Source organism: Lethenteron reissneri, chromosome 24 (assembly GCF_015708825.2).
Source record: "Lethenteron reissneri isolate LAM-NWPU_2019-01 chromosome 24, ASM1570882v1, whole genome shotgun sequence".
Taxonomy (NCBI): Eukaryota; Metazoa; Chordata; class Hyperoartia; order Petromyzontiformes; family Petromyzontidae; genus Lethenteron; species Lethenteron reissneri.
Window position 1 is genome coordinate 10,597,892 of NC_083802.1, and position 288,358 is coordinate 10,886,249.

General features: G+C 43.8%; 6 protein-coding genes across 9 annotated transcripts; 3 read left to right on the forward strand and 3 right to left on the reverse strand.

The window, feature by feature from the left end:
• The first annotated feature begins 606 nt into the window (after nt 1-606).
• Nucleotides 607-5,915, forward strand: RBM8A (RNA binding motif protein 8A). The gene is made up of 6 exons (XM_061558237.1): nt 607-786; nt 2,698-2,757; nt 2,972-3,049; nt 3,850-3,986; nt 4,354-4,490; nt 5,484-5,915. The coding sequence occupies exons 1-6, from the start codon at nt 720-722 to the stop codon at nt 5,530-5,532; spliced, it is 528 nt and encodes a 175-aa protein (XP_061414221.1). The 5' UTR covers nt 607-719; the 3' UTR covers nt 5,533-5,915.
• Nucleotides 5,916-8,498: 2,583 nt separating this feature from the next.
• Nucleotides 8,499-30,907, reverse strand: WDR93 (WD repeat domain 93). 2 transcript variants are annotated; one of them, XM_061558239.1, is made up of 17 exons: nt 30,611-30,907; nt 28,822-28,938; nt 27,614-27,818; nt 27,062-27,126; nt 26,499-26,577; nt 25,864-25,961; nt 23,690-23,762; nt 22,769-22,925; nt 21,501-21,571; nt 21,009-21,086; nt 20,521-20,652; nt 19,412-19,619; nt 18,862-18,922; nt 14,090-14,246; nt 11,346-11,523; nt 10,422-10,518; nt 8,499-8,877 (listed from the first exon to the last, which is right to left on the reverse strand). In XM_061558239.1, the coding sequence occupies exons 1-16, from the start codon at nt 30,890-30,892 to the stop codon at nt 10,434-10,436; spliced, it is 2,046 nt and encodes a 681-aa protein (XP_061414223.1). In that variant the 5' UTR covers nt 30,893-30,907; the 3' UTR covers nt 8,499-8,877; nt 10,422-10,433. The 2 variants fall into 2 exon arrangements, with proteins under 2 accessions (XP_061414223.1, XP_061414222.1); XM_061558238.1 differs by having other exon boundaries at nt 23,690-23,765.
• A 5,101-nt stretch (nt 30,908-36,008) lies between these two features.
• Nucleotides 36,009-46,321, reverse strand: LOC133346579 (uncharacterized). Of its 2 annotated transcripts, none has more exons than XM_061558240.1 (13): nt 45,510-45,612; nt 43,011-43,921; nt 42,758-42,817; nt 42,587-42,639; nt 42,218-42,362; nt 41,321-41,525; nt 40,923-41,136; nt 40,574-40,802; nt 39,550-39,664; nt 39,327-39,450; nt 38,077-38,188; nt 37,658-37,770; nt 36,009-37,413 (listed from the first exon to the last, which is right to left on the reverse strand). In XM_061558240.1, the coding sequence occupies exons 1-13, from the start codon at nt 45,559-45,561 to the stop codon at nt 37,338-37,340; spliced, it is 2,409 nt and encodes an 802-aa protein (XP_061414224.1). In that variant the 5' UTR covers nt 45,562-45,612; the 3' UTR covers nt 36,009-37,337. The 2 variants fall into 2 exon arrangements, with proteins under 2 accessions (XP_061414224.1, XP_061414225.1); XM_061558241.1 differs by lacking the exon at nt 45,510-45,612 and adding an exon at nt 46,122-46,321 and having other exon boundaries at nt 36,011-37,413.
• Nucleotides 46,322-58,776: 12,455 nt separating this feature from the next.
• LOC133346580 (tight junction protein ZO-1-like) lies at nt 58,777-124,919 on the forward strand. Its single transcript, XM_061558242.1, is given in 31 exon segments — nt 58,777-59,149; nt 78,774-78,830; nt 79,542-79,666; nt 81,575-81,677; nt 82,139-82,658; nt 83,905-84,008; nt 84,523-84,691; nt 86,524-86,686; nt 92,239-92,396; nt 94,286-94,379; nt 95,440-95,590; nt 96,464-96,572; nt 97,088-97,307; nt 99,147-99,328; nt 100,363-100,458; nt 100,913-100,995; nt 101,467-101,677; nt 102,482-102,582; nt 103,614-103,907; nt 105,886-105,972; nt 106,828-107,064; nt 108,312-109,019; nt 109,021-109,569; nt 111,448-111,518; nt 112,503-112,700; nt 116,578-116,762; nt 117,469-117,652; nt 120,417-120,638; nt 122,306-122,511; nt 122,838-122,921; nt 123,414-124,919. Coding segments are annotated over 31 exon segments (5,784 nt in total). The 5' UTR covers nt 58,777-59,119; the 3' UTR covers nt 123,497-124,919.
• A 12,393-nt stretch (nt 124,920-137,312) lies between these two features.
• Nucleotides 137,313-215,333, forward strand: LOC133346581 (protein ENTREP2-like). Its single transcript, XM_061558243.1, is given in 12 exon segments — nt 137,313-138,373; nt 176,384-176,440; nt 189,820-189,930; nt 192,977-193,105; nt 193,407-193,514; nt 194,345-194,505; nt 196,117-196,246; nt 199,529-199,652; nt 200,268-200,774; nt 200,776-201,495; nt 207,365-207,726; nt 211,085-215,333. Coding segments are annotated over 12 exon segments (2,943 nt in total). The 5' UTR covers nt 137,313-138,028; the 3' UTR covers nt 211,274-215,333.
• A 22,288-nt stretch (nt 215,334-237,621) lies between these two features.
• Nucleotides 237,622-261,410, reverse strand: APBA1 (amyloid beta precursor protein binding family A member 1). Of its 2 annotated transcripts, XM_061558245.1 has the most exons (14): nt 261,259-261,410; nt 255,166-257,048; nt 254,716-254,957; nt 248,404-248,502; nt 247,349-247,385; nt 246,282-246,427; nt 245,693-245,725; nt 244,717-244,803; nt 244,406-244,591; nt 244,090-244,269; nt 243,746-243,958; nt 240,695-240,814; nt 240,380-240,520; nt 237,622-239,758 (listed from the first exon to the last, which is right to left on the reverse strand). In XM_061558245.1, the coding sequence occupies exons 2-14, from the start codon at nt 256,952-256,954 to the stop codon at nt 239,687-239,689; spliced, it is 3,345 nt and encodes a 1,114-aa protein (XP_061414229.1). In that variant the 5' UTR covers nt 256,955-257,048; nt 261,259-261,410; the 3' UTR covers nt 237,622-239,686. The 2 variants fall into 2 exon arrangements, with proteins under 2 accessions (XP_061414229.1, XP_061414230.1); XM_061558246.1 differs by lacking the exon at nt 245,693-245,725.
• Between the last annotated feature and the right edge of the window lie 26,948 nt (nt 261,411-288,358).

The window sequence follows — 288,358 nt, forward strand, 5'->3', positions numbered from 1 at the left end:
GGAGTGGAGAGTTTGTGGAGGAGATTAATGAGATGAGATACGAGGTAGTAGGCATGGCCAGTTCCTAGGAAGGATTTCAAAGATGGTGTGATCCTATAATTGATCGGAAATTGAAGTGGGAGCTAGTTATTGTGAGCATCGCTCCTCTGCCCTCCGTTGTTGTTGCTGGAGGGCGACTGCCTCCAACTGCCCAGTAGCAGCAGCGTCCTTCACGAGCCTCCTCCACAGAGGCCGATCTTGACAACACTGCTACCAGTCATTGGCAAGTCCACTCAGCTCCACATCCCCCTGTATACCGCATCAGTCCATCCCTTCTCAAACCCCGTGTCGTGCCCGTGTATCCCCCTCTATCCGGCATGCCCAGCACGCCCGGTGGCTCTAGGTATGCCGGCAAGCGGCTGAACACGTGGCGGCTGGACATGTGGCCGGCTTGACCCACACACCGGGGGTCACGTGGCTCGCCCCCCCCCCCCACCGGCCCCTCCCTCCACCCAACACCGCTCTCTCACGATTGGTCTACTCCCTACCCACGTGGCTACCGCCGCACACGCGCCCGAGTGGTGGCCGTCGCCCCACGTGAGCGGATTTCCCGCAAGCCGATTGGTTGAGGCGGGTACCCACGTGGTGTCGGCGCCATCTCCACCCCCATCCACTCTTCCTCGGGCTTCCTCGCGGCAAAAAAGAAAAAAACCTCCGCGGGCTCCGTCTCTTTCGCAGCCATGGCCGACGTGCTCGACCTTCACGAGGCGGTGGGCGCAGACTTCGAGATGGACGACGAAGGCGACGGTGCGTGCCGGGTCGTGCGGTGGCGTGCGGCGGTGGGGTAACGGCGAGTGAGGGAGCGAGGCCTTGCCTGGATTGGGCCTAGGCCTCCCCCTTCACCCCCCCGGCGCTTGGAAGCCGTGGCGCAGCGTGGGGGAGAATGAACTCAACTTAAAGGGGTACAGCTAAAGGATAAAGCCTGCGGGTTCGACAAACTAGACTTGTTTTTGTTCTAATGTTCACGCGGTCAACTCGCACGCACTGACCATATTGGTGAAGTATGACCGTACAGTGAACTCACACCCCCTCACAGATTGGTGAAGTATGGTCGTACAGTGAACTCGCACGCCCTCACAGATTGGTGAAGTAAGGTCGTACAGTGAACTCGCACCCCCTCACAGATTGGTGAAGTATGGTCGTACAGTGAACTCGCACCCCCTCACAGATTGGTGAAGTAAGGTCGTCCAGTGAACTCGCACCCCCTCACAGATTGGTGAAGTATGGTCGTACAGTGAACTCACACCCCCTCACAGATTGGTGAAGTATGGTCATGCAGTGAACTCGCACCTCCTGACCATATTGGTGAAGTAAGGGGCCATCCATTTAGTACGTAACCCAAATGCGTACGCTTGTGTATGGGGGGTCTACTGACAGTGTACGTACGCATAGGAAACGGGGCGGGGGGGTGATGCCTCGATAACAACACTAACAAAAACATTGTGTTCCTGGGTAGTAAGTCTTATTTTCCAATAGCTTCTGCCTCAAAAGTACAGGAAGTGGCTATTCCCCACAAACTTTGCTTTTGTGACCTATACACAAAAGAAAAGTTAATACTCCACTCCATTGATAACACTAATAAGTGTATTCTTATTTTGTTCCTGTGTAGTGGTATTTCATAATTGCGTATGCCTTAAAAGTACAGAAAATTGCAATTATTCCCCACAAACTTTGCCTTTGTGACCAGGACAGTGATATTTTGAAATGTACCTATTTTCAATGAGAAAACGCGGTGTGCATTTGTGTCATTCCTTCACTTAAAGTCCTGGTCACAAAAGCAAAGTTTGTGGGGAATGATAGCCATTTTCTATACTTTTGACGCATAAGCAATTAGAAAATAACATTTACTACCCAGTAACAAAAATCGTGTTACTTAATTTAATTTGTCTACATTGGCCTTCAAATGAGCCACAATTCAGTTTCTTCAGCTGTCAGACAACAAGTACTACCGGGAGAAGTGGGACTGGGAGAGTTCACTTGGATGCCACCATATCCCTGACTGCGAGCTATCACGCAGCTCAGCAAAATAAGTGGCCAAGATGCGCAGCTTAATTATTTAATGCAGCCAGCGGTGGACTATCTGTTTGCTTAAACACGTTAATATTATTAATCCTTTATCGTTTCTGCGTGGATTAAATATTGGCCATTCTATAGGATTCAGGGGGGGGTGCGTTAAGCGTACGCACGCAGGTGGGGGGAGGGGTCAAGTTTTGACATTTTTGCGTACGTACTAAATGGATGGCCCCTAAGAACATGCAGTTAACTCGCACGCACTGACCAGATTGGTAAAGTATGGTCATTCGGTGAACCCACACGCCCTGACAATATTGCTGAAGTTTGACCATGCAGTCAACTCGAATGCACTGACCAGATTGGTGAAATATGGTCGTGCAGTCAACTCACACGCACGGACCAGATCAGTGAAGTATGGGCATGCAGTCAACTTACATGCATTGACCAGATTGGTTAAGTATAGTAATTCAGTGAACTCATCAACTCACCAGAATGGTGAAATATGGGCAAAAACGACAGTGAATAAGGTACAGGTGAGGATCCAAGCATTAGCAAATGCATTTCATGTGGAATGTCTAATCATGGATGGCATTGATGTGTGGTGTAACCTAAACAATAATCATTGCTTGTTGTGTTTTTATTTAGAGAGTATTCACAAGCTGAAGGAAAAGGCGAAGAAACGAAAAGGTCGAGGATTTGTTGGAGGTATGTTGTTGATGCCTGCATTCTTTGAAGAGTCGATTGTTTCTGAAACAACATAAAATACGTACATAAGCTGCTTTCATTAAGGGCTACATATCTTGGCCTTTGTGAATACAATTCCAGTAATTATTTCAGTACATATATGCCAAATGTTTATTTCAGGTAGGATGACCAGTATGTTTGTGATGTGTTTCGGACTTGGTTTTGTGTCATGAAGATGAAGGAGGCAGGAGCAGAAAGAAGGAGGACTATGAGTCTGTGGAGCAAGATGGTGATGAGCCTGGACCACAGAGATGTACGTAACCAATTAAAAAAAAGCCAATGTGTTCTCTGCATTTTCCTAAACATTTGGGGACATGATTCACATTTTTTACAGATCTCTGGTGCATCTGAAAACAATTCATAGACTGTTTTGAAAGAAAGTTTGCTTTGGCCTTTTCATAATTCTGATTTAGAAACTATGTATTAGGTTTAGTGAAGTTTCCTCAAACAAAATATTGCCTCTGGCTGAGTGAATTACACATCACTCTTTTTAAGCCACAGTTTATGCTAGAATCCCTGCACTTACCAGTTATTGGCTGGCGAATTTCCAAAATATCATTTGTAGCAAATGTGAATTTGTCCCTCTGCCCAGGAATTTCACTTTTGGTGGAGTAATCCTATTGATTATCAAAAAATCACCAGTCTTAACTATAGACCAGTGAATTTAAATTTGCAAGGATCCCCCTGCATGACTGATGTTTCATAAAAAAGCTCTTTCATGATGAATGTCTGACCAAGATATTAATTGATTTTATAGTTGAGTTACACAGCTTTACGTATTTACACTTTTTTGTCGCTTATATCCGCCAAAATTGAGCCCAAGTTTAGCCCTAAATGGCTGTGATTGCTACCACTGTTATCCCAGTTGTCAAAGTAACCAATTACAAATGTTTAGTAAAAAAATAAAGTTGCATTTTTTTCTGTGTAATTCCCAAATCACTTCAGGTGCTAAGTGGTAATGTATCTTTACCTTTGAGATAACATTATGACTTAAATAAATGCAATACAAATGTGTGTGGTGTTGAAGTGCATTTTTCGTTGACTGCTCTCCAGCGGTAGAAGGCTGGATCCTTTTCGTGACGGGCGTACACGAGGAGGCCCAAGAAGACGACATGCATGACAAGTTTGGAGAGTTTGGCGAGATCAAGAATGTGCATCTAAACCTGGACCGTCGCACAGGTTTCCTCAAGGTGCCTCCAAGACTAACATCCTTGTTTGCTGTAACCTGCGCACCTCTGTTGGACATTTTTGCCACAAGGGAGGCTTGGGGGAAAAAATACGAGCAGAGGAAGAAATTACATATACATTGTAAAAGGAAAACATTTTTAATTCTTGTCATCAAAAGTAAAATTGACAATTAATTATTTTATGTACATCTTTGTTGTTAACTTGTTTGTTAGCAAGTGAAGTCAAGACAATTTAACAACAATCCATGTTTCAACTTAACGCAGAGATTTTTCTCTCTTGCATGCAATGAATCTCTTAAGTCACACATGTAGACGTAATAGTAAAACAAGTGCAACACGTTTAAAGGTGCTGTTAACATATTTTCTGCAGGGATATGCATTGGTGGAATACGAGACATTCAAGGAGGCTCAGGCTGCCATGGAGGGTCTCAATGGGGCAGACATCCTGGGCCAGAAAATTGCCGTTGACTGGGCTTTTGTCCGAGGCCCTCCCAAGCACAAGAGAAGGTACAGTTTAGTTTAATGTTTGTATACAACTTGTGCAATGAGTATTTTAATTTGATAGTGGATGGCTGCTTCCTTCTTGGAAAGGCACAGCCATGAAGAAGCATTTATTTAAATTTGTACTCGTCATGTCCATCAAGCCACTTGTTTTTTTGTTTTAAGCAGTGAACAGAGCAAGTTTTGTAGCACAGTGGAACATGGCTTATTCTTTGGTTCTTTCGGTAAAGTCACGTATAAAGATAAAATAATAAATTAAATAATAGCATACGACGTTTCGATTGCAACACAAGCAATCATCATCAGGTATAATGAAATAGCGACAAAATCTAACCAGAAAACCACAGACAGACATATAAGCAGACAGATATCACCAAGATACACAGAGAGAGCAACACAGGTACAGAGAGGGGTGATCGTCTCTGTGGGGTGGCCTTAAATAGACAGAGGGGGCGGAGGCAGAGAGAGGGAGGGGTTAGAGAAACACGAAAGCTCCAAAATTAAGATGGAACATGGCTGTTGACTTAGATGAGGGACACACATTTAATAATTGTTCAATCGTGTCAGCTATGATGTTAAAGCCAAGAAAGATGATTTATTCAATGCTGCCAGTAGCATGTACCATTGTATGTGTACGTGGGATTAAGTGAGATCCACTGTGACGATTTAAATAGTTGTTTTTTTATTCATAAAATATTTCACGTAAACGTATCAATACTGATAGACATACAACTACCATCTAAATACATGGAAATGCACATAATAGTTTGTCATTTGAAGTGATAGCATGTATAAATAACCCTACGTGATCACACTCACAAATTAAGATGAGCATGTGTTTTTTTGGTTATGGATTTTTATCTAGAGCTCAACCAGAGTTTTACACAGGTTATGTTGGTGGGTATTCAAGTGTCTCTTAAGATTCAGTTGAGTTGAAACGGTTGAGCCTTCGCTTTGGAGGTGTGTAACCCGATTGCATTTCGTGACGTTATTGTGTAGGGTTGGTGGCCGTCGGCGCAGCAGAAGCCCGGACAGGAGACGACGGTGATCTCTCACCCTGCCTGCTGTGACCTGCAGTGCCGACACCATGCGTTTTTGAACCCTTCTAAACGCAGTTTCATATTGACGACAACGTGTACTCTTTTCAGCTTTGGTTAAATAGTTGTCATAGCAGAATGCACACTGAGTGAAATGTGTGCAATTTGCAACAACTATTTTTACCGTACATTATTTTCCAACGATTTGGAATTTAGATTGTTTGAATTCTGGTGTAAGTTGTATGATGATGAAACTAGGTTTGTCTCGGAACGTTTGTGACAAGATGGCTTTATTGGTTATTTTATTCACAATTATTCTTTGAAAAACTTGTTTAATGGTTTGTTGTGAAATGTCTGTCAAGTGTTTTACTGAAATAAAACATTTTGTGTAGTACGTGTCGATTGCTGGATGCTGTTAATGTCAACATGTGTTTTATTTAAATTTTACAATTTGGTTTTGAGGGTTGAATATAATGTAACAAAAGGGTCAATTTAGTCTTCAATCTTGAATATTAAAAAGAAACATTGAGTGAAAAGTTTGACTGGTGAGTATAAATTTGACTCATCTGTTAACGCGACAAACCTTACTAATTGGCTGTCGGGTGGTGGCGGGTTTAGCGGCATTTATATCTATGGGTTAAAACCCAAAACAACCTGTATTATGGATATTGGTCGCAAAATCCTACGTGTTAAAATGACTCCTATCATCTGTCCTAATGTTTAAGGAATTCAGAGTTAAAATGACAAGGCAGCCATTCAGAATGAGTTGCTTTTCGCTGGCTAGTTAAGTGCCTTTAACAGTTACACTGAATCTTGACAATTTTAAACATGGTCTGGTGTAATTTAGGAAACTTGCAGCAACCCTCTTGAGTTTGCTTTATGACAGTTATGAGTGCTATCTGAACTGGTCCAGGGCCTGCCTTCGCCAACCTGCGCTGACCAGCATGGTGACGTATGGTTAACTGCCATGTGGACACCAGTGTGGTGAAGTATGATCAAACAAGCTCCATGATTATTTTCGTCCAGCTGTGGATTGGCAAATAATTATAATTTTCTACGTATCATGTAATACCTTAAATTACGCGGTATTTTAACGTTCAACTGCTGGATGAAGGGCTCCCCACACAGTTGGTCATGGGTGTTCTTTGGCCGTACTTCATGCTGGCCGGTGGGTTTGTGAAAACTGTTGGGGACGACAAGTGAAAATTAAAAATGTGGTCCACGAGGAGTCTGTTTCGATACCAAAGTTGTGGGGTTGAGGTCGCAGAGATGGTTTTAGGGAAGTCGTGACCCATTTATAGATGCCCCATAAAAATGTAACCTGCAGAATACAATTTGCCTATAGCCCACTAATCAAAATACAATGAACAAATGCTAACTCTCCTGACATACTTGGTTCTTCATCGCCTGTTTGAGTGTAGAAATCTAGAGGGTGTCCTAACTGGATAACCGTATATTTGTAAATATATTCTCGGACTTGAAATTGTGTTTTCCCTATTGTAGAAATTGAAACTAGAAAAAAAACAATCTCCATAAGCTGCATATTGTGCAAAACGTACTGAGTGACACATTCATGGGTATATTTAGGTGATTAAATTACACGTCACCTGTAAATGTTTGTTTTTAATAATGAATTAAAACAAATGAAGAATGTTGACTGGCTGCAAAAGAATGGAGGCAACACTCAAAGGTGCTGCTACGGGAATAGGAAGACCAGGATCCGACTGGATATCAAACATAAAAAAAATGGAATGAATGGAAGTGTTCTGAGTGACAAAAACAAACCACTGCAAGCGGATGTTGAATAAAATTGTCATTCCCCCGAAAGCGAATAAAATAAAATAAACAACTTTATTTAAAAATTGCATATTAAGAGGAAGTCAATTAATCAGTGTTGTACACTAACATTGTCAGTGTAAGAACGCATTTGGACCCACTGGTAAAAGGACATGTCGGTTTTAAAGTTGTGAAAATTTCTAAGTAAATTTGAGTACTTTATTCAAATACATAATGCAACGAAAGCAATGAGAATGTTTATTTGTTACACAAACAAAATGCTTATGAATGAATTCAGAGTATTTGCTTGAGTAAATTTCACTTTTAAAAAATGCACTTCCTAAGGTTATGTTAAACAGAACAGCAATTTTAGTGTAGATGCATAAAGCCAAACGTTAATCTGGTTGGGTGGAGCAGTGCTCGAGGTGCAATTGGAAAGTTCAAATCCGGGTTGGGTGTCCACAGTGGTTGTCCTATGGGCAGATCAGCCCTGTTAAAGGAATTGTAGAAGCGGCTTGCAGTGTAGTCATGGCCTCAGCAACTTAAATCCATGTGAAATTTCGATTTAAAGCTTTCGTGACTGCAGGGATTCATCGTCTTGGTTCTTTCGGTAAAGTCACGTAGAAGGAAAATAAAAATAAAACAATAAAATAATTCTCACGACGTTTCGGCCACAGCGTAAGCAGCCGTCTTCAGGTGGAGACGGCTGCTTGCGTTGTGGCCGAAACGTGAAAATTATTTTATTATGTTTTATTTTTATTATTTTCCTTCTACGTGACTTTACCGAAAGAACCAAGAAAAGTTAAATCCATGTGATTACCGAGGGGTGAATTTTTGTTCGGTGGCTTTGTCAGACGGGATGCCAGAGGCGTGCAGTGAAACAACGTGGGCGACTGGAAGCGTTGCAGCTGGCCGCACTTGTCACTCCTGGCTGTGCCAGATCGGGACTGATGCAGAGAGAGGCAGGGACGGTCGAGAGTGACCAAGTGGCGAGAGGAGGCTTCTACCAACCTTTTACAAATACCGCAATTGTCTTGAGGCGTGATAAGCAAAGCTTGTACCCAGTACTGTAGCAGTGTTTTACATTTTTCTCAGTGGCTGTGTCCATACATTTAATAGGTCCCTCCTCGTGCTTGGTAAATTTCATGACCACCCCCACCACATTTGTTGCAAAGTAAGCTGCTTAGCAAGCCAACATATACACAGTAATAACATTTATTGAATACAATTATGCCGTTGCAGCAGATTGTTAATAATGGCAACATTCCTGATGAAATCTCTAGATACATAATGTGCAACTGCACAATGCATTGCTATGTGTTTTTTTCCTTCATGCATCATTAATTCGTACATTTTCTGCAGATTAATACAGCGAGTAAATGCTATAAAAATAGATATTGAATTTGTACAACTTAAATCTTTACTGAAATAAGAAAACATTTATACCTCATAGCAATCAGTCAACCAAGTGTTTGCATCTACGGTACCTTCATATGTACAGTGAGGGTACATAATGCTCATAAATGATTAATAATTTGATAATATTCTGCGATTGCCAAAGTAAAATGTAGTGACATTGCCTGCAAAAGACAAGGGCATTTCAAATGTCATGAAGAATTGTACATGATTTCGGAGAAACAAGTCAAGTATTACATGTACAATAAGCAGACTTGTGTATGGTCTATATATCATGTTAGGTTGTTTGTAAAACTTTACTCTTAACCCTGCTTAAATCAAGTTTAATACATCTATGGTAGGCAGCACATGTAAGAATAGTGTCAACGGTAATTTCATGTTGACTTAAAGCTTTTGTAACTGCAGGAATTCATATTCTTTGGGTTTTTCGGTAAAGTCACGTAGATAGGTACACATAAATAAATATAGTATTTCGACTTTATTTTATATTTATTATTTTTGTATTGATTTATACCGATCTACGTGACTTTACTGAAAGACCCAAAGAATACGGTAATTTCATGCTTTGCTGGAAGACGGTTTTTATGCGAAGTGACCCAATGTTCCCAGACTAGACGGAAACAATCCAACCACTGCCCATCACTGTTGGCCAAAGTCACAGCATGACAGCAGCCACACCATGTTTCATCATACGAATTAGCCGTGATCAAACCACTGCTGGATGAAGGCCCACCTTAGCCGTCGACACATCTCCTGACCTTGCGACGTAATAACTATGATCTGCCTCGCACCTGCACACAAGCTTATTTCAGTACTCCATCCCAAATGTGGGCATCCTCTTAGACATGTTCCATTCTGTCTGGGCCCTTTTGCCAGTGTCATCGTATGAAAAATAAGAATGGGTTTGTTTGCATGTTCACCACAAGTACGTGTGGTTAAGGCAGACGATTCCTTGCAAAAGGTATTTATTTGGTGTTTGTAACAGATTACCACCTCCTGATTTATTGCCAGAGAGGGTAAAACCTCGTCTTATGTTCCACTCTTTCGCTACCACTTTCTTGACCATTGGCCATCATTCATTTTAGCAATGTACCTGCCCAAGCCCACTTTTCCTAACTTTCAATATATAATTTTTTAAATATGTTTATTTTTAGTTTTATTATTTTTATTTGTTGTTTTCTATCTACGTGACTTGACCGAAAGAACCAAGAATATGAATTCCTGCAGTCACGAAAGTTTTAAGTCAAAAATTTTCTAACTGTTCGAAAGATGTCATTCACTTACAATGTGTTGCAACAATTGTCATGGAATATAGTTTGTACCGCACGACTCTCTGGTCTCTAGTCAAGCACTGAATAATTGCCCTGTGACGTATTCTTACTCGCTCCTGTTTCACACAGTGCAAGAGTTGAAATCGAGCAGAGAGTGGCTATTGCCCGGCCACTAAGCACTTAGCACAACACAACGCTCTCAGCCAGGGATCAGAAACCAGAATAACAAGATACATTCTTAGAATTTTGTAAAAAAATTTACTCAGTATTTCAAGAGCCTCAATGCACGTTGATAACGTTACGAAAGAGTCCTTAAAGAGCCGCATGCGGTACCAGAGCCACAGGTTACCGACTCCTGCTCTAAGCCCATGTGGTTGAGAGCCTAAAAGGTTTGAGAACACCACAAAATACTTTGCCTCCGATGGAAAGCTACTTACCCTGTCGGGTCTTCACGACGGTGTCTCTTTAACTAGAGCGTGTAAGGTGCTCCAACGTTCTTCCATTTCTCCATCGTTCTCTGCAAACGATTGTATGCTAAAAATGACAACAATTAAAGTCTCAGTTTGAGGAAAAAACACAAAATGACTATAATTTGTGTAATAACCCAAATGTGAAGTGGGTAACAAAACCAAATCCTAACAGTTTTTTTCTTAATGAAGAGCCAATTCCACAGCCAGAAATAAAGTACGTACAGGCCATTAACAAATAACGTAAATGCAAAGATGTGTCTCAAACAGCAAAACATAACTGGGATTCCAGTCCGGTTTTGCATGTCAGGTTGACGTTACCGTTAACCATCACACAGCCACGACTTGGCAGAGCTGACATTGTGACATTTGTAATTGAGGCAAGAGATGGGAAAACAAGGCAGCTATTAAACCGGCTTCGTCATTAGGACTCATCAGGACGCGGCTGTGCCAAAATTGTTCCCATTGTGTCCGGGGAAATAGAGCAGCAGCAGGGTGACGTCATCATTTAACTCATCGGGTGCAACGATTTGAGGCTGAGGAGGGAGGTTATTGTAACCGGGAGCAAGAGCAGAGCCTCACCATTCTGGCGAATTGCCCGATGATGCTGGATGCAATTACCAGCGAAACGTCGTACTCAAAAATTGTAAATGTTGTGGTTTCACGCTTCAACACACCGTTGGGCTAAAGCAGTGAACTATTTGTCTTTTGTCAACGAGACACTTTTTTGCTGATTGGCCGTGTCGGGTGGTGGAGGGTTACGACACATTTATAAATAACGCAATCTAACCCAAAAACGTTGATTATGAATAATATTGGTCGCGAAAGCCTACGTGTTAAACTATACTGTGGTATGTAAGTGTTTGATAAAGTTTATGGATTGGCAGCATCAACCTTTCCAAGAGCAGTTTCTCGCATCTCTTGTCCCACAGGATGTGCTGAATGCAAGAGCCACAACTCCAGCTTGATTGGCGGTAGCTGTCCAGATCCGCAATGGAGCGAAGTGGAAAGACGAAGAGAAAGCCACTGGATTCACTGCTGGGCAAAGTTACTTCTTCGCTCTGGGTCACACCTACAACACCACAATTTGAAAAACATGTTATCACAGTGTCCAATTCCCATATTTAATGAGCATAGTTTAATGAGCATTAAACTTGGCCTTGGTACATTTTATTCACTGTGTTCTCACCCATTGACCCAATTTATGTCTATTACACATTTTGTTCAGAAAATAGTCACGACTGACACTTTAAAAAGCAGACACGCCGTTTATTAATATATTTTTAGACCGCAACAAATTCCTGATGAATACATTCTGTGGCAGAAGCCAGTTTTAAACAACTCCATTAATTCAGGAAAACAAAACAGATAATGCGAGTCCCAGATTTAATGTGGAATATAGCGAGGAGCTATGGCATACCTGATATTAGAGAAGATAATGAAAAACCTATAAAAAATAAGTCACTGTGCAGTTAAAACTGAGTTTACATAATTTTTATGATTATTACACTTGTTGACCTAGGCAAGCCTCACTGAGTCTCAGGACTCTTTATCAGCAATGCCCTGCTAAGTTTTACAAGCAGCCCGGAGCGATGTTGCTATGTGTAATCCCAACTGAGTGCTGTATAGTATTTTGCGGATAATCTTCAGCATTGGGATGTTGTTTGGCCAATACCAGTGACATTGTTTTTATTTGTATCGCGATTAGAGAAAAGCAGAAACCATTGCATAACCCGGAGAGAACATACAACTCCACACAGAAAGGCCCCCTTGTCGGGAATCTAACCCAGCGTCCAACTTACTCTGAAGCACAAGTCTAACCACTGCAGACCCATAGACTATGGCATTTTATTTAAATTTGCACAGGCATTCAGCAGTGCTGCATCTTGTCACCACTACTCTTTGCTCTCACTATTGCCTGGGTGATGAGCGGAGCAGCATCAGTATCAGCAATCCGCAGCCAATCCACACCAAATCAATAAGTAACTGGTTTGACAAGGGTCAACAGAGATTGTGTGATTTTGGATATGTTTTGTGACATCACAGTCCTAGAGTCAAGGTTTGGTTTGATAGAAACAACAATAAGAGTTGAACTCGAGGCAGAAAAGGCTGGATCACTATAAATGCAGACAAGAAAATGTCATGAAAATTGGAAAGTCTCTGTGGAAGGAAAAGAGATACTCATGATTTCTGCTATCTGTGAAGACACATCTCCACCAATGGAATGACAGAATTTTACATGTTTTTTTTAAAGGCAAATGCCACATTTGGGAAACTTACCAACATATACAAAGGGTTCATACTGACAAGTTAGATTATAATGAGCAATAGTGCTATCTACACTACTTTTTGTAAATGGGCATTGTCTGTGGCACACGCAAAAGAGTTGGAAGCTGCCTAACATAGATGGACGAGGTAAATACTCCATGCATATCCTGGAAGAACATGATAGCAATCGAGGACGTCCGTCAACCCACCAATGATCTATTAATCACATCGGTCATTGAACAACACCACCTAATCTGGATGGGCCACGTATACCGCATGGCATTGGTGAGAATAAGTCATCAGGGCTTCATGTGGGTCACAACAAATGGTAAACAAAGACGAGGACTGTTGATGAGCTGGAACCAAGCAGTGCAGGAGGATATCGCATCTACAGGGGTTACGTGAGAAGAACCCCGAGTGATGGTGTACAACCGTGACATGTGGAGGCATTGGGTTTCCCGGTGAGTCAGCCATATAGGACAGACTAAGAAAGTACTGTATAGTTCTTTAATTGTATTATTATTATTTCAACAAGCCAATTGCATAGTGGAAATAATCGATTATTTTGAATTGTGAGTGGTCATGATTTGCATACTGCACTATGAACCCCGAGTTCAATTACTGGCCACGACAAACATCGATGGCAAGTGATAATTCAACCAGTCCTATGGCGCTTCCCCCCCCCCCCTTAACCCGTACTGACCAGCATGATGAAGTATGGTCAAACAATTTCCATTGCCATGGGGAGGCCTTCACCTTCATCCAGCATTAAATTATAAAATGTATATATTTTTTTACTTAACGGAGAAATGAGATACAATAGCTTTTTTTCAAGAAAAATCGGTGTAATAATACCAATAAGTCACGGTCATTTGTTTTAATGTTATTGTTATTTCAATTTGGATATTGTCCAAAGAAAATGGTATCTAAAATCCTATTCTTGACCCAATAATATCGTAGTGATGGCAGAGAGAGTCAGGATTTTAAATGCCGGATATGGGAACATATTTCCTGCTTGCCATGTTTTATAACTCCTTTTAATAATAGGCCTTTACCCAGGACTATCTCAAGTGATGCTTGAGGATTTTATGGATTGTCCCGCACAGGATGTTTGGCTAATTCTTCTTGAGAATGATTGCACGTGGGAGAAATCCGGAACGCCTAAAGATAACACTACAAAATATGCAGATAGGTAAAAAACCTAAAAGCCATCTCAATACTGCAGATGGGTATCTCGCAATGATAGCAGCATGAACTACCAACTGCATCCACAAAGCACCACATAGCATGTTCCACCACAATACGTAAGTGATGTCTGAATTCACTGGAGCAGATTATTTTGGAATCAAACGACTCAAAAAGCCGGTTACCTTTAATGAATATCGATTGGTCATTGGTTCCAAAAGTGTATATTGGATCCCAAGGTGATGCCACCACATGTGGCATAGGCAAGGCGACAAGGGCGAGGGCCTTTCCTTCCAGTCTGTCGTGAAGGGTGATTCTGCCACCTCGAGTAAAATAAATCATCTGAAAAAGGAACATTCATTAATACATCACTCAGAGCCCACACACATTTTGCAAATAAGTTATTAAAAGCAATAATTGGAAGGAAGGATGGTATCAACCAGTTTAAGTCATAATGGACTATGATGTTCCCATCCTACCACCTTCCGATGCAAGAAGTGCTTTACGCCCATTTCAAACTTGCACTTTCACATTCACTAAGCACACCGACCCCTTGGTTGCGGCGTTGCGATCTGCCATTAACATGTTCATCTCTCTTTAACATGCAAATATTCACCTGGCAGCCCTTTGATTGGTGGAAAAACAACCACTGTCGGGTTGGCTGTCCTCCACTTACATTATCATTGGCTGCTGACATTTGGGCTACGCCCATTTCAAACCCTGATAAACAGTTTGCCTTAGAAGCGAACCACCCTTTTCCTGAAGACGACCGCTTGTGTTGCGATCGAAACGTCGTAGTTTTTTGTTATTTCTGTTATTTTCTTTGAACCTATCTACGTGACTTTACCGAAAGACCCAAGAATATGACTTCCTGCAGACACGAAAGCTTTAAGTCAAGATTTACGTTCTTAAAAATTCAAAGAAATTGGGGTTGACTACTTTTGCATGTTAATATATTTTTTTAAATTGCCAATTGTATTCGAATTGTGCTGTCGGTATTATATGATATTAAAAGTCCATTTGGATATCTCGCAGAGAAGTTTACCCCTTCATGTTAGAAAATGGCCCAAGGAATTAGACGCCACAGAACTACTTCTGATATCACTTCAAGTGATCTCAAAATTACAATAGTCCACTACTCTCCCTCCCACCATGCCACTGACAGTAATGTCCGTTGCATTAATGTTAAATGAATATTTTTTAATCCTCAGAGCTGGGATTTAGTCATATTGCAGAACCAATTTTTACGCGATGGTGTTGTGTGCAGTGATTGGTGCCCAAGCGAGAACAACAACTCTTTACACTTGAGAACCCTAGTTTAATGACGAGGGTCTGCCTGGATTCGAACCCAGGATCTCAGTGCTGCCCAGCACAGAAATCTGACCTCTTGAGGCACCGGGTCAATCTTAAGTGAAATTTGAGTCGTGCAAAGCACAATCAGGAGAAAACATCGTGGCTGTGTTAATGACCAGACCATAAGCCTTTTCCTATTTTGATTATGCCAACGCCTGAAAGTACATTGACCCATTTAAAATGCACTCTAAATAATAATCTGGTGTTATGTTCACCACTTCAGTGTTATTTACTGAAACTTAAGTATTGCTTACTTTCGATATATGAAACCTGTGGACTTATGCCTTTTGTTTAAATTGCTGCCCATGGATGCACACGGTCGTCTAAGAAGCTGTATCAAATAAATAAATGTCATTGTTTATGTAACCACCACAAGGTGGAGGTCAGCATGTTCCTGACATTGAAAAAAAAATACATTGCGTGCAAACACTGTCGGTCGAGAAGCATTGCAAAAAATGCATTGCAGAATATCTTTCACGAGTAGAGCTGGGGAAATTCTCAACATTTCAGCCAGCCAGCATTGCCCAGAATCACCAATGAAACGCATGGCCGATGCATTAGCATGTGAAATTGGCCCGATACTTCCCCAGTTTTTGCACGGTGATCAAGCAAGATGTGAGGACCTCTGGGGGCCTAGCTGGCCACGTGGAGATCATCTAGAGTGTGGTTTTCAACCTGCACCAGTGATTGACTGAGATACATAAACTTCTAATGGTAGAATTCTTGTTAAACCCCCATTAGAATAAAAAGGATTTCACATGGAAATTACCCATGTAACAATCATGATTCCCGCAGGAACATTACAGGGTAGTAGAGCCTTAGGTATCCATGTTCCATGGCCATTTCCGTTATGTTAAAGAAAACAACCATAAATTTGTTCTGTTTGGCCCTGCCCTTCACAATATTTATCAGATTTAAACTGCAGCCTTGAATGCACTGTATATCAGATGAACAACAGACTTTACGTACTGTTAAAGCTAGAGGTGGTCGGGTGGCTCAATGGTCAAAGCGCTGAGCTGGCATCAGCGAGATCCTGGATTTGACTTCAAGTTTTTGTATTTGATTAAACCGGGTTCTCAAGTGAAGTAAAACAAAACTGAAGTCTGTTACCTGGGTGAAAAGTGGGCAATGTCTTTGCCCAATCCTAAACCAGCTAGCTCAAAACTTAATCAAGGAATTTTTTTATGAAATAACATTAAAATATTGTTGCGGATATTGTATGACGGACCTCACTCTTATATGCAGAGTGAGTGGGAAGTATTCTCTACTGTGTGTAGATCAGAGGTCACTTGTGATATCTGCTTCCGTGGTCTATCAACACAAATTATTGCACTGCTCTATGAGAGGCCTGACATGATACTTTGTTTAGTGGCATGACACTGATAGCACAATCGGAATAAAATAGAAAAAATAAAAAAAGTAATAGAAAAAAACAAAGCCTAACTGCACTATGCAATTCCAGTGCAGTTGATGAGGGTGCTGGATTACATCACATCAATCGCAAGTTATCGTACAAAGTAAATTGCAAATAAATGCTGCAGCAAAGGATGGCAGAAGTTGAGAAAACAGAATGATGCAGACACATCTTCATATACACATATATGTATACTCACACACCAACCCACATTCACACACAAAATCAATCCTGCACATGTGGATATACATTCACACACTCTGACACACATAAACTCACTTGACGTACACACATTGGCACATGCATGCACACACATACATGTACACACATAGAGTCATAGAAACATTCGTACACGCATGTATGCACTCTTACTCACAATCACACTTACAAAGACAAAAAATTCCTTTATAGCCTTAACAGACCATTGGAGCAAGTGCTGTTAGTGAGCACCTATGAGGGCCGGCACCACACACGAGGGGGTGGATGGCCAGCACCATGCCCGGCCGCCTTTGTCTCCCTAGTGGTGATGTTTACACACCGCAACAGGTACTCATTTAAGGTTGAGTCGACCTAGAAGAGGCCCAAGACAGGTTCATATAATCATCACTGGTGTTGGCCGTGAGTGGGAATCAAACTCGGACAGCCTGGTTTGTAGCACAGTGCGCTAACCACTAGACTTCCGCTCCTCACACTTACGCAAACCTACATGCATACATAGTCATGTTTTATGCTTATTTTTCTCCAATCCAATTTCCGGATATCATCTCCCAATATCGTTGGAAGCACTTTTTTTTACGAAAGCATGTCACCTACCTGAGATGTTTTCAGAAAATTGGATTGGAGACAACAAAGGCATGGCTATAAATGAAAAAAAAACATTTACATTCGCTGACGACATAGTAATTTATAACTTAGAATGGGAATGCACAACATGAAATACTAGAACTTAATAAAGAGGGCTGCAAAGTTTTGCTCACGACAAATATGAGCAAAAAAACTATCATGCACAAATTCAATCTGAGATAGCTGTCAGAAGGACATCATTCGAAAACACAGCAGAATGTTTACCTAGGTCGGTTATAGAAGGGCAGACTGAGATTTTAAAAAAGTATCAAAATAAAGAGGCAGATAAGCGCAGGTTGGAACACGTTTGTAAAGCTGAACTAATAAAGAAAACAAACTATGACTAAGGAAGAAATCTTTCAATCAACGCATATTACCTGATTTAAGATATGGATTGGAAACGTGAATGCTCACAAAAAACTGATAATATATGCATTTTCTTTGAAACTGATTGGTCCACACCAGAGACAGCTTTCTTTGAAGCCTCGTCTTAAAACGGTGTTAGACCAGAGGACGCCTTTTGAGACTAGGTGAGTTTCCAAAGAAAGCTGTCTCTGGTGTGGACCAATCAGTTTCAAAGACAATCCATATAATATCATAGTACGTTTTTGTTTGCATTCTGACCACAAGTATTGTGGTTAATACAGACATGATTCCTTGCAAAAAGGTTTCAGTTTGGTGTTTTAACATCTTAACAACTGTTGTGTTCCCAGAAAAAAGAAGAAAACCTATTCTCAAGAACACATAGATTTAAGAACACATGCACGTTTCAGGCATTATATGGACTTTTCAGCAAAGTAAGTGGGCTTGAGCAGAATGTGTCACTGAAAGAGATGATGGCTTGTGGGTGAAAATAACTACTGAATGTCAGCCAAAGGAGGAAACATGCCCAAGATTTAATCCACAGAGGAGATGGAGTGATGAGCAGTTCATGTACAAGTGCCGGGTGAATTGTTCCAATGGCTTGGGGATGCCTTCATCTAGCAGTGGATTGATCATGGCTGATGATGATGATGACGTGGTAATGCAACTCGTTAAAACTTACCGATTGGATGGATGTTGGATTGCACCTAATTTAAAAAAAATCAGAACCCAGCTCAATCGGGTGTGAAATCATGCCACGGTATGACAATCGATCGCATGGTGCGATAGTAATGCAAGTGTATCAATTTCGGTACAAGAAATTGCTTGCGAAAGGATTTAATCCCTTGGATTGCATTGAAACTGCATGGTATATCTGGGCATTGACAGTGTGTGTGCTTGGCAGGATACACAATCCATAGTTTATTATTCCCTAACTTATTCCAAGAAAATGCCTTAAAATGTCTGTACAGCAACTCATCTTACCAGCTGTGGGAACATTGGTAGAGGAAGTACAGCAGTGATTACATCTTCCTGTATTTCACACCTGAAAAATGTATAACAAGGAAATACACCATCATCACAACAACAAAACATTACCTTTATTTCAAACTATAACAAAATAGGTCATGTGTGCACAGTTATACATGCAGTTCAATATTTTGTACTATGACATGCATAAAGACCTCGTCATAAAATATTTGGTAAGATACCACTTCACATGCTTATATCTTTGCAAGACAGATTGTGACCTGCGTCCAATATTGTTCCTGCTACACACATAACAGTAACAACAAAGAGCAAGGCTGAGTACCAAGGTAATAGATTTCAGTATACTATATTATTGTGACCTTAACAAAATAGCACTATAACAACTTGGCAGTGCGCAGATGTGACATTCTGTCAATGTCAGAGGCTGTACAATTGAAATACCATCCTTGCTGAAAATCTTAAAACTACATATATTTAAACCATGTGACCCAGCAAGTGATCCGCAAAAACAACACTCATGTAACTCAAGACAGGTCACAGTTACCTTTGACAGATCGTGGCGATGTCGCAAGTGCCTTCAGAATTTACTTCCACCATATGCACTGAGCCGTCCTTACAGAAGGCCATTAGAGAGGCAATTGGACTCGCTGCATAGTCTTGTGTGGGTGGATCATGTTGGTCTTTTGGAGCGACAAAATGTAACTCAGCTATCCGAACAGGCTCAGGGAGGCTCATCACAGTCAAAGGTAAACCTAGAGTAAGTGGAAGATTTTGTACAAATTTAGGCAACATCAGCAACTGGCATGTAGCTATACATAATATATGGTGGCCATCAAGTAATGTTGTGAAAATAAATGGCCACACAATATTGGACAACATTTTTTCACCCACAATTGTGCATCACCTTTTTCTCTCCACGTGTCCCCATCCCATCCCTCTCGCTATTTTTGTAATGGCCACAAATATATGAATAATATATATTCTAGTAATCTTACCCCTTATATATATCTCATTCCATGCAGTTTCTTGAGATGCTTTGGATTATGATAGATTTCCCACTTCAGTTGTTTTTAGAGAATATAAGAATTATATTTAAACACGTTGGTCACAAATCCCATGCCAGTAGTGTAAGGGCACTTTCTGCCTTGAAATTCAGGCCTATATATTCTAGCTTCATGTCTGGCATGGCAGTGTCCTGCCCAATGGAATTGCCTATCTGCAAGGCATCTAATGATTAAATCATTTATTAAAATCCATCCTTAGGCTGAATGACATGCATCAAATCATGCATGTGTTTAAAACTGATGATATATGGAAATTGTATTTAAACAAAAAATATCCTTAAGGCTATTGGAACGAGACAATCGCAGCACAAACAAGACAGCCAGAAGGCAAGAGGTAGACAATACAAACGAGACAACAAGATGAGACAAATAATTAAATCGACCTAAAATCGCAACAATTTATTTCATTGTGGCAGCAGTGAGATGGGAATGGTAAATGCTCTCCGTCAACATATTTCTAGATTTGAAGCTCCGTCAACATGTTCATTGTACCAGTTTTCTCTGAAAGCTTACCATTAAATAATAAAACATTGAACTGCCACAAAATGCTCTTGAAGATTACCCCCAAAAGGCGAAGGAAAGTACTCACCAAGATATCTGTCCCAGATTGTGATGGTGCCATCTCTCAACCCCAGAGCAAGCAGCATTGTGCATTCACTAATGGTCGAGCAGCAGATGAGCTCTGCATTTGGCCACACTGCATCGGCCTTGGGTTCAGTCTCTGGCAAGCAGGCGCAAGGCAACAAACAAACATGCGTGCAATTCAGTGCTCAAGACGCCCATCAGCAGGGCAATAAAGTGCACAATAAAAGGTAGCAAAAGTAGGTTAACCATTGTAAATTTAGATTTTCTCCATCAATTCCAGGTATTTTCTTCGACTTTAAACATTTCTTAACTGGCAAAATATCCCAGACAGGATTGCCCTGGACTACTGTAAAGTGACACGAGCAACTAATGTACAGCTCTGTTAAAACAAAGTAATTGGTAGGTTTTCTGACCAGTAGGCTATCGAACAGAGAGCTAGTTTGTTTTAGATAAGTGTGACGTATTGAGTAAAAATGACAAGGCTGGGCTTACCCTTTCCTGTTTTTTGAATGGTGTAGTGCAAAAGCAAATGGCTACCACTCCACCACATGCAAACACCATTGGGCAAGCCTAAAAAAGAAAATCAAATACATCAACACATGCTTTACTGACACCAATGTTAGTTACATATACATTGTCTTGCATAATAGAAAAACTAAATGCCAGCACGACTATCACTGTTGTTAACTAATATATATGCGATGCTTTGTCAATCCACTGCTGGATAAATGTCTCCCCACACCATTGGTCGTGGATGTCGTTTGACCATACTTCAGCACCCCCGGTCATTGCGGCATGGCTGCACTTGGGACCAGTTCAGATATCACTCGGCACTCACGTTCGCCATGGCTGGGAGGCAAGCTCAGGCTGTTGGGTTCATAGCGCAGTGCGCCAACCACTGTGCCACAATGCCACCCCCACACAGTCACTAATAAGTTGATGCAGATAAAAGCGATGTTTTTAATGCTGCACAGCGAGCCAAACCTGCCGCCGTCTTGTACTCCAGGCCTGCCGGAAGCACGAGAGATGGCAGCACAAAGTGCACTGTAGCTCGACTGCAATAGGAGAGATCATCCCATCGCAGGGAAATAATTACGATATGGTAAAATGTAGCATGCGTAATGTGCGCTGACTTTCATTCTACGATTAACTCTTCATTTCCCATGTAAGAACACAATTTTATGTTATTGGTGATACCACTTGGATATCGGCATAAGGGTTGAGGTACAAAGAGAGTAAGTGCATATACAACTCCTATTATTTTTCCGACGTGAGAGTACATTTTCAACCATAGTTCTGCAGGAATAGGAACAATTTCCTTAATAATTAGGTTCGTGACAATTTCCTAATTTGGGATGAATGATACCAGCAAACAATTACTTTCACTTTCATAAGACAGTCAAAGCAGATAACATTCCCAAGAGGATGACCAACGTAATTCTGCTTTATAGGAACATGAATTGAATTGAGTAGCAACTATAAACCGATGTTTAAGGTGTAAATCCATTCAGGACAAGCGCACATCACTCATGCCTTTGGAATAGGTGACTGGGCCTCCCTTGGCCACTTCAGATACGATTTAAGGTAGCCCCCAATTGCTTGTGGGGCAGTCGGCTTCCTGATGGCTGAATAAAGCAATAAACTGTAACTGCCATGATAAACGACTGCGCTAAAATGTTTACCATTAATCGCATTGTTATGAACGTTATCACCATTGAGGTTACATGACATTAATCTGCAATTTGGTGACGATGTTCCCTAAAAAACACCGTTGAGGTAGGCAAGGGGAAGCCACCTTAATTATTTTCCCCCGTCAAGGCTCAAGAACTCTCGTAACGTGTGCAGTGTTACCAGAACAAGAGAGGGGGAGGGATGGGATCAATAAATCTTGAGCCATGGACATGCCCTTGGGCAGAGAACTAAAGACGATATGCAACATTAACGTTGCTCAATGTGGGCTTTTTTAAATCACAGAGTGGCCAGCAACAAACTACACTATTGAAGGTGGAACAGATAAAAATAGGTTTCTTGAATTGGCCAAGGCTGAGCAATGAAAGCGAGTCGGGCAGTGTGCGAAAAGAGGCATCGTTTTGACCTGCAATACGGTGGATGAACGCTGTGTGGATGACACAAAACAGTCGGTCTGGTAGAACAAGTCCTTATCATGGGTGGAGGAATAAATGAATATCGTTCATGGGAAAAGTAACGATGGTAGTAGCGATAGAAGAGTGATAATGGTTCCAGCAGAACACCTGAGCTCTGGCTCCGCTGCATCTCGGTGTCTCTGCTGAAAGAGCAGGCGCTGCATCTCCAGCTGTGCGCTGCTCAGCAGGTGGTTCTGTCCTGTCCCAAGGGTGCTCCATTCCTCTGGGAGCTGCGAGGATTCCTGGCCGGGACGTCTCTCGCGGCCTGAATCAACAATCGGCATGAGGATGTGAAGGGAAAAGTGTAGCCCTGCATGACCGCAGGGATTCATCTTCTTGGTTCTTTCGGTAAATGTCACGTAGAATGGAAATAATAAAATAATAAAAATAAAACATTATAAAATAATTCTCACGACGTTTCGGCCACAACGCAAGCAGCCGTCCTCGGGGAGACAGACGCTGTCTCCCCGACAGACCTGGTCTTCACCTGAGGACGGCTGCTTGCGTTGTCTCCCCGACAGACCTGGTCTTCACCTGAGGACGGCTGCTTGCGTTGTCTCCCCGACAGAACTGGTCTTCACCTGAGGACGGCTGCTTGCGTTGTGCCCGAAACGTCGTGAGAATTATATTATATTATGTTTTATTATTATTATTTTATTATAACCAAGAAGATGTAGCCCTGCAATTGCTTGCTTACACCACTGCTGACGGAAGCGTCTCCAATAAAGGAAACGAATGAGCCCATCCTAAGGGTATTTTCCCTACTCTTCCGTGCTGGAATAGATCTTGGAAGAGGCGACAGCCAGGAATAACACAAAGGGCAACTAATTGGAAGGTAGCGATGATCACTACTCTATCAGTCTCGAGGTCTGGATTACAGGACCATTCCGTGATGCAAAAATTGCTTTAATTCATTGTTGTGGATTAAAATTCAATTAAATGAACATTGGATAAAAAAAGTGTACGTATTCTTCTAAAATATTTTGAAATGTAATGTCTATTATTGGATATTGATAATATAATTCATACCTGAGGGTCGTTTTGGTGATTTAAGCCGCAGAGTTAGTATTGGAGAAGAAAGTTTAACATCAATATTGCTGAACTGCTGAAATGACAGGCATCATAACAGATCATAGGAAACAATAGGTCGTCATGGTTTTATAAGTGGATTTAGTATAATTGCTCAAACCCTTTAAGCTAAAGAACATTCCGTTCTGAAAAACAAGAGGGAAAAAAACAGGTAGAGGAAATTCAGTAATTGACAAAGAATTATCACAATGACCTCCATTGAAGTCGAGAACACATTCTCATCACAAGCATGTTTTGTATTATGCAAAATATGTAATACCGGTTGTATCCTTTAGTTTACCAGAAGAAGAAATAAACCCATTGTGGCACATTAAAACATTGCCTATTTGCAAGCGAGACCTGGGTTAGAGCATCACTTATATTATGATGGGCATGGATCTAAAACAGGTTAATTCATTTTGCTTCCCTTGGCTTGACCTTTGAAGAAGATGGCAATTGAGGGAAATTTATTCGCAAAACAACATCAAGTGCTTGTTCAACTATGAATTCAATTATCACAATTTCAAACAACATAAACATTACGAGTACCACAAAACTGCATCTACTAAAGCCACTGGTTTGGCCCATAGCAACATATTGATGTGAAGGTTGGATGAAGAAAACTGAGCAACAACAGATGTAGCAGCATTTGAGATGTGGTATTACAAATGTATGCTATGGTATCGTTGACAAGAGACCAAATAATTGACTAAGTCTATGAAGACAAAATTATGATTGTATGGACACCTCATGCGCAAACTTATAGGTTATCCACAAAAAGGCCATAATATGAGAACATATACCCGTTCAGAGATTCGAAGGAAGACCAAAAAGACAATGAAAAGGGTGGCGTAAGCAAATGGACGGGGATGCAGACCAACAACGCAGTGAAACAGGTGGAAAGGAGGATGCCACGAGACGAGGGCCATGAATATAAATATCAAACCAAAATCGCGCGTAACATTTCTGAAACAAATCTATTCAGTTTCTTAAAAAATGTACTTTTGCTTACAAATTCAAGCTGATTAGAAACGTATCAGTAGGCCAGAGTGTGGCAATGTCACAGTTGAATTTTTTGTTTATGAAACACAACAAAACTGCCAACAAAGGAGCCATGCAGCATGGCTTGGAATGATTTTCTACCCTCAGAATTGTTGATAAGTTACTTTAGTTTTGGCTGCTGGAGCCTTTGGCATTTTCACTGAACCTTAAAATCCTAAACAAGATCTGGCCTGACTTGGGGCAATTTAGAGCTACCTCCGCTTTATTTCATCTACCAGTTGTGAGGGTATTTATTTTATTTATTCGACAAATTACTGTAGTGGTAATATTATTCATGTGCTCCTGTCGTTGGCATGTGGACAAACTGGATTTCCACGTGACACATCTCACACAAATTGCTTCCCAAGCACAGCGCAACACTAATACTCTCACCCCACAATTATATATTATTTCCGTTTTTTAATGACAAAACAGTTTTGTAAAAGCGACTATTAATAATTATAAAATGTTCATGTTCCTGCATTCATATATATTTTCAGAAAATATGTGGACGAAAGAAATATGGATACATAAATGCAATACGACAAAATCTCTAAGCACTTTCATGAAGAGATACAAATTGATTGTCCCTATATAACTATGACTATCCAAGATTATTTTACAAATAATATCATAGAGCTCTTACCTGATTAAAAAAAAAATTAGATTGGTTTTACACTGCATGCTTTTAAGTGTACAATATTTACTCCCATAGTTTGCCGAGCTACAATGATCGTATATGAGATATTGTTTTACATACAGTGACTGTGTTCGAGTACATTAGTTGCAAACTAGCATCTGAGGGTGACCACATGACTGAGAATGTTAAAATGGTAGAACTGGAAGCCAGAGAAATACTGCATAATTTAGGCCACTTGCGTAACCCACAGCCATGAAATCTGAACAATTTCATGCATGTAAAGTATCTGCAACCTCTTGGGTATCAGTGAATAATGGGAAGTGCTGAGAACCTATTGGTCCCCAGAGGCAAAAGCAGTTGTCCAACGTAGAAGTGATTAAGAGGAGTGCTACTGTTATTTAGCTTTTCTAAAAGTCAGGATTGTAATCTGCCATCAAGGGATTTACAACATTACCTCAACCTCTTGCTGCTGTTGGCTTTGAGCTTGCTCCAGATCTTTTAGCCACGCTTCCTTTGGCATCTTTTGAATCTCAAACCATGATTCTCCATTTCCTGCAGAGAATCACACGCATGCTTGATGATCATGGTGAAATGAATTCCATGGCATCTACTGGTTATGATTTGAGACTAACCTTAGTTTACATTAATCGTACTGTTACTATTACCATTCGATCATAAACAGGTAATATTATTTTGGAACCCTGCTCAAGCCCTTTTCTCCAATAGTTTTGTATACAATGGCACATTCATGTTATTTTTATTTAGCTGTACTGCCATCTAGTGGATTTGTGTTTGCTGCGTGACATGTTAGTCATCGACTTACGAACACGCGACTTACAAACGCCCGTACTTACGAACCAGCTTCCATGAAATATAAAAATAACATTGACTTAAAAAGCGAACTCGCACTTGATGTAATGAGTTTAACAATGCTTCCTATTTTATTCAACTGTCAGAAATTGCATACCACTGATCGTATGGGTATTTAAATGCAGTGCATTATTGTGTTCCGACTTAAGAACGGGTCTCAAGAACTAATTCGGTTCGTAAGTCGAGGACTGCCCTCATACAAATAACATTTCTCCCTACCTTGCAACATTATACCACCATAATCACCACCGGATGACAATATGAAGGAAGAGCATACAGTTCTTTTCGAAATATCCTCCTGACAAAAAGAACAAATTCCACATTTGTATTACCAACACCATGTATTCGAAAATGACAAAGGTTTGTTTTATGATTCTGCTTGTTTACTCAAGGAAGCCCCCACTCTTTTTCAGCAGAATTCTGACAGGTTTTTTTTTGATGGCTAAGTATAATCCCAATTGAGTAATATGCGGGTGAATTTTAAACTTTGGCAAACTTGGATCATGACACTGGCCCACAATGGCCTACTGCTGTGAATGACGTGATGGGATCTTTAACGTTCACTGTGAACCTGACAGCACTTGCTTTTATGATTAATATACCCGCGTTAGTAATAACAGGGTTGTCCGCTGGAATCAAACCATGAACCTCCACAACAAAGTAGCAAATGCGCTGCCGCTGTTATTTCACGCCGCAATGTTATTAAACGTACAAAGAAAATGGTTACGTCCCATTTATTTATCTGAGAAAATGCGGTTACGTAAAGATCCGTGCAAACTTACAACTTCGTTAATGGTCTTCACAAGGTGAAAAGTCTCTGAATAAAATACAAACAGACGACCAAGTCCTGCAACAACAGAAACATAACACTCAGGAGGAGGGCTTTTGTTTCTCAACATACGAATAGATTTTGGAAAGATGCTTTAGGGTACTTTTTATCAATCATAATGGTTTAACGATTTAAAATAGTATGGTGTATTAAATAACAATGTTACAACATAACACTACACTGGTAACCTAAAATAACACTGAAATGAAATTAAACTTAAAAATGTACTATTACAAATGGAAATATAAATGTTGCATGTTGTGAAAATGTCAACATTTAATTTTGTAAACTCATTAAGAATGTTATACATGTGCACAATAAGCATATAGCAAAATCCGTTCACGATATAGAAATTTCTTCTTGGTTCTTTTGGTAAAGGCACGTGACTTTACCGAAAGAAACAAGAATATGAATCCCTGCAGTCACGAAAGCTGTAAATAAAAAAAGATATAGAAATTGTCATATAGACATTGACGAAACAAGTGAACATGAAAACGTTGCATACCCATGTCGTCTATCGTGGCGATGGCACTCATTTCCTCTCCGGCTGGTGCTGTGTTAATCTGCGTGATCATTGTCCCTCTCTGTTCCCAGGCGGAGAGCACAGCATTTTCATCCACAGCAGCAAGAGCCGTGAGACCTCCATCCAGACCCACAAAGATGTAACGGCCATCCGCGCTGCTCGCCAAGCAGTGAGCCTCCTCACGCATCTGACCACACAAATAAAAACACGTGTAAATATTATCCGTATATTTTCACAATTGTGCTACATATTGCCTCACCTGATGTGTTTTTGGGTTGTACCGCGTGATGTATGGCACGATGGAGAAAAACGTCATGTACCGTGCCAGACAACACGTGGTACAACCGTAAAATACATAATCGAGCAATACATATATATTCGTTTGCTACGTTGCGAGACAATCAGAGATGGTGACGGCTGACGGAGGCCTTTGTCCAGCAGTGGATAGATCATGGTGGTTGATGATATATTTACTCGTTTGGGAGTGCATTTAATATGATATGCAAACTTTTACGACAATGCAGTACTCGTAGTCTTCCTGACAAATATATCCAGCTCAATAGCAAGAGCTTAAGCGTGCCTGATTAGTGAACGGAGTATATTTTGATCTCTAGATTGAATTAGAATGTATTGTCGAAATGAAGATTAAGTGAATGCATGAATATAGCAAGTAAAAAAAAATGTATGATGTGACTGAAACCATGGAGACAAAATGACCTCAGTGGCAATGACAAATGAGATGGAACACGCCTAAGTGTCTAACCCAAGGGGATGTGAGCAATGGAACGTGAGCATGGGGAATTGGAGCGAGCGGAGTTGCAGCTGCACAAAATTGTGAACAGACAAGTCAGCATGAAGAGGGTTTTATTCACTCATCAATTTAAAAAAATGTCTCACGTAATCAGAAATTAACATTTTGTAATCACCCCTGAGAGATTAATATAGCTATGTGAATTGCCCAACAGGTGAACCTAATAATATTATGTTGACAATTATATAAACAGACCCTCTAAAACTGTGTAAAAAAAACTAAATATGGAGCTGAATAAAAGCAAAACAATCCAAAAAGACATTCACGCAGAAACGCAGTACTCGACATAAATGTGTGTTTCATTGAAACCGAGCTGTGTCGAGGCGACCATTTCACGAGTGGTACATTTGAAACCCATCCCCACGTCTTCGTGATTCACCTCCACTCTGCGAGGCCGGTCATAGACGGGCGGCTTGTATCTCGTCCGCTCCTCTTGGCGGCTCTGCTCACGACCCTCTACAGAGGCCCAGGTGCGCTCCAGAACCAGCTCCAACACCTGCTCACAGAACATGCCAAAGCTGCAGACTGCCAAACTCACCAAGCTCACCTGTGGTCCATATCCCTCTGCATAGAGTCCAGTGGTGGCCAACTGGCGTCTCATGCGACTGTATTTGTGTCGAAAACTGTCCATATATAACACACACTTATGTATGCACTTGACTCTTTGCAGAACTCATGGGTATTGGGCTGTTACAGGTTGGCCACCCCTGACATAAACACTCCCGCATGGGAAGTTACTTAAAGTGTCACTTTTATGGGATTGCTTTTGGGTGTGTGTCTCCCATCAAAGGAATGTGGAATTTCCGCTACGAGCTACTGAACGGCACATGAACGACGACAAAAAATGAGCACGATGTTGATCTCTTGGGTGTGAGACTTATGGGGATTTGGATTTAGGGGCTATGGTTGAGAGCCGTAACTTATTGTTAGGTTCAAGCTCGGTGTTATGGTGAAGGATGAAGCTAATGATATTTGAAATACTGTAAAGAGTAAGGATTAAGATTACATAACGTAAACGTTTAATGTTAAGGTTTAAAAGGTTTTGAACTCCAGTATTCAACTTGGATTACATATTCGGTTAGATATAGTTAAGATATAAGGTTACGGAATGTGGGTTATGGTTAAGGTTACTAAAGATTGAGTAGAGCTTAGGGTTATAGCTTGAGGCTAGTGTGAAAAATTCGATAAGCATTGTGCAATTTTGAGAAATGATGAGTTTTCAAAATTCATGCAGAATCCATAGGGCCTTTGCATGCAAATGGATGGAATGCTGAGCTTGTTGAAAAGCAGTGAATTACTTTAACATTTCAGTAAACTTTGAATCTGACGTGCTTTTTTACTCGATTAAATCTGAGTTGCAATGTTTAAACATAAGATGTGTTCAAAATGCATTCACGCATTGAATGTACATGTTTGTGCATTTCCAGTTCGTAAACATTAAACATTGTGCGATTGCATTATATCTACGTAGACTACTTTAAGCGTTAAGCTTCATGTTATCTTCTTAATAAATCTTGTATACCTAGTTTTCCAGTCAGAATTTTAGTTTTAATGCTGAAACTGTTCAAAAGCAATCTTGTTAATTCTTAGAACTGGAGCCCATCTGTGATGCTGACACCACAAGCATGAGGGCATGGAACCAGACCGCCAATCTTCACTGCAAGTCAGGGCAATAAAGGGCTGTGAGGTACAGCAATGCCCCGTTTTGCGTCGGGGATGCGTTCCTGAAAGGTGGGACGAAGAATATTAAAACGGCGTTAGTCAACGCAATTTACGGGGTAGGCGACCGGTACGAGAAAAGACGGACGGTGCTGTGAGCGACGCAAGTGGGTGGGGTGTGGGTGGGTGGGGGTGTGGATGGGGGGGTGTGGGTGGGGGTGATGGGTGGTGTAGGTGGGTGTGGGGGGTGGTGGTGTGGGGTGGGTTGGTGTAGGTGGGGGTCCGGGGTGGTGTGAATGGGGGTGTAGGGTGGGGGTGTAGGGTGGGGTGGGGTGTGGGGTGTAGGGTGGGTGGGGGTGTAGGGTGGGTGGGTGTGGGGTGGGTGGGGTGGGTGGGTGTGGGTGCGGGGGTGGGGTGTGAGGTGGGTGGGGGTGTGGGGGTGGGTGGGGTTGTGGGTGGGTGTAGGTGGGTGTAGGTGGGTGGGGTTGTGCCCGTGCAGTGCCCCCCACCTGCCCGACCAGCCGCCATGGCTGCGGTGGCCGCGCGAACGCTCGCTCGGGGTCGAGCTCGAAGCGCGCCTCCTCCTCCTCCTCGTGGCCATCCAGAGAGGGCAGCGGCACCTCGAGCTGCCCTTTGCGAATGTAGACGGGCATAGCAACGGGGGGAGGCAGCGGGCCACAGCAAGTCCCGTTCGGGGCTGTGCGCGCTCGCTCGCTGCACACCGAACTGCGGTCAGCTGTGCGGTGGACGCGGTTGCCGTGGTAACGAACACACGCGGCACGCCGGCCCATGCCCGTATATGGGGTCAGGTCACTCCACCCATTCAGTTTTTTGAGTTTCATTTATTAGGTAAACTAGCTTTACTACCCGGCTTCACCCGGGACTTGGGGATTCACCACGCCCGGCCGCCTTTGTCTCCCCAGTGGCGACGTTCACACACTACACCAGTAACTCGTTTGAGGCTGAGTCGACCTAGGGGAGGCCCTAGACCGGTTCATATAATCGTGACCGATGGTGGCCATGAGCGGGAATCGAACTCGGGTCGCCGGGTTCGTAGCGCAGCGCGCTACCCGCTACACTACAATGCGTTACGCTTCCACGTGCGCGGGTCACGTGACAGATGTGACGTTACAGTTCACTTGCCGTGCAAAAAATATCTGCATTATTGAGCTCCCCCCCCCAAAAAAAACTAAAGTGTATTTTTATAAAAAATAAAATTCACGGTGAACAGTCTGGAAAGTACCCACATGGCAAATTTCCAGTTTGTTGCATGTCGGGAAGTACGCTAAACATGGTGAACAGACACACATATCCACAACTTTGCCTTGTATGTATATGGAGATGTAACCCTGTGTGCCATGTGGCTCTTGACTCGGTGCAACCGCAAAAAAACAAAAACATGAACAAGAAACATATTAAAGTGACTACACGCAACAGAAAAATCCCGGAAAAAACAGCAAAGTCTTTCAGAAAAAACACCGTATTTCAGAAAAAAAACCCGTATTTCAGAAAAAAAAAAATCGTATTTCAGAAAAAAACACCGTATTTTGACGCTGTGTGCAAAATCTCAGTGGGATGCAAGTCAAACAATAACAACCATAAGACAATGTAGATTAAAGTTATCAGGCTAACTCTGTACTACAACAAACAAACATAGCTAAACCAAAACGTTTTCAAAATTACCAAAATAAAGCTATAATAACAATGTAACAGTGATCATAGGAACTGTGATTCAAATTTAACAATAAACGATATACATAACATGTACGACCAAACTTTGCAGCCATAGTTGGCTGCATAAGTCACTCCATTGATCAAATGTGACAACCCACACGTGTATTACCATAGCCTGCAAGGACGATGGTTTTTAACCGCATGGAGATTGAGTTTTCAGATCCATAAGGCATTACAGCCAATATAACCTCGTGCCACGGCAGATCTCTCGCATACTTAAGCAGTTTTTTCTTGCTGTGGTTGTCCCACCTGATCACGATTGCTTGTGTTGCGATCGAAACGCCGTGATCTGTTATTTTTCTACCTACGTGACTTTACCGAAAGAACCAAAGAGTATGGATTCCTGCAGTCACGAAAGCTTCAAATCAAGAATGTTATTTTTGTCTAATGTGTTTGTGTTTCTCCCTTGTGATGGGGCTTTGTATGATGAACGCTGAGATTTATAAGGGCACGGGGTGACCAATAAGGTCAAATGGGAAAACCCACTTTTGTTATACTATTTTATTTAACTTGCCCTGTTGTCTGTTTATATCCTTTCAAATCTCTGAAGCTTGATATCTTCCGATCTACGAAGCCCAACGGGTTGAAATGCTGTACACACAGACACGTCGTCGTCAAATTCAAGATTTTATTTAAAGAACCGGTCCAGGTCTCACCGATCCTGGGCCTTTTCGTGTTTTTTACTTGAAATGTTATTGCACGATTTCAAATATATTACAATTATCCAGACAATAATGAACTATTGTTATTACAATAATGAACTATTGTTCTTGTCTGGATTGAGATCTTAGAATGAATATGTACATATACAAATAATACTCTTATATAAGCGCACAACTTTATCTATCTGTGATGAACGCTGCACTTTCAGTCGTTTTCATGCAGGGGGCGCTGCAAACCTACGCACGCCCTGCATGAACGACGGAGGCGCAGGGACAGACGTTCGATTACATTGGAATCGATCTGCAGACGGCGGTCTTCTCGCACGGCCAGCTCGATGTCGCCTTATCTCGATCCCGCAATCCCAAACAGGTGAAATTCCGCATGGAACCGAACCCCCCAGCAAGGCCATCTACTTAACGACGAGAGAAATTTCACACGACAATGTCATTTGCAATGAAGTCTTCCAGATGTAAAATGATATAAGCTTTTAATGAAGAAATACAATTATCTAATTTAAAACATAATACAATTCAAAGATGTTTCATTTTACAACTTCAAAACAGAGCATCGGGTGCTTGTGTAATGCGAGCAAGGACAGGGTGGGCGCTGCCTCCGCACCACTCATGCGGGCCGGAGTATTAGGGGAGGTGGAGCCTGGTCGTCGGGGTGAGTGGGGGCGGAGTCAGGGTCACGTGAGGAGGAGGAGAGAGGGTCACGTGAGAAGGAGGATATAGGGTGAGAACCGGAAGGGGATCAGGGGTCGAGAGAGAGTGAAGATAGAAGCCACGCGGGGTGCTGGCGGAGGAGTGGCACGAATTGCCACGCGGTCAGAGTCACGGCACCGTCGACCAGCGGTGTACGTGGAGCAGCAGAGTGGCTGCAGAGTGTGCGGGGCACACGGAGCAGCGGAGTGGCTGCAGAGTGTGCGGAGTTACACGGAGCAGTGGGGTGGCTGCAGAGTGTGCGGTGCACACGAGCAGCGGTGTGGCTGCAGAGAGAGAGCGGAGGACTCGAACGGCGTGCGGAAGGCACGCGACAGAAGAGGTGCGGGTCCGACCGGGGACTTTGCGGGGTGCGAGACAAGAACCCAATAAAGGAGAGACGGAGACCAACATCGCCTAAGAGTCCTTTATTACACTTGCGTGAATGCGTCGTTTGTGTGCAATGTTTTTTTACTTTCCTGGCCGTAAATTGTTTTAAAAAAGATTCGTTTTTCAATGCACACTTGTATTTGCACTCAAAAGTAGAAAGTACATTTTGACCCCAAAATTAATTTTAATTTGATGTGCTGAATAAAAGTGGGTGGTATTCTTTTGATGTTTCATTTTCTCTATTCATGCCACCCACTTGTATTCAGCACATCAAATTTGATTAACTCTGGGGTCAAATAATGTTTTCTATTTTTGAGTGAAAATAAAAGTGTATTGAACATTTATTTTTACCAATTTTTTGTCATTTAACTTTTAAAATTAATTAGTTAATTTAGCGGCAATACGCTTTGATTGTTGAAGGGTCGTCACTCGATATATACCACTAATCAAATCGCTATTATAACTGTTCATCAGGAAAACATGTTTTTACGTATAGTAATGAAAACACAATTAGGCTCCATTGTGTAAATTGTAGCCTCCAACTCTTATTATCCGCTCTTATCTCGCTGGTTTCTCTCAGTTGTGAGTAACGAGAGCCATTGCCAGTGTTATTGACGAATGTGATTTTCATTTGTAGGGAGCGTTTTTGCCATTGGCACGTTTGTTTGACAGACCATGTGCCCAACGGTTATTGAGTTAGGTGGCCATTGCAAACAACCACGTTAATGTGCTGTGAATAGTACGTTTTCAATAAAAGTTTAAAAGATGCGTGTATGCAATGCGCATGAAAACTCCATTCTGCTTCAAAACATCATCAGCCATGGTCAATTCACTTTTGGATGAAATACGTGGGTGCAGGAACAGTATTGTATTTAATATACAGCATTCACACTTGTGATCTTAGCTAAGCAAAAACTGCTCAAATTACATTGCATAAACATTAGTTATACCTGCCCATGTGTCATTCCCCTTTATAGTCTTGTTAGGTACTCAATTTAAATCCTAGAAAGGGGATCTTGTGTAAGAATTAGTTTAAATGTGATGCTTTATAAATACAATTCAGTTTGATAAGGCTCCTTACCCAGTAAAGCCCCACTTGAGCTCTCAAGATATTTTTGGAGGGTCTTCGTGTGATGTTGTTCCTCGTCTGGTATGCAGGTTGTGGACGCCTCTATATTTAGAGTTTGCATGTTCTCCCCGTGGTCGTGTAAATTTTGTATCCGGGTCCTCTGAGTTTTCCCACCACATTTAAGATAAATGTCCACAAACCATTTGAGCTATGATTTGTGGCCAGGTCGCGTCTGTAGAGCTTTATAGCTCAGTGGGCCTTACCTGGTAAAAGTCTCATTTTAGTTTGAGCAATTGCAGGGAGGAACAAACTCAACTTTAAAGCAATGCATTTTGTTAATGCCCTGCAGCAATGCCATTATTTTTTAAACTGTGGTCTTATATTTGGCTGGATAAGTGTAATGCACTCAATAGGTTATCTGTATAATCCTTTGAAGTATTCACAGCCATATAAATATAATTAGTGTACCGAGTGGAAATGATGCCTTGAGATGCAGCTGCCTTTTAAACACAATCCAGTGAAATGTATAACACGTAGGATTTCACGACCAATATGATCCATAATTAAGTTTTTGGGGTTAGATCGGGTAAATAACGATACATTCATATGTACGCGATCAACCCCCCAAAAAACCCTTTGTTCAATAAATGTTATATATTTTCACTAGCTTTACTACCCGGCTTCGCCCGGGACTTAGATCCACCAGGCCCGGCCGCCTTTGTCTCCCCAGTGGCGATGTTCATACGCCACACCAGTTACTCGTTTTGAGGCTGAGTCGAGCTAGGGGAGGCCCAGGACCGGTTCAAATAATCGTCACCGGTGGTGGCCGTGAGCGGGAATGGAACTCGGGTCGCCGGGTTCGTAGCGCGGCGTGCTAACCACGACACTACAATGCGTTACGCTACCGTTGTAAGGTTTGTGTAAGGCGCGCCGATTCATTGTAAGATTTGTGTGAGGCGTACCGATCCGTTGTAGGATTTGTGTGAGGCGCGCCGATCCGTTGTAGGGTTTTAGTGAGGCGCGCCGATCCCCCGCACTACAATAATACTGTGTAATCGCTATAATTTTATAATCTACCGACCCTATAATAGTAATTGCACACATTGTGGTGGGGGGGGGGGGCGGGGGAGTGAAGAGGACGTGAAACTTTGATGAATTTACCTCAGAGTCGCGTGTTAATGCGTGCGCCTATTTTTAACGGGAATTAAAAATGGCGAATGCGTCGCTACCCGTTGCCAGGGGCAACCGCCGGACCAATCGTGTGTCGCAAATCCCTGACATTTCGTCCAATGAAAGTGCGTATGGTCCGGCGACACACAGATTCACGATTTTATATATATAGATTGTTGAAGGACTTCAGTCATGGTCCTCTCATCGCAATACAATTCATCTAGTTCCTGCCGAGCTCTTGTCACTCAATCTACAATTTGTACGTCCTCTTTGGAGGGTTCTGTACTTTATATTTTAGCTGCATACAAATCCATTACAGACAGGCCACTAATGCAAACGAACCAACAATGCGCTCACGTCGAGGTGGAGTTGGTTAATACGGAACTGTGCAAATAACCAACCGTAGCGCTAGGGTGGCCTTCATAAGACAGTACAGCAAGTTGCTGACTTATGGGGTGCACATTCGTGTAATTTTCTTGTGGGTTTAGTATTATTGAAAGCAAAAACAATATTGTTAATGAGGTATGCATTTTATTCAATGTACATGTTGAGCATGTAATTAAAGCATTTTTTAAGTCAACTTTTAATTGGTGTATAGGAGTTGTGTAAGCGCATATTAAATCAGAATTACATTTTCAAACACGATGGAAATTGACGTTATTTCTCCATCAAAATCAAAACTATTGTTTTCACATCAAGACACCAGTGCTCGTTATAAATATAATCGTTAAGCCTGGTTATTATATTCCTGGCTCGTGCATTGACATTTTTAACATTCAATTTTGAAAGTCCCATAAAAAAAAATAGTAGTATTCTCCAATTAGTATTTTACTACATCTAACATTCAACTTTCATGGTCACTCTTGAAAACATTCCATCGAGGGTTCACCGTTATAGATTTAAAGCACGCACTAATGTGCGAGTTAAATGTCATACCTAAAATACAGAGGTGGCGCAATGGTGTGCACTGCGCTACGACCCTGCGGACCCAAGTTCGATTCCTGGCCATGTCTATAATTATCAATGTCGAATGATATCTGATATCTGTACCGATCCTGAGACTCCCTCCCCCTTCACTCAACCTGCATTGAGTGAAGTATGGTTCAAAAGCCTGTGACCGAGTGTGGGGAGGCTTTCTTTAAGCAGTGGACTGATAAAAGGTCGACCCTAGCTCGCAGTATATTACAGCTGCATAAGTATTACATGCATAAAACACAAAATCTTAACTTGCATGTTTAGCTTAAGTGCGTAATTTGTAAAAGTGACTCAAGCACAATTGGTGAGAGTAAGATGCTATGATCAAAATGTTCTATTTACCATCCATATGGTACACAGGATTACTAACAAAATATATTGTTTATGCATGTTGCTCATGCTGTTTAGTCAACTCATAAGCATACTATTGAGATACAATTAATTACACAAGCCAACTTCATTCCCAATTAAAACCTTTTCATTTTAATTTGAATCCATAACAAGCCGTAATACATCAACATCAAAAATGCTTTGTTATTTGATGCTTTTCTCAGCATGTGATTTCCGTGAAATTGTTTTATTGGTGCTGGCGTACTTCTGTTTGTCCTTCCTGTAAAAAACATGAACATATTTTCAAACATATGGTCCGTGACATGCGTACATTGCAATGACTCATTGGGCGTACTGCAGATTCGTTAAGTAATTTAAATTAAATCTGGGTCAACATAGACTGCCATGCATGATAAAAAAGAGGCTGTATTACTTTTCATTTCAAGCCATTCAAGCTAAATTTCCAGTAAGTAATTATATGTTGGTAGACATGGTGGCTTATTCTGGCTAGCATAGAAAATTACCTGGACATGTTGACTTTGTTCCTGCATCCTTGCCCACCCTCCCAATGGTGTGACTTGCTGTTCTTCGTCAGCGCCGATGCACATGCAGAGCATGGTCTGTTATTTGTGTACGGCTGCCAAAACACACAGAAAAGAAAAATACATTTTATTGAAAGCACTCCAACATTACCGCAGAGTTTGGATTCCTCATTGCCAATATAAAAAAAAACAGCAGCTCAGTCCCAAAAAGTAATTGGATGAAACCAATGACTTTTAATATAGCACTTGTGTACCTCAAAAGTGTAATTTTTAATTCCTTTTCAGAAGATTGAAAACCCAAGAGATACAATGTCTACTTAAGCGATTATAATCATGTGTAAGCAAGGCACGATTTGGAAAGGCTACAAATGGTGGGTTTGCACACACTGCACACGCTGCACCTGCTCGTGAGCGCAGAATCCGCAGATCATGCGAGTGGCAAATTCCATCTGATGAGTCTGGTCCTCATTGTGGCAATGATCACAAGGGTAGGCTCGTCCACAGCACGGGAATCTGGGGTGAAAGTATTGCAGTTTAAAATGGGACAAACAACACGTACACCTTTTAACATGAAACCATGGTTGTGAAAATACTGCCATATGGACCAATTATGAATTAATATTTTGATCACTTTAGTGGCTGGTTTATATTTTTTAGTAACATATATACAAAAATGTTAGATTTTATAATAATGTACATCCCTTCGTCAAGCCACGTCTGGAAGAAAGGCTATCCTCACGCTGTGTATGTCACGGAGGCTTTTTGACCACATTTCACCATGTTCGTCAGTGCGAGGTTTGTGAACCTGGAGGGGGGCAAGACCACTTTCAATCATTCTACTCTTGCGTATGGCAATTAGGTTCAGGAGATAAAATGCTAATGTGGAGGTGTACTAGCCACGTGAGAGATTCAATGCAGAGTTGGTGTAGTTTTGCTATTCCTCCATTGAAGGAGCAGACGACAGTGGTTTACTTTATGGTCAACAGTTTGGGTTGCATGGCCAAAATCGAACTACGGCTTGTCTTTAATGTTCTATTTATTGCAGAGATGTGCGCATCGGCCTGTTGATGTTCTGATGCAGTAAATGGTACAAGTGTCCTTTAGGTATGTCAACGCCAGAATGTTAACGGTGGTTAGAAATTTAACTCCACTTGCCAGGTGCATTGAGCAGGCTCACCACTGCTCTACTGCTCCACCCTAACTTTTACATACTTTCCTAGATATGTTTTTCCCTATATGATGCACTGTGGTGGGTTCTTGTAATTTTATAAAACTTTTTGGCTTTGAATTGATGTATGAGCCACTACATAAAGCCCATGTTAGCATACTTACAATACCCACTAATTATAAAGTGTTACCTTCAGCAATGGTCGGTTGCATGTACTATACTGGCCCACTAATCAATGTGCATTTAGCAAATGGGCAAAGGAATGACAATTAGCAGCACTGCAACATGATACATTTGTACACAAAGCTATAATTTTGACAATGTGCAGAGTATACGAATTGCAGATTACGTGACGAGTTAATTATAGTTGACAGAAATTAAGTATCTTAATTACTGCGATTGTATATATCTCCAATGCAGGGAAGTAATTACAAACACAAATATTCTCATACAATGTTTAGAATATAATTAATTGCATTTTACCGTAGCCATCTAGAACTCTTCTTGAAGTGTTTGCAGGCCCCAAAATCTGGTAAAGGCTTTCCTGGCTGAATTGCAGGGTCTTTGGCCAGTTTCTTTTTCTTCAAATTAACAACAATCTGATTTCCTGCATTAATGACACACACACACACACATCTGAGTATGTGTATAAAACTGAAGAAAAAATAGACAGGACCGTGTGCGTGCATTCGTAGTACATCTTAACCTTCATCTTGCAGAGATGGTTGAAGTGCATGAAAACGAGTTGTTTCAATAAACACAGATAGTTTTTTGTGGCAGCTCTGGCAATTAACTTCCTTGTGGAGTCCATACATCAATCCCTGTTAAAATAATACAGACGTTGGTATAGCATTAATTACAGAAAGATGACGCACGCAACTTTGCTTGCGTAAAATAATGCATTCATTTGTGAGAGAACCACTTTCTAAACTTGACACCAACCAGTAGCTAATAATATGGTTATGTTGCTGTCAGTCTGGGCCGAGGTCTCTCCCCCCACCATTTTCTTGAAGGGCTTCCTATATCCTTCACTGTTCTTGTCGCGTAGTGGCCTCCACATTTACTTGAGTTCATCTCGTCACCATTTTGGTTATGGTTATACCCCTTGATAAAGCAAATGTTTGGCACTAACTTAAATAAATTCCAATAACATACTTTGGAAAGGTAAGAGGGAACAATAAAAAACATGTCATGTTATGTATCACACAGTGCATGCGATGTACAATTTAGGAATGCAAACACTGGGTGTGTTAAAGATACACGAGCTGCCCAAGCCGACAATTGTGAAAATGTTAAACTGCTCATGAATCAAACATTCCAACTGGGATAATTAATCCATTGAGAATTCTAAGTTAATGGCAGCAATACTTCAGGTCACCCTGCATAGCTGCCTAATTATAGGAAACGTCCATTTGAATTCTGTAGCCAAATCACACAGAATGTGCCCACTGAACCTCGGATGTTATGTATGTTTAGTGCTTTATTTGGTAACCACTATGGCATGGTGTAGGCTGCTAGTGCCAGGCTACGATGTCAGTACAGAAAAAAGCCTCGTTGTATGCAACTAGACTCCAACGTCTTCACTGTCACCTACTGACCAGCGTGGTAAAGTATGGTAAAGAAAAAGCCCTTACATACCACACAACCTGGAAAAACCTCATCGAGCCATGATAGATAAAAGAGTTGCACACATACATGCCCATTTGAAGAGATCATGCACATGGGCTCACCTCTAAAGGCTGCTGCTCTGAGCAGTTCATGCATGCGAGCAAAAAGCTGGAGTCCTGCAAGACGAGGTCAAAGGGGGCGCAGCCATTCACATCCATGAATCCCAGCACAGCCGAGTGATGGTGCATCATGCACAGGCGCAGAGCTGCCGTCATGTCGGAACTGCACTTCTGGCACGATAACACGTACACGTGCTTGTTCGTCAACACCAGTTCCTCCTTAGTCTTACACCTGGGCAAAGGAAAGGAATGATTTTAAAGGTGTTAATTTTCTTCCATAAATGGTCAACGTTGATATGTTTCAATGTTGCCTATAACAAATGAATATTTTCTTTCAGCAGTCAATACAAACCGGGTGCACTGCAGGGAGACAGTGATTTTCTGGGCCACCAAAGTTGCAGTCTCTTCACCGAGCTTCAGGTTGATGAGCTTCACCTCGGTGCCGCGTCGGGGTGTGTCAATATCACAATGGACGTTTGGCTCGCTCCCTTCGACACCTTCGGGCTGATCGCCTTCCACATGCTGCTCAATTCCTCCATCATTTTTCCCATCTGGCTCGTCACCATCTGAGAAATAAAATCACGTCAATATTCAGCAGCAGTTGCGGAATATTTAGGGAATGAAGCAATTCAACATCATTTATAGAAGAACTTAATGTTTGTTGTCCTTCCCCGCACCTCTGATTAGCACAATTGGATAAGTATGGTGTGAACGAAGTTCAACAAACATATATACATAATATAATCTTACCACTGTCTTCCGCACTATCCGATTCGTCTGCACATGAGTGGTCACTGCTTGAACCACCTTCATCTCCTTGAGTTTTAAGTGCGTTTGGTGGATGTCTCTCCCCAGTATCTGGGCTAGTGCCAAGTTCTGATTCAGCAGCAGGCCTAAGATGGTGAAAAGGGATCAACTGTATCCCTGCCCGTTCTGCCTCCACTTCTCGTTTTAGCTGTCAAGAAAACAAACAAACAGGACAAAATTAAAATCTATACATATGAGAAGACAGTTTCTGGCCAAAAATCAAGTGATTAAAAAATACTGCAATGTGAAAATCAATCTACAAAAGTGAATTAACTGCAGTGAATACATCTACATTTGTAGTCAATTATACAATGTAACTTTAACTGCACACACAGGTTCAGAAAAATTAAGTGCTGCCTTGGAGAACAGTAATAGAATGTGTAATTGAAAAGGAACAAGGGTCCGTTTCATTGCAAAACATAAAATAACATTTATTCTTGGAAGGCCTTTTGGATGGTGGACAAAATGGTACTTTATATTACATTAATGAAATAGATCCCTGTCTGGGTATTTATCATGATCTTGCCCAGGTAGATATGGCTAAATTAAAATTATCTATTCTGACGCATTTATTTACCAAGAACAGCCTCAATACAGGGTCCTACATTTAGACGTTTGCCCAATTCCTTTGTAATGCATAATTGTGACAGGAAACTGGAGTACCATAAAAACACCCAGTCGTACAAGGGGATAACACGCAAAGGTGTTATCCGCATCTGAAATCAGCATGGTTGGCTATGTAGCGTTAGAATGAGGTTCAACATACATACAAACGTGTGCACAGACAGGTTCTTAAACCCCTATGCTGGACTTATTTCCTGACTATGTGTCAGGGCTCACCAGCCGTGCTCCCTCAGTGAAGAGCCTCTCCATATTTCGGTCCAGCCAACGAAGGTATGGTCGGAACAAGAGTTCCACCTTGCCCAGCAACTGGTTGGTTGCTTGCTTGGCTTGCAACCACTCCTGGGATGTCCTAAGCACATGCCTAGAACATAAGAGGGCCAATTTTTTATACCATTAACTGACATTGCAAATGGATATCAAAATGCACTATAATTTACTTGAGGTCCTGTCCAGAAGTCTGTACAAATATTTTGAAATTGTATTCAGTTTTTGACATCCTATTGGGCAATAAAGTGTCAAGAAAACAAATTCACAGCACTTAATTTTTACACAGTAATTCATTTGGTGACATTGCAAAAAACACACCTTCCCATTGTTGGTGGTAAATCTTGGTCTGCCGGAATATCAATATTCAGAATCTACAAACAAAGAAAAAGTCATATTTTAGATAATTAGTTATGCAATCTACAGCTTACATATATGTTGATGCATTAAAATAAAACGAGACTATACATTCACAACCGTACGTTATCTCACCTCTCTGGGGTAGCTGTCAGGGAAACTGACCATGACTTCCAAATCACGTAGATCAAATGGCTGTAGAGTAGATAAAACATAAAACAAGAGGTCAATCACTATATTTGCTTCTTTGACAATTCAAGCCTAGATACTAATTTGACAAATAATTCTGAAAAATTGATTTTAGCCACCAATTTAATTTACACGGGGATAATAATTATGGTGGTAATACACGTGCAATAAAAGGACAAATGAAAAGATAAAGCAGTACCCAGTCTGGGTCAGTAGGGTTGACAGTGAAGCGGTAGTATGTTAACTTCCCATCTTCACTCTCCTGCACGATCAGCTTTTCACTTGGAAAGCGCTTCTTCAGCTGTGCGATCTCCGTCTCCCTCAGCTCCGTGGCCATCTCATCAGTCAGCTCGCTTAGTTTGACCTCCTCTCTCACAACGGCGGGCCTCACTGCTACAAACCTGGTGGCTTCTGTGTTTTGGCCTTCAGCTAAGGCAACATTGGAGGGCTCTATATCCTCACCAGTATTTCTGGAAGAAACTTCTGAAGATTCCTGCTTGGAAGATTTAACACCATTTCCATCACTCGTGTTGACCAAGATATCAGGCGCTGCTGGAGGCGTTTCATGTGCAGCCGTGTGGCTTGTGTCATTGTCGTCGACTGGAGGTAGACCTGTTTTTGGGTGCAAGAATCTGCATCGCTTTTCCAAGGCACAGAAGCCAGCGAGGTAGTACTTGCAAGGACGATTTGTTTTTTTTGGCTTCAATTGTGTTTTGCCACTTGACCCAGTTTTCAAATTTTTTGTCGAGGCCTGCTCCTCCCTTACCGCACGCACCTCCTCTGTGGACTTCTGAGAACCCTTATTCTGTCCTCCAGAGCCTGTGCCGCTACCCGGCGATTGCTGGCATTCACTTCCATTGCTGGGATCTTCCTGTGGCTTGGCACGCTGGTGAAGAAATTTGCATCGATTTCCATAATAACAGACACGGCCATGGGAATAAATCCTGCACAGGGGCCTTGTGTTATTGCTTGGAGCCTGGGGTTTAGCTGCTTGGGCAATGGAGCCAGAAGTGTGTTGCTTAGTTTCCGTATCTCCAACATTTGTTGTAGAACTCGCCATTGCACCAGCTCCCTCTGCTACACATTCATCTGTTTGCTGCTCCATGGTGCCTGACAATACAAACAAAATTGATAGTGATATTAAGTCGAATTTTTAAGGTCAATCGTTTTTAAAGCCACATCACGGAAATGCTTAAAGAGCATTAATAAAGTTTTGTATTCCAAATGCAGTAGTGTACTTGCAACCACGAAATCACAAAGAGACTTTTTCAAATTGCATTGCATATTTTAAAAAAAAACTTTAACAGCTCTAACTTTCGATGAAATGCCATTAAATTACTCAATTTCAACATCGGGAGGAAAATCAACAGGTGGCACTCTATTCCAAAGTTCAAAAACTGCAAAACCTAAAGCCACTGTATTGTACATTTAAGCCAAAACTTCCAAATAAATATGATTCAAATTTGCACCGCTGTATTTTCTTCCTTAAATTTCATCATTACATTTGTGTATAACAAAAGGGAAATTAATCAACTTAAATGTTAAAAGGTCTCAACTGCACAGAGGGGTGTTATCAGCTTGGGAAATGGTGGACATCTGTGTACGTTTTCAACATTTACTTTTGCGAGTCCATACGAGCCATCTAATATTGTAGGGGAACCTGAATTACAAACTGGTTTGTCTGGAAGGCTACAGCAGTAATGAATGAGATGGATGACCTGAATCTCGACATTCGCCAATGGCTCCATTTGAAAGGGCTCATAGATGCCCATTGCGGTCTGATATTTATTGATGGGAATTAACGGTGCTGTCAGATGTAAAAATAATACAATTAACCATTGTGTGCCAGTGTAATTTCCAAAATTCTAAATGTAAAAAATAGATTTCAGATATGGTGTCAAATCCATCTTCAACTCCGATTAGCGTTGTCGCCTACGTGCGGTGCAAAAGAAGTTCAACGTACATACACATTGAACGTCTTGGTCTCCGTAAAAAAATGAATCTCAATGGGCTCAATTTGCTGTAAACAGCGAATGAATCAGAATTACACACCACTGCCCTTTGACTGAGCTACATTCGAGCATTCGCCTACTTTAGTGCCATGTAAAGTTTTATAGCCAAATGCACTTTGCTCCTTTTGACAACTGGACTGCAGTTGCCGCAATAAACAAGCACTTTACTCTTGAACACAACCAATGTATAACTTTTTTAAAGGGATTTCTTTATTAGTGGTTCAGAAACACGGAATAGTGTACGCTTTCCACCATAGCCTTTGATTTGATGACGGTATAAAAAAAATACCTGTATGGTATCTTAAACGAATGCTTTCGACAATGTCCTCTCAGTAAGAGACACAAACACCCTACACTCAAAAATAAAAAACACAGTTTTTATTGTGAAGTTGCTCGTGTGTCTGAATGCACTCGTCTGAAAATAAAGTTCGTCACAAATTACATTTGTACCTTTGCAACTACAGTAATACTTGCATATTTGTTGTCAAACCTTACAAACATAAGTTGCATGACAATGCTAAAGGCAAGGTACTAAAATATTTATGCCATTTATCAAGGGACTTGGAATGAATTGGCTTTACTATGTCTGCTCATACTGAAGCGTTGTTGATAGCATGAGGATATCAGACTTTTTAAGATACTTAAGACATTTTTATTGACAGCAGTAAACGCTTTTTTTATTGTACCTTGTATTTCACAACTGAAGCTCCAAGGTAATTGGACAGTTGCCCAACACATCCTTATTGAAATAAAATAAGGTGTTTACTTTGAACAAGCCGATGCTCATCTAACACATACTGAAGCGTTGTTGATATGAACAAAAATTATTTCGCAGGGAGAAGCTTCGTATGAACGGATCAAAACTGGCAGGAAAGGAACGATTTGTATGAAACCACTGCAGTTGTAAAAAAAAGTGTCTTCCTACTAACACCCAGCCAGCAAAGGGCTGGTGCTCATCTCATGTTTGGCTATCCAGTCAATTATGGAAATTCTACATTCTTATGACGGGGACCAGCTTACCCACGACAGCTGTTGTCGACTTCCCACAATATGGTACTCGTTTTATCGGCCCCGGGCTACGCACACGTAACTCAGCGTAACATTTTACACTTCTCCAGCACGGTCGCGTACGCTTAATGCAATCCAAGCGCAGCAAACACGATGTGAGAACGTACCCCTACCGATCTGGCAATACAATGTTTATACAAACCCAGACAGGGCTTTACCGCATCATTTGACACCGCGCGAACGATTGCCGCACTGTACGCGCACTGTACACGGCGCCTCACTCTACGTACAGCAAGGCGGCAGCAAGGCGTGCGTTGCAGACAGACACAGCGATGAGAGACGATGCACTCCGCCTGAAAACGAACGGGTACAATAGTTTTAAAGCTCAAGAAACGTTTGTTAAAGATTAAAATTGACGCCGATTAAGAGGGCGTCTGACAGCGAGTTCGACCAACTGCGTTGTGCTCCCCTCCAACCTACACCGGAGCCCTTTAAAGCCAAATCCCTCCGCCGGACCGACGTACAGCTTCATCACACACACGCGCACACGATATCCGTCCGCGGCGAGAATGAGTGCCAGCTAAAACTTGATTAATCTTAGTCCTGTTGAGTTTTTTTTTATAAAATAGATATTTCAGCGTTGGTTATGGACGTTCGAGTTTATTTTTAAGTATGTGTTGTCTGTATTCTTGGTTCTTTCGGTAAAGTCATGTAGAAGGGAAATAATAAAATAATAAAAATATAAAACAATTAAAAAAATCACGTTTCGACTGCAACACAAGCAACCATCATCAGGTGTGAAATCCACAGCAAGAAAATTTGAAGAAAATTGTTTTTTCAAATTTACAAATATAAAAAAATATTTTTAAAAATTTACGACGTTTCGACTGCAATACAAGCAATTATCATCAGGTGTGAAATCCACAGCAAGAAAATTTTGCAGTCGAAACGTCGTGATAATTTTTTCTTGTTTTATATTTGTATTATTTTATTATTTCTCTTCTACGTGACTTTACCGAAAGAACCAAGAATATGAATCACTGCAGTCACGAAAGCTTTAAATCAAAATGTATGTGTTGTCTGCTTTGTGTGTGTGGTTTTTTTTGGTACTCTTAGACACACACCGTTGGTTAATGGCATCGATTCTCAATGCAAATGAGCCCAATGCAAATGCTGTCCCTGGGTGGCGCTAGAGGATAGATTACAGCCGAAATACACACAGGTGAACCTTTAACATACATACCCAACCCACATTTAAGTTACATTGCAAAAGAAACTACCGCTTTTATGGCTTTATTTAGGTGATTTTCGAAAAGTTTTTTGATTTGGCCATGTTTGTTTGTTGTAGTAAAGAGTTAGACTGATGGCCTTAATCTAAGTTGTCTTGTGGTTGTTGTTGTTTGACATCCCACTGGGATTTTTGCACACAGTGCTTTATCTGCAATATTTTGCTGTCTTTTCTTGGAGTTTCTCTTTGCACATAGTCACTTTAAGATGTTTTCTTGTTCATGTTTTTGTTTTTTGTTTGTTGCGGTTGCACCCGATTCAAGAGCCGAATGGCTCACAGGGCTATACCAAATAAATAAACTTGAAATGAACTTAAACCGTATGTAGAAATTAACTTTATGTTAATGCGTCGACGTATCTCCCACGAAGTCATGTGCTTTATTACTGCTAATCCCACACTAGCATAATATGACTTTGAGACTCCCCACCGCCTACACATTTCTCAAGGAGTGACTAACCCCATATCTGCATGTGTCATCAACATGCTAAATTCCTCTGTTGATATGCAAATGTCTTTGTCAAGGCGCCCTTCCTCCCCTAACCCAACTTAAATATACGCTGCCAAGCTTGGTGGTGTTCATTCAGACGCTGTCTTTCCGACAGACCTATTCTTCACCTGAGGACGGCTGCTTGCGTTGTGGCCGAAACGTCGTGAGAATTGTATTTTATTGTGTTCTATTTTTATTATTTTATTATTTCCCTTCTACGTGACTTCACCGAAAGAACCAAGAAGGGAGGACTGTTAAATACGATCCCTGGGTTTGATCTTACACGAAGGGGGCCGTCCATAAATGACGTCACGCACCTAGGGGGCGGGGGGGGTCAGACCTTTGTGACGATGTGTGACGAGGGGGGGGAGAAATGTGACGTCACATCAAAATGCGCAATTTTAAATAAATATAGACAACACGTTCTACTTAATTAAATAGACTTTTAAATACATATTTTCTCCTACAACATCAGAGTGCAGCGCCACATTAAATACGCACTACAATGACAATAGCTTAAAGCGATTTGAAGCATGTTTTATTTTCAAAATATGATTGGGGGGGGGGGCAGAGCTTTGTGACGTCATATTTTAGGGGGGGGGTCTGACTTTTTGTGACGCCACGTGACGAGGGGGGGAGGGAGTAAAAAATCGTCCCAAATCGCGTGACGTCATTTATGGACCGCCCCATACCTGGTGCACAAATGTCAAATAAATACAATTCTCCAGTAGCGATGCGACTGTGGTCATCCAGAACAGAGACCGTACAATAACCTATAACGACGCAATGCCCCCATCCACAAATACAAAGGAGACATCATCGCGACAAACTTCGCTGCTCCTGACCCGGTTGTCTGGGGCTTGACCACCTGAATGTGAAGTTCGTTATTCTGCATCTCCATCAGCCACAACTAAAGAAGAGGATATTAAACTGCAGGCAAGAGAAGCAAAATAAGATGGTCCATGTACGCGTGGAGAAGTACACGAGGAACAACCCCCACGATGAAGATATTGGATGGGATGCGGATAAAATAACTGCAGACATAGTAATTAATACCACAACGAGTGTACATTATTGTTGTAACTGTGTACTTGTAATCCTGTGTTACAAGTTGCCTTTGCACAGCGATATCACTTCAAATTAAGTGTGCTGCATTGTTAAATGATCTGTAAAACCTGAGAGAATTGTCAAAACGGATGTTTTCTCAAATATTTATAATGAAGAAACGTAATAAAATAAATGTAATAAAACTCCAGGATAATGATGCATCGTGTTACTTTCTACCGTAGGAATGTTACACTCATCAGTTTTAATAACGAGTTATATGTTTTATCTTTATTGTATTGTCATTGTTAAATTTGCATACTTTTATGTCTGTGTTGCGTTAGACTACTCACAAATGGGCTTTTAAAACTGCAATATGTCAACATACAACGTAAGACAGTGTTGCTAAACACAAGCTTGGGATGTCGACCATCATGGCCACAAAATAATGAATGGCACTTGCAATTCGTGGCTCTGGTGGCAATATTCAGTATGCCAATATGTTTTCAGCATCGATTTTTACCAAAATAATATTAATACATAATTAATTTTGCATGTGTTCATCGCATTACTGGATTTTATTGCAATGCGCTTACCACTGTGTATACAAACCTATAGGGATTCATTCGTTTACGGGGTGCCCCAACCTCTGGAACCCACTACCCACCCTAACAGCAGAAGGAGGGGATGGGGGTATTTTCTGGAGCTCAGCCCTGGACAGCTCCTGTTGAAATTAAGTGCTGATATATACTCAGTACTGTACCTATCCAAAAATTAATCACTTTAAAAGCAATGGAATATTCATCACCAGCAAGAATGGAGTTGTGTCACATCATTCATACAAAGAATCTTGAAGATGATCATCACCTGTCATGATCATTACATTGTTCGATAAACGCCTCCCAAAGCCATCATCTATCACGGTCTTGCAATGGAAGAATCCATTTTGCACCTGCACATGAGCTGATTTTATCGTTTTATCTCCGTGGTGAACATTTCATGCATGTTCCCTCTGTCATTAGTATCGATCACCAACCAATAAGTCCTTGTAATGATGTGTCCTGTCGAAGCGCCCTTACTTTTTCTTAACAGGCAATAGCAGGTCTCATCCATAGGATCCTCTTTCCATCTCTCAATGTAATTCCATGTATCCACCTCTCTGTGATGTTTACTTCTTTGGTGGCAGTAGTGGTCGTGCTATCAGCGTTGAAGGTTGCGGTGGCACTAGCAGTGCCGGCAATGCAAGTGCTTGTGCCAAGTACCAGAGTAAGTTGGACCTCACACAATGATCAGGTAAATACTGGCCATGTTGGTCGTGTCTGCATGTGACTCCAGGAGCGACAGGTGCCTCATTAGATACTCCAGGGTCCTGCAACATCAAAAATGCATTGCCACATTGCGTATGTCATCACTTGTGCCATATGCTATTTGTATGGCTCATCATGCGTGTGTCACTGTTGATTGCTGGAACCTGTCGTGTGTTGGTTTCTAGGACTTGTGTATGTGTGTATCGTTGATAGGTATCGGTTTGTGTGTGTTGGGTGATCTTGGCGCGCCATGGTGGCGAGATGTTAACTACCTCGCTCGGTATACAAGAGGTCGTGAATTCAATCCTGACCCCGACGCTTGTATATTTGGAGTTTGCATGTTCTCCCCATGGTCACATGGATTTTTCTACGGGTCCTCCGGTTTTCCCCTCCACATTTAGAAACATGTGTTTCGAGTATTTGGCTGCTATAAACTTCCACGTGATAAGCCACTTCCTTGAGCTATCATTTTTGGCGAAGTTGCTTATGAAATAGAGCTATATATTTCAGTGGGCCTTACTTGGTAAAATAAAAGTAGTAAATAGTGATGGTGCACGTGTGTTAATGCATATGTACCTGTAGTTTGGTCGAGGCAGCCGCTTGATAACATCCTGCATTTGGAGAATTGTTTCCTGCTCCATTGAGGCAGCCATCACCTCCTGAGCCTCGACTCATGATAATGGTGAGGTATAACAAGTTATAAAAAAGAGAGGAATTTGTCCAAATATTTTCAAGCATTAAAATAATGACATGGCTGTGAGCTAAAATAATTCCTTCACTTGATAAAGAATGAGAGTAAACTTTTCCATCAGGGTATGGACCTCACTTCAGGCCTGGGTCTTCTCTGCCTGGCGGTCATATCACCACAGGGCTTCATTATCACTATTCGCACTGCCTCCACTTCATTTTCAACTCCAAGAAGAAAACCCCAAATAATTGAAGCACAGAAACACTTAACTGTCACACAGAAAAGCGTGACGAGTCTACTATTTACTAAATGGGTATGTGAACGAGCAATAGGCGAATGTACATCACTTCCTGAACACCCACCCCTTTATTAAATGATGCAATAACTTTGGATAGATTTCCGTTTTCTTCTCTCAGAGGCTAAAAGAGTAACGAGCAAACGTTTAGAGCTGACCCTTACATAAGCCCTGCACCATTGGCAGGTGCACAACACAAAACCCAGTGAGAATCAGGGCCATGAGACACTCAAAAGTGAAAAACCTTCGATCAATGTCATAGCCAAGCAATACACACCGGTGAACAGCTTTCTTCTAAAGGCACATGTGGTTTACAGTACCACATTGCTTTTCATTATGTTCCGTTCTCGTGTTGGTATCCAGTGTTTTGCGTGGATCACAAGTCTATCAATTTATAAACAATGATTCTATGCAACTTTGCCTTTTTAATTTGGCAAATATGTGGAGTAAAACAGTACAGTATCCAAATCTTTGTTTTCGTTTAAGCGACAAGGAAGTGAGTCACACTTTAATGGCAAAAATGTGCCACCTCTGAGTTACATGTCAGAAAACACACGTCAAAGTAGCCAAAAAGAGATGGTGATGCAAACGCAGGTGTTTATGATTCATTTGCACAATGCCAGCAAACGTGTTTTGTTGAGTTATAGGACCAAGATAGATTGCAACAGTTGCTGACAAAGCAAACGTAATCTCGAGTCAACAGGTGCTCAGAACAGCCCCTTGATGAACCGTGTGGACACATGCTTTGAAACATTGGCTAAGGATAACACAATGTTTTAAATCTCCCGATGTGTGAATCACAGCACGCCCATGTGTACTAAGCATAAACTCGTGACTCACACAGGATGAGGTCTCGTTGTCTCATTGTATTTATATGCCTTCCTGTGTTCTCATCCCTAACGTGACGGGGGGAAAAGGTTCAGGACTGTAACGAAGCAAAAACCCCATATTGTGCACTTTAAGCACACTCACAATAGCACAAGTGAACATTATAGGACAAACATATATTGGTCATGCTTGCAGTAGCTGATACGTCCACAATAGATGCACATTTTTTGCATTCACTCAATCTCATACCTTCTCACCTCTGCCACAATAAGTTAATGTCCGAATTGCACATTGTTCTAAATATTTAGTGGATATTTTAGAATAAAGTACAGTACTTAGCGAGCCAAACGAAGACCCATTTTCGAATTATCAGTGGGATCCAAATAAAAATCATGGCGCATATGTAAAGGTACAGCCATAAGAGATTCGTGCCAGAAAGACGTGCACTACTTGAGCATATCGGCACAAGACAGAGGAAAGTGCAAACAAATGACAAAATGAGCTATCTGTCCATGGATCGTGAAAATGATGCCAGCATTCATGTCTACCCACTGCTGTATGTATGTACGGTATGTTGAACTTCTTTCGCACCCTACGAAGCCAACCGTCCTCATCAGAGGTGTTGAACGCCTTCATAAAACCGTGCTGGGTGGTGAAGGCGAGGAACATAGACGTGGAAGCATACACTTTCAATAAATAAAAACAATGGATTGTGCTGCATTGCCCTTTTTGCTGGCCGCAGCCTAAAACAACCTGTTTCTGCAAGGTCGCACGCATCCAAACTCTCTCCAGGCTTAGTCCTGTTTAGCTGCCCAGATATTTCAAGATTGGACATATAGCTGGTGATTTTGTCATAGCCATGACAGCTATAGAGGGTGGTATGCTGAACTTCGTTCGCACCGTACGCAGCCAGGCAACAAACTGAACAGAAAAAGCTGTTTTAAAGACGTTAGTTTTAAATCTAGATGTCTTGTGACTCTCATTTAATTCTCTAAAACGTGATATTTTTTGTATACCCAATGGGTGTGTAATGTAATGTCAGCAATATAAAATATTAGGGTTCAATTAATTGTGGGTCACAAGACACCTGGACCACCCTGTATCAACACGGGCAAAATACAGTCCAGGTATTGCAAAATACAGTCCAGGTATTGCAAAATAAATACCTGTTGGGTTTTTTTTGGCCACATTTTTCATGATTTTCTTGTGCACTTTGAGATGTAGATAAGAGTACTGTACAGTAGTTCCATTGATTTCTAAACACGCCATTGAGAAATAAGAGCTCCACTGGGAGGCTTGTGAATTGGGCACAATACTATAAGGCAGTTATGTAAACAAGAGTACCTTCGCAGTCGTCGAGTACACATGCCATCTCATAGGAATCAAAATGATAAAGCTCTGAATACGTAGCATTCTAAGGGCACAATGTGCTTTACACTTCGTGTTTTCGAAGATTTTGGCAAAGAGAGGCAGATCACAATACTGTAGATTGTAGATCAATGTGTATAGCATTTTATGGAATTTGGAAAAACCGGTTTGGCAAGTGAGAGAGCAACAAAACAGATAGCCTGGCGACATGTTAGTGGCTTACAAATAGCAGCGACTGTGCCTGTGGGCAAATTGCAAGAAAATACTTGTTAATGAAACTACTACGGTGGTTGGATTGAGCTGTTATTGTGCCTTAACATTTTTGGTGGCGGGGAAATTAAAACATACGTAGTGTGGGTGTATGCTACATTAAAGCACATAATGTATTCTTGGTATAACCCTCACTCTTAGTACTGTGCTATTGCATCAGGGTTTAGCTACTTGTGGCATGAGCAGAGCATTTAATCGTGAATTGAAATAATAATTGCGGTATAGTATAGTGAGGTGTAGATGGCGTTAAAAGTGAAGATGTTTTGCAATTGTGTTCACGTCATCTTTGTGATACAACACTGCCAATGTAACTCATCACCACAATACTGGTGATCTGTTACATTGGCAATTTACGTTTAATAATGAGTACATGCCAGATATACATCAGCTATGTATGGCCCATTTGTCTGTTCACTGTTGGATGAGGGCCTCCTCACGTCGTGCGGATCATGGGGGTTACTTGACCATACTTCACCACGTCGGTCATTACAGGATGGTGCAGGAGGGGAGCATCGATGAGGGGGGCATAGAAGTACAGCATAGTACAACATATTGTGCTGCACTGTCCTCTGTTGGCCACCACGTGGCCCTGCAGTAAAGTTAACTGCGTTGCAACTCAAAATCTACGTCTTTAAATGTGTCCATGCTTATGTAACATTTCCCAGCAGAACAGTAAGACTGTCACGTGGTATACAACGTGCCAGGCAGCTACAAAGTACAAAGCTGCATTGAACTATTTAAATATCATGCGTCAAGTGTATCAATGTCAACAATTATAATCACCAAGCGTTCAATCCCTCCTTAGCTTCCACTCCGTAATTATTTTAGGACAACGTACCCCATCAGCCACCTTTTTCGAGCGACGCATCCTTGCCAAGAATCAACTTTCCTGAGCAGATTGAACAATGCAATTAATCTGCGTACGTTGTCCAAATTATAGGGCATTATAGAGACCATTTCATTATACATCCCCTGCATATGTAGGGAGTTGTTGGGTTTTTTGTTGTGGTTCGACCACACCTTACTAGTGCCAGTGCAGGCTCATACATGTCGTACACAGTTCAACACCATCTGCCCATGCATGCCACATCTCAACCAGGTAAGGAGGGGCGGACAATCTGCCATGCATGCCACACCTCAACCAGGTAAGGAGGGGCGGACAAGACGGCAGCAAGAGGTGGACTTGGATTGGGTGTCTTAGTCACGCAAAAAAACCCCCAGCACTCTTCACAATGCCATTGGGTGGCTTTGCTATGTTAATGTTAGAGCAAACACTGCTCATCAGCCAATGCATTCGTAGGTGAGGTGGGATGTTGGGTGCGGCAAAGGTAGGGTTGGGAGCTTAACAGGTTGAAGTCCAACTAAGTGGAAAAGGTTTTGGTTGGAACATCACGCACGACTAAGGCAGTGATTTTTTTGTGTTGTTGTTTTGTCTGTCGGAGAGCTCTTGGTTCTATTAAAACATATTCAGTACCGTAGTTCAATAATTGTACGGATACCGTTCTTTCTTTGATAGTGATTGGTTTGTTTTAAATAGAAGTTACACGCCACACCGAGCGATACATTCAAACGGCGTGGTTCACAAACGAGGAACTACAGGGACCGAGTTTTCTTGAAGCCAAGGGGGTAACATACATCTCAAAGCAAACGCTTCTTAAAGGTGAGTGAGTGAGCGAGGATTTGCTTGCATTTTGTACTTGACTACGAAAGAAGTTCAGCAAACATACGGTCTATTATTTGAACAATACATTTTCCATTTGACCCGTTTTGGTTGAGGTTTGGCACAGATTCTTTTTTTTTGGGCAGCCTGTGGAGCGTTGGCGCAAAGCCACCTATTTGAACGAGATTTACAATTGTAAGATAAAGTCAAAAGTTTATAGTTTATTTTTATTGTCCGGATTATATATTTGCGTATAGAGTACTGCTGTTTTATTAATATTTTGGTCGAAGACTTTAACGGTCTTTAAACACGCCAGTTCTTTTCCAGTAATTGTGTCCCATTCTTTTTACACTATAAATACATTGTGGATGTGTTGGATATATATTTTTAAAGTGTCTGGGAACGGGTGTAGGATTTTGTTCACATTTAGCTCTTAACTATTTGTATATTACTGTATAGCAATACTAACCATTTATTTTATTAATTAAATGGTTAGTATTGCCTTAGCAGTCTGCCTTGCTGTATTGTTTCACCTGAGGACGATGGCTTGTGCTGCGATCGAAACGTCGTGATCTATTTTATTTTTCTACCTACGTGACTTTACCCAAAAACCAAAGAGGATGGATTCCTGCAGTCACGAAAGATTCAAATCAAGATGATTTTATTAAAGTTTTTAAATTTACTAATTGCCATTTGTACCGTAATTAATTATCTTGCAAAAAAGATTTTCCCAAAATACTGTAAAGTTTAAATCTGTGATTAAAATAACCCCTATTCATTAAGTACCGTACACTTTATATTTATGTAAAGTGTACGGTACTTAATGAATAGCAAAACGTCGTACTACTCAAATTCTAAATGTTGTGGATTCACTCCACAAACGCACCGATGGGCTGAATAAATAACTAATTGGCGTTTTGTTAACGTGACACATTTCTTACTGATTGGCCGTGTCGGGTGGTGGAGGGTTGCGACGAATTTATACTTACGCTATCTCACCCAAAAACCTTTATTATGAATATAACACTGGTCGCGAAAGTCTACGTTTTAAAAAATAACACCTGAAAATCAGGTTGTTGCCAGGCTGCGGGGTTACATTCCGCGCAGCAGAGGGCAGTGTAGCTGAATCCATTGTTATACTGCACTGCCAAACATGCCCGTCCACGTTCCTTTAGCCTCGCCGACGACGAGAATGGTGAAGTATGGTTTATTAACCATCGCTAAGTGCACGACGTGGGGGTAAGTGGCCCTCATTCATCCGCGCAGTCGATTGAAGTGACCGTAAAGGGCTGTACATGCACATTTGAGTTGTATTGCACTTGGGATGCTCATGGTTTTTATTTATTTTACTACTACTGTGGAATGGGACAACTGCACACAACCGAAGATTCCTCCTTTGCAACACCAGAGTGGTTCTGTATTTTGTCAAAAGGTGTAGAGTATAGACCCAAATTATACAGTGCCGTCTTGTGCTTTGCACTGGGGTTAAACCCGAGTTGGCCCAAGTCCTCTAAATTAACTGGTTTCTTTGTAATTACCGACAGATTAGCCGGGTACATTTGTAAAAAAAAAAACTTTTTACGTTAAAGCCAGAACGAATGCACAGTTTAGAACAATATAGTAATTGTTCAATTATCACCGTGCTGTGTGTAAAAAGGTGGCCCTCGCTCAATGAAACTATCGAATGGAAAATACTGTAATGTAAATAGTGGGGGTACAATGAAAGACGGGGTCTGTTGATCTATTAGAGATTGCAGGGTTGGTCTGGGGGTCAGCTGTTGCCTGGGGAATACGCTGGGGGGTTATTATGCCCTCCCTGTTCGGTTTAAACTGGCATAGATTGTTGTTGGCTCAGGACAGTCCCAGCTCTTTGGTACAAAAGGCATCAAATGTGTGCGACAACCCCCACCATACCCAATCATAGCCTCACAATGTTTTAACACCACGACTGCTGCACCTGTAAGTACAATGGATAATTGTACACGGTCCCCTTTGTCTGTACTCAGGTACCTGTGTTGTAATTATGTAACACGTTCCTTCTTTTACTTTTTGTTGTTAGAAAAGAGCAGACTTTTTGTAGCTGCTCAGTATTTGGTAGATAGTGAAGTGTGTACTATACAATGTTACGTCACACTCGCATTATAATCAGGGGTTTTTTCAAGTCCTAAACGCACTTGCTGTCCGAAAATGACAATACTGAACCCGACTTAGATAGTGTAAATTGCCTAAGTTCACATTGTTTTTGTTGTGTTCGTGCCTACCCAGTTAACAAGTTTTAATACATTACGTTATTCTACTGTACGTATTAATTATTGGCAAGTTTGAAATGGTTATACTTTATTCCTTGCGATGTGTAGGCGGGGTTGGGTTGTTGAACGAAGGGCTGTTTTCAAGATGAATGCACATGCCCAAAAGAAAACATTATAAATGTATGAGTATCTTACATATTTCATGCTGGAACAATGCGATCTATTAAAGGTTGGTTTTACTGACAAACAGCATAATGAAAAAATACGTCATTGTCTAATGAATGTTGCATTTATAAGAATAAACAATGAGACGCCTACAAATCATCTGCTAAAACTGATAGGTTATTTCAATTGATTAAACATGCTCAAGGGATCGGTTATCTGAGACAAACCCATCGAATGGTTTCTACATCTGGTATTTCCAAGAGCAATGGGATTATACTTCCCATAGCTAATGTTAATCCTCTGCACCTGACTTTCATTTAACCGTGTTGCCAGTGTTAACAGTATCTTTATAAGTGTTATTTTAAGAGTGGCCATGCCATGGAAAACATTACGCTTGCAAACTGTCGGTACGTTACTTTAAGGCTGTTCTTTTGTTAAGCCACAAGAATGTTGCACTTTTTTGCAACTAACAAGACTCTGTAAATAAGTTTTTGCTCGACTGCCTAAGGACCTCCCTGATTATAATCTGGAAGGAAGTTGTATTAACCAAAACAAGGGCTTCAGTGGGTGCACATTTTTTCCTGTTGAACCAGCAAATCATGAGAATACGTGACCACAGCAAGCCCCCCCCTCCCACCGCCTTATCCCATTAGCAAATCCCATCACAATTTTCACGTGTACACAGACGTCGGTATGCGTACACTCGATCTGGAAGAGTTAAGTTTGTGAGCAAAAGCGAAGGTGCCAGTGTTTGTGGAATACGTGGCAGGCGTGGCCAGCAAGTGACTCAAAGACCGTGCCATTTGAGCAAAATGCAGGGGAATGCCCCCCCCCCCCCCTCACATCACTTCTTATGAGACGGGTCACTCATCAATTGCACCCACACCACCCAAATTAAAAACACGGATTCAAAAAAATTCACCGCTGCACTAATATTGCAACACAATCCCGAGACGAAAGCGGGCCGCGTGGCCACTATCTTCTTAAGCGGTGGCACTTTGCGGTGTTGTTTTTTTTCCTCCCTCTCTCCCGTCCTCCCAAAGAGAATTGTTTTGACACCTTAAAGCCCTCTCCCTACCACCACCACCACCGACCAACCACCACCGCCCCCCCCCCCCACTGGCCAGCCAGTTGGTGGGGGCCCATCGTCATGGTTACCCCGAAGGGAATGGAATGTCCCCCCCCCCACCACCACCTTGCGTAGCTGCCTCCCCATTGGCTGCTGCACAGCGGCGGTGAGTGGCGCTTCTGGGGTGGCTGCTGCTGCTGCTGGTGGTAGTGGTGTAGTAGTGGTGGTGTTGTTGGTGGTGTAGTAGTGGTGGTGTAGTAGTGTTGTTGGTGGTGGTGGTTATATACACGAGCAAGTGTGGGGTGGGGGGGGTGTTGGTGGCCAAGTTATCGGTGCAGACACAGACAGACATATTGGATTGTCAGTGGGAAGAGCGAGGCGAGTGGAGCGGCCACGGGGTGTAGTTGTGTCTTGCTGCTGCTGCTACTACTGCTGCTACTGCTGCTAGTGGTGGTGGGTTAAACTAGCGATCGGTGACACTAGCGGTGGTGGCCACCGTAAGACGTCGGACTCAAGTAACAGGACACACAGCACACACAACAGCACAACAAACAAGGCAGAGCAAGAGAGATGTCGTACGGTGGTGGAGCCTACAGGAAGGTGGGGAATTTTGCTCGTTTTAACATTTTGCCAAAGAGAAACGTTGTGAAGTTTGTGTGTGTAATTATCTGTGTTTGCCAGGGTGTTTTATAATGTTTTTGGGGGGTAAGCAAGCACCTGTAGGAGCTGCTTTAAATACATTTCTAACTGCGCCCTTTTGGACTTTGTGGGGTGGTGGGGGGGTGGACAGGACAGTGTTTTTCTTCTCACGTGGGTTCGGAACGCTGTGTGACAGAGTGATTGTAAGACGACGAGTTTGGTAACAGCACAAAGTTTGACGGTCGGAGATTGTCAATTGAATCGTGAGCTCGTAGGCGTGGGTAAGAGTCGTTTTTGCTTGACTTCATTTGGTTGTGGGGGGGGGGAGGAAACATTTACTGTCTCGTTTTTTGTACAGACGAGGCAATTCGTTTATGTATAAATTAATGATTGTGCGTTAATGTCATCCGTGCATTTATGATCGTACATTTTTGTTACGTGAAAAAACACGTTGCTGCCTCCAATGTACGGGATTTAAATGTGAGAGTTTAGCACTGTATGTGTTCGATATACAGTAGTAGTGGCTTTTAGCACTGGCTATTCGCCCATGCAGCGAAGAAACTTGCTACCTGAGTTGAATTCCTGGCCATGGCTTAAAGTCATTGGCGAGTGATATTCAAAACCGGTTATGTGAGTGCATCAAGCGAAAAAACTTCCTCATCTGAGTTGGATTCCTGGCAATGGCTTAAAGTCATACTGCTACCTGAGTTGAATTCCTGGCCATGGCTTAAAGTCATTGGCGAGTGATATTCAAAACCGGTTATGTGAGTGCATCAAGCGAAAAAACTTCCTCATCTGAGTTGGATTCCTGGCAATGGCTTAAAGTCATTGGCGAGTGATATTCAAAACCGGTTATGTGAGTGCATCAAGCGAAAAAACTTGCTACCTGAGTTGAATTCCTGGCCATGGCTGAAGTCATTGGCGAGTGATATTCAAAACCGGTTATGTGAGTGCATCAAGCGAAAAAACTTGCTACCTGAGTTGAATTCCTGGCCATGGCTTAAAGTCATTGGCGAGTGATATTCAAAACCGGTTATGTGAGTGCATCAAGCGAAAAAACTTGCTACCTGAGTTGAATTCCTGGCCATGGCTGAAGTCATTGGCGAGTGATATTCAAAACCGGTTATGTGAGTGCATAAAGCGAAAAAACTTGCTACCTGAGTTGAATTCCTGGCCACGGCTTAAAGTCATTGGCGAGTGATATTCAAAACCGGTTATGTGAGTGCATCAAGCGAAAAAACTTGCTACCTGAGTTGAATTCCTGGCCACGGCTTAAAGTCATTGGCGAGTGATATTCAAAACCGGTTATGGATACCCTTGACGAACTTGCCCTGGCCAGCACTGTTAATTGTGTGGTTGTGGTCAAGCAACAAAAGGCGTAGTAGGGGAAAGCATTCATCCAGCAGTGGATGGACAAGGGGCTGTACGTTATGTGTTGATGACGAACGAACACCGCAATATCAACAATGAATGTTGTGATGGTTTTAAAACGCGTATTGTTGGGTTAACGTTGTTGGGCATGGGCAGGTGTTTACGATGACATACTGCTTGCTGTCAAGGTGACCACGTTTATAACGTGGCCCTTAGCCTACCTGCAATTTACTGTACAGGCTTACCTAATGTTAGGTGCAAATTTAGCTCATCCTCCAACAAACACACAATTAAACATTGGCACACGCTTATGCAGTGTTTATGATTGTGACCAAATTGGGCAATGTCGAAAATACTGTATGTGTTTTAATTGTCAAGTTTATGCAGGCTTGGATAAAACGATTACAGTATCCTGAGTACAATGCAGAGCATTTCAAGGTTATCAAACACCTTGGTTAAGTAATGCCTTGACCAATGTGCGCAAACGTTTTAAGTTGTGATTTTTCTTAAGTGGGTTGAACGGGTTTAGTCTCAAGACTCATTCCCACACGGGCAATTTATTTTTTGTCGTTTTTCGTTTAGACAATGTAATTCAGAATACAAAACATTGTGGATAAAATACGCGCTTGGCCCATTGTGTTTCTGCCACTGTAATAAATCAAATTGCTGTTATATATGCGCGCCCAACAACAGATTATCCACAGTGCAAGTAGGCCCACGAAACATTCTACTTATTTTTATTGAAATGCTTACATGAAAACACTTAAATGAGTTAGTTTCTATATTCGGCAAATGATGAATCGAGCCACACCACTTGAGGCATTAAGTTTGGCTAATTGGTGGTCATCATTATCACATCAAGCTCAAATTATAGATGGCACGTATTCCGTCGGTCATGGTCACAATGGATATGAAGGGTTTAGGTAATTTAGATACGTTAATTGGCACGTGAAAATTGTTAAAATGAAATGGTTCCCAAGAAGGACAACTGCCCTTGCTGTTGTGCTGGCTATTACGCAGTGATAACGATCTCTCTGTTATTTAAAGGAAATATTGTTTGTTTTTCGAAGGAAGTGTGCTTTGCTGGCATGTTCTTTTCCAAGTCACTTAACATACATTGCACCATCAGACGTTGTATAGGACTGTGCGAGAGAGCACTGTATCTGTACAATGTAGTGGCCCATGTGTAGCAGCAGCTTGTATGAAGACAAAAGTATCCTATGAATGGGTGAAGCGAAACAATGGGTCATCATAACATTCCAACGGAGGAATGCATGGGGCGCTGCCAACGTCTGGTAAAACAGAAGTTAGACGCCTCAGAATGCAGATAAAGTTAATAATTGTTCAAATGGTTGGAAAACATTACGGTATTGTAATGCGGTCGACATTGGATTTGCAAAAAGGCAACATGCCGACATTTTAATTTCAGTTATGTCCCCGGTTTAATGATTGATCCAAAGGTTATAATTTTTGTTGAATTTATAACTTCCATTGACATATTTGGTCCCTTTTTGCTCAAAGTATTTTTTAAATGAAAACTACAAGATGCGTTTGGGCTTTAACTTGGCATCAGCTGAGTATATTTACACTCGCTTAGAAGGCTTTATTTTGGATTAAAGTACTGTACATACCAAATTGTTGGAGGCCATTTAATGTATCGTGCCAAGTAATAAAGCTGCGGTCAATAGGTCTTTCCTCCCACTCTTTGCGTGACGTGTGTTGGTAGATGTATCCACTCACAACTTATCCTTAATGAATATCCAGCTTTTCATGTTTTATGTTCTATGAAGGACCATTTCCCAAAACGTCACCTATTATATATATTCTTCCTTTTCAAGGAAGTTTTAATGACGAATGTTGAGTTTTTCTATTCGTGAAAATACAATATTGTACTGAAGTGCCTTATTTTATTACTTGGACAAATTTAATACAATACGGTACTCTGTAGAGGTGGTCGATTGGCAGAGGTCGCGGTGGTGAGACGTTATCTCCCTTGTCTAGTATGAAGGAAGGATTCATGGGTTCAATCCCGACTCTGACGCCTGTATATTTGGAGTTTGCATGTTATCCTCGTGGTGGTGTGGATTTTTCTCTTGGTCCTTCGGGTTTTCCCACCACATTTAGAAACATGCGTTTAGAGTATTTGGCTGAAATACATTTCCACATGACGAGCCACTTCGTTGAGCAGTCGTTTGTGGCCAGGTCGCTTCTGAAAAAGAGCTGTATCGGTCAGTAGGCCTTACCTGGTTAAATAAAAAAATTGTTGTGTCACAGCACAGAGCCAGGATTTCTGAGACCTAGGGTTAGATATCCACTTTTAAGCCATAAATTAATGAACTGTGTTGTAAAGTGTAGCGAGTTGATGGTATCAACTTGGTCACCAATGACTGCACAATAAAACTCTATTGTATCAAATGTGTGTTTGACTTAATTTGGGAAAATTCCAGCGCTCATAAAAACAATCCTGTTGAATTGCGAGGTGACTAAAGATTTATCTGGCAATAGCATGTTTGAAAGTGCAAGCAGATGAGATGCTATTTGAAGGCATCTCATAAGTGGTTCCATGAAATCTCCTTCTGCAGACCAATCTCGAACATGGAATAAGGACAATTGGAATTAAATTTGGGAACAAAATGAAACAATTCTTGCATAATAAAGTACTGCAACTTGCTGAGTATCTATCATTAATGTAAAGTGATTGTGTATTTATAAAAGGACCTGCTTATTCTTCATAGAATGACAACACCCAGTGGACAGAATGACGTGAACCCCAGTGAATGACGAAGCTCATACAAAAATGTGACATTTTTAATTGAGGTCAAGGTGAACTTGGTACGTTGGTAATGACGCATAGCAATGTGCAGTGGTGTCTATGAAAACACCAATTTTGTCTTTTCGTTTAAAAATTCTGTTGTATAAACCCATAAAAGGAATGGCATTAGGTCAGTAAATAGATGGTCTCGTGATGCCATTTTTGGGCCACTGCAAGATGGTCAGTGGAGGGGGCAGGGAAGGATAAGCAAAGAGGGATGGGTACAGTTTATGTTTATACGTGGATCAAGTGCTTTACAAAAACGTGTGCCCATCAGAGGAAAGAGTAAATTACGACGTTTAACCACTGTCGTACAGTATTTGCTTGCGACCCATGTAACGCCTAACTTGTCCGGTCAAAACCAAAACGTGGAGTCCCAGTGGACTTAAAAGGTGTGGCTCCACGCAAAGAAGGCTCTATGCAGATGCGGAAAATAAACATTTACAAAGGCACTAAAGTCGTATGCTCCAGTAAACATGAAGAGAATCCGTGAACTGAGTGGGCGCGGAAATGGTTGCTGCCACGGAAGCGACATGAAAATTAGAAAAGGTTTCTGGACCAGAATGACGCTATAATGAGTCACATTGATGACTATACCCTTGTTTCATTGATGAGGCAAAGCATGGAATGCCGGCCATACGACCAAGGACATTGTTGGTGACATCATTGTTTGCTGACAGTAATTTTATACGATTTGCCTGTATGCGGCTGCTGTCACGTGATGCAAAAAATAATGGCCTATGTTTACGCTGCCACAACCACCAAACTATACTCATTTTAAATCCAAATTAATTTTTTCTTTGTTGCCTTTCCCCCTCAACCGTATAAATATGAGTACACAATGATCAACGCAGCAGCGAAAGAAATGGTACAATAATTTATCTCACTTGGTGTATTGACAGCATGAATTGCTCACTTTAACATTCGTAGTAATAACAAAATTGTGTTATTGGCGCATGCTTGAACTACAGTACATCAATAATGCAGCGAGTGAGATTTGAGCTTCTATTGCATTATTTCAAAATAAAAAAAACATTGCGGTATTTTCGACATTTGGCCGGAATTCAATACGAGATGAGAACGTATGGCGTGTGTGCTCACCACCACCACCACACGCGCCACAAGTTTTGTCACTGAATTGTTTTTGGAGGAGCCCTGCATCGTTTTATTTGGCTCGCCAGCCAGAGGAGTGCTTCCCGATGGTCTTTTTGATTTTTTCCCCCCGAAAATACAGTAACGGTGTGTTTACTTGGGCCAAAATATTTTAACCTTCCACACTTTCCCCCCTCCCCCCCCCTTTGTGCCCTTGCAACATCAGCATTGTCGAGTAAATTAGTTGTGCAAGTGGTAACACCGAAGCAAGCAGGAATGATTAAATCGGTGGCCGGCTACTGATGATGTTGAGAAGGCGAGTCTTTCAGGTGTAGTGGTAGTTAACGACTCAACGAATACAGGAAGTGATGTCTGCTGATAGCATTCCTTAATTGTTAGTTTATAGATACATTGCAGGAATCGTAAATATGCTTGGACATATGTTGTTTCGGGATTTGAGAAACATGAAACTGGTTGCCGTGTAAGGATATTCACATAATGTTGAATTTTATTGTATCTGTTTGATGTAAATCGACGCGCATGAATGGGTGTACTTATATACACGATGCATATTAGTGCACAGGAGTGTGCGAGTTACTTGAAAAACGTAAGCATATTTATGAAGGAAAGAGAGTTTGTACCTGCTGTTTCATCGGTGTGAACTTTTTGAAAAAAAAGTACTTTGTTATTACCGTAACACTCTGAATATTGGGAGCTTCGATATCAGACGAAGAGCCCGGTTTTGCACAGACACTGTGTACGTTGTAAATGCCAAAGTGATTGATATTTGACTTTCATAAACATACGGATGTATTCAATGCGAATGACAAGAATGTTACGCGGTATCATATTGCCTTGATATTTTATATATCCCGGAGGAAAAACGCTCGGAACTAAGCGTATCCCATTACTGCATATACATTTTTTTACTCCATTAAGTGTTTCAGTTTTTGTTGTCTTTATTGCAGCACGTTTGACTTATTTATAACGAAAATTGCATTGGCAGAATGTTACTGTCCACACATGAAGGCCCCCCCACCCCACCTCCGGGTCCGTAATAATGTAACAAAAACATCTTCCGCATAAAATGTCATCTTGTCTGATTAAGGTCAGCAAGGTTATCAATAATTTATTGCCGAAATTGGAAACGCTGTCGCCCGGCTAAAACGTTGCAGAGAGATTGGATTGCAGCGAGCTCGGTCCAACTCGTTTGGCCGCTCTGCTGTTTGGGAACACTGGTGATGTTTTTTGGTTGTTAAATTACTCTTTGCACACATATCAAGTTCTGTATTAACTGGTATACCGTATGGCAATGAATTGAGTAAAACATTCGACTTCCGAGTTGTCGTTTTGTTATTCCGCAGTTATTTGTCGACTTCACTCGGTGCAGACCGCTCGTCTTCTGGGTCATATCTATCAAGATGCTTTAAACTCTTGATTATTTTAGTTGAAAAGTTTAATAAACAAGAGCTTTTCGGGGAATGAAAATGCGATGGAAGCACTTGTAATCTTGTTCCGATACAATATTCTTGAAATCTGTTTACACATTTTTAAAGTGGTATGCACTCTACCCTGAACACAATCTGATGAGGTCTATAAGATCTTCTTTTAAAAAACAACAATATTAATGTGTTTTGAAATGCTCGGCAATGTCAAAATATAGTTTACATTTTTTTACTTGGTTCTTTTTCATGCCTTTTGCTGGCTGTATTTATACGTTTGTAAAATTGCGAGGAAGCCGAAGCATTTATAACTTTAATTGGATGGTAAAGTTAACGTGACTTTACCGAAAACATCTAAAAGTATGAGTCCTTACTGTCACGAAAGCTTCAAATCTAGAATTATGTTAAAGTTTACTTGTCATGAGCGATTGTTTCTTACTTTTTGGCCACAAAATTAATAATTTACCGACTTCAATTATCTACAGTTTTTTGTATTTTTCATTAACTATAAATGCCATGCAAATGGTGTTTTTAATGAATGAAACCTTGTTTTACCTTCATAGGTAATGTATGCTAACTACACAGTGCTTTAAGATTGAGAAATCGCTAATCACAACTAGTTTTTTTCTGTTAATGTTGAACTGAATTCTGTTGACAAATGTGTTCTGAGCAAGCTGATAATTGTTCACTGATGACCTCATGATGTGAGCTGACTAATCTAGCAAACTAATTGGTATTGTACGTGCAATGGATTGAAGCCCCACACTGCTTTTAAACCCAGTGTCAAACGCATCTGTGGTCCCGTGTAATAGAAGATGTGTTGAATAGAAAGCACACCTTGATGGAGGCTTAGGCAAACCATATGCTGTTTATCCACACGGGTTCTTTCTCAACTTGCCCTGCTACTGCAGTACTTGTTTACATTTTAAAGATTAAAATGGCGTATCTATTTCCAGTTAAAGTCTTGCTCCCATTATTGCTGTCATTACAAGAGCTCAATCCATTTGTATGTCTATGAAATGCTTCACGGTAATGAAAAGTCAATTTTAATTTTGGTTGTTCTTTAAAAATGTCAATGTTCTCACCAGAACGTGAAAAAAACTGTAGTTTAATGGATATTTACTCTGGCTAGGCCTCTGGACAGTTTGTAATTACTATCATTTTGTAATTTGTGCTCGTCTGTGCTTACTCTTCAGACAATTGGTAGTCAATAGCAGAATAGGGATTCGTGGTATATATTTTGACCAGGCTAATGACCTGTCAACTGTAATTCACTAATAAGGTTGACACTCGAAACCAAGATTTGTCCTCTTGTGACGTGAGCTTAATAAAACCGATCTTTTAGAAGAATGCAGCTTGGGCCTCTGGGTGGTAAATCTACGTAATCTACGGAGACGACTTGTATAAATAAGTGTCAGTTTATAACAGATAACACTAGGTGGAATTTTTTTCTGTTTTTATTTGAATTAGGGACGTTGGTATGTGTGTGTTTCATCACCATCACCATCTTCACGACCGTCATCCTAAGGCACATGGCTCATCGACGAAGGTTGCAAGGTTAAGACCTGTTCAAGGGGTCATCTTAACCCTTCACATCCTCAGATCAATAAAACGAGTACTACAGTACTTTGTGGGACGTTAACAGTGCTTTTTTCTATGAATAGCCAAACCTCTGCCCTAGGAATGTGATGTTTTTTACCAGTGTCGGCACAGCTGTTAAAATGAGATTGACCAGACCCCAATGATAATTGAACATGAACAGGAAACCACTGACACTATGTTGTATGAAAAGTGTTCATGATAAATTCAATTGCGTTTTAACATTGTGAAGTAAGGTTTTAACCTACTGCATTTGTTATTACAGGAGCATGTCTTATCCATTACCCTATTACCTGTGACTCCCATTACCTGCTGGAGACATTGGATTTTTCAAAACTCATATTACCTAATGCCCAATTTTTCCAATTTTCCACAATTATGTGCATTTCCCCCCCATAGTTATTTGCTGAATGTGTCGCTATTGTGCCTTTTTCTACAGATAACAGGCCTTTACTGACAAAATTATCCCATTATTTATTATTTTCCCATGTGTGAGTGGAGTAAAATCATGGTTTTCTCCATGGATTTTAGGATCCACTATATTTTGACCCACATCACTCACCTAAGGATAAGAGGTATTCTTGTGTACTGTGTGCACTTTAGGCTTTCTAAGAATCCTCTGCCAAGGTTTACAGTTTTGTATTATCCACGTTTTGCTTGTTAACTCAAATACAGTCCTGTGCTGTGATTAACTGCATGTAAAAATGCAGTTCTCTCAGTTTTGGGAATCTTAGAAATACACACTTGCACGAATTAAAACTGTTTATTGGCATTTGCAGTCCATGTTGACTTATAAAACAAAGTCTGTAAATGCAGCAATGGAAGTGCTGGCTTTCCTTTTACTGTGCCTTTTAGGACAGGTAAAAAGGATTGAATATCTCAAAGAATGTTTGGAATTTACATGACCCCGAGTTCCCCTTGGCAACCCTTATCTACTGAGATAACAGTGAGCAAGCTTTATTTAAATATTTTTGTTTCTCAATAGAAGATGTTTGGCTGCTTTGTTGGCTAAGTATGGAATAAAAAAGCACCTATTTGGTGACGTAGTGCCTGCCACTTGACATTTTCGTGAGGGTGAAGAATGTGGACATTCTGCAGACAGATTGTGGTATTTACGACTAAAACTTTGTTTTACTAGGTAAAGCCCACTGAGCTTAATTACCTCTTTTTCAGAAGCGACCTTGCCACAAATTTTTGGATCATGATCTCTAGTTTTTTTATTTTCGACTTTAATACAATGGTAGACTAATCACTGGTGTTGTTGTGGAGAATATATATAACGAATTAAGCAGATAATATCCCTCTTATTTGTCCTTCCATACAAAGAGTAAAAGTTTATTTTTTGCACAATCCTATCGGTCACAGTCTTCTTGTGAGTCATATTTCAGCAGTATTGGTTTAACACGGGGAAACCGGTCCAGAATGTCCTTTTTTTTCCCAAACTAATGCTGAAAAAAAAAATCACTTTTGGATGTCCACGTGGTTGATGGGATGTGTAAAATAAGCAACACTTTTCGTGCGGAGGGAAATATATGAAAGGAAGGCTTTATTGTCTGGTTATTTAAGTTCTGATTAAAACACTGAGCCTTTGTGTATCACTAAAACAATCTGCCACAACCTCAATGTAGTAATGTACAGTTCAGTCCCTCTAAATGCATAAAACTTGTATGGAATTAAGTGAAGAATACTGCTTGTGTGTACAACGTTGCATAATGCTCATGAAAAAGAAAACCATTTTCCAAGAATCTCTTTTTAAAATACAATGCAAATGATTTCCATGCTTTAATATGCGAAACAATTTACATAGCTGAGTCCACTTACTGTCATGATTTAGGTAATGTTATGGACTGTTAAAGCAGTATGAAATGCCCAATTGTGGTTGAGCTGTAGCAGATTGGCATGGCGATATTTTATTGTGTCCGCCAAGTAAGCTCTTGAGAAAATGCCTTGACCCTGCTGCTCTTACGTTTTCTTCTGAATGTATGGCATAATGCAGGCAAGGTTATTTAGAGGTGTTATTCTTGTGGCTGGAGATTCCTAGTCCACTCAGCAAAGTTATTTATAAAACATAATTTAATATTGGTCTTTACAGCAATCCTTACAATTTCTTGTCGTTGGGGTTTGTTTCAATAATTTGCATTTTTATTCTCATTGGGTTTTAACAGTTTCATGCTGTCAGCCCAATTGCTATACAGTACTAGCATATGTGATTGCTACATATGGTGGTTGTCCTGTTGAAAACTGGCCCCTGCATAGGACAATTGAAATTCTGCCACTCGCTCAGGACTGCCAAACTGTGCTTATTGGAGCTTGTGAACATCTATCTTCGTGGACGGACACACCTGTTTTTATAAAATATAAATTTTAGCATATATTGCATGCAGTATTTCATAAAAAAATCGATTTTTAATATTCCAAGCTCATTATTCATGGTTGAACACGTAGGCTTTCGCGACCAATATCCATAATACAGGTTTTTTGGGTAAGATGGCGTAAATATAAATGTCGTTGATCCTGCCACCACCCGACACAGCCATTTAATCTGGTTGCCGCCTGATGAAGCTGGTTGTAATTACTGGCGAAATGTTGTACTTCAATTGTAAATGTTGTGAATTTTCTCTCCAACACACCGGTGTGCTGTACTAGTAACGAATTGGCATGTTCTGTGTACGTGACAAATCTTGCTAATTGGCTTGGCGGGTGGTGGTGGGTTTAATTACACGTTTATATATTTACGCGATCTAACCCCAAAAAACCTGTATTATGGGTTATTCATGGTTGTATACAGGCAATGCCACTACATGCTCCTACTGCTCCTAACATTAACCATCTTCAACAATGTGAGATAGATTGAATAACATTGTTTTGTTGGTAGACTGGTGGCCTGTTTAATGACATGCGAGTGGAGACAAGTTCATTGATGGGATATTGGCAGATGCTGTGGAAGGCTTTATCTCACCTTGACTTTGAAGAATCGAGCCCATTGCCGTGACTGAAGGTTATGAGAAGGCACATGCTTGTAGCAGTCACGTTACCAGTCAAAATAAGTAATTCAAAACATGGTGCATAAACCGACATAGTCGTTATTTAACACAGCAGTGTAGTGTGATTAATTTGTGTTTACATGTTGTCAATTGAGCAATTTGCATAGCAATTCCCACTTTATGGCAGGTTGTTAATTCTTGTGAACTAATTTGAGCACTAAAACTTCTAATTAATTGCCTGTGGCCTTGTGTTCCCATTTCTGTAGCCCCTGAGAGGGTGGCGTACAGTGCGATTTGACTGGAGCTTAATGATTCTGGCAGGTCGTCCGGCTGTGTCAAGGGAGGATATCGCGCTGTTCGGGGTGATCTATCACACTCAATCGAACCATTTTGTGCCAGGGGTTGCTGTTTAGTCTGCGTCCACAGTGAATGGCAATGTCAGCAGACATGCGATCCCTAAAAAACACAATAGGTTATCGTGCTCATTTGGTATGTTACGTGCACGCAATTTTTTTTTTACACTTGTGCGCTGAACTCTTTAAATGTGAGTTTGAGTATTTGTAAATCTGATGTATATGTTCTGCCCGTTTTTGTCAATCCACTGCTGGATGAAGGCCTCCCCCAGCGCTTGTGTGGGTCGTATTTGATCATACGTAACAAGGCAGCTTAAAGCGGGTTGGTGAAGGCGGGAAGCATCGGTGCGGAAGTATAGTTCTACAATAAGTGTATCCACGCTGCCCACCATGTATTTGTACAGTCCTATGAAAACTCGTTTTTGCGTGGAAGTCAAATACAAAGTGGATTTGGTTATTTCATAACCTAACTACGGCATGTCCTATACAGTAATGTAAGGCGTGAACTTCTTTCGCACCGTACGTAGCCAACCGTGCTAATCGGGGGTGCGGAAGGACATGAAGCTAAACACGAAAATCAGTTCTCAAGTATTGTGCAGCTATTCAATCGGCAGGTCGCGTGTGGTGGGGTAAAATGTGGCTGTTCTCACCTCTGCCAAGAGGCCTGGCCAGTGTGAAATTATGCCAAATACCCTCTAGAGCAGTGGCGGCTCTTAACCAGGGGTGCGAGATGCCCTTTCTGCGGGTGCCGAGACATGCCAGATCTTTTTAGACGGTAAATCATTGAACACAAATTAAACACAGGCACGTAAGTACAACTACTTTGTTTCTTCAAACCTTTATTAATAGTATACATTTGTTAACGATTGAGAACCAAAGGGGGGTGCAAGGCTGCAGTCAAGGTTAAGAACCACTGCTCTAGAAGGTTCTCTGGAGCTTCATCTAGTGCAGGGGTCGCCAACCCCTGGGCCACGGACAGGTACCGGTCGGTGGCCTGTTAGGAACCGGGCCGCACAGCAGGAGGTGAAAGCGGTGAGTCCGCGCGTGGCCTGCCCCAATTATTTTATTTACCACTTCCGTCCGCGCCTCTTTCCCACACTGCACACTTGTCACAGTTTTGGCAAGCCCACAAGCTCTAACCCCTAGCCAAAATGAGTAAAAAACAAACGTCGCCGGAGAGCTTCTTTGAAAAAGGGGAAAGATCCAATGATGACCCCCCCCGCCCCGTCCGTGAAAAAATTCTCTTCCACGAAACCGTTCCGTGGTGCCGAAAAGGTTGGGGACCGCTGCTCTAGTGGATGCCCTTTCTCCAACAGTGGTGTTGAGTCAGCAATTTACAGGGTTGCATCTTTGCCTAAATAGTACTATAATGAAAATAATAATCAAAGTTTTTTTATATTTTTTTCCAACTAAACTATTTTCTATTTTAGCTAGCCCCACTGAGCTATAGAGTAGCTCTTTTTCAGTAGGGACCTGGACACAAATGATAGCTCAACGAAGTGGCTGATGTGGAAATGTATGAGCAGCCAAATACTCTAAACGCATGTTTCTAAATGTGGAGGGAAAAAATCGGAGGACCCACAGAAGAACATGCAAATTCCAAATATGTAGGCATCTTTAGAGTCCTAAAGGACTGCATAGCTTTGTGGTTAGCATATTTCTCACTAAGCCAGTTTATACACATTCAAACTGGAAACTGCCCATCAGCAACATAAGTAGGACTGCATTATAAAGTAAGAGCACATTCTGTTCTGTAGTAGGGTGCTGCGTTTTAGGCAATGGTCTCTCTTCAGGGTAGACATTTGAACTGTTTCAGTAAAGCAGCTGTCTTGTGTTACCAAAGTGTCTGAATGAATATTAACACTGTAAAACGTAATTTTCAGGAGTTTGCTCCTGTGTTGGTCACGGAGCCAAAAGCCAACATTTATTAAAGTATTTGTAAGTGTACAGATTTATAGATTGCATACAATAATGGTAATTAACTTTATATGCATATCCACTTTGCTAAAGGGATTAAAATGCATGTTGCATCTCAACATTCTAAAGGGGTCATGTGGAAACTCATATCTTTACTTTTCTAATGACTGAAATAAGCATTTCTTTTGCATACAAAGAGGTATGTTTATCATTGTTAAACGAATTATTTTTTGATACTGTAGTTGGTGCACAAATAATAAACTTTACACATTCGTCAATAACGCTGCTTTAAAAGTAAAACATGTAATAGGTGACGTTTTGGGAAATTGCCCTTCTCAGTTATGTGCAATGAAGAAGGGTCATTACCAGGAATGTCGCCTATTATATATTTTTCTTTTTAGACAGTACAATTGATGAATGAGTATTGTGTGCATTCTTGTGGTGGTTAAGTTAACAGTCGTGTACTCATGTAACTACTAACCTACATGCAATATCCATATGTTGTGCCTTCCATTACCAAACCAATCATGTGTTATTATAATTTGGTCCAGCAGATATTGAGCAGGCGCTAAATTTTATGTTCCATCTGTGAAGTTTTTGAGCAAAGGCATACCGAGCTCATTTAACGTGCATCAAATTATGATTTTTTTTTGGGGGGGGGGAATGTGCGATTTAAGGCAGGGTCTAAATCTCTTAAAAATAAGGATGTTAGTAAAGTGGTCAATTTTGGTTCACAGCACATTCAGGAAAGTGGCCAGGGTAAACTACTTATTCGCTATCTGTTCCTTGCAATTGAGTACTTGACTTTGCAATCTGACTGTTTTTCAAGTGCTCTGAATTGTACTCTCAGGCGTTCATTATAGTGTATGACATTTTCTGGCTCTTGGACATCTGAAAAGTAGAGATGGTTTAAACAAGCAAGGTTGACAGGGCATACTCGGTATTTCCCCCCAAACATTGGTGCATATTTTTTAGTTTGAGACAAGACTTTTTGTTCCAGTGAAACTTGACATTTTCTCTCGCTTGTAAACATTATCTTAAAATGACGAACTTTGTGTAATGTTCTCTGACTGTTATTTTAAACTTTTGGCATTATAAGAGTACAAATCCACTATAATACGGTACATTTGACCATTTGCGTCGTGGATTTCAATACAATACAGTGCAGTATTGCTGTGACAATATCTGCATAGAGAGCTCTGTTTAGCTGGCGAAAGGGACTGCAAGGACAATTGGAGACCTTTCCCCGCTATGCTTGTCACGTGCGGCAACATGTGTGGAACCTGCTTATGGCAGTGGTGCTGAGGAATGCTGGATATGCGTAAAAAAACTGGTACTGGCTGGGAATGTGATTTATTTAGCTTTTTGCTGCGGAGCATAATCTGCTGGGTGAGTTGATGCAAGTTGAGGGGTGCTCATGTCTCTCCCTCCCTCGCCCGAGCCACAAACCCCCCCCCTGCCTAGTCCGCCACAGCAAAGCCCTCCCTGGCTTGTTCATGGTTGGGGCCTGCCTTTTTAATTTCCTGCCCCGTGCTCGGGAGCACTCTGGGGGCTGCATCCATCATTCTTTGCTATCGTGTGCGATGAAGTCTATCAAAAAGTGGGTGGCAACATTGACAGCCGTAAAGGGTGTGATGAGAATCGTAAGTAGCTTGAGGTATTTGTCTCAATGCTTCTATAAACTGCACGGATTTATATGTAAATAATGTAAAGGAATTTAATTGTACTATATCTTGTACTTTTTGGGAAGCATGTTTGTTTTAAAAATGTGTCATCTTGTGCCGGGAACCACCATATATTGTTTGCGTTATTTAGTACATTTTTGAATGAAGTGGAAATTACAAATGTTATGGCTTTATCCAACTGCATGTGCCAGTACCCACCGTACACGAGTGGTTGAGAAAGAACAGAATGTTGTGGATATCAGATACAAAATCTAATAACTTTTGAAGGTTTGAAATGTATTGCTGTTTGATTTTTAAATTGCTCCTGCAAGAATTTTGTGAAAATAAATGTACTTACTTTTTGTGCTGACATCAAACAGAAAAAATGCCCGCTTTTAATTTTGCAGGAGACAACACTGACACAGGGGCAAAAATGCTTCCAAGTTGTCTACTCAAATGATATGCTGCTCTATGAAATACGATGTACTGACAGGAAGACCAAATGGCAAACATGGCTTGAAAAAATATCAGTGTTTTCTGTGCTGTAAAATGAACATAATTCTATCACAGTTATTTTGTCGTGTAGTTGCTTTGCCAAAAAAGATGACACTTTGTTAAAAATATATTATTTTACATCATATATGCATACATATGAATTAATTTAGGTATGATGATTGCTTGTGTTGCAGTCGAAACGTCGTGAGAATTTTTATTGTTTTATATTAATATTTTATTATTTCCCTTCTATGTGACTTTACCGAAAGAACCAAGAATATGAATCCCTGCAGTCACGAAAGCTTTAAATAAAAATGTATCCTATAATTATGATTTGATGAAAAGTAATATTTATTGCTGCATTAACTGTGCCAGAAGGAAATGCAATTGATATTTTCAGAAGTTTAGCATATTGATGTGAAGGAATCTGTGCTTGCGGACCTGATGATGAAGAAGTATGTGATATGTAATTTCTTATTTCCATAGACGGGAATTTGCTCATTCATGATCGCAGCCTGCTGAGGGTGTACACATCTCTTAGTAACTGACGAGTAACGATGACATCAAGGGGACTTACATTGCACAGTTGAATTCCTAAAGCAACGTTACTGAAATGTTGCTTACATAATGATGAATAGCAACATTGGCAAAACAATCACAAGTGTGCAACTGTGTTTAACAACAGTTCTTTGCACCACTGGGCGGTGATCACTCAATCGTACCATGTCATGGGACATTGTGACAGTCACTTTTTGAAGTTGACAAGTTTTGATGGACTTGACATAAATAGCCCTGGGGTTTCTGGCCCTCTCGTTATAATAATTCCTCTCTGCCCTCCAGCCAGAGATGCTTATAACCAATAGAATAACATCGTGCTCAATGTGCAGTGAATCGCAGCTGAATAAGTGGTGTGTGCATGAGCGGCTCAAGTGTACGCATGCTCGTGTGCATGAGCAAATGTGTATGCGCACGTGTGTTAGCGTGCATGTGTAGAGAGAGTGAGGGAGGGGGGGTGGTTTAGAGGTCCAGGGGAGTGTTTGGGTGGATGGTGACCGCCAGGCTGCATGCGGAGTTGAGCGCTAAGCCTTCCTGATGAAATCCCAGCTGCACAATAATCCACGCCCCAATGAGCGGTGCACGCGGCCTCGTACGCACGCCACCAGTTGTGGACAATTGCATAGGCCAGCAGTTGCACTTAACATGCGCGCACACAAAAAGCACGCAAAAATAGATTGTTTTTCACACATACAGGGCCCTATGTACGCTGGGCATCTTGGCACTTTATATCACATCTCAATTAAAAAATTTCAAAGGACCCTCCAATAGCAGCTGTCCCTGCCGGTACGGGGCGATGAGTATGATCCCAATTGAGTCACGCATACGTGCAAAGCAAAGTACATTTTCACTTTAAATTAATCTCTGGTGCCTTTATGGCACAATCTGCCATCTATGGCGCTATTACTTTGAATAAAATAATACAATAATACGAGAAAATATAACATCTGTTTAAAAAAAATGCAATTCAAAAGCACAAACACAGTTCTTAGACTATTTTCCCACCACCATCCTCCAACACACCTGTCAGTGCATAAAACATGTGGTTGTAAGTTAATTGTTGTAGGCAAGCATATAGAGATGTGTTTTTAGTCGTAGTTTGAAGTTAAATATCACTTGTAGTCTGCATAAGCTGTTGGGGCAAGTGCTATTGGCGAGGACCTTACGAGAGGGTGGTGTGGCCATACTACGCCCGGCGACACGTCTCCCAAAGTTGGAATAGTTGTGCACCTCACCAGGTACTCTTATTTAAGGCTGTGTTGACCAGAGGGAGGCCCAGAACTTGTTTGGACATTTGCCACGATATTGGCCGTGGACGAGAATCAAAATCGGAGTATTTTTCAGAATATTTATTTATGCTGGAGGGGAGCCATTGAGCTCTGAAGCTTTTTTTCAAAGATGTCCAGTACATAATCTAACGTAGGCCGTGGGTTCGTAGAACAGTACGTACTATCCACCACACTTGCACGCTCCCACTGAATTCCTCGCCTATCTTGTCATATCCTCGCTGCCTCCTTATCCTTTAGCCACGCCGACAACCAGCATTCTTATTTTTTTTATTGTATTTCTACCGACGTGACTTTACCGAAAGAACCAAAGAGTAACCATCATTCTCTTACAGACAGCAATAATCTGAGCGAAATGTGTGTACACGTACACGTTTCTAATTGGTTCTCCTCAACATTCGAATCCAAGTTTCCGTTAAAAGTTTTTGAGGTCAAGGTGCCAGGATATATATCAAGTACAAGCAATTCTGCATGTTCTGAAATGTCTTGGTAATGAGTAGCTTTACACATGGTAGTGGGCTGAATGTATATAAAAAAAATGACCATTTATAAAGGGCCAGAAATAAAGCATTATGGTGATGTTTTTTAAATGAGTCCGGTTGCTTTTATAATTAAGGAGTTATTTTCTTTAACCAATAATTGCTGCTGTGACTGTGGACTGTAATTGCATATTATGGTACATTATGTTTTTGTTTTTAAATGCAGTGCGGTCGATTGCTGAGTCGTATGTGGTCGGCACTGCGTGGGCACACCCAAACCTTTATTACCACCTTAGAAAATATATACTACGGTGAAAATCAACTTGCATCCATGACTCTGTTACCTACAATTCCTATTAACGACAGCTCCAAATTGACAAGTTAAACATCCTATTATCTGCAGATGTGTGCTTCCTAATGCCAACGTTTTTTTTTCTGTTCTGGAAATGAGGAACGTTATGGAATGGAGTGAAATTCATCATTCTCCGTTTTATATGTCCACGGATGATCACAGGATATGAAGAGTTTCTTTATATGTACAGATAATAGAATCCATCGGTAGCACTCCCTAAATTTTGTGGACATTCACACGTAAAATGTGTATGGGGGTGTAGTTTTTCATATGTAGTGCTTCATTTATAATGCAAACATAGTTTTCCATAAAATACTGCATGAATAATAAATGTGGTTCATACACTATAATGCAGATGGTTCGTGGTATGTAAGCACACGGTAAAAGTTAGTGCACCTGATGAATGCACCTGGCATGAGTTGGGGGAGAACGCGTTTGACCTAATACAAGCCACTCGTGCAGCATTTCTGAGGGGTGACGTTGTCTTTGTTAAAATAAGACAGACCCTCTCACACAGACTCTGTTCCCGCTCCCAACTAAGCCATCAATTAGGAGGAAAGGAGGGGCACTACTCATTTCCTCTTCACTGATTCGCTGTCTGCTCTGAGTTGTTAAGTCGGCTGGTGCTCCCACTACTCTGAGCTGGTTTGTTTCCTACATCCATGATATAATGAACAAGTTTTGTGTCCGTTTGTCATTTGTATCCCAGTGTGCTGAATGTATAATTTGCCACCAAGGTTTAAAAATACACACTACTGTGGAATTATGTCAGAAGTCACTTAAACTGTGTAATTTAGATAGATTAAACTATGACAGAGGTGGGGTAAAGAATACAATTGCGAAAACAGCTACGTAGATACATTCTTCAGCTGCGTCATGTGCATTTGTGTGATAGTGCGTCACCGCAGCGTTACATATGTGGATCAACATTTCCCTGAAATTCCTTAATCTTTCGGCTTAATTTTTTTTCTTCAGATTATGGAGGGGGATGGTAGAAAGGCTTTGTGTCATCTTTTGTTTTGCACTCTTTAGATGCCTGCTTTATAATCTTGTAATGTCCCTTTTGATCGATCGGCAAGATCTGCCACACTGCAGGGCGTGTTCAAGTGAAGTGGAACATGTTTTCGAGGTAAAATTGTGTTTTAACGTTCGCTTGCCCATGTGGTGTTGTGTCTTGATCATAGAGCCCAGGCATGGAGGAGACCGAGATATGGGAACAGTACACCGTGAACCTGAACAGGGTGAGTCAATGTTTACAGAGGCTGATGAACTCCCAGAGCCTTGGGGCAATGTTTTGTTTGTAAACGGTTGGGACATAATGGTTATAATAATTATCTCATTCAGGTAACAAAAGACTTAAATTATTATATACCGTGACCAAAACACTTTATTTTGAACAGCCAAAAATGTAAGTTCATGCCACACAAAATGGAAATTCGCTATTTTATAACACATTGATTTTCATAGTTTTATATGCTACGTGGATGGTAACGTCGACAATAAAATTTAATTTTAAATACTTTTTCACTCTGTTTAAACGTATAGTCTGATTTATGATGTTGAAAACCCCGCAAAAAAAAGTTTTTTAACAAATATAAATTCTGTTGATAAAATGTTTGTTACTTTCACTACTCGGTAAGAGAAACGTTCATTTCTGGGACCTTTTTGCCAGTATGAAAAATAAGAATAGTTTTTACACTTTCTGTCAAGAAAACAGGTGTTAAGACATTCAAACACCAAATAGGTATTAACCGCACTTGAATATATTATCAAAGCATGTTTGTTTGCATATTTTGTCACATGTACGTGTGGTTCATGCAGACTTGAGTCCTTTAAAACATATCTGTTTGATGTTTGAACATCTTAACACCTGTTTTATTGCCAGAACCGTTAGAGCTTATTAATATTTTTCAAGACAAACATTGTGTTTTGTAATTGTCCTCTCATCCTAGGCTCCAGGAATGGGCTTTGGGATTGCCGTGTCAGGTGGGAAAGACAACCCTCATTTCCAGAGTGGGGAGACATCCATCGTCATCTCGGATGTTCTGCAAGGAAGCCCTGCAGATGGCCTGCTCGAGTAAGGACAAAACGCCTCACCATGAAAGTCATATGCTTGATAACAGGATGGAGCTACTTCCATCTAAAGCACTGCTATTCTCTAAAAACTTAATTTAAAAATAATCTACAGAATGCTGACCAAGTTTCTTAGTAAAACAGTTTGCTTTTAGACAAACAATGCTTATATTTCCACATTTTGTTTAGTTGTGTGTGGTGACACGTGCCTATAGTTCAACAACCTATAAGTGGAGTGTAATGGATTGGCTCGTGAAACCTACCTGCGGGGGTCATCAAAGTGCCTGTAGGAAGCAGAATACAAATAGCTGTTGACCTTATTCTACTCTTGACATGTATTACTTTGCTCTGCATGCTTCAGTTTCCTCCCATCTGCAAAATAATACTCAAAAAGGAACTGGCCAAACATCTGAAAAGCCACTCATGGAAATTTGCTTTGAGCGTTGGGGAGATATAAATGCGAAAGCTTTGTCAAACACCAGTGCGACTATACGTAAAACACTTGACCCAATCTTTGAGCATAAAAGTGTGAATGAAGGTCTTGTTTTTTTTATGCTGTAATTAGTAATGCCTTAGTTTGACATCGCAGAAGGGTGCGTGACTCAGAGATGGAAAGGTTGCGATTTATGAGTCAGGTCGGGAGTCTGCATCGACCCCCAGGGGTGATAAAACGAAGACCGCTTTGGTTGTACTGATAGGAATGAAATATCTACCACTAGCTGAAAGCAATAACAGATATTCATTGCACCAAGCTAATTTGAATCGACACACTGATGGTGATATTCACAGGATTACTTTAAAACCTCATGTGTTCATGATTCTCAACTGAAAGTGTTTTCTAATAGCACAAGCTAAAAATAATTATAAGCTCATAATTATCTGAAAATGATTGTTAGGCAATGCTTGTTTATGTTGTGTTGAAAAATTGCCATCAACCATTATTCTCCCAAGATTCAATCAGTTCTTAACCCAACATCCATTTAATAGAATAACAAATACAATGTTAAATGGGCTCATACATTTTCATAAACTATATTACTACGCCTTACCACAGTTTTTACAATTTAAATAACCTTGCGATAGTCCCTTTTTCCTATTAAATGTAAAGCGTATAACATCCCTTTATGAAGAATAAAATAAAGAAAACAAATCCCGCCATTGTTACTTATGCAGCTGGGGACCAAGTCTAGTTTGGAAAGCTTCCTTTTAGTTCTGCCGGTGCAACCTTGTGATACAATTTCCTGCACCAGCAGAAACATCTGGTATTAAAAGGACAACGTGAAGACCTAAAGTTAAATCGTGGGCATTCATTCTTTATTCATATTGTGTTAGCGTGTACAGTCTTAATGTTTAACTTGCTATTAAAATCACGGAAGCATCTGCTGCATTATTCATGTATGGTAATGTAGTATTCACATTTTGCACAGTGATATATGATGATGTGTGGAATACCACATAGAGATGATAGCCCCGACCAATCGATTATGAATTACTCAAAGTTGAAGTGATTTCCTGCTAAAATAAAGAGTAGAGGTCTTCTCTTTACAACCCTGAGTTGCTGGGCTGTAACTGGAAGATGAGCACCACATTAGGGCGAGTCTATCAATAAAAAAGGCCACTGTTGACTTTCCCTGCAAAGTGTGTGATGATGATGGGCTGAGTCGTCACCCCAACCAGGATTTTAATCTGCAAATTTCCAATTGTGAACTGTTTACCCTATTTCCAAGCCATCTGACCGGATGTGAATGTTTGTATGTGTGTAGTACAGATGTTTTGGTGACTTGGCATGGTTTCATGCTGTCAACAAAACACCTGAAATACATGTGGCTACAAATAAAAACATTTAATGATCAGAAAAAAAATATGTTGTGGTTGAATTCTTACAGGGTCTGTATTTTGTTTCTGTGAACAGTGAGAATGACAGAGTGGTCATGGTGAACGGAGTGTCAATGGACAATGTAGATCATGCATTTGCTGTCCAGCAGTTGAGGAAAAGTGGAAAGACTGCACAGATTGTGAGTACATTTTCTTTCATGTTGCGAAGTTAATTTATTAATTTAGCAGTTATTTATTTTTCAAGAGTCCACCAACCAGGGGAGCTCTGGACTTGGGAAGGGACCTTTCCTGCCTTTGTCTAATTTGTTCTTAAATCGTGCAGCACTGGAGTTTGTCGTTTCCTTGTGCAAAGACGGAATTTTGTAGAACAAAGAACTTCCCGCTGAGCTGCCTCGCAAGAATATTTAGTCGTTTACTTTAACGTTAATAAAAATGGACGATTCTTTTGAAGTCGTAATAAAAGTCTTTTTACAGTAGCCAAAACTGCTTGTAAGGAGGTACATTGCAGTCGGTTAATAATTATATAATTAAAAACATTTTCCCACAATCCGCTACATTAACTTAAAGATTTTTAAATACAACTTTTTGTTCCACGTATATATCGCATTTTCACCATTTTGTTCTGTTTCACTTTTGTCAGACGGTGCGTCGCAAGAAGTTGGTCCAGATCCCCATTTCGCGACGGATGGACCCGCAGCTGCAGCCACGGCGCGACCTCGACCGCTTGGACCACCAGCGCCACCACGACGACGACGACGACGAGGACGACGACATGGACGTGGGCTTCCATCCTGACGACGACGACGACCGCCGCAACCACAGGAGCGGCCGTAGCCCCGTCCGCTCGGGCCGCCGCAGCAGGGAGTACGGCCTCGACCAGGTCGGGAGACGCAGCAGGGATCCCAGCGTTGACCGCGACAATCGGCGCAGTTGGGAGCGCAGCCTCGACAGGGGGGGGGGCGGCGGTGGCGGCGGCGGTGGCCGGCAGCGCAGCGTGGATCGGAGCAGGGAGCGCAGCCTGGATCGCGATCGCGCGGCGCCACGTGGACGCATCTGGAACCAGGGCCGCAGTCAGTCGATGGGGACCCTGGACTCGACTTCGCCCGTCCGCCCGCAACGCCCCATCAAGGTCACGCTGGTCAAGAGCAAGCCCTCTGAGGGTGAGACGCCACTGCGTTAATTATAATTTAAAAAATAAGTCTTCGCCCCGGATGACGTGCAAATCTTCCCCATCTCTCTTGCCCCTGGCGTCCGTTGTCAGGGGAGCCTCCTTTAACGCCGATAATTAAATCTGGACTCGCAAGTGATTTGCCCGACCCGCAGTGAGGGTGGGGGGACGTTACATTAGTGATAACAGTGGTGGATTTAACCAATGTGTGGCTCCTTTTGTGCTGTATTTTTGTCATCCGATTTTGGCTGCACGTTCTCTGTTGACGCATCGGCTTTCAATAACGGCGACACACATGGCCATGCTCACACTTGCAAGTGCCATATCTCGGTGCTCGTTTCGTGCATGCTTTTAGATTCGGGAATTAAATCAATCTCATTTATGGTGGTGTGTCTCGCCATAATTGAGTGAGTGCATAGGTAGTACGTGGGTGCTTTGGTCTTATTGCAATTGCTTTTTAGATTTGCATGCACATTTATCACGTGTACGAATGAATAAGTGTACTCTTGCATATGGAATCCCATGTGCACGTGTGCTTGTGTGTGCATAATTGCAAAGTGCCACGAATTCATCTCGCGAATGTACAAAATGTAGCCCCCACGGTCCCGTTACCTTGAGGCTTGTCATCGGACAATATATTATTGCAAGGTTCTCCCAATTTTCACAAAGGCAGTAGATACGCTCGTTCCACATTAACCATTTCTTGTGCTGTCCCTGAGGTTTCTAACTCGTGCCTTATTTGCTTACGGACATGTCTATGACTGAATCTCGTGTTTGTATATGTTGGTCCATGTGTAATTTTTTTTTGCCTGTGAACTATGAAAATTAGAAGTGTGCTTGAAGTCGTGTACAAACCCATCTAAAAAAAAACTATTTCATCATTAACACTGTTATAACAATGTATATTGTGTTTTTTGGTTATAATGGAGTGTTAATCGCAGAGGTGGTGAGTTGATTTGATTCAGCATTTTTGTTGATGTCATTGGTGTATCTAGCAAAATATTAATCTTAGTGCAATATGGTAATTAACATAAATAAAATATTGTAATATATCACACAGAGGAGAAAATGTCTTGGGTGATAATGTCTAATAGTCGGTGTGGGTGTATTTTAGTATTATATTAAGTGTGAGGACTATATTGCCATATCTAATATAGTTCTATGTAGCTGAATGTAACGTTTTATGTTTTTTTTTTACAAATCGAAGTGCATGGTGTGGTTTATTTTTTGTGTTGTAGGTTATGGATTGAGACTGGGCAGCCACATATATGTGAAGGACATTGGCAACGATGGACTGGCAGCCCGGGATGGCAACATTCAAGAGGGTGACATTGTACTGAAGGTGGGCCGAGAGCACCTCAATTCACAAATTTTTGTTTTGCTTTCGTGTCTTTTCTTATTTACTGGAATTTAAAAGAATGTTTACGTCGGTAAGTAAAATTGACTGTCTAGGGCCATTGTGTTCTTCCAACAACAATCTTCTGACTTATCACAAGTGGTATATTTTATCCACCCTGGAGGTATGATGGACAGTCGATGCCTATTGGTGTTTGAACTTGCATATTTCTGTTTGAGAATAGAGAAATTAAGGTGGTGTATAAAAACAATAGTGTTTTATTTCTAGAACATAATTGTATCACAGTGTCTTGAAAAAATTGCATTATGTAGAGTTATTATGAAAAAATCTGGAATTGCAGTGTGGATGAGCTAGAGATAGTTAAATCCACATAACCTTTAGCAGCGCAAGATCAGCACAAGCCGCCTTGTCTCATTTAATTTAATCTCTGCGTTGTGTATGTGTGCTAGAGGGCAAAGGGCTTCATCTGACACTTGCTGAAACTTGTCTTCGTTGACAGATAAACGGCACTGTGACTGAGAACATGTCGTTGGCGGATGCTCGGAAGCTGATTGAAAAGTCCAAGGGGAAGCTGAAACTGGTGGTACAGCGCGATGAGAGGAAGACGCTCACCAACATGCCGGAATTGGATGACAGCCCGCCTTCATCAGACGGCTCTGACCACAGTGGTAATTGAGCCTTTGTCTTTCAATCAGCCCGTCAAAAAAAAAAATTGTCCTTTATTTTCTCAACAATCCTCAACTATTACAGAATATCTTTCCAGGTGGAAACGCGGTTAAAGCGCTTTACTCGTTGTCGGATGATTTGCGAGTTCAAATCTCTTTTGGCAGTCTGGAACCAACCTGTCTTGCCTCTTGGATGAATAACATGATTATCACTCTGTGGGAAGTCAACAGTGGTCGTCCTATGGAGAGCGGCTGACCCCCCCCCCCCTCCCCCAACCATGGCAATATGAAATGTCCACCACCGACTGGGGGCCGCCAAGGTAGATGAGCACCACCTCGTTGCTCGTTTGATCTGGAAGACACGGACTGTTTTGAGTCTCAGCTGAGTTCTCAAGACGCTTACAAGACGGTTTTGCTTGGGATGTTTTGCCAATTCCTTTTTGGTCATTTTTTTGCATGTGGTTTTTAAAGCAGTTTATTTTAGAAAATGGGTATATATAAAAGTAACTGGCTCTCAATAGTCTTGCTGTCTTGTTATCTACAGACTGTTTGTGTCTCACCTGCCGGGTTAAAATGGTGTAGCCATATATTTAGTCTTTTTTAAATAAAGTGGTGGAGGAATGGCAATTGTAATATATGGGTGATGCACTATTTTCTATTTTTGCATGCATTAGATAAGTAGACAAGAGGCTGAACTATGTTGTAGGTCAAGAGTGACTGCTCTAATTCATATGAACTCCCTGTGTGCTGCCCTGCTCGTGCTGATAACGAATGCTCTGACTAAGCTTACGGCCTGTTATATTATCAGCTGGGGCAAAAAAGGCACCAGCAAGTGCGTTTGGAATATTTCCAGGAAGATTGAGTTCTCCCAACTTTAGGTCATATAATTGTTTTAACTGGAAACAAAACACCGAGTGTTATATTGGATAACGGTTATATACGCATATCACCTTGCCTTGTCATTCTTTTTTGTTAACTATGTTTTTGAAATTAAATTTTCTATCGTACTTGTTGTGTCAGAGCAGTTTTTTTTACTTGGTTAAATAAGCAATATATACGTGGAATGCTAAGTTATGTGGTGTGCAAGTGGATTTTCTACTTTAGATCGTAGTGCATTTCCTACTCGGATAAGAATCATTTTGAGCAGGGGTCATTGTCTCAGCTTTCCTCAGGGGCCTCTTAAACGAGTCTCAGACTTTAATATCAGCAGTCTTGGCCTAAGGCTATGAGCCGGCATCTATCAAATTAGTGACCTCAGGTGTTGTAAATATCTGTCTATAGAATTTAAGTTTCTCATGACAGTGCATGAATGCATTGCAAACTTTAATATATCGAATCAATGTTTAATGCCTGGCTTTGATTCACGAGTGTCCTAACCTTCACACCTCTGAACTTTTAAGCCTACAGTTACTATGAGGATATTACCAAGCTAACATTTGATTTGCTACTAATCACTGAAACTCACTTTCATCTTGTAAATAGTTGAAAAGCAAATGCTTCACCCTAGTTGCAGTAATTCAATGATTCATCTCAAATATATTTCACGAATTGTTAGTTACAGCGTCTATTTTCTGTATTATAAATAATGAAGCCGGCAGTGTTTATTTTTAGTAAAATGCTGATGAGGTGAAATGCATATTTCATTTTTTTTCATCCAACCTCGGTGCTATCGGCAAAACACATTTAAGAGCACATATCCATTCGAGTCATTTTAACTGCCTCGTAACTGCCAACTGAATATTTATTGAGGTTCTCCCCCAGCTTCGATGAGTGGAGAAGCCTGCGCGCAAAAACATTTCCACCGAACTGACCGTGGATCTTGCTGCTCTCTGTAGACATCTCGGACATCCGCTCCCTCAAGTCAGATCGCTCGGACCGTTCGGACCGCTCCAATGGTGACAATGCTCGCTCCGGCCCACGGCCGCGCTCCCCACGCGACGACCGGGGCTCCGGGCAGTCGGACCGTGGCTCCGCCAGCCAGCCCACCAGCTCCGTCGGGCAAGTGCTTGCCACAGACTCTCACCTGTCCAACCGAGCACTTCGACGGAGTGCTCTCGCCAAATAACGTTTCTTCACCCAGCAGCATTTTATTAATAAGCGTGACTGCTAATGATACCCAGAAAGTTTAAACCTGTTAATTTGTTTTCTGCTTTAACAAACGCTGCTGGATAATATTGCTGTGGACTAAACAATACGTTTGATTCATATTTTTAGATAGAGCAGAGTTCAACTTGTATATTCTTTTACCCATAATGCTCCACAGCACATCATGAGTTGTATATCAATGGGTGCAGGTAAATGGTATAGTCGTGCCCTTAAACTTGCTCACGCCACTGCATATGGAAGGTCCTCCACTATAGGGAGCTCAAGAAAGCCCCTCAATTATGGATGCCATCTTAGAGTTACAGCAAAAAAATACCTGTAATTTGCCCTAATATTCCACACTGGCCAGGTGTCTTACAAGAGGTGGGAGTGCTAACACTTTACCCCACCGCACATGCCCTGCCAATTGACTAAATGCGGTGCGCCCATATTTTTTGTTGGGTAGTGAGACAAGACGATTTAAGAAACCTGCCCATTGTTTCCCGTGCCAGATTGCAAGTCGAGTGTGCTCACCATTGCACCACGGCGCACATACTTTATTAATGGTCAATTCTGTTTTAGGTACAGTGCATATTTATGTATGTGGTGCTGTGGTTAAATTCCTTTGACTTACATTTGAAAAATGTCGAGCTAAAATCATCTTTAGAGGAAAGAGGGCAGTAGGCGTTACTTAAATACCATGTTGTGGGCATTCCAACTAGTCATTCTGTGGACATGTAGAATTTTCCCCATGTGGTTTAAAGCTATGAATGGTGCCGTGTAGCTCGTGAGAGCAGGGAGACCATTTGACTATTTGGTTTTTTTGTATTTATTGTAGTTCCCTGTTAAGCTGTTATTTTCTTTACTCATGAAGTCACATTTTTCCTTAAAAACATCTCTTTCCGCAATTATGCACACGTTATTGCTGATCAAGTTCGCTATTATCTTCTGGCAGTTAGGGTTCGGTGAATATTTATTCACCTGCCTCCAGCTCCACACAATGCATGGGGGGGGGGGTAGCATTACTTGGCCAAGTCATAGGGAGAGACAATTTTGTAAGCCTTCCATGTCTGGCATTGATGCTGCCAAGTTATGGCCAACTTGCATTGTCATGACTTTTTTTATGCTCACACAGATTTTCAGATTATTATTATTGAAAATAAATAAGTGATATTTTCATACTGTCGATTTAACAAAATGTAATTCTAGTTTTGAAGTTGTGGTACACCGGTTAGTGCACTGCATGATGGATCGAGTTACCCGAGTTCGAGTTTGATCCACAGCGATAACAAATCTGGTCTTGCTATCCTCCCTTCGCCAACCCACTGATCATATGGTAAAAAAAACAATGACTGACATGGCATGGGGGGTGACCTTCATCCATTGGGGGATTCAGAATAGCTGGAATACAAATTAAAGTTTTGGATTTTGCAATCTTGAAAGAGGAAATGATTGTGCTGTCTATTTGCCGGCCTTGGGCATGTTAATTGCATGCATACCATAGTTGTGGGCGATCTGACTACCAAGAAGAATTACCCGTGTGTGTGCAAAGCCTTTTGAACAGTTATGATAAGGGACTGGTATACAGCACCCCAAATCTAATTCGAGGCTCCGTGACCGAGCCCTTCTCGTCTAGCCCACAGTACTCTTCTGTGAACGTCTCAATGCTTTGCCATGTCAACTCTCATGCACTGCACTTCAGCTCCTATTTTCTAGCATGGTACCCAAGGGTAAATGAAATAGACTCTATGTTTATAGTGTGGCCCTTTTTTGCCGTGCACATTTGAAACACTACCGTTGAGGTTTCTTACAGAACATATGAATGCTCGTGTAAAGTGTGGAAAAGCACGTTACGTTGCCTTTTAAACTGGTTCGCATATAATTTGCAGTTTCTTTAGAGTTGGTTCAGTAATGTTAAGTGTGTCTTGGGGGGGGGGGGGGTTGGAGGGGATGGTGATGGGTAAAAAAAAAGATCCAAACTTTTTAAATGTTGCAGCTGGTCCTTTATTAAGGTTTATTTTACCCCAACGGCCATGTATATAAAAATAGTGGGCAGTGGGTGTGAGCGATCACCTTCAATGTGTGCTTCAGGGGTAAAGTGTCACAGTTCATTCATGCATCCCCTGGGTCAGATGTTTACTTGCTTGCCTTGTGCCAGGCAAAGAAAATATTGCATGTTGTGCACAATCGGGGTCCCTTTTCAAGGTTGTGTATGCAAATGTTCATGTGAACACGTCGCCTTATCATGTGCGTGTTTGATGGCCAAGTTGTGATTGTGGGGTTACTGTGAAGGGTAATTCATCATAAGCCAGGATTAATCCACTGCGAGATAAAGGCTGTCACCATCTCTCACGGTCTTGTGATGTTACAATTCGCGTAGTACCTGCACACGAGCTGTGATCTCAATGCTCCATTTCTTTTGGTGGGGCAACCTCTTGGATGTGTTCCCTCCGGCTGGCATTTTGACGTTAGCCTCCACCATCGGATATCATCCCCTCGAGCGACATGTTCTGCCAAAGCCCACGTGGATTTCTTAACATGCAATATGATGTTTTGAACTTACCTGTGTACTCAAATCCACGTGTTCCTCTTTCGGTGTCCCAGTGTAATTCCAAGCATGTACCTCTCCATGCTTCTCTGCCCAGTTTTTCAGTTTTATTAAATTTTCTTTGGCAATGTCCTTGTTTGTGATCCAAGGTTAGTTATGCAATATTAAATCAGCCATTGCCGTAAGAATCTGCATTTCTCGAAGAGCATAAGCTATTGCTACTGTCTTAATACACTTTTATATAGATGACATGATTCATTAGGGAAGACTATACAGACAGTACAGTGGGATGGGCACTTTTATTTAAATTCAACGTTGCAAATTTTTCTTTTAGGTGGTCAGTTTTAGCTTCGGAACGTGTCTTGCATATTTTCCCTCGGCCTCCCGTGAGACATATTTTCAATGGGAAGTTAAGGTTCTAATTAAGCAATTGATCCTATTGAAGGGGAATAATGTGATGCAGTCAATGTTTCCAACCAATCGCCTTTTTGAAGATTTCTTAGAAAAGGCTGTTAGCCAAAACAAGTAGTGCCAGGTTTGACCGAATTGAAAAAGCTTTGGATGGGAGGAAATGGAATAAGTTTGCTTAAGCAGAGTTCAACTGAACAAATAACCTCTTGTTTAAATGTGTGTACAAGTTGGCAGAGTTCGAATGCTGTTATTGAAAGGCATGTCATAGGAGCCTTTAGAAATAAAAGATAAGTGCAGCGTTTATGCATTTACCTTATTTTAAATTGCAATGTGGATGACTTTGCTTAATAGTCAATACTAGAGTTGAAGTTTTTTTTTATTTCAAATAAGTGAAGTTACATGATAGTTGTACTGCACACGTATTACGTTCAAAAAGGTAACAGATTCTAAAAGGTGCCTGTGTAAATTCGCGCTACCAATGACATTTAATTATTTGCGACTATGGCTATCATTCTTTGTGCAGTTGATAATTCCTGGCTGCTGGGCTGGAGCGTTTTAATCTTTTAGAAAAACAGGAATGTCTGATACAGGGCCATAGTGCAGTACACATTCCAGGTTGAGTTAACAGTCCATTCAGCAAAGTAAGGTTTTTGTTGTGTCAACTGTCTGCCTTGTAATTACGAAACGCACCACACACCTTTACATAACCTTGAAAATATTTGATGAGCACAGTAAGTAACATGTATACGTCTTGGTGGATGTGTCAATTTCCTTAGATGCATAGCTTCTCATTTGTATGTTTAGTGAATTGATTTATGCTAAAATATGCAGGTGTCCTAGAGCAGTCCTTTAGGGGGTCATTCGGGGGGGGGGGGCTGCACCACAGACACAAAAATCACAGAACTGCATTGGTGGGTGGTGCATTCCATCGAATAGTAAGGACACTTGACCGCAAGTAAAGAAAGGTGAAGGAAATACTGAATCACTGGGGTGATCACTGGGGTGATTCAGTATTTCACTGTGGTGATTCAGAGCAGCTGCCTATAAATCACTGTTCAGTTGTGGATTTTTTTCCCGAGTCTGTTGTACCATGGGAATGTTTCCCCCCCCCCCCCATATATAATTGCCATTCGTGTAGCAATGTATTGTGTTCCTTATGACCGCTTGAGACAATGGGTTTAGACTATGGTGTGCCTTTTTTTTGTCTTTTGCTGACTGTGTTCTGTCATCTCATTATCATCCCACACGCACACATTCCATACGAATGAACCAACATGGAATGCGCACTGCTGCATTGGTATTTGGATTTCGTCAGCATTCAGGGCTTATTGAAATAAAATGCGGTTTGCTCTGGATTCACACTTTGATTTGAGTTGCATCGACTACAAAACACGATTGTGAACAGCTAATTCAGTAATTATACTCTTCACGGAATTAATATTTTTTCATACAAACTGATTCAGAGGCTGAAACCACAATTGCAATGTCCTAGAACAGTCGTTTTGGGAATCGAATGAAAATTTAAAAAGACAATTAAAGATGGATTTTAAATTTTGTTTTGATTACAAGGGTGAGACATTGTTTTCGCTCTCTAAAATTACAGATTTGCCTTAACACATAATTTGAATAGGGGGGTATATATGCACATGGCATCGAAGGGAGCACCATGTCAAGTGTGCGGCACTGTGTTCGGAAATCGCAGTAATCTGGGACGTGAACTGTTCACACACTTGGTACGCACACTTTCTTAAAGCTCGGTATTATTGTGAGTGGAATATTGGTCTGCGTTTGAAGTGCAAGGACAGGTGCCCCCCCACCACCACTCCCCCTGTGTAGGCTGTGCCGTTTGCATACCTGTCAACCCTTATCAGTGCCCACCTTATTACAGACCAATTCAGACCTTATTGGTCACCCTGTGCCTTGAGAAATCTCAACATTCGTCCTATAAAGTCCCATCACAAAGGAGAAACACAAACACAAGACACGTTTTTTTTGCCCGTATTGAAACGGCTGTATACCGTATGGACTTGAAAACTCAATCTCCCTGTACAAGAATACGGGCGGGTAGACCATATGGGTTGACAGGTATGCATCTGGAACGCCATCCCCTTATTCACAACCCAGTCAAAGGCGCATCTCTTCAGCTTTAAATGTAACAGAGTCTCACTGGAACTGTGCGATGCGTTCTGACACCACGCCTGTCAACCCCTTATCAGTGCCTACCTTATCACGGACAAATTCAGACCTTATTGGTCACCATGTGCCCTCATAAATCTCAACGTTCATCCTACAACGTTCCATCACAAGGGAGAAACTCAAACAAATAAACAAAATAAAATGTTTTGCCCGTATTGAAATGTACGCCGTATGAACCTGAACTCAATTTCCCTGTTGCAACAATACGGGCGGGTAAACCGCGTGGGTTGACACGGAGTGCGTTTGAAGTGCTGGTGCTGGAGCGGTGCCTCTTCCTTTCCTCCCCCCCCCCCCCCGAACCTCGACCAAGCAGCTCGAGGGGTGCGGATGTGGGGAGCAAGCTGTCGAAGATGGGCGGCGTTCCCACCCCCTTCAAGATGGACGATGGTGTCGTGCCAGCCCTCAAGCCGGTGGATGAAGCCAGGGCGACGCGTTCGGAGGAGAGCACAGAGAAGGCAGCGCCATCGTCTGGTGAGTTGTCGCCATTATTTTGTTTGAATGTCATTCGTGTTGGGCAAGGGGGACCCCCCCCCCCCCCAGCAGAACTTGAGCACTAAAAAGGGGATGGCGAATGTGCACGTTTTTGCCATCGCTCCCTCTCCTGCACGTCGCCAATGTTGCACGACGCCATCATACCTGTCAACCCCTTACCAGTGCCCTACCTTATTACAGACCAATTCAGACCTTATTGGTCACCCCGTGCCCTTTATAAATCTCAACGTTCATCCTACAAAGTCCCATCACAAGGGAGAAACACAAACAAATAGACACACATCTTTTGCCCGTATTGAAACGGCTGTACGCCATACGGACCTGAACTCAATATCCCTGTACAAGAATACGAGGTAAACTGTATGGGTTGACAGGTATGTGCCATAACTCGCCCCTTCTGCTCACTGCTCCGGCGTCTCTTGACATCATAAACTACTCGAGTCTGGTGACGTCACCCCTCACTAACGCACCCCAGTCTATCATGACGTCAACTATGCTGCTCAACTCACCAGTGTTGTGACGTCATCAATCACCCCTCCCCTTTCCTCACTGCCTTTTTTGTCCCATGATGCCATCCACCCCCCCTCCTCACAACATCACCCTGATCTTGCGTGATGTGGGTGCTCCTGTCCCTGACACCCCAGTGTTTCTGAGATCATCAGCCCCTCCCGTGCACCTCAGCCCAATTAACCCCTCAACCTCACCAGTGTGGCCAACCCCACCCTCCCCAACTCGTTTTTCTTCTTTTCCTGCGTGTCCCTGGTGTGTTACACAGACGAAAATGCGTATTTTTACGTACATATTTGCACTCATTTTAAAACGGTTTTGTATTTCCCCGTGATCTCTGAGCATTGGATGGTGTTTATTTCCGTAATAGAATATTTAGTTCCAAAACAGGAGGATTTATCCCAAAATCTGGCCATCGCCTGATGATGCTAGTTGTATTCGCTGGCGAATCGTTGTACTAAAATTGTAAATGTTTTCTGGATTTTCTCTCCAACACACCAGTGTGCTGTACTCCGTAACGAATTGGCATGTTTTGTTTACGTGACGAACCTTACTAATTGGTTCTCGGGTGGTGGTGGGTTTAACAACACATTATATATACGCGATCAAACCAAAAAACTATACGGATAATGTTGGTCGTCAAAGCCTACGTGTTAAACAGGTGCTCATTTCTGTTGGCATTGCAAAGCCCGTGTTAGGAATTTTGTATTCATGTTGTTGTAATCTGTCTCGCCCTTTAACTCCCACGGGTTGGCTTCCCGCAAATGATTACTCACTTCTTTTCAATCCCAGAAGGACGATGGGCAGAGTCCACGACCCCCAGATTGGGATTTTGGCATAAAAACCCGAGTGGGTGATAAGTGCTGTGCCCCAATTGCCATAATTTACGCAAACAATGATACTCTGAATTGTTTTGCAGCCCAGTTGCAAGGTGTGTAATTTTTTTAAAATGAGATTTGTTATGGGCGTGGGTAGAATTTGGAGAGTGCTTGCTTGGATGCCTTCAGTTAAATTGAGTGTTTTGCGGTTTTAGCACGCTTCCCATTAGGTCCACCCCCCATCTACTGTGCACATACCGCACACATACCATACAGGCGAGTCATATAGTAGTGTTGTTATAAGGTCAAGATGGTGAAGTGATTCATTCTTGCTTTAATTCGTCAGTGCATGCTTTAAAGCATTTCGCATGGCTAAAGATGCACAACCAGTTCAGTTCTAAATAATGCACACGTTTTCTTGTGGTGTTTACCATTAAGCCTCCGATGCCAAATATTAACTTACACATTTAATCACTTAATATTCTACTTGTTTGATTGTCTTGTTTGTTCAACTCCAAATAGAGTAATCTTTTTTTCCTGCAGATGTCAAGCCTGTTTATTCCCAAGGAGGGCAGCCTGATGTGGATCTTCCACCTGGACTTACTGAAGTGCCCAATGACGATGATCAGTTGTTCAGGTGCGGCTCAACTGCTGTTGCATCTTCATAGGCCATAAGTAATATATTGTTTGGAGGTCCTCCCTCTGGAAGTTGTTACATTTTTCGCACATTTCTATGGTGGACGTCTTCTTGGACAAGTTCTCTGTTTTGAACGGTTTACATGACATGGCGAGCTTGGACATGTTCGCTATTTTGAACGGTCAGCTTGACATCTAGCTTGGTTATGTTCTCTTAATTGTTTCTCTCTCCGTGGTCTTTAATTCCAAGCGTGCGTTTCTTCGTTGTATACTTTCCAGCTACAGCACTGAAATAACTAAAATTAAAACTAATAAAGATAACCTTTTACAAAAAATATTATTCCAGATAAAAGTAAATATAAATGCATATGTAATCTTACACCTACCTTGTCATATATTGACAGCCTCTCCAATGAGAGCATAGCGGTAGATGAGAAGTAACACTGCTTGTCCGTTTACAGTATTGCCACTCTGCTCAAAATAAATGTTTGGCTTTAAGAAAATAAATTAATATTTGGGTTATTTTTCAGCATTCATTTAAATATTTGTATTTAACTACTGTCTAAATAATGGGGACACAAAGGGGAAACTGAAGGTTAAAGAGGACAATGATGATATTTAGGAGCAAATTCAGATATTTGTACCAGGAACTTTACGTTAAATAATATAGAGGAAACCAACAAATTACGTAGAAACTATCCACGTGATAAAAGTTTTTGGGTTCGATTGCGTAAGTATAAATGTGTCGTTACCCTGCCGCCACCCGACACAGTGAGAATTGGCAAAATCGCCCGATGATCCTGGATGTAATTAACAGCGAAATGTCGTACTCAAATTGTAAATGTTGTGGATTTACTCTCCAACACACCAGTGGTCTGCAGTCGTAACTAACAAACTACCAAGCACATGTAAAAATAAAACATAAAATTAAACTAGGCAGAAAGTGGCATCCGAGTGGCCAAAGCCAGGAGTGGAAGATGAGGTGCCATCCTCGCCGGTTGAGATGTGCGATGGACGACTCTGTTCTTTGACGCATGTCGTGTTGTTGTCGTTGTGCGTAGCCCGGAGGTGAAGCTGGTGCAGTTTAAGAAGGGGGACAGCGTGGGCCTGCGTCTCGCTGGTGGCAACGACGTCGGGATATTTGTGGCGGGCGTGCAGGATGGCAGCCCCGCTGCCCAGCAGGGGCTCGACGAGGGAGACCAGATCCTCAGCGTGAGTTGCTCGCGCTTTCCCTCCTTCTGTAAAAAAAAAACCCTTGAAGCTTAACCGTGACCTTGAAATTCTATAAAACGTGTGCATATGGGGAAAACATTAAACAACTGAACATTCCTTCACATGTTATTGCGGTAACCCATAATGCTCTCCGAGGGAACGGCCCCTGTAATATGATATAGAACTACTTCTAAGCTGACTTAAATTGGTCTCTCTCAACCAACAGGAGGTGACACTTATTTATCTTCTGCCAAGCATTTTTGATATGTCAAATCAAACTCATGCTTTTCTGCTCGGAGCTGGAATTATCAATGCAGAGTGCCAGACCAGATTGAATGTGATGTTTAGTTTGTGCTGTTATTAAAGGCTGGGCTGAGTCTACGAGTTGGCTAGATTTGAAAACAGTTTTCAAGATAATGATAACAATGCTCTTTATTTACCCAAAAAAACTCGTGGAGTCTCAGGAATTTTTCAGGAGGGTCCTGCATTGAGATGATTGGCTATTTTCATCAGTGAGTGTTTGGCATGTTTTTAGGAAAGTGGACTACCTGAGGAATACCCACAGATATGAAGTGGTAACTCTCAAAGCTCAACAGATAGTTTAAATAATCCATTGCTGCACTGCTGTATTGCCATTTTCTTGGCCACCTTGCAGCCCAAATCAACAGTACATGGTATTCCCATCAAAGTACTCGATCCTGTTATCTGGGCTCAACCCAGCTTAGCTTTATCCATCTGACAAATCGGTTGCATTCAGAGTAAATTGGTCATAGGTCATATTGTGAATGGCTGGACTCTGGACTCAAACCCAGTATCTCTGTGACGCCACCTGGGTGCTGTGATCTTTGACCTTTGAATTGTTTATTATTTCAGGTGAATAATGTGGACTTCAGAAACATTGTGCGAGAGGAGGCAGTACTTTACCTCCTGGAGCTGCCCAAGGGGGAGGAGGTGCTGGTGCATGCCCAGAGGAAGAGAGATGGTGAGTGGGGAAAAATCGTCACACTCGATGGATCACTTCTGCCATGGGAATTGTTATATTACCTCTCCGACCTGAATATATTTTAACGACTCTTTGGTTGAGCTTTGATCAGCTCCATAATTTACAGCAGACATAAAACAAAAAATAGATTTTTCTCTGTTTAATGAGGGCATCACCTCGGTCCAATAATATCTGCCATTAGCACTTTCACCTCGTATTCTAGTGGTGTTGGCGTCGAAAGGCGGCAAGGTTTGGCGCCCGACTATACATAAAGTACCGGAAATATAAATAAAGGCTTAGTAGAAGGCTTTTTTTGGCCCTGCAGTCTTCTAAGATTGTCAAGAAGACCTTGTTTTCTTTATTGTGCCTGATTTTATGTATTTCTTGTTGGGGATTAATGCCTGGGACACTGGCAGCCCACTGCGTTGCATGGTTCTCATGTGGCATTTCCATGAATTCTACCATGCTTCGTGTTTGCCCCTTGCCCCCCCCCCCCCTTCCCTCTTTGGCCACAGTCTACCGCCGGGTCGTGGAATCGGACGTGGGCGACTCGTTCTACATCCGCACGCACTTTGACTACGAGAAGGAGAATCCCTATGGCCTGAGCTTCCTGCGCGGCGAGGTTTTCCGCGTTGTCGACACGCTCTACAACGGCAAGCTGGGCTCGTGGCTCGCCATCCGCATCGGCCGCAACAACCAGGAGGTGGAGCGCGGCATCATTCCCAACAAGAACAGGTACTGCGCTGCTCTGGGCAAGGGTCGGAGTCGGCACTCGCATGCAGCCCATTTACATTGTTGGGTGGACAGAGACGGGTGGGGTGAGGGAGTGGATTTAAGAAAAGTGTCCCATAGTTTCAACTGGTGCCGAGAGATGTAAATTGAACTTGTGGGCCACTCGATTGCAAGTCCAATGTGCTAACCATTACACTATGGCAGCATCTAAGTAAAAAAACACATTGGTGCCCTGCTCAATTGAGCATGGGCCAACAGAACACTTTGTTTCCTTTTTAAAGCCCTGCAAGCATTATGGACATTCCACATGCCTATGGTAACAGCAAATCTTTCCATTGGACACTACTGTTGAATTCCCTCCCAAAGGGGAGGGGGTACTTCTTTGATTCATCTCAGAGGGATGAAAACCCAAGTGATCCCTAGACTGCGATTTGAACTCGCAACCTTCACATTGAACGCTGTGCGGCATATACTGTTGCATCACTCCACCTTCAGTAATTTAAAGTGTGCCAACCAATTCCTTCTACTGTGTATACCGAAACAAGTCTCAAGTGAGTCTAAAGGCTGTTTATCAGATACTTGAGATACTTGCTTAGGTTTTTTAAAATGCCTTTCGTTTTTTTTGCATGTTTGAGTGTTTGGAAACATAGCTGTGCATACCAGGAGATAAGACTCTAAGAATCCACATGGATATCAACAATGTAGTTTTTGTACTGACTTCTAGAGGCTGGTGGGTGTTTCCTGCACACAATAGCCTCAGTGTGATCTTCCAACACATGGATTAGAGAACATGCACAAGTTAGAAACATATACACTGCTAAGAAAAATAGTAATTGGGCTTGGGCAAAACGCTTTGCCAAAAGGGAAGATGGTCGGTGTTTGAGACCAATAACAGAATGGCAGCGCAAAAGTGGGAACACGTTTGAAGGCGTCCACCGTGGATATGGAACTGTAGAGACAGTTTGTTGCAGGTGCTTAATGGGTTGTCGTTCTGCAAGACAGACCGAAGATGCTGAACAAAAACCCCACCTCGAAAAAGACTGGAATACAAGTGTGCCACCATGCCCTGTTATGTGACAGATTTAAATTCACGCTGCCAAAGAGGCAATGTATGTACTTCAAATCTGGGTGTCATTTAACTGCAGAGAAATAGTGAAAATAGGCTGTGAAACTATGGGTTATAAAACATGCCTCAGCGCCTGCCAGTCACTTCATTTGAGTGATTCGAGAGGACTGCCCAGAGTGGAGTAACCACAAGTGAGTTTCACAGTTTTTACGTAATGTATTCAGTTTTAGCTGCACTGGTCAGTCTACATGAATATAATAAATGCAATCCTCTCGTTTATGCTGGAGGTGTACTGCTCGCTCAGACATTAATCATCTGTGGAATGTGGCATTCCGTAATTGGCAATTGTGGTTGATAAATGTTGCCCGTTTCGGTTTGCGTGCACAAATTGCTTTTGAAAATGGTGGTGGTAAATGCACAGTGAAATTAGATTAGACGATTTGTTATTTGTTTTGATCATGTTCACTTTATACATATATTGCAGTCTTGCAACGTTTTTCACTTTGTTTATAGTTTGGTCTCTTGGAGGTGAATTTAAAAAAATGTTAATTGCATAAACGGAAAGTAAAAACGCGTTAAACTTATAAAATAAAAACACCTAATAGATCAAATATTCATTCTCTTGGCAGTTTAAGGCTTTTTTTACTTTTGCTTTGAAGTTTGTGAATTGTTATAATGTACTACAAACATCTCATGTGAATCATGTATTCTCGACTGCCATTGCCGATATTTGCATAAATCAATACATGTATTGTTAATGTTCACTTATTTTACAGGGCGGAACAGTTAGCGACTGTCCAGAACTTCGCCAAAGTTGGGACCAACGACAGAGCTGATTTCTGGCGATTCCGCGGCCTCCGCTCAGCCAAAAAGAACCTGCGCAAGAGCCGCGAGGATTTGTCTGCGCAGCCTGTGCCCACGAAGTTCCCTGCCTACGAGCGGGTTGTGCTCCGCGAGGGTGAGTGAGTGACGGGCTGCTCTGCAATCTTGCAACCTTAACGACTTAACATATCCCGGTGGGGTGAGGTGGCCGGGTGGGTGGGCGGGCGGGTGCCTTGGAGGTCAGAGCGCTGTGCTGGCACTTCTGAAAATCCTGCGTTTAAATCCAGGCAAGCAGCACGTGATTAACCAGTTTTCTCAAAGTGCAGTGAGGTGATGTTCTCAGCCTGGTTATCAACAACTGCAAATTAACAAGTGCATTTGTTCTGCACTTTATTTGGTTAAATTCGTACTTTTGAGAATTTAAAATCTGTCATGCGTTGAACGTGTTACCCTGTGTGTAGCGTGCCAGGTGGTCACCAGAAGGAAACCTTAAAAGTAGTTGCCATACCCGCTTCCACGGGGCTTCCTTTAACACACAGGTGGCACTGCTCTGTGAGATGCACCATTATGGATAAAAGACAAACAAGCCACAACCCCATGTCAAGTAAAATTATCTCTCGGCTCAAATGGGTGTTGGGCGGCACTCGTCTGTCAGTGGTGGAAATTCAACATTAATGGTGGGACAAGTCTTATCAATTTAACATTGTCTTTTTGTATGCTAATTTGTCAAATTTGAAAACAAATATAAAACTTGTTTTTCTGACTCCTTTTTACATATACTGTACTAATATGCATATGCCTGAATGCATATGACTTGCACGAAGTTTTGAAACATCATTGCCCATTTACTGGAGATGCTCAGCTTGGAGACTACATGGATGGTGGGCCATTCTTGATGATTGACACAGGATAGAATTGATGCTTTCGCATTCGTTCAAAAACGTATTATTTTCCCAAACGGTTTCCTTTAGTTTGTCACTTTATTGACTCGCCATTACTCTGTGTCATTGTTGGTGTCGGCCAACTGTTTGAACAAAGATAAACTTGTTGGTATTATCCTGGCATTTTTAGAAAATTGATAGCTGTTTGTTCTCTCGCCTTCCCATTGTTACCCTTTACATCATATTTGTCTTGGTGCAAACACGAGCATTTTGATTGTCTTTCCAACAGCTGGCTTTCTGAGACCTGTGGTGATTTTTGGACCCATTGCCGACGTTGCAAGAGACAAGTTGGCCAGGGAGCAACCCAACAGCTTTGAAATTGCACGTAAGAAAACCGTTTTATTCTTTCTCACGTAAAACTTGTGAAGTTTGTGTATTCATATTCAACTAGCTATGTTTAACATATATTTTGTCAAGTGTATGTATATATTTATACCAAAATATTGCCTCCGGGAAAAAGCTGCATTTACACAAAACAAGGGTGGAGCAGTGGCACAGTGGTTATTGCACTGCACTGTGAACCCAGCGACCTTAGTTCAATTCCCAGCCATGCTAACATAAGTGGCAAGTGATGTGCAAACCAGCCTTGTCCCCCCACTTTCATTAAATTGCACTGATTGGTGTTTTTAAGTATGGTCAAACAACCTCCATTACTGGCACAGTGTAGAGATGACTTCATCCAGCAGAGGCCTGCCATATCATGAATAAAACAAAACTAAAATATACACATCAATGTAGACTTTGTTTTATGTGTGTGTCCAATGATGTGTGCTTTGCAGGAAATGAACCAAGGGATGCAGGAACTGATACAAAGAACTCCGGAGTGATCCGACTGCACACCATCAAAGAGATCATTGATAAAGTGAGTGGCTTTAATGCAAAATGGGGAGGAAATAAATAAATACAACTATTAATGTACTGGGAGTAAAGTGCTTAATGCACTCTCAGAATACAATCTGTAATTGTAAATCCTTGGCCATTTACCCCACCAGTAGCAGATGGTAAAATCATTACATGGGAGACAGAACCTTTCAGGTCTGATGCTGGCTGCAATGATTCATCATGCGTATTAAGTCCAGCACGACACTCACTAAATGTCTCAAAACACTCCTGCTTTTTTTCGCAATGAGGCCACGTAGAAACTCCAGACACTTTTTGAGAAAATGGGCGAGAAAACTAACAATGCACTGGCAGTATAGGAATTGTGATGTCTTGCTGATTACTTATTGAATGGTTGCACTCGTTTGCATATTAAATGGTGGAGTACTTTTGTCCCCGTTGCCTGCTGTGGATATGAATTTAGTCGCTTGACATACGCTGGTGCTGTTTTCAGGATAAGCACGCGCTGCTGGACATCACACCGGGTGCGGTGGACCGCCTCAACTACGCGCAGTGGTATCCCATCGTGCTGTTCCTCAACCCGGACAGCAAGAGCGGCGTGAAGACCATGCGCACGCGCCTGTGCCCCGAGTCGCGCAAGAGTGCTCGCAAGCTCCACGAGCGCGCCGCCAAGCTGCGCAAGAGCAACTGGCACCTCTTCACATGTACGCCACTTTGTCACGTGCACGTGTGGACTTCCGCACACGCACTTAATGGCCAAAGACACAGATTGCACAACCTCCCACCACCCCAATAATTATGTTTGTTGAGCAGCTATTAAGACTGGCTGGAATGCTGTCATGTTGTAATGGTTAGCCAGCTACCGTGGCAGTTGCAACAATTCGAAAGTATTTTTTCTACCCATTACAAGTGTATACATCACAGTTGGTTGATCGTCAGGTCACATGTGGTTAGTTCATGAGCCCAGAGCAGATGTTTCACTTGTCGTTACCACCTGAGGGTAGGCATAACTTAAGTGGTTCAAATTAAAAAATGGCCAATATCAGTACATTATGTGACAACCACTGTAAATGAGTGGTTTATTCAATAATTGTGCGGCCAGCGCCATTCCTGGCTTACCTTTGCCTGCTAAGTGCTGATGTTTTTGCATAAATGCACCAGTCACTCATTTACGGCAGGGAGGACTTTGAACAAGTAGAAATACAACTTGCCACTTGTAACCGTGACCGGATATACAATACTGTTAAGCTGTAAGATATGTGATGCAAACTGGCCACGCCATGCCGATGGCTCGGTGAAATCAGTCCAGAGTTTTTTTAAGCGGATGCTTCTGTGCATTGTTCCAGAATAAATATTCTATGATTGAGTCAATATTTTTTTTCTGCAGTTTAACAAACCCTGATTTTTCCATGGCTGTTTCGTGATACAAGGAAGAGAATTAGCATATCGAGTATTCCTGATTACTGCTATTACCACTAATTTCTTTAATTCCCCCTCTATTGTTTCAGCTGTGATCAACTTAAACTCCATGAATGAGGGATGGTATGGGGCTCTGAAGGACTCTGTTGCAGAACAGCAAAACCAGCTGGTGTGGGTCTCTGAGGGCAGGGTAAGACGCACGCTGACACTTATCCATTGGTTCCCAATACCTCATCAACATGATACATTTCCAAGGAGTGTGAGGTCCATAAAATCATAGACACAGATATTTATGGAAGAATCCGATGAGCCATCAAGTTCTCTCATAAGTGTTTAGCCCAGGATAGTTTCCATTTGTGGAACATTACATTTCCGTTTACTTAACATATAACACGTTACGCTCACTTCCTAATCGCCACACATAGGACAGGTTATGTTGAGTGATCGGGTAAAATGCACACTAGTTGAAAGCAAATGTTTTTAAGGTTATAATAATACTTCTCTCAATCACTGGCTCTAGATTTTGTACTGTGTTTGGTAGTGTAATATCCGATAAATTGTGGCCAGAAATTAAAATGTTTACACAGTATGAGGTTATCTGGAAATCAAAACAGATTAATAATAATTAAGTAATAGGATTACAACCCTCTGTTATTCCACTGCTCAATGAAGCACTCTCCACTGCATGTTGGTTATGGCGATTTTTGTTATCCACACATCTCTTGCCACTGATGTTAGCCGTGGCTTAGAATTTAACTCGGGTCACCGAGTTCATAGTGTAGTGTGCGAACCATGGCTCCACCCCAAGGCACGATTAACAAGTGCAATCTATTCGGCCAAAGTACTTTGTAATAACAAGAAAAAGGTATTATTTTATGAAGTCATTGCTTGGGCCATGGTGTTGATTGTTTTGGTTTAGTAATGTATTCTATTTCACTCAGTGACTTAACGGAGTGCTTTTGAGTGCATTATTTGGTATTATATTCACAATTATGTTTTAGTTTGCATTCACTTGTGTTCTTAAGAATGTATTGATACTATTGAGGATAGGGATGACTCTTGACGGTGTTGACGATGAGCGTGGTAATGATGACGGTTATGTTGAAGACAATACTGAAAGTTGTTAATTATATATAAGGACTGTGACGCAGCTGATTAATTTATGACGATCGTGACGATGGCCTCACTCAGCATTAACGTTGAAGTTTCCTCCCCGGACAGGCGGACGGCGACACGGACGACCTGGACATGCAGGACGACCGCATCTCGCACCTGTCGGCGCCGCTCAGCGAGCTGTCGCTCTACAGCGACAGCCGCGTCACCAGCGACTGCGAGGACACCGACACGGAGGGTGGCATCTACACCGACCAGGAACTCGACGAGACCATGAACGAGACGGACACAGAGCCGGTGTTGGGCATGCCTGTCGCGGGCATGCCGTCCGCCGTGAGCCGCTCGTCTGAGCCCGTCCGGGACGAGGCCCCGTTTGGGTTCCACCACGAGCAGCCGGCACCGGTACAATCACTTTTGTCATGTCCCTTGCTCCTGGTGTAAAATTACCGTTGACTGTTGTGTATGTATGTTGAACTTCTTTCGCACGGTACGCAGCCAACCTTGGTAATCGGAGGTGCAGGAGAAGGGCAGCAAACAAAAAAAGCGGTATTAAAATTGCTTTTTGCTGTCACCCCTCATGCATTGACTAAGCTGTTATCCCTGAACCGATTGTAAACTGTGTTAGCAAAAAAAACACAACGTGAAATGTTTGTTCGTGCACCGGTTTAATTATGAAGTTGGATCTGTGCAGAATATAATTGGCACCCACTTTTGGGGAAAAAAAACTAAAACTAACTCCGCATCTAGGCAGCGTTATGGTGTAAGTGTGAATACCAGTAATTACATGCGCAGTGCAGTGATTGATGGTGAAAGTTTCGTGAAACACATTTTAGGTCGATGTAAAAAAATACCCACTATATGGAACTATAAAAAAAAAGTACGACATTTTAAATTAAGTTGTTCCAGGAATCTGTCAAGGTGACCTGCACATCTCTCGCCGAGCACACACAACGACAATTCCTCCAGAGTGTTATTTATAGCATTAGTCCGTCATGTGTCTCTTATTGTTTCTGGAGCAGATTTTTTCCTAAAGGGATGTGTCTGTCAATAATGATGCCAACAAAGACGGTTCTTCCGTGAGACGTCGGAACGCCGCGCAGAATGACAGAAAAGTGGAGAATGTGTACTTGTATCAGGGTGCACGCCCGACGTCATGTCGGAGATGCACGAGTGCACACACAACTGTCACGCCTCAGGCATTGGTTAAGCTGTCATAAAATCAGTACCATGAGTTACTACTGCACGTCCAGACCCCAGATATGGATTTACTCCACTTCATCCGCCAGGCGGACCAATAAAAATCTGGCAGAAGTAACTCTTAAACCCACTGGTGAATAGGTGGTCTAGAAGTCTAGTCGGTTATCCTGCATGTTAAAACCTCCATCTCTTATCGTGAAAATATGATGTGGAGCTTTACATTTTTAATGCTGCTCTTTTCGAACTTGGCGATGCCAAGTCTCCCGATGCTGTGGGAAAGAGCAGAACTGTGTACGTTTGTCAAACCAGTTTCATAAATGTTTCTCATTGTTCCATGCAAATTTTTTGCTTTCAGTGTAACGATATTACTTTGAATAACGAGTGCAAATTTGGTGATGAAACGGAAAGCAAAATAAAATTTGCGTACTTCCTTAGTGCTGTTTAACACGTCGGCTTTCACGACCAATGTTATCCATAATAAAGATTGTGGGGTTCGGTCACTCCTTAGTGATATTATAGTTTTTTTTTTTATGAATGCATTTGAAAAAAAAAGGATAAATATAAATAGCACTGCCTGGGTCACCATTAAGGGTTTATAAAAAAAATGAATCTCAAACGTTTTATAGGTTGCTGGTTTGTGGGTAGGTTTTTGTAGTTATACTGTAAATCGCTCTCATGTGTTTTCTGGTTGTACCATCTGTTGTTGGGCTCCCAGCACGCACATGGATTGAGATGTTGCAGATCTTGGCCAGTAACACATGGTACAGCCTGAAAACACAGCTATATTAGAATGGTGAATGTATAATTTAATGCATTAATTCTATTCGTCTCTGGAAAGTGTTTTCGGATATTAACTAATTTGCCAATGTGGGAGTTGGCGGGGTCATGTTTCGAACTCTTGCTTGATATCATGCATTCGAAAAAAAAATTGGCCACTGTTTTAAAGGTTTAGTCTTGGAATGCAATTTTGGCAGCCTCTTAAAAGACTGACAATTTTGTAAAGAACATTTATATATTTTTTATCGTGGCCTTTCAAAGGGTTCTTTTAAAGTAAACTTGGCCGTTGTGTGAAAAACAAGGATCTAAAAAGGCCTATTGATAATCATTGTTTCCTTCAACTCCAGATAAATCAATGTGCTCTATGAGCAGTGAAACTTAGATATGTCTTTGTTTACGCCTGCAGGTTGTCCAGGGGTACCACTCGCAGCAGCTTCAGCCTGTGCAGTCTGACCGGGAGCATGCAGCAACCAAAAGAGCCTCTCCCCAGGAGGTATGGGAGCAGGCTTGCCAGGCTACATTCCAGCGGCCGTGTTTCTGTTAGATGTTGTAATATATTTTGTATTGAACTTCTAAAGTAGAATAATTTGGTTCGGTTTTCTTTGGCTAAAATGTTTTTAACACAAATGCAAGAATCGAATAACGTTTTCGACATGCATGGAAGGCGTTGTTTATTAGTATGTCTAACTGGGAGGTTATGTAGCGCTGACATGCTGAGATCTGCGGTTGGTAGAAGGAATTTGCTTTGTTCAACCTGGGAAAGTGGCCACTGCTGCTTATGCTTATATCCTGGCTGCTTAAAAGCAGTGTTCATTTTGTTGATGGGAATTAGTGATGAAATTATTCAGCAACAATGTAATTTCTCTTCTTGTCACCATTGATTGAGTGGAGTTTTTGAACATGATTATGAATGTGACTCACCAAAGATCAACTTTTGAAGATTATGAAGAAAAATACTAATCTAAATTAAGACACAGATTAAGATAATTAGTAACATTGTTAGGGACTGCAATGCATTGTTTTAGACCAAAGATGCTTATTGACTAAATGTATATATCATAAGATTTACCGAATTCACTGACAATATATGGGTGAAGGTGAATTGTCCACCACTCGCACCAAAATGTAACGACTAATAGTGGATGATATGTTTAACTGAATTACTCACCGAGACTAAACTTAATGAATCCGAGACGAAGACTTTACTTCCACAGGTTGTAGTTTTACTCGTCCAGTACTACAAGTAAAATAAAATTAGGTCTTTTTTATTGACACTACTTTGAAAGAAACTTGTTTCGTCAACTGTAACGATCGTAAAAATTTGGTTCGCTCTGTGCCCTACACACAGCTGGATCCCCGACAGCCGCTGAGCGCCGCCACCTTCCTGAGCAGGGCGTCGCAGGGACAGCGTCCGGCAGCCCGGCAGCCTGAGGAGCCGGTGCCGCTCCCTCGTGCCCAGCCCGAGCCCCAGGCCGTGCACAGAAACAGCCCCGAGCCCGTTAGGAGACCAAGCCCGGAGCCCGGGGCTCCTAAACCACGCCTTCCCCGCACCACGAGCAGAGAAATGCTCGCCGAGCCGTCACCGGTACGCAGGCTGCACCCCACTGTTGCCATTGTGATCATCCGAGATGAGTTTATAGTCTCCGGAATACAAATACATTTCTTATTAAAGTCCTAGATACAGACAATATGTAAGCAGAACTCTGTTCTGTGTCTACACATACATGTATCATTATTCCAAGTCCCTCACCAATTATTTTCTTTCCAGATCAATATTCAGCAGTATTTGCTAAAGCAAGCAAATGATAATGATTTGCTCATTAATTATACCTCCCTATAATGATCACATGCGATTAAATTCTGAAGGATGTTACAAAATCTAGTTTTTAAATTCAAGTCAGTCTAACTTAAATGGGACGCGCTCATCCCAAATGGCAGACCTGAGTCGGTGGTGGAGATTTCACATTCCTATGACGAGAGCTTAACTTTACAAACGATTTTCAAGGGATATACTCATTGAGTAGGCCCCAAACTAGGGAATGAAGGCGCAGTCTTCCAATGGTTAATGGTATACTCCAATCTCAGCACTGCCTGCTGATGTGATGTTCGTTTGGCCACCATTGGTGTCGCTTCCACTGCTGGTGTGATTTCATTTCACAAGTCTATCCTTCTACGTTTTGCAAGCTTCTCTACTGTCATGACGTGATACGTTTTGTCCAACACTTCTCTTTGCTTAAAGTGACACGGCCATGACAGGTCCACTTGTTATGTGTGCATGTGTTTTGAATAATGTGGTGATGCAGGTTATTATTTGTGCTCTAATGCTTCTATTTCTCAGCATGTCTCCTTTACTTATTTCAAACGGGGATATTTTCAAACCTTACATTCCTCTGGTAATAACGGTGTGGCTACACTGTACTTGGAGCATTCGTTTTTTATGCGTGGTGACTGATTGAGCATTTTTGAATTGATATAATTAATTTTCCTCTAATATATTTACCTATTAGGGGAACCATGCATATTTGTGTTTGTGCAACAGTTGCAAAAATGTAATTAAAGTCCCTGAATGGAGGTTAAGTCAAACACATCATCCCATTGGTCAATAAAATGGGTACCACGGTGTAGGATGTGAACAATAGTTGTTAAATGAATATTCTGGTGCTTGTCATGAGAATGTTATGTAATTAGCTGGCTTCGTACTGCCCAAAGAGATGAACAGCCCCCCGCACTTGTTTAAAAAGTGAGATACTTTGATAAATAATTTTCTGCAATCCAATTTTTTTATCAATTCAATTGTATTTATTCAACTCTGGTGTCAAACTCTGCTTTCAGGAGCGAAGACCAGTGAATTACAGCACCGAGCCTGCTCGTCAGAGCCAGGAAGTTAGAGGCTATGACGAACATGCATACCAGCAGCAGCAACAACAACAACAACAGAGGACCAGTTATGATGCACCGCCCGAAAACTACGCCCACAGCTCCCAATCCAGCCACGAGTACTCGTACCAGTCCCAACAGGCTGTGCATGTTCACCACCAAACAGAGAGGCAGGCAGATGACCACGACTACAGGATCTCCTCCCCCTACCAAGACCACCGAGGACAGGAGTTTGACCCGAGGCAGCAGCAGCAGCCGCAGCAGTACGAAGAAAGACAGCCACAGCAATATGAAGCCAGACCACCTCAATCGTACGAGACGAGGAAGCCCCAGTTCCAGGAGCACAGACCGGCACAGCAATATGAGGCTAGACCTCCACAGGTTCAAGAGCAGAGACCACCACCGCAGCAATATGAGGCTAGACCTCCACAGCTTCAAGAGCAGAGACCACCACCGCAGCAATACGAGGCCAGACCTCCGCAGGTTCAGGAGCAGAGACCGCCACCGCAGCAATACGAGGCTAGACCTTCGCAGGTCCAGGAGCAGAGACCGCCACCGCAGCAATACGAGGCTAGACCTTCGCAGGTGCAGGATCACAGGCAACCACCTCCGCCGCAGCAGTACGAAGTCCGCCAGCCGCAGCAGTATGAGGCTAGACCACCTGCAGCAATACGAAACCAGACAAGCGCAGATTCCAGAGCCTCGGTCACCGCTGCAGTACGACAGCAGGCAGCCTCACAGTTATGACAGCCGCCAACCACCAAGTGCTTATGAGCAGCACCCACATTCCCGAAGCTTTGACGAGGGATCGCTGAGAGCCTATGATGAGCAGCCAAGGTCATATGATAGTATCCCACGGTCTAATAATGCGCCGCAGCGGCCATATGATGCTCAGCCGAGTTCGTACAACAGCGCAAGTCAAAGAGCCAATGACAATGCTCAACGCCAGTATGGCAGCCTGCAAAGAAACTACCAGCAGCCCCACAGCTTCGACGATGGTGATGTCCGAAGCCACGAAGCTCAGCCCAGCCGTTCACAGTTTTCTGCCGCACCGGCGCCACCCAGTGCCACGGAACCCCCACGCCAGGCCACCATCAAGGTCCCACCACCAGCCCCAGCTACAAACCCTCCTCGGGAGGACAGCGACTCGGAGCCCGTCATCCCCAAGTCTGTCCTTGGCAGAGTGAAGATGTTTGAGAAACAGCAGCCCAAGGTGTGTGTGTTGGCAAATTACACGACCATATTTGAACTCTCCCGTTGTCTTTTTCCATTCCCTAATTAAAAGGAACATACGGCCGTTTATCAATCCACTGCTAGATGAAGGCCTCCCCTGTATTGTCGGTCATGTGGGTTGTCTCACCATACACTCGTCATTGTGGGTTGGTGAAGAGGGGTGGCCATGACCAACTCAAGATTTAATTGGTGGCTGATGTTAACCATGGCTGAGAATGTTACTGTTTGCTGGTTCATAGAGCAGTGCACTAATCACTGTACCAACGCTCCATTCCGTAGTGCCTAGTCCTGTTCAATTTAAGATTTTTTTCACGCTCATCTGATTTACTGCTGTTAGTGCTCAGTGATTGGGTACTTTTGAATTTTAGGTCTTTGCGTCTGTGTCATTGATGTTAGCCATGGCTGAGAATGTTACTGTTTGCTGGTTCATAGAGCCGTGCACTAATCACTGTACCAACGCTCCATTCCGTAGTGCCTAGTCCTGTTCAATTTAAGATTTTTTTCTCACTCATCTGAAGATTTACTGCTGTTAGTGCTCAGTGATTGGGTACTTTTGCATTTTAGGTCTTTGCGTCTGTGTCATTGGTAGCAATAAGAAGAATGTGCTGTGAGGAAGAGCTGACACAATCGTGTATAGTTCATTGGGTGCTCATATCACACATTTGAGGAGAGTTGTATTTTCGTGGGGAGTCTCTTAGAATATCAATCAAACATGCACGTTGGCATGTGAAATTAAACGTTCTACCAACCCGATATAACTGTTCACTCTATTCATATTTGCTGATGGTCAATTTGATTGTCTGTGTACATTTAAATAATTTATGGTTTTGACAGTGTTCAAAATGTAAAATAATTCACAATAACTAATCGGTTTTTCAGTTTATTATTGGTAATTTCGGATTGGTAACGTTAGATGTTTAATAAAGGGAGTGAGTCAATTATTTTTTCCCTTCGTAGCCTCACATCCAATTTATAACAACCATAATGCATTCGTATATACGGGGACCCTTTTGACATTGTCAAGATGGTTAAAAAGGGTTTTAACCTTTCTGGCATAACTACAGGAGGTCTTAGGATGTTCAAACACCAGATAGACATCAATTACAAGGCATCGACTGTGTACAAACCACACAAACTTGTGGTAAAACATGCAAACCATATGCTTTGATAATGTATGCATTGTCCTTTAAAACTGATTTGCCTGCACCAGAGACGGCCATTGTTTATGTCTTTGGCTCAACCAGTCTTAGACCAAAGGCTGCCAAAAGGCGATCAGTACAAGTACAATGCAAAAGCCAAGCATGAATAGCTTGGGTTAAGCAGTTGTATCTATCTACGGGACGTTTTTTTAATCAACCATATTATATTCAGCTTGTAGGGTTCTTGAGCTTCGACTCGTATCAACCCAAACTCATTGGATCTAAATGATGACGTCACCCTGCTGCTGCTCTATTTAAGAACGGGAGACACAGCAGAGCCTCACCATTCTGGCGAATTGCCCGATGATGCTGGATGCAATTACCAGCGATTTGTCGTACTCAAAAATTGTAAATGTTGTGGTTTCACGCTTCAACACACCGGTGGGCTAAAGCAGTGAACTATTTGTCTTGTCAACGTGACACTTTTTTGCTGATTAGCCGTGTCGGGGGGTGGAGGGTTACGACACGTTTATAAATAACGCGATCTAACCCAAAAAGTTGATTATGAATCATTGGCTCTAATCGTGCACAACTGCTATCGTTCATAACCAAGACGCGCTGCAGCTTGGTCTTTGCAGCGTGTAGTTCGCACGAGGGATGGTCGCGGTTGGTGTAGTTACCCTGCACGGTCAGCAGATGGTGACTTCTCTCCGTTGCAGGTGGACATTCACGTGGCTCAGCCTGTCCCACCGCTGACGCATGCCGCTCAACAGTCGACGCAGACCTACAGGTACCAGTGCTTCATAGCTGCGAAATGACGTTACAGCCAGCCCCTTGTCGATTCTAATCGCAGTGGAATGACATTTACTTTAGCTATTGGCATTTCAGTTGAAACATTTTCAAATCCAACCGATGGTAATGTTTGTGAGTTGAGTATGAAGAGTAAATGTAAAGTATTTCTATCCGACGTGCCATTCACTGCTTTGGTTACAAAGCTGCGTCGCTCTCCAAACGGTCCCGTCGTCGATGAGCCCCCTTGGCTCTGTGCATCTCAGAAGCGTCCATTTTGTCCCGGTGTACCGTTTGCGCAATGGGGACCTCTTGTGGAAAAAAAATAAGATGTCCTCACTGCCATTACCTACATTAAGTGTCCACGTCAAAATGCACGTTGATTCGTGAGAGGTGCACGCCTCCATTGGCAGCTTGGAGTGAACATTATACATTAATATGGCAGGGACTAGTATCTCCATGGGAAGTACCCCTCACCAAAAAGTGGTGCCGATTGTAGACATGCATTGACTTGCGTATTCAATGTAGTTTTACTTATATGACATGTATATCAAATGTATTTATGGCATTTGTGCATATTGTTTGAGAAATATGCAAATTATACATGTAGCCTAATGATCGAACGCAACAGTACAAGACAACAACAAAACATCGGGAAACGATAGAAACGGGACCAACATTATTTGTTCCTTGAATGAAATGGAGACTTGGAATCAAAACGATTAAAATACATAGTGGGGGATAGGTAAATTGTTCTATTTCTACTCCTTTTATCAGCTCCGGTGAAATAACCACTTTTATCGGGATTAACCGCGAACCGTTCTTTGAACTTGCAAACTTGATGTTGCCGAGTCGAGCCATCTGCCGCAATGCCACCTGGCCGTATCGCCCCCAGGATGAGCTCCAGTGCGACCGGCGTTGGTTAATAACGCTTCAATCAATGCTTGCTCCGATTTTAATTCACGGCCGCTGATTTTTGTTTCAGAGCGGGCGAAGCGCCAAGGTTGCAGGTGAAACCTGCAGATGATTTACGTCCCGTGAACCGCTACTCCAACTCGCAGGACGAGGATGAGGACGAGGCGGCTGGGTACCGCACGCAGCTCGGCCTGTTCAGCCGCCAGGACCCACCTGCACCCAAGCCCTCCGAGCCACCCGCCCAATCGGCATTCGCCGCACACAACAGGTACGGGGCCCACGGAAGGCGTTTGATAATTTTACCTAAAGCCGTTAGCTGTATATTGACCTGCTATGTCAATGTAAGGCGTTGCCTTTTGACTTCCTCTCGTGCAGGTTTTCAGGTTTTGGCTTTACTGCCTTCGTCAATGAAAATACATTTGTTTATTTTACATTTTGAGAATGCGTTGGAGCGCTTTTGAAATGCCGGACTTCATGATGAAAACCAACATACCAAAGTATCTGAAGAGGGAGTTTTTAATTAGTGCCAATTACCTGCTATGATATACGGATCATAAACATGGGTACTTATGAAGAGGTTGGAACAAAAGCTAAAAATGCAGGAAGAAGCATGGAGAGATGCATGCTTGGGGTTTCGCTGAGAGAACGACATAGGGACATTTGGATTAGAGAACATGCAGATTAGAGACGTGGATTTAAAAAGTAGTTGGGCTTGGACAGGACTTGTTACGAGAATGGATAATTGTCATTGGATGAAAATAACGACTCTCGCAGCCAAAGGAGGGAGTGCGTAAAGAGGACGTCTACTGTGGAGATGGAGCAATGAGATGGGCTTGGGTACAGGTTCTGGATAGATTGTTACATCACAGTATCATGAAGGATGGTGGCAACTTGGGGGAGGCCTTTATCTAACAGTTGATTGATCATGGCTAACAATGATGGATGATGATGAAAGTATCCAATTAGATAACCATTTGTATGTTTCAAAGTTCAACACTCAATATTGCCTCGTGATATTAAGGCATTAGTTTCCAAAATGTTATATCCTCGTATAAGCGAGGCAGATGTTGTGACTGACCTCACTGCTCTGAAGAAGAGCGATTGTCATTGGGATTGGCCAATTATATGTTTTTGTTATAAATCAGTATCGATTATGATTGTGGTGATGGCATTTATTTTCTTTGTCTTAATATAGAATTTTATTCTGTTTCAATTGCACTGTGTTTTTAATTTACCAGCTTCAAATTGCATACGCTTAGTTTTTTTGGTGAAGTCACGTAGGTAAAAAATGAAATAAAAATTTATAAAAAATTTTATAATAATAAATCACGACGTTTCGGAGGCAACACAAGTCTCCGTCATCAGGTGGGACCGCCACAGCCAGATCCGCTGCATCAAGTCAAATTGCAGTTTGCTGTTCCACTGCAAGCTGCCCGTAATATTTAAACACAAGTGAATTATGCATAATATGCTGTTAGTGTTGAAAAGGGCAGGTTGTTTAATCCCCTGTCCTTTTTGTGGCTGTTTGTAAGATTTAATTACATGCGAAATTACACGTAATTATACATTTAGAGCATATAAATACAAATAATTTTGGCACTTTTTTATATGCATTCATAGAAGGATAATTATTGGCATGGCACAAACGCTATACTTATACTCAGCAGTCAGTTTTATTACCCTCTTGGATGAAGACTGCACATATGAAAGAATTGTGTCCCCGATAGCTATTCATTTTTTTTTAGTTGCCTGGCTTTTGGCCGCCCTCCCACTGATTGCAGTTCAAAAGGTCAGTTGTGACTGCCTAGAGGGAGGGCCATCTGTTGGGGCCATTGTCGCCTTTCGCTTTTAGTCCCAGGAAGGCAATAATGCATGTCAAAGGGCTACAGAGCAGCACGCCACGACTTCAGATTACACGTCTTAACCTTTAGGGCTCTTAAAAGGTCAAAGAAAGAAAATTATGAAATAAAGGGGATGTTGCCGGCTTTTCTCAATTTAGAGGGTGCTGGTAAATGAAAACAGACATAAAAGCAGGAAGAGCACGAAATACTTTTCACAGTTTATTATGGAAAAGCTGGAAATATATCCCCTTAAAACCTGGAATTAAACATGTAGCTTGACTTACCTTTGATTTTTTATAGTGCATGTGCTCCTTCATTCTTGATGACATTAAAGAGAAATAATGGAGACTTAGGATGCATTTACGCTGGACATGTATCATATTGCGTTAATACTTTTTGTTAGCCTGCTGCGTGCCGGTTCCCTCCGCTAGATGAAGCTTTGCTCCAAGGTACGCGCCAGTGCTGCTGTTTCTTTTTACAGTTCTCACCCATGTGTTATTCGGTAGTAATATCAGATGTTGGGGCCAGGGTTATAGAAAAAGGACCTGTTATTTCCTGCCTGATTTTATTCTCACTTACCACCAACATCCTGCCTTAAAAATAATACACCACAAGACGCACTTCGTGTGTATATATATTTTTACAAGAGATCGTTACTATTTATTTCCTATATTAATCCACAAGCATTCTCTCGTGCGTTACAAACGACTCTAGGTTTTGAGTTGTATCCGGAGTCAGGTGAAACCCCCTCCCCCATCTCCTGTGCTTTCCACTTTCATGCACGTGCATGTGAATGTGCATGGTTGTGCTCACACGCGAAAATATACACGAGTCGTTTTGTGCACAGGGTATATGCACGTGTGTGCATAAAATATGCCGCGGAGATTTCATTTTGTGCTTTGTGGCATGAAGCGTTTGGGATTCGCTAACAGTGCCACATTGTGCGTTGTCTCGGTTTGTGCTTCCCAGAGCCCCTCCATATCAAATTCATAAGCTGCTCAAATATTAACTGCATTTCATTGTTTTGCATATGTCACAAAATAGGCACATAATACCATGTCGAAGGTGCCCATAACATGTGCCTGTTAATATACTTGCATGAATGCTATTCATTATTTTCCGCTTAGCATCGTTGTTGCGTTGACTGACTTTATATTTGCATAACTGCATAAAGTACTCTATTACATGTGTGCTAATGAAATTATACCATCATATCAAGGTTTGTGTGTCTCCCTGCTCTTATGAGCAAATCTTCCTTGGTGGCTCAGCCAGTGGTGGAGATAGACCCTCCATCGGATGACTGCTGTTGATTTCCCACAAAATGGTACTCAGTTTTATCAACCCCAGAGGGGATGATGGATATAGCCAGCATTGCATCTCGCAACCTTCAACTCCATAAGTGTGTTTATATTGTGCCTTGGATAATCCAACCAAATTAAATTGTCTTGTCATTGATCAGTTTATAAATGAATTCAATTACACACAGAGGCTGGGTCACCCAATTGTGTTTATAACCCAGTGAAACCTATGGAACACTTCCAAATCTAAAGCTTCATGTTAATATAAAATACTCTCTTACACTTGGCAAGGCATCTGTCAAGTTGTGTGGCCATTTTTCCCCCCCTCACTACTTTAACCTGATACCGCCTCTTGAATGTTTCCCTTTCATGCTGTCTCAGCTTTTACAATGTAAGTGCCACTGACAGGAGAGGCATCTATCGGTAAGAACTGACAGGAAACCACTCCATCCGCTTTCTTATATATTGGGAGATCTCTGATGTATGTATCTCTAACATTGCTGAAGCAACAGCATCCATTTTCCATTTTAATTTGATTGTGCCATTAGTACTAATCCACACAATGACCAAATCCACAATTTAACGTTAATAAATATATAAACCTGAGTGGTTTTTAAATAACAATATTTTTTTTCAATGACAAAAAATTTCACTTTCTACTGTGCAATTTTCGTGGGGTGTGCAGTCCGTGTTTATATGTATGTCGCAATTCTTTCGCACCGTTACGTAGCCAATCGTGCTAATCGGAGGTGCGGGGGAAGGACAACAAGCTAAACACAGAAAGCTGTCCCATGAACTAATGCACAGAGCCGAACAGATTTCATGTAATGCTTTCATAATTTATTCATTGCTTAGCTGCACACATTTTCTTTTACATTTTTCACCGCTCATGGATGACGAGGCTTCAGCCTGCCTTCTCTCTCTGCGTATGCCCCATGACCGACGACGAACATTTTCGATTGGAGCCATTGCAGCGTTAAAAGCGCACGTGTGTGTATGTGTGTAGGGTCAGGGCAGGAGAGTTGGAATCCCTGGATACCAAGCCCAAGGTGGCAGACAAGCCCCTCGATCCACCGGCTGGGGCTTCGCCTGCCCACAAGGCCGTCGGCTATGCCCCTCCCATTTATCCCAAACCAGCCATCACACAGAAACCAGCTTCTATTGGTGGCACCGACACCTACCAGAGTTCTGGTAAGCACAATGCCTGCCCACTGCTGCCCTGTAAGCGCAAAGCCACAAGTGAACACCTGATACTTGAACTTAATCGAGCTGTTAAATGGGAAACAAAAATTGGAGCAGGTTAAGTATGGCCATAGGTAACATGCTCGCCAAATGAGTATTTTGCCTCGGGTCTTTGGTTTGATTCCAAGGCTCGGCAGGCAATTTATGCAGGTAATTAACAAAACATGTCCTATGGTTTTCATAAGTTAATGACTCTGAAATGTACACGTGGTGTGCTTACTGGAGCTAGCAAATTCATTATTAATCTGAAAGGGCAGTGATTGTCAAGAGAATGCAATGTTCATAAATTACACTTTGGTGCGTGTTTATAATGAGACTGTTGTAAAACATGTTTTTTTAAAGATGCTGCATTACATTGGCAAGAATGATAACATATATTTGTTGTAGATAGCATTAAAGATATATATTGGTTTAATTCATAATTCAAAATGTGTCTAACAATACAAATAATACGTAAACATGTTCATGGTAAAAATAGTAAATTAATGTTACAAACCTGCATAGACGCCAGTTTTTGCACACGTATATCTGTGCACCTCACGTTCACGCACCAACACGTAGGCTTGTTGCCTGTCACGATGTGACGAGGCTTGTGTAGTAAATAAGACTGAGGGGGAAGTGTGCTCACATCTGCTCCTGCCCTACTGTTGCTCAGTGTCTCGGGAGAACGTTCCTACCATCCAAGCCAAGCCGGATCCCCCCCAGCTGGCAACCAAGCCCAGTTTTCCCGTGCAGAAGCCGTTCCAGTCGGGGCCAGCGTCCGTAGCTACAACCCAGCCTTCCGTGAACGGGTCTACTCCGGCACCGTACAAAGCCAACCCTACTCCCTATACCGCCAGGTACCCCCCCCCCCCATCCATCTCTGTGAACGTTTACTTATATGCAGTCTAAGTGGTGATGAGCCCTAAAATGTAGTTGTAGAGCTGATTGTGATGGATGGCCCGCAATTTTAATCTAACAGATGTCGATCAATTGACCTTTATCTAGAACCAATAGGTGGGAGCCCATTGCGATGCAAATATTTTAGGCGAAGGGAGACCTGGTATAAGTTAAAATATGTCAACTGTATATTGAATAATATATTTAAATGACTCTAATCTAATCTAATAAATAAGACTTACAATAAATGTAGCTGTTTAATGCTGAATAATTACAGTACAATTAAACGACTGTTATTTAGACCATAATGAAATTGTTAATAATGCTGTCAATAAACACCCTAAGTGCTGTATTCGGGTTGACTTAGTTGCTTGCATTACTAGTTTCTGTGTTTGCATGAATTCTTTCAAATTATAATTTTAGAAAAGGTATGTTTACTTCCACTCTCCTTTACTGCAAGTCACTGATCCATCCACAAACTCTTTAGGTGTTGAGGAAATTATTCATTTTATCCCAGGTGTGCTTTTCGGCATACCGTCAGGAGGATTAATCTGTTCTGAACTCTCTGTCCTGACATGATGCTGAGCAGCGTATCACCCCATGTTGGAGGATTGTCTGTTAAATGGATATCTTGCAGAACTTGCTCCTGGAAATTATTCAATTGACCTTTTATCCACCATGCGAGGGTTCCCAGCATATTGCTCGCGGAACCAAGTTTTTCGTGGTGATTTTCTCTGCAGTTATTGACCAGGCTGAGACCCATCATCAGCTCCCCCCCCCCCCCCCTCGCTACACTTTCAGACCCCACCTCCATCACCGGTGGTCGAAACCCACAGTTTGAACCCAGGATTTCAGTGCTTTGAACCTGTGAGCTTCCTGACCACCTCTGTAGAGGATTTTCAAAATGTAATTTGGGATTTCCAAAAAATACTTTCTTATAATATGGCGTCATGTGGATTGAAAATTAATTTCCCAATGTTTTGCACGATATTATGTTTTTTTTTGCTTTACACATCTCTGGTGTTTGTGTGCCATTTTAAATTGGTGCATTCTTGTTTTGAGGAATCGTACATTTGGACAGCCCCCTCTCTACGTCACTTCAACCAGGTGTTTTGTGTCGCTTTGGTTTCAAGAGGTCACAACTAGATCTGTGTGGTGTCTAAATTTAATTACCTTTGGGATAATCGCTGTTCCCTGATCTAATTAAGACACCCTGGTATTTTAACGTAATTATTTCTCTATGCAAGGATGGGAATTTTTTGTCAGAACCTTTTTTTATGTCATGGTGAGGTCATGAGCAATGATATATTTTATCTTTATGGTTTATTAAATAAAATTCTTACAGGGAAATGAAAAGCATGGCCAGTCAACAGCTGTGTAACAGAAACTATTCGATTAGACGATAGTGTTTACCGTGCTTTAAACAAACAATTTTAATCAAAAGATTTCCAAATCTTTTCTATTAAGGTTATATATAGTGGAATTTGCTTTTATATAATGCTCTGCTTCTCTGGATTCCTTGTAATTAAAACCAAAAAAGACATTGACCTCAATATAGCTGTTAAATAAGCAATCTCCTACAAATTAGAGTGAATATTTTTTATATACGTAGGCTTTCGTGACCAATGATTCATAATCCGCGTTTTTACAGTGTATATTACGTTTGTAGAATGCCAGTGTCCCAACTATAACCCTCGAGCACCCAACAGAGCCAATCGAATCAAGTTTGCATGTGGGCAAATATGCCATTTGATTTAGTTTATCAGCCAAAATTAGAATATTGAAAAGCAAGCAAAATTTATGACAATTTTTTTCATGCAACGTATTGCTGGTGATTACATCCAGCCGTCATCAGGTGGGTCGCAAGACGTCCACTCTCGCGAGTTTTGCTTCCTTTTCGAACATTCCTTCGGTTTTGCCAATAAACCAAATGAACTGGCATACACGCCCACGTGACAACTTGATTTTTATATTCTTGGTTCTTTCGGTAAAGTCACGTAGAAGGGAAACAATAATTGTTTTATATTTGTATTTGTATTATTTTACTTTTTTATTATTTTATTGTTTCCCTTCTACGTGACTTTACCGAAAGAACCAAGATTATGAATCCCTGCAGTCACGAAAGCTTTAAATCAAAATTTTGCTTGATTTTTGATTGGCTGTGTAGGATGATGGGGGAGGGTTATATCTAAACGTTGTAATTGCGCCTACATGATCTATTTCAAAATACACTAATTATGAATCAAATATTACATAAAATATTTTATCCATGAATGTAATTCCCGATGTGCTTCTCTGATATAATTTGGAAGAGTTCCATCGAGAAATCGTGATACAACCAACGATAACCTCTCCCCCGTAATGATTTTCGACGATTATTAGGAACTACAAAAAGTTCAGCATTCACTCATCTCAATGTGCAAATCGAAGCAATGAGGTGTGCACAGTTCCTGTAAACATGAGGGCCCAACACCGTTAAAGGCTGGCCTTATAAGTAGTAAGCAGAACGTTAAAATAAATTCTGATGTAAATGGGAAACCAGTGCAGTCTTTAAAGAGGCAGAATAACATGTTTTGAACTACCTGTGTGAGTAAGCACACTTGCTGCAGCACTTGTACATATTTTGTAGGTCATGTACTTAAAGTGTCGCCTCTGTCAAGCGAGAACCCATTTTGCCATTGCTCCGTCTTAAACGCCGGGACTGACCTCAGCGTTGTCCTACAGCAGATTCACGCCCGGCACTGCCAAGCCTTTCCAGCGGAAGTTCGACAGCCCCAAGTTCATACACAACCTGCTTCCCAATGACGCGGACAGCAGTGGGCTCCGGCCCAGCAGCCAGCAGTACGAGCCCGCAAGCATCAACATCACAACGAAACCTCAGGAGCCCTCAAAGCAACAGTTCCAATCCGAGACCATGACTGTTGCCCCCAAAGCCATTCCTGTCAGGTGCGTATCTCTTGCAGTCTCTTTTGGAATCAAGTACTCGCATTTGTTTCACCCAATCGGCTTAAAACAACGAGTGTCGTGCTAGTTGATGATGGCGGTGGTAAGCCAGCGATGGTTAATGTATGGATGAGTCACGTGCAAGTGGTCTCTCTGATTTGCTAAATTCATCCTAAAATCCACATCTTTTTGCAGATTGGAGGATTCACGTTGAAGTGGTGGTAATAGCTTTCTATTTTTATCTGGACAGATGACGGCACAGATAACAGGAAACATTTTAAGTTAATGTTAATACTACCACGTACCCAAAAAATAGCACCTCCTCAAATCGCCACGGATAAGATGAGTTTTGCGGTAAAACACAGTTTGGATTTGAATGGTTATTTTTAAAGGTGACCCCATCGCAGTTACACTGCTCAAACGTTGTGGACGTGCACATGAGAACTTAAACAGGGGAGAGTCTTTTTTTATGGAGGTGAGGTTGGCTTATCCAGGGGATGAACAAAGTGCTGCTTGGCTTGAAGCTGCCGATGAGGCAGTAAGACAGGTTACTGACATAACGGTGTGATTTATTTTTGCATTATCGCTTCACATTTGTGCTTTTCCTTGTGTACATTCTTAAGCAGAAACCTTTTGAACATAAGTGAAATTCAGTGATGTTTCAATTTGGTATACAAATAAATGATCGCCATGATATTTAACAGCATGACATTACTTCTATGAATCTTACAAAAGTACATGATTTACTGCAAGAAGTCCGAAAGCATGTGCCTATTTAATGGTAATGGAATGCCACGCTAAAATTAATACATCCCACCATTAAACATGTTAGCTTCTGGTATGAAGTACTGTCTTAAGTAATTGTATCTGTATGAAAAATACTCCTTACCTGCACTCCCTGCGAATTATCTCTCGTAATGAGTAATTTCTTCCGTCAGTAATTTGATATTTGGTTTTTGAACTGCTGCTGGTAACATTGAGATGAATCACTGCCAAATAATTTTTTACTTGGCAAAAATTATATCTAAATTGTCATCGCCCTCATTATAAGCCAAATACATTTCCACACTCATTAAGTGGTGCCTCATGTCATGACTGAGAATAGCTCTCAAATGTGACATTGCAGAAATTACTTTTAAAAGTCACTTCAATGAGCCTTTTGTTGGTGCTCCATTATATGCCCTGGTAAGAGTATTGCATGGTAATGGGCAAAAAAATTTTTTGTCTCTCGAACTTGAATAGGCCTAATTAAGCAAAAATCCTGAAATATATATTGTTTGGTGTGCAAGCAGGCAGAATCAACTGCACTCGAGAGAACCTGGTTTAACCCCAGGTAGCTATCTGGAATTAAATCTACTGTAAATTCTCAGCAACGTTCCTCCGATTCTAATGTTAGCTCTCCCGAGCCACCCCCGCCACCAACATTGTTGCTGTCGGATGCGTTGTGCTGTGTGTTATTTCGCGTGACGTTCAAGGTTTTGCTCCGATGTGCTGGGAGCTTTCGTGCAAGTGCTCCCGGCACGTAGAGCAAAATGTCAGGACATCATGCCGCACAACACGCGATAACAACCCCCAAGTTACATTGGAAAGCTGTGAAACACTGATGCGCGGAAATCTACCCGCGTCATGTGGCTTTTTCTGACGCCGCTTGTCGTCTCTCGTATCTCAAGTTCCAGTGCCTTGGAGGACGAGAGCCACACGGTGCTGGCGACAGCACGCGGCGTCTTCGACACGCACGGCGGGGTGCTCAGCTCCGTGGAGACAGGCGTGAGCATCATCATCCCGAAGGGAGCCATCCCACCAGCCGTGGAGCAGGAGATTTACTTCAAGGTCTGCAAAGACAACAGCATCCTGCCTCCTCTCGACAAGGAGAAGGGTAAGAAGGTCCGGTGGAGCGTGTGAGTCTGCGAGGTCCAGCCCACCTCCCCCCCATTCCCCCCGGTTGGTTGCCTGCTGTGCTGTCTGATGCAAGGGAAAAGCTTGGATGTTTTGACCATTATCAAACTATATATTTGATGTAAAAAATGTATATTTTAACATTTCAAAATATGTAAATACGACAGTAATAAATCTAAAGTGTTTATATGTATATGAAATGAATCGCAAAAAAAAGATTTTGATGTTTCAAGAGTTTTTTCCCCTCACGTTTCATGTTTGTGAAGTTGTTGGCTGTCTGATCATTACTCGTTCTGCGTTGTGCAGGAGAGACCTTGCTGAGCCCTCTTGTGATGTGTGGCCCCCATGGCCTCAAATTCCTTAAGCCAGTGGAACTCCGACTCCCTCACTGTAAGTGCCATCAAACACCGTACGCCTTCTTTGCACTTGTGTGCTGAAAGGAAAGATGAATGTTTAAATCGGCTAGCAGCGTCCATGATCAATTCACTGCTGGGCAAAGGCCTCCTAAAGCTGTCACCATCTCCCATGATTGCTGCGATGTAATAATACATCTTAAGTATTCTCACCTAATAAGTATGTCATTGTTGGAGTCCAGTAATTAATTACAGCAGCAATAAGAATTGTACTTTATTAGCGTATACGTGTCACATTTGTGTAATGATGTCAACATTAAAACTGATTTTAACTCATCTCTCAGATACAGTGGCTTCAATATGCGCAGGTCTTTGTCCAACAGTAGATCGAGTGGAGAATATATATATTTCAAAATGCACCACATTTGACATCTGGAATGATATATATGTGTATATGCGATGCATTTTTCTGTTTATGATTGATCTTTTATGAGTAAAATTGCTAACATTGATTTTCTCTTTATTGCAGGTGAGCCCAGTAACTGGCAGAAGGCCAGCGATCCCAACTACAAGGGAGCAAACTGCGTTTCAGTCCTTATTGACCACTTTTAGCCCCCGGCGGCATTCTTATCTTTCCTATTCTTGCAAATTAATTAGATAGTACATTGTACATTCTAGCTCGACATCTTAAAAATGCTAAATTCACTTTAACGGCTCGCAACACTGTGTAACAGATGATTTATCCTCCAACAATTGTATACGTAGTCCTCGCCAGAATTAAGTCTTAACAATGCCTAAATGGCCACTTAGATGTAAGAAAATTCTAGAAAATACTTTATTGACGTACTTTGCCATTAATAGCAGTAAGCATTTTCCAGAGTTGCTGAGGGCCCAGGTTAAGGGTGTACTTACTTGCCTTTAAGGGCAGGGTCCTAATGGAAAATAGTAACTTCAGCCAAAATAATGCAGCCAACTTCAGGGATACAGCTGTGAAAAATCCGCCACAAACCCAAGACCTTAACGTGCCTCTGCTACTGTGATAGGGGGGACACTGAGAGTAGATGTGGAATCTGGGGGTGTGTGTGTGTGTGTAACAGTGCGTTTGCTGGTTATGAATCACGTACAAGGAAAGATTAGACGTAAATATTTTCCCACCAAAGGGGGAGGGGGTTTATTTAGCATTTATCTGACATGATTAGTGTAGGGTTGACATGCTTGGGTATTGTTATCTTGTTTAATATACCCATTCAACTACTGAACTTTTCCCCCAATTTATGACCAAAATGCCTTGGTTCCTTAAGTGTCTGTTGCTTTTGTAATAATATTTTGATGTGTATTGTTTTGCTACAGAGGATTATTTTCGGAATTTTCTGGTATTAAGATACAAACATGTATATTTTTCTCATTTACTGTTGGTGACTTGGTGAATTTCTAGTCTTTAAGTGAGCAACAGCTGTTTTGACACATGATTGATCTGAAATGATTAAATTGTACTTTGCCTGAAAAAGAAACAAAGATGAATTTTTTTAAATATACGGTATATCTTCTCACCTGCAATCTGTAAATGTATATTTACTTTGTTCCCTTAAATGAAAGTGTAAACTACATTGTACGTTTTTTTAGTATATTCTGCTACAGTTCAACATGTGCAGTTTCCAAAGAGGCCTCTGCTATCAGCTTCACATCCATTTGTTTTCCAACAAAAATACATTTTGTACGAGTTTCTTTTCATAACGCTATCAAGTTATTTTAGAAAACAGTAGTCTAAATACATATTCCAATCTCATGAGTAACAGCGGGGGTTTTGATTCGTGATTTGGGGCTGTCGAAATAATCATGAGTAAATTTAACAAAACTTACATTTTACACCACTTATATGAAATCCATTATCCTGTTCAAATATTGTTAGTTCCTTCAGTAATGTATGCAAATTAGTTTATTCGCTTGCTACTTTTAGTCAAGTAGTCACTGTTAATATCAATTAGATTTCTGTTAAGTTTTTATTAACCCAATAAACTTTGTATATTAAAATAAATACTCAAATGCCATTCGTGGTTTTATTAAAAATCTCCGTGTGCGTTCATTTAACATTAACCTACTGAAACCTTTTTTCAGGAGAAGGTTCAATAAAGTTGATTTATAAGCATGAAATGGGAATGCAAGAGGGTTTCACACTTCTGCTCTCTAATAGATCAACTAATGTCAACGCAATACTGATGGATGCCATTGGATGTTGCTGTATAACCTATAGGGGGGTGAGTTTGAGAGTGAAAAATGACCAAAGTGCAACTGGAATGGCTCAATCCAACAAAAATAACAAGTGGCTGTACAAAGTAAACTATCGTCAAATAAATCCACTGCTTGCATGAGGTCCTCCCCACGTGAGGGTCATATTCGACCATACTTCACCCTGCTGGTCAGCGTGTATTGGTAAATGTCCGGGAGCATACCAGGACAGCACAATGGATTTTTTCTGCACTGCTCACCACGTAGCCCCAATCAAAACCTCGCTTTATTTGTGTTTTGCATTACTGATTATGTTCTAAAGCTGTTCCATCGTTTCACCCCTTTACTCGTGCTTGCACATGTCTATACCGTCTTGATATATTATTCGGGTGACTCCCTGCAGGCACCTCTGTTTCCCCTTGTTTATATGGCAATGCCTAGATGGCACAAGGGAGGCTTTATATTGAAGGGTGAGGAATGTTTGTGCTTCATTGTTACGCAGTGGAATGGAAGCACCTCGGTTAACGTCGCATGATGATGCTGGGTGAGAATTGAGACGGGTCTGCTTTTTCAGAGCTCATTTGAGTTATCAAAATGACGATGAACATCAAAATGACATCTATGTAAGGCAATTACCTAACATCTTTCTAAAGTTATAGAAATTATCATTCCTCGCTGCATAAAGCGATGTTAAATACAGGATAATTTTGATATAATCGCACCCTTTGGGATCAAACGCCATGTGTTCTCATTTGAAATGTGCTTCTATCAGAAGTGTTCCTCAGTGTAATGTGTTGCTTTAATAAGGTGTGCTTTTATGTATGGAAAAATGTTTGTACAGAGTATTAATATTCATATCCACCTATGCCAACATACTTCAGATACAAGAGCAAGTCCATGAACTCTGGCCTCGTTTTCATTTGCAGCAGCAGATGCATACCCGTCCGTACTTGAAATGATAACCGAAGGCAAGCTCTGGGTTCCGTCATCACAGTCTGTACCACGTACACGTGACTCGCAATCGTATGGCTTCAGGTGTCGGTCTACTCGCCTTGCACAACTGGGCTCTCCACTTCCAAGTCGCTGTCGGCCAAAAGCTAAAAACGTTGGAAACAATTCACATATAACTCCCATCCAACGTGTTTACAAGGGGCAGGCATTATTATGCTGTGCCCCGCCCCCACAGGGCTGTACATTATATATGTTTTTATTGTACAGACTCCTCCACTTACGACCATTTGACTTACGAACTTTCAGAGATACGATCAGACCTGTCCGTATGTCGAGTAGCCTGTTCGGACAGAGAGAGTCATCAGACCACCGCGCAATAGATGGCGGTGGTGGCATCTACATCTGCAGAACGTGAATAACCAGTGGCATCTACAGGAGATTATACAACTTTTAAAACCATTGCCCTTGTTTAGTGTACATGCCGTACAACATGTTTGGAATCGACAGGAGTAAAGTTGGACTTACGAACAGACCTCTGGAACCTAGCTCGTTCGTAAGTAGAAGAGTCCCTGTCCAGTTGAGACATTACATGACTGGCTGAAGGATTGACAATGTCACCGTTGTGGCTATCTGCCCAGAAATGGCAGCAGCAACAACAGGACGGCAAAACAAACATAACCAAATTATACTAAACAATGTAACCAAATTAACTTCATCATGGACCAGCTGATGCAAGCGAGAATTGAGAGAAATTCATGTTCTTAAACTTTACATTGGAAAAAAATTGTGCCGATGTGGGTTTAAGTGGTGTCATGAGACCAAAAATAAATGTACAAATTGAAATGTTTTTTTTTTTAAAGATTCAACTCTCTGCAAGGGGCGATTTTTACTGAAATGTCAACACCGACCATAGAGCTCAGTCGTGTGTTTCATGCAAAGTCCATAAATGACGTCACGCACCTGGGGGGGCAGGGTCAGACATTTGTGACGATGTGTGACGGGGGGGGGGGAGAAATGTGACGTCACATCAAAATGCACAACTTTAAATAAATATAGACAACACGTTCTACTTAATTAAATAGACTTTTAATGTTTTCTCCTACAACATCAGAGTGCAGCGCCACATTAAATACGCACTACAATGACAATAGTTTAAAGCGATTTGAAGCATGTTTTATTTGGGGGGGCAGGGCTTTGTGACGTCATATTTGAGGGGGGGGGGTTCTGACTTTTTGTGACGTCATTTATGGACGGCCCCTTACCACAGAGGGTGCTTCATATTTCAGAGCGGTCCAGAACGCTGTTCCGGGACTTATTTTGACAGGCCGCAACATCTTAGTCTTGTTATTTTGCCTCGGTTTAAAACGTAGCAGGCTTTCGCGACCAATATCATCCATATTAGAGGTTTTTTGGGTTAGATCGCGTAAATATATAAATGTGTCGTTAAAACCCGCCACCACCCGACACAGCCAACTAGTAAGGGTTGTCACGTAAACAGCGTGGCCAATTCGTCACGTAAACAGCACATCAGTGTGGTGTATAGTGTAGTGTATAGTAGTGTAGTGTATTGTGTATAGTAGTGTATAGTGTAGTGTATAGTAGAGTACTGTATACTAGTACAGCACACCGGTGTGTTGGAGAGCAAAACGACAACACTAACAATGGACGTTTTTCGCCAGTAATTGCAACTTGCTTCATCAGGCAACAGACAGATTTAGGGAAAAATATTCCCGTTTCGTTCCTTCAATAGAGGGAGAGATGTGATGACGTCACTTGTGTTCCCTTGCTGTACTAGTAACGAACCGGCATGTTCTGTTTACGTGACAAACCTTACTAATTGGCTGTGGCGGGTTTAACGACACTTGTTTAATATTTATGTATAAACCTGTTTAATATGGTTATGGGAATAAGGTTAAATTATATAAGAATATGATGGATAGGCTACCTGGTATCCTAGTGGTAGTCTCTTCGTCTAAAGTCTATTCTAACTTTTGAGTAGGACCTTAAGCCTTCATGAGCGTTACATAGCTGGATACATAGCTTACTTATTTTAACACCTGCCAACCCAGCAGGATTTGTTTAATAAGCCTGAGTTTGTTTAACACGTAGGCTTTCGCGACCAATGTTATTCATAATCAACGATTTTTGGGTTTAGATCGCGTTTATTTATAAATGTGTCGTAACCCTCCACCACCCGACACGGCCAATCAGTAAAAAATGTGTCACGTTGACAAAGACAAATAGTTCACTGCTTTAGCCCACCGGTGTGTTGAAGCAACAACATTCACAATTTGAGTACGACGTTTCGCTGGTAATTACAACCAGCATCATCGGGCAATTCGCCAGAATGGTGAGGCTCTCCTGTGTCTCCCGTTCTTATATAGAGCAGCAGCAGGATGACGTCATCATTAACTCATTAACTCATCAGGTGCAAAGATTCAAGGGGGGAGTGATTGTAATTATATACTAGATTAGTAATCAGGCTATTGTTACGATGCGAGTTGTAGATTAGTAATCATTTGGAATGTGTTTTATTGTGATTATGCTACATTAGTAATCTGTTAGTGGTTGTTTCCCTTATAAGTAATTGTAATGTATCTTATTTAATAATACGCTTCCAGGCCGCACTAAGCCTGTAGCTGTCTGAGCGATTAAAGTTATTTCTGTTTCTCTCAATTTCAATCGATTCTCTAATTAGTCTTTGCCAGTAGTAACTAGTTTTACACATCACTTCCACGTTGTCAAAATCAATTGAGTGTCCCTGTTGGCATGCATGTTCTGCTACTGCCGACAGTTGTGTTTGTGATAGTTTAATATTTCTCTGGTGTTCTTTAAGTCTTACACTAACGTTACGCCCTGTCTGTCCAATATAGCATCTGCCACATACACAATTAATCCGATATACACCTTCTGTTGATAATTTAGGTAATTCGTCTTTAGTGCACGTTACTAGTTGTTGAATTTTGGGTACAGTACACAAAATTCAACAACTAGTAACGTGCACTAAAGACGAATTACCTAAATTATCAACAGAAGGTGTATATCGGATTAATTGTGTATGTGGCAGATGCTATATTGGACAGACAGGGCGTAACGTTAGTGTAAGACTTAAAGAACACCAGAGAAATATTAAACTATCACAAACACAACTGTCGGCAGTAGCAGAACATGCATGCCAACAGGGACACTCAATTGATTTTGACAACGTGGAAGTGATGTGTAAAACTAGTTACTACTGGCAAAGACTAATTAGAGAATCGATTGAAATTGAGAGAAACAGAAATAACTTTAATCGCTCAGACAGCTACAGGCTTAGTGCGGCCTGGAAGCGTATTATTAAATAAGATACATTACAATTACTTATAAGGGAAACAACCACTAACAGATTACTAATGTAGCATAATCACAATAAAACACATTCCAAATGATTACTAATCTACAACTCGCATCGTAACAATAGCCTGATTACTAATCTAGTATATAATTACAATCACTCCCCCCTTGAATCTTTGCACCTGATGAGTTAATGAGTTAATGATGACGTCATCCTGCTGCTGCTCTATATAAGAACGGGAGACACAGGAGAGCCTCACCATTCTGGCGAATTGCCCGATGATGCTGGTTGTAATTACCAGCGAAACGTCGTACTCAAATTGTGAATGTTGTTGCTTCAACACACCGGTGGGCTAAAGCAGTGAACTATTTGTCTTTGTCAACGTGACACATTTTTTACTGATTGGCCGTGTCGGGTGGTGGAGGGTTACGACACATTTATAAATAAACGCGATCTAAACCCAAAAATCGTTGATTATGAAGCCTGAGTTTGCTGATAAATATCTGGACGCTCGAAACCGTTCAGAGTTCGCTTGCTTAAACAAAGGTTGCGGGATGATTTTAGTTAATTATAGCACAGACCAATTGAGTTACTTAACAAGTATAACCCGTAAAAACAAAGTTTATCACTATAAATCCTTTATATGCGTGGCGGCTAGAGTCCTCTCGTCCTCTGGCTTGAGATGGCTGCCACCTATGGGTCAGATGATTGCATGGCAGCATTAAGCAATTGGTAATTAAATATAATATTTTTGTCCTAAAAAGTGTAAAATTTTTGAAAAAAAATTTCACGAACATTAATTGTCACGCACAACGAGTCTGTGTGGAAAATGTCAGCTCGATTGGATCACGGGAAGTGGGTTAAAAAACGACCGAAAGATTTGCACGGTCTTAAGCAAGCAAGCAAGCGAACTTAATATAAAGGATTTTAAAAAAATTAACCCGTAAAAACAAAGTTTTTCACTATAAATCCTTTATATGCGTAGCTTTTTTCACGAAAATTAATTGTCACGCACAACGAGTCTGTGTGCAAAATATCAGCTCGATTGGATCACGGGAAGTGGGTTAAAAAACGACCGAAAGATTTGCACGGTCGTAAGCGCGCAAGCAAGCAAGTGAACTTAATATAAAGGATTTAAAAAAAGATGTCTCGCTCAAATGAGCATCAAAGCAGTGATCGTCTGTTTACAGCCCTTGGTGGTGGAAATTCCGCATTTCTATGGCACGGGGTAATTTGTCTATATGACAACCACAGTTGCATTTTCCCACAAAGTTGGACTTTATCAAACCGCAATCAGGACTTGCACTCGCACGCTTATCAATTGTGATCTGCCGACTCTACCGCAGAGCCACTCGGCCGTTTTGTCACAAACCGGTAACAGCAACAAAATTGGCCTTAGAATAAGGAAGTCTTCGATTAGCCCTTGTGACGAGAGGATTGAGGATTTTTTTCCCCCTGTAACGTGTAAATCGTTAGAATGCTTTGTAATGCTCAAGCCCCTTGTAGTACTTTTTGTGACGGATCTGTTGTGAGACGAGAGGAACCGCATCGCGTTCTCATGTAATTCAGGCAGAGAGCGTGGTGACAGCGAAACGCTTTCCAAAAGCATTCCACCCACCCCTCTGACCCCCCCGTAGATAATGCTCTCTCACTTTGTTACAAAACCCTCTTGGCAACGTCAGCCTATAAGGCTCAGCGCTCGATGTGACAGGGTTCTAATTCCCTGAAACAGGTTTAAAGGACATCGTGGGAGCCGACTTTCATTCACTCAACCAGAATGGGAGGTGGATTATTCTTGGCTCCTTTGCAATTTCTGTTCATGTGTGGCCTCTAGCTTCAGCTTAGATTTTACTCTTGACGATTGACAGAGTTACGTAACACATGCCACTCATTGAACATTGAAGGAGTGTTGCCCTCTGCTGGCCTGAGAGATTCTTTGGTTCTTTCGGTAAAGTCACGTCTAAAGATAAAATAATAAATTAAATAATAGCATATTACGACGTTTCGATTGCAACACAAGCAATCATCGTCAGGCATAAAGGAAATAGCAACACAAATCTAACTAGAAAACTATAGACAGACATACAAGCAGACAGACATCACAAGGACACACAGAGAGAGGACATATCGGCACAAAGAGAGAGGTCGTTTCTGTGACGGTGCCTTAAATATAGAGAGGGGGGCGGGGGCGGAGAGAGACGTGACTTAACCGAAAGAACCAAAGAATAATTCCTGCAGTCACGAAAGCTCCAAAATTAAGATTGGCCTGATAGAGTTTCCCAATGGAAGATGCTTAACTTGGTCTTAAAAAGACCCCAACATATTTGTCAACAACGCTGCCTTAAAAGCAAACGTGTAATAGGCGACATTCCGGGCAATGGGCCCTTTTTCATAGCACATAATTGCCCAAAACGTTATATAATATTCTCAAGGCAATGTTACTGACAAATGTGTTACTTTTTGGTTATTTGAGCGTGTGCTCTACGAACATCGTATCACCAAAAAATGTGTTCAACGTATGCTCAGATTTACTGTGGGCTGGAATCTGGATCGTGTTGGGATGGGTGACCACCAGTGCTAAATATCTCACTCGGTATTTCCGGAATGCTGATGGGCGTAAGGCACTACCACTTAGAGCTCAATGTACGGCATTAAGTAGTAATCACATTGTACCTTGTTTTTGTAATCCTATAAGGACAAAAACTGAGTATCGCGCAGACAAAAGAAAGTCAAATTAATGTGACATGTAGAAATAATATCTGGAACAGCGTTCTCGAAAATATCGAGTGAGATATTCAGCTTTGGTGGTCACCCATGCCAACACAGGTTGTTGTTTGCGGCCTGCAGAGCCACGTGTTGGTCAGCACAGAGGGCACTGCAGACAAATCAAATGTTAGATTGCATTTCCATGCTTCTACATCTATGCTGCCCGCCTTCATGAACCCGCGCTGACCTTCGTGGTGAAGTACGGACAGATATCCCGAGCAAACCCGCACGTTATGGGGAGGCCCTCATCCCAACAGTGGGCTGACAAACAGAATTGTAGGTGTACCTGTGGTCTGGCTCTGATTGGTGTGTTGGTAAATAGCTTGCGACAAATAGTGTGGTTCCAGAATTTGATTATTTGGTTCAGTGTTCATACTGGTCGTCATCATTATCCATAGTCTAAAAACTGCTGAATGAAAGCCTCCTAAAGCCGTTAAAATGAAATCATATCTCCTACGAAGAGGAGGAAGTTACAGATGTTACATTTTAAGACGTAACCACTGCCTTTCACAGCATGACAATGGAAAGCTCCTTGACCAAATTTGATCACTTTGAACGTCAGCAAAGAATCGGAACCAGTTCCGGGAACAAAATGAGCAGATTGCATGCACACTGAAAATATTTTCTCAGATTGCTCTCGTAAGACAAATGACATAACTACCGTACTGTAGGTTCTTTATCGCCGGACTCTTGTTGTATGAACTACAATATATCGCGATGTTTGTCCTCATTGCATCATTTGTTGTCACTGAAAAGTATTTCTGGACTCCACGCTGTAATTTTGGACCACCCTCATTGGGGTGGAGGGGTGGAGGGCTCCTAATTTTTCCCACAATACAATTTCCTGTTCACATTGACGACTTCCCCCAAACCCAGGCCGACCACCGCCACCACCACAACTGCTACACATTATCTAACCTCTTCCTCCTGCTGACCTCATAAGCAGGACCACCCCTTTTCCTTTCGACGAACATCGTGACCAAAATAGACACTTCACCCGCTCCCCACCCTCTCCTCGGGTGCAGCTACTCTGGGTGTTGTGGGTGTCCGGACATCCACAAAATGTTTGGAGGCGCAACGGTGGCGAGCTGTTAACTACCTCGCTTGGTATGCAGGAGGTCGTCGGTTTCGATACCGACCCTAACGCCTGCTGTATGTTTGGAGTTTGCATGTTCTGCCCGTGGTCACGTGGATTTTTCTCCGGGTCCTCCGGTGTTTCCTCCATATTTGGAAACATTCGTTGAGAGTATTTTTGTTGCTATAGATTTCCACGTGATAAGCCACTTCGTTGAGCTATCATTTGTGGCCAGGTCGCTTCTGAAAAAAGCAAAAGGCTCAGTGGGCCTTATCTGGCAAAATAAAAAATAGTACAAAAATAGCCATTTAATTCAAATTTGTATTATTTTCCGTTGTGTTTACTACCTCAGTTGTATTGTTTATTCTGTGTCATTTGCACTCACTCTTGTTCGTCCCATTGCCCTGAATGTAACATTAGTGTATCTATAGATTATATAAAAAGTAATTGATTCTCAATACGAATGATTCGATTCGTGTGCCTTGTGAAAGAATAATTTATTGTAATCAATTCATTGCCACAACATCACATGCCTAAATAACATTTCACGTAAGGGACATATTGACACGAGTTCTATCTTTATCTTGCCTGTGCTCTCTGATCCACGTGTTTCTCTTTAAGTTTGTCTCTCAGTGCAATCCCAGGCCTGCATTCAGTAGAAAATACATTTAGGCTGATAATTATGAGGAATTCTCTGCAGGAGCTGTGAATTATTATCATTTACTGTGTATCTGTATGTATATAAAAAAAAAAAACCTTGTCGTCTTGTTAACTCCCAGGAGCAACAACACTTCACTGACACATCCACCACCACGACTGGAATCAATAAATGAACAATACACTCTGCGTACTAGGTGTATAGATATTTAAAATTGACTTTATTCCCCCGGAATAAATAAATGATAAACTCACTGCTATCTATAGCAGTGATGGTACAACCGTTGCGTGTGTTCTGCTAACCCTCAACCACGCAGAGGCGCCACCACCAGAGACCTCACAAGCGACCCCACCGCAACCACCATCAGCCAAGCTCTATCCACTTCTCGACAGTGGTCGTCATCTCTCTCTCTCTCTCGGGTTCGTGATGCAACAATCGATTACCCTCCCACACCTCCCTCCACAAAGACAGACAAATACAAAGATCTCCCGTGTAGCCCAAACGGACTGTTGGGGCAAGTGCTGTTCGCGAGCGCCTACGAAGGCCGGCACGGCGCACGAGGGGGTGGGTGGCCTGCACCACTCCCGGCCGCCTTTGTCTCCCTCGTGATTTTGTTTACACACGCGGATAATTGGAATTAATTGCACGAACAACCCCGCGGATAACGGGATCTGCGGTATTCACTCTCCCCCCCCCCCGCCCGCCCACATCACCGCGGGCTACAGGAGTTGTCCTGTTACACACTTTGCGTGTGCGCGCCACGCACGGTGTGTCAAACCACGTCCTGCCCACCCACATCATTGATACAATTTGCACTGAGAATCTGACAGCCATGTCCTACCAGCACCACCGTTCTCCCCAGGGCCCCCCCCCCCCTCGCCACAACCATCCCGATTACACCACCACCCCCCACTCTCTTCACCACCATCTAGCCCTGACCCCGCATCCTTCCCACGCGCGTGCGCGTGTGGGGTGTGCGCGCGTGTCCCTGGGGGAGCGGTGGCGCAGTCGTTCGCGCACAGAGCCACGGACATCCTGGGGTTTGTTTCCCGACCACCGCTAACCCATCGCTGGGGAGTGGGTATCGGAACCGTCCGTGGGCTCCCCCTAGGTCGACTCAGCCATTTAAAACGAGTGCCTGTTGTGCTCTTTGGTTCTTTCGGTAAAGTCACGTAGAGAATAAAATCAAATAATAATAGACGTTTCGGCTGCAACACGAGCAGCCATCGTCAGGTGTGAATGAATGATAAAACACAGGCACGGAAACAACATAGGCAGACACACGTGCAGAGACACGCCGAGTGAGACTGCATCAGCATCGGCCCTCTCGTGCGTGGCGTCTGCCAGCCTAAATAGGTGCTCGCTAACAGCACTTGCTTGTCCCACCACTCTATGGGCAGGCTATACGGGGGATCTTTGTCTTTGTGCGTTCACGAATGTGTCCCTTTGGCGAGCCAGTGACGCGCCATTCCCTCCACAGTAAACATATTCATTTAATTTGCCATAAATAAAAAATCAATGCCATTGTAATGGCTTGCAGCACTTAAGAGCATTGCATATACAGCAGCTCTTGTCATAGACTCACGCTTGCATTAAATGCACACGCACTGACAGATGAATCATTACATTACACCAATGCGCGATAAACTCCAAACTCATCGAAGCAGAACTCAATTCCCGTCTCTCCGCATGTAGACAGCCAATACGTTTTAGTCCACCACGTTGGTGCGCGGAACCTTCAACACTGGTGACGATTTAGCTGCACCGGTCGTGGGCTTTCCCCTCCTAGGTCGACTCGGCCTCAAGTGAGTACCCGCTGCGGTGTGGAGTAAACATCGCCACTGGGGAGACAAAGACGGCCGGGCGTGGTTTGCTGGCCACCCACCCACCACCCACCCCTTCGTGTGCCGTGCCGGCCTTCATAGTTGCTCGCTAACAGCACTTGCCCCAAACAGTCTGTTAAAATCTTGATTTAAAGCTTTCGTGACTGCAAGAATCCATACTCTTTGGTTCTTTCGGTAAAGTCACGTAGTTGGAAATAAATTATTTTATGTAAAGTTTGTTAAAAGGCTACACGGGGGGTATGGGTGGGGGGGGTGAAATCTTTGTCTTTGCGTGCCCGAATGCATCGGAGCGTGTGCGCACGTGTCTCTCTGTACGTGCTCGTATGTCCTTGTCTGCGTGAGTCGTGACGTATTGACCGGAGGAGACTTTGCACGTGGGCCGAGTCTGGTGCCTGTGCGCGTATTCATTTGAGCGGTGGTGCAGCGGCGAGCGCGCTGCGTTGCGAACCCTCGCGGACCTGAGTTCGATTCAACACCAGCGGCGATTATCTGAGCCACTCATGGGGTCTCTGCGTGGTCCGTTCATCCTCGAATGAATATCTGGTGCGGTGCGTAAACATCGCACCACCGGGGAGACAAAGGGGACCGGGAGTGGTTCTCTGGCCACCCATCACCCCTTCGTGTCCTCTGGCCACCCACCGCCCCTTCGTGTGCCGTGCCGGCCTTCATAGGTGCTCGCTAACAGCACTTGCCCCAACAGTCTGTTGAGGCTACACGGGGGCGGGATCTTTGTCTCTGTGTTTGTCCAGTTTGGGGAGCGGTAGTGTCGCGTGTTGCGCTACGAACCCGCCGACCCGAGTTGGATTCTCGCTTGCGGTCAACATCGGTGACGAATACTGTTTCTGAACCGTTCCTGTCCACGCCTAGGTCGACTCAGCCTTAAATGAGTACCTGGTGCGGTGATGTAAGCACTGGGAAGTGCAATCGGAACTGTGGAGACAAAGAGAGCTGGCTGAGCCTTGTGTTGACCACCAACCCCCTTAGGTGCTCGCTCACATCACTTGCCTGTGAAGGCTGCACGGGAAGGCATTGTACACACATCCACGTGTGTACACACATCTACGTGTGTGTGTGCACATCCACGTGTGTGCACATCCACGTGTGTGCACATCCACGTGTGCGTACACACATCCACGTGTGTGTACACACATCCACGTGTGTGCACATCCACGTGTGCGTACACACATCCACGTGTGTGTGCGGTGTGCGTCCGTAATCCCTGTGCGCGTGACAATGCCCACGGCGTGTGTACGCGTCCACGTGTGTGTCAATCCGTGCGTGTGCGTCCACGTGTGTGTCAATCCGTGCGTGTGCGCGTCCACGTGCACGCGCCGCGTGTTCCCATCCTCTTTATTCTTTTCCCCAACGTCAGCGCGGCCCGCGGGTGTTCCGGTGGGAATGCTTCCCTTCCTGTTTATTACTGCGTGAACGCTGGGCTCCTATTCCTCCTCCTCCCCCTGCTCTTCCACACACGCGCGCACGCACGCGCACACACACGCGCGCACGCACGCGCACACACACACAGGCGCACACGCGCGCACGCACACGCACGCGCGCACACACACCTGGCCACATCCCTCTCTCCATCTCTCCCCGTCTCGCCCGGCTCTCTCTCACCCCCCCACCACCACCAGCAGCAGCTCTCCCAGCTCACGCCTCTTCTCTCTCTCATTCTGTGTTCTCCCTGCCTCTCGTGCCCACACGTGCTGCTGCTGCTGCTGCGCCTGCTGCTGACGGGTCATCCTCATCGTCGTGCTGCTGCTGCTGCTGGTGTTTTTGTCGCCGCCGACGCCACCGCTACTGACGGGCACGATGTCTCATCCGGAGAAACGGACTGCGGGAAGGTTCTAAGATCTCGGGAGAGGCGTCGAGCGCTGGCAACGCGTGCGCTCCCGGGCTAAATAGCAGCAGCGGTAGCAGCGGCGTTGATTGTTAGCGGGGTGGGAGCAGGCGGGGAGGTCTGCATGCATGGTCGGGGTTGCCTGCCCTTGCTATCCGACGAGCGTGCGTCGGGGTGGTGGTGGGGACCACCCAAACTGTCGCAAGGTTCGGAGTTAACCGAACCCGCCTCCGAAACACATCTCGTTGTTATCGGCCTTGATCTCGCATCAGCTCGGGACGACTCTCGACCGGCCATACCTTCCACCTTGCCGTCTCTTCTCTGGCTGGGATCGTCTCCATCGCCTCGTCCGCTTCTCTGCAGCTGCCTCGAAACGGCCTCCTCCGTCTGCACCTCCTCATCCTCCCTACCCGGGCCCCTCAATAACCCGGCGGGTGTCGGCTCCCCACCATGCCCCCAAGCCCTGCCTGCCCGACCCTGCCTGGACCCGGCAGCAGCGGCGGCGGCACTCAGGACCCCCATGGGCCAGATCCCCAACATCACCTCCACCACCATCACCATCTTCACAGCCATCACCTCCACGCCACCGGCACCGTGCTGCCCAGTGGCACCCGGGTGGAGACGAGTAGCCTGGCATGGGTGCGGGAGCAGCGCTCCAGGGCTCGGCTCATGCTCATCCTCGGAGTGGCTCAGATGGTCCTCGGGGCTCTCATTGTTACCGTGAGCTTCGCTGCCTTGGCCCTCACCAGCTCGGCCCGCATCCGCCACTCGTGCCCTTTCTGGGCTGGCTTCTCGGTAAGTTCTCGCGGTCGCTTTTGGCGAGTGGCTGCACTTACTAAAACCTGCTATTGTACTATCGCTGCTCGGATGAATCAGAATATTTACTTGTCCTGGAGAGGAATCCGATGAGCTATAAAGCTCTTGTCGAGTAATCCCGTGATTATCATCGTCACGATCACCATTAAACTGTTTTGTCAGATTCAACCCAATGCTACTCCCTGCCATTCCATACCGTTAGCATCGTCGTCGTCGTCATCATCAACTGCTGTGCTTGCAATTTCAACAGCTCACTGAGATACCAGATCTCTGCTTGTTAGGGTATTATTGGTCAGGCACAAGGTAAGCCATTCGTACGGCGTTAATAATGCATAATTGTAATCACAATTTGACGTACAGACAAATATTGAAAGACGGCTGCGACAGCAGAAACATCACCGAGACAACCAGGTCCGATCCTTGCTGGCACACAGATCTCGGAAAACGATTTTTTTTGTAGGGGGAGCAGAAAAAACGCTTGTGGTTAGAACAAATACAACTCGGGGAGAACAATGCAATTCCGTAAACAAAAAGGAGGTGGCGATTTTAGCAGCACAGGGCCACTCCCGTGGTGTGTTATCTCTTCTGGACGGTCCTCTCAATCTGTAAGCTGTGGTCGTGAGCACCCATCCACAGGGCCCACTCGTACGCCCCTTAAGGCTGCCTCCACTCAGCTTGTTTCATGAGGACACCCCCCCCCCCCCCTTTCTTAGAGTGGCCTCTCTGTACACAGATCCCGTTGCCGGATAAAAGCCGGATCTCGCGTGACACGTCCGTCCTTGGGTTCTCTGTGGGGCACTTGAAGGCCATGTACAATACAGTAGTTGATGCTCGGATTGTTTTGTGTAGAGAATGTTAGCTGGTAAGGTAAGAGCCAAGGTTACATCTGTAAAACACATGCGATATTAAATTACGGTACGTTTCATATTAAACTATGTCATTAAACAAATGTTCCAGCCATTTGCAATCCACCAATGGATGAAGGCCTTCCCACTCCATGCCAGCTATTGAGTGTAATTTATTTTCCCCCAGACTTCACCTCGCTGGTCAGTGTGGTTTTGTAAAGGTGGGGCAGGGCATGGAACCAGAACCGATTTCCGATATCACTCGTCAATGGGACATCAATTGCCACTGTGGCCAGGATTCGAACTCGGGTAGCCGGGTTCAAATAGCGCAGCGTATAACTACTGTAACCACCCACCGCTCCTCCACCCTTTCAATTCTATATTGCACTGCCTCATTGTGCTTGCATAGGATTCCACAGCCCATTTGTTGTGTGCTGTGATCACCCATGCAACAAAAGAGCCGCTATAATACGTTTCATATTTTTTTTTTCAGGCGCTCAAACAATTTGCAGGCTTTGTGGTCCCACTTAAAAATGTATCTGCCGTGACATCACATTGTGTTCAGAGAGGCCGCTGTGACAACATCCTTTGAGGCTGATGCACAGGGGTAGCTCGCATTAAAAGCCAAAACGTGATGCATTAATCATCGTGGCTCGGTCCCACGTGCTTCAGCAGCTGAGTCTGCCAAGAGTGAAGCAATCATTTCACGCCATGCGGTGTCTATAGAAATGTGGCCACGTTATAACCCACGTTGACATTAGACCGGCGTTAAGCGCTTGACCATAGGCACCGTGGTTATTCATTTTTAATAATGCTGACAATACCGCAGGCAACGGCGGTGGGTTGACAAAAGGGACGCGCATTGCTTTTGTTGCATGGCAGACACACCACTGGGGTATATGTCAAGTGTTGCTGTGCATATCACGCACGCAGAAGTCATCCTATTTACACAGTTTTTGTGTGCGCAAAGACCGGACAAGGGTATAAGGGGCCGTGATGCTGCCAAAACCATTAGCATCATTGCTGAATAGCACACAAAGGGCTTCATAGCAGATGTTGGTGCAGCACTGCATTCTATTATCAACGCCACGCTGATTATGGACACGTTACATTGGGAAAGCCAATGTGTAAATGCACGTACGGTATTTAACATTCACTGACCAGTGTCATGTGTGAACAGGGCCTTATATTTAGCCGCCAGCCAGAGCAGTCCGGGGCTGAGCTGCAGAAAATGCAACCAACCTCCCTCCCCTCCCAGCTGTCAAAGGATGGGGGGAGTTACGGGGGGTAAGCACTTGGGGGGGGGGGGCAGAATATATTCCTTGAGAAATGAAGCCTTAAGCCGCGTGTTTGAGTGTGACAGGGTATGAAGTCGAGTGTTTCTGAGCTGTGAGTGATCTATCCTATTGGTGTCCTTTGTAGGGTGTGAAAGGCGAGGTCGACTCGACACCATATTTCCTCTTTTGCCAAACGTGGCTTTTTTTTGTTTGTCTGTTACCAACGCTGCCGACCTTCGTGGGTGCTGGGTGTCCAGGGCTGCCACGGATAATTCCGGTCAGATCAGTGTCCCATTGACAATGGATGGGACTTGAATACAAACGAAAACAAATTAAATAAAAACACCCGTCCATAACATTCACAATCCAGTGAGCACATAGTAACTTGCAATAATTATGTGTGGACTTTAATGTACAGCCTACGTGTCAATCCCATTGCCGGGTGATCTGGGCCACCCTGTCCGCTGTGCACACAGCGTTACTTGTATGTATGTAGCACTTCTTTCGCACCGTACGCAGCCGACCTTGCGAATCAGAGGTGTGGACCATATTTTACCATACTTCACCACGCTGGTCAGTACGAGTGGGGTGAAGTTTGGGGTGTGGGGGTTGGGGTAGTATAGAACAACAATGGAATTTACTGCGCTGCCCCTCTACTGCCCATGGTTCCAACCAAAGATGACATCTGTGCGTGGTGGTTACCCATCCATGCGCTGCTCCGGACTGAAACCCTTGTTAGTTTTTACGAGGCCTGATGGGATCTGGTGCATACCACCGAGTGATCTGTTCCTAGACGGCTGGAGGAGTGTGTGTGTGTGTGTGCGTTGTGTGTAATGATGGATGCAAGTTTGCGTGGTGATATCCGAAAACAGGAAATCCCGACTCTTCCGTTCGTGTGTTTACATCCCCCCCCCCCCCCACCAGTTAAGGAGGACTTGTACAAAGACAATAGTGGTGTGTGACGTCCCTTAAAACTATCAAGTATTCTTTGTGCAAGAGCTAAGTTGAACTTCGACACGTTATTATGGTTATAATTATATGAAGAAGTTACAGCCCTTTGTCTAGAACACTGCCGTTGTGTATGCTCATTGGTTTTTGCCATGCCGTAACAGGGCACAGTAAATAAACATTGGGGGAGTGGTGGCACAGTTGTTAGCGTACTGCGCTAATTAACATCAGTGGTAAATGTTGTCTAAACCCGTCATGGGCCCCCCCTCCCCCTCTTTCAACCAACCCCATTGATGAGCATGGTGACGTGCGGTCAGCTATTTCCCTTAACTGATGTTGCGTGAGGAAGCTTTGATCCAACAGTGGATTGACAAAGGTCTGTTCATTATTTTCTTTTATTCAATATGCCACAACATGTGCTGTGTGCTGTGGCTATACTGTGCTTGACATTACCATTTCCTATTACTAGATATATGTTGGCATAGGGTCATCTTTAAACGTATAATTATTACAGTGTGACATTCATTTTAGTCATTGAGCTTCGTGCCATAGGAATGTGGAATTTCCACCATTAGCTTAGCATAAGCAATGGAGACGAGCACTTTCCCCGGCTCATTTTGGCAGTGGTATGACATTTCACGACCATATTTCAGGCCATCCGCAAACACAGTGTTGCACACTACGAGAGACACAATTCGTCATCATTGTGATCACTCTCACTTTGGCTCTGTGTGTATATGGAGGACCCACCTGCTGTTCTCTCTCCGACGCTCTGTGTCCTGCCAGGGTCTCCACGGTGGCGAGATGTTAACTCCCTCGCCTGGTATGCAGGAGGCCGTGGGTTTGATCCCGACCCTGACACCTGTATATTTAGAGTTTGCATGTTCTCCCCGTGGTCGTGTTGATTTTTCTTGGGGTCCTGGGTTTTCCCTCCACATTTATAATCAACATGCGTTAAGAGTATTTGGCTACTATGCATTTCCACGTGATAAGGCACTTAATTGGGCTATCATTTGTGGCCAGATCGCTTCTGAAAAAGAGGTAATAGCTCAATAGACCTTACCTGGTAAAATAAATAAAAAGTGTAATAGTTTGTTCGATGGAGATTTCAAAACCGAGTTTCCAGATGTCTTAATGAGAAGGTCATCCAGCTTGTTGATCTGGTTACCTAGCCTAGATTGTGAATGTTTTACATTTAATTGTCTCATTAAGTTTCAGAAATCAATCGCATTCCCATGGTCCATTAAATTAGACTGTGATTAAAATCTATAAATTGCTTAATTAAATAATAACAACAGACAGACCGTTAATTGTTTTTTTACCCTTTTATCTGGCAACAAAACTGACACCTTTTTTTACAAGGAGTCATGTTTGCATAGACCACAATACCTGCAGTCGTAATGCAAACAAAAACATAACTCTGGTAATGTATGCACTGTCCTTGAAGTTGATTGGTCCACACCCGAGACAGCTTTCCTTAGAGCCTAGCCTTACATGGTGTTGGACCAGATGACGCCAAAAGGCACACAACTCAAAGACAATGCACCATCAGAATATGAGAGTTGTTTGCTTTACGACTGCAGGTATTGTGGTCTATGCAAACGTGACTCATTGTAAAAAAGGTGTCAGTTTTGTTACCAGATAAAAGGGTTAAAAAACAATTATCATTTTTTTTCTTCTAGCAAATGAGGTTCCAATGGAACAGACAGACCGTTTGTCAATCCACTGCTGGTTGTCGCGGATTAATTGACAATTTAATCGTTTTATTTCCTGAAATTTTGAATCTGATTGAGAGTAGAGTTATTGCCTTAATACAAGTTCAGTCTTAACGTGCTGTGATCTGTTATAGAGATTAAATGTATTTTTAATCCATTGTGTATGTATGAAAATGTTTGATCGCGTTACAATATCAATGCAGTGATGTCAAATTCAATTCATTAAGTACTCGCATATACTCAATAAAACGTGAGCCCGGGCTCTTAATGGTCTGCTAAATTCAGCATGAATGCACCAGCGTTGAGAGTTTCAGTGCTTTTATGTCTACGCCGTGTTCACAAATATGGCAGATGTAATGCGCTTGAGCACTTAGTGCCTTGTGTTTTCGTTGTGATTGGAGTACGTATTCTAATTCGCAGTAAGACGTTTGCATGGGTGCATTTTGATTGCGTATATTTGAATGATGTCTCACGGTCACAAACGTTGCAAGAGTGAATGAGCAGACCTATATATTCGTTGCATCGGATGAGTTTATTTTGTCATTGTGGAGACCATTTTTTGTAAATAAAAATCCGGCATTCTAGGTTGTGTACAAAATATGCACGATGTGCCTCGAGATTGAATTAGCCCACACGCTCCCATTTCTCTGCAAATATTTATCATCGTTAATCTATCATATTGTTGCCACGTATGTTTGCTAAGCGAAAGTAATATTCAGTTTCTAGGCTCTCCCCCGGTGAGATTAGCTGTAATATTCTAATGCGGAGCGTGTATTTGTTTCCCAATCTCCTTTGTCCACACATTATCTACAAATATAACATTCATTTTCAAATCGAAGCTCTCGATTTCTATCTATAGTGTGCTGAAATTAAAATTGTAAGTGCGTGCAGCTTTTGATGTTTTACCAACTCACGTAAAAAAAAATCACATTTTACAGAGCTGGTGGGGTAGCTTAGAGGTCAGAGTGCTGAGCTCGCGTTTCAGGGATCCGAAGTTTGAATTTGTCTTTCAGCCATTTGTGATTGAACCGGCTTCTCAAGTGTAGTCAGTTGATGGTCTCAGCCTCGTCACCAATGGCGGTATTAAAAAGCCCATCACATTTTATTGTTTCTGAACTGAATTTGGCAAAAATGTCAGCTCTTAGATGATAAAATATTGTTTTGACTGTCATGCGATGAACATTACTCTCATTTCGCACAGTGGGTGGGAAAGTGCTGTCTGCTTCGGTCTGGACCAGAGGTCACTTAAAATGATATTAAGATATTTACTTCCGTAAAGAGCTGCGCTACTCTGCGAGAGAACCAAATGGATCCTTCGTTTAATTGTACATTGCCGATAGCACAATCAGGATAGACGTCTTTTGTAAAAAAAAAAATATGAATAAGAAGAAAAAAAAGATTAATTGTAAACAGTCGAAAGATTCCAGCAGTCAGACTAAAGAAACTTATCAACGATCCTAGGATTAGCGGGAGAAACTTCCCAAGGCGTGTGTAGCACAGCTGCCTTGTTTTGTTTATTCAGAAGCTGTTTATCAAGCTGCTGGGTTTGCAACAAACTTGCAACCATCAATTCTCAGGGGACATCTGCATTTGTGGCTTGGTTCAGGGAGGGACATTTGTGGCATAGCAGGACAGACAGAGCCTGTGCTTCCCGCAACAGATGCGGTCTCACGCTGGGCCCATTTGTTTTACATGTTGCTCTGCCTTCTCTTGCATGTGCTTTGGCCATTTTCTTGCAGCAATAAAAATGTCAACACAAACAAGGCTGGGAAGAAAAAAAATAAACAATTTTGGAAATCCGTCCGTCTTGGGAAACTAACGTTGTAACTGATATATTTAACTAACGTACACATGCTGTTTTTTCAGCCGGTTATTTACATTTTTCAGTGATAAGATTTTTCTCTCGTCATTTTCAGATCGTGGTTTTTTTTAATCTTTAAAACTCTTAACCAAGTGAATTCTAGAAATTATTTAATATTTTTGTATATATAGATGACATAAATGTTTGATCACGTGTAAAGTGTTTTTAAAAGGTACATTAAAATATGTTTCTCAATATCGTTGACATATATGCGTGTCTGGTAAATGTTTTCATTGACTGCGATATTTACAATTAGCGTTTTATTGAGAAGTGTAATAATATAAAGAAGACGATGCCAGCAGGATTATAGTACATCTGATGTCGTTTACTGTTTTGGCCAGGATGGGAGCAGTTGGTAGCGCAGTCGATCACGCAGTGCGCTTTGAACGTAACGACACGGGTTTTGATTGCCGGTTATGGCTAATTTCACTGGCTAGTGACATCTGCTACTGATTGTGAGCACTCCGCGCTGACATCGTTGTGGTGAAGCGTGGCCAAAAACTCCCATGACTGCCACGGTGTGGAAAATCTGTCATTTAGCAGTGGGTTGACAAACGGCTGAAGATTCGTATTATTTGCCAGGATAACATTAGGGACGGATGAACCCTTGCGCTGGATTAAGGCCAACTAATAAATACCCAATTTCTAGTGTTTTTATACATTGTAAATAATTCATTATGGTCTCTAAAAAAATCCTATAAATGTTTTATCTGTTTGGGTTAGCTAATGGGATGACCAGTTTTTTTTTGGGGTTTCTGTCTTTAACAGAGATATTACAAAATACACTCCTGGGATCCTTAATACTTACAGCTTATGTCTCGGTTTTAATTTTTTAAGCCGCTGTTTTACTACGACGCTTGGCAGTGTTCACAATGATTGACCATGCGTGTGGCTAACGGGAGGTGGGGAGATCTGTTTCTTTCCAATTAAGGCGGCGGTAATTTGGAACATCTGTCTCACGTAATGATATAGTTTCACTGGATAATATCGCCAAACACATTTCTTTTTTTACTTCTCCATATGCATATACAGCACCGGGTATATATTTTCGGTGGCTGCACAATTTACAATTTTTGGAAACATCTGTCTCCTTTTGCATTTGTGTGGAGCTGTGGTTACAGCGTGCAGTACACGAGTAACAAAATCACGTGCCCATGAATCCTAATTTCCGTCGTCATTAACCATGGATTTATAATGTAACAATGTAGAGGAAAAAGGTGGTTCAGATGTCAGATGACTGAGTTAGCACCATTGGGTGTCAGAGTTCGATTATGAGTATGAGCCACTCGTGATTAAAGCAGTCGAGTGGGCTGATGGTCTCTGCCCGGACACCAATGCATCAAAAAGTCATCACGTTCAATTTGGTTTTGCAAATAATTTGAAATATTGTTTTAACCGTCGTGCGATGAACACCAATCTCACAGCAGAGTGCGTGGGAAGGCTTCTGCGAATTAAATTCTGTGAACATTTCGAGGCCCTTTTTCAGACGTACGGGGTTGTTACTACTGCGAGATATCTGAAGGGGCTTCTTTGTCTCATGAAATGATGGGTTACAGCGCAGCAGAAATAAAATAACTGGAATAGAATATGGAGAGTAAACAAATGTTTCTGGGAATATCATCGGGCAGTGTTAATAACGGTTGGTTATTGCTCGCACACCACTGCTAATGTGAACCTCTTCCTTAAATCTAATTACGATTTTTTTTCACCACATCAGAAATTGTATTTCGTGGTGAGCTTAACGGTTATGCATATTGTATTCCAAAGTTTTCGTCATTTACATATATCATTCATATCTCTTTCTGAGCTGGAAAATTAAAAGAAATCTCTACACAGCGATATAACAAATATGCTCAGTCAATGATTGAGACCATCCTGCTTTTCAGTAGAGTAGATCTTTCAATTTAGTAGCGAATGCAAATGTAATGCAGCACCGCATGTGCACAATTTGGCGCCAGATATCATAGAGTGCGTCTGTGTCCCTACAGTTCTCTGCGGTGAGTAGAATGTCTCTCTGAATAAAATTAAAGCTAACCGCTTGCGTATTCCGAGGTTCAGCAGTGAACGAGACAGCCACCCCGCCACTTGCAGACGTCTCGGAACGGGAAAGGGTTGACAAGCTTCGATTGAAAGCTTTCGTGACTGCAGGGATTCATCTTCTTGGTTCTTTCGGCAAAGCCACGTAGAAGGGAAATAATAAAATAATAAAAATAAAACATTATAAAATAATTCTCACGACGTTTCGGCCACAACGCAAGCAGCCATCCTCAGGTGAAGAACAGGTCTGTCGGAAAGACAATGTCTGAAATTATGTCTGAAATTCTGTCGGAAAGACAGCGTCTGAAATTCAGACACTGTCTTTCCGACAGACCTGTTCTTCACCTGAGGATGGCTGCTTGCGTTGTGGCCGAAACGTCGTGAGAATGATTTTCTCATGTTTTATTTTTATTATTTTATTATTTCCCTTCTACGTGACTTTACCGAAAGAACCAAGAAGGTTGACACGCTCCCAGCACGTGGAGCAAGACGTCGAACGTCATGCTGAACGACGTGCGTTGCAATCCGACGAAAAACACATCGCAGAGTCCATCATCTAATGACGAACATTAATTACCTTGGCACGACATGCAGCGCCTGGACACAGGAAAAAACGTCTCGCACGCTCGGAAGGGCTGCTTTGTGATGGCGAGCGACGAAACTTTGATAAATGGGCCTCTTTTAAAAACTGCAAGGCAGGTTGTACTTATCACCAGTTTGCTATTTGCTCCTGTTATCTGGGTACATATAATAATAATTGGCCATTCAGCGTGCAATGGACGGAGGTGATAGAGCATGCAGGCATCGAGTTTATTGTTGCCATTCCCACCACACTCAAGGCTACGATGGGAGTCACGAACCCAGCATCATTGCCTCATGGGCACTTAGGCAGTTGTATTTTTGCCATGCGATGTTGCAAGCTCGTGAAGCTTCCAGAGAAGTCGTTTGATTACCGACAAGGTCGTGAATTGTGCAGCGATTTCATGTCCTGTCACTTGTTTGCTTTCTTAAATTGTATTGTTTGGCATAGTGCAGAAAATCAAGGTTCCCAGTACCTGCAGTAGGTAAAATATTAAGGCGAGTACGTACGGTGTTATGTATTGTGGCGGGAAGTAATGGTGCAGTAGTTTGCACACAGTGCAATAAACCATATCAAACCAGAATTTAGTTTCCTACCATGGCTAACCGTGGTGGTGAGGCTATCTGGACTGGTCTTGGGTCCCTGTCTTAACCAAGCTGCACTAACCGGCGTGGTGAAGTATGGTCTAACGGCACGGGGATGGTCTTCATCCAGGGGTGGTTTGTCAGTGGGGCTGAATATAATTTTATTATTGTTATACATTTTTACAGCTCAGTAATTACAAATGTTGTTAAAATACTACTGTAAATGTTATTACAATGGCAATGAAGCCGAGTTGGCATTGCTTATACTGCATAAACAATCTGGAGTGAGTCACATTTGTTTACAAAGAACGTTATGAAGGGCTGCTCATTAGGAATATGTTTTCAATAATAAAAATAATCTATAACTGAGGCGTGTTATGCATGACGGGAAGGCTACGATTTGGGGAAAATACATGGTATCATATCCCGGCAGCACCTAAAGCGCTGTCGTGTTGATTTGCCACTGGGTCGCGAGCACTTTCCCCGAGACCCCGTCTGAAAGATGCTGCTCCCATCCATGGCTTGGTCTCCAGGGTAATCTCTGGGTTTTTTTTTATTTATTCTTGCTGCTACTGCTGCTGCTGTTGTTGTCAATTAGCTCCTTTGCCATCGGCACTGACCGCAACCAAGAGGATTAAGCGGCGCAGCGGGGGGCCTCCCTGGCAGTGGGACGACGAGGCCTCGCCGGCGTGCGTGGCGTGCGCGCAACACGGAAAGGCGGGAAGCACGCGCCTTTTTGCCTCTGTTGCCGTCATGCCGTGGGATGTCTGCGGTTCATCGTTGGGGTCATCTGGAGAGGGGGACGAGGCCTGACAGCGCTCGGGATGGAAGAGGCCGGACGAATGTAAAAAATGTTTGTCGCGTTGGGGTTTTTGTTGTTTCTTGTTCAAGCGGCCACAATGGAAGTAGTCATGCTGGTGTTCCGCGACATTGTCCCGCCGTCACGAGGCCGACGTGATTGATTTGATTGACAGCTGCGTGCGGTGTGGGGGGGGGGGGGGTCCTTCGTGTTAAGGTGGAAGACTTCACCCCTCTTGCGCCACGTGACTTTGCTGCGACGTTCTTGAAAATTGCGAGCGAATTGGTGGCGGAGACAACGGTGGCGATTTTTTTTCTGGGTTTCACGCGCAAGTTCCTTAAGTCACTGTCGGGATCGACGTTTCAGCAGTTGTTAAAAGTGTTGGGGAATGAATAATGAGTCAATAATATTTATGTTACGCGATGTTATCCTTTGCAAATTGTCCACGCTGACAAAAAGGTATACCGAGATTGTAAAAAAAGAATCATAATAATGAGCGGCGGTCGAAATTTTTTTTTTTGAGAGTATGACATTTTGAACGAAAGGCCAGATACGTTGGGCTTTAAATCTCGCCTTTGTTCGCTGATTATATTGACAATTGCTTTTATACGTGCAATTGGTTAGATGCGGTACAAAATAAAGGAAAACTCAATTCGTAGATACCTCACCAGTTTTAAAGGCCCATTCGCAACCATTCAGTACCATCTGCCTTGTATGACAGCAAGGTTAAAAAAGATAGCTGGCTGTTTTTTAATGTTTGGCAGTTGATAAGAATTAGAAACATGCGTTTAGAGTATTTGGCTGCTATACATTTCCACATGATAAGCCACTCACTTGTGGCCAGGTCGCTTCCGAAAAAGAGTTGTATGGCTCAGTGGGCCTTACGTGGTCAAATTAAAATACTCTGGCTGTTGCCTGATGAGGCTGGTTGTAATTACCGGCGAAGCGTCGTAATCGATTGTAAATATTGTGGGTTTATCCTCCAACACACCGGAGTGCTGAACTGGTAACGAAATTGGCAAGTCTTTTTTACGTGACAAAGCTTACTTATTGGCTGCGTCGGGTGGTGGCTGGTTTAATGACACATTTATATTTACGCGATCTAACCCAATAAACCTCTATTATTGATTTAAAAAAACAAGTTTAGTTTAGATTAGAGTGGTTTGCACTTGATGATGGGGTTAGAAACAAAGTTAAAACTTGCACCTCCCGATTAGCACGGTTGGCTACGCACGGTGCAAAATAAAATTAGCATACATCCATAAAAAAGTACAGCATGGCGAGAGTTGTGTGTGCGTGGGGTTGCAGTGGCTGGCCGTGAGGGCCTCTGAACACAATACAGATAAGATAGAAATGCCCCAAAAAGTGGATTTTCGCTTTATTTCCCCCCAAAAGTTTCCCTCGGCTTGCAGATAGCAGCAGTGAAGGAAAGTTGAAAGGTGAGCCCATTATCCTGTATAAATCCCCCTCTCTCTCTACATACACACACGGCGTTTAGATGCATTGGTGGGGGTGCGGGCGGGGGCAGGAAGCCACTCAGAGATAGCAACAAGCACTTCGGCTGTGGACTCCTCCTAGAGTGACCGACAATCTGCCCCCACCCCCGACTCCCCACGCGCGTATGGCTCTGAGATAAAAGACTTCCGTGGTCATGTTGTGTGGAACGGCTCCAGCGAGAGAGGGTTACTTGCAGTCTCTCGCCCTCAGTTTCCAGCAGCCTCCCCTCCTTCCACGCTCCATCGCCCCCGAGTGAACACAACTTTCACAAAACAACAACGACTGAGTAAACTGTTTTGTTGTTCTCCCTGAGCCAGCGATGTGATACGCGACAAAACATACCTGTACATTCGCCGGTACAACGGAGTTGAATGTCGCAAACGCTCAATTAATTGTTGCCGTTTGACCTTTTCTCTCTCTCTCTTTGTGTGATGTTGCCCATTGTTAGTGGGCGAAATGTGCATTTCGCTGAGCGTTTTGTTATTTAAATGATTGTGTTTATTTTTCTGCACGGCTGGCAGTTTGACAAGCTGCAGAAAACCCCCAGCACTGTTGCGGTGAACGGCGTGCGACAAAATAAAGATTGGTTTTGGCTGCCAACCAGAACTGGATGTAGGGGCGAGAGACCCAGGCTTTTGTTTTTCCATGGGTGGGATGGGTGGGGGGAGGAGATGGCTGCCCAGAAAATGTGGTTAACACGTTGAGAGGTCATCAGCCAGCGTTGAGTCAAGGAGCAACACGTTACAGGAAATGCCCTCCTGTATATCGAGTCACTGAGCAGACGCACCGCATGTGCGAGCAATTCCATAACCACGCAAGCAGCTTCCTAAGTGTTTACTGTAGACTGCATGCCATTAACTTATTGGGAAGGATACCTATCGCGCTCAGGGGAGGGTGATTTGCGGTGTGGTTTCGTGGAATGGAGTAGGAGGACACACAAAGGCCACACCACCGCAAAGCCGAGCAAGTCAATCCCGTGCACTGACCTCATCCTGCGAACTTTGGCCCCCGTCTGCGATTGGTTGCTGAGTGGTGGGAATGAAACGAGGAGGAGGATGATTATTGAGTGACGATCCATGACCGGGGAAACCCGAAGCAATCCATGGAAGTGGTCATTTGAGATGCACAATAGCGGCGGCGGGGAAAAAAGGCCACTGGAAGAATTATGCGGGTAATTTGTTGCATATATTTATACGGATTTACAACTATGCTATTGTCAGAGTTAACCCTATTAAGCTCCGCAAACACTGCAATAATGGGACACGCAGCTACGCATTTAAGATAATACTTGCATTGAGCCTAACAGGTCAGGACTGATATTTGCTTGGTGCTAAACTGGTCGCTCTTGCAGTCTCGATGCGTTCTGTCCCGTTGAAATAAATGTAACTAAGACTGGAACGTGTCCTAGAGGATTTCCTCCAAGCGCTGTATATGGAGCCATGAAATCCGTTCATGTGCGCGTGTTATGTGGATTATTTCATTGCAAGATTCCAGGCCGCCCTTTCAAAAGGGGCAGTATTTTATGTATCTCAATGGGTTTATTTAATCTGGTTAAAATAAAGGACACTGGGAAATGGCAGCAGCATGGGGAGGACTTCATCCAGCAGTGGATTGATGATGGCTGACGATGATGAACGTTGCCCAAGTTCGCGGAGGTTGCCTTAAAGCACCTCACGGAATGTAATGGGTCAGTTGAGCCCCAATGAAGTGACAATATTCGGTGGGGTCCAAGGGCTCTGAAACTTTTCCAGCAGCTGCCATTGAGAAAATGCCACCAGTGGAATTTGACAGGAGATTGATAGAAGTGAGGGCATTTCCACGGCTGTGCAAGACCTGTTTTTTCAGGACACGGCACAAACAGGCAACTTGCAACATGTATTGGTGTTTAACTTCATAGTTCTTATACGTTTGTTTGTTTGGAGGGAGGGGGGTTAGACGGTGTTGGAGGTCTGTGTATAAGAAAATATATTTTTAACGAGTATTTTTTATTATTATTATTAATTTGACCTTATGGATCAGAAATGTTTTTGTAGTTTTTTATATATAAAGTTTTGCTTAAGGTAGGTCTAAAGCTCGCCTCAGTTATGAGCATACACCACGTGACACACCACGGTCCCTGACTCTGGGTTTCAGTGTGGTGATGTGAGCGCGTTTCACGTAGCATAATGGACTTAACTTTCGCTTGAAGTAAGTAAACATTTCTGTGTTAACCAGTGATAAAGGTTATTTGGAAATAACGTGACGTGTATACGCCACTCACCGAATATGATAAAGTATATATCTATACGTCCTTCATACTTTGTCAAATACAATTCATGCGTTTGTGATGCATTGCATATGTTTCAGAGAGGAAGAAGCTACATGTGGCAATGTCCATCCAATAACAGCAGTTCGAGAATCTGGACGTGACTGTAAAATGATGCATTAATCAAAGCACGTGGCACTATTATTGGCCATTAAAATAAGTTTACTTACTTCGATTACTTAATGTAAATCCAGTAAGTGAACGGTGTAAGATGAAAAGAAAACACTCAACAAGGAATGGGATCAGACATCCAGAGCAAAACCCCCGTCAAAGAATCTTGACACTCAGTTGAGGAATTCCTACGCAAATAAGCATAGATACGTTCATGCAGTGGTTATTAGACGGAGATAATTACATTGTGGGACCATTTGCCTTGGAAAGAGTTGTTCAAAATATACGGTGATTTTTTTTGTTGTTTCTGGTCTTAAAGAAGGCGAGCAGCAGTTAATTAAATTATCCATCATTCAAACAGCATGGAGGTCACTGACCCTTTGACCTGCAGAGCCACATAGTAAGACAGGCTAATATACAACTTGAGAATTTCTGACAGTAAGCAGCTGATGAGTCGCACTGTCAATGCTTCTTTTTAAAGTGGAATACTTTGCTGTGTTACGTCGGTCATACAGCCGTGCAACCTCCTCGCAGTGTTAGTTAGTTTATGGTACAAGTTGATCGCGCGTGGGTTCATACGCTGCCGAAATACCAGCGGTCTCTGCGGTGGTATTTGTCTATGCAGAAGTGGCTGTTTGAATTTCCTTTCGGCGGAAAAGGTTTTTTACACCAGAGAAGCTGTATGTGCCGGCTCGGGTGCGCTGGGACGCACTCACTGCTATTGACATCTAAATCTGCCGAAAAACTAGCAGTGGATTGGAGGCTAGCGCAAAGTGTGTGTGTGGGGGTGGGGGTGCTCATGACAGATTGTAACCATGTGCACTGTAAATGTGTAATCACCAGAGACTGACTGGAGGTCACTCGGGTTGCCTTCATTTTTCATCGCTGTACAATTTTGAAATAATTCTGCAGAACGGTGGGGGATGGAGGCGGGGGGGGGCAGAGTAGCGGGGGATTGGTGGAGAAATTGGCGTCAACGAGTCAAGGTAGAGTGAAAGAGAATTGCTAATGATCCTGACCAAAAGTGTTCTATAAAATTAAAGTTGGTCGATTGTCAGTTTTTTCCTTTGTCACTTTAAATTGGACGTGGGTTTGCTGGTAGAGTGAGCCACTCGTAATGGGAGGTTTGAGAATTAAAATCATGGTTACGGGTTGACTCAGCCCATCATCCCATAAAATAGGAAAACAGCAGTTGCCTTATGGATATAATCGGTCCTGCCATAGGCACGTTTAATTCCCAACACTTGCGATGAGCTGTAAACATGAGCTCATTTTAGCAAGAAATCAATTATAACCAAATTGGTCTGTGCTTTTGTTGACTCTGATCAGTTAGATTAACACATGGCTTTCCAGACCAATATTATCGAGCAACCTTTGTTTAAGCATGCACACTCTGGAGGGTTTCTATCTGCCGGATTTCATCTGCAAAGTCAGACTTGTTTAACAATGTCTGATTTGAGCAAAAAAAATCCCTTGAAGTTTTTTTAAAAGCTTATTAGCTATAGGCCAGTAATGCTAAATACTATCGCTAAAGTATTCCACCACTGTTTGATTTAAGTAGCTGACAGCTAGTTTCCTTTTGTGTGTAGTGTTTTAAACGGTGTTGTAGACCAGTTCTAAACAGCGACATGAATATTACATCTATAATACAGCTTTTTTGGGGTTAGATCGCGTAAATATATAAATGTGCCGTTCAACCCGCCACCACCCGACACAGCCAACTAGTAAGGGTTGTCACGTAAACAGAACATGCCAATTCGTCACTAGTACAGCACACCGGTGTAGTGTAGTGTATAGTGTAGTGTGTAGTAGTGTAGTGTATTGTGTATAGTAGTGTATAGTGTAGTGTATAGTGGAGTATACTAGTACAGCACACCGGTGTGTCGGAGAGTAAAGCCACAACATTTACAATCTGAGGATGACGTTTTGCCAGTAATTACAATTAGCTTCATCAGGCAACAGCCAGATTTGTGGAGAAATCCTCCTGTTACGTTCCTTAAATAGATTGGTCGCGAAAGCCTACTACAACGTGTTAAACCATGAACATTACATTTGAGTATCATAACGAACAAGGGCTTCTGTGATATTTCTTTATCGGCATTAAGATCGCGGCAACAGAGTCATTCGGTAGCAGAGAATTCATTCGAAAAATAATACTGGAGGCACTCACTGTTCAGTAAGCTTCTTGGTAAAAAAAAAATGGGACGTGGTGAAAAATGATTTTTTTTCTAGCGCGGCCCTAAAACAACACACGCACACACATATCTGAGGAAACGTTGGATTTATTTTGACAAAACTTTGTTCAAGTTAAGTGGCCGTGGAAAATGAAGCCGTGCATTTTAGCAAGGGCCTATTTTCTGTGCTAAACAAAAAGGCAATCTTTCAGTTGGGCAGCAAATTAAAAAAGGAGAGAGGACAAGCCGTTGTTCATGCAGGGCTTTTGGCTTTGCGTGGACGCGCAGACGCTTTAACAGCCCTTGAATTATACTCGGGGATGCCGCCACGGCGATGTAACGGTCAGGGCACTTGGACCGCGCAATCCAGAGGTCGCCAGTTTAAAATCTCCCTGCGTAGCGGTTCAAACGACGGGTTACGTTCCTGAACCTCCTCCACGCTCTTCTGCTCCCCTGGCAGCTTCGAATGGCTGCGGCGATTAGCCGATCGGCAGGCCGCGTGCGGTAGGGGTCAAATGTGGGCACAGTTTTCCCACCTCTGCGCTGAGACTGCTTTCCAGCGTGGAAGAGTCAAACAAGCAAACAAAATGTCTCCACGGGAAAGGGCGCTCTCTTGTCAAGTGGAGGCCCCTTGCGCAAGGCACTTGCAGGGACTGCGCCTTGACTTGTACCCGCGAGTCTCGCTCTCCGCGCAGGGCTCGTTAATTGGATGGTGAGCGCTTTGTCCCACGTGCGTAGAGGGTTACTCCAAGTTGATTCAGCCCGAAGTTCATTACACGAGTTGAAATGAACAAAACAAAACGTACGTTTCGCATCTCATTTGGCAGGCAGTGGGCTTCATGTGTAGATCGAGCTGAATTTGTTGTGATTTTTGGAGAGATTGACATTGGACGGGTTCGTCGTGTCATGGGGGAAGTGTGGGCACTGCCACCTCTTTCAACATGGAAGAAGAGGCCAAAATACCCGCGAGACGGACTAACTAGAGCTCCCTGCTATGGACGCCCTTCGGTCAGCCGTGATGTGAACTTTAAATTGAAGGGCTGCACCTTTGCCTTCATTTCATGATTATAATACTAATTACATCCTTCATATCTGGCCGAGCACGTAACTAATTTCGTATTTCTTTCCAAGGAATTAAAAATACAATTTGATTTGGTCAGTGCACCGACCCAGTGCACCCGGCACCCGTGTCATCCAGAAGGGAACATGGGAGGGCAAATGTTGTGCCACGTGTGCAGGATAGAAGAGGCCGGCTCCAAAGATGGTCATTGGAATGGTCTCGCTGGGGTCCATCAACCATGGGGAAGACCTAAAGACAGATTGTGGAAATAGATTTAGCGCAGATCTCAGAGGTCATGTGCCTATTTTCGAACAAAGACGGTCACCGCATCGCACACTTTCAGATACGCCTTTGCGGTCGTCTGGAACGCTCTTCCTTCCGATGTCAAAAATTGAAAACGAATTTCTTTAGAACTGCTTTTTGTGTTTAGTTTGTTCTCCTTCCCCAGACCTCCGATTCACACGTTTGGCAACGTACGGCGCTGAAGAAGTTCAGCATGTGCACATGCGGATTGGGATGGTGACGTGGCCTAGCGGTAGGGCATTCATTGCTTGTTGCAGAGCTTCATCTTTTGTGTCTGGCCGCCACTGATTATAATTGCAGGTGGAGTAACCATAGCAATACATGCCGTCAGCTCCGCAGTGGACGTTCCGTTTTTGGCGCATTTGGACCCTGACACCAGCACACAATCACCTGCGAATTCATGGTACACAATTTCGAAATAAATAAATATATACTGCTAAATTGCAATTATACATTGGTAACTATCGCCCCCCTTCTAGCAGACGAATGTACTAGGTCACTTTTGAAAATGAGACGATCCTGGTCTCTTGCGTTATCACACGGTGAAACGAAATGAACTGAACTGTTGTGCATCAACTGCGGGATCTGGCGTTTGGTGAGGTGTGGTGACATCAACAGCTTTGGCCATGACCCATAATACAAACATATACGTGAAGCATTGTGAAGAACGCAATTCTCGTTCAACTCACCGGATGCTGCTCCTTTTAAATTAACATGAATAAAATATCTCCCTTCAATGGTAATTTCCTAGTAACTGCGCTGATAATGAAAGTATGAAACTAATGCGGCTGCCATTGCAGAGAACTTCCCACTCATATTTCCTCTTTTTTTACAATACGCGTCCAGCTTTAATGAAACCATGAGACTGGATGTAACATTACTTTCCCTACTTTTCGCAAACAGAATTAACCTTCCTCAAGACATCCGAACATTCCAATCCCTAACAATTTGTCAACGCTGCCGCTTGACGGCTGTCGTAACATCCTGTTTATGTGACGGGAGCAGAATTCCACGTAATTTAGAATTTAAAATAATATATTTTGATTTAAAGCTTTAATTTAAAGCTTTCGTGACTTTAGGCTTTATATTCTTGGTTCTTTCGGTAAAGTCACGTAGAAGGGAAATAATAAAATAATAAAAATACAAAACAATAAAATTCTCACGACGTTTCGACTGCAACACAAGCTATCATCATCAGGTGTGAAATCCACAGCGAGAACATTTTAAAAAAGTGGCGGTTTTTTCTTAACGTCAGATGGATTTAGTGGCGTTTATGTTACGAAACGCTGACGTCTGTACGACTCCTCTCGCTGATTTTTCCCACGTCACAGCGGCGCAACGATTCCTCGCCGGAAGGGCACTCTGAGGAGTAACTCTGTAACAGTGCAGGTACTGTAACTCGAACATGAAATCATTGCAACCATTGCCACCATAATCGCCTGCCGGAGCTGCTTGATTAAATGACGAAGAGGCGCTCGGCACGTGTTACTTGGGCCATGCTTCAAATTGTGTGCTGCTTACGTCGAAGACGTTCAAAGCACAAAAAATGTTGCCTTTAAATATTAATGAGCTTTTCCACTTCACATTTCCCCATCTCCTTAGTTCTGCTCTTTGATTTATAAATAATGTGGTTTATTTTACTTTGCCGCGATAACGTTACGCAATGCGCGTGTCGCCGTCTCGCATGCACGCATTACGGCTTCACGAATTGTAAATATGCTTGCATTTATACATCCGCTATTTTATATTCCCTTTAAACATGCTCAGTTCAACAGTGTTTAAAAATGCCAGCTTGAGACAGTCCCGCATCTTAAGTGGGTGGTAATAACAAATGATCACAGTCACAAATTGTCAGATTTTTGTTGTTGTTACAACTATTAATGTTGGCAAGGTCACTGATCTTAACAAAGTATGTTCCGTACAAAGTGAGATGCAATGCATATTTCCCCTTCTTAAAATTGACGAAAGTAATGGCTTGTTGTCATGGAACATGCCACGTTCTTCCTCTTAACGGGAAGATCTCCAGCTGCTGAACAGAATTGCACAGAGCTACGTCCCTTGGCTATTATAAAGGCCTGTGATGTTATCCTGCCGGTCATTGGCAACTAACCTTAAAAAAAACATTGGCATGCATTTAGCACTGTATGTTTTTCACTTTACCGCTAAATTATGCGCTGTGATTCACGCAGTCGTTAAAGGGTCATCTCTAAGCCTTGGGTTTTTTGTGTGTTATTAGGTCCTTGGCAAAAACTAACACTAATTTACTCAAAACTACGTATGATAGCACTCAGTTTGGCCTTTCTTCAGAGCAGAGATGGAGGCCAGTGAGATCAGGTGACTGGTAGGTTGGAGACTGCACATAGTGGATGACTTGGTCATCGGCAATTGAACAATAAAACCGCGTAAATGTATATTTTTTTAAATAAAAAAACGAGGCCAGTCATTTCCAGCACCGATTAAGAATTAACCGAAAGAGAACCTGTAGGGAAACGGATCTTTTTTTTTCTCCCGAAAAGTAAAGACAAAAACAATCATGGTGTTACCTTTAATTATTTTTTTTGGAACGTGGCTTTCTTTTTGCCCATCAAGCGACGCACCCACGTGAGTGGAGGCGCGCGCTCTAATCAGCTGTGTACGTGCGCTACGTTGAACTTCGTTCGCACCGTACGTAGCCAAACGTGCCAATCGAAGGTAACCCACTGTACCGCTGGTAACGAGCAAATCAAGTGGACCAGGTTCCTTAGCAAGCTGCCCTCCCCACTAGGAGACGCAGTTTGTTTGGACAGATGGCGGTGTGAGGTCGCATGACGTTTTCGTAGCCGGCAACCACCTTTTCGGCCGGGATCAACACCGGATCAACAGCAAAACAAACAGGGCGTTGTACTTCCCAGCATTTCCCACATCAAGAGGGGTTATTCTTTTTTTTTAAACCACGTCCCCCAGAGTTGATGAATGTCGTTTACTATGCTTGATTCGCAGGAAACGAAAATACGTGCAGGAAAGTATACAGTTGTTGTTTTTCTCATTGGCAGATGAAGGGAAAAGTGCAAATTGGTTGCTTAAAGCACAACGCATCTCCCACAACGAGAAGTAGGGGAGTTAGTTGTACAGTCCCTCTACCGGAGGGATATTTTTCCCCACTCTCCCACGCTGGGCAGACGTCTCTGGAAGATGTGGGACACTTTGTGTATGTTGTGGGTGGAAAACACGTAACGGTTGTACGTGTGAATGTAATGTCTAGCAGCCTTGTTGCGAACGGTGGAATTCGTGATCGGTTGACGTGGCGTATTAGAGAGAAGCACAAAGTTCCTGCTGCTGCTGCCGCTGCTGCTGCCGGGCCGGGCGTGCACAAGCCACACAATTACGTAATGCGCACTCGAAGTGGTCTTGTCAATTCAATTACATTAAGCCGGGAACGTATCGTTGAACTCGTGCAATGTTCCGAGGGAATTGAGTTGCTCTGTAACGAGTGTAAGACATCTGAAGAGGAGGATGAAACATTAATGAACGTAATTGGCTAAAATCATTTGACAGTTTGAGAAATCCTTAAAAAAACACACGACAGTTTCGAACACTTCTGTTAATTGCTTTGTATCAGCAGTTCGGTGCTTGGTGATGTCATTCGATTATAAGGTGCTTTCGGGAAAGAATGGGTCCTTTCAACATTTGTGGAATAGTTTGACAAAGCAGTGACTGTGAGTATTTTTTCTGTACCCCCCTCCTCCCACCCCGACTTCGTGTCATCACCGGTCAAGGTGCAGGTTTTAATGGAACTCGCTGACTGTTTGCAAAACTTTGCAAGCATTCTCGGGCAAGTGCGTGTGGCCGGCACCTTCCTTCACTGCTTGCCGTGTGTGTGTGTGTGCTGTGTGTGCGCTGTAATCTTCCGGATCAAAGCTGGCTATCATATTACTCCAAAAAGAGCACTCCCTTCGTTCAAATTAGGGGCGGTAGGGTTGGGGGTGGGACAAGAGGCATTTTCACAGGGAGCTGGGTTGCGCTGTCTGTGTGTGTCTCTCTCAGATAGGGTCTGAACTCAAGTGTGTACAATTCTGGCATTCCCGGCACACATTATTTCCAGTTTCCTTGTGGGAGGCTGGCCTTTTTAACCAGCTGAGCCATCCATCACAGAAAATAGTACAGCTCCACCGCGACCTTATTTTCGTAGCTGTTTGCCGAGACATATATGCTCGCTCTGTGAAAAGATTCTGGTATGTGTCCGAGGAATTTTGGTTTGTCTTTGTGTGTCTTAACGAAAATGCTCCACCACTGAACCAACAAACAACGCGTTCTGTCGGCGGGTTAGCCTGCCCTTTTTCTTTGTGGATGAGCAAAATCTTTCGTGGTCTTATGGCAAAAACTCGTCTTTTGTGCCTTCGGTACATCACGACCAATGGACGTGAACAAAAAAAAAATCGGCTTTAAAATTCAACGAAAGCATTCGAATTTTTGTTATTTCTCTCGAAATTTTATTTCATCGCAATGCTATAAAAAAACATACAACTAAAATAGCATCTGTCAAGCGTTGTTTCATCCGAAACCCTTTAAAATATCACGCGTGCTTTCACGGTGGGTCGGGCACAGTGGGACTGTTGCTTGTTCATGCTCAGAGCCTGGCACTCGGCCCAACCAGAGGGTTTTGGCTGCTGCTGCCGCTGCTGCCGCTGACACAAAGGAAGAGCTGCACCGTTGTTTATGTTCGCAGCAGAGGGTCCCATTTCCTGACCACAAATCTCACCGTCCTGGTCTCTGCAGAACAAAAGGCCAGGGTGTTGTATCCTCTACGGAGATGGTCCCAAGCGCCGTGTGTGTCTTAAATTTTATATTCTACATATTATAAAATGGAAAAAGAATATGAAGTCACCCATCCCGTGAATTTTTTTAATATGCACGCTTGAAATTTAAAATGTCAACCCTTGGGGATTCATAATTGAATGTAACTTTTGGCATGAATGTGCGTCAAGCTCTTTCTTTTGACAGAAGGCTCGACACTAATGTGCCATGCGTCAAAGTCGACCGAATGCATCATCGTTATTGCAAAGCGGTGGGGTTTGCTCTTGCGACAAAGAAAGAGTACGGAATTTTGTTTTCACAAACGCTCAGTAATACATTTTGTGTATGCATGGACAGCATCGTGTATTGAATTTCAAGCTCTCAATTTAAATTTCGGTAAACTATTTAAATAAACTGGTGGAATTATATATTGTCTATTCTTAAGCATGCGTGCATGAAATATGTCGTGGGTTTATATATATCATGAGAGGCTGTTTGTCTTGGTGAATGTGAATACATTTATAACCATCTGGCTATTTGTCACCCAGCCAGTTTTCACCGAATCCACGGTTCGATTCTCACGGTCACCTGGTAATTTCTGTAGAGGAATATTTACGAGAGCATTTGATCTGCTGCAAGGGAAGGATGGTCAAGATCTCGTAACATCACTTGCTGCAAGGGTATAGCCCAATGTATGTGCCTGTAGCATAGCCCAATTAGTGCATTTTTTATTTACCAACACCCAAGTGACATTGTCTGACCCCATCTTCACTTCAAAATAGAAAATGTATTTCAATGGAATATTCCAGTATGTGGCTGTTTGGAGGATCGTGATCGTGTGCTGTATAAGCAGTGCACGCTAGCGTAGATACAGGACATGTATATACTGTACTGTATAAAGTAAGGGTGCAGCCCTGCAATGGCTTGCTCATGCAACTGCTGGTGGAGTTGTCTCCACTGGAATAAATTCTAGAGAGTCCATGTACAAGAGGGTATTTGGCCTACTCTTCCACGCTGGTGAGACAAAATTGGAAAAGGTGGGAGCACCCACACTTTCTGTCGACTAAGCGACGGTAGAGCTACTTGTACTGCTGGGTGGACAGAGGCATTGGAGATTTAAGAAACTTCAACTGCTACGCCGGGAGATCGAATCCAATCGGCGACCTCTGGATTGCATGCCCGGTGTGCTCACCATTGCACGGCGGCTGTGTCGCATCTATACGTAGAAACGATATACGCAGTACTCTGCTAATTTACCTTTAAAATTCTTAAAACAAGATGTCATTATGCCGCGATATGCCGCGATAAAGACGAGCGGTTTGTTGTCTGCGCTGCTTTCCACGATCAGTCGCAGCGCCTAAAATGGGCGATGCGTATTTACACAAGGTGTGTGATTTATTGGGCGCTAGGCAGAGCAGTGGTGGTGGCTGACCTCCGGGTCGAGGCATATGCTGATTTATCATTGTCCATATGCCGTGTGTGAGAGTGTCTGTCTGCTTGCATCCCGCAGCTCTGGCCCATTTTAAAAGCATCCGTAACGCTGCATCTGCCAGTTTTAGGAAAATAGCCGGTGCCAATTCATGCGCAAGCCCACAGCCCTTTGTCAATCCACTGCTGCATGAGGACCTGCCTATACCGTGTGGATCATGGTGGTTATTTCACCATACTTCATCACGCTGGCCAGGCGCAGGTTGGTGAAGGTGGTGAGCATAGACGTGGAAGCAGAGTACAGTACAACAATTGCATTGCCATCTGCAGCCTACACACGCACAGCCTACAACACCCATGGTACGGATGTGACCGCCCATCCAAGCACTTATGAGTCTTAAACCTGCTTTGCTTCTGAGAGATGTCGGGATCGAGTGCGTTGAGTGTCACTTGGTCATTGGCCTGTGCTACATCATCGCTCCCCGAATAGCCCATGATCCAGTTTGTCCGTCATCGTTTCACTTTGGTCTATTTTCCTGTTTGTGCGCACCAAGCACATCGTCATCAATGACAGCAGCGCGCAATCCGTGGCACGCACACAACAACAGATACCGTAATTACATTTTGCGCCTTGCAAAAGTGGTTAATTGAACCGCTTTGCAAGGTCGCACAGGAACAACAAGAACAACAAAACCGCCACGTCTAAAAATAAAAAACCCCAAAAACAAAACAAAACAAAAATCGTCCCTTCAAGTTTTCTTGTAAGTAATTTAGCGTCATTTGAACCATAATGTCCGTGATGCAGTCCGTTTTAGTCTGTTAATTGTCGGCGATGCGGCAATCGACTCATCTCGACGAGCTGTACACGATGCACTATTCATAGTGGCCTTTTTGCGATAACGGATTTTTTTAATGCTGATGTTTGGCGTTTCGACATCGCGGAGTGACACTGATTTCGGATCGATTGGTACCCCAGTTGCGGAGTTAAGTGAGACCCCTGGAACAAAAGTGTCCCAGAAGTAAAATATTTAATTGCCTCGGCCAGTTTTGTATTATTTGGTACCCAGGGGTACCGCTATAAGGATCATTTAGTGAGCTGCGGGGGGCCACGAACGGCTCTCTGCGCCGAGTTTTCTGGGCAGCCGCGGCCGGACGGGGATTTCATTCGTGACCTCCCCGTGGCGAGCTCCGCTGGTCGGGGGGTGGGGGGAGAGAAGCCGGCTGCCCTGGGGCGGCGGTGGGACCTCTGCTGCAGATGAAGGGGTGAGGGGGGTGGTGGTGGTGGTGGTGGGGAGCGGTGGTGCAGCGGTTAGCGCTACGCTGCGCTACGAACCTGGCGACCCGGGTTCGATTCCCGCGATAATGCCAACACCCGGTGACGATTATCTGAACCGGTCCTGGGCCTCCCCTAAGTCGACTCGGCCTCAAATGAGTACCCCGGTGCGATGTGTAAAGATCGCCACTGGCGATCCCCCCCACCCACCCCCTTGTGTGCCGTGCCGGCCTTAATAGGTCCTGCTCGCTAACAGCTCTTGCCCCTACAGTCTGTTCAGGCTACACGGGGGAGCTTTGTCTTTGGGGGTGGAGGCGTCTGCTCCCCAATCACGCTCCTTCTTCTGAGGGGCCATCCATTCAGTCCGTACGCATGGAGGGGGGAGGGGGGGTTGACACAAACGCGTACGCTTGCGTATGGGGGGTCTACTGACAATGTGCGTACGCATAGGAAACGGGGGGGGGGGGTGGGGGGTGAAGCCTCGATAATAATTTGTCTACATTGGCCTTCAAATGAGTTAGATAGTCTGGCGGTGGACTATCTGTTTGCTTAAACATGTTAATATTATTAATCCTTGATCGTTTCTGCGTGGATTAAATATTGGCCGTTCTATAGGATTTGGGAGGGAGAGGGGGGGGGTGCGTCAAGCATTTGTACGCAGTTTGGGGGATTTGTGTAAAAAGTACGCGTGCGTACAGGGAGGGGTCACGTTTTGACAGATTGTTGCATACCTACTAAACGGATTGGACCCTGAAAGCAGCGGTGGCTGGGTTGGGAAGAGAAAGGGGTGGGGGTGTGGGGGGGGGGCTCCCTGATAGAGGAGTGTGGTTTTGGGGGGGTGGATACCGATGTTACCCCACGCCGAGTTAACAGCTGAGGTCCCCCCCCACCCCCCCCACACTCCGTCCCAACCCAGCCTCCTCCTCCTCCGTTCTTTGTGTGGCCCCGTAACAGATGCTCCATTCAGTGGCACTTTTACGCGTTACATTAACCGTGCGTGGATCTTGTCTCGCGCCGGATCATCGTCGTGATGGACTTGTTGTAGAGATTTACCGCGAAGGCGTATATCAGCTGCTTGTTGGATTTGTGTTGTTGTAGTTGCAGTATATGGACGGTCACTGCCAACGGTGTGTACCATACATCGTTTAAATTCGAGGATTTTTTATTTTTAATAAACGCGCGCGAGGTTTGTATCGCGGAAGAACACGCGTGTCGCCCAAAGGAATCGGAACGTTTCTCAGGCAAAGAGGAGGATGCTCCGAACGTCACACGCTTGAAGAATTCATCTCTGTCACCCCTTTTTTGGCAGTATAGGCAGAAAGGGAAAACATTCTGGAACCATATGGCAGAGCAGAGCACAAGAACAGCTCTCAGACGCGTGTTTTTGGGCCGTTGGGCGTGTTGTTCGGCACGAGGTCTGACTTTTTCCTCCATCTGCTGGGAGCCTATCAGGAACTGAATATTCAACCCAAAAACATCGGAAAGTGAAACAGGTCGAAGGGCGAAAACGAAGCAGTGAATATATAATTCTTACACAATTGTGTTTTTTTTTTACTGCGTGAGTCATATTTTGAAAAATGCTAATTGAATTTTTTCTAGATTTGAAGTTTTCGTGACTGCAAGGATCCATACTCTTTGGTTTTTTCGGTAAAGTCACGTAGGTGAAAAATAATAAATACAAAAAAATTTTTTTATTTTTCTTTTATAACTTTTATTATTTTTTACCTACATGACTTTACCGAAAGAACCAAAGAGTAGCTAATTGGATGATTCAATACCATAGCATCAGTCCGGGGAGCTGTTATGCTGTGAGTGCCCAATGCTGCTTGTGCTGTCTTTATCATGATCGTTGCCGCGTTTGGTCGATATCAAAATCTTTATTCATCCTGGTGAAATCCGATGAACTACGACGCTCCTTTTCCGCAGACGTCCATTAGGGGGTGGGTCAGAAAGATTCAACAACAAACGAAAAAAGCATGGCTTGGATTTAGTTAAACGCGAGACAACATTGGTGACAGAGACATCGGCCAGAGGCGGGAACACGTTGATGGAGGGTAACCACTGCGGAGATGGAGCGATGAGATCGGATTTCGTGTGCAGGAGAGAGATTAATGGTAGCAGCACCGGACTGCGATGGACGGTGGCGTGAGGCCTTTCGCCAGTAGTGGATGGACAATGGCTTGCGATGACATTGATGAAACCAATTCAAGAACGAAAACATAACATTCCGTGAACCATCAATGTCATGTTCGGCTACTCGCCAAGGGGACACCGATGTATGAGGAATACAAAATAATAGATGGAATCGCTAAAATACGAACACTGAAGTCAAACTGATTTCTTGAACTGAAGACCTTTTGAGTGAATCTTGCAAAAGTGCGAGAAATGTAAGTGTGACACAAATGAGCCGATGAGACAATCCAAACGTGAGTGGCATCAATTTTAAACAGTGTGAGAGTGCGAATTTTCAATCATCTTAATTAAAAAGGGCAAAATCTGTCACCATGCAAAAACGAGCATGGGTTGTGCTCACGTCTGAGCCAGTGGTGGAAATTCCACATTACCATGGTGGGGGAGGGCAGTCCTCTCTATAGAACAACCACTTCTCATGTAGCAGTACGTTTTTTTTAATGGACTCTGGAGGTAATCGGATGTCAGATTAAGCCCACCCACCAATTCGGGGTTTTGTACCTGCAAGTTTCCAATTGTCAACCGCTGTTTCCACCATTCCTACCGATGGAAACAAATATCTGCTTTGTGTAAGTCCACATCTAAATAGAGAAACGAGCTGACCTTGATAGGGCGTTATTTGGAAGCAGACTGAATATTTGATACACCATATACATAAATCGGCATACCCAACCACCAAACTTTTGATTCCAGCCACGGCTAACATCAGTGGCCAGTAATATCTGAACTAGTAATGCCCCTCCCCCCTTTTGATCAACCACCACTTAGCAGGTGGTGAAGTATGGTCAAACAACCTCCACGACAAACTCGGCTGTGTGCAGGCTTTGATCCAGCATTGCACTGACAACGTGCTGCCGATGATTCTATTTCTTCATTTCAATATAAAACATCACTTAGGTGCTCCATTTCAGCAGCGAGTTCTTCACTCAAGAGTCAATTAAACTCTCCTCGGGCACGAGGATTCAATTACAAGACTTGCACAGTCGCCATCAAGCCACCTCCCGCGGGACACAGACGAGCAAACCACCACCGAGAGGTGACGAGCAGCCGGATTTTGGGATGAAGCCTGCTCGCATCCAGCAGCAGCAGCAGCACCACGTGACTCTCCGACGTGTTGTCCGGTCGTACCGTGTGCTGGCTCGGCACGTTGTCCGACGTTTTGCTCCACGTATCCTCCCCGGGAGCCTCGTCTCGCCTGGGAGCTTCCTTCAGTTGCGCAGCACGCAGAACGTCGGAACACGTCCTGCTGAACAAGCAGAGGCGTCGGGCCCAACGCCACGCAGCACATACCGCGCAAAACAAGAGAGAGAGAGAGCTGTACAGCGCAGTCGTGAGAAGCCAACTTGCAAGGAGCAGCATCATCGAGGAGGAGGACATGATGCCACACAGGGTGGGGAGAAGCGGGGCCCTCGTTCAGAAGCACACAGTGGCGTGCAGGGTGCGTGCGGGGGGGGCGGAAGAGAGTGCGATGGCAAAACGAGTGCCTGTAATTAAACCCAGCAGGGGGTATATTTCCAGGCAGTCAGGAAACAGCTTGATTTTGTTTCTCTCCCGAGCGTTCTATGTTTAATAAGACGCTTATATGGGAGGAGCAAAAAAAAACACAAGATATGCTTTGCTCGATTCATGGCGCATGTGTGTGTATTGGTATTGCTCGGTTTGTTTACTTGTGTAATGTAAACAATTATGCGTCCATCCTGCTGAGCGTCTGAGATCTGGCGAGAATGGAGCGCATTTTTTGCCGGGTGATTTGGTCAAAGGCGCAATTGATCACTCAGGATTTCTCACTCTACGGGATAGGCGATCCTCCAAAGAGGCTGGGTTATTCCCCACAATGCACCAATTGGCGAGCCATCGTCGGTCAGCCCTTTAAGTGAACGTTACGCATGTTTTATGAAGACTACATTTCATCAAACATTTTAATGGTCACCAGTGGTTGAAACAAAAACGTTGTAATGATACGGACGACGTTGCGTTTATGGCTCAGCAATAGCGAAGTCATAAATAAATAAATACAAACGCACTTCGCTAAATGTGTAGCATGACAAGGATGATTGCCCGGCGGGCACCGATTATACTTCAGATGTCTCTCCCTCTTCCCACCTGTCTCGTTCGCACGCCGCCAGCTCCTTGATCCGAACACCTGCCCCCGTTATCAGGCCCCGTGTGTGTGTGTGGCGAAACTAAAATGCCGTGCGATGATTCCGTGCCGTCGGATGTCCCACCCCCTCTCAAAAAAACCACAAATCTCTCACGAAAAAACAAACCACAACGTTTTGCTTAAGAGAATCACGACGACGACGCTTACACGCTGCAGCAGCAGCAGCAATGTTTCGGTTTGTTGGTTTTCTTTTTGGGGGGGCGGGGGTCTGTTTTTCGTTTTTTTTTCACCATTTAACGTGGTGGGACCAAGGCCGGGTGGCTGAGCGGTGCCGTAATCGAAGCCAGATGTGCCGTGGTTGCTTCGGGCAGGGAGGGGGGCTGGGGGGCAGGCCCCTTGTGAAACCCTGGCACGGGGCCTGCCGTGGTGGGTAATGAGAGTGGGATGTTGCTTCGGGAGAGGAGGAGGGGAGGGGGAAGGGAGCTTGGCGCGTATTTATAGACGTTTATTACCGCAGCGGAGGAGGAGGAGGGGGCACGTGTGGTGTGGAGGGCTAATGGCAGAGTGCAACCCCAATCCAGACGCACTGGGCTTGATTCCATGACCCAAGGTGCTTTGTTGCAGCGTGAGGGATTTTTTGTTCTTCTCCGTTCGTTATTAATTTTCTGGGCACGGTCACCGCCTTGGTGGCTTAACAGAAGATTGCCCGAACCGGTGTGGTCGTGATGGTGGTGGTGGAGGTGCACAGTGCTGAGTGGGGAGCGGTCGTGTCGTAGCAGTTAGCGCGCTGCGCTACGAACCCGGCAGACCGAGGTCGATTCCAACAACACCAGTGACGATTATCTGAACCAGTCCTGGGCCTCACCTAGGTCCACTCAGCCTCAAATGAGTACCTGGTGCGGTGTGTAAACATCGCCACTGGGGAGACAAAGGCGGTCGGGCGTGGTTGCTGGCCACCCACCCCCTCGTGTGCCGTGCCGAGCTTCGTAGGTGCTCGCTAACAGCACTTGCCCCAATCGTCTGTTACAGGCTACACGGCGGGATCTTTGTCTTGGGACAGGGCTGAGAGCAGTAGTGCATCCAATGTGATGGTCACAATAAAATGCATGATAGGCATGGGGGTGGGGGGGGGGGGTGGTCGTTCCTCCTTGGTGGGCACGCCGGATTCGCCTGTGTTGTTGCTTCCCGGTGGTGGACGGGGATCTAGCAGCAGCAGAACGTTCCGAGTAAAAATTTCCAGTCGGGGATCGACTCAACATATCCTCCACCCTCCAGAGCATGTTAACTGCATTCTGCTTTGCGGAAGGTTATCGGTGGCTATCCTATATCGAGACTGGTAACCATAATATTGTTGGTTCCATAAACCTTTGGTAATCCGCTGCTGGATGAAGGCTTCCCTGTGCCGTGTTGATAGTGGCATTCAGTACTGGGTTGTTGAAGGGGTGGGAAGCCAGGACTCGTTAGCATGGCCAGGAATTGAACTCTGGCAGTCTGGTACTGCTTCAAATGTTTGTACAATATCTTGGCGTGGGGCTTGTCAGACACGATGATGATGGTGGTGTTTGTGGGATCCACAGATCCTTCTTTCCAAAGCTCTGGATTACAGGAGTGCTTTTATAATCCGGCTTATCGTCCAGAATAAAACTACAAGATTTCTGCTTTTGACATATCGTTTCATTTGCTTGCGCTTAATAATGGCGTGCGTTGCTGCCGTGATGTAACAGTTGGCGCGCTGGGCTTGCGATCCAGAGTGCTCTGGCATTTTGTAAAAATCCACTCTACACCCAGCAGTATTAACGGGTACACCACAGTTAAATTTCGATTTAAAACTTTCATGACTGCAGGGATTCATATTCTTGGTTCTTTCGGTAAAGTCACGTAGAAGGGAAATAATAGAATGATAAAAAATAAAAAATTAAATTCTCAGTGAGAATAAAAATAAAACACAATAAAAAATCTTAGTGAAAATTCTCAGTGAGAATTTTCAGTGAGAATTTTATTGTTTTTTTTATTATTATTTAAGATTCTCACTGTGAGAATTTTATAATGTTTTATTTTTTATTATTTTGCTATTTCCCTTCTACGTGACTTTACCGAAAGAACCAAGAATATACACTACAGTGAGTTGATCGGCAGGTTGCATTTGGTCGGGGTGGTGTGTGGCTAACTCCCACTTCTTTAGACACGTCTGGCCGGCCCTATAAGAATAGGCCAAACTACCCTCGAATGAAGCTCTCTAGAGCTCCCTCTAGTAAAGAGGTCGGCAACCAAAATAACAACAACAATAAGGGCCATTTGTTTCGAATTCGGTAAAACACTCGGTATTTCAAGAGCCACAATTCACGTGGTGAATACGAGACGGACCTTAATAAATAACGTCAAGAAGCACTCCATAAAGAGCCGCATGCTGCTCCAGAGCCACCGATTGCTGACCCTTGCCCGTGGTAAACTGGACTCCCATGGTGAACTGGACTCCCATGGTGAACTGGACTCCCATGGTGAACTGGACTCCCATGGGTAAACTGGACTCCTATGGTGAACTGGACTCCCATGGTGAACTGGATTCCCATCGTAAACTGGACTCCCATGGTGAACTGGACTCCTATGGTGAACTGGACTTCCATGGTAAACTGGACTCCCATGGGTAAACTGGACTCCCATGGCCAAGGGGTCAGCAACCAAAATAACAAGAGCCATTTTTTTCGAATTCGGTAAAAAGACAAATCAATATTTCAAGAGCTGCAATGTAGTCCTTAAAGAGCCACACGCGGCTCCGGAGTGACAGGTTCATGACCCCTGCCCTGGTAGGAGGCTCTTCTGCCAGCAGTGGCATGAGCAAGACATTTCAGGGCTTCAACCTTTAAATTTGTTTTAACCCGCAAAGGATACATCTGAAATGGATTCATCATGTGTTATATAACGCCGTTGCTAAATTAACGCCTTCCAAAAGACTCTTGACTTCACAGAGGCGTTAAAAATAATGAAAGGATCGCAGTTGCGCTGCGGGTGCGATTTTGCGTGACTTCTCAAGGATAAATATATATTTAGTGCCTATCGCGTATGGCTGTGATTGCTATCACCGCGACGTTGTTTATTTAACTAAACACTGTTGTGGGAGTTGACAAAAAAAATCAGCAGCTATTCAATGTCGAAGACAAATTGTTACCAGCTGTTAAGCCGAACTCGATATAATCTGACATTCATGTAATTAAATATCCTGTTGTGTGGCACTGTGGTTTGGGCACTTGACTCGCGATGGAGTTCAAATTCTGGTTCAGAGTCGACTTTTATTTACATTTCTTTCGGGTGTTTAACATCGCTACCACTTTTTGGGAAGTCAACAGTGGCTTTCGTCCTGTGGAGAGGCTGGATTTCATGCTAGGCTAATGTGGAATTTCCGCCACTGGACCAGGACAGCTTATGGTAATGACAATCTCATTGTTTATTCGCTTGACCCCTTTCATAAAATTGTAATGTGTCAGAGTATTAGTCGAGCACTGACTAATCGCATTCATGTGAGAACATGTATATCCCTTTTTAATATACTGGTGGATGAGAGAGCCGCTTCACACTGTGTGGGTCGTGGTGGTCATTCCACTGCACTTCACCACGCTGGTCAGTGTGGGTTGGTGAAGGCGGGGAGCATAGACGTGTGAGCAGAGTTCAGTAGCACGATGGATCTCACTGCGCTACTCGTTGCTGACAATGAGTAGCCACACAGCTCCTGTTTTCTGCATTGGTGGTCACGCGTAAACAACACTCTGCTTGGCTTCCAAAATATGATATCGGAAAGAATTTTCGGGTGGTGTCGTCAAGGACAATTACATAAGTAAAATAATTAAAATGTGTTCGTATCAATTTCCGCAAGCGTGTAATTTAAAAAATATATATTTTTAAAACTTGCACCCCAATCCCTTTTCGTTAACATTTTACCCGACATTGTTTTAGCCAGAGCTCTGCCGCGCTGGCACGCGCGACGTCCCGAAATCAATCGCCGTTTGTGTCTCGCCGAGTGATGGATCGGATGTGGAGGTGCGCTTGTGTACAAAGCCAGCTGAGCCGACGGTTTTTTCAATAAGTCTGCCCTACAGTGCTGCCTGTGATATGCGTGATCGATGGCAGCGGAGTGCAATAATGTATCAGAATGAAATCCCTCTTCGGTTTTTTTTCTCCTCCCGTCTTTTCTTTTTTTGCCTTTTGTTTTGATTCCCCCTCCGCCCCTTTCACTAAAGCCTACGGACCCGGCAGTTCTTGTCGCCGCGGCAATACCTGTGGAACAGCAGCAGCACTGATTACAACTGATAATGAAATCTGTAATGGCTTTTTTTGAAATTGGATTTTGACCGAGTTATCGCAAGCACTGTGTCCTGGCCAGCAGCTGTGTTCTCGTCTCTATTTATTAAGTATGAAGAGGATACATATTGATGTAGGTGAACAGGATAAGATAAGGAGGCTTGCTCGCGCTCACATCCTTCTGCTTTATGAGTTCCTCAGGGCGCAAAGGTGCGCGGGGAGAAAATCGACTAAAAGCGAGGTGCAGGTTGCGTCCACTTTTAAATTCTTTATATTAAGTTCACTTGCTTGCGTGCTTGCTTGCTTGCTTACGACCGTGCAAATCTTTCGGTCGTTTTTTAACCCACTTCCCGTGATCCAATCGAGCTGACATTTTGCACACAGACTCATTGTGCGTGACAATAAATTTTCGTGGAAAATTTTTTCCAAAATTTTACACTGTTTAGGGAATTTTTTAAAAATATTTATTTACCAATTGTTTAATGGTGGCAGACAATCATCTGACCCATAGGTGGCAGCCATCTCAAGCCAGAGGACGAGAGGACTCTAGCCGCCACGCATATAAAGGATTTATAGTGAAAAACTTAGTTTTTACGGGTACATTTTTTGCGTGCCATATTTAAACCCTTTTAAAAGTGCCTGACAGCAAGATGTAGTCGCGCCAGAGGTCTCGCCACTGTACCTGCATTGCGTGCGCTCTCCACATTGCCCTTTCCCTGCGGTGTTAGGAAGCCGCCAGAGCTATGTGCTTTTAAATCATCTCGATTGAAAACTCATCTCTCTGGAACTGCTTTTTGTGTTTAGTTTGTCGCGCTTCCCCCGCATCTCTCATTAGCACGGTTGGCTACGTACGGTGCGAAAGAAGTTCAACATTACAGCACGTTGGCGAACTCGCTGTATATGCTATACCGTACAGTGGCGTTGTTTTGTATTGTTGGCGGGGAGGTGTGGTGCAGTGGCTAAAAGCATTGCACTCTGAACTCGGAAACGTCAGTTCGATTAATGGGCCGTGGATAGCATTGGTGCCGAGTGATATCCGAACCGGGTCCTGCAATGACCTGCGCGGTGAAGTATGGTCAAACGACCCCCCACGATCGACATGGTGTGCAGAGGCCTTCATTATCTTACAGCTCTTGTTTACTTTTCATCACGGTAAGGTGCAGAATACCATATTGAAATGATCTATCTTGGTGGCACAATTGCAGAACGATCGAACCGCAAATTGGAAGGATGCAAGTTCAAAATCTCAGCCCATAATCCCTCTGGGATCAATAAAATGATGGCCGCTTTGGTGGAAGTCAACGGTGGTGTTGTTGTTTGGATATACTTCCCCCCTGCCATAATAATGTGGAATTTCCACCGCTAGGTTAAGTCCCTGTAAAGAGGAGATGAGAACCATCCGATGTTTCGTCGAATGGAAACCGACTGAATTACCTTCAGAACATTACCGCGTATGATTCTCTCTGATGTTCATTGCGCTGCGTATATCTGCACATCAATCTGATGACAGGGCAGGGGGGCAGTGGAAGAAAGCTCAGCTTACACTTGGGGGAGATTATTCTGGAGAAAAAAGATCACTTGTTCAAAAGACAAAGGAAATAAAGGACAACGTCGCGTGTGTGATCATCTATAGCACATGGAAGTCATGCCACTATTGCCAAAATAGGTTATTGGATGAAACTAAAGTGCAAATGGCTTTAAACACTGGAATATTCTTTTCCACTTTTAGTAAATAAGCGAATGTGCGCGAGAATAGGAATAGAGTACGACACTGTATGTGATCTTTTTTTACATTTGCTAACATCCATGTTAAACGACAGAATCAGAATATTTATTTAGACTGGAGGAAGCCTGGAGGAAGCCTGGAGGAATCCGATACCAGTTACACCATTGCACAAATAGGGCGCTGCGCATGGGCAGTTAATTGGTCAAGGCTTACATGTGATGGATCAGATATGAGATGTTGTACAATAAAACCACGCTGCGATCAGAACCCAATGTTCCTTGTGCAAGTGGAGAGGAACAGGAGGGAGGTTTGGCTGGGAGTGACCGTGGGAATCCTACCTCCTGACGGCTACCCATAGGGATCTTTAAGCGTGTGTGGTTCGCACACTTTGAACATTACACTACAGTTCCGGAGAGCGAGGTTTAATTCCCCAACCTAGAAAATGCCAGCGGCAGAAGCCATCTGAGCCTCTGACTCAGCCTTAATTGAGTAATTGGCGCGTTGTGTAAACACCACTGGAGAGACACAGGTGGTCAGGCGTGGTACCCACGTGCCAATGCTGGCCTTAGTGGGTGCCTGCTAACAGCACTTACCCCTGTGATCTCTAAGGCTAAACGGGGATCTTGGCCATTGTGTGTCAGTGTGGCTTTTCTCTAAGTCGCGTGAAGATGTGGTCCGGGCAAATTCAGCTCAGTTCACAAAAGACCTCTTTGTGAACTTATGCCCGAGTGTGAATGCAGCGTGTGGTGGTGCCGCCCACTGTGGGTGTCCCACGTTAACACTTACAAAGGTGCAGTGGAGTACTAAGCATCGAGTGTGCACGTGGTACAACTGTACCGTGACCCATGCAGCTGGAGGGTCTTAGGTGTTTGGCTACAAAGCGGGGGGGCAGACGGGGGGGGGGGGGGGGCAGACGGGGGGGGGGGGGGCAGACGGGGGGGGGGGCATTTCAGTCTTTGCATCAGGGTCCAATAGAGCTGCCACCTACCCTGGTTTTCCTAGCGACAGTGTCTCTTTTTGAGGTAGCTATGCTGAGAAATGTGTAAGTCTTCTCTGGACATTTTAAACTTCTGGTGTTTGTCAAGCAAATACGTTGAGTTTTCAACCTCTGCTGGTATTCTGAGATACTCTTCTTCCCATTATGTGGTTGTTTTTTGTACTTACCGCAGAGCCGGCGGCCCCAGGGCCAAGGGCTGCCCATCGGTTCCGTCGAGGCCTGTGGCTGAATGCCGCGTGAGGAAATCACAAATGTCTTGTGGGGCCATTTTGGGGTTCTTTTCCCCTTTCCCCGCCCCACCCCACTACTGCCCCCCACCCACTCCAACCCCTCTGGGCATCCCTGTCCTGTGGCCTATGCCAACCGCCATACTCTACTGATGCCCGGATGTAGGATATATGGATTGCTTTTGTGTGTGTGTGGAGTCTGTCCAGCTTGGCCGGTGCCACTTGGAGATGTAGAGGCTCGCTGAAAGTGTGGCCGCCACAAGTTACAGGGGAGACTTTTGACGCCTTGACAACAGCATCTGTCGCTCCCCAATGGTCACCACGGCGACATGGCATGCCGTCTTTGACACCCTCCGCAATAGTGGATTGTTGTGTTGGGATTGATTCCCGCCGGTGACATAGCCACAAAACACAGATCCCACTGGTTATTTATTCATGGCACGAAAAAACAACCCCCAGGGCTCCTTTGCTTCTGCAGATTTTATACTAATCTGAAGTGAACTTGTAGAATTACGGCCTTTAAAAGGCTGGCATTAATGAGTTGTGGAGAGAGAGAAAAAAAAACAACTGCATGCGTGCATCACAGGTGCAACTTTGCGACAAAACTTGCACGTGGCTTTTTTTTATTGACCCCCGTCAATTAATGTGTGTTTGCTTTTACAGAACAATGCAATCTTTAATTTTCATCTCCAAAATAACAATTTTTTCAACTGTGCAAAACTGTTCAGCTCAATCGTTAACCCCGTTCATCGTTGTGGAGATACTGGCATTGTTGCTCAAACCCACAGCCCTCCATCGTTGAGCAGCGTGGCTGAATCTTAACGGTTAATATGATTACGACGAAGGTGATGATTGCACTGTGAATATGCGTTTATTTCTCCACAGGTGCTGCTGTCTGGTCTCATAGGAGTCATATCTTGGAAGCGGCCAATCTCTCTCGTGGTAAGCGCTCACATCACAGTTAATTTAAGCGTTTTTATTTTTTATATTAGCCATAGTCTGAGTCTTATTTGACATCAGTGTTGGTTTGAGGGACATGCACATGTTCTCCCTCAGATTGGCTCATCGGCGAAGTTGGCAAATCGATTTGTTTAACTTAAATTTAACTATATAGCCAATTACACGTGTAGTGAGTCATTTAGGAGCAACGACGTTCATTCTACATTTACATAACACCGTTACACACGGGACTAAATACACCTCTCGCTCACTCTTGTTACACACGGAACCATAATACACCTATCTCTCTCACATACGGGAAAACTATAACCGGGTCAGAGCAGCCAACGTGCTGCCGGACCCACGATGTCCAAGACGAAGACGTAGCACTTGAGTTCCACTTCACCTGCAGACAGCCCCGATATGCGATCGGAGCTACCCTTTTATCCTTCCCGGCGCGGCCTGGCTCCACCCTCGGCCACGCCTACCTCTGGAATATTCCCGACGGCTCCAGGCAACACCGCACCTGTTCCCCTCTCTGGCTCCACCCTTTCCACGCCCCCTTCGGGAACACTCCAGACGTTTCTCAGCTACTCTTCCCGTGTCCCCTCGTTCACCTTTGGCCCATCACGTGCTTAACCCGGTGCCGGGGTGACTCGTCCTCACATGACCCCTACCGCCAGCCGCCCCCCACCACACTCCCCCAGTGACCGACTCTGTGGCGATTACCTGCGGCAAAGGTCGCAATCGGGTACCCGATACCCGTACCCTACCCGATACCCGGCTACCCGTACCCGGCCGGCTATCGGATAGGGTACGGGTACCCGTTTGCGACCCTGGTGCGGCCGGGTACGGGTAAGGAATCAAAACCCGTTTGCGACCTCTGACCTGCGGCGCTGGTGGAGGCTGTGATCCCCTACTCTGCCGGTAGGACTCATCAGGCTCTCTTCCGCTAGCACCCAGTACCATGGCCCTCGTGGCCCACTGAGTGGTACTGCGTGGTGTGTTCGCCTCTGCACCCATTTCTACGGCACTTGGCTCCGCGCGCCGTAGTGATCCATCTAACATCACTCCACATGGTTTGATCTTCCACGGTGTGCCGCATTCTCTCAGAAGGTTTCAAAATAATGTTGGACTTCACTTTCATTCGGACTCTATCATTTCGTCTTGTCGCGGTCTGGTTGTGATTTGCTCTTTATTGGGCAGTCGTCACAGTCATCACCATGCCCGTTTGGTCCAGTCACAGTGATCGTTGACTTCAACAATAAAACACTTTGTGTTCATTACTAATTGTGTCTGCACATTTCACAGTGCTCACATCACAGTGAATTGCTGCTTGCTTCGGTCTGCCCGAACTGACCGTTTCGACTTATCGATTCTGTGGTCAACTACCACACTGCAGGTCAAAATATCGTTCTGTTCCGCTTATTACCTCTCACTTCCTCCCAAGTAATTATTTAATCTTGACTCCACTCAAGACATGTGTTCACTCTTATCTCTTGCAATTTTAATCATGCTGTTTGTTGCTGGTCGCTTGGTATTTTGGGCCTTCAGGCCTGTGCGCAGCAACGGTAAACAAAAATCAAGTACATTGCCTGCCCTCTTTGTAGACGCTCTCATTCTGTGGTTGTTTTGGCCACCATAACCCGGGCGATGTCATTTTATTGTTCACGTGTGGACGTGCATTGTGAACTGTCAAACAACGCTGGCTTGGCATTGTTTTGTTTTCCCGGGTATTCCCTTGTTGGATGCATTATTTTTAAATACAAGCTCGTGGGTGTCATGCATGCATGCCGGTATGTGTGGGTTTGTAGCTATGCAACAATTAGGAACGAGTGGCAGCGTTTTATATAAACTGGGGAGGGGTAAAACAACGATCCATCATCGATTAATCGATTAACATTGATTCTCCAGGCTCATGGTATATGCATTGAATCGTGCTTGTATAAGAATAGACGTATTTTTTTTATTTCTGCAAATGTCAATTTTTAGTGAGTGAATGAAACTATAATAATAGGACAAAAAAAATAAACGATGCAAACATGTAAAAAATGATGGCACAACGGAATCGATTTTTTAAAAATATAATTTGCTGTCCTAAATTTCGTAAAATGTATTGAATCGTCGATGGTGGGGTGAATCATGAAATTACTAATGTACACGTGTAGTGACAAGTCATGAGCATGAGCCAGCAGCTATCTCCCGTTTACCGGTCTGAGCTATTGGTGGAAATTCCTCATTCCTCTGGTGGGGGTGAGTGTAACCCATAGGACAACCGCTGTTGACTTCCCCACAAAGGTGGTACCCATTTTATCGACGCCAAAGGGAATATAGGCAGAGTCCCCCCCCTCCCCCCGAACAGGATTTGAACCTTCTGCTGAGCCACCTTGCAGGATACGTTAGCTTCATGACAAATTGCCAAAGGGCCTCTCCTTCTAAAACAAGCATCATCGATGCCCATCTCCGTTGGTGGACCTGAGCCAGTGGGGAGATTTGGCCGTGACGATGGAAGGGGCTGGAGGGATAACTGCTGCTGACTTCACACAAGAGTGAACCCTGTAGTGGGGCATACGAAACACACAGGGGTGGGGATCACGACACAGGGAATGTTTAAACAAACTTTAAACGGTACAATTTAGAAGAGAGGGGCTGAGCCTTCAACAGGAGGGTGTGGAGGTCAGCCCTCCCCAGTCCCCCGATACTAGGGGACTCCACAAAGTAATACTTATTTTATTATTGACCCTTGAAATGATCACACAGCACCGCCTCGCCGTATAGGTTCGGATGTCGCGTAGAGAGCAGGTTCACGGCTTGCAATCCCTGGAAGTTATAACGGTAACGAATTTGTACACCGTTGCTGTGTCATGGCTGAGCCAGTAATTGACTTCATCTTGTTATTGGCAGAGGTAATTGGGCAGCATTCCTTTTGATTGAAAAGCAGCGTTGACTAATGACCAGCCAAAAAAAATGTTGAATTGGTGTCGGGCAGCTAGAATGGTTTGAGAAAAACCCATTACAGTTCTTCTCTGTTGTCTGTTCGTGCTGTTATCTGCGGAATTCCAGCTTTCCATTCGCATCAGCTGTGTAGATTATATGCCATTACCATGCAAATAGGCTTCTGTCCTGCAGGCACCACGGCAATAGCTTACATCTCTTGCTTACAACGATGGATTTTTCCACGGGCTGAGATGCTAACAAATGAACGAAATGAAGGTTTGCGCATTTTTTTGTTTCAACTCGAAATTTATCTTTAAGAGATGCGTTTAAAAAATAAGGTCTGCCGATTAAGTACGGAGCACACTTAACTACAGCCCCGGGCATGCAATGACAACACTGTAATGTGCTCACTTCAGAGAGGCTTGCGCGGAGATCTGCAGAATAAATTAAGCTCGGGCTGTAATTTCCATCATTTTTTATATGGGATTATTGCCCAACAAAATGTAATGCTCGGTAACAGAAAGCCGATAGGAATGGACATTCTAATATCTGCTGCAGCACATTTTTTTCGATACGTCCAAACGCCTCGTGTGGTCACTGGTGTTGGCTGGTGATTGGCTGAATGGGGCCCGGTCGATGCAGACCCCCCCACCCTCGCTGTGTCACCCGAGAACAAAAGGGGATTCACGCTGGGCTGAATTGCTGCTGGGTGCCCTTGCCTGCGCACCTCCTTTTGATGTATTTTTTAACTGCTCTCGTAAGCCATTACTTACTCGCAAGGGCTAAATTGGCCATAGACTAAGCATAATTAAATTTGGGTTTTTTTTTGCGTGTGCAGTGAATAGCGCTAAAACCCAATGCGATTTTACGCAGGATATGGTGAAATATTCACAAATGTATTTGCGTCTCCTCCCACCGTTTCCTACAACCCGTCATGGGAATAATTGAGCCTTCTGTAATTAAAGGAGGGCAGAAAAATTAAAATGATCGACGGCACAGTTTCAGCCTTTCTGCTGATTAAAATAAATTAACGTGAGGTTGCCATGCATGCAGCAATTTGTCAAATTTTTCGAAGTCTGCCACATTTGGAGCGAACAGATGTATTTGTGCATGAGTAATGGAGTCAGCGGTGGCACGGCGGTTAGTGGTGAGAGCTCTGCGCTGTGAACCCAATGACCCCTGAGTTCAATTTCTGGCATCGGTTGACATCAGCGGTCTAAGTGTGATCTCAAACTGGTCCTTGCCTCCTCGCCCTTCATTAAACCCGCACTGACCAGTGTGGTGAAGTATGGTCAAGCAACCCCCACAATTGGCACGGCATGGCCGTACCTTTATCAAACAGCAGATTGACGAGCTGTCGATAATCATTAATTTAATCGCGCCCGCCGCGTTACACCGGAGGTTAACTAAGGGCACCACAGCAGAGTGCAGGCACAGAATATTACCGACGTAGCATGGGTAAGACTTTCATCCAGCGATGGATCGACAAAGGCTTGTTATTAACCAAAACCGAATTGAGACTGCATGGATTCATTTGGCGGCGGCGGCGACGAATGCCGATTGATAATCACCACAAAGCAGAAGCGATGAGGATTGCGACCGCGCCTTCGCACGTTAATGGCAATCCACCAGAAATCATCTCGGGACAGAGAAAACGGAGCTTCTCACACGAACTAATCAACACACAAAAGCACAGCCACGGGGGACCCGGGGGCGTGCATGGGTCAGGGAAGAAGGGTGTTATGGAAAGAACAACACCGCATCCGCTGATACAGATTTTGGCATTTTCATCTGAGCCCCGCTTGGTTTGCCTCCCACACATGCACGCACGCAATTGGCCACTTCGTGCTCGCCGCACATCTCGCCCCATTGTTTATGCACCGCGATGGAATCGCAGTCGGGGTGCTCCACACATCTCGTCGGCGGAGCCTTCTGGGAAGACGTCGGTGGATGGGAGCGTTGGTTGCCTGCCGCAGTCGTGCCCCGGCCCATTGCCTTTGCCGTCGAGGCGAGTGGTTGCTTGTAACGCGCCCGGCTCGCCCTCGTTGTGGTGGCCACCGGGCGTTACAGGCGACTGTGCTCTGTGACATTTCCAGCCGTGCGGATTCTTCACAAACGGCTTTGCTGCATTGATTAAAAATAATTGCCAGCACTCTCCCCGCCTCCCCCCGTCTCAAGTATCCATGGGCGCTCACTGGTTCGTAGCAATTGGTGCATGGTGCTGGCCACCCACCCGCCTTCGCGTGCCGTTGCGGTCTTCATAGGTGCTACTCGCTCACCGCACTTGCCCCAACGGTCTGTTGAGGCTATACTGGGGAGAGGAGGGGGATCTTTGTCTCTGTCGTGTGTTGGGGAGCGGTAGTGTAGTGGTGAGCGCGCACTACTGTAATGCTGATGATTTGGGTTCGTTTCCGAGTCATATATGGCACGGTGTAGAATAATTCACTCACCCCAGAGATGCGATATATTGTTGCGACTAAGTGTCCTAATTAAAATAAAGAATGTTATTCTTGTGTAGTAAGTTGATGAGGAGACGATGAGGAAGTTGAGACACACTGTTTATTAACTCCGGGACAGATACAATAGTTGAAGGGGTATCGGCCCCTTCACCCGTACTATGGGAAACCCACCCTAGTACTAAGCCCTCTGTCCTGTCCCCCAGTCCTCCTCTACTGGGCTACGGGAGGCTGACTGATCTGGCCCTGGCAAGCACAGATCTCGGCACCAGCTAACCAGCCTTGCCCTGATAAGGGCAGCGGTCTGGAAGCTCTTGGGCCGCGCCACTGGCTTACCCGGCTCGGCCCTTATAAGGACGGCGAGACCGGGGAGTCCCAGGGCCTAATCTCCGAGTCTTGGATCTTCACTGGTCAGCTTCGTGTCGAACTGCCTCGAGCTCTTTGGGTTCCACCTTTTATAGGGATCGCCTCCGAGGGCTGGGGGCGTGGGCAATAACTGATGCGGACGTCGGTGTGACCCCCCGTGTATGTGAGTGCCGACAGCCCTGTGTTTGTTGTCCGCCGTTTCTCCCGTAATAACCCCTACATCACCCCCCCCTGTACAGCTCGCAGCCGTCCCGGCTGCAACAATCCCTCAACCCCCAAGAATAAAGATTAACACCGTCAATACACGTGTGCCTCGTAACAGTAACAATAACAAGAACAAGCGTAACATCAACCGATGGTTCCCTAAAAAAAAAAACCCCCCACCCGGAACCGCAACACATATACAGAACGGTATAACAGCACATGCAATCAGCATATCGCGATCACACGCGTACATTGAAGCACAATAGCAAGCAAATCTGCAGGCGACCAACACACCATCAATCCCGTCGTAACTTTTCAACCACAACACAGTTATTCCCTCTCATGCAACGACCGCATCGCACACAGCACCTCGCAGCATAATACAGCCCAAAAAAAAACATTTCAATTAAGCCCATCGCGCACGGTGACCCACGAGATGGTACAGCACAGGATACCCGACGCTCCCACGTTAATAATTAACTTTACCATCAAGATAACAACTCCACGCAGCAGCGCACACACTCCCTTTGAAACTCAGCAACCACAGCAGACTCTCCGTCCATTCCCAACACACGCACACACTTACATGGACAGCAAGGAACAAGCAGATAGCGTGGTCATCGTTATTACACACACATACAACCATTAAAAAAACATATATACAATGAGCGGGTTCCGCAGCAACGGAACACGCGCGGAAAGCTAATCATAACAACCGGCGCGTTTTGGCGCGAGTCCGTGCAGCGGGCCCGTCACAAGGGGCCGGCTTGGTAGAGTCAGTGGCAGGTGTCGCATCAGCAGGTGCCTGGTCGTCCGGTTTCCCGGACGTGCCAGCGCCGCCCCCCACGGGGGAGGCTGGCAGCCCAGAGGGCTTCAGTCCTGGGGCTCCTGAAGACGGGACAGTCATTAGTGGATCAGAGGCTGGCATCGATCCCGCCCCCCCGGAGTCAGAGGACTCCCCACATGTTCGGCCATTTACGTGGGAGGAAGCGTGCGGAGCAAAAAATGGCTTTAACCGTGAAGGGTGCACAAACCACCGACGCTTCCCCCACTTAATGCGCACACATTGAGGCCGCACAACCTGCACAATTTCAACGGGGCCCCTCCATGGTCGCAACAACTTAGCCGAGGTGGCCAATGGCACCTGAGGGCAGTGCAACCATGCTCGGTCGCCCGGGTGCCATTCGTGCGTGTGAGTCCGGCGCGACCGCAATCTCTCGTTTTGTTTCTGGCGAGAGTCAGAGTTTTGCATGGCCGCCTGCCGTGCCTCCGCCAAGCGAAGGATGTTAAATTTAACATGGTCGGCGATTTTCGACTTAGCATGAGGCGCGGCAATCGTCAGCTGAGTCGCGACAGGCGGGTCAACCTCGCGACCATACATCAAAAAAAATGGCGAGAACCCGGTCGCCGCGTGAGGAGCCATCCTGTATGCCGCCAGGACTCCCCCGATCCGTAGATCCCAATCGTTTTGGGACTCAGATACCTGGTGGGATAGCATGGACGTAAGAGTCCTATGCAAGCGTTCCACCATCCCATCCGTTTGTGGATGGTAAGGCGAGGTACGAACTTTCTTTGTACCCAGAAGGCCACATACCTCGTGTAAAAGGGTACTAGTGAAATTCTTTCCCTGATCGGTCAACAACCGTTCCGGAGCGCCTTTGTCGAGGACGTAGCCCTGAACAAAAGCCTCCGCAACGGCCGCTGCGGACTGGTTGGCGAGGGGCCAAGCCATAGGCCATCGCGTGAAATATTCCACGCCAACCAGCAGGTACTTATTACCCCTCGGCGTGGAAGGAAACGGTCCCAAAATATCAAGGGCGACCAGCTCGTTAACCCGGGTGACCGAAATGGACTGGAGCGGTGGACTGGCTCCCTTCGCCGGCGGCTTCCGTTGTGCACACTGGGTACAGGACTGCAGCAGATCGTCCACGTCTCTTGCCATGCCCGGCCAAAAGTAATTAAGCTGGAGCATGGCAAGTGTTTTGAGGGTACCCAGGTGCAGGAGCCGTTCATGAGCAGCCCATACAGCCCTACCCCTCAACGTGGAAGGCACCACCAGCCTGTGACGGCGGATCGTCCCGTCCCAATGCATGAGTAAGCCCTGGCACCACCCCCATGAGTCAACGCCCGACTTCCCTTGACCTGATCCTTCCGCGCGACGTCGTAGCGCCAGGAGGGTCGCATCCTCCATTTGGAGGCGACCCCACTCAGTACTTGACAAGCCAAGTAGGGAATCACTCCCACCCTCCGAAATAGGACCAGCGTCCGAAGGAGTATCAACTGCGGCCGCAAGAACCCGATCCCGGCCGTCACTTGCCGATTTGCAACGGCCCGAACCCAAGAAACAAGTGCAATCCGGGGCGATCGGCAGGCGTGATAGGGCATCGGCGTTGGTGTGGCGAATCCCCTTCCGGTAAGTTGTCTCAAAATCGAAATCCTGCATGATCTCGAGCCATCGGGACAACTGCCCCGATGGCTGGTTAATTCGTAGGGCATACTGCAACGCTGCATGATCTGTACGGACGGTGAAATGCCGGCCGTACAGATATGGCCGGTACTGTTGGATAAAGAACACGATAGCCAACAGTTCGCGGCGGGTGACGCAGTACCGCTGCTCGGCCGGGGACAGTACTCTACTACCATAAGCCACAACGCGCTCCACGCCACCCACAATTTGTGACAGCACGCCTCCAATCCCGGTATTGCTTGCGTCCGTGTCGAGCACGAACGGCATGGAAAAATCGGGGTAGCTTAACGGCGGGGCCCCCACCAGGGCATCCCGAAGAGAGACAAAAGCGGCGTTCTCCACCGGCCCCCAATGAAATTTGACCCCTTTTGACGTCAAGGCATGTAGTGGCTTAGCGATGGAAGCAAAGTCCGCAACAAACCGGCGGTAATATGAAGCAAAGCCGATGAAGCTTCTAACCTCCCCCACCGAGGTGGGAATAGGCCAGGAGCTGACACAACGCGTTTTGGCGGGATCGGTTGAGATACCTGACCGGCCGACGATGTGACCCAAATATTTAACAGATTCGCGCAGCAAATGGCACTTTTGTGGCTTGAATTTCAAATTAGCAGCGCGCATTTTGAGAAGGACGGCCCGAAGCCTATCAAGGTGTTCCTCGAACGTCTTACTGAATACGATAACGTCATCCAGGTAAATCAAACACACCTCCCATTGCAAGCCAGCGAGGACCAATTCCATCAGGCGCTGGAACGTCGCGGGAGCAGAGTGTAATCCCATGGGTAAGCGATTGAATTGGAAGAGGCCGTGCGGCGTTCGGAAAGCTGTTTTGGGCCTGGATTCGTCGTCCAAGGGAAGTTGCCAAAATCCTGAGAGCAAATCCAAAGTGGAAAAGAATCGCGATCCCGCGAGGGCATCCAGCGATTCGTCCATTCGAGGAAGCGGATAAGCATCGGCCACCGAGATCTTATTTAATCGCCGGAAATCAACGCAGAACCTTAGGGACCCGTCGTGCTTTTTGACCAACACTATGGGTGCACCCCAAGGGCTGGTCGAGGGAGAAATGATGTCCGATTTCAACATGTCATCTACAGCCGATTTGACATGATCCTTTTCGGCGGGACTTAACCGAAAAGGATTTTGGCGGATAGGAGCGTTGTCACCGGTGTCAATATGGTGGCGTAGCAATTTGGTACATCCGATATCGTATTTGTGTTTACTGAAGACGTCGGAAAATTCTCGCAATAAGGCGCGTAATCTAGCACGTTGTGCGTCAGACAGGTCAGGTGACTCAGCACACAACGCATCCAGCCAAACCTTGTCAGCGTCTGAGGCTAATCGCGTTTGAGAATCGGTGGCCACCTGGCCAATGATCGGCGTTTCCGCAGGTACCGGAACCGCATGTGCGAACACGGTACCTTGCGAAACCACTGCCGTCCGTGTCCCGACATTGAGGACCGCGATAAACGGGTCCCCATCCCCTTTAACAATAGTCTGGGCCGTCACCAGATCTGGCCCACTCACCCCGGCTCTAGATGGTCCCAAAATAACGCCCCGGTCAGAGACTCCTTTATCGAACGGTCGACGCAAGCGCAGGGGTACCAACATCTGTGCCCCCGGGGGTACACGCACCGTCCGAGCAACAAGCGCCTGTACCGTAGCACAGGCAACACGCACGGCAGGGGTGGCAGGTAGGAACGTCATACGTCGGCCCGATGGAAGCTCGATGCATTGCTGGTCAATCAGAATTTTGATGGGCAATTTGGCCAAAAAGTCTGTCCCCAACAGGCACGGAATAGCCAGCGAGGAGGAGACGAACACCGGGCCAGATAGTTTAATGTCCCCTATCGAAATTTGCGCTCGAATTTGACCGATAATACCCAACGAGCCCCCATTCGCAGCGTAAAACGGTATATCGACAGGGAGCAACGGGCGACTCTGAACGGGCAGGATATTATAAATCAAATCTGAAATGATAGTTGCCGAAGCTCCCGTATCGACCAATAGCCGTACCTCCACCCCGTCAATATGCCCCGCGACAACGGACGACCCCGCTGATGCAGCCACAACTCGGTGAGCCAACTCGGACCATTGGCCCGGTTGGAGCGCCCTCCCCGACATGCCGCGACCCGACGCACCAGCACCCAACCCCCGAGAATTGTGTATCGGACCATGTGATAGGAAAGTGGGTGTGTGTGCAGGCCGAACATGTGGGGTGCCATGACTTGCCCGAGGATGTTGCGAAGGCTTGTGAGGAGGGCCGTCCGCAGCTCCAGGTCTCGCACCGCGCTGTCGAGGAGCCCGGCATCCGGACGCCACGTGGCCCCGGAGGCCACAATTATAGCAGACGACGAGCGTTCCAGAGGACTTGGGCTGGTCTCGGTGGCTTGGAACGTCCCGAGCCGGTCGCTCGGCAGATCGCCATCCTGCAGAACGATCCGCAGCGAAGGCTCCCTCCATTCCAGAAGAGGTTGCCGCCACGGTGTGTCGTGCAGCAGCTTTGTTCGCCTTCCTCCGCTGGGAGATGAGATTGGCGTGAATGTGCCTTGCAGCCCGCAGTGATGACATATCCGCATCGTCCTGCGCTAAGATGGTGAAGTCCAGATCGTCAGCCAGCAGCAAAATTTTCTCGGCCACCATCGCATCGATCCCCTCTTCATCCATACGCGGGAAAGCGTCTTTCGCCAATGACAGCAGGGCCGTGCGATAAGCGAGTGGCGATTCCTTATCACCCTTCTGCCGTTCATAGAAGAGCTGGCGACAATCGGAGGGCGGCCCATAAACGGTGGCCAGCAGCTGCAGCGCCGACTGAATGGTGGAGCGTGCCGACTTGGGTGCAGCAGTGAGGGTGCCCAGGGCGTCGCCGTCCAATAACGCCGGGAGAGCACACAGCGCCTCGTTGTCCGACCAGCCTGCCATCTCTTGGTGGGCCAAGAACCGGCGCTGGAACCCCCCCCAATCGCCGTCGCTTGCAACAAATACCTGTAGGGCCGGCAGGCGTTGCTGGAATGTCGGCTCCGTCTCCGATCCTCTTGGAGCGTCTCTTGCAGCATCCGTAGCGCGTCCCCGTACTGTATGGTCGGTGCTGGCGTCAGCTGGTGGTGACGTTTCAACCCCTGATAGGCTGCCACCGCGACCCGCCTCCGCCGATGACGTGGCGGCTGCTGGCTGGGCACCGTCTCCCGCGTGACGAGCTGGGACTCCTCCCTCCGCCCCTACTGTCTTCGTGGCGGGATTTTCGAGTCGCCCCGCTGTTGTAAAGGCGGGAGTTTCTGGCGGGCGTTGTCCATCTTCCCGCCGCGTCGCTCCTCCCGGCCCCAGGCGAGTTATTTGTTCCAGCATAGCGGCCGCTGCATACAAGAGCTCCGCCAGCCGCGAGTGAGCCAACGCCAACTCGTCAGTCGACGTCCCGGCCCTCTCCGACGGCCCCGCCGATGTCGGAGCCGGCAGCAGTTGTGCAGGTACGTCGGCGGCGATGTCTTGCACTGCCCCTCCCTCGTCGTCATCCTCTCCTGGGTCTTGGGCACGAGTCTTCCGTCTCGTATCCATGCTTGGCCCACTTCCAACACCAGATGTAGTAAGTTGATGAGGAGACGATGAGGAAGTTGAGACACACTGTTTATTAACTCCGGGACAGATACAATAGTTGAAGGGGTATCGGCCCCTTCACCCGTACTATGGGAAACCCACCCTAGTACTAAGCCCTCTGTCCTGTCCCCCAGTCCTCCTCTACTGGGCTACGGGAGGCTGACTGATCTGGCCCTGGCAAGCACAGATCTCGGCACCAGCTAACCAGCCTTGCCCTGATAAGGGCAGCGGTCTGGAAGCTCTTGGGCCGCGCCACTGGCTTACCCGGCTCGGCCCTTATAAGGACGGCGAGACCGGGGAGTCCCAGGGCCTAATCTCCGAGTCTTGGATCTTCACTGGTCAGCTTCGTGTCGAACTGCCTCGAGCTCTTTGGGTTCCACCTTTTATAGGGATCGCCTCCGAGGGCTGGGGGCGTGGGCAATAACTGATGCGGACGTCGGTGTGACCCCCCGTGTATGTGAGTGCCGACAGCCCTGTGTTTGTTGTCCGCCGTTTCTCCCGTAATAACCCCTACACTTGTTTTACATTACAGTGTACTGAAGTGTCTCTTGGCTGCAGGTGTGCCATTAACCCAATAAACACACGGTGCATATGATAACATGGATTCTTGCACACGTACTTTGACGCGTGTATTTTGAGCTTACAACTCAATAGTTACCAAGAATCAATTCATCATTCTCACCCTGGTACCCACTGATGCATAAGCTACCTTGGTGTGGAAGCGTGTGTGTGTATGTACGTGTGGATCAGTGGTAGTTTGGACGTAGTGCTACAAACCCGGAGACATTAATTAAATTCCCAGCCACAGCTCACACGGTTGACATCGGTTCGATCCTAGCCGTGTAAAACATTAAGCCGCACGCTGACTCCAAACCCTTGGTGTGAACTTACTTCCCCCCCCAACACATAAATTACGCCCACTCGCATGGCAAACCCATGTAGAGCCGATGAGCCGCTTTAATCAAAAGTAATCGACTAAAATTTATAATCGACGACTTTTTTTGGGTGGTCAATATTAACCAAGGCCGTTTAATAAAAAATGGCCACACTCCCAGCGCCACGTGACTGATGATGTCGATGACATCATCAAGCCCCCCCCACCCACCCATTGTCTCCCATGCAGCGGCGCACGTGGCAAGAGGTGAGACTTTTGTCCAAATATTGTCGTGTTGTCTTATCGGTCGAGTCATCGGTGTCTTAAAATCGAGTAGCCCCGCTCTAAAATGCAAGCATACGTAACGAATACAACATTTGGTATTGCCCTCCTGCCCGGTGCTTTATTTTCCACGCACTGCCTTCACACATCCTTCTCTGTCTCTGCCCATGCGTGCGTGTGCGCGCGTGTAACTGGTGCCGCCCTTTCCCAGGTGACGTTCTTCACGCTGCTGTCCGGCGTGTGCGTCATGCTCAACCTGGCGGGCTCCATCCTGTCGTGCCAGAATGCGCAGCTCGTCAACTCGCTCACGCACTGCCAGCTGGTGGGTGCACACAGCGAGCGGCTGAGGGCAGCGGTTCTCAAAACGTGTCTTGGCCAGCGGACCACTCAGCCGATGCAAACATTTCCACGGGCCCCACACAGCCCCCTCCCCCCACCCCACTCCTTGTGACAATACGAATTCACTTCTCTCTAAATACCAGAACTACTAACAATGATTCATACTCTTTGATTTTGTCGGTAAAGTCACGTACGTAAAATTTTTAATGAAAAAACAGCTAAATTAAATCACGACGTTTCGGAGGCAACACAAGCTTCCATTTTCAGGTGGAACCATCACAGTAATTTTGCTAATTTAGTTGTTTTTTCATTCAAATTTTTAACTACGTGACTTTACCGAAAAAACCAAAGAGTACTAACAATGATTCATAGAATGTATGTATGTTGAACTTTTTTCACACCATACGTAGCCAATCGAAGGTTGAACGCAGCAATGATGGGGGGTTTTCTGGAAGGCGTGGGGGTGGCGTGTAGATCTTGAGGTTAGGATAGTTTAATCAGCGTAGTTTTACCTCAATTAATGTTTAAAAATGTAATATCATACAAAAATGAATGTGCGAAACAATACGGATTGACGCTGGTCATTATCGTCCGGATCAGCCTGCATTTGCATCACGGCCCCACGGTCCACCGGGAGGACCGTCTCAGACCACCCGGTGGTACCGGGGGAACCGCGCTCTGAGAACCCACTGGGCTAGGGTCACCGCAACATTCCGGTCGATACTCAGTGGTCGAAAGGTAAATGTAGAGGTCCCGTGCAATGAAAGCTATTTGTCCTGCAAGCCCACGTTCATCGCCGCTCCCGTCACTGTGGAAACGTCGTCCTATAGGAATAGGAACCGCTCCTGCAAGGCGCGCGCCGGTGTAAGGCTGTTTGGTCGTTCTGAGCAGTGCTGGCGTGCCTTACCGTTGTACAGCGGCACATTCCCACCGTTGCCAATGCTGCTGCGTACGGTGTGTCGAACGATATACGATTCCGTGGTAAATGAGAACGGCCGTTTTACAAACATACGTGTGGCGTGATCATTGTTGCTCGTTAGTTTTTATCTCGCACATTTTACTTCCTAAGGAATGACAAAATCTGTAAATAAAGTTGTATGTAAACAGATGTCACCTAAATTTTATTTAAAGCTTTCGTGACTGCAGGGATTCATATTCTTGGTTCTTTCGGTAAAGTCACGTAGAAGGGAAATAATAAAATAATATAAATATAAAACAATTGTTTTATATTTAATATTTATATTATTATATTATTATAAATATAAAACAATTGTTTGTAATTGTTTTATATTTATATTATTTTATTATTTCTCTTCTACGTGACTTTACCGAAAGAACCAAGAATATAAGATGTCACCTATTGAAGTGGTTGTAATGAGGAAACGTTTGCTTATATGATGTCGTCATTTTCCGCAAGTTCACACTCAGCGCGTGCATTGTAGAGGCGTTTAAACATCGTGGCGTTGCAATGATTAGGAGGCTAGCGGTGGGCTCGAGGCTTGTGGCGGCGCACGAATCCGGTATTGGGACGTGCTTCAACCCAAAGTGCACGTGGCTCAGCCGTCCTTGAGCAGCAGGGGTTTAACTTGTCAGCGGAGGGAAATGCTGCTGCTGCTACTGCTGCCGCTGCCATCACGCACCCAGGGCTTTCGCGGCACAACACGGAGCACCTGGCTTGAGCGGTGCTCGGGAAAGACCAGCTGCGCCCTGTTTGTATTTCGAGAATCCCAAATGAGAGGTCGATCCGACGGAGGTAATCCCGGCTGAAAATGAATGCTCTGGGCTGCGTGCATATTTACCCGGCAGGAATGGAGCGCGTGGCGCAGGAGGGGTGGGTGGGGGGGGGGAGCTCTCTCCCGCAGGCTGTGGATGAGTCTCAGGACGAGCTCGAATGAGAAACGCGATAGTGAACAGTCATCTATCGAGCGCTAATGAGTGATGCGGCGCTGCCGAAAGAGAAGGGGCTGCTGTTGCTCGCCGTGACGCACACCAATACAGTGGTGCGACGGTGGGGATGTGTGAAGCAAATAGACGCGATTGCATCTCTCAAAGCATTTTTTGCTGTAAAATGTCATTTGTAATGCGCCTCCACGCACTGCGTATTTTCTCTTAGTATCTCGTATTTCATGTCCATCTGAAACGCCACCCATTGCCGTAATTAGTAATTGTTTTGTAATTAATTGTATTCATGCTTTTAACAATTAATATATCTGGTCTCTTCAAACAGCATGATATCAGGGTTTTCTCTGTACGTGTGTGTAGAGTGCATCACTGGTGCATGCGTGCGTGAGTGATATCAGTGCCTCGATGCTTTTTATGGCAACACGCTTTATTATCGGAGTGCTTTCATTGCTACGTGTGTTTTGTATGCGCCACTGCTGCAGTGGAAATGGGGGGCGCGTTCACCCACACGCCCAAATATCACTGCTCGTTCGAATCGAAATGCTGAGAAAACCCATAAAATTTATGTGTGTAGACCGGACACAAATGGATTTAACGGCACACGCAGAAGGTGTGCGGCTCACAAACAGCAGCAGCAGAGAAGGGCTCAGAACATCGTCCATACACATGTGGCGGTCACATGACCTGCAGGCAAGGCAAGATGGGAGTTGTGCCTTCCTGCTGTTGGTGAGCACACGTCCGTGGGTTGTTTATGGGGAGCGGTAGTGTAGCGGTTAGTGCGCTGCGTGATGCATCCAACGACCTGAGTTCGATTCCCGCTGACGGTCAACACCAGTGACGATTATCTTAACCGGATCTGCGCCTCTCCTAGGTCGACTCAGCCTCAAATGAGTACCTGGTGTGTAAACATCGCCACGAGGGAGACAAAGGCGACCGGGCATGGAGCTGGCCACCCACCCCGTCGTGTGCCGTTGCCGGCCTTCGTTAACAGCACTTGCCCCAACAGTTTGTTCGGGCTACACGGGGGAATCTTTGCCTTTGTTGCCGTGGGCTGTTAAATCGGTCTCCGCTAGTTCAGCACCGCAGTCATAACGCGTCCGTCCGTCTGTCCGTCCGTCCGTGCGCAGGTAAAGCCGGGAGATGACGGCGTGTGCGTCTGCTGCGAGCGGCAGCAGACCGGCGGCTGCACCAACCTGGGCGAGACGGTGCGCCTCAACCCCCTCCAGGACTGCAGCACCATCCGCCTGGCTCTCAAGGTGCGGGCGAGGAGGCTCGAGCCACCGCTCGTGTCGACGCACACAACGCGTCGACGCACACAACGCGTCAATGCGGAGGGTCGCGAGCCTGCAAGGCCTCATGGGCCGAATGCGACCCGCTGCTTCGTGTGTCGAGATTTCTCCGGAGCAATTGTTGGCGCCAGGCTCACCGCCCGGCAGCCGTTCCGGCTCGCGTCTCTGTGGTTCCCCGGCGATTGTGAGATGCAATTTGTGTGAACGACTGCCTATGAAATTGATCGTTAGATTTTTTGTTTTGTTCTCCCGCCTGTGCCTTCGCCAGGATCTCCTGTTCAGCGTGTGCGCCCTCACCATCCTGGCCACCATCGTGTGTGCGCTGGCCACCGCCATGCGCTGCGTGCAGATCATCACCGCCGACGTCATACACATGGTGCGTTGCCCCCAGCACACCCCCTCGCCCGCCTACGTCCCATTGCAGCGAGTAGCACTGCCGGGCTAATGAGGAAACCTGTCGATGAAGTGATTCATCCTTAAAAAATACTTGTAAATTTACCATACGTGGACTAAATCGTGCAAGCAAGACTCGATTATTGGCATACATTGTGCGTGTGTTGTATTGAGGACGCTGCTGTGGTGTGAAGGGTTAGCTCACTGGACTTACAATCTGGAGGTTGCTGGTTCGATGTGATTACTCGGCACGGCAGTTGCATCTAAGAGTGTAAGTTTCTTAAATGCCCCCCCACCTTTGTCCACCCGGCAGTATAAATGAGTACACCACAGTTAGTCGATCGGCAAGTTGCGTGTGGTGGGGTGAAGTGTGAGTCCTCCCACCCCTTCTAAGACGTTCTGACCGGTGTGGAAGGGTAGGCCAAATACACTCGAGATGGCCTTTTTAGAGCATCTCCCTTGCGGAGGCCTTTACTTTACTCATTATGGAGTAAATGCATTAAATGAAGAATTGATTATTCGTGCATGCTGCGTCTAATCGTTTTGTGTGACCACTGCAGGCCGCTAGGTTCTACCCTTGGATCGAATCGTGACCTCCAATTGTTACAATTTATTTCACCGCGGACGCTTAGATGCGTATTCATAATAATCCTGCACCATGTCACTTAGGAGCAATAATAATTAAGATACCGCTGTGACAATCTCTCAAAGATAATTTTGCATTGAATGAAAATCCATTTGACGCCTTTCATTAATGAGCCATTTGTCAGTGTGATTATTAAAGAAATATGTTGGGTCTATCGCTCTCCTCAGTTTGTACCACAGCGGTCTTCACACGTCCAGCATGACTGCTTGAACACCCACAACTCGTTGGTGCACCAGACGGTGGACTTTGAGGAGTTTGTGCCACCCATCCCTCCTCCGCCTTACTACCCTCCCGAGTACACCTACACGCCCGTGATGGACGCGAATCGGTGAGATGACCTCCGCGTTTTTGGGGCGCGCCGCGCTGACGGGATGTTATCACCCTCGCCTCGTATACAGGAGGTCGTGTGTTCGATCCTGACCCTGACACCTGGATATTTGGAGTTTGAATGTTGTCCTCGTGGTCGCGTGGATTTTACTCCGGGTTCTCCGGTTTTTCTCTCCACATTTAAAAGCGTGCATTTAGAGTATTTGGCTGCTACAGATTCCGACATGATAAGTCACTTCGTTCAGCTGTCATTTGTGGGCACTTGTGAAAAAGAGCTAGAAAGCTCAGTGGGCCTTACCTAGTAAAATCTAATTATTGTAGTAGTATAGTTCGTATATGACCAGAGCATTGCGAGGATGACCGGATCCTCGGAGCGTAGCAGTAATGCATGCGCCTGCTGGTTATTTCAGTGTTCCTGTGTCTTCGCAATGTTACTTTTTACAAAACATGAAAATAACGTGTTTATGTTTTATACTCTAACCTAAGAGTATGAATCCTTGCAGTCATGAAAGCTTCCAATCTAGAATGTTTATGTTTTCTTACACATGGCACAAAGGCAGGTTTTTCTTGGCTCCTCCTAATTTAGTTTACAAGTAATTCATTGGGTATACTTAAATATGTTTTGAGGCTTTGCAGAATGAGCATTGTGGGATGCTGTCGGCATGAATGACGGTATATAAAATGAAAGTATTATAATTTTTTTATATTATTAACTGTACGAATGGGTTTCTGGTGCACAATGTGTTTAGACATTGCAGTGGAACTTGCTGTCTGAATGATTAGTTTGTGTGTCTCGGAGTGAATGGCATTCGGTGAAGCCGGCATGCCTGCGCATGCCTGGCAGATGCAGAGACGTTTCCTTTTTTGCTGCCTTCACAATGCCCGCGTTGTCATCAGACGAGGGCGATTTGAAATAAGATACACTGAAATTAACGCGTGACATCCTGTCAACTCTGACTCATCACGATGAATAGCTGAACATCTTAGGAGAGGATCTCGTGGGTTGTTTTGTTCAATATATGCGTCCACTTATTTATTTATTCAAGAACATTACACTGAGTCTCAAGAGGGTGGGATGTTTTGCCACTTCTCTCGCGAAGAAATGTGTGCATGCGGGGAAGAAACACGACACAATAACCCGAATGAAACCCACACAGATACTTGGAACACTCAAGGTCTGTACTGTAGGGCTCAGCAACCAACGTTCTCGACTGCTATCTAATGACCACCTCGCCAGCCCTGTAGATCGGTGTCTCGCACATGCGGCGATGTTTTCGCAACCCACCGACCGCCCTCTCTCAACGTACGTGAAAGTTACAAGTATCTCCGTGGGATTTAATTATTGCAGCAGCTGCATACGGTGGGTTAAATCTCGATTCTTCGTGGGTGGATGAGCCGTGCTTGCGTGGAAGTCAACCAGTGGATGTGGTCCCGAGGCTAGACTCGACCGTGGAATTTCCACCACCGGCTCAGGACCGTGAACAGGAGCTGAGCACTTGCGCCTCAGTGCTTATTTCAGACAGAAACCACCGACCTTCTTTTAAAATCGTATTTGCTGCTTGCGGGGGCGGTCGATGTGCCGATTTAAAAGCTGGTGTTTATCTTTTGGCAGAACGTCGCGGCTGCACCTGATCCACTGTCCCTATGACATCTGCGTGCCACGGGTCGGGTGCGAGGCCGTGTACCCCGGGGAGCTGCCGCCCCCATACGAGGCCGTCGTCGCCCAGACCCGTACCACCCAGGTACGCCTTCGTCAGCCCCAAGGCCACGCGGCCCGTGTGCGTGCAGTGTGGATTTACAGCGGCGGCAGCAGCGGTGGGGACTCTACAAACCTGGCCCGCGTATTCATCTCTCACGTGGCCTTCAGCTTAACTTCATACGGCCCCACGAAATGGCCCGTGAATGATATCTTATCCGTCGCTATGAGCATCTTAGTCTTGTCTTATCGAGATTTATATAGCACCTTTACCAAGGCGCTGTACAGCAATTGGGCAATTTGTGCATGGGATGATCATGATTTTCAAAGAAGAATTGGGCTATTGCCAGTGGTGGTGTAGTTTTGATGCGGTATAGGCCTGCTCGTAGCTGGGTTGTGACAGAACGCCGGGGAAGGGGGGTGTGGGGCGGGAAGCGAGGAGGCATCATTGCATTGGGAAGCCAAAGGGGATCGGCGAGGGGCAGGAGCCCGGAGGGCGAAGGGGGCCCCTGACCTCACTTCACACGACCCCGTGTCTTCAGTTCATACGGCTGGCCCGTTTTATACGCCATACGAAACCTCAGTTGTAAATTTCATGAGATCTGCTGCCACGAAGCCTTCCGACTACGAAACAGCCCGCGAAAGGTATTCATCCAATGCCGAAAGCATCTCAGCCGCACTATTTGAGTCCTACTGCGTTTCTAATTTTAGCACGCTCAGCCACTTCTGTCACTGCAAAGTCCTCTTTTTTTTACTTGGTTGGCAAGCACGTTTTTTTTGGTGTTATTATTGGATAATGCTAAGGTGTGTGTTATTAATGTCACCCGCCAAAGGTATTGAAAAGTCCCATTCACCCAAAGTTAGGGCATTTCCCCCTCTCCTGATTTAGAGTGATGGCAAAGGCGTGGGAAGGAGCAGTGAGGCATGATTCATGCCTGCGTTGCTTTGTACCTGCCAGAGTGGTGGACTTTAACACAGAAAGGAAGTGTCTGTTTTTTGCAGAAGATGCTTGGAATTTCATAGCAGGATAGGGTAAGCAACTTGGAAGGATCATGTCAACGTAACTCGGAGGAGTGGAGGAGGTTGTAATGGGTGGGCCGGATGTGGAGACAGGTGAAAAAGACAGAAATTGGAGCGGGCACCCAGAGGTCAGTGACCCAGGGATAGTAAGAGAGGACCATTGTATAAGTGGAACTTCGGGGTCAAGGTGTCAACTGCTCAATAGTTGTGGGATCTATCAGAAGACGCAACGGAGAGAGGGTTCGCGGTGTCGAGCGACAATGGCTGCAATGACCTCTCGACCCTGACCCCTAACTCAAAGGTGTTTGACCCCCATCAATGGCAATAAAATTCCGTTAGTACATTCACGATGTGAAACAAGATTGTTGTACGCATTCTTTGTTTCCCCCATGTGCATAATGAGTGACGATCATAAACCATTTGTCAGGTTATGTCAGTGGATTGTGTTTTTTTTATCGTTTTGTTTGTCACCAAGAGACAGAGACATACATTCTTTATTTAAACGAGGCGTGGGTGAGAGTCTCTTTCAATGGAGGCCTTTTGTATGTGAGTAGCAGAGGTGGAACGGTGCCTAGATTAATCGTGTAATACCGGTTCATAAGCTCCTGACCCACGCAATGGATTGTGCACGTTAGTTATTTATATTTTCCGTTTCGTACGTATTTTGCACCTAATGGGTTCATTTCAACCCTGCAGCCAGTAAAGGCAGTTACCCACTCACTGCTCTCTTAAAAATAATCAATTCTTGAATTGAATTGTGGACCTGACTCACAACAATTCATAGAGTCGCCATTGTGGGTATGGGGAGATATGAATCAATCTACCACACATATGTGTTTAGGCACTCCAGTGAAAATGTCCTTATTTTTGTAGTTTGTGTGTATACATATAAATAACATGGATTGCAGAACATATAAAAAAGTACAACTAAACTATTTAATAGTTTTTTTACTAGGTAAGGGCCACTGAACTATGTAGCTCTTTTGCAGAAGCGACCTGGCCACAAATGATATCTCAACGAAGTGGCTTATCATCACGTGGACATTTTATACCAGCCAAATACGGTACTCTAAACGCATGTTTCTAAATGTAGAGGGAAAAACTGGAGGACTCGGAGAAAAATCCATGTGACCACGGCGGGAACATGCAAACTCCAATTTTCCAGCAGACATCAGGGTTGGGAGCGGATCTACGACCTCCTGTATACCAGACGAGGTATTTAACATCTCGCCACTGCTGTGCCCCAAGAAGGCTTGGGCAGGAAATGTCACTAAAAGAGATCATGGCTGGCGGTCCAGACTATTGAGGGAGAAGCAGCCGAAGGTGGGAAACAGCCCGAGAGGACGTCTGTTGCAGAAATGAAGCGATTATTTTATTGTGCGTTCAGGAGTTATACGCATCGTTGCATCGCGAGACCGTGAGAGATGATGACGGCTGGTGAAGGCCTTCAGTCCAGGAGTGGATAGATCATGATGTAGCTGTTATTATTTCCATATAGATGCAGTGCAGTGCTTCATAATTTAGTGCATTATCCATCAGCAGCAGCAGTAGCAGCATTAGAATTCTTTTTAAACATTTAATTTCTCATTCAGCTTTTGTAATTGAATAATGGCATCGCTTGATTAGCCTATTGAATTCTCTCATCAAGCCTACGTGGCAGTGTGACTCCCCACTTGAGATTGCCATCAAAGTGTCAAGTGAATTTATTGTCTCAATGTGCGACCAGGTAGTTAATGAAAGGGTAGTCGAGTGCCTTAGCTCCTTGGAAAGTGGCGGTCTTCGCCGCTATCTCTCCGCTGTGCTGTCCGGGTTGTACTACGGCGTGTTGTTCGGCGCCACCTACGAGCGCTGGGGGCTTCTTCAGCAACCGAATCGAGCAGCTCCCAGGGAGGAAGTCACCTTCCTGCTGCTCAACCCCAGACACCGAAGAAGGAGCTGAAGAAGCTCCCAGCGTGCGGAGTGAAACGTCGGATCATCGTGCCGAAACAACACGCGGCACAAAACCAAAAACGCTTCGGAGAGCTGCACGGCATTAACCGCGAAAGCCTTACGCACCGCACGCATCAACGATGTGCTGCATCATTAAGGCCTTGTCTGATGTAGCCATAGTGAGTGTTTGTTATTTTTTTTCTTCCCTGACATCCTTGGGGGGCGGGGGTGGCTCGCAAAACGACCTGCGTTGCATCCTGCCGTAATCAACTTGCTGCCTCCAGGGGGTGTGGGGGGTGGAGAGGGTGGAAGTGGGGGGGGAGCTGTGCAATCGCATCACACAGGTTCTCCCCCCCCCCCCCCTGCTCGTGCTCGGAAGGTGACAGGTCGTTTTCTCACCCTTGAGCAGCCGGATGTGATCCATCAAGCGGCCGTTCTCACGCAAGGCCTGGAGCCGGGCACGGGGGAGCCGGGCACCCAGGCGCGCAGATTCTCAAGCGACGGTGAGACACCATAATTGGTCTCCGGAGTGCAAAGCTTGGAGCTTGAAAACTTTTAACCTCCTTCGTTTGGAGCGGCATTAAATTGGAGCGCGGCTTTTTTATTAACTGGATGTTTTTTTCTAAATTGTTGCTCGGGCGTTAATTGTGCGCAGAAAAGTTTATTTGCTGCAAGATGTACGTGCCGCGTGTCTCGGTAACAAGGGTGTGTTATTTACGCGTTGACGAAGAAATATTTTTAAACCAAGTACGTTTCCTGGAAGGAAATTTGCCAGTCGTAATAGTACCACTTCGGGATAAAATGAGGTGCGCCGATTCATTAAATTCACTCTCTATGCCAACGTACGCACAGCCCAATTTGGCGGGCTGTGCGTACCTTGGCGTGCTGGCACAATGTGGCCTTGCATAAATGTCGTGCTGGAATCCTTCCCATAAATACAATCCCTTTGGTCTGTTTGATGGAATTTGTTAACAAAAATATAGCTGGGAGTGGCACGCGATTACCCAAATTGAAAACTATTGAAAAATCCACAGCGCTTGACTTGAGTCAGTGAGTAGCTGCACATGTCGACAAACGACATTGAATTTGACCTCAAGTTTTATTTTGGCCCGGCGCAGGAAACGTGGTTGGCAACGTTGCGGAGAGGCGGCTCTCGGAAGACTCGAGCGCGCTCAGCGGCCGATCCCTCGTTCACTTGCGGGACGTCCCGATGTACGGTGCGCTGCACGGCACGGCGCCGGATACCATCGCGTCCAGCCTCGAGGACACCGGCGGCGGGGGTGGCGGCGGGGGCGGCGGCGGGGGCGGCGGCGGCAGTGGAGGCCCCTCTGAGCCGGCACGGCAGAGGCCTCATGGGCGCGGCCGACCTCAGAGCCAGGAGAGCGGCCTGGTTCTGGCTCGCCACGCCACTGGCAGGCACTTTGGATCTCGGCGTAGCCAGGCCCGCAGGGCGGCCATCAGTCACCACGTGGAGGTGATCTCCATCTCGCAGCCGGTGCAGGAAGGGAAACGCGCCGGCAAAATGGACGCAGTGGACGACGCTCAGAACTGGAGGCCCACCAAACGCCACAGCGGGCTCATAGGGCAGAGCGTGAGCGTCGGGAACGCCGGGCAAACCCGGGACGTCGAGGGCAGCGGTGACGTGCGTCAGATTGCCACCTGCGGCTCAGACTCACAGCGTCGAGGGCGACGTTCAAGCGCTACAAACCCTCAACGGAACATCGCACGGTGAGGGCGAGAGGCGTGCTGCATCCAGTGAAACCAATGTCGCCGGCACGGAGCACGAGATACGGGACGTTACATTTGTGGAGGAAGTGGTGGACGGTACCGACACGAGACAACCGCAGCGCTGTGGTACGGAAGAGCAAACCCCGAACGCCACGGCCGACGAGCACGACGACGACGTGGATTTTCCCGGACAGAACTTTCGCCTCGGGGGCCCGTGCCCCGCGCAGGGGAGACAGGCCCTCGCCGTGGACACTGGCGTCGCGGAGCGAGCCGCGCGCGTCGAGGGTGGCGGGAGCCCGTGCCGCGATGCTTCGGTGTCAGTGGAAGTGCACGCGAGAGGGAGACACGGAGGAGGTGGAGGATGTGCCGTCGCCGCCGGCGTCCCGCCGTCTCTGCCCGCCGTCCCGCGACCGAGCTCACCGGACAGCAGCCCCCCGAGCGGCAGTGGCGGCGGTGGCGGTGCGGACGCGCGGAAGGGCGCGGGGTCGACGCCGGCGCCGGCGCAGCGCAGCAAGCGGGCCACGGCGCGCGGCGAGCGCGGTCACGCCAAGCGGCGGAGACGGAGCGGCGGTAGAGCGCAGCCGACGTCCAGGAACGCCGAGTTCCAGCCCGACTCCGGTGAGAGATTCCTTTTCCTGCGCCAGTGTCCAGTGTTGCTCAGCTTGGCTCAGTTTGAGCAATGTGTTGACACTTATCTGTCATACCTTCAATTGTGCTGTTTGGTGCTGACCACTTGGCGTTTCGGGCCTGTGATTAGAAACTCTACATTTGTTTAGAGCTGAGAAGGTAAGTGAATGAGTGTGGAAAATGATTTGAAAAATGTGATTTTAGGCAGTCACACAATCTTGGCATGGTGGTGCATGTGTAGTGACTGACTTGGAGACGTAACTTCTTGGTGGCAATTCTTTAATTAAACACCGAGCACACTGCTACACACTCTCTGCTGTTACACAACGCTGTCTCTCGCTTAAACACACATCTATACTGGTTGCTCGCCGTCCGACACTGACGGCGCTGAACTAAGAGAGCCAGCTGCTGCTAGCAGCGCAGTTACCAAGTGGACGGCGACAGCAGCGACGACGACGGCGAGGGGATCCCACTCCCAACGACAGCCCCGATTCCCCGCTCGGGGTCCCCTTTTATCCTGTCAGCGTGGCCGTGTCAGAGCGGGGCCACGCCCCCCTTCTGGAACCTACGAGCGGAGCTCTCAACGCGTCCCCTCCGTAACCTTTACCCTAGATCCCTCTCGGGTCCGTCACGTGGCCTGCTGTCAGTCAGGGCTTCTTCACTCTGCAGATCCCCTTCCCTGCCAGCAGCAAGCGCTATGCTACGTAGTGACCAATTCTATGTCGCTACACATGCATGCTTTCCGAGGCAATAATTGGTCGCTCTTGTAAGTTTATGATATTCCCAAATCCGATGGGCTGGAAGGAGGCAAGGAAGATGGCAGGACAGCAAATGGGTTTATGAATCCATTTGTGAGGACCTCTCAGCGTTATCCCGTCATACGTGTGAATGTTGCTCCAGACACTCTTGTTTCCTCCCACATTCAATCAGTCCTTAAAAAGTAATTTTCCAAATATCCCAATGATGGACCCTTCTGGAAGAGTCTTGAGGATTTACCTTGATCTCAAAGGGGAAAACCCAACAGTGTGTAGCATGTGCCATGCTTTTCTGATTCCTTTGGAAGCAGTGGGGAGAATGGAAAGTGGCCTTGTGGTTAGGGTTTCTCTGTCGTGTTGAATGATGGTACACTGTTATTCACTTGAAAAGTGCTGCACTATAATCTTGGAAACCGAGAGTCCGGGAGCAGTATTTTTTGTTTATTTTAAAATATTCCATGTGGCAGGCAGCGTGTATTTGCCATGCTGCGATCTGATGGAACAAGTCAGAGAGCCTAGATTAACTGAAACATTTGTTTCCCAAATTACGAACTTACAGGGCCGTGTCAAAACGTATGAAACACATGCCTATACAATGTTGGGCACGCTTCAAACTGAAAGCACGGCCAAAAAAATAAACACTCTGGCATGCACATTAGTTACTGTCAGCTCTTGAAAACTAGCAAATGGATACATGTGCTCGTAAACATGAGAATGTGTGCGAACGAAGTGGCTAAAGTAATCTTCAGTGTGGTTAAATAACCCTTATAACCGACACAGCCTGGATAGGCCCTCATTTACTAATGAATTGACAACGGGCTGCAGTAAATATATAGGGGTGGAGTGGTGGCGCATTGGTTAATGTCCTGCATTGTGAACCCAGCAATCCAAGGTCAATTCCCAGCCATGGAGAAGATCAGCAGTGGAAACTGATGTCTGGATCATTCCCAGGGCCTTACCCGCTTCACTAATTCCCACTCTACGGCGTGAAGTGTGGTGAGAAAATCCCTTTGACAAACTGTCTGCGCATGTTACTGAGATAAATAAACTAAACATTTTTTATAATATTTTACCAGGTAAGGCCCAGTTAGATATTAGATTTTTTTCAGAAGCGACCTGGCCACAAATGATAGCTCAACGAAGTGGCTGATCATTTGGAAATTTATAGCAGCCAAATACTCTAAACGCATGTTTCTAAATGTGGAGAGAAAAACCGGAGAACCTGGAGAAAAATCCACATGACCACAGAGAGAACATGCAAACTCCAGATATACAGGCGAGGGAGTTAACATTTGACCTCATGATGTTCTCAATGGCCTAAAATGCTGAAAGTTCTCATGCAAATATTGTTCTCTCTATGCTTACAATTGAGAACATTTTTGGGCCAGTTTGGTTTTCTTACCTTTGTATTTTTAAACCCAGATCAACGGAAATGTCAGATATTAAATACAAAAACGTCCATATTTGATCCGACTCCAGCCAACAAATTGGGGGAAAATATTTAAAAACATTTTTTTTAACCTCGGCATAGGTTCTGGAGGTTTTGGGTGAATGCCGAATCGAACATTTTTTTGTTAATGGCCGTGACTCTAGAGCCAGGAGAAAAAAGGGATGGAAGTGTGGAGAATTCCGATTGCAGTTACTCTACGAGTAAGACACGAAAATGAATGTCACTTTCATATGGAGAGCCTTTGTGGGGTAGGTCGAACGAGAACGAGTGGGCGTGATGGCAAACTACAAATTACTAACACAGCCTTTGCCTGTTGGTTAATTTTGGGACCTGCTTAAGTGAGCCCAACAGGTGCCCGACAGCTTTGCGCCCTATAGACACGGGCTGCATTTAACTGCTGCACCGACTGATTGATTGATAGGGCTTAATGACCGTTAACGGAATGCGGCTGCAAGGTTAACAATGTGTGGACTATGCTCGGCGAGTTTCACGCCCATGTAAGTTGAACCCTTTAAAATGTACTCGTTATCCCGCGAGTGATAGCCAACGACCACGTGTCGTAAACACACGAGAGAGCGCGTGCCCGCGTCTAACGCGTGTTGAATTTTTACAAATCGCTCGCTAGTGGCCATATGCTGTCCACTGTGTACACGTGGCGGTGTAACGTGCGGACGAAGAGGAGGCACACCCTGTACTGCGCGCGGATACAAACAGTTGTGACTTTATTAATTGCTCAAGGTTGTGAGCAGCAAGCGTTCAGGAAGCCGCGCGGCAACAATATGCAGGTTTTCAACGATAAAAGAGATATTATTTAATGCAACGTGTTTATAATATTGTATTATCGTCAGCCTCCCATGATCCAGCAATGCAACAATCTAATCAGCACATGTACAAGATTTGATTTGTATAGCTCCATCTCCCCGGAGGACGTACACTCAGACATGTTCCATCCCTTGGCCACCGCTCTGTTATTATTCTTTGACCTTCGACCATCATCCATTCTTGTGGCGTCTGCTGCACATGCCCACTTACTTTTCTCAACAGTTTTGAAAGGTTATCTTCAACGAGGCATATGTTGTCATTTTATTCCACGGATGCATCTCCCCATGCTTCTTTACGCACGTTCAGTATTTCGTTTTTTTTATTTGCATATTTGAATTTAACAATATCGGATAATTTTGAAATATTTCACACAAGCAGGATCTAGTACCAACGTTTGGGCCGTTATTTTGTTACACAGAACGTGCACATTCTTCCTTTTAATTCATGGCCATTGATCAAGCTGTTCGGTCGTGGGGGATGTTTGACCATATTTCACCATCATTTTCAGTGTGGGTTCATAGAGAAGTGGGGGGGGGGGGGGGGGGTGCCCGTACAGATTTACATATTACTCCCCACTGAGTTATCTGCATCTGGGAATCGAACTCTGGTCACAAGATTCAAAGTGCAGTGAGCGAGCTACTGCTCCACCCATACAGTGCATACAAAGACACGGCATACTCTTTCTCCCTGCAGGAATACACAGAAAAGCAACCGATTGTTTAATTCACAGCGAGTTTTCAATCCTGCAATCCGTAACTTACATTTGCTTTCATATAATCTCTCGATATTTGATCTGCGGTGCACACCTCGATGCAAATGTAATCCGTAAGCGGAATTCAAAGGTTTAGATGTGCATTCACCATTGGCCCTTTCCTCCTAACGCATAAAATTAAACCGCGTATTGGTTCATTGAAGTGGGCACGTAGAAAGAAAAAAAAACCCTGCAGTCATTTCGGACGTCTGTGAAAAGCTCCATTCTTGACTGTAAGTCGCGTATTGAATTCCAAGGGGGGATCAGGTGGCCGAATATCATAACAGTGGCACGGAGGACTGGAAGAGCTCGTTTTCCCCTCCTCTCCGCCGTGGCAGTCAGTGGCAAGGCTAATGGCTCGCGCGAGAACCAGATACTTTTAAGCGTGATTAATGAGGCCCCAGAAGACATCAATCAGACGTCGTATCCACCCTCCCCTCCTCCTCCGCCACGACCCGCCCTCTAAAGAGATGGGAGATGGCGCAGGGCAGTGGGTGATTAACCGAGAGATGAGTGAATTGTGCTGGCCTTTGTCGTTCGCAACATGAACACGAGTTGGCCGTTTTGGCTTTTTATTACGATTCAGATGAGTTATGTGTCATTAGCGATTTAAAAACAAGTTGAAGACGTAGGGCCTCTTTTAAAAAAGAGAAAATGTGGAAGTGTGTGTGTGTGTGTCTTCTTTCTTTCCGAGATACCAATTCAATATCCAGAATGGACGTGTGCGTTACAAATGCACAGGAATGAGCGTCGGCCGAAAGAGTATAGTTATTGTTATTATTATTTGTGAAAAGGCACGCACGCTGAAAATGAATTTGCAAGAGTGAAAACCGTTTGAATGACCTTTGCCACTGAAATGTATCTTCAAGTAGACATCAGAGTTGATATCCCTGGGGTAAGAAAAGAAAATACTTCTATGAATCGGTTACTTCTTTCCTGAAGAATTGCCATGCGCTTGGCTCCCCCACCCAACCAATGCCATTGTGCGTAATTGTTGACTTTCCAATATGAGCTAATGCACATACTTTCCGCTCCATTTATGCCCTTTAGAGTCGGGTTTAAATGTGCCCATCTCTGGGCAGGTTGCATAGCCATTTATCAAGCGGTCTGGGTGGTGAGCCTGCAGGAGGATCATTAGCTCCAAGCCTGGGCCACCCTGCCAGATGCTGTCGTTGTGGTTGGTTGGGTGAGCAGCTTAATTGGAGAAAGCCTAATGCACAAACGGAGATTTGACACTGAAACAAGAACCGCATTTTGCTTATTTACTCTCGATGTTGTGCTTGAATAGCAATAGCAAACACATGTGTGTTTTTTTTTAAGTTCCTCTGGGAAGATGTGTTCATTTAATTGTGGATTTTGGTTGATTGCTTGGGATTATGTTAGCTTAATTCCTCTAAAGAATACAACAAGTTGTGACGGTTTACTTTGTGAAAGCCATTTTTTCTGAGTAAAAAAAATGGATTATATATTTTAAATGACCCTTGTTCCTTGTCAGTGTTGTTTGCTCAAAGTAGAGAGGCGGGTTTCCGCAAATGTGGAAGCTACAAAGTAAGAGTTGTGTTCGGTCTATACAATGCGTCCTTTGTGCTCCTTTGTCATGCGCATTGTTACCTTCTTCTCCTTGAGCGTACCACACAAATGTACACACACACACGCGTATAATCTACGTCACTGTTTGCACATTATTTTAACCAAATGACGGCAGTATAGCTCACCGATGTGTTTTTTCTGGGTTGTACTGCATGCTCCTTGGCATGATGTCAGGGCCTAATTTCCCATTGAATATTTTCTGGGGCCCAAATGGCCTGAGGTTGGAGAGTGGTGGAGGGTCATAAATTAGGGGGTGCGCCAGATAATGTTGTGGAAATATACTCTGAACAAATATTTTCTGGAGTTTAGCTCCGCACAGCTCCAGCTGAAATTATGTCCGCTGCTACGATGTCCGATGTTTCGCTCCGCATGCTTCTTGTGCTAAACGTCGGACATCCTGCCGAACAACACTCTCTACAACCCCTTTGAAGCACATCGACGAGCCGCACAGCACAGCCCGGCAGCGTTTCACACGGTGTTCTCGTTTTCCAGACAGAGGTGGCCAGTTGAGCTCCGACTCGCTATCCCCTAACGTGGACGGAGAAGAGAGACTCTGCTGCGACGCGCTTGACGACATCCGCCCGTCCGAGCCGGAAGTCCGGAACGCCGGCACGGGCTCTGCACAGTCCTCTCGAACGAGTCCAATGCCGGAGGCTCTCAGGGAGCGGCCTCGCTCGCTCGTGGACCTGAAAACCTACGAGGACACCAAGATCCTCGTGTCTCGCTTCCTCGAGAGCTCCAGCGGTGACCTGCCGCCCGACGTACGTCACGTGGTCAACGACATCAAGTCCGTGATCGCGTCGGACGAGAGGCACATGGAGGAGGCGATCCTCAGCGCCAGCGTCCTCGATCAGGTAGGAACCTCGGAAACGACGTGGTACGAAGTGGAGAGCAATGCAGTGGACGTTGCCCGCTGTGTTCGATGTCGCTTCGGCATGGAACACGTCCGAGAGGACATCGTAGAGCTCCAGACCGACCGGAGGGCAGCTTGCCGCCATGACACTTTTCAAGTCAGCGTGAAGGAGAATTGTTCACACATTCCTGACGCGTTGCGATGTTAAGACGTATGTATTTAATTCAGAGTGTGTACATGCAATCTGAGTTTTTATTCTCAAATGAGTACTGGGTGGTGCTCATCTCTGCTGGTGGTCCTGAGCCAGCGGTGGGAATTCCATGTGAATGCCAGGCTTCAATCTCCTCCTAATAACAACCAATGTTGATGCGCCCAAAAACAAAAACGGTCCTAATTTTCTTGACCTCAGAGAGCTGATGGGTTGAGACAATACCCCAGAGGGATTTGAAGATCTGTGTACGTTGGTCTTAATTCTGCAGTTCTGATTGTCTGGAAAAAAAATCAAACGGGAGCAGTCGGTGAAAATTGAATAGATTTGCTTCTCACGTGTTGAATGTCAAAGTAGGACATCTTTTTTTGGTGACGAGATCAAAGCATTCGCTTCATATATAGCATCCGTAATCTTTAACATTCATAAAAAAATACCTTGGGCTATTGACAATTGCAAAAAAATCCACTCCTCAAATATAATTTAATGATTGCAGATCAGGCCTGCTTATTTTCAACTCTTCTAATTGATTGCACTGATAAATGCACTGCACGTTTTTTTCCTGTCTCTTTTGGGTTTAATTCTGATTACGTGCACTGTCTCTTTTGATTACATTTTGGAGCGGTTGCATTTTTTCAGTTCAATGTGAACGGCCAAAGGAGGTTTCAAAGAAACGCTACCAACCATGATTGCTTTTAACCGGTGCTCTACGCACAAGTTAAATTCCAATCATTTGCAATTTTGCTCCGTGAAAAGAAATCAGAAAAAAATGCCCCTTTATAATGTGCACATTTTAATAACCGGCGACTGTGAAACCCTACAGTGTCGTCATACATTTCTTAATTTGATTTTAAATCGATTTCATTGTTTACTTGAGCCATGCTTATAAAAACAAGACTCTCGTGGACATGCATAAAGTGGCAGAGAGCCAATGGAATAAGCAGCCTGGGCCCTGGAATGGAATCGTTATCTATTGAATATACTGTGTGCATTGAAATCCCCAACGTGATAGGGGTGTATTTTCTTTCTGCAGTTTGCCGTAGACCAAAGCAGTAATTTACTTATAACAAAAAGTGCACTTACAGGATTGAACGAATGAAAGTGATCTTAAGACATGTAAAAAAGTTAATAAATAGAAGGTAGGACGAGTGGGTGTATTACACCCGACGATGCACATCATATGTAACGACTCTGGACTCGAGCTGTAGAGGTTTCTTTTATTGCACGTGATGTAGCCTAGGACCACGTCGTCATGAGATAACGCCGACGTGAAGACAGCGACGACGTGAAGACAGCGACGACGTGAAGGCAGCGACGACGTGAAGACAGCGACGACGTGAAGACAGCGACGACGTGAAGACAGCGACGACGTGAAGACAGCGACGACGTGAAGATAGCGACGACGTGAAGATAGCGACGACGTGAAGACAGCGACGACGTGAAGGCAGTGACGACGTGAAGACAGCGACGACGTGAAGACAGCGACGACGTGAAGACAGCGACGACGTGAAGGCAGCGACGACGTGAAGACAGCGACGACGTGAAGGCAGCGACGACGTGAAGACAGCGACGACGTGAAGACAGCGACGACGTGAAGGCAGCGACGACGTGAAGGCAGTGACGACGTGAAGACAGCGACGACGTGAAGACAGCGACGACGTGAAGACAGCGACGACGTGAAGGCAGCGACGACGTGAAGACAGCGACGACGTGAAGGCAGCGACGACGTGAAGACAGCGACGACGTGAAGACAGCGACGACGTGAAGACAGCGACGACGTGAAGGCAGCGACGACGTGAAGACAGCGACGACGTGAAGACAGCGACGACGTGAAGACAGCGACGACGTGAAGACAGCGACGACGTGAAGACAGCGACGACGTGAAGGCAGCGACGACGTGAAGACAGCGACGACGTGAAGACAGCGACGACGTGAAGACAGCGACGACGTGAAGACAGCGACGACGTGAAGACAGCGACGACGTGAAGGCAGCGACGACGTGAAGACAGCGACGACGTGAAGACAGCGACGACGTGAAGACAGCGACGACGTGAAGACAGTGACGACGTGAAGACAGTGACGACGTGAAGACAGCGACGACGTGAAGACAGTGACGACGTGAAGGCAGCGACAACGTGAAGACAGTGACGACGTGAAGACAGCGACGACGTGAAGACAGTGACGACGTGAAGACAGTGACGACGTGAAGACAGCGACGACGTGAAGACAGTGACGACGTGAAGACAGCGACGACGTGAAGGCAGCGCCGACGTGAAGACAGCGACGACGTGAAGACAGCGACGACGGCCCAAGTCCCTCTCGACAGCCCCGAACATGCCTTCTTGCCCTGCTTTTATCCTCGTGGATTCTTCGGGGGAATTTCCCCAGCCGTCTATTTTGGACACTCTGGGGAATTCCCCAATCAAGATCCTCCAGACTTGCTGGCGCCCTTGTCTTTGCATCCAGCCTCGCTGACTCCCTGTCGAGACTTGCTGACACAGTCTTTACACATACATGACAGTCGATGTGATGCTTGCAAATTGGGTACGTTCTCAAATCCATGTGACCCTCTCTCTGTCTCAGTTTATGTTGTGACAAAATAGTAAATGTTTACTGCAGCAATGTGTATAACATTGCAATGTGTCTAACACACGCACGCTATCACTGGGGGTGGAACAATTTTAATTCCCCCCTCCCAAGGTGATTTATTTTTTTGCGGCGTGCGCTGTTCAAGCCAACCTACCATTTCTTACCAAAAAAAACCTCGACGCATTGATTAACATCGCCGTCCAAAAAGGAGAAAAAATAAATTGGGCAGCGCTTCAGGCAATGGCTTTTCTTCACAGCAGAGAGCCAGAGAGGCCGGACTAATAGTTGGAGACTACACTATATATACACCATGGAGCCCTGTGCTATGCACTACGGAGCCTTAAGAATGTTTCCAGATGAACAATGTAAAATTGTTATTTTTTAGGGCAGTGCCATTGACGAATGTGTGGAGTTTGTGTTATTTGTGCTTGCGCACCACTGCCAAATGCAGTATCACACCAAAAACAAAAACCTTTCTGAAGAGCGTGGCGTTATATTTATACGTGGCATTATCATGTTTCTCTGCGTGTTTTCCCCCCTCCGCCAATTGTGAATGAATGAGGTGATGGCCCAGACGCAGTCGGTGCGCACGAGCCCCCTGTCCCCACCGCGGGACGGTCGGGCTGGCGCCACGTCTCCCCGGAGCTGCGGGGACCTTAGCGAGCCGGGCCTCGAGGGCCGGCGGCAGCCGTCGGACGAGCAGAGCCGGCCACACAGCCACGTGGGCGTCCTTCGGGAAACCGTCCTGTAGCCGCCCCTCGCCTGCCTTGCTCTCCTCCTCCTCCTTAGCCCTCCCCCACCTCGCCTGCCCTCCAATCATCTCTCGTCTCCTCGCCTCTCCTGCCCTTCCCTGCTCTCACATCCCCTCGCGTCCCATCTCATTCCACCCCCTTGTCTCGCCTCCAATCCCCTCGCCTGCCCTTCTCTCCCTTGCCCAAACCCTGCTCTGTCCTTCCCTTCGCATCCCATCCCACCTCTTCCCCTCGCCCCTCAGCCCCTCCGCTCCCAGCCCCTCGCCCGTGCCCGTTGCCTTGCCATGTCTCGGCACAGCTGCCTACTCGAGAAGCGACCGGTGGCTTTGTTGTCTTGCCATGACTTTTGCGGTGCAGTGCACTGTTGTTGTTGTTTGTGGTAAATATTGGAGGTGTTTATACGGAAGGTGCTGCCCCGTTGTTGATTGTCTTTGAAAGCATCGACTCGCGAGTGCATTCGCTGCTGCTCTCCTACAGTCGACGTGCCAACAGCTGATCGCAGTCCGAAAAGTGCAGTACACGTCATGTAATAGGAAGCTAATACATGTGTTTGATTTGTTGATGTTTACTTTTTTAGGTGCACGCTAAAAAGTAAACATCGTGGCTGCGCTCTGAAAAGAACGGTTTCTTTTGTCGCTATTTGAATTTGATCAAATATAGTGTATGATACTCTTTGGTTCTTTCGGTAAAGAACCAAAGAGTATGGATTCCTGCAGTCACGAAAGCTTCAAATCAATATAGCCTATGATATGCGCTAGATTCTCTGATGAGTGTAACACAAAAGATTTGTATAACATTGGCACAAATTCCCAGTGGTAATCTTTGCGGTCCCTGAGAAAGGACTCGCAGACAGAACACGTTCCCCAACTGATGCAGCCCCATCATCCCAATAATACATGCACGCACACGTACACGCTTGATGAATGGCAACAGGTTACTGTGCCTGCAGGGGAGGGATGCCTCAGAAACACTTAAATCATTATCGATTGAGCAGTACAATTGTTGATGTTAACAACGGAGGTTTTTTTTTTACAAGTGGAACTCACGATTCAACCGAGTCCCGTTTTGCACACCTGTTTGGAACCCATGTGCTTCTCACGATGCCTACGTAACGCACACGGTCGCCGCTTGGTCACGTAATGTTGTCGTCTTGGCATTTCATGCTTCTGAAGCTTGACGTGTATACGTCTTCGGCTCGTAGCAGTCTGGATGCTGCCGTGGTATAATGGTTAGCGCACGACCCAGAGGGGGTCGCCCGTTCGATTCCATCTGCCAGCGCGGTAGTTGAAACTCGCGCTAAAATCGGCATCATTATATGAAGTGTCACCCACTGCTCTGTTTTTGTCTTTGCCGAGACCTCCAACGATAATTAGGAATAGGACTAATGCAAATAATTCCCCATCTGGTTGATATATTATTAATTTGGGGTGTAATAGGTTGCAGGACATGCAATGGAATGCGATGCCATGATAAAGTGCTCCCCCCATCTATTGCTGGGAGCACTTCTGTTGGTTCTGCAGTATTTTATATCGTTGAACGCGTGTTTGTGATGCATTGAAAAGGAAGTGCTGCAGATACTGTGGTGTGAGAGTGAAATGTTACATCTTTTTCAATTATGCCTACTGACACCACATCAAGCGCCTGGATCATCTGTTTTGTTTGCATTCAATGAGATTCATGTACGCTCGGAATGTCCCCCGATTTGCCGATAATCTGGGAGGACAGAGCCTTGATAGGAAACGTCAGACGATCTGAAAAACTCGACGTCACGTCCACGCTCTTGCCGCCTAAAAGCAATGCCACGTGGCATGGTTGTGAGACGTCCCTATCGGTAGCGGGAATACTTGGTATGTAATAAGTAAATGATTGGAACATTTGGAAAAGATCTGAAATTATTCTTCAATTTAAATAAAATGTGAAACTCATCGCTCATATACAGGTTGGTTAAAGCAAATAAGGTGACCAATTATTTACATGTCACAATATTACCAAGATAAATTCAATTTAACGTCCTATCCCTCTAACAGCAGATTATGTGCACCCGTTGTATATTTTTTACGCATCCAACTATTCCTCAGCATTCGGCGTCATCTAAACAGCCAATGTGTGGGTCATACTTCTCCAAGCAAGCGTTAGCTTCAAACTGTGCCTCGTATTTCCCCGTGAGATTATTCTAAATCTGTGTTTGTGCCCATTTTGCGCAATCGTGGTGAAATATTGTCTGCGGGCTATAAATGCCGCTGCAAATCCTCAATCTCGGTAACATAAATTATTATTAGATAATATTATTATCTAATAATAATTTACTGCCATTGCCTTCCCAATGCAGCCGCGATTCATACAACAGCGGTGCGTGCACGCGTTGACTTTATTAATCTGCAAAAAACAAACCCGTTGCTTTCACGCAGTAAAACACTTTGTTCATCGCTTCATTTAAAAACGGGCAGCAGAGTTTTTTTTTGCAGTCGCTGCAGCAAAAAAAAACCACGTGCGAAAATGCTCTGCGTTATCATTCACCGTACCGTAATAATGAGAGCCTTGCCCAACCCAGGTGTTAAACTGAAACATCACTTCATCATCACGAATATCCTGCCTTTTCGCCTGCAGAACTACATTATTTGGCCTTTAGGAAGGGTGCATTAACATATTAATGGCATCTTGCTCATCGGTAAGACTCCATTTCAATTCCATGGTTTCGGAAGGCATATTGTCCTTGGTGTAATCGTGAGTCAGCTCGGTGGGGTGGGGGGCAGTTTGTTATGTTGGCTCACTTCCAATGATGGGACGAGAGTGTGCATGTGCACACAGCCCCATCGGTGAGCTCCTCCGGCTGCATTGACTGGGTCATGTAGCCCGCATGCCCAGCCACAGAATGCTAAAATAAGCTTCTGCTTGTCTGAATGGAGAGGGATAAACGGACGTGGCACGGGCTAGAGAAGAGATGAACTGATACGGTACAGAAGGACGTGGATCTGATTGGACTTGCCGATGGCTGGTACCAGCCATGTCAAGATCAGCCTCTGTGGAGGACGTTGCTCCTGGGCAGTTGGAGGCAGTCGCCCTCCAGCAACAACAACGGGGGGCGGAGGAGCGGCGCTCACAACAACGAGGTGGCACAGCGGGGAGCAGAGGTGGTGCATCCGCCAGTCATCGCAAAGTCAGTCAACCCACGGCACCTGGGTCTTGTCCCGTGACCTCCTGCCAGCAGCGAGCCTTGGACACTTCACGTGGCCTCTTGGTGCACCGAGCCTGGCCCAAGCGCCGTGGTGACGCCACCGCCCCTTCAGTGGCCAACGGCGGCTGTTGTTGCCGTTCTTGGGACAATTGGCACACGGAGTGCGACCGGCGCGTACTGAAGGCAAAGGAAAATGAGAACAACAGAACAAATGGCAAAGGAAGCGACGGAGAACAACGCCAACAACACACTTGTTGTTTACGCAAAGAGCTTTGCACTACAAGGCCGTCGCATATTTGCAATACACCCGACTGTTGTAACACACCCGGTCATGTCTGAAATATGTTTTTTTGGTCACCGCATTTGACCATCCGTCTAATTTATTGTGTCGGTGGGTTCCACAAAAGTAACGGCGTGTATCGCATAATGTTGTCTTTTGGCTACGCCTTCTTCATGTGGCTTTGTTTCGCTCTGAGACTGAACTATTGTACACAGACACACACACGTTTAACGTACTCCCGTTGTGCAGTTGTATATTAATGTACATATGGTTTTTTTGAGAAGTGTCAAGTATGCTAATGTTTAGAAGGTCCTTGCCCCGGAAGGGAGTGAGTGTGCCATTGGACATGCTGGTTATTACCTCTGAGGACCAAATTGTGCCGATAATTGATCCGTCTCGCCTGCAGGAAAAAAAACAACAAAGACGTGTTTACACCAACTGCAGCTTCTGTTTATTGTGTATAATTAGAATAAGTGTTGCAAAAAACATGGACACTTTGTACATATGCTGTGTTTATTGTTGTTACATGTTGTCGAGTGTAAATACAATTTGACAGCTGCTGGAAATGTTGGTTTTTGTAACAATCATGCTGCTTAAACAGTGACTTCTTTGTCTCGGTCTCTCTGTTTTGTTTATACACGAAGAGCCATTATTTTTGTTATTAAGATTATTATTAAACAAGTTGAAAATGACAACCTTGCAACATTGTTTCACGCAATTTGGATAACACGTGTTAAAAAAAGCGGATACCACTATTGTTTAAAAAAGCCGACCAGAACTTAATTGAAACAATACCAACAACATATTCTTGGTTCTTTCGGTAAAGTCACGTAGAAGGGACCGTTCGACTGCAACACAAGCAATCATCATCAGGTGTGAAATCCACAGCAAGAATTGTTTTTTATTGTTTTATATATTTTTTCCCTTCTACGTGACTTTACCGAAATAACCAAGAATATGAATCCCTGCAGTCACGAAAGCTTTAAATCAAAATACCAACAACATTAATAATAATAAATCATTTTGACAGATGCATGGTGGCGCTGTGCAAGAGAATTAATTTACCCTCCTCGCAAATGCCGTGAATTGTTGCGATTCAGGATCGCCGGTCGACTCGAGTCGAATCTTTAGTAATGAATTAACAACGAATGGCCAGAGTGAAATCACGTGGACTCTTCACTGTACACAGATAATATATGATTCTAACAAACATTGATATTTTTTTTTACACATGCAATATGATGATGCATCGTAAGCTAAAGGATCAATATTCATTGATTAAATGATGCATCATTGCACGCCTACTTCGTATATAGCTAATAACATGATTCTCTTCAGCTCTAATACCGGAGGTGCATTTATTGTGCACGATATAACGCGAGAAGAGAAACCGTTTCGAGAGGTGAATTTGCTGTGAACGAAGAAGTGAAAACAAAAACTCGTGCATGTGGTCTTCTTGCTCCTTTGGTGGCCCTGATCCATTGGAGGTCATGACACATTCCCATGGTTGCGGCTGTTCTCCAAGAGATAACCCACCAATAAAGTGGCGAAGAGACTCCACACGCATGATGGGTTTTGGTGACTTCCAGCTGGGATTCAAACTTCCGATAATTTTTTTTTTTAGCAGTGGTTCTTAACCTTGACAGCAGCCTTGCACCCCTTTGGTTCTCAATCCTCATTATTTAAAAATATAATGTTAATAAACGCATAGGTTTGATGAAACAAAGTAGTTGTACTTACGTGCTCGTGCTTAATTTATGTTTTAGATTATTTATCTTCGAACACAAATCTGTCCATGTCTAGCACCCCCAGAAAGGGAATCTCGCAAGCCCAGGGGGTGCAGCGTGCACCCCCTGTTAAGAAGAAGAAGCATCACTGGTCTAGAGTCCAACTATCTTACGGTGCCACCCGGGCTGGGTGGCACTAAATGTACAGCCCTCTGTCAATCCACCGCTGACTCAAGGAATATCTCTCCAAAGCTGTTCAGTCATGTACCGTAGGCTGTCTGGCCATACTTCACCACGCAGGTCAATGTGGTTTTGTTTAAGGTGGGGAGCGGTATCTGGGACTATTTCAAATATCACTCGCCACTGATGTTCGCTGTGAGCGGGTATCAAACCCGTGGCCACCTTTGTTCGTAGCATACCGCCGCAACCGCATCACCGCCCCAGATAGCATCACAGCAACATACTCTTTGGTTCTTTTCGGTAAAGTCACGTAGGTAGAAAAAATAATAGATCAAGACGTTTCGGTCGCAACACAAGCGTCCATCTTCAGGTGACGGACGCTTGTGTTTCGACCGAAGCGTCGTGATGTATTATTTTTTCTACCTACGTGACTTTACCAAAGAACCAAAGAGTATGGATTCCTGCAGTCACGAAAGCTTCAAATCAAGAGCAATATACAATTTAAATTATCATTGAGCCTCAACGACGTCTATTATATTTTCATAATACTGGGTGTGGTGCGTGTATGGGCGTGGGAGGGGGGGGGCGAAGGTTGCAGCTGTCGTCTCTGCAATGTGGACATGAAGGTTCAACTTGGCAGCCAACCAAAACCATCAGCCCGCGAGATCAAGCACCGTCTCCACCTGCAGAAACACATCATGGTTGCAGATGATTGTCACTCCATATCATCTTTCACTTTGGGTTCCAGAATTTGCAAATGTGAGGTTTGTTGTTGGCCTGAGGAGCTTGAAGAAATTCTAGATTTGAAGCTTTCGTGACTGCAAGGATTCATACTCTTAGTTTTTTCGGTAAAGTCAGGTAGGTAAAAAATGAAATTAAAATTAATACAAATAAAATAATGGCTGTGACGGTCCCACCTGATGACGGAGACTTGTGTTGCCTCCGAAACGTCGTGATTTTTATTATTTTTATTAATTTTAATTTCATTTTTTTCCTACGTGACTTTACCGAAAAAACTAAGAGTATGAGCTTGAAGAAACTTAAAAAAGAACTCCAGTGTTGCCCATTTCGGTTACCAGCCATATGCTGAAAGTGATCTTCAGGCACATTCGAAAAGTAGTGATTTAAAAAGTTTAAATCGTTTTTCGACTTGATGTTAAAACTTTTAAACAATCTGGGAAGGTGGTGATTGTGTGCTAGCACCCACAGGTGTAATTTGAAGGGCAGTTTGTTTACCGTGTATTTTGTGTGAGAATATTTGCTGTGTTTACTCACAATAGCCTCGCAGATATTTTCACTGTGGGAGGTGCTTGGCCAATTATGTTTTTATTCGGAATATTTTCTTTTTGGTCCATGGGGGGAAAATAAATCAGGTCTTTGCTGGCTGAGATATCAAGTTCACTTCTCTCGTTCAAAAATTTCGAAACACCTTCTCGTGTCTGCACCTTTTCCCTACCATTTCCCCTCCCCCCGTTAAAGCCACACATTAAAATGTTGCAATTAACTTTAGAGTAATTTATTAGTTGAGTAATTGCCTCGTACATTTATCACAAACTGAAAAAAAAAAACAACGGGTCGTGAATGTGGCTTCTTCATTTCGTCATTTACAGCACCACCATTAAGCCATCATTCGACACACACACACACAAAATACTCCGGGGAGCAATTTGTAAGCCTGGACCATGTGAAGTCCATCCAATTCGCGAGCCATCATGTACGGATAATTATTACACTCGCGCAGTGACAGTCCCTTTAATAGCCCGCAGCAAAGTGGAGCTTTCCCTACTTAGCCATGTGCTCATTAATTGGAAAACAAGGACTGCGTGTTTCCCCCCAACCACCACAATGACCGTATTCTCCAGATTCTGAGACGCATTTCCCCCTGCTGTATTTTGAGCAAACGTTGGGGGGGGGGGGGGGGGGTGCGTCTTATAATCCGGTAGGTCCGGTAGGAGTGTGTCCATGTGTGAGCAGGTTTGTATCGCATTTTTACTGGTAGGAACCTCCTGGTTACATCAGCCCACAGAAGATTATTGTGTCCGTCCGTCGTGCAGGGAGGGGCTGGGTGGGGAGGGAGTGGCTGGGTGGGGAGGGGAGGGTCGAGAGGGGCAGGGTGGGGAGGAGAGGGGTTGGGTGGGGAGGGTGGGGAGGGGCTGGGTGGGGAGGGGAGGGGCTGGGTGGGGAGGGGCTGGGTGGGGAGGGTGGGGAGGGGCTGGGTGGGGCTGGGTGGGTGGTGGGAGGGAGGTGCTGGGTGGGGAGGGTGGGGAGGGGCTGGGTGGGGAGGGTGGGGCTGGGTGGGGGGTGGGAGGGGTGGGGCTGGGTGGAGAGGGGCTGGTCACTCCGTGGTGCCCTTATAAAACTCAACGTTTAACCTACTCACGCCGGCTTGTGTCCGCCCTCACAGTCGGGCATATTTGCGGAATACACCACGCCGCCGTTGACCCTGGCCATTGACCGAGCAACCCAACGTTCCTACCAGCTCCCTCCGCAGGAATGTGTTTGTTTGACACTGCGAACGCGCTTACTTGATGCGTCTTACTTTCCGGGGCGTCTTACAATCCGGAGAAAGACGGTGATCAGAATGATGCACGACTAAGAAGGCGAGTGTGGAGGCTGCTGGGCAGGGGCGAGTGCTGTGTTCGCCGACGGTGTGTAATGACAGCATCTATATGCGCGCAGGTAAATAGGCACCCGCTTCGTGATTAATCTTGCACGACTGTCAAACGAAAACAACGATCCCAGCAGCATGCAAATTAACAGCAAGCAGATGCGCCCAGTCTCGGTGTACGAGTCAAGCACACTCCATTGAAGTGGCCGCGCTGGGGTGTTATTTTGTTTGCTAAAAGGACGTTTACAAGTGTTTACCATTTGCACGAGTTGCAGATCACAAACACTTACATCTCTTTCTGCTTCCTTATCCATGGCACTGCGCGACTTTGGAATAACCACCCCATCATCTTTTTTATCCAAGTTCTTATAACCTTTTCTCAATTCAAGACACGCAATTCGACTCTTATCTATAACAATTTCAACAGTGCTGTTTGTTGTTGACCACTTGGCGATCAGGGATTATGGACCCCTCCCCCCACTAATCATAGTGATATTAAGCCACAGCGGTCACGAATTTGTGAATAAATCCACAGGGTATATATCGTTAGTCACGTGACTTTTTTACAATTAATAATAATTATAGTTCAATTTGTAACGCGCGCAAATTTGCAGACGTAGTGGCCGCAACTCAGAGGCGCGGAGCCAAGCTCAGAGTCGCTCGAAAGCATAATTGTAGAGGTGAGTTTTTAAGTCTCTCTTGAAGGAGGCGATTGGGGTGATGCTGCGAATGTGCAGAGGGATGATATCGTTCCAGACTGTTGGGGCTGCCACCGAGAAGCGGCGCATAGACGTGACCATCCTGGATCTTGGTATCAAGAGGAGGTCGTGAGTTGCGCTGCGCAGGCATCTGCCGTGTGCTGAGCTGCAAGTTGTCAATAATGAAGAAAGGTACGGCGGGCAGGCGGATATGAAGGCATTGTGGCAGAGGCACAATGTATTTAATTGCACTTTGTATTTAATGTAGCGTGTAAATGCGACCAACAGCATCCCAAGAAGTTGAACAGAAACAGTGGGAAACATTCTTACACGCCCTCCCAAAACTCGGACAAGAACCTGGTTCCCTGATCGGTGAGTGGCTAAACTGTAGTTTATTTTCAGACCTGTGTTAAATATATATAATGTCTTCCACCTATTGACATTCCAGACCAATATTATCCAGCAGCGTTTGTTTATGAAAACAAACTCGAGGTCTCACCAGCATAAGTCAGGATGCCTAAACAAACGCTGTTGGGTGGCCGGATGTTTTTGGCAAGAGCACTCCGTCTAAACCACGGGGCCTTGTTAATTAAAAATAATGGATAATACCGTATGTGAGCTAACGTTTACGTGTGTTATTACCCATAATGTTTCACAACAACCACACAGTCGCATGGTCGAGCAGAAACAGTGGCCGCTTGTTCACACGTCCAGCTCTCTGTGTCGACTTAGCTGGCGTCGATTGTGGTGATGCAAGCCCAGACTATGGGCTATATCAGGGGTCGGCAACCTACGGCTCCGGAGCCGCATGCGGCTCTTTACGGGCTGCTTCTTGACGATATGTACGTATGTACAGTATGTACTCAGATGCATTGCGGCTCTTGAAATAATGAATTTTGTACCGAATTGGAAAGAAATGGCTCTTCTTGTTATTTTGGGTGCCGACCCCTGGGCTATATAGTCAAGCAAAAGTATACAGATTCTCTTCTCGTTGTGGCCAGCAGACCACGACATTGGTATTTAGCTCCTGAACATACTGCTGCTATATACGCAAGAATGGAATATTAACCACCACCTCTGGATTGAGAGAATTTAAGTGCATGCGATATGACTTTTTAATGTGGCAGTTAAGCAGATGTAAAAATCGTATGGATACAATTTATGTCAACGCTAAACCCGCACGTGTGGAACGGTCCAACGATTTCCTCTCGCCTACTCCACCTCGGTAGATACAAAGTAGAAGTGTGGACCATACGGCATGTGATGACATCAAAGTATGCCATCAGCCACGATCAATCAACTGCGGAGCGAAGTCTTCCCCTAGCCGTCGCGATCTCTGACCATCCTATCACGGAATAATCCGCAGGGCACCTTCTTCACACGAGCTAACACTTAAATGTACTGTGTGGCAAGGCCGTAATTATAATATATATTGGGAGGGATACACCAATATTCAAATATGCTCAAAATGTCCCCCCCAATATATTGCTATAAACAAAATTGCTATGCTATGTAAATAAAAACAACAATTTGCTAAAACCTCGGCCACAATATCTGGACTTGTCTTCATATAAATCAATGCACAGATTTCTGGTGATATGATTGTGGTTATGGTTGTTCTTTATTAATCCCTAATCTCTGCCATTACATACAATGAAACAAGAAATGGTAAAAAAGTAAAAACAGAACAATGTAATACAATACACGATTAGACAATGTAAAAAATAAAAAAGTCCATCCCATGTGTTAGTGATTTTTTATATTTTAGGCGGGAAATTAGTATTCAAATTTAGATATTTTTTCTGGTTAAGGACCCCCCCCAGACACCCTGGAAGATTTGGTCCCCCCCCAATGTTGACTCCATGTCTACGGCCTTGGGATAAATTATAGTACCCATACTTTACCCCACTACATGCCACTCACGGATCGGCGAACTTTGGTTGTGCCCAGTCATACGGCTGGGCGGGAACAGAGGTGGGGCGACATAAGAGTCTTGTGCCATTGTTTCTGTTGCCGCGTCTGGAGATCGAACCGGCGACCTCAGGACGTGCTGACCGTTCACCCCAGGGCAGCATCCCAGTGTGAGCAAAGTGATTTACAACGGCTTCTCGGAGCAATTGTAAACGTTCGTAAATTCCCACACATCCCCATTAACTCCATTGTTCGGCGGCCCCTTTGTCTTTACACAATTAATTAACTCCTTTTGGCTTCAGCCTTTTGACAGAAGAAACTGTTGCCTTGCACACATTAACAAGTCGTGTCTCCGTGCTCAATTGACCATGGAGCAGAGGCTCGTCTTCATTGGTGGCCCTGAGACAGTTGGTGGAAATTCCACATTATCATGGTGGTGGCTGGCTTATTGGTAAGTGAACTACGTTTCCTGTTGAATGCTGGTATTCCCTCCACCACCCACCTACAGGTGATTAATAAAGGAAGGGTGATTCCTGTAGCATTTGCACATTCATTGCGTGTGCATATTTCAAACATGAGTCTCGCAATACAATATCGTGTGACGTGTCACAAAAGAGTACTTATGTTATCAACCACGGAGGGATGATGTGCTGAGGATTTGAATTCACAACTTAATCGCGTGTCAAGTGAGCCAAGTGCTCTTAACTGGAGTGCCACCTGCCAGGATTGCCCATACGAGCACCCTTTATTTACCCTGGAAAGCATCCCCTGAGTCTCAAGACTCTTCCAGGAGGTATTGCATTGGGATGTTTCGCCCATTCTATGAATGGGTATTTGGCTTCATGTGTTGAGGAAATTGGAATATCCAGAGGAAAAAATCCACACATACGACGAGATAACGGCTGAAAGTTTTTGTATGGATGAATTCGAGAATGCAATGACTGTATATACCTGTTACCCTGCGGCCAAATAGGATTTAGTAGTTTCACAAATATCTGGGATTTGCTACTATTAACCATTTGCCTCCAAAGTGCTGGATGACAGCAATTCGCCACCGTGCTATAAATCTCACTATCTGGACATTTTTCAAACAATGGAGCCTCTCAATTGCGTATCATATCGTATTATGCGACAGATCTGCTATTCAATTTGCAGCCCCGACTTAAGAAGGCTGCATGCACCACACGTGTAATTACATGCGTTCAGGATTCCTCTTGAGTCGATAGAAACACCCGAGGCGCCAACAGCCAAAGGGGGCCTAATGAGACAAATCGACAAGCGAATGCGGTTGCGAATTCGGTGCCACGTCGCATAGACGACTAAGTTGCGAGGTGAACGTAGTATGTGAAATCCTTCAAATGTGAACACGTCGAGATAAAGAGACGTTTGCACCGTGCACAAATGGCTTACTGGACACGGGGAATTGCTCGACTGCGCTTCAGGAGCGAGCGAATGCTCGCGAGCTTAAGAACACACCGCTGTGTTGTGAAAGAGGTCACATTTGTGAATCGTCTGCAGCATATGATACCGTACTGGGTGTTCGGTTGGTCGATTTGTCTTGCCGGATGTGTGATGGTCGGATATTCGGCGTTGCGCTGTAGATTCGAAGCACTGCGCGACACACCGTGGCTCGCCGCACGTGTTTTGGCTTTATTCTTGTGTTTTTGGTTGATGGGAGTAAGATGACGGGCTAAGGGACGGTAGGTCGCTGAGCTCGTTCGTGTGTGGGTTTATTTCTCGGCACTCTCGCTCCGACCGTAGACATTCTCTGACAGACAGAAGCGTTTACTTATACTGTAACTGGGTGAGCGAGTGCGTCGGGGACTACAAGTCTTCCTTTTTGAACGGAAAACCTGCGACACAGAAGCAAACGGCTACAAAGCGGGTATAAAAAAACATATAGCACGACGGTTGCAAACATGAAAAAGGCATCAATAAACCCTGAAATTCGAAGTGATGTCAGATAAACGATTTTTAGCGAGTGAAATTAAATATTAACACTGATCAGTAAACGGGATAAACACAAAAATGAGTTTGAAGGCAGTAATCAAAAGCATCTACATTCAGGTTATCCAAGCAATGAATACAGTTTATCATGGAAAACCGATGGAGTGCGAACAGTTGTTCGCAATGATAGGCGTTAGAGATTACTCATAGTGATTGACCAAATATCCCAAGCAGCACCCCTCCTGAATAATAATGATAAATTACATTTATCCAGGAAGGCTACGCGGAGCCCAAAGCAGCCTTCTTTTTTTAGGAAGGTCCTACATTATCGTTGACACTCAAGTGATCTTCTTGGTTCTTTCGGTAAAGTCACGTAGAAGGGAAATAATAAAATAATAAAAATAAAACATAATAAAATACAATTTAATAAAATACAACATAATAAAATACTCAAGTGATGCTCACAATAATAACGTGATTTACAGTATTTTGTCAAGCCACTATAGGATATGGGTTGTGTTTTTTTTTGTTACCATACTTCACCATGTTGATGAGTTTGGGTGGGCGAAGGGGGAGTAGAGAGGCCCTCGGACGATGTTAGCCACAGCCGGGAATCAAACCTCGCTTTTATGGCTTTATTATGGGTGCCGCGGTGACGTGATGTTAACTACCTCGCCTGGTATACAGCAGTGCGTGGGTTCGATCCCGACTCTGATGCCTGTATATTTGCAGTTTGCATGTTTTCCTCTGGTGTTCTCCTCCGGTGTTTCCCTCCACGTTTAGAAACGTACGTTTTTGAGTATTTCGCTGCTATAAAATTCCACGTGATAAGCCACTTCGTTGAGTTCCCATTTGTGGGTAGGCCGCTTCTAAAAAAAGAGCTATATAGCTCAGTAAAACAAAAAAAAGTTTATAGTTCATAGTGCAGCGTGCTAACTCGTAGTGCCACTGCCCCCCAGTGAGTCGATGCTTATTTTGGGTTAATGCAGGATCACAGGCAAACCTACACTGCAGTGTTCACAAGTTCTACCTGGCATGTATCATTGTACGGTGGTTGTAAGCTATTTGTGCGGGAATATAAAAATGAAAAATGCTAAATACACATAATAACCTTCGAGGCAGGTGTTTTATAATAATAAGTAAATTACATCACGCTATTATTTGTGAAAATACAAACAGTATCTGATTACAACATCCACAGTCAGTGGTTTGTTTATACTTTGCAGTTAGAGCCTTGATACTTTTTAGGCTTGCATTCACAACCAATGCATTTCACAAAGTTACGTGAAAAATGTTCCATTATTCTAACCACCAAACAACCCTGAACACCCCCTGTCTCATCGGATATCGGAAGCGAATTGTATTTTAAAGAGAGACTGTCCGGGAACACCAGGTTTTGTCGACTTAGGCTGCCAGGATTGTGGAATGCATCTGTACGGGAGTCTGCCTTATTAAGCTCCTCGTTTTTGTGATTTTCCTATGGCTACTCTTTCTTCCTCCCACAAGGAAAACACTTGATTAAAAAAAAGGTGAATTGGGCAAACATCTTAATGCAAGCCCTTTCTAAAAAAATCGAGTCTTCAGGCTCGCTGATGCTTTCCTGAGCCATGTATTATCATTCTTCACAAAGAGGGGGGGGGGGGGGGGGGAGGAGGGTCATCTTCCTGCTCCGGTATTTTTCTGTAGGCGCTCGTAATGTGCGGTCTTGTATGTGGGTCATGCACGAGACATTCACACAATGACTACATGCCAGGGAGGGAAATTCAGACATTTCTGTGGATGAAGCCACGCACTTTAGAATGCTACAGACGCCGTGCTCTCCTATTGATTTGCTGAGTCGGGCAAAATGGATAGCATTCGGGAGGCGATGCAGTGCGCCTAGCCAATGACTATGCGGACGCTGCGATGGTTCCCGTGGCATCTCATCATCCAAGACCGATAGCAATCAGTGCTCCGCATAAAGGACCGCAGGTCTTGACCTCAGTGTAGTGATTTATGTGGCACAGTAGATAGAGAGAAATTAGGGGATTTGTGTGTGAGCGTCTGCGTGTGTACATGTACATATATGTGTATGTGGGGAGAGTTGATGTAGTAGAGTACGCTGCTACAAACTCTGTGATGTGCATAAGATGAACATCAGTGGCGAGTATTTGAACCGGTCCCACGCCTCCCTGAGGTCGATTCTTGCTTTTTGCGTTGAGTTTGTTGTCCTTCCCCCGCACCTCCGATTAGCACGGTTGACTACGTACGGTGCTAAAGAAGTTCAACGTACATACGTACGACTCAGGTGCTGGTCACACCATCCCTTCATGCTGGCCTTAATAGGTGTTCGCTAACAACACTTTGCCCCTACAGTGTGTACAGCTACAGGGGGATATGTTATCGTTGTCTTTATGCTGTATGCGTCTCGACGAGAGATGCACATATGCTGTGATCGTTGAATGTCAACAAAATAGGACTGTTTATGAAAATCACTTCACAGCAGCATGTGTGCACAAGAGAGAAGCGACTCTGATGTTTACATTAAAACTCAATTTGGACACGGAGCTTATTGCGATGCATTGGATTTGATTTCTTTTCACACCCGGTGGTGAATCACGCACAGGCAGGCACGTCGTTTTAACAGCGCTTCATCTGGCTGACAGCATAATGCGATGCTATGATAATACACACATCACAAAGGCGTCAATAGGCTCGCATTCTAGGCACTGCCCATACATTAATCGAGGGGAGAATTAAAGACGTAATTGTCCCGATGCAGCCCTAATCAGCGGCCATTGACACTTGGGGTCATCGAGACTCGAAAGAAAGATTTGACCTTGCGTGATGCACAGCGCGATCTGATCTCACAAGTCAAGTTTACGGTGACGATCCAAAGTCAAAGATATTTTCTGCACAGGCTGAGCACTGAGTTATAGCAGTGTGTGCTTGAAGGAATGAGCTCGAGTTAAACACGTTTTTACCTCCCCTGTATATCTATGAGCAATGCGTTGTCGTGTGTAAGTGCTCGAATGTAAGTTTGTAATTATATCCCTGCAGTCGTACCACTGATGCAAGATTACATTCAAACGCAATAGTCGACATACGCTGACCACTGACTCGCCTGTGTGTGTGTGTGGGAGGTAGAGGCTCATGTTCTATAGCAACAGTCCCATTACTCAAAAGCGTCTTGTTTTATTGTAGGAGTGCAAATTGAATGCATTGCACGCTTGTTTGGAGGAGATAAAAAACCCTTTCATAAAATTTCGGAAATAATGACATCTCTGCATGGGGTTTCGGTGCGCGCAGCGCAAGAGGGTTTCTCCCCCAATTGAAATTCCGCTGGTGGATGGAAATCGCTGCAGACGACGGTAAAACTACCCCTCTAATCCATTATAGAGGGTTTTTTGGGTTAGATCGCGTAAATATAGAAATGTGTCGTTAAACCCGGCACCACCCGACACCGCCAATTGGTAAGGTTTGTCACGTAAAACAGAACATGCCAATTCATTACCAATACAGCACACGGGTGTGTTGGAGAGACAAGCCACAACATTAACAATTTAAGTCCGACGTTTCGCCAGTAATTACAACTAGCTTCATTACCGGCGAAACGTCTTCCGCGTTGCTTTGTACAGGCAAAATAATAGAGAAGACTCAGGGATTACGTAAGTCTCCCCTTCTCCAGAGAAGTGTACACACATCCTTGTCAAATGCAGTTCATTACGCCTCTCTATAACCACAACATACATCATACATGCCATGGCATGATGGCTGGGTGTTAGAATGCCTTGCCAATGGCCCTAGCAATGCAACCACCAAGGGGTTATTGTACCACCCGTGTGTTGTTCGCTAGTTATGAAACGGAGCCCCCCCTTGTCCCGGTTCCCCTCTGTACAGCCCGGCGTCTTGGAACCCTCCATGCCCTTGAGTCGTCGGGTACAGCTACGCTGCCTCCACGCTCCATCGCCATTGCCTCGCGTTGCCACCTGTCATGGTGTTGTTCCAGGACCGTCCTCGTATTTTTTCAGATATCTCGTGCTGGGAAATCCACAAGTCGTCCAGGGAAATTCAACAAATCCTGTTTTTGTATCAGTTGCATTGTGAAAGTGCATATCGTTCTCTCCTCTTCGGGCATTGTGATATCGTCTTCGTATTCTTCCGATGACGAGATACGTCCTGGTTTTTTTGGTACAGCAACATAAGAGATGGCAACATCAGAGGTGGCAGCCCTAGCTACACAAGTGGCGCCTCGGTGGGTATGACGTGTGTGACGCCGACCGCGTGCTGCTGATCTGCCCCGACTGGACATCTGCGAAAAAGAGCTTCATAGCTCATCGGATTCCTCCAGTCTAAATCAAGATTCTGATTCTGTGATGGCATCGGGGGGTGCCCAACTGGCAGAGGGCGAGCTATTCGTCCTCGCGTGATACGTCCTGGTTGTTTGTACTACCGTAGTAAGTGCCACAACCCCTTCGCCGAGGAGGTCAGCAACCGAATTCGGTGGAAAAAAACAACCCAACTCAATATTTCAAGAGCCGCAATGCACGTGATGAATAACGTCACGAAGCAGCCTTTCAAGAGTCGCATGCGACTCGGGAGCCGCGGGTTGCCGACCCCTGCACGAGACTCGCACGACTGGCACAGAGCCCGACCGAAACAAACATGAAGAAGTCCTCATCCCCCCCCAGCAGCAGCAGGCCGTGAGCGCTGGAGACGCGGGAGGAAGCACTGACGCAGCGCCACCCACAGGCAAACGCCGTAGCGTTGGAATCGAGCGGCTGATCGACCACGGGGCCGTGTGTGTGTGTGGCCAAGCGGGCCGGGTAAAGGATGGCTTTTTGGGCCGAGGCTGCATTTGAGCGAAGGGATTTGTAAGCTTTTTGTTTCTTGAAAATGTATACATTTTTTGGTGTTCTCACGAGGAGCAGACAACAACAATTTGCTAAGAAAAAAAAAGATCCTTTAAGTGCCCCGGACATAGTTTTGCCTCTTAATGGGAGAAGTGCAGGTCAAATTGCGTGTGCTGTGCCGGCCTTCATAGATGTTCGCTGAGAGCACGTGCTCCAACAGTCTGTTACAGGCGATACGGGGAGGCGGGGGATCTTTGTCTTTGACTACTTGCGCAGTGAGGGTCTGAATGATGTCACGAGGGAGATCTGTGCTAATGGGAAATCACAACAGCAAGGGATGAGGACACCACACAGAATCAGTTCCAACTTGGCAACAGAAATGCAAAATAATGTATAGCGTCCCATATCCGACCGTCGCATATCTGTCCTGACAATTTAATCCCGCTCACACCCATTGCAGTAGGCTGTATTTGTGCAAAGTGTTACTGTCATTTTTTTTATAGATGGTCACATAACCGACCTTTGTGCATAACTGGCTGATACCTCACTCCTCAGCGTGCCGAATATGCGATGTTACTGTATGTGCAACGATATACAACTTAGATAATGCACATCTTTAGTGATCACCACACCGTTCAGTTGTTATAATCGAGACTCGATCTCTGCAAATAATCTCACAAGTTTTACTGGGTGTACAGGTGTGTGCCACCAGGCCCACCACACCTGGGAACACATCTTCATACACAGAATTCTACATACTGCAATGCTGTGGAGAGATTTCTCTAACATTGGAGCGTTGTGATGTGTACTGCTAATTTATTGAGACGCATATTTTAGGCCTGTAACAATTCCAATAAGCATGGAGGGAGATGCACGTTTGGAATTGCATTGAGACACAACAAAGAGGAAATCACGAATTGGAGAATATACAGCAGGCTAAGGACATCATTCAAACTGTGAATAATATTAATTGGGCTTTGCCGGCTGGACGCGTCGCAAGAAGGAGTTGATGGCCGATGGTCATGAATAATCAGAATCTGAATATGTATTTATACTGGAGGAATCCGATGAGCTATAAAGCTCTTTTAAAAACGATAATGAAACAACAAAAAATACAAAAACATGACAGTAGTGCAAAGCACAAGAAAGGTGAACAAATCACCAAAACACACAAATAAAACTAAACCATCCTCATCCTACCAAGCAAAGCTTTTCAGAAGCGATCTGGTCACAAATGATAGCTCAAAGTATACCCATCATTTGGACATTTATAGCACCAAAATAATCTAAATGATCTCAATGCATGTTTCTAAATGTGAAGGGAAAAACCGGAGGACTTGGTGAAAAAAAAATCCACGCGACCACGGAGAGAGACACGCAAACTCCAAATATGCAACAGGCGTCAAGGGTCGGGATCGAACCCCCGACCTCCTGCATACCAAGCGAGGTAGTTAACATCTCGCCTGTACATTTGGAGTGACAGCCGAGGAATGGCACGAATCTCGAGAGGCCATGCACCGAGGAGGTGATAAAATCCGAGATATATATAAATAGATCCGTTTATTTCCAAGTGCCAAGTGGATTACTATACACCGCAAAACCACCATCAGAGATGGCGACGGTTTTGTCGAAGCCTTTGATCCACATTCTTAGGTTTTTTCGGTAAAGTCACGTAGGTAAAAAATTAAAATTAATAAAAGTAAAATAAAATAAAAATCACGACGTTTCGGAGGCAACACAGCTGTCGGGCTGTGACGGTTCCACCTGAAGACGGAAGCTTGTGTTGCCTCCGAAACGTCGTGATTTTTATTTTATTTTACTTTTATTAATTTTAATTTTTTACCTACGTGACTTTACCGAAAAAAACCTAAGAATATGAATCCTTGCAGTCACGAAAGCTTCAAATCTAGAATTAATGCACTTTGATCCAGCAGTGGATTGATCATGTCTTGTGACGACGAACCCAGTAATCATGCTCGTCTTGCAAGCAACCGTGCCCACAAGCAGCCACCAAATGTTCATTTTCACCCGCTGTTGCTGGGGACAACCTCTACGTTGTCATCAGTATGCATTATGTCATACTTGCTAATTGCGAATCCCACCACCTCTAATCCCGCGTGCACCGCTGGCGGTGTGCGTCAGCGTCTCCCGTGACTGTCGTCGTCCCATGCCACAAAGATAAAGATCCCCCGTATAGCCTAAACAGGCTGTAGGGGCAAGTGCTGTTAGCGAGCACCTATGAAGGCCGGAACGGTACACGAGGGGGTGGGTGTGGCCAGCACCACGCCCGGTCGCCTTTGTCTCCCCAGTGGCGATGTTTACACACCGCACCAGGTACTCATTTGAGGCTGAGTCGACCTAGGTGAGGCTCAGGACCGATTTAGGTAATCGTCACTGTTGTTGGCCGTGAGCGGGGATCGAAACCCGGATCGCTAGGTTCATAGCGCAGCGTAGCGTTAACCGCTATACGACAATACCGCTAAACGCTGTACACACACATACACACACACACGATACACACACACACATACACACACACATACACACGCGCAATGCATTTCTGCCCGGGTGCTCTTTGGCCCATTGGAATAATAAAAAAAAGGCACCCACGGTTAGTTCTCGCTAACGATGTTATTACTTAAGATATCAATAGCCCTGATTGTGCATTGATTGTCTAAGAGTGGCGTCGACTGACCCGACAAATTTGAGCTTGCCGTATGTGTGTGACCTTTAAAGAAACCGCTTTGGCCCGTTTCTCTGAGACATCGTTTAATAATTGGGAGTGGTGACATTTTTTATTTTATCAAGGAGAGTGCATCCGCTATACGAGATCGTTGAAGCCACGTGCTCCCCATTTTGATATTCAAGTTGAGGAGTCCGAGAAAGAGACGCCATCAATCATTCATCGCAAAACCCACAAGACTTGCACCTGAATTGATCCAATGCAATTTTCCAGAACATCAAGCGACTTACATATGCTAAAGACATTGGCTAGCATAAATCAAAGCCTCATTATGGTTATTTATTTTTGCGGTACCTTCTTTTCATGTTTCATTTTGTTTTCCCAATGTCATCGCACCGCACCGAATGAGTTCATGTTTACCAATGTGTCGATATACTGCAGGAAGGAGATTGCCCTTCCCCGTAGAGCGCCCACATTGATTCTTGATGATCAAAATACTATATTTTAATGGAAGCAGCCGCTGTAAAACACACTGAGGTAGTGCGTGTGACAACATCCCGCTGTGACCCTTGAATTTGTGAGCACTTGCAAGGTTGCCAAGAGCTCTGTGTGCTCACACGAGCCTCTTTGCAAATGCTCACAGCTGTGCCATTGCATATGCATTTTGCCGAACCGAGCCACCACCTCATATTGTCGTATGATTACAAATGTAGTGACTGACTCAGAGACACTAAGAGTAGGAGGCACTCTGTTTATTAACACGGCCTAACAGTTCACACTTGGTAACTACGGCTCCCAGTCAGGGCAGCTGGTAGACTGCCTGACTGACGACGCCGAGATGGTCACGACGGAGGAGACGGTGACGACTCCAGCAGCACGATGGGATCTCACTCCACACGACAGCCCCGAGGTCCCCTCCCGGAGCCCCTCTTATACTGCCAGCGTGGCCTGGCTCCGTCCCCGGCCACGCCCCCTTCTGGAACCTACTAGCGGATTCTCGATGTGCCCCTTCCATAACCTTTACCCTCAATCCCGCTCTGGTCTATCACGTGGCCTGCTGTCAGTCAGGGCTGCTGTAAGCTGCAGATCCCCTTCCCTGCCAGCAGCCAGCGCTATGCTGCTACGTGACCAATTCTATGTCACTACACATACACTGTATATTCAGAGTGGGCCAACATTCGCATTAGTTTCGAATGCTTCCTCGCCACCTTGCACGGTCACTGCTTTCTCATCAATTGCAGCTGGTGGGATGAATAACTTCGTTTGTGTTTAATAATGGTTAGTATTTACGCAGCAAAGGTCTGCACTCTATCTTAAAGACCCACGGGTCAGAGGGGGTTTTTCTGCTTTGGGGTATTCTGCGAATTCTGTGTGCGTTTGTTTTTAAAGTGTTTGCATCTGGGAGAAAATTAGAGTGCCCAGAAACCCACACCACCGCAACATGAAACAAATAGTGGTTTTAATAATTCGTTTTGATAGCGCCATCCAATACACTTGTAGCTGCAAATGTAAAAAAGGCCTAACTGGCACAGTATAGACTGGAGGCGCGGACATGTCAACTCTGTGTATGCTGGGGCCTAAGTGGACTAAGTTGTGTTTTTATGGATGGAGGAGGGGGTGTTATGGACGCCAGTGGCCTTCATCGGAAGGCTCAAGAAAGGTTGAGACGACTGACGCATGGGCACCTCATTCACGCCAGTTCTGTGTGATGCACCAACTCCCCCACGTGCCCTCCACCTCCTCCTCAAAATGGGCCCATTCCAGGCACGTGTTGGTGCAGTATTTACATACATTATAACGTTGCCTTTTTTTTTACTTGACAAATCTCCACCTCTAATCTCACATTATGTAACGTTACATCAATCGCTTATTCAAACAACGGCTCTGCAGAAAGAAAAATCACTTTCACTGCATATGCAAAGCCCTGATTCTTCCTCATACCCTCTTTAATTTCCAAATGGATTCAATGATTGAGGCTGCAGTAAGCACTTTACACAATTGCCCCTCTGTGTGCTATCATCGTTGGGTGGTGCTGCGAGCGTTGCAACTTGAGCGTGCGTGAATCGCGAATGTGAAATGTTGGCCGCCAAAAGGCCGAGCGGCGATATCGTACATAAAGAATATTGAGAAAATGTATACATTTTCCAAAGCCCTGCTGATTCACAAGCTACCTGTACGACGACACAAAACGCGACTTATCGCAACGTTGTACAACGTTTGGTGAACTATTCTTGTACGAATTGCACTGCTGCAATTGTGTACACCAGGCACGAGACCGCTCTCCTCCGTCGATGACACTTGGCTTGATGCACGAGTCAGCGTCAATGCAATATTGTGGCTTCATCAGCTCCGACGAAACAGCGATGCAATCCTCGTCATGCCGCACAGAGCAAATAGAGCCTCCTGGGAAAATGTTGTTCCACCGATTTTATAATAATTCCGGTGACCTTTGACCTCACCGCGCTTTGGTAGATTGCTTGGCATGGCTACCATGTTACCTGACGCAATGTATATATATAGAGCATGCGAATACTGTAATTGACTGCTTTACATTTGGGTAAAATAACAAAGGCTATCAAGCCATGGCCAGACATGCAATGCTTCTCGTGCACAGTTAAATGTCAACAGTCAGATGCACAGTGTACCGTTCTGATTACGCTGCTGCTTGTTAAACACCAGCACACCACCATCCAATTAGTTCGACATACTATACTCTTTCCACGGGGTGAAACTGCGGAGCGTTGTGGTTCACGCGCTCAACTACAAATCCCGCAACCTCGGTTCGATGCCCAGCTGTGGTTACCACCAGTGGCGAGTGACAGCTGAACCGGGTCTGGGGCGACTTCTCCTCTTCCTACCGGCACGTGACCAACACGGCGTGGAAGAGAGTTGGACAAAGGGCTGTACATGAGTAATTGTGGTGTTATTTCTTACACGTACCAAACCAAACTCGTTTATTTTACTTCACCGGGTAAGGCCCACTGAGCTATATTCTCTCTTTTTCAGAAGCGACCTGGCCACAAATTATTTCTCAACGAAGTAGCTGATCACGTGGAAATTTATAGCAGCTAAATGTTATAAACGCACGTTTCTCAATGTGGAGGGGAAAATCGGAGAAAAACCCACGCGACCACGAGGAGAACATGCAAACTCCAAATATGCAGGAGGCGTCAGGGTCGGGATCGAACCTACGACCTCCTGCATAGCAGGCGAGGCAGTTAACATCTCCTAGCCACCGGGGCGCCATACACGAAGTGGTAGGGCCAAAACAGTGGAGCCAGTGCCTGTAATGGTGCAAGTATAAAGCTATTTTCAGTGGTGAAGGCTTGCTGACATGGGGTCATAGGACGGATTCGAGGTGTGGGATTGGCAGGCTAACGCATCTCTGTGCCTAACAAGTGCTGCACTGACCCAATTTATTTTTTGTTTAAAGCCGCCCGATGTGAACATCACTCTTCCCTTACACCTCTTGTTGCTTGCAGGAGGCTGCTGCTACCGCTAGCTGCTGTCCTGAGCCATTATTCATAAGCTCCTTCCATGGGGATTCCACACAGCACCACTGGTGCTGACGCTACACAGTACTGCTGTAAACCAACGGTTAGTTCCATTAGCGTAAATCGCTAGCCCATGCGATGAAACAATTGTTTATTTGTCTCCGGCACATGCAAGTGAATAATTCACGGAATAAGTACATTTGCCCAGAATGAGATTTTAGTTTACCACGCGCATTTTGCGCTTTTTTCAAATCAATCCACTGAACTGTGACGCATTGAGAGAAGCAAGCTTGAAATTACACACGAAGCAGGGAATGCGTTCAAATAAGAGACCTGTTGGCAATTGAGAAAAGTACTTTAGAAGGCGTTTCGGACAGGACACATCGGTAGACAGGACGACGGGACTGATGACAGAATGACAGCCAAAGGAGGGAATATGCCCAACGCCGAGATGGAGGGATGAGATCAGTTCGAGATGATGGATGGTAGCAGCATTAGACCGTGAGGGTTGGTGACAGCGTGCAGATGCCTTCATCTAGCAGTGGATAGAAAACGGCTGATGAAGAACATGTGTCCTGCTTTATTAACACCACTCGCTAGCTTTGCTGTGACAACACGACCGTGTGATGAACGCGGCTCCACTCTTACCTTAAACCTAAATAACAAATTCCACAACATTTCCCTACACCTTCTTACAGCGCTCAAGTCACATTTCGTTTGGATGAGCAGTATGTTTTTTTCCCCCTTTCCTGGGGGCAATTGCGTGGCTTCGGGAGCAGATACCGCTTCGAGTGCTTGTCGTGCACACAGAGCCATCCGTCAAATGTGATCGCTCTTTTGGGACGGGACGTCTCTGAATGCTCATGCCGCTTGCCGCAGAGTGTCGCATCCGGTCACCCACATAAAAGGCAGGCAGCCGAGTGGCAATAACGCCCGGGAAGCACTCTCCATGGCTTGAATCGGCATGGTTTAATGGTCGTTTTCAGCAGACCTATTCTGAAAGCAGCCGCAGTGGCAGTTTCATGCCACCTCTATTTGAAATCGGTTTCTTTTCTTGTTGTTGATGCTGCTGTTTGTATTTACATTTCAGTGTGTTTAGTAACGCGTTGACCTTAACCACAGTAAAACACATTTTTTAAAGTAAAAGTATGATCTGTGTATGACGACTCTTCATTGAGAAGGCTAATCAATCTACAATGCCTGTTCATCAAATGACTTAATTCTATTTGAAATTACCAATTTAATAGTATCGTGTTAAATTAAAAGTGTTTTTCTTTTAAACAGTAATTCGAAAGATGTTTGTCCAATGGGAAAACAAGACGCAACTTCTCGGCTTTTTGATAGAATGTCAATGAAGCAAACACTTTTCATGGCATATATATTAACGTTAACATCAAAACCTCTAAATATCTAATATTGTATCGAAGTCAGTTTACGAGTAAACACTTTGTTGAAGTGTCTGATGAGTCCAGTAGAGGGCGCTCTTATAAACTCAGTGAGGCTTCTTTACCGACTGAGATTTTTTTTTATATAACGCAGAAATTACAATTTTCACAAGTATATATGTTTTACTGTGACTTTGGGGGTTATCTGCTGTATAATTTTAAACACCGTAAAATAAAATAACAGCAACATACGACATTTAAGGCAGTGGTGTATATCATGAACGTCACTTGAAATTAAACGTGACAGAACTGTATTTGTATTGTTTACCAAGATATACAATTGATATGGAAAATCCCATTGTGGGCAGATAAGAGATTCATGGTGCGATTAAATCGGTTCATGTTCATATGCGAGGTGGATCGCAGGGCCGCATGATGGAGACATTTTTGGAGAGACCTTCATACAGCAGTGGTTTGATGATGGCTAAGGATGATAAAAGAAAACCATTGGGTGACACCAGATGCGCAGATAATGTCAGACTCCTACGGCTCAACGAACATTTGAAAACTTCCCCTCTTTTCAAACGTTTGCCTACTTCTCCGTTCGTTTTAACAAAGCTAACTCCTGATGAGACATACTGGGGCCATCAACTGCCATTTAGACATGCAGTCTAACAACCTTCCAGTGGCTTTTGTGGAAATAGATCTTTGGACGGTTATGTTTATGTGAAATATGAAAGTTATTTTTTAAACACCAAGTCATACGTTTCAACCCATATGGTTTACCCGTGTTCTTGTACAGGGAAATAGAGTTGTCAGGTCCACACCGCGTAAAGCCGTTTCAAGACGGGCATTTAAACAATGTTTGTGTTTCTCCCTTGTGATGGGACTTTGTCGGATGGAAGTTGAGATTTCTAAGGGCACAGGTTGTAACCAATGATGGCTGAATTGGTCTGTAATAAGGTAGGCACTGATAATTATCACATCATAAGCGGTTAACATGTATGCAAAGTTTAAATGTCTCCTGTTTGCTAATAGAACAAATGAAAATCTCTTTGCATGGGAAGTGTACACCAAGCTCAGGTTGGAATGATTGCCAGCGGATGTCCAAAAGCCAGTAATCGATAAGGACTGCCACAATACTATAAATACATTCTTTTCATTGGTTAAATAGTGAACGGACATTACATTCGAATCGCCAGGCACATAATTTTAATCAAAACTGTAATAACTTATCGCGTAATTATTACAACCTCCGGAGTTGCGTATAAACAACTGCTTCCAAATAGCTGAAAGTTAATGTTGCAATTACCGCACTCTGAATACCGTATTTAAACACTACAAAGCAATGTCCATTTATTTTATATGAGCAAGTAGCAACAGGACAGATGTAGAAGCGGTGCAAAATAAAGACAGTCATACAACAGTAATTGTTTAATATTTATTTCGTATTACTGCACATTCACCACACATACTGGAATTTAAGGATTATTAACTACATTTTTCACAACAATAGGTTTGGAGCTACTTTTGCAAGATGTTGATTCACTATGAAGTTAAGGCAGGCATGCACGAACCAAAATGATGAAACACTTTTTAAAGAACAAGTTCTAAAATTACTTTGCATGTTGTTGTTGTATTGTAAAGCAGCCTACTAAGAAATGTATGGATACACTTATTGAACAGAGAATGCCATGCAACATGAAATATGACCGCAAACCTTTTCTTCCCCTTTCTAAAATAACTAGTTTTCTTAACCTTTTAACATTTATGGGATGTTATGACCACCGGTGTTATCCTAAAAAACATACAGAATGTAAAAAAAAAATACAATGCCAATTACACTTGTACAACACTGGTAAATCCGATTTTACAGTGGCCAGTTATATATGCTTGAAAAACAAAAAAACATTTTGATATCTAGTGGCAATGTGCGCTAGTGAGAGACATCTGGATATAACTACATAACTTTACAGAGCTACTGTACGCCACTGGCTTACACGTTTGATAAGATTCAGCAGATTAGCTTAATATTAAGCAGTTCACTAATTCGTTCTACCATCTAATGAGCTAAAAGTACAAGACATTGTTATACAACAACATAGCTATATGTACACTTGATCTAGCTTCAAAGTTACCATTAAATTGCACTTAGAATTAGAATGGCTGCACTTTAGTATGGCAGCCTTTCAATAAGTTAGTACAGCCATTACACTACTTGTTCATTTTAGTGTTTATACAAGACGTCAAAATAAACAACTTCTGTTTGGCCCACACCGAAAAAATTAAAACAGTACATCAATGTAACGGAATGCTCCATGCATAAAGGGTCAATTGCTTTACTTGTTTCAACTCCGTTAAGAGTAATACCATTAGACTTAAGAAATTACATATGATGATGTGCATTGAGTTGTACAGTAGAAGTGTAAGTACGGAAACTTCAAAGTTGGTCTAAGTCTTATTTAATTTGCAGATGCAACCACACGGGGGCATGTGCAGTTAAGCAACGGTGATGTTCACAGAGTAAACAACATAACATTTCATGTCTGCTAAGCTTATAAGTATTCCCATCATCTTACCAAGTCTCCTTTTCCACAAAAATACAGGCAATAACCGCGAGGGCATTGGTTTCATTTTGAATGCCACTGATATGTTCCCAGTGCACGATATACCTTGTCGACTGCCAGAAAAATGACGAATTCGAAGCAAATATAAACATGTGGGTTGCCCACCTGGTGGCTTGGTACTAGTCAATTGGATGAAAAAATCTACAGGGAAGCATTTAAATGCGGATTTGTCTCCAATGACATTCCTCAAAAATATAAATTCAACATATACAAAAACAACACTTTAAAATAAAAAATAAACATGTGAAAGCATAATTTCTCATGTTAAAACAAAATTACGTTCATAATTGTATTATCTTTGACAAGAGCGAAATATATTCTAAAGCTACAAAACTCCCAGAATTAAACGCATTAACATTAAGCCAATAAGTTAGATAGTACCAGTGAAGAACATAGAGTGCATGTGCATTCATTGCATTATAATGCTCAACAACTCTGATAAACATGTTTAATCACTCAATATGCTACACGGCAAATGATAACTCAAATAGAGCGAGAAAATGAACAGTTTGCTGTAAAACTCCCAAAGGACTCTTAAAATATGTATTTACTTGCTTGACCGATGTGGGTTGACATAAAAATACCAACTCTAGCACGTCTCGAATTTAACCATTATGGCAGGATCAACACGTAACACAATTGGCAAACAGTGATTTCTGCAGGCCTAAATTACACAATGTAAAGCATTTGACCCTAAAATGTCTTAATCGTATTTCTAAGTATTAAGATGTTTTTTTTTAAAGCGCAGCTAGTTACAAATAACCTACAAGGAGATTATGTCTGTAGCAAGGGGGGAGGGGGGCAGTCCAACGTAGGCCATGTGCAGGGATAGGGCTGCATGGAATAAGTGGCTGGCCATGCGGAATCAGAAGTACACTGGCTGTTCCTGGCCCGTCAGCAGGCGGTACATGGCTGCTGGCATTGTCTTCATGTGGATCTAGCAGAAACAAAATAACACGCAATAAGAAATCTCGTTAGAATTCACCGCCACTCCTCTGTACTCTCTAAAATGAAGCCAAGTCGGTCATAGTGGCTCAAATGAGCAATGGGGTGATGCTAATCTGTTGGTGGTATTGAGCCAGCAATGGCATTTCTAAACTTCTCATCGTGGGCGCGTGTGTTTCCATGGGACAACCACCGATTACTTGTCACATAGTGGTATTCATTTAATCTATCATGGAGGGACAACAGGCTGAGCAGACTGGGATTGAACTCACAACCTTATGAGCATCATGTGTTGAAGACACATAGCCCTTTTATCAGTCAGCTGCTCGATGCGAGCCTCCCGCGCTGTGGGTAGAAGGCGCGGAGCAAAGATGTGGGTTCACAGAAGTAGTATAACAATGGATTTTGCTGCAATGCCCTCTGCCTCCCACCACATAGCCCTGCAACCTATAACAACCAGATTGTGCATGGCGGTCGCCCATACAAGTGGTATCCAGGCTCAACACGGATTAGCCTCTGATGCATGGCAGGCTCGGGCGCGCATTCCAGGTGATTTGGTGACAGGCCAGTACAACCCTGAAGTCATCGACGAATCTAGGTGCGCGTCACTTACCTCTCCCACTGCGTTGGAGAGTGCGTGCACTATCTTCTCGTGTGGAGTGGCCACGACACTTTGCCCATTGATTTCTATGATGCGATGCCCAACGCGCACGCCACCTCGCTCGGCAATGCCTCCCCTCATTAGGCTGCAAATCTGTCGCAGAAAGCCCGAGAGTGGGCAAAGGGGCGCAACGTCAAAACACTTCGACCCAGTTGTCGAAAGAAGTATGGGCTCATTTAATTTGAGAAGGCACAAAAGTTAAGGAAAAATAAAAAATAAATCCATAAAATGACGTCTAGGCCGTGGTTGTAGATGTCGTTAACGTACGATGCCGTTCTGCACGCTGAAGCCCAGCTGGTACTTTAGGTCTGGTCGTTTTATGAGGACAGAGGTGACTGGAGGGCAGCTGACAATGTTCACCTTCACCATAGTCTGGTTTTTAAGGCCCTGCAAGAGAACGCACAGATTGACGAGCACCCCACCAATATTACAACTCAACATGACAAGACAGGCTAAGAACCATTTAACAATATACCCTGTCAGGAAATAAACTCAGTTTTTCATGTAGAATATGGGAGATATATTAAAAACGTTTTTCTTTGATACATCCTTCATATGAACCTTATGGCGGGACCCCGGGGTCCCAAAACCCCCCGGCTCTCGCGTGAACATGAGATTACAATGTAAACAAAAACTTTGCTCTTTTTCAGCAATGGGTTTGAAGGATGGTGCCAGGTGTTGTCTTGTTAAACTATGCCTTCAAAACTGAAAACTACTTACCTGCAGTACCTCTATTTAAATCCACGATCGAAAAAATTATTTACACCCCTCTGTCAATCATTGTGTTTCTCAGTGTGGATTTGTGAACACACTTTGTAAACAGTACATAAAATAGTACGCGTTTTCAATGCGCTGTTCATATTGTAACACGCGTTTATACCAATGTTACTCTACAGAGTAGTGGGCCGCCGCTCCTCTTATCCGCATTGATACGAGCGGTATGTGGGGACTATGGCTTAACCACAAAAAACCCTATCTGCACAGATGCATACGGACAAGAGAAGTATTAATTATCAAACAGGAGGAATTAACGGTGCAACGCATCTCATCTGTTATATATCTGCAGGTAATAGGATTGTCATCGATTGATCGTGACTGCAGACATTGGTAGGTCACAAATAATAATGAAGACAAGAGAGCAGTTTCACTGTATTATGCATACCGTGATGACAAATAAAGGACTTAAGTCGTGTCGGCAGTTTGAGCAGCTTTGGATAAGACTTATTATGATCCTGCCCATACCCGGGCATGGAGTGCATTCGCTTGTTCAGCTCTTCTGCACATTCGTCCTCGCTGCTGCGCTTGGACGACGACATGACAACAGAATGATCTGCACCAGGTGGGTCGCGGCGTTTATGTGCGCGGTAGGACGGAGTCGGCAAAAGTAAATAAATAATTAACGGGTTTTTTTTTTTCGTTTCTTCGGGACCCCGGGGTCCTGCCATTAGGTTCATATGGTCAGTTTATAAAGTAAATGTTTAAGCTGAAAGAGTTCAGTCAAATCCAAAGTTACAAGCCAGACGCATTGGCTCCTCTTGTTAAGTGCCAAGACACCATTTCTAAAACTTACATCCTAATGGCATTTTAACATGTATAAATTATCAAAGCAATATTTCATCTAGACGTTTCTAAAATAAAGTGCTGATCCTGCTGTGAAATAAGTGAGCCCTTGAGTTACAGCTCCATCTCATAATTTGCAGTTATTTTTAGAAGCCAGTGTTCCGACAGAACAATGCACAGAGGAGAACATTGATTTCCATCAACTTTAGGTATGTGTATATCGGGAGCAGTAGTGTAGTGGTTATCGCGTTGCACTACGAACCCAGCGACCCAAGTTCGATTCCCCCCTCATGGCCAACAACAGTGACGATTATATGAACTGGTCCTGGCCTCTTCTAGGTCGACTCCGCCTCAAATGCACACTTTGTGCAGTGTGTAAACATGGCCACTGGGGAGACAAAGGCGGTTGGGCGTGGTGCTGGCCACCCACCCCATTGTATACCGTGCCGGCATTCATAGGTGCTCGCTAACAGTTCTTGCCCCAACAGTCTGTTGAGGCTAAATGGGGGATCTTTGTCTTTGAATATAAAACAAAGCAATAATTTACAGGGCAGTAAATTGAACTATTAACAAAGACAAGAGCGTTGCCAATAGTAATTCTGTATTATATCGCTTTGTGTCGACTCATACTTAACAGAGGGCCCTGGGCCTATACACATCTGGCAGTTCACCAGCATTGGTCCAAACACGCCTGACTACTGATGAGACAGTGAATACTGAAAATGGTCCAAAGTCTGCATATGTTGAACCAATGGTGTTGAAATTATGCCCTCCTAGAGAGATGTGTGGCTGATGAGATTTTTGAATGTAGCTTTAGTTTTTTTGTGTGTAGGGACAGATGTTGGAAGGTGGAATATTGTCTGCTTGTTGTGTTTTGCTATCTGAGAAAAGCTGAATAAATATTACATTCAGAATGCAGTGGAATTTCTATTGTATGCCGGTAATTCTCTGAGGAGTTAATCACTGTGATTTGTTGATGATATTCATCATAACCAAATAAAATACAGACAATAATGTATTAATTGTGGTTAAAACAAATATGAGCAAAGTGGATTGAGAAATAAATGGCGAACAAATATGAGCAAAATAAGTCACATTAAACAAGTTCGCTAATAAGAAACTAATTAAGTGTACGGACACGGTTGGAAAAGGCAATAGAATGTGTACACTTAAGATGATTGAAAACGGACCAGGATGAGCATGACGAATTATAGAAGCCAGTGAGAACCACGAGAATGTTTTTCAAAAATGTATTTGATAGTGAAAAGCAACAAATCAATGTGTGCAAGAAACACATTTCAATGAGTGCATCTCGCATGCAATGAGATGTCGATCAGAAACACAGGGAAAAGGTGAAGGAAGACAACTGGGGGAAAAAAACCTGTCAAGTTATCAAAGCAAGCACACGGAGAGGTATGCTAAGAATTATTATTACATTATAGGAAACACGGGGATGATGGCAATTGCATTGTGATAAGGGCTGATGGTTGCTCAAAGAGACTGGAGGCAGAATGGCAAGTCACCAAGGGAACATGCCCGAGATGATGAACACCGCAATGATGGCGAGATGAGTTAATATCTTGTGCAGAAGCAAGATGGATGGCGTTGGTACGGGGAGGACTTCAGTCAGCAGAAGATTATGATGATTATGTGATTCTGTGATTCTCTATGCTATCCATGGAATTTCCAACAATGCAATGATGGTGCAACAATGCTGTGGAACAAGAGCCTGGTTGGGCAAAAAATAGTCTGTGGTACCTTGATAATGGTCTGACACGTAGAAAGAGGCAACCCGACGAGGCTCGTGCCATTGATGGACATGATCTGGTCGCCGATGTTCAGCTTGCCAGAACGCGTAGCGGGCCCACCATGCATGAGGTTGGCAATGATGACCGTTGGCAAGATGGAGCCCCAGCCAGATTCCACGATTGTTATTCCGAGGATTTCTCCTTTCTGCTTCTCTATTATTATCTACAAAACAAATATGTTAAATCGTTTCTGCAATATCAAGCCTGCAGACAGCAACATAACTAAAGAAAACATTTGATGGTCAGTGTTTTACCAAGCATAATACAATTATCTTCATGAGCGATTGGGCTTACCTCTTTGGAGTTTTCAGACTTTGAGAAGTGGATGAGGTCATCGTTGTACATCTCTTGTGTATTGAGGAGTTCACTGTAGTCCTTTTGGCTCAAATCCTCTGGGTTTATACCATTTGCACGCAAAAATTCTTGGTATGCCACGCTAAATGCCTGCCCAATGGACTGGGCAATCAGCTGAGCCTGTCGGTATAAAAACCCAACAATGACGAACAGCCAGGAAGCGACAAAATTGGTAATACCAGAAGAAAACTAAGATGGCACATACAAAGCAATATCAAACAGAACACTTTGAAACAAATTAACCAATGCTGCTTACGTCCTCAGACTCGAACACGTGGCAGATCATCTTGTACTGCCGCTTGCTGTCCTGCCCTGGATGGGAGGCTTCCATGCCTTCTTGCGAAGCAGTGCGAGGAATACGGCGGCGCGCCATGAGTACCACAATGTTCCCAATGTCTGCGATGTACGAGATGGTACGTAGAGCGTGGTCCATCATAGTCTCCTGCACAAAACAAACCCTGGTATTTACTGCACACACCATTTGAATGGGTCCCACATTGCCGATTCATTAGTTTTACTTGAACACACGGTTTGGTAAACAATTGAATGTATTGGAACGGTTCGAACCTGTGTGTCAGCATTCAACACTTTGATCCTTTGAGTTGAAATGAAAAGATCAACCTCAGTCATGGGTTGCGATTCTCCTTCTGGGGCCTGTAAAAAATGAGAAGCTGCATTAAAAACAAAAAACTGCCATGTTGCGTACAAGCAAAAACTACAGCAGACATAAATAGGTGAACATATTATTATGTACATGAGAGTGAGCAGCAATAATGCATTGTGTGCAGCCCGCAAATGTATTTCCATAAGTCACATTTCATCTGCAAAAACATATTTAATGAGCATGGTGGTCAGATGGTTAATTATATCTTCATGATGAAGCAGGGTATAATGCTGTTTGCAACGGTTGGGCTCATGTGAACACGGCACATAAAACTCGGAGATAAGCCAACTCCGGAAAATGCACTATTAAATGACCATAGGCCAACATTGTATAATTGGAAATGTGTGGCTTTAGCTGAAACTATTACATCATGTTGATAGCAGTAATTAAAAAAGTAAATACGTTATGTTGTTGCTTACAAATATTATTCAGTATATGTACTGCCGGAGCAAGAGGAAAGACTCAGATATCAAATTTTTATTTAATAAAGTAAGCTTGCGTTATAAACTATACAAAATGTGGATGCAAAGTACATGCTTTATTTGGCTTTGTCAAACTTGATACTTGAGAAATACATTATCTTACACTGGCGATTTTAATATCAACACAAAAATGCAAAACAAAAATACCAGTCTCCCGCGACTATTTAAAAAACAATAACGATGCATTAAAGTGCTTAACAAAAATGATTGCATACATGACAAGTGAACAGAGGCCACAATAACATTATAAGAAGCAATGTTGCGAATGCCAAACACAAGCAGAATCTGTGAGAAAAAAAACCAAGGCTTGTTTTGTGAATGCATATGAGTAAAGTGGTTTGAAAGTAAATGAAAGTGCAAATCTAACGAGGGAAGAGGTTTAAATTGACTTCACCACCTTCTTCTTGCTTTTGGCCAATTTCTGAGCCCTCTGAACAGCATGAAACAAATTAAAATGGCAGAATGGTTAGGAGAGAAAAAAGGATAGCATGAAAGAGCCATGCTTCGTTGCAGATTTACTTATTATTTTACACCATGCTAATGCATATTAAAAATAACACTGTCTAATTATAACCTAATATATGTGTAAAAACTGAAATAATACTGCTTTATTGCAAGTTGTTTTCAGAGCAAGACTAATTAAAGGCAAATAATATAACCTCAATAATCCCGAATATTGTTGTTGCATCATCTAAAGAGAATTAAATGGCCAAAAGAGGCCCCCTGTTACTAATTAGATGTACCCTAAATGAGAAATATTTGTCCTGAGTAATGCAAACTCCAATTAAGCACCATGATCATACGAGATATGCAAAACAAGCATATGTTTTATTGCCAATATTTTAGAGGCATTTGACAATACTGCACCCTTGTTTTAAGAGAGATAAATCCAAAGAGCAAAGGTAGAGTTAGCAAGAGATAAAGCTGGGCCAGATAGTGAAAAAGTCCTTGTGGTGTAATGAACAATACATATTCTAACAGCTTACCTTGATCCTACTGACAGCTTCCTGTGCTTGCATCATCCGCACATTCTTTGATGGGTTCTTCTCAGACAAGAGCTGTGTTGAGCCCAGGTAGTTAGCGGCAAATATAATTCCGTCAATAAGGTCTTCTGGGTCGCATGGGCCTGGGACTGAAGGACATGGAAACAAAAGGATAAAAGCACGGCATTCCATAGCCCTCATAAAACCATTATACAAATGTGGTACAGAGACGTCAATTCAAAGGCTCTTGATGCGCAAGTCCACATAGATATAGAAAAAAAACTGCAGGAGATTAAATTAACTACAGTGGAATTTGTACGGTATTTTGCTATTTAATTACAATTAAAATTTTAATAGTCATTCATGTGCCAATGCCTGCAGGCAAATGCTATTGTTTAAATTGCGAGGCCTAGTTTGTATTCCATATGCATTCACATTCAACACGTGCAGAGACTAATATTACGGATATAATAAATGCTGAAAGGAGCTAAAGTTTCGCAAGATTCACTTGGGAGAAGTGAATTGCTACTTTTTAAAGAGATGAGGATTTGGGTGCTTGCATTCATGCTTCTTTAGACAGTTGGTGCCCAGCAGGGGGCAAACCAACCATGTGTCGAAGGACTGCTCTTATTTAATATTCAAGTGACTTGCTTAACTCAGCAAAATGTAATTTTGTTGTCGTGCAATATTGCACAGTAATATGGAAAGCACTGTACATTGCACTGGAACAGCATTTGTAAATACATGTATAAATGTAAATGCTGTATATATAATATATAAAACCCCCCACAATGAAAACAAAAAAAAAATACAACAGTAGTCCATCTATTTAGCAAAATACAAACAATATATGGTGAGAAAGGCAACACAATGTACACATATTATATACTGCATTTTGGCCAGAAGATCACCACCAAAAAATGCCTGTCTGGCAAAATGCTGACAACCTCACTTTTTGTATTTGTCAGATATCGATTCCCCATTCTTTTCAGAGTCGCTGTCATTACAAAATGTGGCAGCCACTAGAAATACAATTTCAATTGTTGGCTAAAGAAAAAGACCGATCTTACCATCAACAAAACTTGGATACTGTGGAGTTTTGGCAGCCTGCAATGAAATTGGACAAAATATAAAATGAGAATGTAAACATTTGAGAAGTTCACGTAAAATATAAAGCACAGTATTACCATAAATTTACATATTACTTAACATGTAATTTCATATTAAGTTATGCTTAAACAGAAGAGCCATTACAAAGTATTTTGAAAGGTCAGATATTATCAGAGGTCTTAATGTTTGTGTTGACATACAATGTTGATAGAGAACTGTCTAATAACTCCACGTGAACATTTGGTTCTTTTGTCAATTATAATTTAATTTATTTTGGCGGTCACTCCCACAACCATATCCTTACAATCTCTCAATTGCCTCTCGTGCTTTACTACTAAAATAATACAAAGTTTAGTTTTAGTTGAGGTAGAAAGAACATGTTTTGTAGAATGACTAATATCCTGCTACCAGAGGCATCGTTGCAAATGGACCGCCAATAATAACAGTGCACTGCACTATAGGCGATTTGATAAAAGAATGCTGTACGAGGTTTTACAAAGAAGACCATGGGTCTTTGTGATAAAAACTGGAACAGTCCTTTGCAGATGCCGTTACTTTTCAGTGAACAATGTGGGAACAATAAAACACGCAACATTTAAAGTAAGATTTAAGACAGGATTTTCCTGTCACTGAACGGAAAATAAGAGATTCACATCTCTGTCAACAGCCCTTCTGGAGGAAATGATTGTGAATTTATTTTCAGTTAACCCATTAACTATTTTCTACAAATTACTGAAGCAGCAACGTTGAATACTATAAATATCTTAAAAGCCTCAACAACTAAAAACTTCACCAGAGTAAAATACGTTTTTTTCACTATATTTTCGGTTTTTGAATAAAGTTGTTATTGAACTATACATTCTGTTAAACCAGTGCAAAACATTTAAACTTATCACATATTTTATCGAGAAATACGTCACGTAAAATGTATTTCTAAACCATAACATATATCTTTGAAGCAGGACTAAACAGTGGTTTTAGTGGGCAGGTATTGTGTTGGGTAGGTTAGGCTTACGTCTCTGGCTGGGTCCGATCCTGCCATAGCGTTCAGGTCCGATCGCTGCTGCCTCTTTCCGGCTTCCATGCCCGACGGAGAGACAGGAGATACTGGACTCTGCAAAACACGAGCGTGGCCATATTATATACAGGCTGATAAATGATTTAGCCTATTTTCCATCGTGATCACATTCCTGCCTTGGATTATTCATAGAGTGGAAATAACTACCACTTGCAGTGACAATGCAAAGCATGCAAATACATGCACAGGTAATTACGAACAAAATAAAAGTCAACTATATATATAAACCTATTTACCAATTACTCTTTGGTTCTTTCGGTAAAGTCACCTAGAAAGAAAATAAATTAAATAATAGAATACGATGTTTCGATTGCAACACAAGCAACCGTCATCAGGTATAACTAAATTTGAGAGAGAGACAAAACACAGACACGGAGACACACACATAGAGAGACACACAACATAGACACACAGAGACCCAATGTCTCTGTGTCGAGGCCTTAAATAGATGTTGATGTCATTTAAATGCAAGCATACCAATATCGTTAAATAAAAACCCTCCACTTGATTAGTTACAGACTTTAATGTTGTTAAAACAATGTCCAGGAAAAATGTTGAGTGTAACGATTATCATTTGACAGGTCATTTTCAAACATATGACATTTGTGTGATGGCATTGGCATACTAAAGGGAAGCCATCTCAACTACCCTTCCCAAGTTTTTGGCTCAAGAACTCTAGTTTGAGTGTGGATGAGATTACGGGATCCTGAGCCATGGACGTGCCCATGGGCAGATAAATTGAGATAGATAGTTTGGCAAACAATAGCCTCCCTCATTTTGTTATTGATGTCATGGGTCTTTTCGGACACTTTCAGCAGGTGGCACAATTGGGTTTCCTTTGAAATACTCAATTACTCATGGGTGCTCGTATGGTACATTGGCCAGTATGTTATTCTCGCAATTTTTTTTTATATTTTCACAGCCAAAACAGTAGATTGCAGAAATAAACGTAATTTAAACAAAGCGTGCCCAAGCAATGGTGCAATGCCATGGGCATATCGCACAGTATGCATCTTTGTAGTTATATTGTTGCACACTATGAAATGGCAGGTTCCAAGTCCAAACACAACTATGACTGCAATCTCAAGTTAGTTTTCACCGTGTAAAAAAAAAAAACACACCCAGAGTTATGTTTCTAAAAATCTGTTACAGCGGTATAGGTTTTTTTAATTCAAAATCGTTTATCTTTATTGAGATTAGAAGAATTCGATGAGCTTTGAGGCTCTTTTTCACAGATGTCCAATTGGGTGTGGGTCAGCAAATTACAATAACAAATAATACAAAAAAAACACCCGATCAGAGTGCAAAATAGAGAAAAGGTAATCAATTCGGAAATAAATGTTATTTTTACGACCACCAAGTACAGTGTATCCCAATGGTACTTATAAGACGTGTGTCACGTGGGAAACAAAAGCTTTTGTTCCATGAGCACTCCCACTGTTGGCAGGGCAACTATGTCTCTAGTGAACAATCCCAAAAGGTGATGGTACGATCGCACTGCTTCACCCACAAGATGGCACTCCTTTTTACACCCTTTGAAAGTGGGTTTGCCTCATCCGATTTAAAGGGCTGATATAGTTGAGCTAGGCTGCCTTAATATTTTTGGAGTACAGCCATTACTGACCTGGTTGATACCTTATATTAGCTACACATCAATATATCAGAAATGGGTTCATCTCGGGTGACTGCCTAGGATTCTAATCCAGGTTTTCATCAGTGCTGGCTCACTACTCCAAAATAAGTACAGCAGAAGCCAAATATGCCGGTTTAGCCACTTTTACACACATGATTAGCACAACACGTCGCAATGTGTGCTTTAAGATTTCGTGAATTGCCACAATGCAGGGTTGGGATTTGATTAAAAATTGTCACAATTAAATGTAGAGATTCTAGTGCCTGCAGGGTTTGTGAACTACTTATATATTCTAGGCATAACTAATAGATTCAATAGTACAATCTTAATTAATTAATACATCATTAAACGTCTGATTATTATCAATAGTTAACCGTGTTAATGGAATAACAAATTAACAATAGCTCTTGTCTCTTAGTGTTCGTTCATATTTTACTATATGTATTCAATAATAATTCAAATTTCACATATGATAGTAATAAACAGCAAATTGAAGTAGTCTTTGAAAATACTTTAAACTGGTGGTGAAGTAACTCCGAGAATGTACTACGACATACATGTGTGAGCTCAATGTTACTGGCTACCACATGTTCCCCCTGGATCCTCTGCCAAACAAACTCATCTCTCCCTTCCCTACCCACATTGGTCCTCTACATCACCAGCTATTTAAATGGCTTAATATTATCTGGTACTGTTCCCTAAAGTGTCAAGTCTGCTGTTGTCATTACCCTTCTGGGAAAAAAACTGTTATTGAACCCCAACATCCCATCAAATTTCTGTTCCATCTCAAACTTCCACTTCCTAGGAAAGACCCATAAAGAGTTATCTTCTCCCCCTCTCCAAACACATCATGGTCTCCATGACCCAGTAAAAAAATGCTATTTCCAACATGGTATTTCTACTGAAACTATTTTCCTACGTGAAACCAGAAACAGGAAGATTTATCCACAACTCTGGCTGTCGCCTGATGAAGCTGGTTATAATTACCAGCAAAATGTCATACTCAAATTGTAAATGTTGTGGGTTTACTCTCCAACACACCGGTGTGCTGAACGAGTAACGCACTGGAATGTTTTGTTCATGTGACAAATCTTACTAATTTGTGGTATCGGGTGGTGGCAGGTTTAACGACATATTTACGAGATATAACCCAAAAACCTCTATTATGGATAATATTGGTCGCAAAATCCTATGTGTTAACATGAAACCAGACCTCTCGATTCCCACTGAGCAATTCCATAACTATGTAGATGTCTCCGGCAGACTTATTTTCCAGATATTCTGTCATCTCAAACTGCTCATTCAACATTGACAAAGACCATCCTCCTCTGAAAAGCCGCTGTACTATGGTACCCCACAAGGTTCTATCCTTGGCCCCCCACTCTTCTCAATTTCTCCTCCCGCTTGGTAAAAATTATTTCCAGTTATTATGTCGGCCATCACAGTTCTACAAAACCATATGCTGCATGATCAAAACATCAATATTCACCTTCTGACTTGATGCAGGCTCACCTTGGATTGGGCTTTAACTTTCTCCAAATAAATGTTGCCAAAACTAAAGTACCCAAAGGCATCCATCAATTTATTACTGTAAGTGCTGCTGAAAGCCTCATCCATACCTTCATTACAACTGACTCGACGATTGCAACCGAGTTCTCGACAACTCCAGATAATCCAAACTGCCACTGCCAGACTTCTCACCGATACCCATAAATGTTTACACATCCACCCTACAACTAAAAACTCCTCCACTAGCTCCCCAGTTCAATTTTAGATCCACGACAAAATCATATGTACCGTCTTAAAAATCGTCCAATGGACTTGCCCCCATCTACCTCTCCCCGCTTATCTCACTCTACTGCCCTCCACACTTTCTCCAATCCCGCAATCAAGGCCTTCTTTTGAAACCTCCTCTCAACGTTCACTCAGTAGGTTGCCTTTTTAAATCCTTTATATTAAGTTCACTTGCTTGCGAGCTTACGACTGTGCAAATCTTTTCGGTCGTCTTTTAACCCACTTCCCGTGATCCAATCGAGCTGACATTTTGCACACAGACTCGTTGTGCGTGACAATTTATTTTCGTGAATTTTTTTTTCCATAACTTTACACTTTTTAGGAATTTTTTTTTTATATTTAATTACCAATTGCTTAATGGTGGCAGGCAATCATCTGACCCATAGGTGGCAGCCATCTCAAGCCAGAAGACGAGAGGACTCTAGCCGCCACGCATATAAAGGATTTATAGTGAAAACTTTGTTTTTACGGGTTAATTTTTTGTCTCTGATGCTGCTATAGTCTCAAACTTTCTTCCCCCAACCATCCATGCTGTTGACTCTGACCCTATTCATGTCCAGGCTCAAGAACTTGCCCATTTGCTCTGCCTTGGACTCTCTCTTTAGTGGGCTTTGCCTGGTAGGATAGGGATGGTTTAGTTTAATTTGTAAGTATGTGTTTGCATGATTTGTTTACTTTTCTTGTACTTTGGACTACGATCATGTTTTTGTATTATTTGTTATCTTAACGTTCTTACCCACCCCTACTGGACATCTGTGAAAAAAATCTTTATAGCTCATCGGATTCCTCCTTTATAAACAAATATTCTGAATCGAAATTAACATATGTGCCTGGTTTATCCACAATGCATGTCAGAATGAAGGTAAGGATGGTGTTCATCAAGTGAACTGTATTTTTTGTTTGTGCCTACATAACCCGTATATAAACAAGAATTGATGTATAGGTGGATGTTAGCGATTTATGTACAACTGCTGGTTAACAAGGATTAAATCGTGACATTTATTCAGAAAACAATATCCCCACGTGGATGAGATTAAGGTTTCAACGAATCGTGAATGCAGACATGTAAATTACGAATATTAACAAGACCAGCAGCCTTAATGTACCAATGTACCCTATATTCTAAATCAAATGGTATTACTGTACCTTCCCAAATGCAAGCTCAATTAAAGTAATCTATAACATGTCTTGATTTAATAAGACTGTTATGAATAATGTGTATCTTGTTCTGAATAGATGTTGCTGGCCAGTCACATTGTGGGGTTGACGCAAATCATAAAATAACATAACCAGCTGCTTTTTAAGTGTCAATACATCTGAAGACGATAAAAACAAAACCATCATTTATGTTATAAAATAATTTTACCACTGCTTGGTGGAAGAGAAATGCCACTATGAAAATTGCATGGCCACAAGAATATAAAATTTGTACCCGGTTCAAATTCCTCAGGCCACTTGCATCACAGAATAAATAATTCATGAAATTCCAACTGCGCATATAGCTTGGGAGCACTCATGTTAATGATAATGTAAACCAATGTTAAATACGAACACAGGAAAATAGAGCAAGAATATAATTACACGTAATGTTTAGTTAAAACAAATTATTTTAAAAATAAACAAAAACATGTACGTACATATTTGATTTGTCAAACAATAATACATCACAAAATTAACAGTTGGCTATTAACATTAAACGGTATGTCACCATTCTGATATAAAACTAAAATCTCATTATAGACACGATTCCTCATTTCCCAGTTGTCTGCCATTAAAACCCCACGCATGCTGCTTACTACTTAGAGAAGACAAGTATCTTGACAACTAATTTGCTGCACATGACAGGAATAAGTACTATTAATGTATTTTTAACATTTTTGCCAGTTAACCCAGAGTAAGATCAACAGCGATGAATGTGAACACATTTCATAATTAAATTCTACTTAAAACATCTCAAAACCACTTCTTAAAAAACTGCACTCGACAGCAGACGTTAAATGATTAATATACCATCTACTGTGTCTATGACCAATCACTGGGCCTGCCCATGAGACCTTGTAAGATAAACAGGGTTGAATCTTGATAGTGCTTGGATGAGTGACGTCATATTAGGTATTGTGGGCATTAAAGAACAGTTCAACAAGATCCATTGTTGTTTTGTACTCCCCCCCCTCACCTCCACCAATCTTCACTGACCAGCGTGAAGTATAGTCATAAACTCTCACTGCCTGCACAGCATGGGGATGCCCTCATCCAGCCGTGGATTGACAAATGTGCTGTTGTGTACATTATCTACTGTAAACGAGTGTGGCATTTTTTTTATTACTGCAGATATATATATATATTTTCCCAATTATATGTAACATCAACAGAAAAAAATCACCCCAAAAAACAATGCACAACCACAATGATTCCTACTCGTATATGATCCCACAAGATTATAAATAATAGTGACCTTCCAAAAATTAACAATGTGTTTGGGTAAATGCAAATGATGGTGTTTGATAGACAACTCCTTAAGAATGGGGTTGATACGTGTTAAACTGATGTGATTTATTGAAAAAGGCAGTCGCAATGCCTTACTCAAGGCATACGAAACAATCCCAATGCCAAAATGATGTAGAACCTTTCTAGCTGGCAAGCAGTGCGTACCCTCTACACTGATTGATCCAAACGCATCATGACCCTGCCCCCGCGGAGCAATCTCTCCATGCACAACATGGGAAGCCTAGCATTTGTAGAGAGCGACTGCAACATTTTTATGTCAATCTGACCCACATACAGGTGCCATGCACCCTTCGTCTCACACATGCACCGTGTACCTCTCCGGGAATGCCGTTTTCTAACTCCCTCGGTGGGCTCTGGTCGTTGCGCATAACCCAGATTGGCTCAGCGGGTTCCTCGGGCGTGTAGGGTGAGCGCATGGTCTTGGTCTTGACCTCTGCAATGGCATCCTGAATGTCCTTGAGTGCGAGCGAGATGGCCTCCCGCTGCTCCCGGCTCACCACCGAGACTTCATTGGTGCGGCTTTCTGCGCCGCTGTGCGCCGCACCAGCTCCTTGCTCTGTGAAGACATTAGCAGCGCGTAAGAGCATGACTTATTTACATAAAATCTGCCTGCATCAAGACAACATTTTTAAGCAATGAAACCTACATTAATTTTGTATTAATTTAAATGCAGAAATTTTCACAAAAATTACGTTAGAATATTTTATTGTCTTCTCTCGCACAAAATATGAAAAAACTAAAAATTGGTTCAACTTTATGCCAACCTTGTTCTGACTCCGGCATGTCCTGTGCAATCCGATCCAAACTTTTTGAACTTAGACTCTGTTTGACCTCAGCCACAATTTGGTCAATGTCCTCCTCTTCATGCTCCTCATCACTGTCCGGATCTGGAGCAGGATAGGACGTGTACTCTGCATCCTTTTCTGGACTGTCTGACTCTGAATCTGACTTGACATCGTAATGATGAAGCCTTGCCCCTAGAACTTGCTTGCTGTCGTAGTCGTCTTCCTCCTCGCGCTCTTGTTCATATGGCTCCATGGAATAAACTGTGTCGGCAACAGGGTGATCTCCGATCTCCTCGTACACGTGCTCTTCCGCGTTGTGATCAGCACGTGGGTGAAAGACGCGATACGCCTCTTCTACACCTTGGTATTCTTGCCTCACCACCTGCTGGTCAGGTACCGGGGCTTCAGCTCTCCTCGGATTTATATGCAATGAAATAACTGGGTCGGACCTCCGCACACTCTGACGGTCCACATTTAATGAGTTGGGCCTCATGCTTACATGATCAGCGACTATTGGATCGGATCGCCTATTGCTCTGGCTGGCTGGCTGCGGCCTGTCAGGTCTTCTCACGTTCCGAAGGTTCGTCACTTGGGATTCAGGAGCTCTCATGCTTTTCTGGTTAGCTGGCTGTCGCTCAGGTCTCGCGCTTTGTGTGCTAGGTTGCTGAACTTGTTGTCTATCAACTCGTCTTGCATTTGGATGATCCTGTGGCACTTGCTCTGACCGCCTGGTATTCTGTGGCAGCCTCTCTGGCCTGTTCGCACTTCGATGATTTTGAACTGGTGGCCCAGGTCTCCGCACACTTTGTTCAGGGACTTGTTGGTCAGATCGCCTCGCGCTCTGTTGGTTTGGTCGGCGTCGCTCAGACCTGGTTTCATTTTGATGGACTCTGGGGACCATGTTGGCTGTTCTTCCATTGGCACTGGGAGGTGCTGCACTGGCTGGTTCAGCACTGGCCTGGCTCGGCTGCACAGCAGTTGACATTGGGGCATGTTCAGATTCTGCCTGTTCTAGATACTCCTCTGCCTCAGGGCGATACTCAACCGAGTAAACATTTTCATCATCGTTCTCAGGCAGCCTCTCATCATGGTCCCTTACGGTAGCATATTCTGAGCTTAAATCATCTTCGGCTGTGTCAGTGTGGTTGTGAAAACCACTCTCAGTACTTCCTGACCTTGCTAGATTCCTATCCAAGTCCTGAGGTTCTACATGAACTACTCTGGCATACATTTGCTGCTCATATTCAACCGAGTGCACAACTGCTTCCTCTTCAGACTGTTCACTGTCGTAATGCACTTCATTCCTTCCCTCTCCTGCCAAGTGATCATTTTCATAATCCTCTGATGGCCCTCCCTCTTCATCAGAATGATTATAATTATCATATTCAATGACATGCCTGATGCCTTCTTCATCCAACTGTTCATTTTCATATTCTGCAGATTGGCCATCAGGTTCTCCATAGAACTGTCCGTCACTTTCCACAGCACGCCTGCTGCCTTCTTCATCAAGTTGCTCATTGTCGTACTCGGAGGTTCTTCCGTCATCATCCAAGTGTTCATTTTCGTACCCAACCAACTGTCGGCCCTCATCGTCTGACTGCTCATACTCGGAGTCGCCCGCACGCTGGCTCTGTGCCCCGTCGGGCCGTGCTTGGCGCCGGTCCAGCACCACACGCCTCCCACCGGCCTCATCGAGATGCTCCAGGTCGGCTTCTGCATACTCATTGATTTCTCCATTTGCTTCACGCTCATCTGCCTGCGAGTCCATCTTCGTGCTCTGTGGGTCACTGCACTGAATGCTTACAGCAAAACGATGGGACGATGCGTTTTACACGAGGTTCATTCCATGTGTCAAGGTTCAGCTGTGAAAAGAGGGCAGACAATAATAATAAAACTGTTGAAATGGCCGTTTATAAAAAAGATTTCCACACATCGTTTTAAAGACAGATGCCTTTGTTTAGTCTGCACATCTTTAATTGAAAGAGTGCAGATGCATAAAATATTTGTTCAAATATACATTCTTGCAAATTGCCATTCCATAATGATAAGCAAGCTGACAACGGAATTAAATACTGCAAACATATTAACGAATTACTTAATACTAAGAATACATGTGACAATGTCTTCAAAAAATAAGCTTCAATAACCATGCTTGAAGCAAAGCCTATTTAAATCATAGTTTTTTGGGATGCTTTCAATAAAAAAAACTATGGTGGTGTCTCATGTCAAATCCATAATTGTCCTTGTTGTGATGAATATCTCCAAGTTGAAATAGGCAAACAATACCAGTGATGAAGACTTGTTTATTTGTTAGCTCATAAAGCTGTCACCTTCCATGTTTATCACATGCACAAATCTGTTCACAACTGGCTAGCAAAAATCTAACTATTTCCCCCGAGTATTTAAATCTTGACTACTGACCTCGAGAGACCAACTATATATGCAACAAACTAAAGCTGATACGTAGAACTACAATGAGCAACTTACATGTTGTAGATGTTTTTTTAAACACCACTATATTATATATTGTACAATTTACGTTCTGAGGTTCTGCACAGCAAAATGATAGGTTAAAATGCCTTTAATTGCATCATGAACTGATTCTGTTGGAAAAATATTCTTCCATAAGTAACATTTATATTCATGTAAAATTTCCACTCGCGAATTAAGAACTTGTAATCTGCAGTTAGTATTTTGGCCTGGTGCAACAAAATCAATGATTATTAAAACTCTGAAATGCTATTTTAATATAATTTAGAATTTACCAACACATTTTGTTCTCTACATGTTGAGTATAGTTATTTCAGTGTCTCCAAAATAAATAAAATGTAACTTGGTTTGCTGCAATGATGACTGTTTATAGCACTCGTTGATATGTGTAAGATGATTGTTCAATGACTGGGTGTTACATGCTATGTTTTATGCTTGATTTGTTAAGTTTATAATAGCTTATGTTGGTATTTAATATATAACCCAGAATAAAAATAAATAACAGATATGCACAGCAAGTAAAAACAAATCTAAATGATGGTGTTATTATCTGTGTGAAAATACAATTTACAGTTAAAAACCACCACCTTTCACATTCGATTCTTGAATGGGTATACATGTTTAAATTAAAATTGTTGTTGCTTCACCATTGTAATGTTTCAGATGTTCACCGATACAATATTTTCTCTGAACAATGGCCTTTGAAATGAAAAACACTTTAAGGGAAAAACTATTTTGATAGCAAGCCCAATAAATTGACTTTCCAGCGACTTCCAAAAGTACTGCACTTCTTTCCCCATGAGTAGAATTGACGATAGAACTGAGGACGATTCACAAGTCAAGGCTATATCTACTATTGTCCAAACCTTATCTCCACTGCTTAACAGATGGCCTTGGACACACGTCAGACTCTGAAGGCATCCCTAGAGGATCTTCTTGAGTGCTCATGCAGCAGTTTATCAAATCTTCATTTCTCGTAATCTTACTTTGACACACAACACATTAAACTGAAAGAGTAATTCATAATTTAATTAAAAGGCCATGCAATTACACGTCAATATTATTTACTACCATTACAAACACGATATTCCACACCCGCACATTTCAAATGCAACAGTGATTTAGTGCTTGCGTGACATCGACAGGGTGAACAATCAGACTCCAGATTCAATTAATGCTATCATGGTAAAGTTAATACTGTACATTATGTATGTCGTCACACTTTTAATTTCCACCGCACTAAAATGCCAATTCATTTTATAAATGATTCCCTTAACTTAATGGTGTCCTTATTAAAGGTCTCAACAGGACCTCAAAAAGTACAGCGTGGAATTGGAAAAGGACCAATATTAAGAAAACCATGACAAATGATGCGGACATTTAAAAAACAATATTTTCAATGATTAGACAACATCCACACTCGTGCGCAGCCTGCTAAAACACAAGAGCATTGCGTCAATGCAATTTCAGCAATGTTTATATCCCTTGTTCTTGCTGATAGTGATATATTGCTTGACCAGTACAACACAAGCATATATTTAAAGTTGGGTCTATAAAGCATTTTTCATCCACATATCTCATGTCAACTACATATTCATCACGTGCATGCTAAGAAAGCCGCTTTCGCTGAGGCCATAACCCACCCACATTACATCCATACATATACCATTATAATAATTAGTTAATTATTTACACGATAGGAAAAACCAATACCACTATTAACCTGTCTTTGCGAGCTACCGTGTTGATCACTACTGAGATGCATCATTGGAGCCTGTTATTTCATGACATACAAAATGACCTGCAACCATCGATATACATTTGGGTATTCAACAGATCGGGTTTACCGTCTCGCCACAATCACACACTCCGAAATCAAGGCTGATTTCCTTTAAATATAATTCTCAACGCCAACTAACTAAACGCATTAGCGGTGCACGGAAATTAACAAAACACATCCTTGCCTTTGGGACAACACATTAAAGCTTTGTATACTTATTTATAAATAGCCGGTTTAATAGAATAACAGAGTCCAATAAATAAATCCGATCCCAATACCTCCAGCATCCCTTCAGTTGACAGGCTACTTGGTCAATCAATTGCCCAATGATCAAAAAAAAAAGCACAGCGCAATTTATTTTTTTCCCTTCGTCGAAGATTCAAGGGCTTCTCACTTCCCACCACAGCAAACGTGGGGAGAGCGCAACAGCGGGCGATTTAAAACAATCGACTTTATTTAGGGCGCCATTCGAATGACCCCGTGTGTAAATCTTAATTGGATCTATGGGCTCGCCAATTATTTAAAACGTGACACTATTACGGTCACTCGAAAGGCAACACAACAATGACACGACCTCTGCAGTTTACCACGGCGGAGTGCTTGGGACTTGCATGCGATACGTAGACACTAATGACTCGGGCAAAAACACATTTGAACAGACTCTTCTTCTTCTTCCACGAAGGCGTTTGCTCAAAACACATGGCCAAATCAACAGTGCCGCCTGCTTATCTGCACGCACGTAAACGTGTACGTTGGTAAGCAAGATGTACTACGCACAGACACACGCACGCATGCATTAGTGCGCATTTAGCTACGAGTAAGCTACACTCCCTGCAGTGAAATCACTTCTGTCCAGTGAGCTCTTCATATATACACAGAATACACTCGCACACGCACTGCATGAAACACGGCGCTGCCGTCAAATTGTGCAGCTTGTTATGGAAGAGCTGGAACATCATCGCAAGTGTCCCCGCAGTAACAACGACGAGAGGAGGTTGTTGTCACATGAAAAATAAAATTATTGCCAAAGATCTGCGACTGCAGCAAGCGTCACCGCAATCACAACGCGGTCGACAACATCCCCGCTAAGCAAATTAATGTACCGCACACGCAACGATCTGTCCGTGTAGCCCACACACAGGTTGATACAGACGGCAAGGGGTGAATTGCTGTTAGCGAGCACCTATTAAGGATAGCCAGGCAAGCGGCAGCGAGTCATGGACGGGGGGGCCAGCACAATATACCCGACCACCTTTGTCTCCCCATTGCCTGTGTTCAATTGACAGACCGAAACAACGTACTAACTTTACCATGTACTGCGCGCACAGTATATTCATTACGCGCACGTAATACGCACAGCGCTATGTTGCGTACGTGTAGTATGCCCACAGCCCACGCAAATGCATCGCACATTCGCAACCAACCACATGTCAAACGCGGTCACAGTGGACGACAACAATAAAAGGACACGTTCCATACACCTCACGGGATAGACGCAGCGACAAACAAAGCGAAAGGACGTTGCAAACATCGATCAAAGACGGAGACGAGACATCGCACGGACCGCACCACCCCCCCCCCCGGCATGCGGCGCCGCCGGGTTCAGCGACCCCAAACCCCGCGGAAATCCAGGCAACAAAGGAGCGAAAGGTGACAGCCCCTAGGCCGCGGCGGTCGTCTTGATCGCGGGGCGAGCGCCTCACGACTCTCTGCTCGACGTGAATTTGACGACGACGGCGGTTCACGCGTTTCATTAAAGCGAAATTATCAACGAGACGACGACGAATGCTGCGTACAAGTACCTCGTCGCCTGCGCTCGCGGGTTTTTTTGTGTTGCTGCTGCTGCTGCTGTTACTGTTGTTGTTGTAGCGCCGAGCGAGGCTCTCGCGACGTTAATGGCAGAGAAGCGCAGCTCCGGCGGCTCGGTCCGCCCCGCCAGCACCACCAGCACCACCACGCTCCGCCTTCTCCTCCTCTGCCGCCTCCTCCTCCTCTGCCTCCTCCTCCTCCTCTCCGTGCCGCCAGCGCCACCAGCACCACCAGCGGAGCGCTCCGCCTCCTCCTCCTCCGCCTCCACGTCCCGAGGCCTCCCGACGCCGCCGTGACGCCGGCGAACTGACGACGACGTCGTGACGTCACCGCGCAGGCCGACAGCTGCTGTTGATGCTGTTGGTGTTGCTGATGCTGGTGTTTCGATTTAAAGCTTTCGTGACTGCAGGGATTCATCTTCTTGGTTCTTTCGGTAAAGTCACGTAGAAGGGAAGTAATAAAATAATAAAAATAAAACATAATAAAACAATTCTCACGACGTTTCGGCCACAACGTCCTCAGGTGAGGACGGCTGCTTGCGTTGTGGCCGAAACGTCGTGAGAATTGTTTTATAATGTTTTATTTTTATTATTTTATTACTTCCCTTCTACGTGACTTTACCGAAAGAACCAAGAAGATGCTGGTGTTGCTGATGATGCTGCTGATGTTGTTACTGCTGCTGATGCTGGTGTTGCTGATGATGCTGCTGCTGCTGATGTTGCTGATGATGCTGCTGATGCTGCTGCTGCTGATGCTGCTGTTGCTGCTGCTGATGATGCTGATGATGCTGTTGATGATGCTGCTGATTATGCTGCTGCTGATGATGCTGCTGTTGTTGTTGCTGCTGATGTTGTTGTTACTATTGCTGCTGTTGTTGATGCTGTTGATGCTGGTGTTGCTGATGATGATGCTGTTGTTGCTGCTGCTGTTGTTGTTGATGCTGTTGCTGCTGTTGTTGCTGTTGTTGTTGCTGATGCTGTTGCTGTTGTTGCTGCTGATGTTGCAGCTGTTGCTGCTGCTGTTGTTGCTGTTGCGCGCCGTTGCTGCTGCTGTTGTTGCTGCTGTTGCTGCTGTTGTTGCTGTTGTTGCTGTTGCGCGCCGTTGCTGCTGCTGTTGTTGCTGCTGTTGCTGCTGTTGTTGCTGTTGTTGCTGTTGCGCGCCGTTGCTGCTGCTGTTGTTGCTGCTGCTGTTGTTGTTGATGCTGTTGCTGCTGTTGTTGCTGTTGTTGTTGCTGATGCTGTTGCTGTTGTTGCTGCTGATGTTGCAGCTGTTGCTGCTGCTGTTGTTGCTGTTGCGCGCCGTTGCTGCTGATGTTGCTGCTGCTGTTGCTGTTGCGCGCCGTTGCTGCTGCTGTTGTTGCTGCTGATGTTGCAGCTGTTGCTGCTGTTGTTGCTGCTGTTACTGCTGTTGTTGCTGCTGCTGTTGCTGCTGCTGATGCTGCTGTTGTTGCTGCTGTTGCTGCTGATGTTGCTGCTGTTCTTGTTGCTGCGGTTGCTGCTGATGTTGCTGCTGCTGTTGTTGTTGCTGATGCTGCTGCTGATGTTGTTGCTGTTATAGCTGTTACTGCTGTTGTTGTTACTGCTGCTGTTTTTGCTGCTATTGCTGCTGTTGTTGCTGATGTTGTTGTTACTGCTGCTGATGCTGCGATTGCTGCTGTTGCTAATGCTGATGCTGCTGCGGCTGTTGATGTTGTTGTTGCAGCTGCTCGCTCGCTTTGATACGGCACCGTGTGTGCGTTGTTTTGCGAGTCAGCGAACCGCGCCGCTTGATTTTGCGACTCATCTCGCTGAGATTTTTGCTCCGGGAAGGGGCACGCGGGGGGGGGGGGCACGGGGGGACACGGGGGGGGCACGGGGGGGGCACGGTGGGGGGCACGGGGGGGGGCACGGGGGGGGGGGGCACGGGGGGGGGCACGCGGGGGGGCACGGGGGGGGTAAATTGCCGCGAGACGAAAGGTCCGACGTGGAGGTCAACGCGCGCGGTTGTCGTGTCTGTGTGTCTGTGTGGTGTCTCTCTGTGTGTGTCGTGTGTGTGTGTCTGTGTTTGATGTGTCCTGTGTGTGTGTTTGTGTGTGTGTCCTGTGTGTGTCTCTGTGTGTCTGTGTGTGTGTATGTGTTGTGTTTGTTTGTGTGTGTCTGTCTGTGTGTGTGTGTCTGTCTGTGTGTGTCTGTGTGTTGTTGTGTGTCTCTGTGTGTGTCTCTGTGTGTCTGTGTGTGTGTGTCTGTTTGTGTGTGTGTTTCTGTGTGTGTGTCTGTTTGTGTGTGGTTCTGTGTGTGTTCTGTTGGTTTGTGTGTGTCTGTGTGTGTGTCTGTTTGTTTGTGTGTGTTTGTTTGTGTTTGTGTGTCTGTGGTTGTCCGTCTGTGTGTGTGTCTGTTTGTGTGTGTGTGTCTGTGTGTGTGTCTGTGTGATGTGTGTCTGTGTGTGTGTCTGTATGTGTGGGGGGCGCTACGAACCCCGGCGAATCCCGAGTTCGATTCCAGCTCGCGGCCAACACCAAATTGGCGATTATTATCTGAACCCGGTACACTGGGCATCGCCTAGGTCGACTCAGGCTAACATGAACACCTGGTGCGGTGTGTAAACGTTGCCACTGGGGAGACAAAGGCGGCCGGGCGCGGTGGTGTTGGCTTACCCACCCCACCTCGTGTGTCGTGCCGGCCTTCATAGGTGCTCGCTGACAGCACTTGCCCCAACAGTCTGTTAATTTGATACAGGGGGTGGTCTTTGTCTTTGTGTGTGTTTTGTTGTTGCTGGCCATGGCTTGGTTAGGTCACCACGCTGGTGATCGCTCGTGTTCTCGTTGCAGAGTTAAAAGGCCAAAACGCCTCCTCCACGTATTTGATTATGTGATTTTATTGTCCTCAAATCAACGGGTAATCCATTGTAGAAGTGTTTGTGGTAGATTGCGTAAATATAAATGTGTCGTTAAACCCACCACCACCCGACACAGCAAAATGGAGATGTTTGTCACGTGCCGCCCGAATTATTCGGAGCGAGACCCACAAGTTGGATTTGGGTAGGTGATGGGGGTTGTGGAAGGGGGGAGTGTGTGCACAGCAGTAGGAGGTAGATTACTTTGCTGCTATAAATTTCCAAATGATAAGCCACTTTGTTGAGCTATCATTTGTGGCCAGGTCGCTTTTTTATAACTTAATACCTCGATGGGCTTTGCCTGGTAGGATTGGGATGGTTGAGTTTATTTGTTTGGGTGATTTGTTTACCTTTATTGTACTTTGCACTCCTCTCGTGTTTTTTTAATTGTTTGTTGTTGTAACGTTGTTACCCACCCTAACTGAACATCTGTGAAAAAGAGCAGATTCCTCCAGTACAGGGACTCCTCTACTTACGAACCATTCGACTTATGAACTTTCAGAGACTGAAAGGTCCTAAGTTCAACCGCCGCGCAATAGATGCCGGTGGTGGCATCAACATCTGCAGAACATGAAGAACCAGTGGCATCTATCTACATCTACAAGAGATTATACAACTTTTACCACTCAACAAGTTTGGAATCGACAGGAGCAAAGTTGGACTTACGAACAAATCGACTTACGAACAGACCTCTGGAACCTAACTCGTTTGGAAGTAGAAGAGCCCCTGATAGGGGTCGACCGGGGCCACCAGGTCAGAATCAGAATGTTTATTTAGACTGGAGGAATCCGATGAGCTGTAACACTCTTGATCACAGGCGTCTAGTATGGGCCGGTCAATATGTAGGGGTGGGATGGCTTGCACGAGGACCACAATCCCTCTTAAGAAGAGCACAGGGTAAATAATTATAGACAAGAGATATGCATGATAAACGAGGAAATACAGAATTATACAGATAGTCCATAATGAAAAATAGGTGGGACGCTTACTGTATAAACAAAGATGGCCATTATCAAATGTACATGAAATGTGTAATATCATATTTGTAAATTGCGCATCTAAATGTAATCTGTATCAAATTACTCATTTAATGTGCCAATCTCTGTAATTTAGAATGTGTACAGTAGTGTGTAATGTAGTACCTTCCCCATTGTGAGATGTGTAGACATCAGTACTGGAAAGACAAAGGCAAGCCGGGCGTAGTGTTGGTCACCCACCCCCTCGTGTATTAAACTGGCCTTCATAGGTGCTCGCCAACAGTTTGTTGAAGGCTGTACGGGGGATCTTTGTCTATGTTCTAGATACATAATGAAGCATTGACGATGTAATTGCATGACTGTATAACACCCAAGATGCATACATCGACTCGTTTGTATGTGAATTGATGATTATGCTAATTATATGCGAGGCTAATGGGGCAAACAACTGCAAACAAGACAGCATCAACATAAGAAAATACAATTGACAGAAAATAGAAACAAACGATGTATTTAATTGCTGGAAAATGTGGCATCAAGGGTAGCACTACTGTGCATAAGCATGGTGATGGTGTGCGATTGTGTGTGATCGGGGACGTGTGGAGTAGCCAACGCAGTTCGTGAACCGGGGTTGGTTTGGAGGGGTTGAACAAGCGAATATGGATTACACAGAGGTCAGCAGCAGTGGAGGTCAGCGTCCAACTACAAGGAATCTGCACTTGTAGGACCGGAGTCCCGGGTTGACTTACATCTTCAGGAATTGGCACGTGCGCAGGACCGGGTCGTCAGTGGTAGAGACCTAAGTGCACTTACATCTGCAGGAATTGGCGTAATGTGGAGGACGGGTGGGCAGGAGCAAAGGCGTGGGTCCACTTCCATTGGGAGGATGTTAATTTCCACTGTCTGGTGGGTGTTCTGCTCCGTGTGTGCTGGTTTATTTGTGCATGGCGTTGTCCGTCTTAGATGCTGAATGTGTGAGATTCCTGGTTCCTCCTATATTTCTTTTCATCTTGTCGTTTTTGCTTACGGTTGCTATTTTTTTCCCTCCCCCCCCCCCCCCCCCGTTGCAAATGATTGTATTTTCCTTTTTTCATTTCTGTAATGTTTCTAAATGCCAATGTAATTTCATCTTGCTTACTGACACAAACATTTATATTTAAGACAAACACAACTGATTTAAAGACTGCATTCTGATTTTACCTGTCATCTGTTAATTGTTTCATGAGGTTTACCTACATTTTTTGTTATTCCAGAATGTATCAAAATGAAGTTATATAAATTGTGAAAGAAATGGGGGTAGGGAAAAGGAATTGTGGGAGATGTTGGGTGGGGCCCGGAGGGGGGAGGAGGCATGGGGGATAGAGGGGACGATTGGTGAGGGATGGAGGGGACGACTGGTGAGGGATGGGGGGGACGGTTGGTGAGGGATGGGGGGGGGACGATTGGTGGGGGATGGAGGGGACGATTGGTGAGGGATGGAGGGGGGACGATTGGTGAGGGATGGAGGGGACGGTTGGTGAGGGATGGGGGGGACGATTGGTGAGGGATGGAGGGGACGATTGGTGAGGGATGGAGGGGACGATTGGTGAGGGATGGAGGGGACGATTGGTGAGGGATGGGGGGGGGGACGATTGGTGAGGGATGGAGGGGACGATTGGTGAGGGATGGAGGGGACGATTGGTGAGGGATGGGGGGGGACGGTTGGTGAGGGATGGAGGGGGACGGTTGGTGAGGGATGGAGGGGACGATTGGTGAGGGATGGAGGGGACGATTGGTGAGGGATGGAGGGGACGATTGGTGAGGGATGGGGGGGGACGGTTGGTGAGGGATGGAGGGGACGGTTGGTGAGGGATGGAGGGGACGGTTGGTGAGGGATGGAGGGGACGATTGGTGAGGGATGGAGGGGGGACGATTGGTGAGGGATGGACCAATCGACATAACTGCAGTGCAGTATAAAATACAACTTCAATTATATATTTCAGAGAAGAGTTGAAATGTTACATACCAAAGTATTCAAAATTTGTTGTCTTGTTTCTATTCAAAGTAAATATCATCGGTTTATGTATATATATGTTCATTACATTAAAGTATATTAACATAAGTTAAAGCTTTACTGTATTTATCTTTACAATAAAAAAAATCCAAATTAAGTATGATTATGACTGACCCCTTATAATGACTCCGTTAAATGATTGATGCATCTTTAATTATGTTTAGCTTCTAAAACTAATGTTGCCACGAACACTCAACAAACTTTGCGTGCAGGTTCACCAAGAATTACAGTCAGTTTAATTTCACAAACCATTACAGTTAATGCCATATAACCTGATGTGGTCTATACATAGGTGTTTATCTGAAGGCCCAAGTCTATATTATACACAACTGACTGAGGGTATGTCCTCAGCAAGATGATGTTTTAATTGTAGGGGTCTTTTCCTCCCACGTATCGTTTGGGAGATCCTAAGTGTGAAAAGGCAAATGGATGGACACACGCGAATTGTGTATATGAATATTGATGGTGTATAATCAGAGATGGAAAGTATCTAGATTTTATTACAACCGTGACCACGCAGGAGCAGGACAAATTCGACTACAAACGAGACAGTATGCAGTACTCTGCCAACAATAAGGTTCACAAGTACAATACTTAACGTGAGACTGCTAATTCATAATGAAATTGAAATACGGTACTATGTATCCTTACAACAAGATGTGTTTCTGCCTGCTTGTGCCAAATGTAAATCACGAAAGACTTAATAGTGTAGTGAGTCAAAATATTTCCTATTTAATATAAAAAACACGCATGTCAGAATCTTTATTTAAAAACAATTTCGAGCATAATTATTTCTCTCATTGATTCCCTAAACTGAGCAATGACCCTCAAATAAGGTTAACATGGGTCTAGGTGAGGTCAGGCATGGGCAGATATAAAATCCTTCATTTAAATCCAGTATTGACTCCGTCTGCATGGACAAGAGCTACCACATTCCCTCATTTGGCCGAAACATGGCTGGTTTCATAACGGCTGTCCTGATGCCCCAAAGCAATTGCGAAAACTCGGATTTTGTCCCAGTTTAAACATGTTTAGCCTTCCAGAAATTTGGTGGATTTAGAGGAGGTGGTTAAGGCACCATTTACTGTAATAAGAAATGTCTTATACCCAGTATAGCCTTGACTTTCAGAACAGTCCCACTTGATATGTTTGATCAATTCTTTAATTGTGAAGGAAACCAGAGTGCTTGAAGGAATCCCACGAGTACATAACACTCAATAATTCATACCAATTGTTATAAATAAATAAATCATAATAAATAGTTAATGCTTTTGAAAGGGTGTTTAATGAAAAATAAGGTTGGAAAGCCATAGGTTGCTGCATTTATGGTGGACAATGACATCCATTGAAGGAAGTATGTTAAGTTTCATGGTCAGTGTTTTACAAATTCAGTGAGGACTGAATAAAAACACTTTCAAGGTGACCCATATGCTTTGCAGTGACAAGTATTAAATATAGTTTATAATAACTTGTCTTTTATTTTAACTATTTTTTACAACATACAGTAATTATGGTTTGTTATTACAAAAGGGCAGTGGAGTTGTTCCAACTTAATTAACTCCACTTTGCATTACGTCACATAGCAAATTAATGGAGAAATTATTATCATTGGCCAACGCTTTTACACATTAATTATCTAAAAAATGGATACCCATGCCAGTGAACCAAAAATGGCATTAACAACAGGATGGAATATATAAATATGTGCACACAGTGTATATATTTTAAATAAATGCTCCAACTATTTGTATACAAGATGTACAATAAGAGGATATGGGCATTTGGTTTTTGCTCAAGATAAATGTAATTGCACTATTGATTTCGTAATACCCAGAAGATCTTTGTCTTGGAAATATTGTACCCCATTTTTTAGGACTGTGCTGAGTTTTTTTCTCTTTAGTTATGTCCATAGTATGTAACCACCAGATGTTAAAACATTTTAGAGACAGGGTTCACACGTGATTTTAGGCATAGATGCTGGTAAGTGTCACGTGTCTTACATTATGTATAAAGTCTTGACACCACCACATTGCAGGTACTAAACATCAGGGTCATGTCTTGTGTATGTGTACTGTTTGGGCCTAAGTTAAGACTAACTAGGCTCAAGCTATCATAACCTTTATACAGGCACAACAAAATACAAACATGTTCATTTCTGACAGATAATATCAAATTATCAGTTACAAATTAGTATTACAGTATATCAATGGCTGTCACTGAGGTTTTAGCTATTTCACTTGTAAAAAAAAAAGACACTCAGAAACTAACAAGGCCCAAGCTTAAAGTGCCTCCTGCTTCCTACCCATTAAATGTCTAATGAACTCCGTGTCTCACACCAATAACAACCAAGGTTTTATTTTCCTTGTGTCCTTGACATCAGGTCGAGGAAACTGTAGAGTGTTTGTATTGCCTTGGAAATGCCCCCACTTCTTATGTTAATCAATCACTGCTTTCCACTAGCAACATTTCATCAATGGTGGCTGGTTTAAAATGATCAGCCCTTGGCTCTACCCCTTTTATCACCACCCCAACCCAAACCGATCCATAACGTTCACTTTTGCAAACGTTGATTCACGTAATCAGTTGAGACGTAAGGTGTCATTACATTTCAGTTCCGCTTATTTAGTGATTTTGTGTGAGCCTAGCCAACGTTTTCACCAAGTCACATTTTATTTGCATTAATGGTCAACTTGCATGTTTTGTTAAAGTACTTTCTTTAAAACAATTGCGATTTTTGTCTCCAATATGCAGTATAAGACATTTTTAAAATCTTATTTATAATTACGTATTTACACGCAGGCTTTTGCGACCAATATCATCCATAATAGAGGTTTTTTGGGTTAGATCGCGTAAATATATAAATGTGTTGTTAAAACCGCCACCACCCGACACAGCCAACTAGTAAGGGTTGTCACGTAAACAGAACGTGCCAATTCGTCACTAGTACAGCACGCCGGTGTGTTGGAGAGCCACGCCACAACATTTATAAACTGAGTACGACGTTTCTCCAGTAATTACAACGAGCTTCATCAGGCGATCTAATCCACAAAACCTCTATTATGGATAAAATTACATAGTTTGTGCTTTTACATTTTCAGAAGGTATCTACGGGAATAATGTACAAGGGGTACTGTTCGGGCAGATCTTGGAGGTCCAATGTTTATTGTGCGGCATCTGTGGGATCTGATATAGGATACAGAGTTTTGGCGACGTTAGGTAGCATCGACAGCTTTGGCCATGATGACATCTTTATCTACGGTCCAATTGAGCAGAATAGTGAAAATAGTTGGCTGGTTTCCTGGTGCAAAAAATGTGACACAGCTCAACTAAGCTGCATATATTTGGAGTGAATTGAGAAGAGTTTAATGACATACATAATTGTATTATTAACAACGGAAACTGGCCATGTTTAGCATTACAGGCACACTCATTTATTTTAGAGACTGCCAAAAAGGAGAAGAGATCTAGCTGGGCATGTTTTTGATGCCCTATTTCTGTCCAGAGATATTTTTCGGTTGCATATTTTCGTTATTTTTCGGTTCCATATTTTCGTTATTTTTCGCCACCAAAGAAAGTGTCGTCTCACCAATGTATGATGCTGTCTTCAGTAATTGGGTCAACTAAAGGCTGCACGTGACTTTGCGGCATCCTGCGTGGTTGTGTTGTGAGTGAAGCTTGTCCTTATATTCTGTTGAAACTCTTGTGCGCGCCTACCATGAAAATGTTTTTTAATATTTAGAAATAATAATGTTGTCCCAAGTGCGGGGGGAGGGGTGGTAGGCAATGAAGATCTTGATCTAGGGAGAATGTGTTACATTTTGGTGCCAAGGTAGGAGCCCACAGTCGGACTACACATCACAAGATTAATGTTTTGTGCACGTGTTCAATAAATCACGGATGCACACCCAAAGTCATTGGTAAATGGAAGAGAAATTTACATCCACAAGCTCTAAAAATACTGTACGTTCGTTTGCTTAGAAGTAATGAAATAATTACAGTAGTGTATTTATAACAAAATTAATGGTGGGGGGGGGGGGAGTTAATCGGTTAGCACTGCAACTGGAGATCTGAGTTACATACCTGGCCATGGCTATCCAGATGACCATCATGCTAAGCTACAGTCAAATAACACCCACAACCAGACGGAGGCCTTCTTCTAGCAGTGGATCGTCAAATGGCAGAACATTTTTTAAATGATTTTATCCATCTGAATTGTAAGACTTGATCAAAAAAATTACATTCTCATGTTTTTTGTGGTATATATTTGACTTTCAGAAGAATATAATTTTGTTTTGTTGTCGCGGTACACGCCGTTAACTCCAGTGACTTGTGCAGGGTTGGTAAATCATGCACAGATGATACCTGCCTTTGGAACACTTCCTGAAAGGGAAAAGGTCATATAAACAGACTCGCTTAACAATTAAATAATCTGCTAGTGGGGCACATTAGGTGAACACAGTTGAATATGTACCTAGGAAAGCTGCATAATTAGGTTTCATAAAGTAACTCGTCTTTTAGTTTTATTCAATAAATCGCTTGGAGGTTTGTTTTTCTGTGAGCTGTGGTTTTCTTCAAAACATAAACATGATAAAGGATTTTGCAGCACATTTCAAGCAAAAATTTCATCAAATGAGTCATGAGAATCAGTGAGACATTCGTGGATAAATTAATAATAACAAAATAAAAAAACAAAATTCCACCTGCTTATTAGTCCGCTGCTGGATGAAAGCGTCTGCGTGCTGTGGCAGCCACGGGGAGTTTTTTTTTTGGCCAGTGTGATGCTGATCATTGTGTGTTGGTGAAGAAAGTGCTGTGCCCACGACCAATTAAAATATCACTCCCCACGCGCGTTAGTCATGGCTGGGAATCAATCACTGGGCTCGTAGCGTAGTGTACAATGTGTCCCTGCTCACTTCTCCCTCCTGCCAGCCCCCCCCCCCCCCCCCCAGAATCACAATCAGAATATTTATTTATTCTGGAGGAATCCGAGGAGCTATGATGCTCTTTTTCACAGATGTCCAGTAGGGGCGGGTCATCAAGATAGAACAACAACAAAAACGATATGAGTGCAAAGTATAGAAAGCCACTAAAACATAATTAATAGAATTAATAAAGATTATAAGTACAAATTACACAAGTACATACACTCCTGCCCATTTTTCAACACTAAATGCAAGCTAGGGCGAGACAGCATAACAACAGCAAAGACAATCCCAGACCACACCAAGACAACACACAGTCCCTCAATAAAATTGTACATTAAAATGTAACCATTAGTACACTTCCGCCACACCGTATACATGAATATGTATTTACATTTAGTGATTGTCATTTCAAATTGGGTTAATTTTTCGGTTGATTGTGATATATGTTCTGCAAGAATATATACCGTAAATGAAGCATTAATAAATAATCCTAATTATACATGGCATGTATTTATCGAAAAAAAACATTGCTTTTCTTTAAAAAAAACCACTTTATTATACACATCAAACGAATGCATTGCTTGTTTACTATTTAGACTTGTGCTATTTAACGCAACCAATATGTGTGATTAAGAGGTTAGTGGATTGATTACTTATTGCAATAAATATCACCAACTTTGCCGCGTCCGTCACCTTAATGGAAGCTCGGCATGATGCATCGGTCATTTCGCACATTCCATAGAGTATTGATGTTTTCGAGAATCTTACTCGCGCACACATTGCCATCAATTCGAAAAAGTAATCAGCGAAACGATTGTCTGTAAAGTTATAGATGTAAGGATGCCGTTATTAGGTAAATACTGTAACAAATGAACACTATCAGAACTGTAACATTTTGGAACAAATGCATTCAATAAATCACGTACAGTATTATTGCAAAGCAAAAATAAATCGTCTCGACATGCATCAACAATGAGCTGTTGACAACATAACTAAACTATAGCTGCATTGTATGTTTTAATGGATATTTTAAAGATTAACACTGTTTAAAGCTATTTTGTATGCAATCGCATCTTCAGTTTCAGTTTTATTTGCATGAAAACAAAATAGCATACAATGTCACGTCTGAAAAATAGCCCACGTTTGATGATACTGCCTTTGGAATGCGATATTGGTAAACTGCCCTCAATGTGCATCCTTGGCAGTCAATTCAAGCAATTATAATTTTTCATTTAACTGAAGAGAAGCTGCTGTCATTACAATTACACATTCATCAACGTCTTTTTTTATTTTGTCAGTGACTTCCAAACTACAGTTAACAATCACAATATATGTAATTTTTACCTTCACCTATTTCGATGTTTTTACATTTTTATTTGCATTGTACTCAAAATTTGTACCTGTCAAATATGCACGGCTGAAGTTGATCGCAGGTAAGGCGGCAAAAGATGAAGCAATATAGCAATACCTTTAAATTGTGCATTTTACATACTTTTTACAGCAATTTGTGCCGAGATATATTTTCTAAGGGATTCAATAAAAAAAGCAAGAAGCTTGCGGTGGTGAGATGTTAACTACCTCGCCTGGTACACAGGAGTTCGTGGGTTCGATCCCGACCCTGATGCATGTATATTTGGAATTTGCATGTTCTCCCTGTCATCGCGTGGATTTCGAATCATGCATTTGGAGTATTTGGCTGATATACATTTCCACATGAGCTATCATTTGTGTGTGGCCTGGTCACTTAAAAAAAAGAGCCATGTAGCTCACTGGGTCTTACCTGGTAAAAAAATAAGTAGTTTATTAAATAGTAGTTAAGTGAGACTTGTTCTGCACAAACGTGTGCAATTCAGAATAGTGTTTCATTAAATAAAAATACACAAAGCCGGGAGACCCAACCTATTACTCCTGTGCCAGTCTGCATTCAGCCAACATCACTCAGATCCTGCATTGGAAGTCTTGGGCTCCTACCCTTAATGAAATTACATTCTCAAACTTAGAGAACAGATGTGTGGTTATCAATGAGTCAATCAGCAGCAATGTATAGCTGTGAATCTTGAGGAGACGGTGCACATATGTGAGGACATTCCTCAGCCCGTATCACTGTGAGTGATTGCAGCAGTGTTGTATCCTGTGTATACCATGGTCACGTGTTCTGCCAAGACTCGTGAATGCCATTTGTCTGAATACTGACAGAGGGGGGATGATGCTGTGATAATAGCCTGTCAAAGGCTAATCGGCTAAAAACCATGATTCACAATGAAAGTAAATTGGAGTACATACGGATGACCGTTGAGAAGGTTTTATTAACATGCTTTTAAAAAATATATACTTTTTATTTGTTACAAACCTTCCGTTTATCTCCATGATGACATTTATAATGTTCATAGGATATTGTGTTTTCAGGTTTTGTTGAGTGGTGTTTATCCTGCCAGGGCAGGTTCGTGAGGCCTGCGACGAGTACCACATAAGCCCAGTAAAACCTGCAGCAGTGCCTTGTGCTCGGCGATTAAACCGGGAACTCCGCTACGCAATCAGCGGCGAGAGATATTGCCAAATATCCACTGATATGGAAAACCATATCCACAAAGGAGTGACTCCATCTGGTACTGTTGTGTGGCAGCCAGTTATTGTTTAAACAAAGGCGAGGAAGCAAACCCTGAAGTCAAATCGTACATGGGACAACTGCTTTGCACCTCTGGCATCTCTTGTAGCTGTGCTGGCTTCCACACATCTTGGTCTTTTCCTCCCCAAACCTTTTGGTGCCCAAGAATGTTTCCGCACTCAATTCTCTCAGTGGAGACAATGATAAAAGAAACAGATTCAATGATGGGTGGAACACAAACTCTCTTTATGTGAAACCACTGATTCTTTCGCGGCATTGAATGTGACCCCAGGCTCCAGACCTCCCGAGAAGCTTGATATAGAGCCATCCATAAGGGAACTTAAAAGAACAATTGCCTCCCTCGCATCAGGAATGGCTGTAGGAAGAAATACAATTCCAAGCTGAAATCCTGAAAGAAGGCAGACAAGTTGTGACTAAACATTTGCACGATGTCTTGTTTTCTGGAGGGAAAAACGGGTACAGCATGCCATGAGAGATGTCAACATCACAATGTTGTACACACTCTATGCCAAAGTCATTCTGAAGAACATGCACACTCCAGACGTCAATGTCGGGATCAAACCCACGACATCCTGTATACCAGGCGAGCAAGTTAACATCTCGCTAACCGTGGCGCCACTCGGCATGCTGAAATTTGTTGCACAGCGATTGATCTACTCTGGGGCTTACACCGTTGTTTTAGAAACGGATGGGTGTCAACATGACATCATATTTCCATGTTCCTTTTATCTGTATAATAGAATTTATAATGGGCGTGGGATATAGTGTTTGAAGTTCTGGTAAACAGTGCTTACCCTATCTCCTGTGATGTGTTGCCACTCGAATCGATAACTAACAAAAATACCACGTATTGCAAAATAATTTGGTTTTCAATGGCCTGAATCCAAGTGTATTGGTTTTTCGTTTATTTCAGCCTAGCTTAGCTCTGAAGGCTAACGTTGCATAAACGGTATCAAAGTTACGTGAAATGAGTACAAGATGAAGTTCTTCTCTGTTGGCATCCCTTAGACATTGACAGAAATTCTTTGTTCTTATGGCAGGGGTTACTCTATTTAAGGAAAAATACAATGTGGATATCCTGTAAAGCTCTTATTAGTAATGTGATGAGCCATGTATTACACAGCAAAAGAGATTTACATCTTCATCATCATCATAAGCCGTGGTCAATCCATTTTTTTAGAAAGGCCTCCCCAAGCTGTGAGAGCGCTTCTGATATTAATCTTACTGTTGGAATAGAGAGATTTAATCCAAAATAATTAAAAGTGCAGCAGTGCTGTTGTGTTGTATCGTATTGCAGTCATTCCCAAATGTACGAGGGAATTCTTGGAATGGGCTCTCCATCACCCTTTGAATTGACTAAAAAGCATAACTAGAGTATAATTTGAGATTTTTATTTAAAGCTTTCGTGACTGCAGGAATTCATCTTCTTGGTTCTTTCGGTAAAGTCACGTAGAATGGAAATAATAAAATAATAAAAATAAAACATTATAAAATAATTTTATTTTAAAATAATAAAAAGAAAACATAATAAAATAAAATTATTTTATTATGTTTTATTTTTATTTTATTATTTCTATTCTACGTGACTTTACCGAAAGAACCAAGAAGTTAATTTGAGATATTTATATATATGAAGCTCGCCATCTCACAACTAAAATTGGCAGAGGTCAGGCAATACCAGCAATAGCAGAAGGGATCTCAATAGCAGCACACAACTGTAGCAGTAATAACTTGGCTCTCGAGGGGATTGAAAGGAAGGCTTCATGTATACCATTACCGTGGGTCGGAGCGCAGTTCATTCACTGTGATGTTATGTGTCACGCGCAATAATCAGCGGGTAGTGATGGAACGTAATTTCAAAGGCATTATTTTTCTTGAATAATTAATTCACGTAAAAATTGCATTAATAACTTTTGAAGCATTTGCGCTGCTGTAATATTTATTCCTTTCGCTGCTTTGCCGCGATGGTATTACAACTACAAAAAATCATGAAGTAATGCATTTTTTTAAAACCAGGTGTGCTTAAGAATGCAAATCTTACTTGAACCAACCTTTGTAGCTATGAAGTGCATCGTGTGTTGAAGTGAAAACAAAGTAATTTGTAAATTGTAATTAAAACACTCCGCTTCTACCTTATAACAACAAAGTTGCGTGATTTTGTGGGGGATGCTATCTATTGGAAACATAAAAAAAATACTTCTAATGCGAAATTTGCAAATATTGTAGAGAAAACCTCATCATCCATTATTTTGGAAATGCATTACTGATAGCCATACTATTCGTGCCGGTAAACCAAGATGATCTAATCATAGGCATCCTGTGATTGACGCAGGTCTGCCCCCAAACACAGCATGTTTTATGAGCAGAACACATCACAGCACAGGATGTATGTTTAACTTCTTATCCCACCGTACGGAGTATATAAATGACGCCGCTGATTTCAGAGCTGTCGATGTCCAAATCACCTGGAATTCGCCCCATCTCGTCACGTCTCAGAAGCAAAATTAGAGTCGAGCCTCGAGAGTGAGTGGATCGGTGACCACCGTGTGTGTGGCTTAAAGAGTGATCACCAAAGGGCAGTGCGGCAAAATCCATCGCACATCTGTGCTGTCCACCTTGACCAACCCGTTACTGACCGGTATTTGTGAGGTCTGGGCAAAACGATTCGCGGGACGATTGGGAGGACCACATCCAGCAGTGGATTGACAATGTGCACACGAGGGCTGTGATGTTTTACTGCGCACATTCACCATTGCAAGCAGACGTCACCGAGGTGCTCTTGCGAACAGCATACGCACTCATCTTCTTGGTTCTTTCGGTAAAGTCACGTAGAAGGGAAATAATAAAATAATAAAAATAAAACATAATAAAATACAATTCTCACGACGTTTCGGCCGTGCTTGCGTTGTGGCCGAAACGTCGTGAGAATTGTATTTTATTATGTTTTATATTTTTATTATTTTATTATTTCCCTTCTACGTGACTTTACCGAAAGAACCAAGAATATGAATCCCTGCAGTCACGAAAGCTTTAAATCGGAGCATACGCATTGTAATGTAGACGTGAGCATGCTGAACGGATAAGTGATAGCCCCCCGGTTTGATTTTTTGGGCCGCAACGCGTTGATTGCCTACGCTTAAATTTCTATTTAAAGCTTTCGTGACTGCAGGTGACTGATTCATCTTCTTTGTTCTTTCGGTAAAGTCACGTAGAAGGGAAATAACGGCTGCTTGCGTTGTGGCCGAAACGTCGTGAGAATTTTATTTTATTATGTTTTATTTTTATTATTTGATTATTTTCCTTCTACGTGACTTTACCTACGCTTGTTTTTATTTTATCTTCCGCTGTTAGCTCCGACCATCCCAGCGGAGGGGGGATTTTGGATTAATGCAGTGAGTCACTCCGTGGATCACATGTTGTGAAGTATTGTGTCTTCTAACTCAGCTGCTCAGCATGGAAGACCGGGCTAAAGGCTGTATGCAGTGACATATGCCGTAAGCAAGATACGCATTGTAATATGTCGTATTTTTTCCCCTCTTCAAAGCAAGAGTGCTGTAATGCCATTTCAAAGGATTTTATTTCAAAAATAAACGTAAATATTGACCAACTCGTACATTTTAACTTCACCATCTGTCTTTTGAATATGTATGCCTGGGTTCAAGCAGTCAAACCCCAGATTGTGAATAGAGTACGCTACTTTTTTTAATATTTAGATGTACTGTGCATCCTTTATACCCGAGTATGTGTTCCCCCCCCCCCAAACACATGTGAATTGTATGCACCACGCGCGTAGGTTTTGTGGTTGTGCTGTGGAGCTCTCTGAATTGAGCGGATATATCATCTAGGGGAAAAGAAAGTAACCTTGCTCAGTCAATTACATGCAGAAGCTCCCAATACCTGGAGCGAAATTTCGAACCTCGTGTCGAGCAACATGCAGCAGCAAATCTGAAAAGGCATCCAGAGAATCACTCACATTTTATAACAGAAATACAGCCTATATATTCTTGGTTCTTTCGGTAAAGCCACGTAGAAGGGAAACAATAAAATTAAAAAAATATAAAACAATACAATTCTCACGACGTTTCTTTCAAAAATATGAATCTGAATATGAATCCCTGCAGTCACGAAATCTTTAAAGGTCTAAAACGATTGAAATAAAGACGTACAGCATTGCAGTTCCACCTTTACACACTTTTTTTTACCATGAATATACAATACTCCTTTCTTGTGAATGTCTGATGAGCAATTTGCACTTCTGGTGGTTGTTTACATATTGTGTAATATACACGTGCCCATGGTTACACGAAAATCAACCAATGCAAATGAATATCAGCATACGATTTGAATAGGCTGAAATTTAATCTGCCAATGAATGTACAAGTGGTTGCAACGTACGTTTTTGCAAAAGTCACTGCACGAGTTGAAACGATGGTGCAAGTTTCTTAAACCCCAGCCTCATTTGTCCACCAAACAGGATACAAGACAGTGAATGGATTTATTGGAAGGTTACATGTGGTGGGGTAGACTGTGGGTACTGTCACCTGTTTCCAACACGTCTGGCCTGCGTGGAAGAATAGGCCAAATACACTTTAGAGGGGTACAATAAAGATCCATCAAATGGAAGCCGCGCTTCTGTCAGCAGTTGTGTGAGCAAGCGATTGCAGTGCTGCACCTTTTACTGTACGAGGTAGTTGCTATGGCTACAGAGGCACGTGTCAGGGATGGCTTCACTTTTTTTCGTGGTGGTGCAGACACATCTCTTGATTTCAAATGCTTGCTGAGTGGACATCCTGGGACCTGTCTTGTTTGAGCTCCTGGAAATAATTATCTCTTGCAAAAGTCAGGATTTGTTTGCAGCGCATATGTGCAACTGGCCTTTATATTACGTAAAGGACGTTTCATAACATTTCTATTTCATTTGGGCATCCGCTTCCTGTGTTGGTGGAAAGGCAGCTTCCTGTAATATTTGGCAGAATTGGACATTTTACCCAGCACAAATTTGGCAGAAATTGCCTTTCTGCTGATACAGGAATCAAGCCCACGATAAAAAAATATATATGGATGAGGAAAAAAACAATACTCTACAGTGTTTAGACTTCCCTATCACCAACGAGCAAGGCTTCAGTCACTGGTGACTCTCCTTGTTAATCTTGGCCTTATCAGAAACATGAATCCAGGAAATATGCTGGCTCCTTCTACAACCTTAGGCAAGGACAAGAGCGCTTATGCGCACAGCCTTCATGCCACGTAACCTATTTCCTCACATCACCAATTTCAGTCACATTGATCGAAATTTGGATTTGGAAATGTAACAAAAGAAACTAAAAACACCGTTAAAAAAACATCCTGGTCACTGTAATATTGTGTTACCTCGTCACTGTAATACGGAGTTTAGTTAGGCATTAATTTGATAAGAATGTGAAGAAAATGTAATCTTCTCTTGAATCTGTATTAGATGTCCTAGGGCAGTGCATTACAATTTCCTCTTTTTGCTGAGAGAATGTGTCCTTTGTGGCAGGCACTGTGATGCTGGGGATTCTGACTTTTGGATAGAAAGGTAGGAGGAGAAAAAGAAGCAGCAGCAGCAGCAGAGCCATCCCAGGGCCGGTCGGCAGCATGGGGCCCCCTCACCGTTTTATTTTATAGTCTCTGACTCCCCCACATGCCCCAGGCAGAATATTAATCCAAATAGAGTTTCTTAAAAAACTAAAACTGGATTTCAGCCAAGGGATCAAAGTTCCGTAATAAATCCAACCTCAAGAGATACATTTTGCCGTGCCTCTTACATGTTTATGTCTTTGGTTTGTTTGTGTTGTGTGCTGTGGGGTTTTTTTTTGGAATGTCATTGTAAAATGTTAATTATTTATGACGGAGCTCTTGATTGCTTGTGCCATCTAACACGTATTAGAAGCGTGGGCTGCTACCACTGGCCCATTTGCCAGTGGTAGCATTACAAATAGAGAGGGCATGGGAATAAGCCAACACTAATTGGAACGGCAGCATTCACTTATTATTTGAGAGCAATATACATATTAATATGCATGTGCCACGAGTATTTGGTAGTAATCAATTAATGTACTATGATTTATTCCACTTTACACCGTGTCTCTGTAATAAATGGGCAATTATTTTTAATTAACTGAAACGGTTTATGTATTTAATCACTGATGCACGTGAAAGTTACCATCAGCACAATTTTGTTGAGAACATAAAAAAGAGTGGCTTACTTTCCAAATCCCAGTCCAGTATTGTTAACCCCTTCACAGTTTGCTCATTAACTTAAACCAATGCAAGGCTGTGTATTGAAATGTATTTGGTATTAACTTTACTGGGTAACTCGAATAAGCTTCAATACGCTGCGTTCATATTATAAAGCGGTTCTGTTTCACACTGAGATAATTGAAGTGTTAAGTAAATAAATACGAATTGCCAAATTTCACGTGGGGATTTGACGTGTTTCTCAAATCGAGCCATACTCTAGCAGTACCAATTGTTTCGGTTTCCATGATTGCGCAGTGTCGCTTAGTTTGAATATGACGAGATGAGTAATCAAGGAAAAGCAGACAGTTGGAGGTTGTGAAGTCGTAGCCTCCGCTTAGAGGATCGTAGTGGCATCCTCTAACGATGTCGCCCTTATCTATGTGTGCAAGGGGATTAAAAAATATATTTTTTAAATGTGAAAACTTTTCCAAGTTTTTAACAAGATAGTTACATTTATTCAAACATGAGTATATACAAGGATACTTTATCTAAATTATACATTATTTGGTGATGCTGCTGCATTGGCAGTAATGCACAGGCAGAAATTAATAAAAAAAAACAGATTTATCAGTAACACTGCTTTAAAAGGAAAATATATAATAGGTAACGTCGCTTAATTTTTTATTAAATTTTAAGGCAGTGTTATTGACAAATTGAGGGTGGTTCTGTAGTCAAGTGCGCGGCTTACATGCAGAAATCCCAGGCAGAGGTCGACTGAGCCATCATCACCGGGGTTGATAAAATCAGTACTATATTGCTTTGTAAGAATTCAACAGCAGTTGTTCTATGGTTTTGACTGACCCTTGCCGTAGTAATGCGGAATTTACACCCTGCTTTAGAATCATCAGAATAATAATCTTTATTGAGACTGGACAAATCCGATGAGCTATGAAGCTCTTTTTTTTTACAGATGTAGGGGTAGTTCTTAAAGTAACAACAAACTATACAAAAAAACAATACTAAAAAAACTGGTAGGAGTGAAAAGTTTAGGAAAGGTGAGAAAATCGCTTAAGAAGAAATACGTAAATTAGATAAAGTATATTATTTCAATCTGCTTAAGTACAGTCGCCTCGCGTTTTATGCGCGATTTTGAAATAGCGCGTTCGATTAATTCACACTTCTTTTAATTACACGCTTTCTATTAACCCACTCTGTCTGCTGTTGTTGTCGTTGTTGTTGTATCTGCAAATCTTTTTACTCAATTTTTAACCCACTTCCCAATGTGGTATCGACTGCAAACTTGGTATACTTATGTAATATTGATGACAATACTATATTCTATCATAAAAAATATATATATTTTTTAAGATTATTTTTATATGTTATGTTTCGGCTTGGCTCAAATTGTCCACGGTAAACTAACGTTGGCTGTAATTGTCCACAGTCCCTTACGTTATGGCAAGCTTCGGGGCCACTTTTTGGAGTCGTGGAGTTCTTCCATTACTAGTACATTTCATAAAAGCGTGTTTCAAAAAAGTGTATTTTTTACATTACTTATTTGTGATACGGTGCACTTTTGTTGAAACAACGCACAGCTCTGGCGCGTTGGCCCATGGGTGTACGGAACGCGCAGCTCTGGCTGATCGTCAGTCGAGTGGCAAAGTTCAGTTGCGAAGCCTCAGGTGCAAGCAGCGTGACAGCCACCGCAAGGCTCGGGCAGCGACAGGCAGCAGCATCTCCTCCTGGCGTGACATTTCGAAGATCTTGTCCTCGTGAACGTTGTCTAGTGCACACATTTGCCTTCCCAATATGTCCCGCTAATCATCTCACTGGAGTGGAAAGAAATATTTTTTCCTTGTTTTTTTTAACCACTTTAATGCTTTATATAAGCTGTTACTATTTTTAATAGACATATGGAAGTATTGTAAATATAATATGAACTGTAAACGCTGAAATTTGTAGACGTAAGAATGAGGTTCGATAGTGCGTTCTCCTTAACCCCAAACATTTCCTTTATTTCTTATGGGGAAATTGTTAGATTTACGCGATTTTGAGTTACACGCCGTTTTTTCAAGAACGCAACCCCCGCGTAAAACGAGAGGTACACCAATTCCTAACTTCGGTCAAGGCAGCAAAACAACAGCAAAAACAGCCCCAGACCACATCAAGACAGCACACAGTCCTCTCAATAAAAATAATGTAAACAAGAGATGAGGGCCACTTCAATCGCAAGAGAGCAGGACACTGCTTTAATTCTTTGTTTTTACTACCACCGTACACAGTCAAAAGAGAGAACACACGTGAGAGGATGTCTACCTTGGCGATGCAGCGATGAAATTAGCTCATGTGCAGGAGATAGATGGATTGTTGCATCACGAGACTTGGGTGGAGGCCTTTTCATCCAGCGGTGCATGGCTGATGATCATCACGATGGCATGCATGTATTCTATACAGTAGAGAAATAGAAATACATTGTTTTAATTGTGTCGGGAATTAGTAAACGATCACTCGAATAAATAACAATCGATTACAAAAATTGTAAAAGTTTCAAAACGAAGGTGAATTTCTATTTTCACGAGGCAATTGTGTTGGTTTTTGGACTCTTTCCAAATTGTGTGACTGCAGTTCTCCTTGCATGGTTACAATGTCTTTTCCACGGGTTATCTCCGAAAGTAATTTGTGTAGCTTAACAAGGTACAACATGCAATTTTATGCAGAGGCACGGGGAAAAAAGAGGCGTTCCAAAAGTTTCACCATTATTTATATTTATTCTGCACTTTGAAGTGATGGAATGGATCTCCTTTTGGATGCTATCTTCAATGTCACGGGCATAAAAATGTTTCATTTTATCAAGCGGGCTTGAACGACCTGTTTAAAGTTCAGTATTGCAGCGGAGTGCTGCGTCAAATGCCAGGGTACAACGGTCACGACGAGTAACACCCCCGCCTGCCCCGTAAACCACAGACATGAATTTGAAAAGCTGAACAGTTTCTGTGCTGTGTGCAAATGCTCCGTGCATTACAAGCAGTCCGAACATGGGTGGTAATTTTCATTACCGGTGTACAGTATAACTGGTTGTTAACTGGATCTGTGCACTCCTCTGTTATCTCTATTTTAAGGCCTCGCTTGCCAAGCCTAATCAAATTCCCCCCAATTGCTTTCTAAAACGGAGAACGCCGTCTCCTTGTAAAGAAGGCGAGACCTCATTTAGGGGACAATTTTGTACGCAGGAAAGGGCGATCTTCAATGAGAGATCCTGCTGTTAAAGGTCACACGCAGATCGTAGTTAATGGATTTAATATGGACTGCGAGTATGAACTTAACAGATAATCCCACTGCAATGGATTTTTTTTGCGTCTCTGCTCTGTGGTGCTCTCCAAAGTGTGTGTGTGTGTGTTTTTTTCCGGGTTGTATCCAGCGCGTTCTCCGGCTTGACTTCCCACGTTATGCTCCAGCATCTTCAGTTCCAGTAGCAACCCCGAAAACACATCGGAGAGATAAACCTGACAGATGGCTGCACTATCACTTTCGATTTACTTTCACGACGTTTGCGGTACGTTGCTTGCCCGGCTTGAATGAACGAACTCCGCTTGCATCGTCTTCATTGAACTTTGGCCCTCCACTCTCTTGAGGTGCCGTGCATATTTTTTTTTGTATTAAATAGATTCATAAAAATTTGCACTTATATTAAAGTTATGAGGTCCATTAAATGTGTCAATCACTTAAACTGGCTGATGTTTCCAATGGCTGATTGATTTGCACGCGTAAAGCCCACGGGAAAGCTCTTTTTTGCCAACGTAATGGTGTCAACAGGGTGGCTAAATCTCACTGCCAATTATAGCTTCCACGAGCATCTGTGAACAGCCCTTAGGCATCTGTCTTGGTGATTGTGTAAAATGCGAAAGCCACAAGATAGTACAAATCTTGTGCATTACCTTTGAGAGAGAATACATAATTGCATGCAATTAATAAAGTACCATAACAGTTATTAGAGTCCTTTTTTATTCAAGTTTCAAGTTCAAGTTTCATTTATTAGGTATAGCCCTGTGAGCTATTCGGCTCTTGAATCGGATGCAAATGCAACAAACAAAAAAACAAAAACATAAACAAGAAAACATCTTAAAGTGACTATGTGCAAACAGAAAATCCAAGAAAAGACAGGAAAATATTGCAGAAAAAGCACCGTACACCAACACTGTGTGCAAAAATCTCAGTGGGATGCAAGTCAAACAACAACAACAACAACCACAAGACAACTTAGATCAAGGCCATCAGTCTAACTCTGTACTACAACAAACATGGCCAAACCGAAAAACCTTTCAAAAATCACCAAAATAAAGCCATAAAAGCAATGAAACAGTGATCATAGGAACTGTGACCGAATTTTCACAATAAACGACGTAAACAACATGTATTACCAAACTCTGCAGCCATAGCTGGCTGCATGAGTCACTCCACAACAGCAGGAGCATCAGTCGGAGTGTCAACATTTTTCAATGTACCTTTAAGATCAGCACACTAAATAAAAAAAAGATCATACTTTGCAGCGATCATCCGGAGCGAAACATTGTATTTTAGGCCACTGAATTGCAGTGGCAGCTAGGGGTGTATAACTCCTCTAAAGCAGTTTTGAGTGAAGATCTCATAGGTAGTGACTCAAGTTTCAGTTTATTGGCAATAGCATTCCAGACCCTGGGGACATCAATAGCAAAGGCCCTTCCTCCAGTATTTGTAAGGCAATAGAGAATGTGAAGCTGGTAAATGAGCGAAGACCTTAGGTCAAATTTGTTATTTGAAACAGAGAGGAGATCCAGCAGGTAATCTGCGGATTTCTTTGTAAGTACATCATGAATAAATAAGATCTGATGCACAAGCCGTCGAACATTGAGAGATGTTAAGTTTGACCCAATGTAGAGATCACAATAATTACTGTATTCTAATTGGTGCATAACTTTAGTTTCAGTTCGGAATCTGATTGAACTGAAACTGGAATTTGTTTGGTTCGTCAAATCGGACGGAACAAGTCTGGGTCCAAATGTCACCTGATCATAAGCTAAAAGTTGAAGTAATATTATTGTGATAATGGAGTCCATCCAAATTACAATCAGGAACTTAGTATAAAACAATGCAAAAATCACCATCTTATGGTGCCGGTGGTGGCTCTTAAAGATACACAATTACGTCTTGTTAAGTGGTCATTGACTTCATTTGTTATTATTATTATTATTTTTGTATCGTTTCAAATACACCTAGTTATTTCTCATACTTGCTATTAGAAACCTTGCGAACGACAGGTAATTTGTAAACGCATAAACGTCACTGTTTCCTCAGTATCCGCGGTCAAATGGCAGTAAAGTGCTGTAATAAAAAAAACAATTTCTTTACAATAAAGTACAAAATGTGAGAATAGGTTTTCCCCTTTTTTGGCAACAAAACAGGTGTTAAGATGTTAAAACACCAAACTGAGACCTTTAACAAGGAATCATGTCTGCATTAACGTGATTAATTTACAGATAAAACATCTTAACACCTGTTTTGTTGCCAGAAAAAAAGGGGAAAATCTATTCTCATATTTTGGTACTGGCAAAGGAGGTCCCATGATGTAAATAAGGTACAAGTTGTCCGCACCGAGCTTGTTGGAGTTTATTTATGAGCAAGTTATGCGACAAGCGTATTTAGCATTTCAACAAATGCCTGTGAAATGTCAAGAAACACGCCGGCTTGTTTGATCTCAGTGAGCCATCCGTGCACCCCATGGATAAATTAAATAAATCACCGGGTTGAAGTGTCACGTTTGTGAGGACAAAAAATGCTACATCTGTCAATTATTTTTTTTATACGTTAGTGGCATTGACAATTTTGCCCACAGGATGTTTGACAGCCGTGAGTAAAGGAGTTCAGAAAGTTGCCCGGATGCAAACCGTGAAGAAGACATGGAGCTTTCTTCCCTCGGAAGACACATTTAATTGCCTCAGTGATGTGGGGGTCACAAAATACAAACGTTGTTTATTTTTCTCGATGAAAGTCGCACAGTGGAACAACGGAGCGCAGCTGCTGCCATTTGCCAGTCGTTGGTTTTAATGTGAAATTTGCGTAAACAAAAAAAAACAGCTCGGATTTTTGTTTAAGTTGCGTGATTAATTTACAGGTAAAACTAATTTATTTTACGCGCTAAATAAAGGCCCCGTATTCTATAATTTCCAAGGGTGTGTGAATTGTAAATGTGTTTGTGTAGTTAGTCGTAACCGATACAGTATTCACGATCATGGAAACTTTGATGCATACTGGCCTCCCAAACTAATATCACTTAATTTACGCACGCACGTATAGCACTAAAAGATATATTTACATTTAGTTTAAACATATCTATTGAAAAAAAAATGCCAACAATTTGGAGTTAATTCTCTTCATGGTGAAAACCTCCCTTTACAGGCACGCACACAAGGGGCATTTAAAAAAATTAAGTGCTTGCGTTTTCATTTGCGCTAGAGCCGCAAATAGAGGAGGTATTCAGTCTGATCATGATTCGTCAGCGGTGCAGAAACGAACGGTACAGTAGGGTTTACCGCACTCGTCCTAAACGTGTCCGGCATACTGATGAATGAAGATGTGATTGCACTCAACCCTTTGCCAAAAACATCACCACTGCCTGAAAGCCATCATCTACTGCACACTGTTGTCATCGTGTTGGTGTTTACCGCGGTGACAAAAAAAATCTAAGTTGAGGTCGGCTTGCAGTGCACAATGTATGTCCGAGTGAGACCGTGGGATTTGCCTGTGTGGGGAACGGCGGGGTAGTGGTTAGTGCGCTGCGCCACGAACCCGGCGACCCGAGTTCGATTTCCGCTGGTTGCTACGATTATCTGATCCGGTCCTGGGCCTCCCCTAGGTCGACTCAGTCTGAAATGAGTACCTGGTGCGAAATGTATATACCTTGAATGGATGTTTTTTACAAATCTAATAGTAGTGCGTTTGCACATTCGTACACACAAAACAAAGATCCCCCGTATAGCCTGAACAGACTGTTGGGGCAAGTGCTGTTCGCGAGCATCTATGAAGGCCGGCACGGCACACAAGGGGGTGGGTGGCCAACACCACGCCCGGCCGCCTTTGTCTCCCTAGCGGCGATGTTTACACCGCACTAGGTACTCATTTGAGGCTGAGTCGACCTAGGGGAGGCCCGGGACCGGTTCAGATAATCGTCACTGGTGTTGGCCGTGAGCGCGAATCGAACCTGGGATCGCCGGGTTTGTAGCGCAGCACGCTAACCGCTACACCACCGCTCCCCACACATCCATCCACACACACATTGCTATAAGTACTTACAAATAATATGTCGGTATTCAGCAAAATATCGTAAAAGTCGAAGTGTCTCCTTGTTCAATTAATTATTCAGTGATGATAATCTTATTTCATGGCCAAGCGACATTAGTGGCGATT

Coding starts and splice junctions, on each gene's coding strand:
- RBM8A (XM_061558237.1), top strand. CDS start 720: ATGGCCGACGTGCTCGACCTTCACGAGGCGGTGGGCGCAGACTTCGAG. Junction 787..2,697: donor GATGGACGACGAAGGCGACG/GTGCGTGCCGGG, acceptor GTTTTTATTTAG/AGAGTATTCACAAGCTGAAG. Junction 3,987..4,353: donor GTCGCACAGGTTTCCTCAAG/GTGCCTCCAAGA, acceptor TATTTTCTGCAG/GGATATGCATTGGTGGAATA.
- WDR93 (XM_061558238.1), bottom strand. CDS start 30,892: ATGGGCCGGCGTGCCGCGTGTGTTCGTTACCACGGCAACCGCGTCCAC. Junction 28,939..30,610: donor CATGGCGGCTGGTCGGGCAG/GTGGGGGGCACT, acceptor TTCTGTGAGCAG/GTGTTGGAGCTGGTTCTGGA. Junction 18,923..19,411: donor ATCGCCACGATCTGTCAAAG/GTAACTGTGACC, acceptor TACATTTTTCAG/GTGTGAAATACAGGAAGATG.
- LOC133346579 (XM_061558240.1), bottom strand. CDS start 45,561: ATGTGTTGGGCAACTGTCCAATTACCTTGGAGCTTCAGTTGTGAAATA. Junction 39,451..39,549: donor ACCATCTCTGCAAGATGAAG/GTTAAGATGTAC, acceptor TCATTAATGCAG/GAAATCAGATTGTTGTTAAT. Junction 37,771..38,076: donor GATTCTGCGCTCACGAGCAG/GTGCAGCGTGTG, acceptor GTGTTTTGGCAG/CCGTACACAAATAACAGACC.
- APBA1 (XM_061558245.1), bottom strand. CDS start 256,954: ATGGACTCGCAGGCAGATGAGCGTGAAGCAAATGGAGAAATCAATGAG. Junction 247,386..248,403: donor GATCGGACCCAGCCAGAGAC/GTAAGCCTAACC, acceptor ATTTCATTGCAG/GCTGCCAAAACTCCACAGTA. Junction 246,428..247,348: donor GTATCCAAGTTTTGTTGATG/GTAAGATCGGTC, acceptor CATGTCCTTCAG/TCCCAGGCCCATGCGACCCA.